This window comes from Xiphophorus hellerii, chromosome 2, assembly GCF_003331165.1.
Source record: "Xiphophorus hellerii strain 12219 chromosome 2, Xiphophorus_hellerii-4.1, whole genome shotgun sequence".
NCBI lineage: Eukaryota > Metazoa > Chordata > Actinopteri > Cyprinodontiformes > Poeciliidae > Xiphophorus > Xiphophorus hellerii.
Window position 1 is genome coordinate 7,296,801 of NC_045673.1, and position 233,079 is coordinate 7,529,879.

The 233,079-nt window shown below is 37.7% G+C and overlaps 14 protein-coding genes and 1 long non-coding RNA gene across 25 annotated transcripts; 7 read left to right on the forward strand and 8 right to left on the reverse strand.

The window, feature by feature from the left end:
* Window positions 1–11,349: 11,349 nt before the first annotated feature.
* On the forward strand, window positions 11,350–15,276 carry svip (small VCP interacting protein). 2 transcript variants are annotated; one of them, XM_032581971.1, is made up of 4 exons: window positions 11,350–11,862; window positions 12,069–12,119; window positions 13,286–13,332; window positions 13,740–13,848. In XM_032581971.1, exons 1-4 carry the CDS (start codon window positions 11,800–11,802, stop codon window positions 13,819–13,821), a joined length of 243 nt encoding a protein of 80 aa, XP_032437862.1. In that variant the 5' UTR covers window positions 11,350–11,799; the 3' UTR covers window positions 13,822–13,848. The 2 variants fall into 2 exon arrangements, with proteins under 2 accessions (XP_032437862.1, XP_032437859.1); XM_032581968.1 differs by lacking the exon at window positions 13,286–13,332 and adding an exon at window positions 14,115–15,276 and having other exon boundaries at window positions 11,358–11,862; window positions 13,740–13,853.
* A 146-nt stretch (window positions 15,277–15,422) lies between these two features.
* gas2a (growth arrest-specific 2a) lies at window positions 15,423–37,112 on the reverse strand. 2 transcript variants are annotated; one of them, XM_032581958.1, is made up of 8 exons: window positions 36,998–37,112; window positions 32,695–32,856; window positions 29,545–29,675; window positions 24,102–24,246; window positions 23,001–23,064; window positions 22,686–22,908; window positions 22,503–22,610; window positions 15,423–16,696 (listed from the first exon to the last, which is right to left on the reverse strand). In XM_032581958.1, the coding sequence occupies exons 2-8, from the start codon at window positions 32,837–32,839 to the stop codon at window positions 16,487–16,489; spliced, it is 1,026 nt and encodes a 341-aa protein (XP_032437849.1). In that variant the 5' UTR covers window positions 32,840–32,856; window positions 36,998–37,112; the 3' UTR covers window positions 15,423–16,486. The 2 variants fall into 2 exon arrangements, with proteins under 2 accessions (XP_032437849.1, XP_032437839.1); XM_032581948.1 differs by lacking the exon at window positions 36,998–37,112 and adding an exon at window positions 36,843–36,991.
* A 495-nt stretch (window positions 37,113–37,607) lies between these two features.
* On the forward strand, window positions 37,608–41,580 carry fancf (FA complementation group F). Its single transcript, XM_032581938.1, is given in 3 exon segments — window positions 37,608–37,713; window positions 37,957–38,196; window positions 38,198–41,580. Coding segments are annotated over 2 exon segments (1,056 nt in total). The 5' UTR covers window positions 37,608–37,713; window positions 37,957–37,980; the 3' UTR covers window positions 39,038–41,580.
* Window positions 41,581–44,549: 2,969 nt separating this feature from the next.
* Window positions 44,550–56,869, reverse strand: slc17a6a (solute carrier family 17 member 6a). The gene is made up of 12 exons (XM_032581937.1): window positions 56,314–56,869; window positions 54,523–54,778; window positions 54,131–54,249; window positions 52,990–53,104; window positions 51,760–51,847; window positions 51,471–51,557; window positions 51,054–51,196; window positions 50,825–50,974; window positions 48,253–48,385; window positions 48,065–48,175; window positions 47,860–47,987; window positions 44,550–46,341 (listed from the first exon to the last, which is right to left on the reverse strand). The coding sequence occupies exons 1-12, from the start codon at window positions 56,394–56,396 to the stop codon at window positions 46,012–46,014; spliced, it is 1,743 nt and encodes a 580-aa protein (XP_032437828.1). The 5' UTR covers window positions 56,397–56,869; the 3' UTR covers window positions 44,550–46,011.
* Window positions 54,721–56,258, forward strand: LOC116732050 (uncharacterized). Its single transcript, XR_004341702.1, has 2 exons — window positions 54,721–54,856; window positions 55,248–56,258. It is a non-coding gene; the product is annotated as an uncharacterized LOC116732050 (long non-coding RNA).
* A 2,523-nt stretch (window positions 56,870–59,392) lies between the features above and the next one.
* Window positions 59,393–82,373, reverse strand: ano5a (anoctamin 5a). 4 transcript variants are annotated; one of them, XM_032581905.1, is made up of 22 exons: window positions 82,153–82,373; window positions 77,456–77,523; window positions 76,219–76,356; window positions 75,928–75,969; window positions 72,705–72,812; window positions 71,666–71,734; window positions 70,714–70,998; window positions 70,431–70,544; window positions 70,175–70,290; window positions 69,956–70,090; window positions 69,761–69,866; window positions 69,569–69,629; window positions 69,142–69,293; window positions 67,827–67,901; window positions 66,276–66,504; window positions 66,022–66,194; window positions 65,829–65,926; window positions 64,838–64,968; window positions 63,781–63,986; window positions 63,501–63,694; window positions 62,071–62,176; window positions 59,393–60,951 (listed from the first exon to the last, which is right to left on the reverse strand). In XM_032581905.1, exons 1-22 carry the CDS (start codon window positions 82,220–82,222, stop codon window positions 60,721–60,723), a joined length of 2,907 nt encoding a protein of 968 aa, XP_032437796.1. In that variant the 5' UTR covers window positions 82,223–82,373; the 3' UTR covers window positions 59,393–60,720. The 4 variants fall into 4 exon arrangements, with proteins under 4 accessions (XP_032437796.1, XP_032437785.1, XP_032437804.1 ...); XM_032581894.1 differs by lacking the exon at window positions 67,827–67,901 and adding an exon at window positions 68,216–68,296; XM_032581913.1 differs by lacking the exons at window positions 67,827–67,901; window positions 75,928–75,969; window positions 76,219–76,356 and adding an exon at window positions 68,216–68,296.
* Window positions 82,374–85,263: 2,890 nt separating this feature from the next.
* Window positions 85,264–101,954, forward strand: LOC116731981 (anoctamin-9). Its single transcript, XM_032581932.1, is given in 26 exon segments — window positions 85,264–85,363; window positions 86,925–87,036; window positions 87,717–87,767; window positions 87,769–87,783; window positions 87,877–87,996; window positions 88,082–88,218; window positions 89,454–89,503; window positions 89,599–89,657; window positions 90,296–90,375; window positions 93,875–94,009; window positions 94,106–94,199; window positions 94,280–94,340; window positions 96,272–96,354; window positions 96,450–96,554; window positions 96,727–96,873; window positions 96,958–96,994; window positions 97,510–97,621; window positions 97,727–97,784; window positions 97,893–97,990; window positions 98,566–98,765; window positions 98,843–98,995; window positions 99,067–99,214; window positions 99,293–99,406; window positions 99,509–99,599; window positions 99,801–99,913; window positions 101,080–101,954. Coding segments are annotated over 25 exon segments (2,316 nt in total). The 5' UTR covers window positions 85,264–85,363; window positions 86,925–87,015; the 3' UTR covers window positions 101,114–101,954.
* A 2,293-nt stretch (window positions 101,955–104,247) lies between these two features.
* Window positions 104,248–112,468, forward strand: LOC116732070 (single immunoglobulin and toll-interleukin 1 receptor (TIR) domain). The gene is given in 11 exon segments (XM_032582011.1): window positions 104,248–104,506; window positions 105,482–105,751; window positions 105,892–106,099; window positions 106,191–106,318; window positions 108,075–108,130; window positions 108,132–108,216; window positions 108,307–108,450; window positions 108,580–108,682; window positions 108,832–108,982; window positions 110,209–110,386; window positions 112,049–112,468. Coding segments are annotated over 11 exon segments (1,557 nt in total). The 5' UTR covers window positions 104,248–104,442; the 3' UTR covers window positions 112,219–112,468.
* A 267-nt stretch (window positions 112,469–112,735) lies between these two features.
* Window positions 112,736–134,784, reverse strand: pkp3a (plakophilin 3a). 2 transcript variants are annotated; one of them, XM_032581998.1, is made up of 14 exons: window positions 134,655–134,784; window positions 130,230–130,407; window positions 123,000–123,091; window positions 121,732–122,492; window positions 120,762–120,885; window positions 119,458–119,662; window positions 117,381–117,579; window positions 116,076–116,193; window positions 115,840–115,995; window positions 115,559–115,744; window positions 115,335–115,473; window positions 114,702–114,897; window positions 114,476–114,563; window positions 112,736–113,519 (listed from the first exon to the last, which is right to left on the reverse strand). In XM_032581998.1, exons 1-14 carry the CDS (start codon window positions 134,655–134,657, stop codon window positions 113,481–113,483), a joined length of 2,484 nt encoding a protein of 827 aa, XP_032437889.1. In that variant the 5' UTR covers window positions 134,658–134,784; the 3' UTR covers window positions 112,736–113,480. The 2 variants fall into 2 exon arrangements, with proteins under 2 accessions (XP_032437889.1, XP_032437882.1); XM_032581991.1 differs by lacking the exon at window positions 134,655–134,784 and having other exon boundaries at window positions 130,230–130,564.
* A 3,560-nt stretch (window positions 134,785–138,344) lies between these two features.
* Window positions 138,345–153,034, reverse strand: LOC116732108 (CD81 antigen-like). 2 transcript variants are annotated; one of them, XM_032582077.1, is made up of 8 exons: window positions 152,940–153,034; window positions 148,786–148,900; window positions 141,882–141,979; window positions 141,693–141,767; window positions 141,502–141,615; window positions 141,308–141,403; window positions 139,091–139,174; window positions 138,345–138,957 (listed from the first exon to the last, which is right to left on the reverse strand). In XM_032582077.1, the coding sequence occupies exons 3-8, from the start codon at window positions 141,945–141,947 to the stop codon at window positions 138,883–138,885; spliced, it is 510 nt and encodes a 169-aa protein (XP_032437968.1). In that variant the 5' UTR covers window positions 141,948–141,979; window positions 148,786–148,900; window positions 152,940–153,034; the 3' UTR covers window positions 138,345–138,882. The 2 variants fall into 2 exon arrangements, with proteins under 2 accessions (XP_032437968.1, XP_032437961.1); XM_032582070.1 differs by lacking the exon at window positions 152,940–153,034 and adding an exon at window positions 150,334–150,521.
* On the forward strand, window positions 151,747–171,375 carry kcnc1b (potassium voltage-gated channel, Shaw-related subfamily, member 1b). The gene is given in 6 exon segments (XM_032582025.1): window positions 151,747–153,409; window positions 158,428–159,024; window positions 159,026–159,344; window positions 161,068–161,241; window positions 166,040–166,076; window positions 171,232–171,375. Coding segments are annotated over 6 exon segments (1,734 nt in total). The 5' UTR covers window positions 151,747–152,851; the 3' UTR covers window positions 171,281–171,375.
* Window positions 162,704–179,874, reverse strand: sergef (secretion regulating guanine nucleotide exchange factor). 4 transcript variants are annotated; one of them, XM_032582050.1, is made up of 12 exons: window positions 179,805–179,874; window positions 179,386–179,530; window positions 178,262–178,414; window positions 177,406–177,500; window positions 177,119–177,179; window positions 176,903–177,016; window positions 176,768–176,830; window positions 175,830–175,988; window positions 175,244–175,389; window positions 173,775–173,811; window positions 165,614–165,688; window positions 162,704–164,488 (listed from the first exon to the last, which is right to left on the reverse strand). In XM_032582050.1, coding segments are annotated over exons 1-12 (1,092 nt in total). In that variant the 5' UTR covers window positions 179,847–179,874; the 3' UTR covers window positions 162,704–164,486. The 4 variants fall into 4 exon arrangements, with proteins under 4 accessions (XP_032437941.1, XP_032437924.1, XP_032437933.1 ...); XM_032582033.1 differs by lacking the exons at window positions 162,704–164,488; window positions 165,614–165,688 and adding an exon at window positions 166,425–170,198; XM_032582042.1 differs by lacking the exons at window positions 162,704–164,488; window positions 165,614–165,688; window positions 176,768–176,830 and adding an exon at window positions 166,425–170,198.
* Window positions 179,875–180,420: 546 nt separating this feature from the next.
* Window positions 180,421–185,865, reverse strand: tph1a (tryptophan hydroxylase 1 (tryptophan 5-monooxygenase) a). The gene is made up of 11 exons (XM_032577419.1): window positions 185,665–185,865; window positions 183,991–184,122; window positions 183,658–183,841; window positions 183,452–183,552; window positions 183,296–183,363; window positions 182,423–182,619; window positions 182,195–182,330; window positions 181,987–182,113; window positions 181,804–181,899; window positions 181,433–181,566; window positions 180,421–181,339 (listed from the first exon to the last, which is right to left on the reverse strand). Exons 1-11 carry the CDS (start codon window positions 185,752–185,754, stop codon window positions 181,165–181,167), a joined length of 1,440 nt encoding a protein of 479 aa, XP_032433310.1. The 5' UTR covers window positions 185,755–185,865; the 3' UTR covers window positions 180,421–181,164.
* An 8,646-nt stretch (window positions 185,866–194,511) lies between these two features.
* Window positions 194,512–200,637, reverse strand: saal1 (serum amyloid A-like 1). The gene is made up of 13 exons (XM_032550433.1): window positions 200,512–200,637; window positions 199,135–199,334; window positions 198,752–198,853; window positions 198,373–198,456; window positions 198,146–198,225; window positions 197,993–198,052; window positions 197,799–197,914; window positions 197,471–197,636; window positions 196,154–196,236; window positions 195,877–196,062; window positions 195,599–195,756; window positions 195,402–195,494; window positions 194,512–194,782 (listed from the first exon to the last, which is right to left on the reverse strand). The coding sequence occupies exons 1-13, from the start codon at window positions 200,513–200,515 to the stop codon at window positions 194,705–194,707; spliced, it is 1,410 nt and encodes a 469-aa protein (XP_032406324.1). The 5' UTR covers window positions 200,516–200,637; the 3' UTR covers window positions 194,512–194,704.
* A 3,084-nt stretch (window positions 200,638–203,721) lies between these two features.
* Window positions 203,722–223,349, forward strand: LOC116710489 (mucin-2-like). The gene is given in 52 exon segments (XM_032549573.1): window positions 203,722–203,844; window positions 203,991–204,246; window positions 204,346–204,460; window positions 205,015–205,105; window positions 205,192–205,319; window positions 205,421–205,637; window positions 205,956–206,081; window positions 206,168–206,282; window positions 206,365–206,515; window positions 206,604–206,717; window positions 206,791–206,860; window positions 206,955–207,093; window positions 207,184–207,188; window positions 207,381–207,545; window positions 207,682–207,776; window positions 208,315–208,441; window positions 208,553–208,808; window positions 208,901–208,953; window positions 209,044–209,147; window positions 209,331–209,482; window positions 209,616–209,754; window positions 209,844–209,954; window positions 210,081–210,260; window positions 210,379–210,618; window positions 210,710–210,866; window positions 212,851–212,979; window positions 213,062–213,253; window positions 213,360–214,107; window positions 214,528–215,634; window positions 216,037–217,138; window positions 217,191–217,741; window positions 217,786–217,948; window positions 218,073–218,077; window positions 218,175–218,274; window positions 218,440–218,614; window positions 218,832–219,079; window positions 219,225–219,408; window positions 219,489–219,511; window positions 219,513–219,700; window positions 219,802–219,977; window positions 220,143–220,212; window positions 220,358–220,458; window positions 220,557–220,588; window positions 220,678–220,855; window positions 220,946–221,050; window positions 221,923–221,963; window positions 222,059–222,181; window positions 222,276–222,374; window positions 222,455–222,583; window positions 222,676–222,715; window positions 222,801–222,924; window positions 223,012–223,349. Coding segments are annotated over 52 exon segments (9,723 nt in total). The 5' UTR covers window positions 203,722–203,768; the 3' UTR covers window positions 223,220–223,349.
* The last annotated feature ends 9,730 nt before the right edge of the window (window positions 223,350–233,079 follow it).

Sequence of the window (233,079 nt, forward strand, 5' to 3'; positions counted from 1 at the left end):
GGCATTGTTTCAGTTCCACACGTGGTGTATTTAGCTTAGGCCTAATGTTGACTGTAGCAGGCTACCTAGACTCCTCTGTTCAAGGGGGGACAGAAGCCATAGCGATAGCAATTTAGACTAAATTTAACGAATATAGGAAAGGCAAGCAAGTTCAAAACCAGGTTTACAGATGCCAATAAGCTGCATTTCCCTCCCAATTCTTTTTTTCTTTTGCATAATGACCAGTTGTGTGCACCACCTACTGACTGTAGGATTGACTGATTCACTGATTTGTGAAGTAGAGTAATCGTAACAGCTCTTTTTCTTCATGTTGGCCGCATTTTCTGTACTATTTATTTTTCTCATTTTCAGCACTGACCTTACTTGAAGGGAAAACTTAAGGCTTACAAAAACTTTGTATTTTCTGTCCTGGAGGGTATACTAAGAAGCTGGTTCAGTTGTAAAGCAGGTTAAGTTAACCTTGTGCTATAGGTAAAGCACCTAATTTTCTTAACTAAATGATGCCTGCAGGTATATCTATTAGCAGGTTTAATTTTGCCTGCACTTGGTTGGGTACATTATTTAGTATGACAAGTTACAAATATAAAAAGTATTCAAACGCATGCTTTGACTTTTATTGTACTTTCATTACAATTGAGACTCCATTTTACGTATTTCCATACTAGTAAAAGTTTCAATACTGACTTTACTCAGTACATTTCAGCAGTGACTTCGACTTTACCAAAGTCTATTTGGAGAGGTACTGTACCTGACAGATTCAGTACTTATCAAACTGACAATAGGCCCGGCGGCATGGGCGGGCATTGGGGGGCACTGCCCGCCCACAGCGTCAGCTGGAGCTGGAGCCTGGGCTGAATGTTTAATAAAGTACAGCCTTTCCGTTGCTTTGCTACTACGCAATTCCGCTTGATTCTCATCTCTTTTCAGTGCTCCGTCGCGGATTTCTCTCATTGGGCTCAATTTCTCTGGTTGAATTTCAACCGGGCTAATTAGCTAAAAGTAGGAGGAGTTGTGAATGATGACGTTTTCAGTACTTTTAGAAATGTAGTTACTGGTTTCACAATTGGTGACTGTATGATGTTTATTTGAAGATTCTATGTTTTTTATGATGTAAAGCACTATCAACTGACTTGTTGCTCAAATTTACTACACAAATAAATTTAATAGTCTTGACTGATAGTCTTGTCTGCATGTAGTCTTAGCAATGGCAACAGAGGAAGTGAATGAAGCCAGTTGGTATTGGCCTCTCTTCCAAATATTGAATAAAAATTAACAGCCATCTCAGGTCTGCATTTTTCCATTTGCAGTGGAGGGCAGTTGATTACAGCGCAAGCAATTTCTGATAAGCTCCGTGGCATCGAACTGGTGCCTTACATCCCTCACGGCCAAACTTTACTGATTGGGTAAAATTTAAAACTTCAAAAGAGTCCATGCCTCCTGCAACAACCGTTTTTCGATAGCCAAAGGTCCAGACACTCTTCATGAAGCAAAGCATAGAATAACAGGATGGTTTTTATAGGCTAAACAAAGTATTTATAGTGCAGGACTCCTCAAAATACAAAAGCTATTCAAAAAGCGCTTGAAGAAAGAATCAAGATATTCTGCTTTCTATTTGAGTTGATAATTTCACACGATGGCACATTAATTGAGCTGATGACGAAAAAGTATGGCCGCCAAACAGTTTCTGTCAGACTTTGACACATATTCTGAAGCATTGGAGTCTGACGTGTTGTAGGCAGAGTCTGACTCCAGTGACTAACTGCTGTGATTTATGTTATGTTGCACTGTGATGTTGGATAGCATCACAATGACAGTAACGATTGTTGCTCGAGTTTGAATTGATGCAAATCTTAAATCAGCAAACGCCGTTTTCTCCACTTGAATCACCTTAAACATTTACAAGCTTGTTCAGAGACACTGAATGCAGTTTGAATTTATACTACTTTAGATCACCCAAACAACCCTTTTTGTGGCTGCCAAGTGAGGGGATTATTTTCTTACTTCTCCCGAGTGCAGAGACTGGATTTATGTTGATTGTGTAGGCAGAAACCTTTACAATCCAAAGAGATGCTTTTGCAATTTCTCCTGCTAAATAAATTTGTGTACTGCTATAAAACCTGACTCCTAAAAAATAAACATCCACCATATAAAATAGGTTTGGCTAGAGGTTTAGTGGTTTAGAACAACAACAATGAACTTGTAGAGAAAAAAATAAAACATTTTGTTGAATACAACTTTACTTATAAAACATGAGGAAGCAAAACACAAAATATGGCAAAGCAAAAATTGATGAGTCCACTGTGCTGTTATTGTGAATGGGTTGTGAAACTTTAGAAATATTGCAAGAAAGCACCTTTACATATACAAACATAGTTCAGGTCTACTTTAGCTGGCCTGCAGATCCACAAGTAGCTCCAGAGCAGCAGGTTGTGAACCCGTATTATAGGCTGAGCTCCAGATCTATATCGCTAAAGGAAAGAGAAAATCTGGTAGGATTATTACAAATTTGTCATCCTGGTGATTATTTTCAGCAGGAAACATTGTTGGAACTTGAAAAAAAAAACATTCCTACTGGAATGCATCAAGCAAATCATACGATTTATAATATGACTTGGATAGAAATGATCACCAAGGAGCTTTTTTAAATAGAAATCTGACTATTTTAGTCTGATACTCCTAACCAAACTGTGTCCATGTGTTAATTGCTAACAGATTTTCCTGAAATCCATGCAGTGTTTGCAAATACAGTTCCAAACATTTTACTGCAGCCATGCAGAACATTAGTAAAAACCTTTAATGGATGACTTCGACTAAAAAGGATTTAAGCCAGAAGAGAAATACAAATGGATGAACTCAAACTGACTCTGATCAGTTGAGTTCACAAGAAGCTTTATTTTGGGAGGGTAGATTGTAGCTTAATGTATAATAATTTACAAAACTGCTAACAAATAGTAAAACTGACCATGATGCATTGATTTATAGGTAACAAACTACATCTACAGCAAGTTTGACTGACTACAGAATAATCTAACAGCTTTAATCTGAAAAAGTTCCTCATAACCTGCAGCCACAGTATCTGCATTTCCATTACAAATGCGTACAAAACTTAGTTGGCATTCCGTGAATGTTGTAAAAGCACAATTTTGCAATTGTGGTTTTCTATAAAATTAGAAATATATCGTTAAAATATTATATGCAATATGTAATAAGTAATTAAAAAATAAGTCAAGCCATCATCTTTCCACCACTTTCTGTCGTCTTCTTTGTCTTTTCCGCCAGTAGTAACATCCGGTTGTTGATCACATGACTCGTGTGATGCAGAAAAAGTGCTACTGCAGTTTCGCAAAAATACACACATTTTGATACAGCTAAAATACCCACCTACCTTACGCAAACAAAATTATACATATATATATATATATATATATATATATATACATATATATATATATATACAGTATATATATATATATATATATATATACTGTATATAAAAACATGAGTTTTAAAAAATTTATTTTCATATTTCCAATTTGTGCAATTTTTAGGACAATGGTAATGCAGCTAGTGATCACAAAAATGAATAAATATAAGAAGAAGAAGTCAAATAGTGGACTTTTTTCCCCCCAAAGAGGATCTATATTCACCTCGGCAGGCATTTAAGGTAGGGTTGCAAGGAAAACTCAGAGCAATCAATAATAAAAATCACTTCTTCAGCTGCAGGATTCACACAGCTCAGCTGCTGACACCCGCTGCACACTGCTGCAGAGGCAGGGGTTCCCTTGTTTGACGATAAATAGTGTATGAGTCCCTGAAAACAAGAGGCTGAGCACAACAGCTTTTGGTTTATATGGTTGAAATAAAGTTTCATTTTCCCACATTAAAACCTGCAAGCTGCTAATTGTCAAACTTCTTGTGAGCCAGTTAAACTCAGAGCAAACACACTGAGCATCGTTTATTTGATTAAGTTGTAGTGATTTATTGCTGCAGCTTTGTGATTGTATTTCACAGGTCTGGTTGAAATTGATGGTTTATTTCATTGGTTTATTTTGTGGTATTATTTATTTATTTGTCAGGATATCATATGTCATCAATTTGACAATTTACTTCCCTTTTTGACACTTTATATCTTTTATGCTGCACACTAAAGAATATGAGGATTGGCTGCATTCCATTTATTTATCAACCAACAGACAATATAGTAGAAATAATTCAGCCCACCACATCCAGTCTGCAAAGCCACAAGGTTTTATTTCAGAATCAGCTGCAGAGGGAGTTGCAGCTCCTGATCTGAGACCCATAAAGGTTGCACTCTTCACATTGTTTCTGTATAATCAGTCCAGTCTTCGCCACAGTGACTGTTCACAGTTCAATCTGTGGAAGAACTTTTGTTTCTCAATGTCTTTCCATGGGTGGATTCACAGGAGTAAGTCTGGCATCTGTCATGGATCCAAATGCCATCTGCTTTCTTGCAGCCCAGCATGCCTCTACACCTCCCACTGTTCTGATGTTTATAGGGGGCCGGTATAAGGGCTGTGCATGCAACCCGTAGTCAAATATCAAACAACCAGCTAAATGCATTTGGGGGCTCCGCTGGGGTGCTCAATAAATAAATCAGCAGCGTTTCCACAGCAGGGCTAGTACTGTTTAAATGGTACCATTTCCCTTCATGGCTTTTAGTTGGGAGATGTAGGTCAGATGGTTGCGCTGCAAAGACAAGGAGGTTTTAAAGAAATAAAATACTGCCACCCTGTGGAAGAAAATGGCTACCCAAGCTGCTGGATAAAGGGAACAGCTGAACTACATTAATGTACAGTGCCTTGAAAATTGCTTTATATGTTTTTGATTTTTTTTTATGACAGGCCAGTGTAGAGTAGTGCATAACTGTGAAGGGAAATACCCCTGATTTTCATGTTTTGTACTGATAAAAATCTGAAAAGTTTACCACATTTGCTGCAGCTATAGCTGTCTTTTGGAGTATCTACCTAACAGTTTTTTATATTTATGCTGTAAAATACAACAACAAAAATAGCTCAAACTCATTAGATTGAATTTGTTTTATTTGTCAGGATAGACCTGCCTTTAGCTCCATCCATTCTCTCATGAACTCTGTCCTACCTTCCCTTGAAGAACCAAAGCAGTCCCATAGGATGATGCTGCTACCACACAGGTTTCACCATGAGGATGGTGTGTTCAGAAATGTCTGCAATGTAAAAGCATTTTGTCTATAACCAAAACACCTTTTTTCCATATGCATAACTTCTAGAAAACTTCAAAAATGACTTCCTATAGCTTTCTTTTAACAGTATTTTTCTTATCAATACTCCTCTATAAAGATATGAAAACATGACTAAGGGTTGTCATTGACAGCTTCCCCCACCTGAGCTGTGGATCTCTGCAGCTCCTCCAGATTTACCATGGACTGCTTGGCCACTTCACTGAATAATGATTTCCTTGCCTGGGTTTTGTCTTTAGGTAGGCGGCCATGTTGTGTCAGGTTACATATTCTTTCCTTGTCTCAAATGTCTGATGAGTTTCTTTAATTTTTAAGATGCTGTTTGCGTCTAACAATCCTCTGAGACCTGCACAGAACAGCTGTATTTCTTAAATTGCACTAACTTAAACTCTATTTAGTAAGTTTAGTAAGTAGGTGATCGGCAGGTAGGAGTAATTTGACGTGAATAAAAAACATGCATGCCACATTTACAGGGTTTTTTTCCCCCTAAAATTAAAACATGAAAACAATTTACCATTTTCTTCCTTTCCATAAGTATGCACAACTTTGTGTTGGTCTATCACATAAAATCCCATAAACTATATTGAAATTGAAGTTGTAACGTAATAAAATAAAATAAAAGTTTAAGGAGTGTTAATTGTAAGACACTGATCATGTCTCTAAATTCCAACACTCAGTGATGCCACAAAGCTGTCATATCATTAAAAAATTACAGATTGCTTAATCATGTTTGTTATTTGCATTATACAGAGAAAACTAAACATAATGAAATGTTATAAGATGTCAAACCGATTCATCATTTGGCTTCATTATTTCACTCCCAGCATAGTATACGTGATGTGTCCTTCAGTCATCGGAGTCTTTATCAATGCTCTCAGTGTTATGTTTACCTGTTGTCTATTAATTTGAACCACACATAAACATATTATTTCCAAAAGAGTTCAATAATCATTAATACACTGAATTTATGTAATAAGACCTACTAAATTCCCTGTGCCTGGTGTCTGGTCTGTGTGTGTCTGTATTGGTCTTGGGTTGGACTCTTGACCTGCCCTGAGTGTCCTCTGCCTCTCACCCCCTGACTCAACCCTGATCAATAGTGTGTGGAAAACAGATAAGTAGGTGGACGTGTGCCCATAAAGAGTGCCAGGACTGGTTATTGAGAAGGAAAAACTGCTGGCAAACTCACTGGACTGCTGCTCTGATTCTGTCTCCGAATCTCCAGAGGCGGGACCGTCGCCAAGCGAGGAGCTCCAGGAAGCTGAACGGCTGATGGCTGGGTTGTAAGGAGCCTGACTGTCTGAGGACCTGGAGCACTGATGCTCCAGCAGGGGGCGGAACATATAGTTGTCTTGATGACATGATCCTGCAAAATAATTAACATAAACAGCTATGAAAAATACGCTGTTAACTCCTTTCTGTCATAAAGCTATGCTCTATCTGTGGAAGTTATCTGTGGGAAATCTACATATTTATTTTCTGATTTAGATCAGAAGATTATGAAGCTGATCACAGCAGCAGCTCTCAGCTGCCTCTCATATTACTCCACTCATACATTTTTAACACATCTACAAAAAAAACCCTTTTTCTTCTGTGATACGTGACACTAACGGGGCACAATAAAGCCTCTGGGTTTCCAAAACCTAGTTAGCAGCCGTTAACACCGGTGTCAACACACTGACTGTGTGATGCATTTTTTTCCTTACAATGTTTGTTCTGATCTTTAAAATTAACATTTAACAAAATTTGTTCCCAGTAGTGCAGTTTAGCTACTGACTGATGGTGCCAGAAGGCATTTTATACAGTGATGCCATGTGGTACCTCTGATTGTTTAACACACCCAGGTTATAACATCAGGTTTTTGGTCATGTATAAAATTAGACTCCAAATCAATAAATAATTTCCAATTTTCCAACTTCAGTGTGAGAAGTAGAATATGACAGAAAAACAAATTCATTTTCTAGAGGGAAACATTAAAAAATGTCCAAAAAAAGCTACAAAAATCTGGTTACACACATTTGCACACGCAAAACTAAATCTTTATTGAACTACTTTTTGATTCAGTTTCAGCATTAACAGTCAGACTATGACGACAGGGAGAAACTGTAGGTAGCAGAGAGCAAGGGGGATGGTGTCAGTGGCGTGAACATGAGCTGATTGACAGCATTTAGACCCTCCTCCTGGCTCTGATTGGTTGTTTCTGAGTGAAATGTATTTGATGTAGTTAGCACTGGGAGAAATGGGAGAAGGCAGTTTCATACTATACTGTAAAAGGGTTAGGGTTAGGGTTAGTAAGTGTGTTGTTAAAAATGTCATAGTGACATTTTTAACAAACATAAAAGTTGGTAAAAGTAACATACCCCAGTTTAGAGAATATCCAGACTTTTTTAGGCCATTTAAATTTTTTTTAATATACTGTAAGGACACATTTAAACTCAGCTTTTTATTTTGTAGTGGATGATAAATCACCACCTAGAGTTTTGATAAGCTTAGCCAGAAGGTACTTAATATGAAGTAATCAGTCCCTCTTTAATTTGACATGCTTAGAAATAAAAAAAATATTGATAACATCCATCACCAAGATTAAAATAATAACATGTTGAAACATCATTCAATAAAGTAGACACCAGTCATCATTGGGTATACTCTAATTGAAAAATTGATATCTATTGTGACTAGTATCTTGATTTGAAAATACTTCAGGTTTAACATAAACTATATAAAATGTGTTTGAAACATAACAACATAAGCATACATATTTTGAGAGATATCTTGATTTTATATAAATAAATCTATATCCAGGTTGCCAAACTTTAGGCTTCTCTGAAAGAAAAAACACATCACTAAAATCCACTTCTGTCCATTACAGCTCAGCAGCCTAAGTGCAATGGTAAACTGTCCTTATCATATCGAAAGCAGAGAAACATTACAAAGATCGATTGATGAGCAGGTACTTCCTGCACTTCCTAAGGCATTGATTATTTGTTTGGACACACATTTAAAATCCCCAAGTTACTGAATTTTTTCATCAGGAAGTAAAAAAAATTGTGATGAATGACAAGCAAAGTGAATCTCATAACAGGAATAAAGTATATAAATCTTTAAACTTAAACTTTTGAAAAATGTGTCACTTTGCAACTACACTATGCATTTTTTTTAACAAGTTGAAGAAATTTCAAATTTGGTTTCTGCTTTCAAGTCATAAATATCTCCAGTCCAAAATCGTAAAATATTTTAGTCTGAATGCAACCAGGTGGCGGTTTAACAGTAATAATACATGTAAGCTAAAGTGGATGTTTGGGATTCATCCTGCAGCATCCATCCTAACTACTCAAAGCCTGTGTGTGTTCTTTACAGCACTTAAACAGCTTACATTAGTAAGTAGTGATCACTTAAGGCTGCATGGGTGTTTCACTCACCCTTCCCCCTTTTAAAGGGTATGCTGAAAATGTAACTAATTCAATTCAGGGGGTAAAAAGCATAAATAAGATCAATTTTCTACATGCGAAAAAAAAAAGAATAATATTATTAATCTTAAATAAAATAATAGACCTATTCTAACTACATGCTTATATTGATTTGTGAGCAGCAGAGTGAGTCTGTGCTGACATAGGCTCCTGCCTATCATGCAGCTAAATGTTCACAGTATTCACTCACTAGCTACATAAGTATTTACTAGAATAGTTGCAGCTTTGATCTGAATTTATTTTAATTTAGAAACACTAAAATTGTTATATAAACAAAGAGAAATCAAAAGATTTGCTTAAAAGGCAATTCCAGACTGTAACAAATTGGTTTTGGTTGCACGTAGTGAAGTTTAAAGTGAAACCAATTATACCTAACATGATTGTAGGATTTCTGTTGGACTATATCCTTCCATTTGTTACTGCAGATAATTGTTCTAGTGTAATATTTTAATTTAATCATCAAATATACCTGAGAGACTCATGATTTCTACAGTATGAAGTCAAAACCACTTGGGTTTGTCTGTTTGTAAAGAAAATGTGCAAGGAGCACTGCTGTGTTCCATTCTTTAAAACTCTAACACTGTTTATGTTTATCCATTCATCCATTTATCCAACTGCAAACTTCATGAATAAGTTAAGCCCAGAGGATCAGTTTTCATACTCATTAATGGTAGGTTTCTCATGCACTGTGATTATCTGGTACATTACGCTGAAAAGTTAAAAATGGATTTCAAAAGTTCTGCAAATGAAATCCCAACATATGGAGATTCGAAACAACTAGCAACATGCTGAAGAATAAAACAAAGACACCACTTATAAATGGAAGATATTCTTCCACAAAATTGTGAGTTTAAATACTTTGTTCATGTTTTCTGTGCAAGTAGATGAACAGAATGCAATAGATCAATCGACCAAAAAAAAAGGGTCAGATAACAAACCAAGTTGCAATAATTACTTATTTAACCTGCTGCAGCTTTACTCCATCTCTAAACTCAGTGGTGAGGTCAACCTACCTGAAGAAGTACCAGCAACATCTGATTCCATGTACTCCATTGTATTCTACAACTTCCCTATATATTTCCTTTCTGAAATGCTTCAAAACAATAAATTCTGCACTCCCAAAGGCTGTCCAGTCTCATGAACCTGTCATTCCCGCAACGCAACACAGGGAGCTGTGAAACAGCGCATGCAGGCTCTGCAGTGAAGATGAATAGGTGGAGTTGTTGACAGTAAAGAGGAGTACAACATTAAACTCTCCGACTATTGATCGGCGAGCATTGATTGGACGGAGCTCCTGCCCTATAGAACATCACTCACTTCACACAGGGTTTCAATTTTACTAATTTGCTGACAAGGGTAACAACAGAGGATATCCTCCACTCACTTTAAAGGGAGCGCCATATCACATGGACAGAAACATTCAAAACTTGTCACAAAAATTAAAGCAATCTGTGTGTGAGAAGCATCTGTCAACACATGATTAAGTCTGGGATCTGAAGTGAAGTTAAATGTGAGCATTATTTTTAACCGGCACCACTCTTCCCAGAGTACATTTTATTAAGCGCGGACAAATTATTCTTGTCACTCCACAAGCAAATAAAATAGATAGAGGTATAAATGTGTCAAAGCTGATGAGCAAAATCATTGACATATTCATTTTGGCCACAAGGTGGTGCTGTAGGAGCGGATTAAAGCGGATCACTGTATCATGCGCATCTGCAGTGATGTACTGTACATACTACATTCTTGATAATGTTTTGACAAGAATTTGAAAAAAATCTATCTTTTTGTCATGCTTCAGAATGACAAAAATGGTTTGGGATTAATGCCACTCCCAAACAATTATTTGATCTAGTCAAAGGAGTGATTAAATATATATACTAACTTTATTTAAAAACTGCATATATCTGGGACGTTCTATGTTTTCATCCATCAATATGAAGAATGGTTTCTTATAGACATACATAAACACAATAACATGCATAAAACTTGACTCACAATTAGTTTCCTCAAATAAATTAATTACTATCAAATTAAAACTCTATTTTTTTCATTTCTACTTATCAAAATTTTGAGAATTTTGAGTCTTCTTGTGAGTACAAAAAATTGCACTCAAGTAGACCAGCACTACTTCATATTGTTACATAAGTAAAAGATAAACAAAGCCATCCAATAAATAATAGTTATGCGCAAATTTAAGTATTTAATGACTAAATTAGAGAATACATGTTTTAAAAAAATAGATATCATTATAAATTATGGTAACATAATTTAGAAATAAATCTAAGCACAAGAAACATTTTTCTTTTTTTCCCCCTGTCAACAAAGGTAAATCATCACAGGGTATTTCCAGTCACAACTGTTTGCTGTATACATAGTTGAAGTAGGCTCAGTATTTTACCCATTTTTTTATTTTACTCATTTATTCATTTATTTTTCCTTTATATTTATTTATTTAATTTTGGCAGAAATGGCTCTCCATACAGTAGAGACAAAATAAAATTAATAAAATAAAAACAATAATGTTTCACATTTTGTCAACTATAAAAAAGACGACTTTTGTCTTTCTTTTGTATTATATGTCATATTTTGACCACGTTAAAACTAAATGCATGCGACGTCATCAGCTCTTATTAACGTACCGTTATTGAACGTAACCGACGTAACATATTGGCTTCATCAGCGAAGCTACACAAACAAACGGGCGAAGAGGCGTGTTGAACTCTAGGTATCTGACTGTGGGGCGATTTATTTTCCAAATGCGGCGGCGATTTAATAAAAGGTGCGGAGGGAAACGGTTTATTATGTGACTCAGAGAAGCAGCTTGGCTTGTAGCGGTAGCTAGAATGCTAATGTCCACCCCGGGCTAATAGCAGGAGCCGCTGTTAGCTAACGGAAACGGTATGTCCGCTGACCCAGCGGCTGCCAGCTGGAGTAGAAGCTGCCGCTTCTTTCGCCTTATTTACTACGCATACAAGTTGTGAATGGCCAAATATCCTAATAGGGTTCTGGTTTAATTAATTTGAAAAACTGAAAACTAATTTTCTACGCCATTCTTTTACTGACACACTGGCGGAATAATAAAATTATTCCAGAATGGGAATGTGCTTACCGTGCCTTGGTGGAGCTGCCGACGACGTTGTTGTCACCCCGGATCCTGTAAGTTAATGTAATTAATTACATTTCCTGTTAGATATGTCGCTAGATAAGCCAGGATGACATACAGAGTAACAAAGCCAAGAAGAATGTATTTTTATTACTCTTTGTACTGAAAAGGCCCTTATTAAAGGGGTTTACAGTAAACGGCGACATATTATCAGGGCTTCACATGAGTGTCATTTCATAACGTTTTCTGTCCTAAACAGGAGACGAGGAGACAACAATTGGCTGAAGCTGCTGAGAAGAGACAAAAAGAGGTCAGTAGTGGTTCCTGTTGCAGATTTTGAGTCAGACACTTACTATTTATCTAAGCTGGTTTTATTAACTTAGTGGCCCAGAGTCACACCCAACATGTAAACAACAAGCCTTGTTAGACCAACTCAAAGCGGTGCACAGTAAGGTACGTGTTGGTTTGCTTTTTTTTGAACAACTGTTGTACTCAAAAGTTTTTAGAGCAACATTTTTCTGTAGTTTTAGGTTTTCTGGGTTTGATTTAAGTGTGGACTTTGACTGGGTCATTCTTAGACATTCAGCCCTGACTGCGCATTTAGGGTTGTTGTCTTTCTCAATAGTAAACTCCAGCCTCAATAAACCTCATAAAACGACTTTTTTTTTAAAGCCTCATCAACTCTAACCAACTGTCTCATCCCTGTTAATCCAAAGCCTCCCATCCATACAGCATGATGCTGCCGCCACCATCTCACAGTGGGATTATATGTTCAGGCAACATTTTGCTTGTGGGCCAAAAATGTAAATTTTCCCCTCGTGTTAAAACAGTTTTTTGTTTATGGATTGAAAAGTGGATTACTGTAGATATATTTTTTTCATAACCAACTCGACCTTTAAACTTGCAGTCAGTAGTGTTCCGTCCTCTGGATGTTTCTGTGTGGGCTGCACATGACAGCTGAACAATACTAAGATTAAACTACACAAAGACACACTCTGTTTAATAAGTGACTTTTGGAAGGTTTTATTTATGATCGTTAGATCAAGGAAGGTTGAATAAAAATGCACATCATACTTTTCAGACTTTTATTTGTAACACAAAAATCTTGATTACACCTTCCTTTTCATTTTGCTTCAAAAACATGTTCTAATTTGTGTTGACCGATCACATAAAATAAGCCTGTGGACACAGACATAAGTACACAGTTTTCACTGTTTCCAAAAGTATCTTTATCTAAAATATATTGATGATAAACACATTCACCTTCATTAAAAAAAAAGGTCACGGTATAAAAACAGTCCCACCAGTATGTCATAAAGGAAAAAAAAAAAAGGAAATGCTTCCTCTCTATGTCATTTTTCAGCCATGCTATTCATGTACTCAAAAAGCCATTTCTTGATTATAAACATTTGAACATTTGGTGACTTGTATTTAAGAACTGCTGCGCAGTGTGGTGAGCATTTTTTTATTGTGCAGAAAAGACACTTGCAAACCAGTGAGAGCCATGCTAAAGTTAAATCAAGGTAAGTCAATTCAGATCGAAACAAAAGCCAACCTCTGAAGTTGGCTAATATTTTTACTGCCACATTTCTCTGCTCTCAGTCACTGTTATGTGTTAACCTTTACAGTTCAGGCTGCTGCAAGCAAAAGCACAAAGCTCTAACCCACCGATAGAGTAGGCAGCACACCAAGAGTGAAAGAAGAGTGCTGTGTCTTTTTACTGAGATGCCTTATTTGGCGGTTGAATGCGTGCACACTAGATCATGCCTTTTATTCTGAAAGGTTGCAGCTGAGATGGAATATCTTCTTAAAAACACAGATGCATGCCTGTTTACACAGTATTTCTAACATTCAATGAAATCAGAAATGAGCATTGCCGTTTCCTGCTGGGTTTTCATTTTTTTCTCTCCACTTCCTCTCTGACTTCCAGACGGCGTACAGGGGTGTCAAAAATCCAGAAGCAGTTGAAAGGAAAAGAAAGAAACAGGAAGAAATTGAGAAGCAGGCGATGACCCCATCTGTGTCTGGTGGCGGTGGACTGAAGGTACGTGTAGCTTTGGCTTCATGCTTCTTTCTATGCATTTTAATTTTACACTTCAATTGTATCTTTCGGTAAAGCTGTAGGATGCTTACACATTACATTACAGTAATCCTTGACATAAAAAGGGCTATAATTATTGTTATCTCTGGCATGTATATCTAAATGAACTTTGATATTGATAACATTTACAGCAGTTTACATATGCAGGGGTTTCATGTTAGATGTGTAACCAGCTCTGTCGTTTGATCTTTCTTTTGTCTTCAGTGGCAGGTTGGATGAAGTTCCCGATGGAGAAGTTGGACTTAGAATGTCCAAATCCACATGAAGTCTGTCTGCTGGATTACTTGAAAAAGTTGGAACTGCTGCCCGATTGAACTTTTTTTTTTTTTGCTTGATTTTATGTTACAAACATTTGATTGTCATCACATCAGGCAGAAAACGAAACCATATTTGCCAAGTTATAAATAACAGGTTAGGACATTTGAACAGGTTGAGGATGACACATTATGTTCAAACCTCTGATTAAACATGACTATATTAGCAATATAACAATATATGCGATTAAACAGGGCTCATTATTCGAAAAATGTCTTTTAAAGAAAATGAGTCATCAGTTTTAGAAGTCGTAGCCGTTTATTTTTTTTATTAATATGTTTTTTCCCCTCAATACTGAAGCAGGTTTAGGTCAGAGCTTCTTGGTAACATAGTAACTTACAGTTTAAAAGCTGAACTATGTGTGCTTGGTGACTTGGGCATGTTGATGACCTTCACAGTGACCACTGACAAACATCACCTTTCTTTTAAGGAACACAATTAACGATGTGATGGACTTTAAAAACTTTTTGTACTGGATTGTTTAAGGTGGTGGGGGACAAACATGTTTTCAACTCTGCTCTGCTGATGACATGATTTAGTTGCCACTTCGGTTATTCTGCTGACCACACTCTCAGCCTCTATCTGATAATATGCATCAATGATAAACAGGCCGAAATATTTTCCAGACCAGGCTTGCCCTCATCACCCTTGTGCATGTGACCGACGGCACTTTATCAACCAGTCATAATCCTGCTCTATTGCACTGGTTGAATTTCTTCATTTGAATTTAACTATAAAGCACTAAAATGATTTGGTTTGATTTAAAAACTAGTATTACTGTTTGTTGAATGGATATGCCACAACTCATAATTCATTAGTAATTTATTTTCTTTCCTGTCTGTCACAGTTTTTTGGAGACTGCAGCTTTGCCTTTGTACTCTCACATACGGTGCTGGATGACAATGTAGTGAATATTCTTCAAAGTGCTTAACTTAACTGAGATCTTTTCTTAAAGCTGCCTGATCCTCAAAAGCTTCTGGTGCTCTTGCCATTTTGTAGGACAAAGTATAGCCAATGGTATTGCTACAGTTAATAAAGCACATTTCTGTTATGTATGTTTGGATTTTTGGTTTTACTTCACAACACATAACGACAACTTCTGAGTTTGTGTCCGCAGGGCATCAGATGAACATTTACAGATGTTTTAATTACGAAGCTCATTCAAGGATTTTGATATTTGGAAATAAGAGAAGGTTGTCACAAACAATGAGACTTTATTTACAGTTTACTTAAAAAAATTGGATTTTCACTTCTAAGAAACTTGGTGGTTTTTAATCATTATTCTTAGTACAAAACCAACATAATATTCCATAAAAAGTCACACATATCAATGAGCTCAGCTTTGATACAGGTATTGTGTCTGTTATTGTGAGACTCCAAACCAAAAGTCAAAGATTGTCTTTATCTTGATCTCTGTTCTACCTCTAGAGGTCAGTAACTCTACGCAAAAAGAAAAACATAAGTAGCTTCATAAGTCAAAAAACCCCTCTGGTTCTGTTCTGCGTGAGATTGTATTGTTGAAATAAAGATTATGGCACAATTTAGACATTAAATCAACATGTAGTGCAAGCTCTGCTTACATTTAACCTAATCAGAAATCCATTAAAAGACATACTTGAGCTTTTAAGTATTGGAGTTTAGAGAAATGTTTTCTATGATGCAAAGACACGCAATCTAAAGCTTTGGATAGTACAAAGTTTTGTTATTCTAATATGTTTGTTAAAATTAGTTTGAAACATCAAAATATTGATACTTGTGGAATACCTCCTGCCTACTGTGTTAAAATGGCATTACATGACAAGATGTTAGTTTCACGGAGGTGCTGATGAATCCATCTCTAGTTTACATGAAAAGGATGTACTTCTGCATGTAGACTGTCAGATTTACAAAGGATGCCTCTGAATACTCACTGAAAAGAACCTACTCTTGCTTCAAGTATAACTAACGATTAAAACGAAATGTCACAAACATCTACAACTTTCCTGCTAAACTCCTGTTTGACCCACTACACTGTAATTGTGACCAAAATAAAGTATGAGGATTCCCTAAGGTAAAGAAAATCAGATAAAGCACAAAATTAAATTGAAAACTATACGACCCATGATTTCTATTTCTTTTGCCCCCCCCAAATAACAAATCATTATTTTACAAGTTGGTTCTCTCTGTGTTTTCTCCACGTCTTTGCATAGCAAAGCCCCATTATTTGTGTGGACTTAAAATCACATGTCTATTTGTGACCAGAACCACTCTGCTGTGGGGCTTCACTTCTTGCTGCGGTAGTGGGCCGCCACCACCAGGTAGCTGTCCGGGGCGAGGTCTTTGATGTTGGGGGACTTGGTGCTGATGGGGGATATCTTTCCCTCCACTCTGGAAATCTGCAGCATGCGGCAGGGGTCGTGTTTCAGCAGGTAGCTCTCGAACGTCTCCCAGCCTCCGCCGACCCGCACCATCACATGCTTGTTGTGCAGCATCTGCAACAGGAAATTGAATCAGGGCGAAGCCGGTTTAAGAAATCCTTCAGAAACAAACATTTATGTAACAGGTTTACTTGCAATCTTGATGGAAATCTCTGTAATAAACTTCTTGAAAAATGCTAAAGGCTTTGTAGGAGAAAGTCTACAGTAACTGGGAAATTAATTAATAGCCATAGAACTTTTACATTTTGTCACACTTGCAGCCACAGATTTGAAAGTATTTTATTGGGACTTTATTTGATTGAGTTAGGTTAAAAAGAAACAAATTGTTTCCAAAATTCTTGACAAAAATAACAAAAGAAAATACCTTAGATTTTTCAATCCCCTTTGTCCTGACTCACCTAAATAAAATCCAGAACAACATTAAGAAGTCACCTAATTAGTAAAATCAAAAGACAAATTGTGTTGGTCTCCCTGTAGTTGTAATGTGACAAAATGTGATGTGTCAAACTAAAGGCCAGGGGCCAAATCCAGCCCGCCATGTCATGTTATGTGGCCTTCTAAACTCTGGAGAGCCACATAAATATGACTTTACAGAAACAGTTCGGTGCTAAAACACTTTTTCATTAATCAAATCAAATCAGTTTTTATCTTAATACTGCCAAATTACATCATTATGAAAGGATGCTCAACGTTATTTAAGTTTGAGAAGTACTTCTCAAATGTAGAGCTATTTATTATTGTTTTAAATCTGTTAGTATGTAAGTTTATCAGTGCATTCTGCCATGCCCAACCCTTTGAGGACATTTGTGATATGGATCAAAATTAAACTGAGTTTGACACCCTGGTTTAAGGGATATGAATACTTTTTCAAGGTGTGTAAAAAAAAAAGCTATTGAGTATCAATGCATAAGGAGTACAGACTTAAAACAATCGTCTGAAATAGTCTCTTTATTGGCATCGAATTAAATCCCTAAATTGATATAATTTAATAAAGATAATATAACAAACCAAGATATTTCATTTATTTTAATATGTCCCAATTTATCTAAATTGGTATCTGTATAAATACTGTTAGCTGATGCTTCATGTTGCCATTTTCTCAAAACACAAGATCAAAAATGGTTCTTAATGCACTATGCACTTTTGATCTTTTTGTGATGATTAAAGATCACTTCGAACTAGACTCTAGAGGATCTAACTTTTAGGATGTTAAACAGCCTGTTTCAGTTTTAACCTTAGTGAAACAGCAGCTATCAACACAGTCAGTTCTGCTGTAAAATATCCAGCTGGTTTAAATCTGTCTAAATCTGTGCTATGTTTGCCTCACAATTCTATAAAGTGATTTCTTTTATTTTTTGCAGCAATTTTTCCTTAGCATGATGACACCTGTCACATCAGGGCACATTCCCGAGGTTCGCTGCCATGGCAACATCACCCATTATAGTAAAAAGAAGAAATAAAACACGCTGCTGTATTAGATGATCAAACGCTCTCATTCCCAAGAGGCTGTGCTCATAAAACACGTCTGCTACAGAGCGAAGGCTTAATGCCACTTTTCCTCATTACCACTTCATTACACCTCAGCAGAAACAAGCTTGTTTACTGTAGGAGGGTACATAAAGAAATCATAATGCCTTATTAGTCTTTAGAGATTCTAACACTGACTAAAATATACAGTTCGATAAAAAGGATAAACTACCTAGGACCTTGTCACTCCAGTGTGGTCAGATATGAGGCTTCTTGCCCTCCAGCGGCATAACATACAACATTTATAAGCCTCTTACAAGAATCAATCTAGGGGGCAGCAGTGGGGCAGCACTTCCAATCAGCTGCACTGGGCCCGGGGCTTTGTTACAGTGCACTTAATGGATCTGTGTGAAGCAGTGAGGTTTCAATCATGCTGCTCTGGGACATGACTCCTGCCTGAGACGAGTCCTTGATCAGGAACCCAGAGGACAGCGGAGGCCTGGGGCCGAGCGGGGACAGCGCCGTCCAGAAACACTCTGAGGTTTCTCCACCGTCTCACGCTGAAACAACAAGCAGCTCATTTATTCCTACAGTGGGGAAGGTCAGTCGTCTCGTCAACATGTTGACTGCCAGTAGTTGACTGATATGCATTTTTCTTAGGTCTTCTGATTCTACTAGATGGACAAAAGACCTGAGTGAAGTGGCCTCCCCCAAAACCTTCTTCAAATTAAACTAAATTGGTGTCCAACAGGTTTTAGCCGCACAAACCAGCACAAACATAGTACGATTCATTTATACCAATTTTGTTTGATTTTGGTGTTTTAAAATCTTAAAAATTATGATGGCACAAACGAAAATGTTTGCTACACAAACCAGCACAAACGTAAGACAGTTGACTGGCAAAAATTTCATTTGATTTTGTAAATGTGGACTGGTTCATTGACCTTTGATGACCACTGGAAATATTCATTAATAACTTTAAAATGATAATGGCACAAGCAAACCATTTTGCTGCACAAACGTAGCACAGCTGATTGACACCATATTTCATTTGACTTTGACCTTTGACGATCTATGGAAATATTTGCTAATTTACACAGAGGTCATTTGTTACAAAAATAAATTTGGTGCACAAACGCTTAACATCGGATTTGTTTCATTCGAAGGCGATCGGGTGCCAACTTTACTCAGGTGGACAAAACTGACTAAGTTGGCATAAAAAATGACTTGTAAAAAGATTTTTTTGCAGCTGATGGCCACAAATGATGGCCTGCAATCCAGGATGGAATATTTACACAAACAGCTTGCCATACCCCAGCTGCCTACAGACACTGACTGGTCTTACTGTAGCAGCTGCTAGCAGGGAGACCATGTGAGGAATGTTAATTAAAGCATTATCACCATAAAGAGAGCTGGCTTAGAGACAGAGCGACAGTCGTTTAATGCTCGTTTTACTTGGCATTATAAAAACGCCTGTTCTCTCTGTTACGAGGTCTCTAGTTATTGTTCGGGATTTTGTTTGGAAAAACAGATGATTTCAAGCCTTTTCTGCTCATTTATGCTGCCAGTCGTAGAGATAAAAAGTAGACCTGACTTTGGAGAGTGTATGCTGTGTACCAGATTGATCTGGACCAACACTTTTCGCCTCTTGTTATTTGTCCTTGGTTGCTTAGCAACACATTGGAGACTAAACCAATGGGTTTTAGAGGCATTAATGATTTACATTCACACCATGTTATTGTGGCAGGAATTCTTTCATCTTAGCAATTACGCTCCGATTGTCCCAACTGTAGATTATTTCACCAAAACCTTGCAGAAAATTAGAGATGATTGGGTGGCATATTTAGATTTCAATTGTGCTGCAGTTTATTGGGCCGGCAGCAGAGGACATCCAAGAGTAAACTCTCGTTTGCGCGCCTGCAGATCTCAAACATACCACTGGCATGAATCACATAGTGGGATGTGTGAATCCTGGATGTGGGTTGCCAAGTAACCAGAATCCCAGGAGGACAGATTCTCGTTCTCAGATCGGTTAGCCTCAATTTATCCTCCTCAAATACCAGGCATCCCTCTGCTCATGGACAGCTGAGAAACATTTACTGTGCTCACAGCTAATTGTGTTCCTCAGATCAAATAGAAGGTTTTTTTGGTTTTTAGCAATTAAAGTAACAGCCTGGCAATTAGAATATGTGGTTATAGGTGGATGTTTATTTTTCCACACAGCAAGAGCGTGGCATTATCTCTGATTAAGAGAGCTTACAACGATGGTTGGCTCAGACAAAAAGGAGGATTTTTATCCAGATAAAAAGAGTTTGCTGATGTTTGAACCATTTGTAACACACACACTTTATATATAAACAAATCAAAAGCATTTTCAGCGCACGATATTGAGAAAAGATTTTGAAACTTCAGGAAAATCCCTACATCTAAAGAGCCAAGCCAGAAATCACCGTTGGACGCACCTGATGGTCAGGCAGGCCTCAAGCTGCGCTGCATGAGAAACCATTGTGCTGTTGTAATAAGCACAACCACCTGGAGCACATTAGAGGACCACTTTTGTCCAGTATATTCAGAAATGCTGCTGAGCTGGTATTACACCAGGTAGGAGCAATTTATCAGGCCGACAGGACAGAAATATTCTGTTTCTCCAGTGAAAGGCAGAAGATATTTATTCTGTGGCAGATAAGTTTCAACTTGATTGGAATGAGTCGAGAGAAAACATGTAAACTGAATTATTATGTCATAGGCACATAACTTAAAAATGTAGTGCCAAGTAAATAATTTCTCCTTTATTTAGATTCCTAATGTTGTATCTGTTCTACTGTTGTACTTTCTGAGTATAATAGAGGTTAATTTAAATATTTGATTTCTTTGCTTCTAAGCTTAATTCACCAGTTTTTATGGGTTTGTTGTTCGTTAACCAGTTGGAACAACTCTGTCCGACTTTCAACCATCTGAAATACCAGATGTGATTTTTTTTAATTTTTTAATTTTTTTAGTCAGGCAATCTGAAACACATTCACTGGCCCACTGGTAGAAACTACAAGCTAGCGACTGCCAAACAAAATCTTGTTCTAAACCCAAAGTATGCTTTAAAAAATACCATTTATCTATAGCACAGACTTGCAAAGCCACAGAAGTACTATGCTGAGTAACCTCTGCTTTATTAAGAGGTAGAAACACTGATGTTGTGTTTTGGCATTTGGACAAGAGGTTCATGACAATCATCATATGTAAATATCAAACAGAGAATGTTTTTTCATTTGATCTGATTCGATTGGGGACCATTTGTTTTTCAAAATCAAAATTTTAACCCTCTATGGCATGGCGTTGCCCTCAGGCAACAAACCACATATCTGTACCTCACATTGCTCCTTTATTTTATTTTTTGGGGGGCATGATTTTTGACATATTTTTGTCCAAAAAAAAGTTTTTTTATGAATATAGTTTTTGTTTGATTTGTATTTCATTTCTCATAATCAGTGTAGAAAATCTTGGTGTTCTAGACCAATGTTACCCTGAGGCAACAAACCCAAATCTGGTTCCAGGAGGTGTCAGAGTCCGATTTTATGATTGACATGTAATTAGGGACCACCAAGCTCCCAAAGAATGCAGGAAAATATTTTTTCCCCCAAAAAATAAAAAGTCATGCCATAGAGGGTTAAAAAATGTCCCTAATTTATAGCACAAGCTGGCACCCATGGTGATTGCAGAGTCTTGCAGAAAGACGATGGAGCAATAAAAATGGATGACTAACTCCAAATACATGACATTTTCCTAACTCCTAACATTTTCAAGCATGTTAAGATCATTGTACAAAAATGTGTCTTTTGCATTCCTTGTTCATGTGTGTGATTTTATACTTCTATCATGTTCGAAATAAATAAATAAATACAATAAAATGAGCTTCATGTATTTGGATATATTAAACTTCAAATGTATTAATCTTCAGCTGGATGACAATAAGGTCCAGTGAAAAATAAACACTGAAGCCATTTACAGAGATAGAAGATCCAGTGTCAGTTTTGCTCAGCGAGTAATCAAAAGAAAAAGAAGAAAAATACACAATTTTAATAAATATTAATTTTCTGAAATTTTACAGCTTACAGTGTAATATTTATGGCAAAGGTCTTCAAATCCAGGCCTTGAAGGCTGATTTCCTGCGACTTTTAGATGTGTCCCAGGTTCTAACGCACCTAAATCAGATGGTTGAATTACTTCCTCGCTGTGCAGAGTCCTGCTAATGACCTCGCAATTAGATTCAGGTGTGTTGAAGTTACAGGACCCTAGTCCTAGAGGCTTGGATTCAAAGACCCCTGATTTATGGAATATGTTTTGTATTCTGGTGACATTTAAACTCGATTTGTTTTATTCAGGCATTTGCTAAACTTACCCGTATAAAGAGCATCTTCTCTCCAACACGGTATCGACCCTGCGAATGTCTTTCCACACAGAACTTATTTGCGCACCTGCAGGGTGGCTCGTTAGCGATATGTCTCACCTGTAACACATAAAACACGTTTGAAAATTTTTCTGGTCTGATCTGAAATGCAAAAGTGACCCGTGTGTGACTTACAGCATCATCCAGGAGCTTGCCTGCGCTCTTCTTGGACGAAGTGACTTTGGTCGCAGTTGGAGTTGAAGTTGGTGTCGGTGAAGAAGACGGGGAGGGGGATGAAGAAGGGGACAAGGGGACAGGCGGAGCCGGGGATATGGGTGATGGGGGAGGTAGAGGTGCCCTTTCTTCTTGTTCAATCTCTTTCTCCAGTTTTATAAGGCCTGGAGGCTCCACATTGTAGCTAAATGTGAGAAAAAAACTAAACAATCAGATGAATCACATCGAGGGCCTAAAAACAACAAAAAATGAAAACATAGCAAAACTGGAACAAACCGTGATGCTATCCGACCCAACTCTAGTAGACAGAGGCACACCTCTCGCGGCTGCTTATGCAGAACTACAGGAAAAGACCAAAGCTTAGCACTCAGTTTTATAATGAGATATGATAATGCATCAAAAAAAAAAAACAAGGCAATGAGTGAAGATGAGTGGCTTGGTGATGGTGAATAACACATAAAAACAAGCTGATGAACTCCATGCATTCAAAGGTCACTCAACTCCTTCATTCTCTGTCCTACAAATTACATGAAAGTGAGTGAATCTGCCTAAGTTTGAGATGTTTGCTTTAACCTCCACCAATGGCAAACCAAGCAGGAAGTGCGCAGACAAAAAGACACGATAGATGTCACACATCCAACCATGCGATGCAGAAAGGAGATCCACTGTATGAGAGCAAACCTGGGTGTCGACACCTCTACTGCTGAACTCATAAGTTTATCCAAAGAAAGAAGGACAGAAAGAGAAAGAAATCCATCAGCTACTGTTTCTGGAAATATTTCCACAGATTTTAATCACAGTTGCATGTCTGCAAGGCTAGAAGGGGATTGTAATTCAGTGTTAACCTCTTACTCGGTATGCTGCCTGACCTCTAGAAATTAAATTATCTGCATACTTGACAATGATAAACCTTCAAGATCAAAATGAAAAGAAAATGTGGCAAATGACCCTGTAACATTCTGCACCTTATCTTGAGGACATTTATTTGGAGTAAAATAACATGCAAGGGAAAAAAGCTTGAGACAATGAAGAGAAAAATATTTACAGTGGGAGAAAAAGTCAGACAGTGTTGGCCTAGTTTTTCACTTACTCACACATTTATGTCCTTTCGTTGAATTTCTGTGTTTTAATTCAGATCTTCTTATCATGCAGAGTTACTCCCTCCATAGTGGAAGTGAGGACTGTGAACCTCAGAGGTAAACAGTCCATTCTGCTCACTATTGTAACTGCACAATTAATGCTCTGAAAGGAGCCAGAAACCTGAGTCCGGTGTCCTGGCAGCGCCAGAGTCGGGTTCTTTGTTAGCGCAGCCAGATTGTCCTACATTCGGATTTGGTGGCGGTCTGATACAAATGGGAAAAACCCAGTTCAACTCACCTAAGCCCTCAGACTCAAAGAGACATGTTTCACCCACTCCGACCTCACGGCACCAGGCCAGGAAGTTGGCTGTGTTGTCCCGAGCAAAGAAAGAACCGGAGGGAGCGCTCTGTCGGCATGGTATCCTCCGATTAGGGATTTTTTTCTGAAAGCACAAAGAAGAGACAACACACAGATAAAGAATTAAAATAGTAATTCTCTACATTATTTAAGATTAGATTATTTTTTCTTGCACTTCCTATAATATCAATGTGACCAGAACTTTTTGTCTTATTGTTATCCTTTTAGCTATCCTTCCCCATCATATTCCTTGTATATTCTGTTAATTTTATGGAAATGCTTTCAAAGTGTAATAAAAAATGACTTTTTTAGTTGCACATCCTTGACATTCCTACTATCTCAAAAGCAGAGAAAGGTTTGTGTAATATGTATGAGTCATTGTATGAAAATGGCCATATAGATAGTTAAAACCAAATTTTTATCATTGTGTTGTCAATGATTTGTAAAACCGTAAAGCCTCTTTGAATGATGAAATGACTAGCTGATTTCCTTAAAAATGGAGATACACCATTGGCCTATGAAACATGTAAACCAGAATTCAAAATGTTCAGATCAAAAATTCATAGTGAAGCAAATCAGTTTTTAAAGACTTTATTATCCCCTCTCATCTCAGCAGAATGATTGAAGTAAAAAACATGATTGGGACAAGAACCACATGCAGAGGGAGGGACGCAAACTCCATGCAGACAGACCCCAGACTGGGACCTGAGCCCAGGACCGTCTCACTTGCAAACCCAAAGGTCCAAGATATTCCATTTAAACAGTATTTTCACAGATCTATTTGTAGTTGATTGAGGCAAAAAAAAGCAATTGAGGTGTATTTTGCCCATGTGTGGCCCAGTCCAGTGTTTTGATTGAGATGAAGTAGACAGCAGTGTCTACTTCATCCGCTCTGGTTTCATCCTGGTATCTGAGAGCCTTTTCTTTACGGATCAATATGGGAGATGAAGGCTCCGAAAACTGGAGCTACTTTACCAGACTCTCCGTGATTTAGGATCAAATGACATACTTATGGGTTTCAGCCCCCACGCGGTCCGTTCACAGAGATTTATGCGCCTTGCTGCGGTTTTATGAAGGATATGTGTGTCTGCGCTTCGAGAAAGGTGCAGTGAGCTCATGCAGGAAATATGCGAGCTTTTGTGGGTATTTTTCATTTCATTCCAGGCTCTCTTTTTTTCACTCATTTATGTTCCTCTATTACTGAACATAGCTGTGGAAAAAACGCTTGCCAATGGCATTTAATATGCCAATCAAAATGAAATGTATTTCTGCTGTGGCTTGTTATGTTATTATTGGCACCTTTGTGTGTTTGATTGCACATAAGGTAAAGAGCTTCATGAAAACATTATTTCTGAACAAATGGGAACATAAAGAATAAAAACATACTTGAATAGAGCACTGGGAGGTTTAAGGCAAATTTTTATACATCTGTTCACATTTAGTGAATATGTTGACTCATACTTGTGTTATTATCTTTCTTATCTGTCTGCTCAACATCCAGTGGCCAGTTACTGAGTGATTAAAATGCGGCCTAATCAAAACATTTGAAGAACTATCTGAAGTTTTCTCATCTTGAAATCTGTGCTGCTTTCTTCCCCAAATGGATAAATGCTCCACTGTATGCATACTATCTTCAAAATGTGATTCCTATTTACCAAATATAGTATTTTCTATAACAGATTTAACAAATTTAAAGTCTATGTTCAGCACATTTTATGTTCTAACACAATCATAAGTGGATCAGCTATAATGGGGCAACAGTTCTATTTTATCACCAGCATCATGTTTCAAAACCACAGGGATGTACAGTTGTGGTAAGAAGAATATTATTTTAAGTTTTTATTGAGGCTTCCCAACAATGAATGAATCCAATAAAAAATGTAAATAAAAGCAAGAACTAGCTGCACTAGTTCAGAATCATTACAAGCAGACTCAAATAAAAGCAAGAACTAGCTGCACTAGTTCAGAATCATTACAATCAGACTCAAATAAAAGCAAGCATGTTTATTGATATTTTTAAAAATGTTCTCAACCACATATTTTGTGGTCATCTACAGGCCACAAGTTCATGCAAACGGATTAGGATCCTGATAACATTTTCAAACAAAGTCCACATTCTCTAAAGCTAAAGCTTTTTTTCCCCAGGGTTCTTCCATTCAAACAGCAGTTTTGTTTTGATTTACATTTGGGATCATTGTCCTGTTGCAACACTCAACTGAGTCCATGTTTCACCCATCTGCTATACATTCTGTGATGTTCAGGAATAATCCAGGTTGCAAGTTTCGTAGAAAATGTTAAACATCTTCAAATTGGACAAGATATGTTTGGAGGATTTCAGCTAATGTTACAGTAGAGCAAGAACCAAATGCAGAGAGGAAGTAGTTGGTTTTAAATTAAACTATTTACTTAACAAAATATTAAAAACCAAAACCTTACAAAAATAAAAGTCCAGGCAAACTGGTTCACATTTTGAGTTTGATGTAGTTTAAAACCTTTAGTGGACTTTAAGTTTGAATGAATTCGGTTTCAGTTTTGTGAGCTTGAATCAGCTTAACTGGGATGATGCTGCTGCGTTTAGCTTTTATTTAGGAAGGCACAGGCAAGAAAGCTAAATACTGAGCTGCTTAAACATTCTGCCCTCATTTTTCCATTTGTAGAAGCCTCTACCACTTTGTGTTTATTTTTTCTGGCTCATCATGCAACTAATCTGTTGGCAATTAGGCTAATTAGCAGTGAGAGGTCTCGCCAGCTGTTTAGCATTACAGAGTTAAACCAGTCTTCATTGGCCTTTTTCTGAACTATCTCAAAAGTGAAGCCTCAAACTTCATGGAGTCTGCAGATTTCACAAAGTTTTCAAAGCTTTATGTTGCATCCTGCTTTCAATCACACATAACGCTAATCTGTAATGTCTGTATTATGTTTTTGAAATAGAATTTAGCATGAAGAGTAAGAAATCTTTGTTTTTTTTGTTGTATCTACAATATCTAATTTATTTGTTCCTGCAGCTCAGTCAGGTCACATGAGCTGATAAGACTTGACTTCTACTGGGATTCACTTATAGACACCTAAGGGTAAAAACTCCAGCTCTTTAAGTGACTTGGAAAGCTTCAAGTGGCATTAAACAAAACTTTACGGAGCAAGAAATGTGAAAAGCATGCTGTTCTGTTGTTAGATTCTGACATTTACGCTGACGTATCTTTTAATTGTGGATAAAGAGCAACACATGTTCATCGCAAACGATCTGAAAACCTGAAACAGCTCTGCTGTTTTTCTTTTGCTCTCAACAATCAATGTGCTCCTTTATGTTCAGTAGTGTCTCTGCTGTCCCACGATCATTGACCTCAAGTATTTCCTCATATCTGTGCTGCTGCTGCTGCTGCTGCGCTCACACTGAGATCAGGAGACCCTTCGTCATCAGAGCAGCAATGCCCCAGTGCAAACATCAACAACTCTCACAGAAGAAGCCACAAAAGATCCTTTGCTTTCATTTCCCTCTGAACTGATAGAATTAAGTAAAGCTATTGTAATTATATTAAAATCAGGATTTTATATCTGTATTTTTCATATTTTTGAGTAAAAATAACCCCATTCATTTACTTCATAAAAACATATGCTGTCATAAGAGAAACTGAAATTACTCTGATGACATTGACATAAGCAGCAAATAGTTGGGCTAATTTACGGATATCTACTTCCAAGGTTCATGAAACCCTCACTGAAGGCTCAAAAAACGTTCAGCGCAGTTCTTTCAATTCTCCCAGGGTCTGTGGGGCCCCGCTAGTTAACAAGCCCCTACTGCTTATTTTTTCTCCCTTCATTTCACCCTATTGGAGACAGCAAAACCCCATCCCCCACCTTTACTTTCTGTATATTTTTTTAAATTGTGGAGCTCTTGGCAAAGTTTGTATTCATCGGTCACGTTGATCTCACTGAATTACAGCACCTAGCCAAACTTTTTCAGTTCTTGAACTTCTTTTTTTTACATTTTACTGTCATACAATCATAAATCTGAATGTATTTAATTAGGATCTTATGCAACAGATCAACACAAAATAGTGCCTAATTTGGACATATGATTTTCTTTTTTTTTTTTTCCTAAGCCTGAAAGAAAGGCCATTTGTATTCAGTCAAGCCAGCTTTTGCTACAAATTACAGCGCTGAGTATTTAGGGGTAGGTATCCACTAGCTTTCCACATCTAAAAAACTGAGATTTCTGCTCATTTGTTTTTGCAAAACAGCTCAAGCTCAGTTAGATAGAGAGCATATGAGTTTCTAAGTCTTGCCACGGAATCTCAACAGTCTGGGCTTTGACAGGACCATTCCAACACTCTGCATTGATCTAAATAATTCCCTTACACATCTGACTGTATATTTACTGTTGTTTCTTGTTCATGTTTGAACCCATGACCCAGGAATGCATCCCCACAGCATGACGTTGCCAGTTTGTTGCTTTGCTTCCAAAACGGCTAGATTTGTTTTGTAAATGTCTGATCACTACCTGGTCATCAATTTCTTCTACCTGAGCTGTGTTTCTCTGCAGCGTCCCTCAGTGTTAAAGTCAATGTCAAATTTATTTAAATAGCACTTTTAAAAACAGGTTAAAGCTGCCCCAAAGTGCTACTGTGTTATTGTTGATGAAAAGAGAGAGAGAAAAAAGACTTATTTTAAGATGTAAACTTTAACGCAAGTGAATATTTTTGGAATTGGGAAAATTTAGAAGGCAATTGGTTGTGTAAGATTTTTTAGGGGGGTAACAGAGTAAAGAGGTAGGAATACATACTGTATGTACCGCACACTTCTAAAACATTTATTTACGGCACACTTCTAAAACATTTATTTGTAAAAAGGAAAAAAGAGTTTAAAAAAGTGATCATTTTCTTTCCATTTCACATTTATGCTCTAATTTGTGGTAGTTAAAATAAAATTACAATAAGGCACATACTTGTGGTTGCAACGGGACCAACTGTGAAAAACTGAAGAACAGATCTGCAGGAGAAATTAGTCTTTGTCTGAAGATTTTCAGTCTTAATGCCCTATAATACTTATTTCAGTTTGATGCTGCCTGTAATGAATTTCGTTGTTTTTCAAATAGCAGAAAGTGACCTTTGAGAACTAACTGCAGCAGCATAACCCTTACAAAATATTAATCAACAGTTTTAGAGGAGCTGCTAAAAGACTCAAGACCGAAGTGACCTTTGTTCCATCTGATCAAATCAGTGAACACTTTATTTTTTTTTCACTCTGGAGCACTGCTCTGCAAAATCATTCACAATGAAAGTAAGTCTGGGAACACTTTTTTCAGCCACAATTTAACTTCCAAATGAGTATTTTCACCGTAATCTGTCTCACACCATCGCACTGCGATCCTCTGATTTCTCTCTACCTTGCTGTTGCCAGGCTCATGCAGGTCTCCATTACTCTGCCTGAACTTCTCCTGCAGCGTCTCAGCCAGCTGGCACAACAGGAAGCCATTGTCTAACCGATCCATGAAGCTCTCAGGGGTGATTTCCAGACCTGAGCAGGGGACACATAAAGACAGGCAGACAGTCCAATGCCGTAAATCCATCAAAAGTGTGCTCATTTAAAATATACGTGACTAAAAGAAATAAAATTCAATCTCCTGTTCATTCCTAAGCCTGATGTAATGCTTTCAACTCTCCAGAACTGCTTTAATGATCAAGCCTCGCTGTTCCTGCTGGGTTTGTAAAACCTCTCAGGAGGCCAAAGTGTAAAATATAGATCAGGAAGAATTTGGGGGGATTTCCTGGTAGTCCAATGGCACAGAGGAAGACTACGTTTACCCAAAATAAAGCCTTATTATGCTGCAGAGTTGCACATACATATTGGTGATCAACATGTGGCGTCCACTTGACTGACTTCCAGAGGACCATACTTTTGCGGTTAGGTCATCGGGAAATAGGAGGTAGTGGCAGGGGGTGGGGGATTTGTCTGTGGAAAGAAACTGGAGAGATTTCTTTTTTAATCCCATTTCTGTTTCTTATAAGAGGAGGGGTTTGGGGCTCCATGTTTAATGAGTTCCAAATGTTGCAGCTGAGCCCAAAAAAAGAGCTATTGAAATCTTGAGAAATTTTCTACAAGTTTCTGTCTTATGCTTGACCCTCAACCCCTTACTGTGTGAGCAACACATACAGCCACAGAGCCCTGAGACAAATATTTCAACTCAAGTAAATAAATCATTCCTTAGGTTTGTCCAAAACTCTCTCAACCTGAAACTGCAAACATTTCTTTTTAAAAGTAGCTCAATACATTCTGCGAAAGCACATTTGCTTTAAAACCCAAGATGTGTCTTGGGTTTCCCACCTCCAGGTCTCTGGTTCAGCTGGTTCTAGAGCAAACAGACAGCCAGAGACAACAGGAAAGATTATTCCTACATAGCTTCCCATAAGCCGGAGTCTGTTACAGGAACTCATCCTGCTTGCAGTAAAAGTAAGAAATAACTTCAGAGTACGTCCCCTGGAGAAACACCCAGTTATTAAACATAGCTACACGTAGACAAACATTGCTTCAGTATCTCTGAATATTATCTACAGATCCGGTTAGAAGTTTATTTCCACTCATTATGGGAACGAATGTCATATTAATGTAGAGGATTTAATGATGCGTTTAAACTGTTCTTTTTACAGGATGAGATGATTAAACACCAAACAACTTTACAGTAAATTGTCTAAGTTTGTCATATTTGATGATGAACATAGGCTAAAATATTTACATGCACCTCCACTAATATTCATTTAAACATCCCTCAATAAGTTACAGCTCAATCCCATATTCTCTAGCCCTGATTTATCACCTGTTACAACCCTGGCTGGATATTTGACACCTCTTTTTTAATCAGAATTGATTGATAGACATCAATTTATTGGTTTCCTGGCATGTATTCAACTTTTAAGCACATGACTTCTTTCGGGTTGAGATTTCTGATGTGTTTTTAGGTATAAATGTCCTGCTTAAGCACCCAGCAGTGTCCAAGTTTCAGCCAACAAGCTGCTGATTTGAAGTGAAGTTGAGACATTTTTACAACCCAATTCCAACGAAGCTGGAATAAATAAAAATATTTATAAAAACATTTATAAATATTTCTGCTAATATTCTGTTATAAAAACAGAATACAGTGAATTACAGATCCCTTTCAACCTACAGTCACTTGAATTCCTTTCACAGACATAAAATTTAAAGTTCAGTCAGAAAACTATACATACATCAATGTTTTTTTTAATCAGTCTTTGTAAGATCCTCTTTTAGATTTATAAGACTTAAAGGCAAGAAAATGCAAGTCTGTTTTGTCTTTCACGAGATGCTACACTCGCTGATTTGATGGCATTTTTCGGTTAGCATTTCTTGGTTGTGTAATGTGGAACACTTTTTGGATTCAGCGGATTGGATTCAGTAAAAACCAGATGTGACTTAAGATACGTTGGATTTAAACTCGTAATTTTCCCAACTTTGAGTTGCGAAAGTCAACTGGAACACACCATGAAGTTGGATTTTAGAACCATAATGGCCGCTCCTTTCATCAACAACAGTGAACTGAAAGCTAATGTTTATTTTACAAGACACACTAAAATTAATGCTATATACATATACATGTGGTGACTGCAACTCTAAACTGGACAAATTAAAAGTGTGTGTATGTGGAAAGTAAATCTTAAAACAATGTTTATAAGAAGTCCTATGATCAATGGCTACTTGGGCATTGCCATGCTGGAATCTCAACTTTATTTCTGTTAATCGGAACTGGAAACCAGCATTAGACCTGCTTGTTTTATAAAGTACTTTTAAGTGTTATAAACTGGAGGCATATACATATGAAGTAAACACAGCCAAAAAGCTAACTAAACTAGCATTTTAATGTCTCTAAAACTCATACAGACATAAAATACAAAACTGCATTGGGTTATGCTCCCTAATTTAATCTAATTCAGATTAGATTGGGGAGCTGTATGTATTCACTTCTAATTGCAGTGATTAAAAACTAAACAGCAGCACAAAAAACCTCCATACTGCTTATTCTTTACCAGTGGCTCTGCATTATTTAAGAAAAGCTAATGATGTCCATTATTCTTTTAAGGTGATGTTTCGAACACCGACTCAGGGTCAGAGTTTGTTGACTTGAAAATGGGTTTGTAATGAGAATTAGATTGATTCCAGCTACCTGCAGAAGTGTTTACATCAGCAGTACCACTTAAATTATGTTAAAGACAAGACAAGGAGCCTTGCAGAGTTTTTTTCTTTTTTTGCAGCATGGTCGCATTCAGAGGCCAGTGTTTCAAATGAATTAGCAAAACAGCTAAATATGTGGAGAGAGAATAAAAGTTTGTGTCCAAATAAACTCATAATTATGCAAAATGTTAAAGTGTGAAGATATGCAGACATTATCAAAATAATAATTCTGACTGAATCCACATCACCTTGATGCTAAATGAGGCTCCAAATGAAGCTATGCGCTTTACATATACAGATAGGATTTTCACCAGCCTATTCTAGACTAATATGAGTATTAATAATGTTTTACCAAGAATGTTGCTGAGCCACAGGGCAAGGTCTTCCTTCATGGGCAGCAGGCTGGCTTCATGTCGACTGGAGAGCCACTGGTGGTACTGCTGAATGTCTGTCAGCCCCGGACCGCAGAGCTGCTTTGGGCTCACCGAGCTGCACATGGTCGCCTGCTGATGGCCTGGAGCACACAGTGAGGACCAAAGATGATTAAATCAAAAGTTACATCAAGACAATAAGTCAAAACTGAACCAAAAATATCCTGTAGGAGATTTTATTTTGAAGTGTTAGTTTAATGAAATTTGAGTTCTAATTTGGCTTATTGAACTTTTTTGTGATTTTTACTGAATCTGCACAGCATCATCCAGACTTATGGGAACCTCTGGTAAGGTGTGCAAAGGTACATACAATAAATACATCATCTATTGCAGTAGTATAATCCAAAAGAATAGAAAACTGCAACAATCCCAGCCAAAGCACTCCTAGTCTTATAGTGACTGAACCGTTTGTAAATGCATACTTCAAATTTTTTTTTGCTTTTATCCTCAAGGTTGAATCCCAGTATGGATTACACCGACCTGAATGCGTTAGACAGCAACATTCCTCCTCCCTCCTTCATCGGACAACGGACACTTTCATACGGACAATAGCAGTTTTATTAAACAAAGAGCTCTTTGAGTATTCCCTGCCACCAGTAATGGAGTCTATTACACCGTCTGTCTCAATCCAATAGTCAACGCCTCAGCAGACTTTGCATGGATCAATAACTTTTGACGTCGGTAATAAAGCTGATATTTAAAAAAGGACTTCATTCCATTTAACGGTGATGTCATTGATAAACAAGACATTTCTCACATCTGTTTCTAGTACCCAGTTCACTGTGTGAGCTATTGCGGGAAAATCATTCAGTTTTCTGTCAGCTGTCTCCTTTAAGAAAGCAAATAGTCCCCAGATGTAAGCAGAGGAAGAAACCACAAAGCTCAGGCTGTGATTGTCTCTCTGAAGTAAACTGAACAACATTGTGATGCAGACAGACAGGAGACAACCTTACACTCTATTAATACCTGCACCACAAGGTTTTCACTCTCATTTTTTTTCTTACTCTGCTGATTTAGTTAAAGGGAGCTGGAATAAAGGCTTTATTTTTATCATGAAAACAAACAGGGTTAATTTCAAAGGTTTCCATCCACACTGGAATATCTCACATGACTGCATGGCACGCAAAAAGCAGAAGTGTATGATGCAAATTACAAAAAAACATGTCTTTCGTACAAGGAAACATAAATGCCATAAACAAATTGTTCAGGATGGCAGAGGATTCCTGCTCACTGGAAAGAGAGAGAGAGAGAAACACGACAAAAAGCTGTGAAACATTTCAAGGTTCCTTGTCAGCGCGCAGCAGCAAAATCACACTGCTGTGACAAAAACAGACATCAAAAACTTTGGAGTCTGAGCAAGGTCATCTCATCTCAACAAGGATGACAGATTCTAGCAGCGTACACAGACCGAACGCTGGAGCTCAGCACTTACACGCAGGTGCGACATTCCCATGTGAGATGCATGGACGGCTGACGCAGCAAGATCACCAGAGCAACTGCATGCATTATTTTAGCCACATTTTAAACTATAATGTTCTAGCATGAGAAATATTAATGCTAAAAAACTTTTCTTAGATTTTTCTGAAGAATTGTGAAATGACCATAAGACTCTCCTTTGGTCACTTTAACTCCAACTTTGTGTTTAGAGTCAGCATCCAGCTGAAAACCAAACCTTCATCCCAGTTTTGCTGCCTCTGATGATTCCCTGTCCTTGTCGATAAAGAGACTCTTCACAGCATGATGCTGCCACCACCATGTCTCATGGTGCAGATAGTGTTTCCAAAACAACATTGGACTTCGAAAGCAGGCAAAAGCAGTAACATTTTGGTCTCATCTAGAAGACATGTAGGAAACGCTGGAATTCTAAACTGAAAACCTTTCGATAACGGATAGATTTTGTGAGGTGTACAACCAATAGTTGCCCTGTCAACAAATTTTCTTGCCTGAGCTGTAGATCTCTGGTGAGAAAATTCGCTCGTAATTAATACTCTCCTTGCAATCAGTTAAGCGGACGGCCATTTCTTGGTAGGAATGTGGAAAACGCGTTCCATTTTCAAATGATGGATTTAATACTTCTCTATGTTATTGTAAGTCTCTGGATGCATTCAACCCTGCTTGAAAGTTCTCCACAGCTTCATTCATGATCTGTCTGCTCCGATCCTCGCTCCTCTTGATGCTGTTTGTTCTATAATGTTCTGTAACAAACCTTTTTCAGGTTTTTATTTGTGAATGATTTTGGTAACCATGCATCATTTTCCCCTCCACTTGACAGTTACGCTTTTCTGTGTCAAGTCAAATCAAGTTTGACACATTTCAGCAACAAGGCAGTTCAAAATGCTTTACATCCTTAAAACGTCATATAGTCACCATTTAAAAACATTAAATTTTCTCAAATGACACCATCGAAATCAACAAGCAAACACACATCAAGTATATTGATCAATGATCTAGCTACAAATAATCAAAGGCAACTCTAAACAAGTGGGCTTTGATTTAAAGGAAGTCAGTGTTTCGGCTGTTCTCCAGTTTTCTGGACGTTTGTGCCAGATTTAAGGTGCATAGAAGCTGAACTGCTGCTTCTACATGTGAGCAGCAGCATTCTGGATCAGCTGCAGCTTTGACTGACTTTTTAGGCAGACCCGGGAAGATACTATTGCAGCCATCAACATGAACATGGAGGAGTTTATCTCTCTGGAACATTAGTCCTTTAATACCTACTTTGTGCTGGTCACTCACGTAAAATGTGATCCAGATAAAGTGTGTTGAAGTTTGTGGTTGAAATATCAAAATTTCACTGTAAAGGCAGAATAAAAAATGTAAATTTTTAGAGCAAAGACTCCATGTTTTATATAGTACTGTGATATTTATGACCCGAATATGAGAACACATGATTCTCAATGCAACACTGTTAGACATACTTCCTGCCTCTCACCACACTGTTAGTTGACTTGCTTGACCTCCGCCCCAAAAAACACCACTCTCCTATAAGACATGTTTCATCTGCTGAATTTGCAAAATTCAGGTCAATTTTGTATTTCGCATTTCAGAAGATATTTAAATGAACATTTTGTCATTCTGGAAGGATCTCTGGACTTCCGCAAAGCCATTAAAAAGAGCCACGGTTGTTGCAGATTGCTCCAGGAAAGGCATATGGATAGGAATCCTGACTGCGTATTGCATCAATTATAAAACACAAAAGTGTCTCTGTGCTGTTAGCTCACACTGGCCTCCACTTCTTCATCCTCTACAACAGCCAACTTATCCAGAGGTGGAATCACTCAACTAAACTAGGGGATTCTGCAAAGTTTCCATGGGAGATAAGCTTTGCTTGCACAAACCAGATTATGGCAGCTGTTGCAGCAACTCATTGCAGGACAAACTCTTCTGCATAAAATATGAACAAAAACAGTGAATTATATGAACATGCACAAGATAAACACGGCTCCCTATTTATTTTATACAGAGTTCTTTGTTAAGATGCAATGATTTCTTGCAGATTGAACAACTTTGCTGTTAATTATCTTTTCCAAACTCATTAATCAGTTTATTCCTCATTATATGTTTTCTAAATCATCCAATAAGCAAAATGCATTAAAAATGCAACCACATGTGCAATTGCAAGTGAAAACTTTGATGTTGCTTCTGGTCTCTTAGCACTCTCCGAAACTTATTTTAAAGATTCAATTGCAATAACTTTTTTTTTTAAGTTGTCTCCGTCTTTACAACCGTCACAAATAAAAAGAGCCACAAGAGTCAGTTTGCCAGTCTGGAAATAAGATCAAGGGTGAACGCCTAATGACTTATGTCTGAAATTCAGCAGAACGCTCTAATTAAAAGGCTGCCGCTGAATGAACAAAATGTCATTATCTGAGTAATTCAAGATGCCTCTCATTGCATTAGAGAAATGAAACAAAATAAAAGAAATCTTCTCTTCAGGAAATACTTAACCAGCATCCAGATTTTGTCAAGAATTTTTTTTTAATAGTTCACAACAAGTTTGGTAATAATTAAAAAACAAATTCAAAAGAAGAATCGATCTGACATGAGACTTGAATAGTCAAAGGCTCACCCTTCAGCTCACTCGTCCTGTGAGCTGCTGAATCCCAGTTTTCATGCTTCTCCGACGGACAGGTTACTCTCCAAAACACTGAAGCAATGTGAAGCAGGGAGGTCTGCCTCGGAGCGCACTGCACGGAGATCTGACAGACAAACACAAATACTCACAGCACGCTGCTCTTGTTGCTGCTGCTGCTCCTGCTGCTACTGATGATGATGATGGGAGGGAAGTTTAATCCAGCTGGTCGAGTCTCCCTCCTCCTGTTGCCTTCATGCTAAAGAGTGAGACTAAAGTAATGTCTGATTCGTCTGGGTAGAAACGGGCTGGAATCAACATCAAAGATCTGTTTGTTCTCATGTGTGAATAGTTTCAGATTATTATTATTATTATTATTGTTATTAGATAGATAGATAGATAGATAGATAGATAGATAGATAGATAGATAGATAGATAGATAGATAGATAGATAGATAGATAGATAGATAGATAGATAGATAGATAGATAGATAGATAGATAGATAGATAGATAGATAGATAGATAGATAGATACATAGAAGAAAAGACAGGAAGAAAGAAACTAAGGAAGAAGGAAAGGACAGAGAGAAAACAGTCTTTTTTCTTTCACTTCTTTTATTATTATTATTATTATTATTATTATTATTATTATTATTATTATTATTATTGTTGTTGTTGTTGTTGTTGTTATTATTTTGATGATGAGTCTGATTCTGAGTTCAAAGACAGCACTATCACTCCTGATACGAATCTTATTTTGTCGAGCGCGAGTGTCTTTTATTTTGAAGGGCTAAAAGTTAGGAGTCCAGCACGCATGCGCACAAGTAAAATACAAACGGAAGACCCGGGCATTGGAAAGTAAAGACGAGTAAGTTGATAACAGCAAAACAATGATGTTTATTGTCTTATTCTTCTTTTGTAGTAGGGCTTTAGCCGTTAGAGCAACGTGACCTAAAACATGGTTTATTTTTGTTCTCGCTAAAAACCGTTTCTAATGCTGCTTCTGGGGAACTTTTAGCTAGCTTACTAACTTTCTTGAACTGAAACGAGTGTCTAGGAGTTAAGGGGGCATTTAGGGTTCAATACTTAAGTCGTGTTTTGTCCCCATCAGTGCCAAACACCGGGAGCTCACTGTATGGGCTGTGAATGCGGACAGCGCCACATGGAGGCTGTGCTGAAAAACGTGGGCTGCACCGTGGAGCTGCTGGCAGTGGCTGCCCACTGCGGCGTGGTGAATGAGTGGGATGAGCAGACCGTGACCAGGGCTTTTCACTGGGCCAGGTACTGTGAGCATATTTACAGCAGGTTCCACGGTAACCCCGTCATCAGAGGAGTCCTGGAGAAGCAGCTAGCAGCTCACCAATCACCGTTTGAAGGAAGCTCTTCCTGAATACAACGCAGTGTCGTTTTTGGATCTGGGCCGCTGCCAGGACCTGCTGCTTCTCTGGCTGTTGAACAACTCTGCATTGCCGATCTCCATCATGAAGATGCTCTTTGAAACCAAGGCCTCTGCTGATTCTACAAGCAGCGACTATGAAGACGTCAGAGGCCTCTGCAACCAGATCATTCAGTGTAAATCTGCCTGTACGGTGCTGCGTCCCCTCCTGGGCGTCCCCTCTGTTGGTGCTGATGCTGAGGTTCAGGGAGAGATGCTGATGGAAAGGTTGGGGTCCGCGCTGAGCCAGAGCAGCGATCCCCGCCGGGCGGAGGACTTTCTGAGCTCCGTCCTTCAGGAATTTGAGGTTGCAGCGGAGCATTTGTGTCCAGTCATCGCTGCAGCTCTGCTGACAACAGACTCGGCTGTACAAACCGCCTCTCAGGAGTTTCTCCTGGACTGGCTGCAGAGTCGGCGCGGCGTGCTGCAGAACGTGTGCACTGCGCTGCCTTCCAAGCTTCTTGCAGACTTGGCAGAAAGACACCAGAAATTTAGAGATGCGTTCTGCAAGTTGCTGAAGAAGTGGGCCTCGGAGATGGAGTACAGGGTAACTGAAGGCGAATGGGTTCACGCTGCTACAAACTCTGCGGTGTCCTTCCAGAAAATGACAGAGCATTATTTGACTCTGTTTGAAGCCTGTCCCTCTCTGAGGACGGAAATAGAGGATGAGCTAAATGCACAGAGGATTGCTGATGGAGACTTTGATGTCAGAGGTCTGAGTGTGTGGGGGGACATCCTGTTGGCATTGAGAAAGTGACGCTCAGACCTCTGGTTTCTTTAGAACTAGAAGATATCACCAAGTTTACATGGTAATCTGTCTGCCTGATGTCTGTTAATACTAAATAAAATAAGACAAATAAAAAGAAATCTGATCATCTGAAGGATGCAGTGCACCTGTTCAGTACTGCTTTTATGGTTATTTATATTTATTATACTGTGGTTTCCTATTGTTGAGCATTGTTCAAGAATGTTTTTTATGAAGTGGAATTGAACAATAAGGCAATAAATAAATTTTTTTAGGTTATGTATTTATGTATATTTTTATGTTTTGTATCAGCAGGTATAATATCAGAACTTTGGCATGATTAGGACTAGTTCTAACCATGCCAAAATATTTTTAAAAAAGGCTTTGATGCAAATTTTGATTGCATATATTTCATACCATGACTGACTTAAAACTGAAACACTGTAAATATTACAGAAAATACTTTAAATGTAAACCAGAATATAATCAGAGAATAGGAAATTAAAAAAAAATTGAACATGCCAGAGTAAAATAAATTTTCATACTCTTTGTGAAGCAAAGCTTCAGTAGATTCATACAGATGTAGGTAGAATCAGATAGTTAGGAACAAGGGATTTCTGTTTAGTTACCATAGCTACAACAATGGAGTTTGGATTGTCGTCTGTGTTAACTGTTCTGCGAAAGAGTCAGGAAAACATGTCAAACCAATAAGAAATAGTTCATACATTTACAAGAGACCTGCTCTGCTCTGCTGAGATAGTGACAGTGACTGAGTTAATCCAGTTACTTTAAGCAGGTCAAAGCAGTCAAGAAAAACTGTAAAACAAGTTTCATAGACTTTCAAAACTCATCATTTTACCTGTAGTATTGCAGAATGACTAATCATTATGATCCACAGTATATGCTACATTATGGAACATTGCTTCTTGCTGTTTGCTTAAAGAAATATGAACAAAGGTTTTTTTTGTCAGGTGTTGAGACACATGAAAAAAATCAAAAAGCTGATTGAGTTTTTTAGAATTTAGATCAAATCATTTTTATGTTAGAATAGCCTTGACCTAAATCTACGGTAATAGAATATATGCAAAGATTTTTTTATTGTTTTTTAATAGATTATTTCTAAGTTAAAATATTCAGATATAGATTTGTTTAATAAGTAATGACTTTAAAGGGCTATAAAGTAATAAAACACAATCAGCAAAGCAGCCAAACACTGAATTAATTCAACTGTTTCCTAACTACATTCTCCAGAAATGATTTTTCCCTTTCTCTCACACTATCTGTCAACATCCCCTGCAGCGCTGCTCGCTCCAAACCAATACATTTTGATTGGCTTCGTGCCAGTCATGTGACTGGACTGGTAATTTGCACATCTCAGACTTCACCTTCATGTCGAAGCACCTCTGTGGACGAGGGATCAATTAGTGAGACTCTGGCCTCTCCCTCAGTCAGCCGGTGTGTGACAGGTCTCTGTCAGACGGCGGATTAGAGCAGAGGAGGAAACACCAACACAGCCACGGCTCGTTTAACACGCCGCAAAGGCAATTCACGTAGAGACAGACAAGGGTCAGTGGGCAAGGGCAGCTCCTACACAACCAATTTATTTCCAGGCAATGAAAACATATGCGTCAGGCTGGAGGAAATCCAACAACGACTGAGGAATCTGACTGATCTATTGGGAACAAACACAAAGAAGAAGAATTTAGTTTAACAAACCAATGCGTTTTTAATATAGTCTTGCAACTGAGGAGATTGTGGTTCTCACTTTTACTCTCAGCCTCACACATAACTGGCAGGAGGTGTGAGCAGTCATGGCGATGACTCACATGTGTTACTGACTGACTTACTGCAAGATGACAAGGTTTGAAAATGCTCTGCCTACAAATGTCAAAGCTGGAACCAGATTTCCTTTTTGTTTTATTGAAATAAAATAGTTTGTATAAAGAAAAGAAGTAAAAACCTTCAATATGTCATTTTAGAGAACAAATCTGCCTATTCTTGCAGGGAAGCAGGATATTTTTTTGCATTTCCTCCAGCATCCCTCCTTCCGTTTTGCTTTCTGATATTGTTCTCTGTCAGCGTGGGGTGGCAAACTGCAGTGAGACGTGCTGAGAGGGGGGCACTGCTGTTCTGCGGCGTCCACAGGGTCACGGAGGATAACATTCATTAAAACTCAGACCCAGCCACCATCTGGTGGAGTGAATAGGGATTTCTCGGAGGGGGTGGGTTGCTGAAAGGGTAGAGCCCTCCCTCGGCACGCGCCTATGAGAGGAGGGGGACCCCTGGTCACACCTGTGTCCCACTCAGAACATGATGGACACCGACGAGAAAAATAATTCTGAGGAAGATGTGGACTCTGTTCTGCATTAGAACAGTTAAATAAGGCTGCCAGAGGAGCTGTTGATACAGTAACTAATTTGCATTTTAAAGAAAGGGAAGGGTTTTTTTTTGGCCAGTAATCTGCTGAAATATGAAGAAACAGAAATGCAAAACAAAATTAAGCAGGTTTTTATAGCTAGTTAGGCAAAAGTCAGCTCATTATATATCCAATATTAGAGAATTAACCATCATATCTGATTTAAGAGGCTTAAAATGTGAAAAGTCTCATTTGCCTTTCAGTCTTGGTCCCGAGAAATCAGATAGAAAAATAAAAACTAATAATAATAACTCAAGAAACCTGATTATGAATTGAAATGAAATGTTTCTGTTTTTCAAAAAAGGAAAATAATCAGACTGTTTTAGAAGACACCAGATTTCAAACATAATTCAAAATATGTAATTTTCTGCTGTTTCAATCATTATTTTTTTTTGTTTGACCATGCTGGCTGCGTCTCATGCAGAAGGACGATAACCAAGAGCAAATTTGTTTGCTCATATATACATGTATATATGTTGCAAAATATAATTATGTGATGGTGGGTGGAGAACACTCATTTATAACATGTTCTTTTTTTCTGTAAAGCCAGTCTCGGCTGTCTGACTCTCCACTAATAAAGCAATTAACAAGAGAATTTATTGATGTGAATTTATTTGCCCCTAGGTGGGGGACTGTGCAGCAGGGAGGGTTGTCATAAAACAGTAATTACTCCAATGCTGCGTTGAAATGTGAAGCTGTAATTACTTGATCTTTCAGCGTGCGATGGAGCTGAATTTTCCATGGGAAATTAAGGGCTATTGAAGCGGCGAGGAGGGAATGTCGAGGACATTTGGAGGAGGGATCAGGAGGATAATTGCATGCAGACAGACTCTCAGGGGAAGGGTGCAACCTCTGTCATCAAACACTCATTCTGGCCAAGGCCTCATCCCATTACAGTCCCCAAGGAGCGACGCTGCACCTGCCCCAGCGACCCACAGCTCCTCAGCTCTCACCCACAGATTACACAACCAGGCAGGGACGAGAGTGACTAAGCTTTGGGATGCAACAAAAATAAAGCATCAGAGATGCAGGCGGGAGAACTGCTGAGAGAGTTTCACCTTGAAATGCTGACAGGTTTCTACGCAGCGCCCACAACAGGCCCGTCACAGGTGTAACAGCCATGACCTCGCAGCCTGGTTAGGCATGAGAAAACATGTTCCACATGAGCGGCGACACAATTGTGTTTTCCGTCAAATTAGCGTGCATTGAAAAGCGCGCAGTGCAACGGCAAGCGTTAATGGCCTCCCTCCTCGCCCTGGCGGATCATCAGAAGAGAAACTGGGATTTGTTGTAATTGCTGCCGGGGCGTCAGCTGGGGGAGGATTTAAACATGGAGCTGCTTCCTGTGATCGAGCTATCAGTCAGGTTTCCACGCTCAGACTGTCCTTCATATGCAGGAAACCAGTCGACTGCTGAAGCTCCCATCCACACAGTCCAACATAAGAGAGCTGTCTGTTTTATGCTGAATATTTATGCAAGAGGCTGCAGTTGTTTTCAGTTTGCTTATGCACTGCAAACAACAGACAACGAAAAGCCAGTGAGTTGCACTGATAACACATTTCATAAAGGCCTGGAATCAAAAATAAGTCTTTTATCTAGGATCAGATTCACATGACTCATCACCGCCCACAGGGAGAAAATGCACAGCAAGATCCATACGTTTTAATACAACATGATGTACTTAAGATAGAGATTAAAGAGAAATCTGTAAAACAACCTTAATTTTTCAACATGATTTACTCTCTCATCAAGTCAATTACCAGATTAATTTGCTAGACTGACTTTAGAAATCTGCATGTTATGTCTTCCGCTTTTCATTTTGACTTCCCGTTTTTATGAAGCGAGTCCAGTTGATGTTGGTGACAAGAGTTGCATAAGAGAAGCTATTCACTCACTTGCAGATTTATTCTGTTTATGCCTTTTGTCACACTTTAATGTTAAATAATAGCAATAATAAGAATACTATATCAGACAAGTATAACTTGAGTAAATATTTAAATTACCATTTTACTCATAAATGAAGAAAATGATTCAAAACAACCTGGTTGTTCTTTCCTCATGATGCTGCTACGCCCGCCGTACTTTAGACATGGGATGATGTTCCTTTGCTTTCTTCTGACTTTGCTAAAAATTCATCAGACTTTTAACAAAATACATTATCAAAAAGCATTATGGAATTTTCCACAAAAAAAAGGAAAGAGCAATCAGATTGAATGTCCATGAATTTTTATGCAGCATCCATACACATCTGGAAAAATTAAGAGCCCACTGCACTGAAACACCTCCTGGTTATTCCACCAAATATTGATTTCTGAACTCTTCCTGAGTTAAAAACCAAAGGTATTGTTGTTTCTAAATGAATGTAAACTTGTTTTCTTTGCATTATTTGAGGTCTGAAAGCCCTGCATCTTTTTTCGTTAGTTTGACCATTTCTCATTTTCTGCAAATAAATACTAAATTTGTGCTTGCAATGTCAGTGACATGTCATAGAATAAAAGAACAATGTTCATTTTACTCAAACATATTCTCTTAATATTTTCCAGAGCTGTATTTTTTCTCAACGGTTTTCAATTTCTAATTTGCAGATGAAGCTTTAGCTTTATGTACATAATGCTAACGGGTTCTACTTTAAAGAGTATTGATCATCCAGCTGTTGCGCTTTATATAAAAGTAAATCAATAGTTGTATTAAATTTAACAGTTAATGTTGAGTTTATGTGCTGGTAGGAAAACCAGAGCAATATACTATTCTCTTTCTATTTTTAAGAATTTTTATTTCAAAGTTTGATCTTTTTCCAGCACAGGAGAATTTGAGGTGTGGCTGATGATCACAGTTTAGCACACCAACATGACGCCTCTTCTCTGGACATCCAAACCAGAATCCAGTGCAGAGACGATGCTCCTTGTTCCACAGATGGTAAGCCTGCTTGGTTCAAAAATTACTGCTCCTGTAAGGCTACTGAGTCCAGTAATCTGTCCTACTCTCCAGAGATGTCTTATATTGATTTACTAATGAGAAACATAGAAAGAGCAGGAGATGCTTGCACAAGGTTAACTAGTGAAACAGATTGTCTTCAGTCTGTGCAGGATACAGTAAATCACCAAAACACACAACCAAATATGACTTTTACGTTATTTTTTTTTATAAAATATGAGTATTTTTATAACACTTTTAGACTCCAACATACATCTTCATTAAACACAATAATAGAAGCCATAAAATCACATTTATCTGTTTACATAAACTCCAGGCACAAAGCCATAATAGCATCTTTTGGTCGTCTTAAACATTCTTAAATATTCATATATTTTTGTACATCCTTGCAGGTTTCATAAAGCAAAACAAAGAAAAGTGTCTAAACAGCGAATGAAGTCAAGTGGAAGAGCCATCTAATAGTTCATGTAGTCCACCCAAATGTCACGATATCAATGTGTCACAAGAAGTACGCGTGGTGGCCATGACAACAACCAAGGAACATCGAGCGATCACAAACAACTCCGCTGTTTGCATACAGCACTGCATTCCTCGCCATCAAAATGCAACAACATCATCTGCATAAAGAGCGATAAAGCTGGCTTCTCCAGACAGTGACAAATTGTTAAAACACACACCTTCATGTTGATCTTCACGTGACTCAAAAGAAGTACAGTTACATACGGCAAGCTTGTGTTACTTTACAGAACAGAATGTGATGGCTGGTACAGAGAATTTATTGCAGTGCACACCAAACATCAAGAAACATTTTTTTTTTTTCTGAGCAGTCGCCTTTTGATTTGTCTTTCACCACAGCCTGATCATGAGAACTCGTCGTATTATCCATAACGGCAGCAGACACCCACCTAAGAGCTAAGCAGTTGGCTAAATGAGAACTATTTGTGACTGTGAAGCATCTGAAACATTGATCTGAGCAAATTCATGCAACAAACACACTAAAACTCTACGATTCAGCTTCACTCACGCTTATTTTTGTCTTGTAAATGTATTGTAGGCCTCACTGGAGAAGATGAAGACCTTTTTTGCAAGCAGACGTCTCCCTGAGGAGGTACTGTCCATGAAAAATATGGCCTTTTTATATACTTAATGTCTACACAGATCAATGACCCAAAATCCACGATAGTCTCACAGAAACAGTATACAGGTAAATATCTATACAGTACATAAAACACATTTGAAATGTAGTAGAGTTTTCTTTTTAGAACACTTATAGTTTCAGTGCAATCAGAGTAGTATCTAAGAGAAAGACCCTACGCGATGGTCGTCTGCAGTGTCATCTGGCTCATGTTGTTCAAGTAGATCAATGAGGTTTGGGTGCCTAGCATACGCCTGCAGTTTGCTTTGCAACTGCTCTCCGTATGTTCTGTGAAGCCCTACGATATGCACATATGAAAAACAATTATCTAATGAGGATATTTCTCGCTTGGAGCAAACTATTTCTTTACATTTCATGTGAAACTACTTGAACACACAGAATGGGTTTAGATATCTGATACAATGCTCGTTTGTGCAATCGCCGATGGCGTGCCTGTTTTGTTTTTTTATTTTTTAGGCAGGCTCACCATAGCTGTATGGTTTAAGAGTAGCCACGCTGAGTGTACATCTTTCCCGCCGGCTCCTGAACGTATTCCTCCGTCTTGTCCCAATCTTGCACCCAGCCTCCGTTGAGCTGCGCCGTCGCCCCGTAGCTTTTGGCCGGGCCACCCATGGCGCCGTAGCTCTGCGTAATGTCGCCCGTCTCCTCGGCCAGCTCGTCCTCGTCTATGAAGCCACATTTCTCCTCACTGGTTTCCTCAGGGTCGGCCCATGGCTGCTTCTCCCCAGAGGCAAAGATGCCATAGAACACCACACCTCCGTAATGCACAAGGGAGGCAATGAGGAAGACATACTGCCACTCCTCGCGGGTCTAGAACCAGAAAAAGGTAAGATATGCACAGAATGAAAAATATGGCATTCATTTCAAAGCTTTTCCACATTATAATGCCACATTTCTGCAATACTGTTTTGTTGATAAGCAAATCTGCTAGGAAAGGGAAACAAATGCAATAACCTGAGGTTTATAAGTGTGCGCACCTTTAAATTAATACTTTGTTGTATCAACTTTTGATTAAATTTCAGCATTCAGTGTGAAATTCTGATTACATTTCAGAGTGAAATGGGATATCTTAAGTTGGTAATATGTGCTCAGTCAGTAAAAGTTGCAAAAGTTCTCTAAATCTGTCAAATTGTGACGACATCTTTTACCTGCAGCCCTCCGTAGCTGAACCCAAAGAGCTGCTGCTAAATTTGGTTCTGGACTCTCGCTAGGCCATTTTAAAACTTTTATTTTCTTCCCATCAACAATTGTAAAGCAATATAAAGTCATTCTACTCTTCATTTATATGTATATTTGGACTCTCATTGCTGGTAAAAAAGGGGGAAAATCTCCTTTTTTAGCTTTCTATCAGGTTTTTGGTCAAAACTGATATAGAATACTGGATATTTGGAACTATTTATAACTTCACCCACCTTAGCTGTGTATTATGTGAAGAAAGGAAACCCAAAGCATTATGTTGCCACTATAATTTTTCACCACTCAATATTATTTTGTACCCAACATAGTTTATGAAACTGTAGCCCAAAAGTTTACGGTTGATTTATTCAGACTCTACATACGTTTTCTTTGAGATTTTGGCCAAGCTCGATAGTTTTCTTAGGCAGAAAAGAACTTCGTTTTATTCCAGCTTCATGTGTAATGCATGAAATTACCCCAACAGAAACAGAACTGGTTGGAAATTCTTCCAGGTTCTTCAGTGTTGCTGTTTGCTTCTTCGCAGGATCATCCAGTTTTTTTACTGACTCAGTTCTGACATAGTTTCTGGATATATTTGTTATTGTTTTCACTATGCAGTGGCATCAGTATAATACTGTAAAGCTTTTTAAAACCCTTTCCTAAGTGATGCTACTGTACAGTAAAATCTTTATAACATCCCTGGAAGAAATGAGTAAAGTTAGAAAAACTGAACTTTATGTCATGTTGATCAGATTCATTGAGTTATGTTCAGTGTAAAAAAAAAAAAAAATTAATGCTGAAACTGAATCAATAAGGTACTTCAATAAAGTTTTAGTTCATTTAGTACAAAGCATCACATTATCAATATATCATTTATTTAATCACAAAATCCTGAAATCAATCATCAGAGTATTATTAAAGTTAATGCAGCAGTACCACAAATAGCAGGCTATTTTAAAAGGGAAAATGTTATTTTTGTTTGCTTTGGTGAACCCAATGACCCTTCTTTTCCTCTTTTCCTGTTTGTACATTTCATAGCCCTTCAAAATAATAAGTAATCAATCTTTAGAGCTAAAAATAAATCACCATTTTGTTCCTTCAGAGGCATGAAACATCAGTTTGTTACATAACCATCCCATGATAAAGACTCACCTTGTGCTTTGTCATTGCTCCCACAATGAGTGGGCAGACCATGCCTGACAGAGTTCCCACACCATTAGAAATGCCCATGAGGATGCTGGCATAGCGGGGAGCGATGTCTAGATGGTTCACATTAAACCCTGCAGCAGAGACAGAAACCGGTGTTGAGCGCTGTGAGAAACAATATGGAAAATAATCTGTTCTTTAAAAAACTTACCTGATATTGCAAATCCACTAAAGCCCACTGCCAGCACCAGGAAGGAGATGGCCACACCTTTACTGTGAGAGTATCCGACCACTAGTAGGAGCGTTGCTTCCATACCAAACCCTGAAAGACGCAGGACAACTCAATAGAAAGACTCAGACATTAAAATGGAGGAAAGAAGAGTCAGAGTGAAGCCTCACCGCCACAGTTCATGATTTTACGGACGTTAGTGGTGGACATGATGTTGTGGGTTCGTAGGTAGTCTGCTAACTGGCCTCCTAAAGGCACAATGATGGTCATGACCAGGTGAGGGAGAGCTGACAGCGCTCCAACCTGGAAACACATCAGACGATTCTCTGAGGCAGCTGGTACAGCCAGAATGAAACATCACAACTATGTCAGAACAAATATGTTTCTGCATTTCGATCTCTGACTCTCTGACGCAATAACTCACCGGGGTAATGGTGGATTCTCATTGTGATCCTGAATTACACCTGACATAGTAACGTGAGTTATGATTTACACCCCCAATGCAGGGCAGAGGTCAGGATGGTTTGAGATTACTTGGATTCTGCCGTCTGGATTGTTTCTGTTTTTCATTAAGGAATGAAACAAATCACAAACTGCAACCATATTTTAGAGGAAGTCATTATAAAACAGCCAATTTAAATGACCTTTTGTTGCTGCTTGCTTTCACGTGTTCTCCTAAACTGAAATACCTTCAGACAAACATTTTAGTGTCCATTTACAAAATGAGACAACAAATAAAATATAGCTAAAAATTTAAATACATATATATATATATATTCATATACAGAAGACATTCAAGTCCAAGTGCCCCTTCTCTTAATATATTACTGTCTTTTTCACCTTTTGTGTGACATACAACACAACTGAAAAACAAACAAATCAGTAAGAAGGAAAAAGACACAAAATAAAAGAAACTACAACAATCCAGGTGACATAAATGTGCACACCTATAAATTTGCTCCCTTTGGCTCAACCCATAGCTTTTAGATGGATCAAAATATATATTATATTAATATGGCATCAGCTTGTTTTCATGTTTTTATTTTTTTATAATGCATTATATGAGACATTTTAACAGTGGTGTTTATACTTTTTATATTCACCATACATTGACCATATTGACCTTCTGCACATTTCATGTTGATTTGAATAAGTACCTGTTCAATAAAACACAATCTAAAACAGCATGAAAAAGCACAATTTGATGCAAGAGGATAAATTAAAAGAGAATGCTGAGAATCAGGCCTGTCCTGCCAGGCAAAATGCCTAAAAATCTATCTCTGACTAACAGTTTGTGAAAGTCATACAATATTATAGTGAGGCATTTGAGTGGGAAGAAAGTCAGATGACAAAGGATTGTGGGGAATGTAGTATTTAAGTATGCGTCTCTCCATTTTGGCTTCATCCTTGTTCAATAAATAATGTGCAATCTGCTGTGTTTGTGCACACTCCAGCTGAAGTTTGAACAATCATAGAAGCTACTTGAGATCAGATCATATTTATTACCTCCTTATAAAGTTTGTGAAATCCAAACCCATTTTACATTATACTGCAACAGCGATGATATAAATAGACAACAGCCAAAACTAATGAAGATGAATTTGAAAAAAATCTTCTTTTCAATCACACTGCACACTCATATGGCTCCTAATCAGACCAGGAGGCTAGGACACAACTCTGCATGCACTCATAGTTTATTAAATTAACAACATGATAAAATAAAATGTAAGATTTTCTGGCAATGTCTGCTTTTAGATCTACAGCCTCAGGTTATTTTGCAATCTAAACGTTAGACTAGAGTTCAGTATGAAAATCAGTAATGAATGCTAGTCGGTGTCCAGTTTTTTGATTCTTTGTTGAGATTCTGCACTGGTTTGCACTTGAAAGGAATGGTTACACATTCTGTCATGAGATGGAGTCTGTTCTGTCCTCTTACGGTCCAGCCGGTCGAGGCAGATGGGCTCAGCTCCCTCAGTCTGGTTCCAATGGTTCATTTTTTTTTACAGCAGATTTTCTTTTCTACTCTAATCATCTATCTGAATTCTCTTGAAAACTGAATACAGAACTAGAATGAGTTTTGTCCATTTAGCTTTTCAACTAGTATATATCATAAACTAGCATTTAATAGGAATTAAATCTTTTTTGCTGGACATGATCAACTTTTTTTGTCTCAGGATGGAATTTGGTGTAAATTGCCAAAATGTCTGCACATTAGTAGGTAGATGAAAATAGCTCATTCACAGTTTACAAGCTGTATGTAAGTTATTTTTATTGTCATGCTGCATATTACCAATTAATGTTTATATATATATATATATACATATATATATATATATAAACATTCAAATTTTTGAAAAACTAAACAATTCTCTTATAATTAGCTGCTTGGATCAAATTAAAATAATTAATTTGAACTGAATTCAAAATAAAACGGAGGGATTTCATGTTTGCTTCTTTATTTATTTAAAATTGTTTGCAGATTAAAATAATTTATCTGTGATGAAACTAATCAAGCAATAATTGACTATATATATATATATATATATATATATATATATATATATATATGTTAGATATTTTTAAAATTACAACAATACCAGTAGCGTACAGAGATATGAGGGCAGTCATCAAGAGTAAATTCCTAATTTGACTTTACACTTATCTTAGTTTAAGGTATATTTGACAGAATAAATGTGTGTTAATGATTTTTCAGGCCTTTTGATATAAAAAGGAGTTGTTTACCTTGCTGATCTCAAAACCAAAAACTTCTTCAAAGTATGCAGGCTGGCTGATGAGCAGCAGGTAAAAAGTCCAGCTCCTGCAGAAATTGGCCACAATGATTGCATAGACAGGCATGGAGGAGAAGAACTTCCTCCAGGGGGTCTTAAATTTCTGTAGAATCAGAACAAACACACGTTCAGCTGAAAATGACCCACACAGAAATGGTGACTCCAAATAGGTCAGAACTCACTTCTGCAGCGCCCATGAGCTGGGCACTTTCACCGATGCTCTCCTCAATGTAGCGGCGCTCCTCTTCGGTGATGGTGGGGTGCTCCGCCGGGCTCTCGTACGACACCAGAATCCAGAACATGTACCAGAATATTCCAAAGGTTCCTGACCAGAACACGAGAAGATTACTGCAAACGCAGGAGGACTGACGGATAACCAAATGTAATGGCACACAATGTTTTCAGGCATTGCAAGTCAAGAAATATTAAACCCATAAATTGTCACCTCATCACGGTTTATTAACAACGCCACTGTGAAATTAGTGCATCAGAACTCAAAAATGAGTGGTGTAATGATTCAGCAACTCACTTTATTTAAGGAAACCTATGTCTTTTCCCTGAATGTTTTGGTAAAAGTTTGCAGTGAGAGTGATGCTCACCGTACACATAGAAGACTGAAGACCATCCTGTGTACTGCACCAGGATCCCAGCCAAAGGCATGGCCACCACTGCACCAGCGTACGATCCTGAACAAGGCACAACGTCATGAATAAGCAGAATTTGATCCTGCCTGTGCTGGTTGTACACACAACAAGCTAAAAGTCTTCTGGAACAACGTAGTGTAATTCTAAACCCATATTTGCATCTCAGAGTTGACGTGTTGATGACATCAGTGTGAAACCAACGATCCAGATTTAGTTACAATCAATAAGTGTTAATGCTTTGTACCGCAAAAGGAGAGAGTTGCCAGACGACTTCTTTCCAGCGGTGGGGCCCATTTACTCCATATGCCATGGCAGGCTGGGTAAGTCACACCCTGCAAAGTGACAAAACAGAAGTCGGATCATTGCTTTCATGTTTTTTTTTATTACAGCGTATAGCAAAAGTATTCACACCTCTTGAACCGTTTCCATATTTTAAGTTTTCACCACAACTTCAGAGGATTTGATCAGGATTTGATAGTCCAACGTGATACAGAGCATTATGAAGGAAAATTATTCTATTTGTGAATAAAAGCCTCAATTTTCTTCCACTTCAACATGATGTGCTCCTTTGTTTTGTACTATCACAAAAATCCAAACAAAACACATTAAGCCTTGTAGTTGGAACATGACAATAGATTAAAAAGTTCAAGTGGTACAAATATTTTAGCAAGGCACTGTTACTAGACTATTTTTACACCTTCGCTCAATCACTCCCTGCGTGACTCTGTCTCTTTCTAGTTGGTGAAAGCCTTCCAGAGCAAACGGAAGCTAATAACAAACACACTGACATGCATTTGAGCCGACCTTTCTAATCAGGACTAATAATCCAGTGCAAATTCAAGTCGACTCTCCATTTCACAAAACAAATAAATAAATAAACTGAATTGTTCCCATTAAATCTTCATTAAACACTAAGTGGCATACAATCAACTATTGATAGATACAAATTGCTGGGGCTTGCAGTGGGAGACAGCCTGAAATGCTAATGCTTAATCTGTGGTAATAAGTTGTGGCGTTGAACACAGGCAGTTCGCTCTCCCTCCATGCTCATGAGCAGCTATTGAAATGACAGTGTGCAGCTCGACATGACAAAAGAGGCTGACCTTCAATCTGATAATAGCACATCTCACTCTCCTGAAATGAAGCCTCTTCTCGAGCCGAGGGAGGCGGCTGCATCAAGTGGTTCTTATGTTATCTCTTTTGTTCAGCATGTTTCCAGCTGTTTCAGCATGGAAAACCATTAGACACGAGCCCTGCTATTCATAGCTTCAATGCTGTTTGTTGATCAATCTGTGTACAGTAGCCTGAATGGATCATAATAGGACTCATTCCACAGTCAAATTCAAACAGAAAGCAGAAGGTTTCCGTGGTTTACTATGAGGTTCAGATAAAGCTCCCGTCCTGATAATGAGGCAACAATTCAAAGAGCTTTAAAGGTCAGAAAGAGATGTAAAAACAAGCTGTGCGTCAATACCTCCACCAAGCCTTGCAGTATCCTTAAGCAAATTACGCATCCGTAGTGCGTACGGGCGGCAGAGGGGATGAACATGTTCAGGATGGATGTCAGGACAATGGCAGCACCGAAAACCCTGGACAAAAACATTGTAGCTGGTTAAAAAACAAAAATAAAACCATCACACCGTTTGAATGTGTGTCAGTTGAAAAACAACGAAATCAATGACATTGTTCTCTGTTGCCACCACAACAAAAGGCATCGCAGAGCTCAGATAGCATCGTAGGATCATTAAAAATCTATTTTATTTCAATAAGCCATACAAAGTCAAATTAACAAATAAAGACACCATACTCTCCTAAAAATGTCAGTTTGCACTTAATTGTTATATATAATTTTTTTTACATTTTCTCGTCTTTTTCGTCATATATCCCTGTTGCAGATTTGTTCGATTCCTTCAGCTAACAGCTGGCTAACCAGCAATCAGCGAAACAATAATGTCGGCTCCGCAGCCACTGAGATTGTACTACGATCATTACCTAGAAACAGATTTCACACAAGGCTTTGGCTGGTGCGGTTGCCATGCGTCCCAACATAAAGGATTAGACACGGCCGTCCCGTGGGAGCTCATTAACATGAGGAGGCACGCCTGGCGGCCATGAACCAAATCCCCAGTTCATCTGCTGGTTTGCTCCAAACCCAACATTCATATCTTTGTTTGTAGTACACTATAAAATGGATTTATAAATTATTATCCATTACAATCTTCACATTTTTTGTTTTTTAATGGTAAAGTTTTGCAATGGTTAAACTCTAACCACATAATTTGGTTACAATTCTTATGCATAAAAAAAAAAACCTGACGTTGTTGCTTTAACCAACCTTTATTTTTGCTTGTTGAACAGTAAGTCTATGATTTGTATTATAACTGAATGTCAACTTAGTAAACATGAAGAACTTCTGAGTTAGATCAGATTTCTGTGATAAATTTGCATTTATTTTACTCAGAATTATTAAGTAAAATACCAAATCCCCCACAAAAATTTATGCAACTTGACACTACAAATTTTATTGATTACATGCAAACATTGTTGCTTTTAAAATTAAGGCTGCAATTGGTAAGAAACTGAAGCCTGACGGTAGAAATTGTCGGTGTTTTTACCTGTTTGCAGCCAGTCTGGAGGAAATATAGCCTCCTGGAATCTGAGTTATTATGTAGCCCCAGAAGAAAGAGCCATGGATCAATCCCACGGTCTCCGGGTCCCAGTTGAATTGTGCTTTCTTAAAAAATAAAGACAAAAAAAAAACCAAAAAAAAAATACCATTTGTTTTCTACATTTCATGTAAGCGGAGAAATACTTCATTTGCTTTATTTGTGAGAGAAAAATAGAAGAGAAGAAACATTTCTCTATTTTCTTCATGTGTAAGAAATGTAAGTAAGAAAAAAAACAACTAGATAAATAAAGTAAAATGAACGGTCTACAGGCTCCGGCCCCACCATCACCTATCGGACAGGAAGGGGCTCCCTGATGTGGAGGAGGGCGGAGTTAGCACCTCTTTGACGATGATCTTGCCGTTCTGGTGAATCGTGCTGTTGTTCACCATGCTGACGATGGCCACACCCAGGTTACAGCGGATACCGAAGGAGATGCAGAAGCCGAGCCCGCTCAGCATGGCGATGATGTATCTGCGCGGAAGCCCGAAGCAGGTGCAGTCACACAGCGGAGCCTTGCGCTCCTGGTCCTCCCTGGGTCGCCCATCCTCCGTCAGCTCGATGGCCTCACCTGTCTGCTGCCGCTTCTCCAGCCTCCTGCACCACAAGGCGATTATATAACACCATGAGCATTTTTTTTTTTAGGTTACATATGCTTTTTTTATGGATACAGGCGTTAACCTCCTGAGACCCTGCATCCTCATATGAGGACATTACATTTTTGTAAACACAGATGTAAATAATAACATTGATTGAATGGTCTTATCGTCACACAGGTAGACCCAATGTCCTCGTCTGAGGACATTGGGTTTTGAGATAACCACTTATTGTAGAAAGCTAAAATTTCATTTTTAGGCTAATTGGGTCCTTATGATCCCAAATGACAAGGAGAAAATGTATATGCAAAAACAGACCCATTGACCTCATATGAGGGCATTGGTTTTGACATAGTTCAAGAGCACATAGAAAGCTAAAATTTAATTTCAACTAAAATTAGGTCATACTAATCCCAAATAGTAAGGAGACATAAAAAATGCACATCAAACAAAAGCCCGGGTCTCAGGAGGTTAAATCAAGAACAGGACTAATACTGAAATTTATTATTATTATTACAAAACCATCAGAATTTCATTTGGTATTTAAAAAACTATTTTTCTTGCTGATTTATTGAGGAAAAAGGGAAAATTAAAACCTTTTTCTTTCTCAAGGATATGTTCTCTATCCACCCTTAAGGCTTCAAAAGGGGACAAACCTATGATTTGTATTATAACTATCGTTTTTCTCTGAAAAAATATGCATTTTTCCTTAAATTGATTCCATAAAATCGAAACATTATTTTCGTTTTTTGCTGTAAGGGGAAAAAATCCCGACCTTCAAACCGCAATGCAGCATCATCATCATCAATATCCTTCGTTTGAAGATCATTTCAACCGTTTTCATTTTCATTTTCTATCTTGTATTTTATTTTATTTTTTAATTAGCCTTTGCTTTTTACTCACGATGAATTTCTCCACAGAAAACCTGAGGTCTAATTTCCTACGACCCGGTTGGATGTGAAGGCCTCATTTGGGCCCTTTTCTCGGTAACGAGTCACGTTTCCGCGCTGCAGCTTTAAATGCAGCAATTTCGACATGAAACACGAAGGAATGATACCTGGACAAAAGGTTACATTAAAACTGCGAAATAAAACAGATTAATTCAGCAAAACTGCTTCCTTTTTTTTTTTTTTTTGGCTCTGTTTTTAAATACTCCATCATTTCGCTCCGTTTTTAAAAGACAAAAAAAAAAGTAGAGCTTTGTAAATATGCAAGAACGTGAAACGCTTTCTCTTAAGATTGGATGAAGTTCATCGATCCGAAATTATTCGTGGGTATTACAGATATCTCCAGGACTTTGTGTCACGACTCGTTCTCTTTCATTAATTATTAAAAACACCCCCAGCTGCTGGTGGAGGGGAGACCGTCCTCCTGGGAAATAATCTGATCCTTAAATATTCGGGCCACACGATTCTGCTGTCACTATATTCTAAGAGTGAGAAGATTTAAGAACGAGAGGGAGCATCAGTTTTTGGAAGTTTTTTTTTTTTTAAATAAGAAACAATGAAATTAAATCAAATCACTTATTTCTCTTACCTGTACAGTTTCCCCAAGGCCTTTCCTGCGATCTGTTTAACCCCCTCTTTGATGGGGAATGCCTTCTCCTTCCCTGGCTCCATTTCCAAGTTGTCCTCTCAAAATTAAACCCTAAGATACTATGATAAAGGGGAGTGCAGCATAAAAAACCATATTGTTACGATGTTATTCCAAATATTGCGCGTCTTTCTTCGCGTTAGAAAACGCCTCGATGTCCTGAAAAGAGGAGCTGTGAGAGGGGGAGAGAGAAAAAAAAATGGAGAAACAAGGAGGAACAACGCTCAGCCAGAAAGAGAGGGATTCACAGTCACCAAACAGCAGTCAGATAAGTCCGATGGTGATTTGCGCGATTTTAATCCGTGAGGTGCCATTTTTTTAAAGATCTTCTCGAAAACAGCAACGCAGAGGGGATGGAGAGGGAAAAAAAGCAAGATTATTATTTGAGATGTGATGAGGGGAGGATTTCCGGTCCTATCTGAGGTGAGGATCTCCGGTGTGGCAGCAGCCGGAGGAGGATGTCGGCATCACGAAGGAGCACGAAGCGCGTCTACCTGTCAGCAGCTCCTCCCTCCCTCCCTCCGCTCCGCGCCTCTAATTCAATTATAGAAATTCAAAACCTGTCAGCGGGAACAATCGACCGTCGTCCTTTTCTCGTGTCTAAGTGAGCTGGAAGTGATTTGTATTTTATTTATTTATTTATTTATTTTTTACAAGATGAGATCTAAATCAGTTCACTTGCTGCAAGTCAGCTCGAAAACATTTGACCTGCATGTGGCGATAATTCACATCCGGTAAACTTTAAAACAGAAATAAACAAGAGCTTGGTTGATTTGTTGTTTATTTTAAGCACCTATATACGGTTATATGTAAGGAGGGGGAGCATTGGACTTATAAATTTTACACAAAGCACCTAGAGGCGGACCCAGCCTGTTTGGCACCCTGGGCAAACCAACATCAAAAATTGGTTAGCGGAAACAAATACTTGTGGAAATTCGCTCTTGACAGAATAACCAGCACAACCAAACTGTCTGACTTTGAACAAATGCCAGATGAAAAATGGGGCGTCATCCCACATCAGTGTGTGACCAAGCAGATGATCAAAGAGGATGAAAGAGGAATCAGGCTGCTGAATGTTTACGTTTCTTCAGACTAAAACCAACCAATCCAACAAAAGATTTGAAAAAAGGTCTTGATTCTGCTTCTCAATAACGTGTAGTTTATTCCTCTGTTTTGGGAAGCAACAAAGATCCGTTCTCTGCTGCTTTCCGCTGATTATAGGTTCTCTACACCTGTTCCCTTACTTATAGAAAAAAATGGCAGCCATGCTCTCCTTGACTTGCTTACAAAAGCAAAACTGCCAAAACAAAAATATGTGGTATCACCTCCAAATGAACATTGTGAATAAACTAAAATGTAAAGCAATCCAAGAGCATTTCTAACTAATTTGAAGCAGTAAAATATGAAAGAATAAATAGGAACTGCCATTATTAAGCAATTATGGCATTACTCTATAGCCCAATGACAATATAAATAATAAATTGTCATTGTAATTAAATAACAGAAGTAATTCAGCAAAGTAACATTCAGTACTAGACTCTGTTTTGGTGACTTTAACAAGCTGACCAGCTACATGCGCTAGAGGAGAATGTTTCCCTCTGTGGTTGTAAATCAACTGATATGAAGTTCATCAATCTGGATTATTACAGTCGGATCTGTTGGTATTACAGTATTACATGTTCTGTTTCATTAATTATTAAAACCGACCCCAGCTGCTGGTGGAAGGGAACCGTTCTCCCGGGAAATAATCTGATCCTTAAATATTTAGACGATCCATTTCATGAAGATTTAAGAAAAATAAGGACATTTGTTGGCATAATGTTTTTTCTCTCTTTTTTTCCAAGACAATAGGAAATAATATGAAATAAAATTAAATCACTTCTTTATACCTGTACAGATTCCCCAGGGCAGTTTCCTTGTGATCTGTTTAGCACCATTTTCCTTCCCTCCTTCTTTGGCTGTTCAACGCAATTCAAGATTTATGAAACCTTTATTCTGTTTGTGAAAACAAAAATAGAAAACAACAAAGAGCCACTGATGCACTGAGGACATATTTCATACGTAAGCGAAAAGAACAGTTTTTTTTCCTGCAAACTACAATCAGAGATGTATTCTCTGTGACTTTTTGCTGTGGGGTAAAAACAATACATTCAATTTAACTTTGGATTCTTCACATGGTACGCTCGTCAGCTTATTTACATATTAAATTCATTCACAAGTTGACAAAGTTAATTTTTTTGCTGAATTGTACTATTTTGGAAATGAAGGATTAATTTTAGAAGTTCTTAATAAATCAATCCCGCCTGAGAATCCAAAGACTCTTGGTGGCCCTCTGCTGGGGTCAGTGGCTAAGTTTGCTTATGCCTCAGTCTGGCTCTGCCTGTGAAGCGCCCTCAGAAAAATGAGTATATCTAAAAGAAGAACCACTGTAATGGAGACCATTACATGTGTTTTTTTATGGGGAAAAAAGGTTGAAACCAGATCCAAATTATTTACCGCAATTAATGATTCATGTAATTTAACTGATATTACACATCATTTATAATACAGATCAAGCTAATTGATTATTATTATCTATTACACTATTGTCCATAAATCTGTAACTAGGTAATTCCTCACAATTTGCCTGGCTGGAGTTCTCCCCTCGTCTTTGTCCTGTTGACCTCTGATGCCAACCCAACCAGCCTTGCCAGCATTTTGAGGTGTAAACCCCCCCCACCCCCAACTCCCCTTCAAAGTGTGAACAAACACTGAATAGTTCTGTGTTTTTTTTTAATCTGGCCATCTGTTCTGGGGGTCTGTAGCTGTGGTTTCCAAACACAGAGTGGGTTCCCTGTTGGAGAGTTTGAAGTTCTCCATGAACCAGTTGAAAAATCTGTACAATAATTGTTGAAATAATGTTATGTTGTGACTGCAACAGGAGAAAAAGCTATTTACGTAAAACAGGTAACATAATAATTCAGCTTATTTTGTCAAGTCCAAACAAGTCAAGAATTTGTTTGAGCAATAAACGACAACACTGTCTGAGCTTGGAGATTTATTTTTGTTGTCTCATATAATTGGATACACTCATAAAAAATGAACACTTACCATTAAAAATACAGTAAACAAGTTTATTTTTGCCTGAAGAATGATTCAGAAACATATCCTGACTCAAATATAATGGCAGAAAACTTGGGAAAAAAATTAGGTAGAAAAGTAAAACCACAGAAAAAAATGGATGAGATGTTTTAAGGCATAGTGGTCAGCAGAGCCCATGGCTTAGATAAGGCAAACTGGAAGACAGAGGCGAACTTACACACAATTACATCTCAGACAGACCTACAGATTCAATAACTTTACATCTGATTTAAGTCCTTCAATAAACAAAAATGTTCTGCATGATTTTATTTAGGCAACAACAAATGATGTGAAATGTCCTTCATATAGGTTCTAAACCAAATCTGCATCCTTAAATAATAATAAAAAACAAACATATATATATATATAAATATCAAAGTTCTGAAAGGTAGATAACTGCTTCCTAAAACACTGATCATAAAGTCTTAGTATTGTGATAATGATAAGTTATACATCTTCATGTATTGGTAGTTGCATTATTTTAAGTGCTTTGTGCAAAATAAAAGGAAAATGTGTCTTTTATTCAGAGAAAAGCTGAAACACAGGGATGGACGCAGGCGCTGGCTGACGGGCTTTGTCGGGCTTAAACACAGGCTTCCATTCACTGGTGTGTGGTAAACACACAAAAAAACATTTTTTAAAATTTAAAAAGAGAGCGCTCTTATCCTTTCATCGCTGTGTACACATTCAGCGCTAAACAAGCTGCTGCTACCACAGCTCAAAAACTGGCCTCTGCAGGATCAAATCTGTCCTTAGTCACAGTCAAAACAGCAGCACTGATTTCCCTTCAGGACAAAAAGCTGCTTCACATCTCAGGTTATGGCCTGGGGAACATAATGAGGTGAAATTAAGAGCAACAATCGACATTAGCCTGATGGATTTTACATAATTTGCTAAAATTATCAGCGCAGTGACCTCAACGATGATGAACTGATCAGAGAACTGCAGAAATCCTCATCAAAAAAAGAAAAAGAGTATTAAGGCGATTCTTTGGTGGCACTTTAAATAACCTTACATTAAAGCAATAGTGAGCTGTCTCTTAAAGACACAGTGCGGCTTATTGTTTGAATACAGTAAAGTTTGGAAATCTTAACTTCACAAGAAGACATAAACGAGAGCGATGTCTAAATTCAAGCGTGTCAAATTGTCAGCATGCACAGAGTTTTGGTCTTCAAAGCCAGTGAATCCACAGTCAGCAGGTGAGTTCAGACTGACCAGCCGCTCCCTGCGCTAGAGGACCTCCGATAGCACCTCGTGTTTGGGTAAAGTCGGGTAGATCATCGGCGTACAGGTGCACTCCTTGTCCCCTTGTTGGCCGAGCTGTCGTTTCAGCTCATCAACTTCATAATTGTGAAGATACTCATGGACGAGGAAGCGCTCCCTCTTTACCCGAGCCCTCACGTCAGAGGGAACGTCTGGAATCAGCCAGGCCACAAAATATTTAACCAGGAAAACAACATGCTGTGGAGGAAGAAGAAGAAACTTATTAAAACTACGGTACTTTATGCACATGCACAGAACTATTCACATTTTCTAGATGCAGCATTAAAGAAGGAACATTTCTGAAAAAAAAAACCTATTGCATAGTTTGCAGACTTTGATTTGCTGTCCTTGAGCAAAGAAATCCTTACAGTGTTAACATATACTTGTATTCTTAAATAAATTTCATGTGAAAATCCCAGATTTTTGCAAAGTTCTCACTTCCTTCACTGACATTTTAAAATAGAAGATGGAAACATTTACTACAAATTTAATGCAGAGGGAAGGATAACTTGGAAACAAGCAAAGAAAGGACACAAGGAAACAACGTACATATTAAAAAAGGACAGATTAGAGGAAAGACAAGCAGGAGAAAGAAAACGAGGAAAGAAGGAAGAAAATAGATATGAAAAAGGAAGGATAGAAGGACACAAGGGAGATGTGACAGAAAGAAAAGACAGAACACAGGGAAGAAGGACTGGAGTTGGATATAATGAATGAAAGACAAAAGTAAGAGGACAGGCTGAAGGAAAAGGGGATGCAAAAGGAAAGAGTAAACAACACATGGAAGGGAGGATACAAGAAGGAAGGGCAGGAAAGAATGAAAATTAGGAATGAGGAAAAAAGAAATAAAAGATACAGGGACTGGACAGATGGAAGAAAACAAGGATGGAAGAGAGAGAGAAATAAAAGACATTAGGAAGGTAAGAGAGAAGAATGACGTCTATGCAGGAATGAGGGTTAAGATAAGGATAAAAGGAGGGAAGGATGCACTTTTCATGCAATGTTATTATTTTGTCATGTTCTTTTAAATAGATTTCTTCATCTCATTCAATTTAAAGGTTAACATCTAAAAGTCTAACCAGAATAATGCACAAAAAACACTAAATTGAGCAATAAAGAACATAAGATATGGTTCCTACATAAATCTAGATTACAAAGGTTTTTTAGATTCTAAGTGTTCAGATTTCTCGACTAATGTTCAGTTTATTCATCTATGTATAGATATTTACTGTAGCTGGAAAGAAAATGTTTGAATGGTTGCTAATTTAAAACGTCTTCGAACTGAACGGTGGAGAAAGTGAGGCTTGTTTTCTTTACCTCCATAATAATGATGAAAGCTAGCTTGGCAGCTAAAATATGCCAAAACTGCATCGTGTGGAAGTATTGCTTCTCGTGCCCGGGGGGGTAGCGATAATCACGATACCTGCAAAGGAAAACATATGAAAATCAGACGTCAGAACTTCATCCTGATTAACTTTAAAGCTTTGATTGAAATTCAAATACAAGATTGAAACTACGCTGTTTAGTAGCAATGTTAGCACCCAGTATGACACTGACTGAAAATACCAATTTTATTGTTAAATTAGATGCACACATAACATTATCTTTAAGCAAAACATGTTAGGATTAATTAAAGATGTAATAAAGTCCTGCTTACAAAAATGTACATTGATCATCAGTATGCATATGCTAAATTTAACAAAGTTGGAATATCACAGCATGATGCTACAACCCCCATGTTTCATAGTAGAGAATGTGTGTATAGGGGCGTGTGTGGTGTTATTTTTCTATCACATGTAAGCCTTGTATACAGACTCATCCAATAGATTAGAATATTATAGAAAACTTTGTTTTTTTTCCAATCACTTAGCCAAGTGAAACATATTACGTACATTTATTACACACAAATGTTTTAAAGCCTTATGTGATCATTACTGCATGACCGACAGTCTTCCAGCTGGCAACGAGTTATTAAAGCCCAGCTGATGCAATGAGCAGCATGTCATTTCTTAAAGACCTTAAAGACATTGTGGTGGTGGAAAATTCTGTTCAAGATCGGTAAAATCATTGGCATCAAGCACAGAAAACATTTAAGGAAATTGAAAAAAAAAATTACTGAAATTGGGCTGACAACTGTCCATTACTGACAACATAAAGCAGGGTGGACAAAAAATAAATAAATAAAATAAAGCAAATTAAGTAGCCATTTTGGCTTAGGAAAGGGATCCTATTCACTGCAGATCTAAAACTTAAAAATGCACATTTGCTGCACTTGCTAAAACAAAGGCATCTAGTTTAAAATTACTTTAGGGTCAGTAGAACAAATGTATTCTTTCAAAACACTTAATAAAAGCAATGGAATAAAAGCTGATTCGGCTGCAACAAAGTGGGCTTTTCAGTAAAAGTATCAGGATAGACATGGTTGTATTTATTTTAAAAGTTTGGTTGTAAAAAGATGAATATTATGCGTTTTAATTTACATTTTCCATTGTAAGAAAATGACGTCAATAATAGTTTCACCCTGAATTTCGCATCATTGTTGAACTGCAGTTGGAGGCCACAAAAAAACCAAAAAAACAGCATTAGTCCAGGAAGCCACAAATGGCTCCCGGGCCACAAACTTTGAACATCCTTGACTTAAAAGATCGCTAAAGAATGCCAATGCCAGATTGTTTGATCCTGCCTGATTAACACTGAAGGACAGAACATGCTCTGTTCTCTCTCTGGAGTTTCCGTTTGCTTCTTACCTGCAGGTTGTGATGTTGAGCCACATCGGGTTCTCAGCCTCCTCAGGCCTGCTGGAGTTTTGAAACTCATAGACGTTAAACACGGACAGGCTGTTGTTTATGTAACCTTTCATATTCATCTGTCCCTGTGGCTGGTAGGCGTACATGTACACCAGCCGAGGCATCATGTCAGAGGTGAAGGCCACGATGAATGCCTGGAAGCAGGAAAACATTTTGCATTCGTTGGTTTAGTGAAAAATCAGCCCAACGGGTCTGACAGCAGATTCTGCTACGCACTCACATTTGTAACGACAGACAGTACGGCCATCCCGTTGAGAATTTCCTCCCAGGCCCCGATGCTGTGGGCTTTGGCTGCCACAGGACGTCTGAACTGAGTGGTGAGCTTCCAGGCGTCCACTCGGATTTCAATTATGTTGTTGAAAAGAGCCAAGAGCGGCGCCAAGGGGAAGGAAGCCACGAAGAGTGTGATGAAACCGAACTGGATCACTGTGAGGGAGAGGAGAGACAGAACAATGAAACAGCACCATCTAGAGGATCCATGTATTTAAACGTGACCCATTATGCTTCTATGAAAATTATTCGGAAAGGTTAGGAATAGATCTATGGGCTTTATGAGACACGTTCATCACATTTTTTCACAAAATCATTCTTAGTGTTCTCTTATTTTGAGCTCCTTTCAGAATGAGCTGTTTTAGAGCCTCTTGTCACTTTAAATCTATGCAAGTTGCTGCTGGCTACCCCCGCTAAAACTCAACATTTACACTTGCAGATAAAATGGTTGTAAACAGATGTGCAATTATACAACTGTATATCTTTGAAAAGCAGTAGTAACGCCTCCTGCACAACCAACTAGGATGCAGCAAGTGGTTTCTAAGTGGTAAGTCAGAAACAAAACACTTGTCTTTTCCAGCAGCCATTGTACAGCTCACACAGCGATAGAACCAGCTCACCAAACCTCATGGGTTGCTAGGTAACAGCACAGTGCTTGTTGGTTGCGACTTAAAAATTGGGAGGTTTTTCATACAACTCATTTTCCAGACATCAAAAAGCATTAACTTTTTGCCAAACAACAGCTGGGTGTTTTTTTTAAGCGCTTGACTTGTTTATAGAAGCAGTTGAGACCCAAACAGAAGAATAAAAATGTTCAAAATGTGAATTTGCCATAATAAGTCCCCTTATGTGCTACTTTTTCTCCCTAAAATCTTTTCCGTTAAAACCAAGGGTATAATTAGAGACTACCACTACCAGAAAGATAAGCATTTTTTAAAATAAATCTACAGCAACACTGTCCTGTTGTGTCCAAACTGTGGATCTGTGTGTGTTGGATGGATTCCTACCCATTTCCAGGTACTCATAGAAGAGCCCCAGCTGACCAAAGCTCTGCAGGTCATGATCCTGCTCCCAGCGACTGTACAGGCTCTCTGGATGGTTCCGTGCCTTCCTGCTGCCCCACCAGTTCATCACCCAGCTAAAAACAAACACAAGAGGGCGGCAGAGAGCCTTCAGAAAACCTCTGACAAGATTGAGGGAGACACACTTAAACTGAGAAACTATAATACACATTAGGACTGAAACAATCAATCAGAATTAGGGGTGATAATCAATTATTGGAATATTGGTTAACTATTTTAGTAGTTAATTAATTGTTAACTGGAGTATATAGACTCAAATTAAGGCTATTTGATGAAAGAATGACACCCTCAGAGCAGTAACTAAGCCAAAAATCCTAATATATATATATATATATACATATATATATATATATATACATTTTGCATTTAAAATAGAAAAGAAAACAGTCCTTCATCAGAAAATATGTTCTACCCAGAACTCCTCAAGTAGTTTTAACTTTACCTGGTTTAAGTTCTGTAAAAATAAAAAATATCCTATTAAGCACTTTTTGCTGTCCAATTATTAAACGGTTAATTGAAAATTTAATCAACAGATCAGCCCTACACTGTGTTGCTGTAAGTTGAGCTTTTCACATGTTGATGATCAAGTGTACATTAAAGGAAAGCTGATATTATTTGTGTACTTGCATCTTTTAACGTGTTTCTAATATTGTATAAAAAGGCTAAAGTGGTTAAATGAAAAACCTGCAGACTATGCCAAGGTTTTTAATCGATTAATCATCAGGATACTTGATTACTAAAATAATCATTAGTTGCAACCCTATAAGAAAACATTTAACCAATAATGCAGGAATTTTGTTATTATAATTACTGTATTAAATTGTTCGGTTATGCTACAAGATTGTCTTTTAAAGACTGTTAATCACTTTGTATTTACTCAATATGAGCAGCTACAGCATAATGTTTCTGTACTTACGGCAGCAGAGCTTCCTGAATGTTGCCCCACACCTGTTTCCCAGTCATCACTATTACCAGCTGTGTCGTTAACTCAATCAGACAGCCGCCAGGGTCACACTGCAAACACACACAGATTGAAAAAGAGAAAATATGGGAGGTAAACAGACTTTAATAAAGATACAGACTGAACGTAAATCAAGTGTAAACATTACCTCTTCGTTTCTCAGCGTGCTCCCAAACATGTAAGCGTATTTTCCAGGGTAGCCCACAAACTTCCCCTTAAAAAACGCCACGTAGAAACACGAGGAGTAGTAGTTGACAAACTGGAAGAGGAACATCTTCACCGTCAACTTGTTCTCATACTCCAGGTGGGTCTTTGGGATTTCTGGATGGAAACCAAAATATAGGATTTACAGAGATTTTTATGCCATGAAAGTTGAGTAAGTTATGGAGCTCTGGCCCTCACCCATGTCAGTAATCCAAATAGCCACTTTCTCATACATGAGATTGAGGATCATGATGATGACAAAGTTGATGCAAGAGGCTGTGACGGAGGTGGCCAGCTGGGGCGTGATGTAGGGGCCGACCACCTCCAGGTGATTGGTGGGGCTGTCCTTCATGATGCTAGCGAAGGCCGCGTACACCGCCAGGCGGTACGCTATGACCCCAATGATGCAGGCAATGATCAATGAGATCTTCAGGACAGAAAACACAGTGACAAAATGAAAGACCAAACTGAACAGAAACAGTGGAAACATCACAATGCGACACTAAGGTGCAAACACAAACCTATGCAAGGAGGAGTGTGAGGTTTAATCAACAACACAGATGTTAGGAAGGAGAAGAATGCAATATAGTAGACACACACACACACGTTCAGATTTCCTGACCCGCTGATTTATGTTTTAAATTCAATTTTTCTCCAATATATTAGAAGATAAAATACCAGCATCATATATTTAATTTCCTTTCCACCACATGAGATAAATATTAAATAAATTTTCGGAGCAAAGTCAACATTGAACTGCATGTGAGAGAAAAGATTTACTATTTTCAATAGTAATAAAAAATTTTTTTTTTAAATTATGACGTTGACATTTCTTGTCTTTATCATCCTATGTTGACAATCAGCATGGCTAGCATTACCTAAACCAAATTGGTGTGTTTATTCCCCACAGGAGGTGGATTTTTACTCATTAGATCTCCAAAAGGTTGCCGACTTCTCCAGAGCTTGTTTCATAACAGAGGTAGAAATCGAAAGATGTTTGCTGTACTTCAATCAGCATTCCTGAAAATCTTGCTCTTATTGCAGACTGAATGAACAACAGACATGTCTTGACTTGTTGCATCAAAAATACTTCCCTTTCTAGAAATGTTTGATATCTGTTTTTCCTTTGAGTTTTAAACACCTCACAGGTGCCCAAAATTATAATTTGAGTCTTATTTTCTAAATTACGTTATCAAGACTTGTTAGCACAACTAGCCTTAATGATGCACTCACTGATCAGAAAAATAAAGTTTCTAACAGGCATAAAGTGTAAAGAATCTCATCACTTTGTTTTGTCGGGACAGGTATGCTTTGCAAAAAGGAGATTCTGGGATATTTCCCTTGTTGCCTCATTAAAGTTATTTCATAAGAAAAGTTATGTCTGGCACTAAAGTAAAGGTATGAAAAACAGAGTGCCTCCCATTGCTTAACAGATAAAACTGAGTCTATTTGTTTGGTCATACCAGTTTAGAAACATGAGGAAATAAGAATCAGACATTTTGTATCGGCATGCTTGAAACTATTCATTTTAAACTGTCACAATCATGAAAATACCAAAATGTTGTTCAGTTTCTTTTAGAAAAGCAGTACCAGACGTTTGACAAAGTATATTTCAAAGCTTCCTTTTTGTTTAATACATAGCCGTCCTGGAGAAACAGCATGAAGTGAAAGACAGCTGAGACAGATAAGAGGAGGAGGACGGCAGATGGAAATGGCGTTTTAAATCTTATCAGAAGATGAAATGCTCACCCACAACAGGACGGTAGCTCCAGACAGACATGAGCGTGCACACTTGCTTGTTATGGGTAAGTAAGGCTCCAGTTCCTAAATCAGAAGCAAGCAAAGCATTGGGGTCAGGCATGTTGGTTAAATCCTGAAAAGAAAACTCTGAAAGGCCAAGCTCCTTAAGCTGTTACAGGTTCAGATCTGAGGCAGAAACATGCTACTCAATCAGAACTATTTTTGAAGTTTCTTTTTGAGCATTTGTGTTCAAGAAACTCACTAAGCTAGACACTGAAAATGGAATAAGGAAACTCGGGCCTTGGAGTCTTTCCAGGAATAGTTGTCATTTCTCAACGCTACACCGCACCACCTCCTCCTCACCAAACAGGAAGTCCTGAGCGATGCGACACCCTTACCCAAAGGATCACAGAAGCCCAGCACAGAAAAAACTTCCCTGCTCGATATGTAGCAGTTTTGTCAAGAAGCCCCTCTTGTTCCTGAAGATGCAGTAATGAAAGATGGCAATCTTATCTCTTTTATTTATTTTGTGCTATAGTATTCATACTTTACATTCCGAGTGAATGCACAGTTTTGTGAAAATTTTACACTGCAAAAACACTTTTTCTGGTCTAATAAAATAGGAAAAATGTCTTGTTATAAGTGAAATAATCTGCCCTGTGGAACTAGGACTTAAAAAAAAAACTATATTAATCAATTGTTCACTTAAGAAAAGTTTCTAGATCTTGCTGTAAGTTAGTTGTGTCTTATTTCAAGAAACTAGACCAAAACTACTTCCAGACTCAAACTTTTGGCCTCTTTAAGCCCAGTTTTGATGAATAAAGAACTGAAATGATGGACAGATTAATGAATTTTTTTCTTTATTGTTTTTTCATATATCTATACACATTGACTGTTTAGTATTTGGATGATTGAGTGATGCTTTGTTGCCAATGGTATAAAGTTTGAAAGAAGGGAAAGACTATGTAAGGCTTTTTTCTTCCTCCTTTCTTACTCCTTTTCATTAAAAATGTTGTTTATATGTTCCTATGTTCCTGTATGTGACATGTTCTTTTCTTAAACTGTAAATGAATGATATAAATAAATAGTATGATGGTTTGATGTATGAATAGATTAATAGATATGGGATTTTCCCACATTTTAACCAGATCTCGAACCAAATTTCAGACTTTTTTTGTGAATGCTGAAAACACCACATGAACACCAGGAAGTACAGCAGGTAATGTGACCACATCAAACCAGTCAGTTAATCTTGACTTTGACAAAATGATGACTTTGTTACTGGTAAGAACAGTAGATTAGTGCTTCATTACTGCTCAAACACCTTAGTGACGGGGTTCTCCTTGCTCTTTGTACATTTGGTTTCATATTCTGGCCGGAGTTGCAGCTGCTGCTGCTCCTCCTCAAAGTCCATCAGATCCCACTCATACTCCAGACGGGCCTGGCGCCTTTTCCAGAACTCCAGGAACAGTGTCACTGCAGGGGCAAATGGTGCATCACGACCATGGAAATCAGGTCAGAATCATTTCTCTGATCACAGAGTGTAAAGTTTCAGCTTAGAGTGACTCGCTACAGAATGTCTTATTCTCTAGATGACAAAGAGACTGAAAGAAAGACAAGAAGCTAATAGCTTAGCTTTTTTTAAAAAAGGAACATATTTATACTAGTAAATAGAAAGTAGCTAGACAATCCACTAGGTGGCACACTGTGTTTAAAATTAGAATATGTTGAGCACAGATTTGTTTACATACCCCAAATTCCCATGAAAATGGCAAAAAACACAGTCGCCACATTGTCAAACAGGTGTGATTGCTGCAAGAAAAACAGGTTTATAAAACAATTAATAACAACAAACTGATTTGTTTTGTGATTAGCCATAATTATTCTTTAAATCCCACATATTGCGGGGAGCAGATGAGTCACGATGGGTCAACAATTCTCACCCACGAGGAGTTGCATGTTGTGTTGAGTTTCCAGTAACTACACTTCTTGTCACAAAGGGGACACATGACAATTTTCCCTCCAATTTCATCACTGCAGATTTCTTTACTATTAAGGAAAACATGAGAAAACATTAAAATCAATACAGTAGCATCTGAACCACCAGGAACCGGGACGATGTTCTCTGTGGGGCTTACCTCCACTCATTGTCACCGTAGGTGAGGAACCCGTAAGTGAAACAAATCGTTCCAACGACTGCAGCAAACAGCAGCATCTCAGTGTAGAAACCAAGCCAAGCAAAATAAATGCCAATCTTCTCGCCATAATATTTTCTTTAACAGAAAATAAAAGGAGTATCTGTTATGCTTTCATTTCTGACACCTGCTTGGCAGCTGACCTCATTTTAAGGGTTTTACCTGATGCGGTTAATGGGTTGCTCCTTGAAAAAGCAGAAGAATCTCGCCCAGTATTTGTAGAGGTCGTATCTTTCACTTTCACAGTTGACATCTTTGGATTTTATCCAGTATCTGGACTGCAGGCATAAAGAAAACAGTTCATCATTTTGTTTTTTTATTAAAGTGATTGCAGAAAGAGTTCATTTCGAAATCCAAATACGTCTTTTGTTGTTGTTGTTTTTACTTTAAGAAAGTACTTCAAGTTAAAAAAACTCACATCATGAAGAGGGAAGGCAGAAGTGTAGGAGCCGTTGTTCAACAACCTCTTGATTCCCTTTTTGTCTCCACATTCTTCACTGACATACAAACAGCGGGACAGGATATAGTAGACCTGGAGGGATGGGAAAAATGTGACCGCTGTATTAGGCAAAATGAAAACTTGTTTTTCATCAAACAAATTGCAACAACCTTCAAAATGTTGCTGGACTGTAGCTGATAAAGTTTTAAGTGACACCTAAAAGACTGGAGGTCACAAACAAGATAAGGATGGCCATGCTTACTATCCTGTTGCGAGTGGAGGGAGGGAAGAACGTGTCTTGGTTGTTGATAAGGAAAAGGCCAGGCTTGCTCTTGCTAAAAGGAGTTGTGAAATAGTCTGGCTCGGGATTCATGATTTCCTTGGGCAGTCGAAAAGGAGTGGAGAGCCAGTTCATGGGCATGTCCCCATCGTCCGGTATGTCGCTCTCTTTGAATGGAACCTTGATCTTCAGCACATCTGCATAGGTGGCCAGCACCTCCCACGGTGCGTGGATCTTCACAAAGTACGTCTTACCATCCTCAGACTCCTGATCATGAAAATACAAAAATACAGATAATAAGTGCACACTTATTGGCAATCCTGTTAAACGTATAAAATAACTTTAAATGGATCCATCTGCAGTTTGTTTTCTTTTCTAAAAACATTATGGAGAAACAGCATTCAGTGTTTATGCACCACAAATCTGGAACAAACTTCCAGAAAACCGCAAAAATGCTGAAACACAGAGTTCCTCTAAATCATGCAATCATAGAGTTGCCTGTGTTCCTAGTAACTGGAACACTGATCAATATATTTGATGTATATTTGCTTCATGATTTGATGATGGCATTTAATCACACACAGTCTTAAGAGGTTCTGTTAATTATGATGATTTCCTGTTTACAGCTTATATAAACCTGACAACTTAAGATTAGAGTATTACGTCAGACCAATAAACATTTTAGCATAAAAATGTTAAAGTGTGCTTAGGAGGTTATTTTCAAAACATATTATTAATCTGAGCACATATTCTAATTTACTGGATATGATGCTACTCTACATGTTTAGCAATATGAAGTACGTGATGGAAGCAAAATTATAAGTTCTATTCTGTATGAAATCATGTAGTTATGCATAACATGGAAAAGAAACATCAGCAGTTCCCCAGTTACGGCTAATTCTGTCCTATATTGTCCACATGAAGGGCATCATACCGACTTATCTTCTGTTTCCAACTCCAGGCCGGCTTCTTTGAGGTTGGCTTCATAAGTTCTCCTTCTCTCCTTGAGCAGATGAAACACAAAACACAAATAGGAATCTGGATGTTATGAAAAGAACAGGCAAAAAATAGCAAAAATCTTAAATAACATGTAATCATGACAAAAAGGCCAGTTTGAAAATAGATACTTTTAATTTAAAATCTGCTCAAAAACTCAACAATGCAAGATTATTTATTTAATTTATGTGAAATATGCATATCTGGCAGCACACTGTTCATCGTGTGAAAGAACAAGATGACCATGGAGTCCAAGGATACATAACTGGTATAAAAAAACAAAAAAAGTGCTTTATGAACAAAAACTGCTCATCTAGTATAGTTGAAAGTAAGTCATGGCAGCAGAAAAGGGATTTAAAAGTAAGTGAAAGCTGCCATGTAGCCTTTTGTTTTTGAGAATACATTGGCCTAAAAAGGAAATAAAACCTTCTTGTTAGGGATGAGATTTAGTGCCATATTATACAACAATTCTGGCTACTTCCTGTGGCCAACAGGAGGCCACAGGAAGTGGCCTCCTGTTGGCCCTTCCTCACTCTGTGGAAAAAACGATCCAGCTCTTGTCACGGCGAGCAGTCACACTGTTGACTCACTGACTGAGAGTGTGGGCAAAGTGTGAGCTGGTGACACAGTGCTGTGAAGGCTAACGGCTCCCTAGGAAACAGACAGACTCTGTCAGCGCTCCGGAGTGATAGTGATAAAACTACTGCACAGTCTGGGGGCCGTGTGGCCAAAATGGCCGTAAAATCACTCCAAAATGATCTTGCAACTGCCACAGCAAGATGACAAAAACAGCAAACAGCTCTGGTATTTAGGCTCGGCACACAACTTCAAGGATATCCTGCACGAAGAGATTCTTTCCAAGATCAGGAAATAACATCATCTTTTAATTTTTGTGCAAAGCTTATCCTTTGTTCTGTGCGCTGTGAAGAAAAACAATGGAAAAAATGCAGATAACTTAACTGTAACTTAGTTCTTACCTGTTTTTTTTCACAGTCTTTATCGTCAACGTAAGAGAGGACAAAATCTATTCTCCTCATCCCATCTCGGAAGAACACAGAGTCTTTGCTGAGCTTCTGTTTTCCAATCTACAACGAGATAACACAGAAATGCAGACACTTAACAACAGAACATAGGTAGAGTTGCAGTCTCAGGCCTTTGGATGAATGCACCATGGAAGATAATTGATAAATTAAATTTCACAGCAAACACAAACGGCATGCTGACGGAGGGATTCTAAGATGGATACTTCCTGCTTTGCTTGCTTTAATTCAACTTTTTTTGCAGAAATTGATAAGAAAATGCTTTGGAGGAAATCAGGAAAGCCAGGGGGAACAGTCAGATTACTCTTTTGTTTTTAAATACTAGCTTTGATATCGACTGATATTGTTAATTTTAAACAGTGAGCATAAGCCAGTGCTAGCCCTGCAGAGGCCAACAGGCTGGGGAACAAGAAATATTGACTGAACCGTAACGCTGTAAGGGAGGACAGGTCTTACTGTCTGTGCTTTTTCAGCTGTCCAGAAAGCTAAAAATAACTGCACACATCGTTTCTTCCTCAACCCCACTGCTGCAGCTACCTACACGAGTGCATGCAGTACACAGAACCCATCTGGCACAACCACAGCTACCACAACCCACTCAGTCCTGGCTTTCTCTACTCTAATCCTGATGTGAGTTTGTTCAATCTACTGGGCTAGTGCTGAAGGAAAGAAGGGAGGAAAAGGGAGAGCACTTTACCTCCATGGCCTTCTTGTTTTCTGCTTGTAAAGCATCAGTGAGAAAAAAAAAAAGAAAAGAAAAACGTAACAGGATGCCTGCCTCACAGAGAAAAACTGCCTCTCCCCCGGGGAAAAGAGCCCGGCCCTGAAAGCACTGCCTGTCTCTGTCTGGCTGCACTGATCTCTGTCCTGATCAGAGCCGACCAGCCCACCAGCCTTCTTCCCGGGACAACCCCTCACTGGCACGGTCATCCAGAAAAGGCTGAGCGAAGAGAGAAGGTGGGGTAGGGAGAGATGTCGAAGTGCAGCTGCAAGCTAGCTAATTAAATGAGAGCTCTGCATCAGGAAAGGGACAAGTGGAGGGTGAGGGTATGCAGTACTGGACTATGAATGGGAGCCATGCTTTTTCTATTTATTTTCAGTCATATGCTAATCCAGACATTAACTATTATATTGTTGTTTATATTTTTTTAGGCCTGTGCAGTGGCCTCACTTCATAACATACAGCTAAAAAACATATAACCTTGTTATTCACCTTCAAACCAAACTTTTCCAGTTTGATGTTAGTTACTTGGCCTAATATGTTTTTATCATTATTATTTCCTTTAAATTTAGAAGGTTACATGCATTCTAGCTTCTCACAATAGTTTACTGGAATTATGGTCTATTTCCATAATTCCCTGGGAAAACTGGGTCAGATTTGCAGGGCTCTGCAGATAAAGACCTTTTCATTTCTTCCCACAGATTTTCTATGAAATTAATACCAGTGCTCTGTGATAGATCCAAATATATTGACTTGAAGCCACTTTGTAATGACTTTGGTGGTATGCTGAGAGTCTTTAAAAACAACCGTTGGTGTCCAAGCTTTAACTTCCTGATTGACATCTTGAATGATGGTTAAATATTTCCTCATGTTGCATTTTATTTTGTGATGTACACCCTTCAGCAGCAAACACCCCCAACAACATAATGCTGCCAACCTCATTTCAAAGTTAAGATTGTGTTTTCAAGCTTCGTAGCGTTCCTCTCTTTCCTCCAACTGTATATGTGGCGTTTACGGCTAGCTAGAGCTGGGAGATATGGACAAAAACATGAATAATGACCCTATGTGGGCTGGTTTACATGTAGCAGAGTACAGAAACAGGTGGGAATGGGGAAGCCCTGCGAGAATTGGTGACAAGAAATGTTTGGTTGGACTTTTAAACCAGCCCATGTAGCAACCAGCCCATGGTTGCTACATGGGCTGGTTGCTACAAATCAGCAACCAGCCCATGTCTAGCTAGCAATCACCCAAGGCCTCAACCTTAGTAGAGCTTTCCAGTTCCAAATTACATATACATTACAACCACATGTCATTTCCTCCTGCAGCATCTTGGACCAGGCTGACCATGGCAGCAGGGTGGGGGCTTTCTTTAACTGGAAATATATTGTAGAAACTCTTTAATTTACTATAATTACACATCAGCCATATGGAATCAGGACATCTGCAGGGGGCCACCTCTGCTCAGTGAAACTTAACCAGATTGCTATACATTTACTCGCCACTCCCAAACGACAGGATGCCATAAAGTGCACTTTTATACTCTTAAATATGTAATATTAACATATAAAATGCTAATTTATAATCAATAATATAACAAGAACTGTATTTATTACTGTATTTATTTATCAATTACTTTAGGTTTCTGATATGCAAGTAAACATGGCTATGTAAGGTGTTTTACTATATTAAGTCCTAAAATGTGGTCTAAACATAGAAAACACCCACAAAATATGACAGACTAGATAAAAATTAGTAGAGAAAAGATGACAAGATACAGAAGCTTATTTAAAACACAGCATAGATTAAAAGCTTAGATAAATAGTTGTCTTCAGTTGAAGGGAGCCTAGAAAAGCCTTTATGTTAAAAAAAGACACTGCTCATTAAGATGCGAACATGCTTCTTAAACAAAACCACATTTAAGCTACGTAAAATAAGCCAGCGGAGCAGTATATGTTTAGCTACATTTTCCTCCTGTCATGAGCACAGGGTAGGGCCTAGATTATACCATGTACTGTACCGTGTACACACACACACACACCGACATGCACACACATGTAATGATCTACATGTTTATCTACAAAACTGTGCCTTTTAATTAAGCTTCAACACCATCAGGGTGTTGCTTTCTCCGCAGTGAAGCAAAAACTATTACAGGTGAGAAAAAAAATAATAAATCAAAAGCAATTTTCCATTCTCACTGAGCTGATGGTACCATTAGTGCATGTTTTCATTGCTCTCAGAAACAAAATGTTTGCTACAAGCCAGACTCTGCTCTCTACTAAGAAAAAAATTATTGACTTCCCTTGATGTCAGAGCAATATAATTTCCCTCTCTGGATCAATAAAGCATCCTTCCACCTGGCAGTATTTTTCGTGCAGCTAATGCCTGTAGCAAAAGACAGACCAGCAAACACGCAGGCAGACACAGAGCCTGTATTACCCTGGAACGATACTTCAGGAATAGCGCCTGTTTTCTCCGAAGCTGTGGAGGAACCGAGCAGACAGTGAGAGGGCGCCTTGCAACATGAAGGGGGGGGAAAAATTATCCTCAAACCATTACAGCTGTAGCAACAATTTTTACTGATGTGATTAACTGGTCAATAAATCCAACACACCAGAGCTGCGAAGCATTCAACTATCCTACAGATTAAGCAAAAAGCTCAGGGTTGATGTAAGAAGATGCACAAAACTCACTGAAAACTCGAATTTGCATGCCTGACTGGTATCTTACCCCAGTGAAAGAATTGATTTGCTCTAAGCTGGGACTCCTGACCCATGAATTGTCACTGCAGTCGGACGGAGCCAAGGAGGCCAGGCTGGTGTTGAGAGACTCGCACGTCTCTACACACACACCAGGCGTTAAAGGAGACTAATGTATCACGCGAAAGAGGGAAAAAACAGGAGCATTAGAGCTTCGTCCAATTTTGTTTTGGTAATGAGAATGTAGCATCAGCTTTGTATAAATTCAAAGTGCTACTTTAGCAAACAAAGTAGAACATTTTTGGTAGGCGGTGAGCACACAAAGTACTGAAAAGAAAGGAAGGAATGCTAAAATGTTTACCATGAATTCTTACAGCTATCTCACAAGAGGAAAGCAGCAGGTGACGATACCAAAGAGATTTCAAATGCACCAAATTTAAAACCATCAAGCAAAAGAATTTGCATTCTTTGAACTTACACTTTTTGACATTACAACCACAAATGTTAGTAGATTTTAATGAATTTTGTTTCACTAATCCACTCCTTGAGTTTCCATAGATCAAAGTGATGTCAGCACAAGTAAGGCTGCCATCTTGTCTGATAAGGGTTTTTTTTTTTTACAACTTCTACTTATTTGGACTTTGAATTCAGGTCTACTCTACCACAAAATATAAGAGTCAGGCTAAGTCTTTTATTTTTAGACAAAAATAAGGTCATAATGTTACAAGAAAACAGCTGTAGTAATGTAAGACTACATTCATATGACAGCAAAACTGTAATACAGAGAAAAAAGTCTTGATATTAACAGAATAAAGAAAACAATATTAGGAGAATGAAGTAGTAATTTTATGAGACGTCCAACACAAAAAATAAAAAAAAATTTAATATGCAAGCTGCTAATATTATGACTATGTTCTTGTAATTGCTTCGTCGTACAGTTGGCAAAAGGGATGATTAATGAAAGCCACTTTTTAAAAATATTTTCTGTCATTTGTAATTTTGTTTTAGAAAAGAAAGTGAGAAAAATAAAAAGATTAAATGTGATATTTTATAAATAAGCCATAAATCCTCAAGCCCTTGGGTTTAAATATTTTTTTCCCAAAGGACTGTGAAAATCTTTGAGAAGTTTTTGTACACTTACATAAAACTACATCAACTCAAGACCACAAGGTTTAATATTATAAGCTGATAGTGAAAAAAAAAATCCCCCAAAAGGCTGTCAGCAGAAATGAATGAGTCATTCAGCTTAGCAGAGAGTTGGTGTTTACCTCTGACTGCCCCTGCTGGAGGGATCCTGTGCTGGACGAGGCATGTTGGCGATAGCCATTCCCATCATCTGCAAGACAAAATTAAACCAAAACAATATGACTCTTGGTTACCACAGTCAGCCGGTGACGGCTGGGTTTCAACCATGTGAACAGCTGCCTGAGGTGAAGAGGACAGCATGATAAACCGTCAGCATTGTGGTCTGTATTTGTATAACATGTTGTGGCAGCGCTCTCTCAGGGAGCACGGGGTGGCTTAACTGGATCGCCCTGAAAGAAGCAGCATGCCTGGCATGATTCAGCGACTACAGGAGTGACTTCAGGAAACAAGAATGAGACATTTGGTAAATCCCCTTGAACGCGGTTAAAAATAGGAACAGCTCACGTGATGAAACTGGGTAATTACTCCAACTGCGTTCCCCTTTTAGCCTCTCCTCCAAATGACAGTCCGACTATGCAGGGCAGATTCTGCAAGCGGATTTACGTTAACAAATGAGGGGGCAGACAGAAGAGCGACAAAGACAGAAGCCAGTAAAAATAAGGCAGAAAGGTTTGAGCCTCTGTTCTACAGAAACAAAAATCCTAATTATTGGTTTCTGATGTTATATTTAGTCTCGATTCAACATATAAAAGTATCAAATTACAGTGGAAAAAAAAGGATTCAAAGCTTTTGTCTATCATGTACAAAATTATGGTTAGCAGCACATGGCCTAGTTAATGCAAAACAAACTGCTTTTATTATAAAGCCTCAAATTACTGGTTGTTTAAGTCTTAACCCACTGCATGGGACTAGGACAAACGCATGCAACATTTTCTACTTTGCATGAAGGCAATACAAATTTAAATATAATTGTAAAGGCATATTCAGTATAAGATTATGTAGCATTGCACTAAGAGAAAAAAAAACAGTTTATGTTTTATTTTTTTAAGTTGATCAAGGTTAAAAACTTAGAGATTGAAAAATGGAGAAACTGACATAATATTGGGTTTAAGATCCTAAACAGTGCCAGAGTGGGAGTAACGTAACACTGCCACTCCCTTGCAATTTGCTGAGCACTGCCAGTCAGCTGGCTCCAACACATACAGTATCTTTGGACCCAATTTAAAGTCTCAAAAAAAAAAAAAACCATAGTGTGAACATTAGAGGAGAAGTATTATGGTGAGATTCTGAGAAGCTGCAAGCAGCAGCTAACCTGAACCCAATAATACAGGTTAGCTACAGTAGAGAGTTCACTACTACACTTATCTAAGAATCAATAAACACATTTTAATCACAGACAAAGATAACATGAGTAAAAACAAACCAAAAAATTCAAATCATGATTCCAATCATTAAGGGACCCAATCCAACTCGTCCCTGCTCAAAAAAAAAAAAAATCCCTTCCTCAAATGAATTAACTGCAATTAATCACAATTGTTTGAAAGCTTGATTTCATTAGCCACATCCAGGTTTTATCACTATCATAAGTTCGGAATCTGTAAATGGCATAAATACAAACTGTCTGACAAGATTGAAAAGATCTCAAAAAGCAACACATCACGCCCTGATTTAAACAGACTGAAAAACAGACAGGAAACAAAGTCAATCAGTTTGGAAATTACATTTTTAAGGAAACAGAACTTTGAAGGGCATTTCAAAGTGCTCAAGGTCACCAAACAAGAAATAGAAACAATAATCACTCTGTGACCTTTAGCATTTTGGCCAATTCCACTTGTGCCTGTGTGAGCATCTGTTGCTGTGGGACTCAGTCCAACTGGGTAGATATTACACCCGCATGAAAAAGGCAAGTTCATAACATTTCAATCTATTAACCTGGGACTATTATGCTCCAAACACTCATTTGCAACATGAACATTATACATCCTGATACTGAAAATATTATGCAGCCTTAACGTACATCCATCAGCTTGTGATCTCAAGCTAAAACCCACCTGCAATAAACAGAAAGGCGACGATCCAAAGCACACCAACAAGACTACCTCTAACTGGCTACCTAAACCATTACCCTTTTTGAGAGGCCTAGTCAAAGTCCATGAAAGTCTGTGATCTCCAATTGGGAAGCTTTGACATTACCTGCTCAAATGTGGATGAATCAAAATACTCTAGAAAGAAGAGTGGGATAAAACTCGACCATAGTGATGTAAAAGACTCACTGCCAGTTATCACAAGTAGTTAAGTAATTATTGTTGCCGTCAAATGCGGAAAAAACATCAATTAGGTCTAGGAAGTGATTACTTTTTCAAACTTTTATAGAAACTACATAATTTTATGAGAATGATATTTTAATCAAGTTATCTATACACTTTAAAAGTACTAATAAGATTAAAAAGCATTTTATCTGTATTTTAGAATACCTTCATGATACATTTCAGAATACCTTTATTGATCAAAATGTTATTTTATTAAGAAGATGGTGTAATTATTACTTTTTCAAATAAAACTAATTTAATTCTTTTTTGCTTTAATGTTCTGAATATATATAATGAATGTGACAGTGTGAAGGAGGGATTTGGTTTCAGTTGCGTAGGTTATGATTTCAGGAGACTCTCGTACCAGCCTACGTCTGCAGTCAGGAAAAAGCAACTTGGAAAGATTTTACAAACCTAAATGAACTGTCAAAAGCCAGAAATGGCAGCAGAAGTACAAATATAACATCTTTTTTTTGTAGCATTCATGCTCAATGTTTATGCTACTCTTTTAATGAAAAACAACATAAGATTGAAGCTTTTAAATCCATGTTAGGATTGTGCAAATGAAGGTGTGGTGTTAGTAAAGTCCACATTGTTGTTTATTTGCATACCATGGAATCTCACAGAGACCTAATCTACCTAGCATGAGGATTTAAGCAACCCCTCACAATCCTAAACACAGTTTAAGATATATGCCATAGCTTCCCGTTTTTATCTTAAACAGACATCATCATATCGTTGACTAGAAAGCATTTCATTCACAGCGCAGGAGAACAACTCTCAAACAGCCGAGCATATTTTTTTCCACAGTTGGATGCTGTATGTGATGTGATCTCAGCCAGTCAGCCATGACAGCAGTCCTCCCCACCAGGAAGCCTCCACAGTTAAAGCTTTGTTCAGAAGGAAGCAGCTGATCACTGTGGAAATACTTCAACACTGCTGCTGTCTCTCTGTTTTTAGCCAGAGAAAAAAAAAAGAGAGCCACAATGGAGTGAATCAAACCACTTACAAGTCAGTCTGCAATTCAGATATAACAAAAAACAAAGCCGGCTGCCTTCAGCAAACAGCCCAGGCAACAAAAAAATAAAAGAATAAAGACAGAAGTATTCAAAGTTACCCAAGGTAATTTCTGCATTTTCTTTGCAAGAACTAATTCTGTAGTTTCAGTTTCCTTCCAGATTTTACGAAGCATGAAGGGTGTTGTTATCTGTCATGAACTGAAAGTTTCATGTCCTGTGCGTCCGCTTTATGAGGGCAGCAGGCACGTTTCTAAACACCTTCCTGGCATCAAGACAAGCACTCTGAATTACTAAACACAGGATTGTAATCTTTGTCCAAAACATGCACAACGTCTCCACAAACGGAGTACAGATGGATTATATTAATTAACACCGTGAGTCTATTTCTGATTTAATTTCCTGGAGCTGAATGGTTAGTGTTTGGAAAATAGTTTTCACTGTTTTCTTAACATCGACCCATGAACACACTACAAGGTGAGAGGTTTATCTCCCAACTGTGAAGAAACCACAGATTTTTAACATTTTTCACCACAATGTAATGCTGTGAAGCTCCCCATGCTCTAGATAAAACTCTAATTAGTCTACTAGGTCAATACAGTTACAGCTGCAAAGCCTTTTGGATTATTTTTTAAACCAGCTTTGCACACCTAGACATTGAAATATATGCCAATTCTTTGCAACACAGCTTAAACTGAGACAGAAAAAAGTTGTAAATATTAAGTTTTTTGCTCAGATTCAAAAGATTCCTAGATAGAGAGTTCATGGAGTGACTCAGCTTTCATTCAGCACAACACATTGTTTTTAGCCATAAATGGTGAAAAAGAAAACCCAACACGACCAGCTTGTTTAAAACCTACATTCAGTTGGGAACAGAAAGGGATGTGGGGTTTTGCTCCTGGTGTATAAAGTGCCTGTCTGAAGGTGACTGTGTGTTTCCACCAGACGGGCCAGCTGCTAAAGCCTGGCTCCATGGAAATCACTCACTGCTGCCTCCAAGAGAGGAAAGCAAAACCATGAGCTGGCCGAGGCGTTTAAGCCAGAGAATCAGGGTGGGGAAAGTTTTTGATTTTACTTGTGATAATCTTACTTCCAAATTTAGCAATAAACGTTGAAATGATAAAGACTCTTGTAAAATATGATTCATTTTGTAGAATAGAATAGAATTCAACTTTATTGTCATTGAACTGTCACAAGTACAAGCAACGAGATGTAGTTTGCATCTATCCAGAAGTACTCTACGAGATATAAATAAGAAAAATATCGTACACTTTGTGTACAAGATTTTTCAAAAGTACAATAATAATACTACAACTTTAAATCTCTCTTATTTAATAATAATTTTATATCATATCGAGTCTCTTTCTTTGTCTAAAAGGAGTTCAGATCTAAAGAACTGACGCAGTTCAAGACGTTCAGTTGTTCCATTTTAAACATCACTTTAAGAATCCGCTGTTTAAAAAGTGAGTCTGGTTGTGGCTCTTTTGTACTTACCGCTGAGAGATTCAGTCGGGCTCATCTCAATTAAACTGTCCCCTCCTCCTTTCCCAGTTATTCGGCGCATTTTGAGATTTTGTCGGAGTTACAGTGTCCCGCTCCGGGTTGTTTCTGTGGTTCGGTCCGAGTTGCTGGCCGTCCCTTCCCCAACTACCCAAGTAGCTGCTGACTCGACAGGGTGCAGTTGCCCTCCCTCACCGGCTGACCGATCACTGCTGCATCTCCCCAGCCCGGCCCACTGGGAGCTCCGCAAGGGGGCGGACCCCACCCCACGGACCAATAGCCTCACATTCAGATGCTCCGAAAACACGTTGGCAGCACGTGGAAGCGAACTGCGCAATTAAACTTAATCAATTGGATTTTAAAAAGAAGGAAATATTTGATAAGTATCACTTTCTAGTTCATTAAAACATCTGAAAATAGCAAGAATATAACCGGGTTTAATTCACATGCTTGGAGTTAGACCTCCCAAGGGTAGCTACCACGAAGTTGTTTACTGAAGTGTTTGGACAATTACTTAAGAAAGGTTCTGATGTACAAAATGCAGGCCGGCCTTAGGCATAAGCAAACTACAGTGTCTTGGAAAAGTTTTGATGCTCCTGCAATTATTTTTGCACATTTTGTCATTTTACAACCACAAGGATGTCCAATCTGTGGCGCAAGGGCCATTTGGCGTACTCAGAATTATTTTGTAGAGAATGGCAAATTGGTTGATGGATGGATTCTGTTAAATATTTTAGAAATTACTTTTCAATGATGCACAGGCATTCAAATAAGGTTTACAAAATCTTCTTAAACTGGAAAGTATTTGGTACAGCAGCACAAAATATGTATGTTTAACATTGTTTTGCTTTCATTTGAATTTAATTGTACATAGAACACCAACACACAACATGTTTTAGTCATAAGGATCTTACAGTGGACACATTATATCTCTTTTTTTTTTCTTTTTGCTTGCTTTTACCCCAGATTCGCTGTCAGGTAAAGTCTGCAATAGTTGTTCTCAACCTGCAGGGTAAGTTGGCACAAAGATCTGCCAGCTTACCATCAGACTCCAGTCCAGATGAAGACTGAGTCTGTAATGTGAGAGGGGAACCAACCCAAGCAAACAAAATTTATTTTTTGAGATAGATCTGGATGCAGTCAGATAGTGTGTTAATGTTAGGAAATTAAACACCTTTCTTTTTAATCAGACAAATATTTAAGAGGATTTTTGTGTTTTTGATCTACAATGATATAAGCATCACTTTTCTACAAAGTTCAGATAACTTGGTTTCTTTACAATATTGTATGTACAATTCACATACAATTTCACAACAAAAAATGACATTTTTAATAAAACTAACTTTATTTGTGTGGCCCATGTGTGCATTAAATGTAGTACAGGGTTCTCAGAAATGTATCACATAATCAATAGAAAGTATGATGTGTTAATATGTTTAGCCAGTGCAATTATTTACCAAAGGGCAGCCAATGTTAAACAAAGTATGTCCACATGCACCTTATGTTTGGACACAAAAGTAAAGAGTTTTTCTGCTACTCCTTTTGATTAGCAAGAGTAGATACCTTCATTTGTTTAATTTGTTTAACAAAAAATGTCCACGGGGCAATTTCCTAGAACTAAACAGGAACAAAATTAACCTGTGCCAAGCCAAACATTTTCATATCAACATTCTCACAAATGTTACCTACCATTGGGAGCATGCAACATCTGCTCTAGAACAGTCAAGAAGAAATGTGTGCATGTATGTGAGCTGTTAAAAAAAAAAAAAAAATACGAGTAAGCCTTTGATTAGACACAAGCCTCATACAGGAGGCAGGATGCTTAGTTTAGTGGTTTGTTTAGAGCAGGACAATGCGTGGTGTCCCTTTTTAAGTAACCACGCTACTGAGTCTTTGTTCCTCTCTGACATGAAGATGAGGAATTGCTCGCTCACAGTTCACCGTTGTACCTCCCAGACTCCTCCCCGCTCTGAACTTCCACTCTGGTCAAATTTAGCAGCAGTGGTCCCTCTCTGTCAGCCTTCAAGTGGTTCACACAGTCCTGTGCGGGTGTAATTATGTGATCTTCGTGTGTTGGGTGTGGCTGGTCTGCAGAAATATAACCGCTTATTTATTCCACCGCCATGCGTTTTTTCGCCAGCCTCATGTCGCTTCTCCTCTGTGGGATGTGGGCCTGCTTGGGTGAGCACTGCCCTCCGAGGTTTCAGAAGCTAATGGTAAAATCATCTTTAATTACAAGGCACAGAGGACCACCCGTTCATGTTGCTTTGCTTTTTTTTCACACCCAAATGAGATGGTTGGGAAGTCCGACGCAGACGCAGTGTGTGAAAACGGAGGAACTGAGTGACAATGTTACAAATTTCAAAATGTTTTAGCTAGATTTAATGCTTGTCTTAATACTTGAACTTATGAGACAGGCAATTGAAGCATTTAATTTCCTCAGAGGCATGTTCTCAAACAGTTTGTTGTATCGTCCTTTCATTGAGGTGATGGATCTGAGCAGACCTGGTACAGATTAAAATCAGAGCTGAGCAGAGAACCTTGAAAATAAACACTAGCATGAAATGAAAATGTGTGTCAAAGCAATAATCAACACTAAGCCAATGATCATGATACAGAAAAATAGTTAACAAGGATCATACACAGACATTTTGAATACTGACAAACACAACTCCAAGACAACCTAAGGCATAAACATAAAAAGGAAATGGCTTAACAAAATAAAACAGGAAGCTTACCTAAAGCTGAAACAACAACAAAAAAAGCTAAACTTACATACTGTACACTAAAAGTAATTACTTTTGATTAATTTGTCAACTCATACTTTAAGACAAAATTTCAGTTTGATGATGATATCAGCATTTTCTTTCTACTTAATGTCATAGTTTGTGTTGGCATAATCGCATAAAGTCCCCCAAAAATTGCATTGAAGGTTGTGACTGTAATGTGAAAATATGAACAATTGGAAGCGTATGAATACGTTAAGAAAAACTTCTTGAGCAGCTTGATCTTTCATTTGTTTCTCTTATTTTCTTAGTTGGAATTAAACTACTTAAATGACTAATTCTTGCGGCATTTCCCATGAATGTAGACAAGAGAAGAAGAGGAAGGAAAACTGCGGTGACAGACTGTTTTCAAGACTTTTTCTTGAAAGCAGTTTGGCACAGGCTGTTTTGAAGGCTGTGAGGAAGGAGAGTTTGATATGGTGAGTTAATTTTCTACATTTATTCATCTATTTATAAGTCTTACTGCCATATTGACAGATCAAAAGACATATTTGTTCAAACTCTCTTGATTGACTCCATTTTTAAGCACATAGACCAGCTCAGTCTTTACATTGTAGGACTCAAGAAATGTTTGGCTTGCAACTTCCAAAACTAAAATTATATACAACACTTAGGTAATTTTGGTGTCTTTGCTAAGTGTTAATAACTTTTTCATTACAATTTTAAACAAGATATCAATATAGGGTATCTATGGAGAGAGACATTAATTATTTTCCTCACTGTTTGGGAATAAATCAGACCACGTCCTGTTTTAGGCCGATCAAGATTACCAGAATTACTTTTATCTGCTAAATGCCAGAGTAAAAGAAAAATATTTGTTTTAGATTAGTTTTTGTATTTTCCTCAAAGTCAAATTTACATACATAAAAATCACAGTACTCTGTCTTTGCAGCATCATATCTGGTGGGTTTGGTTACTGGAGGGACTGGCGCTCTTTATATAGCGGAGAGTAACTCAAGTAAAGAACATTTTATAGAAATATTGATGCAACATCTCAAGATATCAAACAGGGAGTTAAAATTTGGACATATATTGGTGTACAAAATTCACAATGACCCTAATCATAAAGCCAAATTAGTTACAGTTCTAGGTGGTCATCACACAGAAAGTCATTTTAAAGAGCAAACAAAATGTGTGATTGAGACCTACAAAACTGACTCAGTGTCAACAGGTCTGTCCGGGCAATGCACCACAATTTCAGCAAATCAATATGAGAAGCTTGTGTATTTATTTTTCAAAGATGTTGAAGTCGAGCTACACTGTTTTTACATATTTATATAAAGTTTAAAAATCGAAGAAAGAATTATTCTGGTATTTAGCAAAAATGAAAGTTTCAACTTTATAGATTTACATTCACTAACACAATGATTAGTTCACAACGACTCTGAAAATACTTGGATGACAGAATATTTAATTTTCTTTTGAGATAAAGGTGTCTTTGGATTGAATTTAGCATTCATGCAGCTAATAAAAGGAAGGATTTTGTCCGTTCTCCATTAGTGCAAATGAATTGCTGTCTCTTGAAAAATGTCGGAGCGACTGACGAGTGCCGGATGATTCAATCACAACCCCGTCAGAGGCCTGGCAGACGGTTAAACGTCATCATGTTTGCTGCCATCTAGCGGCGGACAAGCGGAACTTCACAGTCCAGAGGAGGGGAGGCAACGAAGAAATAGATGTCATTCCATTCTCTCACCTGACAAATCACATCCAGAGTCTCATTTTGGCTTTGCCAATAGTGCAACAGTGTGGACGGTGGTTTCCTAGTAATTTTGACTCGCTTTTGTTCGGACGGACTGAGCTGACGCGAACATATAAGGTGGCGTCAGTCAAGATAAATGCTGTGACAGCAGCAACAGGTTGAGTCGCTTCTGACATACCTTCGCTTGTTAGACGGCACATTTCCTCCAGGTGTAATCCGGAAGTTACCGGCTGTTTGTTGAAGACTGCATGTTTTTATTTTTTATTTTTTATTATCAGTTGGATATAACAAAGAGCTGAGTGAGATTGGAGGACTCAGGAGAGAGAAAGGTTGTTGTTGTCCAGGAGGTCGCCGCTGGTTTCCCTCATCATGCCGGGGCACAGGAGGCAGGTAGGTGGTTGCGTTAATAATCATACTGATACATAATGCAGCTGCTCAAGGAACAGATATTAGTTGTATTGTAGAAAGCTCGCTCTTTGAAAGCAATTCTTATTCCGTTCTTTAACATAGAGTCCACACATGCGCTGTGAAGCCCCTCTAAATGACACAAACCCATAAAAGAAAAACCCTGATTACCTTTTTACAATAGTTCATCTAAAGCCTGTTTGCATTTGCACAGTCAGTTAGTGATTGAACTCATATTGTGCCACTAGATTAGCCGCTCCCTTTCTGATTGGAACTACATTCAGGCTTAGCTGTATGGATATGATTGCTCTGCTGATTGAGATATAGCCCAATGACCTACCGTTCATTCGGGTTAGAGTTAGATTGTGCAGCGGCAGTTCTCTGTGGTAAGTCAGGTTCATGGTTTCTCCCTAAACTGGCATTCCTGGACACGCCTCAGGTTATAGTTAGACTGGATTTCTGTAGCAGGTGATGAACGCTCAAGTGGTTTGTGTAAGATTTGAATCTAGCACAATCAGACTCAGGGAACTTGTTGTTTGCTGATATGAATTTATGATGTCTAACACTTCCATGAAGGTTTTATGCAGTTCCTACTTGTATATGGTTTATAACTGTGCAACTTAAGTTCAGCTTTTTATTTTTTTTGTTGTTATTTTGTGATAAAGCCCAGTATCGAATTACTGGAATTTATAGGAGTGGTGAAAGAGAATGGCAACTGAACCTCCTCCTGTGGTGAGTTGAACTGATGGGCCAATTCTAAGAATACCCAGAATTATTATGATCATTCACCGATAAATCTGACCTGCATCATTTTTGCGCACACAGTTCACTCCACTGTCATACGACTACGTCCTGGTCGCCAAATTGATGAATGAGGGGGAGAGACACGCCAGGAAACAAAGGGAATACATAGAGCAGCTGCAGAATAAGAACTTCAAAGTGACAGTGGGTCTTGCATAATAAACAAAAGCATATGCACTTTCTTTGTGGTAAAGTTCCTTATTAATTTGTCACAATTTCTTCTTATTAGAAAATTATCAATGATAATCTCGTCTTCTATGGGATCCAGGCACCAAAAGAAATATTTCAGAAATACAGATATCTGCTCAAAATATCCGATGCCTGCAGTGGGAGCTCAACAGACAGCAATATCTCTCTTAGCACAAGGTAAGACCAGCAACTCCAGCTATGTTTGGCGTTCAAAACAACCCCTGATGCTATTTTAAACATTGTTCCTTTTTATTATTATCATATGAGTGTTTTCATACAAATTATCTCTAAAGACGCTACGTGTTGCAATTTACATCTAAGGTTTACACACCTTACTCATTCGGTGTGAACAGTATTATTAATTTCCAGCTTTAAATGATTTTATGAGCTGTTATTTTTTTGAGGAAAATCATTTAAATATGCTGTAATGATGCTCTATTTTCATATACAACACTTCAAATCCAGTTCATTTAAAAACAAGACCAGGGTAAACAAGTTTGAATTTGAATATGCACACACCCCAACTCATATGTGATTAAACACTACTTAGCAATTTGCAGGGATACTAAACTTTTTGTGTAGCCATCAACAAACACAAGAAACAACTGGCATAATTCTTGCTGGAGTGAGTGAGTTTATTTTGATATTTTTTTTCCTGACAGACTCTAGCCTAAAGCATTACACTTGAACTTTGAATAGTTTAAGTCAGTTTAAGTCTAGAAGCTCAAGGTTATCCTGCTTTATCCCTCCTAAAACAGGTTTTGATCGTAATCTTGTTTGAGCACCAAATTTTAACAAAGATTTTGCCAGTAGTTCTGCTTCTTTATTATTCAATCCACATTATGAGCTGCACTTGTACCACTTGAAGCAAATTAAACCCTCATTTTGACTTTCTTCAAACATATATTCTGTCATTGTGACTTATTAGTTTAAGCTTTATCTCATTTCACCATAGGAAGCTTCCTGAAAGTTGCAGAAAGCATTGGTGTCTCTATAAATTGCTAAGGGACATTTATGTGAACGTTAGTGGGAATGTTTGTATACATTTGAGCTTGTTTGTAGTATTTTGACCATTAATTTATTTGAAAAATATACTAAAAGAAAACCTCAATTCTTGTTTTGAAAAAAAAAGAAAAAATTTGTCTGATTTTTCCTTGCTGAAAAATAATGAATGTTCCCACAAAAGTAATTTATGTCAACATGTATATCAACTTCAGACCAAAACTATGACAGTTATTTTTTTTTAATCAACATTTCATTTTTAGATCACACTTTATTCTCTTGTGTGAACTAGATCATTTCAATTATTATTTAAAAGTAAATTTATATATGGGTCAGCTGAATAAATGACATTATTCTTCTCATTTGCTGCATCACTGACTTTACAAGTGATACTTGTCCCATTATTGCAGGATAAGGATCGTCCACTTCATAATAAATCACACACAAATCAGCACTAAAGGTGAGTCAGAGCAGTTGATAATCTGGGCTCTTAAAAAGTGATTTTAATCAGCTCTTCATTTTTCTCATCGTTCTCCTTTGCTGGAAACTTTTCAGAGAACTTGCGGGATCTCATGAAGGCTAAGGTTTTTGAGACGAGGTTCTGTTTACATGAGGTAAAATTCCAACTTTACATTATTGTTCAACACCAAGAGCATTCATTTCAAATGTAAAATGTAATTACAAAACAGTAATTACATTTAATACCAAAGCTTAGAAAAGTCAGGGACATTTTATCAGCTATGATGAATTACACTAAACAGGTTTTGTTCTTGGTTAAATGTTTTTCTTTTTTTTAGATTCTTCGAAGATAATGAGGTGAAACTTGATTGTGGCTTTCTTAACAAAACATTGTTGCCAAAAGATATTTGCTCACAGAAATGCAATGCAATTCATGTTAGTGAAATGAGTCATCCAGCACTGGGAGTACGCAGGCTTGTGCGTGAGCATGCAGTGTTGTTATGCGACTGGGAAAACATTAGCATGTTTGCCCTTCTGTTTTCTGGACAAACACAGGCAGGATAAGATAAATTAATTTCCTGTGTGCTTAGCATGATTGTTCAGATGTGCAGCAACAATAATGTTAATTGAAACATGGCAAAACCTGTTAAAATGTTTTGAAAATGGCACCACATCACATTCTCACACTGCAGGATTCATCTTTTAGTGCAACTGTATGCAGTATGGTAGCAGTTTGTTCAAAGCTCTTTTTCATATTGATGATTTCCTTTGATTTTTGCGCCCCCGCTTACAGAAAAGGAAACAGAAAGAGCTGAAGGAGGAATGGGCACGATGGACGGCCTGTTTCAAAGGGCAACCCGTAACTAAAGTCAGGTTTGGACTGCAACACAACAGCCTCTTCATTATTCTGCTTTTTATGCAGTTGATTAAATGGCTGCAGGGTTGTTATAGAAACAAGAAAACAGCCAAGATCCCTCCAACATCATGTGCTAATAGAGGTCTGCCTGTGGAATTTCACATGCAAGCAGAAAAAATGTTGATATCAGTCATACTACCAGAAGAAAAAGAAATGATTGGCAAGGATTTTTTTTTCAACATAATTATAGACATTTGTTTATAGGAAAATGCAACACATGATTCATCCCTCTGCATGACCGTAGTATTTTAACAGTACAGACACTACTCTGTTTGACTTGCAACACAAAACCTTTATAATTTGTTGTCTATTTTATTTCTGTCCTTTATTCATTTATCATATTTTTAAACACCATCATTTTTGTATATTTCAGCTTATGCATCTTCTGTAAATTTTGAAGCTTCTGCAAGATGTTTGCAGTTTAAAAAATTTCTGAAATTGGATTTTGCTGAGAGGTTATAAACAGTCATTATCTTACGTGCAGTAGATAATTCTCTCAGCATATTAACTTTGACAAAACAGACATTATTAGTCCCAATCATGGCTACAGTGCCTTGCGAAAGCATTTTTTTTTTTTTTTTTTGCATTTTACAACTACAAATTTCCTTTCTTTGTCTTTCTGTTGGGACTTTGTTTGATAGACCAACATAAGGTAGCATATATTTTTGAAGTACAAAGATGATAAGACATTAATTTATATTTTCTGTGCAAATATAAATCTAAAATGTGTGGTGCTGCCCCCTTTAGTTTGAGAAGAAGAAAAGTAGAACTTTGCTGGTTGAGCCAACCAGAAGATTCAGGGTTTCTTCTAATTAAAGGGAGTTAGCTTGCATACTAGTCCTCCAAAGGAATTGCCATTAGTAAGGAGTGGGAAATAAATATCTTGCAACAAGAAACAAGTAGCAAAAGTGATAATGACTCTTGATAACAACACAAGATTCAAATTTTGGATTTGTTGTCAGAAACCCCAACATTTTAACCTTAGTGAGAATTTTAACTTTAAATAAAAAAGTAGGCAAACAGACAGAAGCCTTAACATTGTAGTCAACTCGTAAGTACAAAAAAAAAAAAAACATAAACAGACTGTCAGTCAAAAAATGTGTTACTGTTAAAACTGGAACTGTATCATTACCTCTCCTCAAACAAAAGAGGAGATCCACTTTTGATCTGAGCCACATTGCAAAAGCAGCTTGTAGCCAAGATCTCATTCTTTCTGTTAAGATCAATATTTCATGTCCAGAGGTGAGAGGTGACAGATTGCCTGAGCCCTAATCCCTCTATCTCACTCCACCCTGCCATCAATCATGAGCAACAACCCAAGAGTCACTTTACAGCCCACATGGATCGTGTGCCACCAGTGGAAATCAAAACTTAGTTTTCACTTATGTTGAGAACAAACATTTTATCACACCTGACTTCATATATGAATATTTTTAGTCTTCTGTGTTTTTGTAAACTTTCTAGGCAAACGTGATTATTTCATCGACATGCAATGTTTATTACCAGCCAATCAAAAGAGTTTATTTTTATAGCGCTTTTCAGCAACAGGGCAGTTCAAAGTGCTTTACACCATAAAAACATAAAAAAGCAGTATAAAAAAGATTATGCATGTTAATTTTACTTTTTGGTAAATCAAGCTAACTGTTTTAAGACCCAATGTATCATCCTATACATTAGTGCCAGATAATTAAGAAAACCTCTTAAATGTATCAGATCCTCAAATTAATTTATTTAAACTAAATATTATAAACTGAGAACCAACTTTCAAATGATTTTATTGAATAAAGCTGCAGTATGTAACTTATATATATATATATATATATATATATATATATAAAATTCTTATTTTTTACATATTTGTTAAAATTGTCACCATGTCGTGAAAAGATCGACCTTCCCACAGTGCTACTGTTGCGTTCTGAAGAAATGCCTTGCTCCCGACCAAAAACAACCAATCAGAGGCAGGGGGATTACCTTAGCGCTGCCAATCATCCTCATGTATTTGCTGTGAAATATTCTAATGGAGGATAAACAACTTTGCATTACAGGAAAACCATGCTAACTAGACTGAACATTCACAACAGACTATGCTCTCAGGATGTAGCTGCAGCATAGCAGAGAGAATGGAGGGACGGTGAGCACACAGAGGGTGATTGACAGCGCTAAGACCCTCCTCTGGGCTCTAATTGGTTGTTTCTAGTTAGCACTGGAAGAAGGCAGACTAGCTAAATTTTTCACAGAGCTGTTGAAGGTTCACTGTTCCATTACAAAACCTTAGAAATGGCTTTGTAATTGTTTCCATACAAATCAGTAACTTTCTTCCTCATCTGTGTTTGAATGTCTTTAAGGCAATCTGGGATGATTTTTTTTAGATATTGTAGCCCGCTTCTTGTTATCAGAAAGGTTCTGTTTAAATCTCTTGTATCTACAGATTTAGCAGTCTACATGTGTCAGTGTGGCTAGTAAAATCTTGCATAACTTTCCAATGAAATGTGATAAAGCACATTTAATTTAGTTAATGGGGGATACTTTTTATTTCTTTAATAACATTAGATAAATTATTAAAGTATGCAGGCTGTGGGCTCCTTTTTGCTTGATGATTTTGATGATGATATCTTACAAAATATAATTTTCCTGGCTTGTTTCAATTATGAAACAAGCAATTGAAACATGACTGGATGATGTTTATATGTTTTTTTGTGCTATACAAATAAACTTCAATTGGCTTTACTTGAATTAAGAACTAGTGTTGAGGGCCAATGCTTTGGCCTACCTTTATTTCTTGATTGAATAAATCTAATAATAAAACTTCAGCAGTGAATTTGAGTTTCTTTCCAAAAGTTTTGGAAATAGTTGTTCAAAATAAATCCATGATTTAACAGTGTGAGAGGGCTTTTATAGCATTTAGATATACCTGATAAAACCATTGTCTTGGAAAAAATACTATTTCCAAGCACTGTTCAGGTGAAATCACTCAATCAGGTTTATTCATATATTGTGCACAATACAGAGAGCTTGTAGGACAATCAGTAATGAAGCAGGTCTGGATGAAAAGCTCTGTCAGGCAGAGGCAACATATGAGTTTTATACCAAGGATAAAGAATTAACAACAAAGGGTGAGACAGTCTGGTTCTGATGCAGCTGTAGAAAACAACTTCCAACCTTCTACATGTAACCCAAATAGTTCTTTTGGTGAGAGTTCACAATCATTCATATAACATGACTAGCAGATGTGACCTTAATGTAATTTTTCCATCACACCATGATTCAAAAACTTTTTATGTTGACTTTGACCATCTTCGTCTGACATTAAAATTTAGTTTGACTTCACACATTAAAGTGTTAAAAATAATGAAAAGAGGCAGATGCTTTTCCACAGTGCTGTATTTGCATCCAGTTTGTTTCTTCACTGACTTGGGTTTTCCTCCTTGTCTGCACTGTTTGTGTGTTTTTCAGGGACTACTTTGGAGAGAAGGTGGCCTTGTACTTCCTGTGGTTGGGATGGTACACGTTTCTCCTCATCCTGCCGGCCGTTATTGGCATTTTAGTCTTTCTCTATGGCCTCAGCTACTTCAACTCTTCACCCCTTGTGTAAGCTTTCCAATATTTTCTTTCTCTTAAGTGATATGACAGAACATTTTCCTCTGTAATTACCCCTCCATAATGACTGACCTTACTGTCTTGTAGACAAGAGGTTTGTGAGTCTAACACAGTCATGTGTCCACTTTGTGACAATGGTTGCAAAGTGTGGAAGCTTTCAGACACATGCTCATATGCCAAGGTTTGTCTGTTTAACTACTAAGTAGCTCTGTGGTTAATAACTGCTGGCTGGTTCTCACTGCTGGTTTTCTCTGTTCACAGCTGAGCCTGCTGTTCGACAATAACGGCACGGTGTTCTTCGCCATGTTCATGGCAATATGGAGTGAGTTTGTGAGCACATGAAAACACGCACATTCAAAATAATAAAACCCATACCTCACAGTGAGACACATTTATTAGCTGAAATTGAGCTGTAGATTTCTGTTATAATGCTATTGTGTATTTGCTGAAACATTTTGGCTGTACCTTGCACGATTGCTTGTTCTTCTGTCGCAGAATTATTTCATTTAGCTGCCAGTTTTTTATGATAACGAGAAGTTCACTGCCAAGAAAATATCAAACCTACTTCTCTTGGCTACTTACCTCTGAAACAGGCGCCATCTGTCTGTGGGAGTGGTTAAGCATGCAGCAATTTATGTAATCTGAAGTAATATATAACCCTGCTTCTAAAAAGGCTAAGAAATGACTTGACAGTGAGACAAAGTGAGATGTTCAAGACCATAACTTTACTACGGGTTGGATGTTTGCACACACTCATCATGGGCATGAATGTAATGCTGATTTAGGGGTCTTAAAAAATTATTTTAACCCTGGTTTCATACAGCATATGAAATCCAATAAGTAAGAATTTAAGTAAGAATTGAATGCACATGGTTGATTTTATTGTGACACAGTCATAATTATACATATGGGTTCAAATATACACAGTGCCAGAGTTATTACAATGTACAAATGGAACTTTAATACATATTTTCCTTTAGTTAGAGTTATTGAGATGCTACAAAGGATCAACAAGGTCTCATTTTGCAAATGAATCAGTCAGGAGAAGTGAACAAATAAATTTTACCACACACTTTTTTTCAGATTGAAGGAAGTAAACAGATGAGTAGAGAAATTATTGGACGACAGGGAAAACACAAAAGCATTTCTCGGTAACTGATAAAAAAAAAGAAGAGTCTGAAAATGGTCATGGAGGCGGCCAACAAGAGTTTCTAAAAAGTATTGGTTGTTTTCTACATGTGGCAACAATCCCTTGTATTCTTCATGTTTGCAAAGCAAGACGTACAGAGCTGAAAGATAAAACCATCTCCTTTCAAAGGAAATACTCTGTTCTTGCTAAAATCTCCCCAGGCCTCGTGGGATCACGTGTTATGGTCTGGTGAAACTAAACTGGAACTTTAGGGCTTCCAAAAACACGTGGTTAAAAACAACAGCATCACTAAAAATACACCACACCTACAGAAGCAAACTTGTCATTTTGTCAAGAAGGGAAATGAATGATGTGCACACTTTTGAGAGTCAATAAGTATTAAGAATTTTGTGCCTAAACTGTATGCTTTTTTTTTTAGCTTCTCATTTGATATTTGAGTATTGGTTTTGGCAGAATTTGTAGAATTAAGTTGAAATTGCTGGATTTCTGACACAGACCCAGTTTCCAAGCACAGTGCTTTAAAAATAAACTTTTTTGTGTTTAGTTGAGGACAGTTCAGTTTTAAAACCTTGCTGTAACCTGTTTTGTCCACATGTGAGTTTCGGGTCATTTGACTGTGGATTGGAAAAAATTTTGTGGAATCAATTTTTGTTCAAACAAATCATTAAAGAGGTGTGAAGCGTCTTTGATCTATCATAAAAAAATAACAGTTCAAATGCATTTTTAAAAGTGCAAACTTAGGAATAAATTTGGGCAATCTTCTGATAACTTTGGTATTATGAGAACGTCTGGCAAACATTTTTATCAACATGAATATGGGTCACATATAAGGTATGAGTTTAAACATATTGCAAATTTTTGCATGTTTGAATTTATTTTCAATTTTGTCTGCAAACTCCCACAAATTTTGGACTTAAAAGTAAGATTTAAACCTGGAATGAAACAATTTTTTAAATCCAGTTCCAATTTGGTTAAAATTTTCTGTTCGTTTGTTGGACAATAAACTGCAAATACAAGCAAATTTCAATAACGTAAATGTCGAAAACACATAAAATAATTATGTGTAATGATCAGATATTTACAGAGAATATTATCTTCCACAGCAACACTGTTTATGGAGTTCTGGAAGAGACATCTGGCCAGTTATGTGTGCGAATGGAGAGTGACTGACTGGTCTGAATCAGAGGTACAGTCAGTTTGGAATATTGTATTTCTCTCAGGCAGCAACAGAGCTCATCGAATTGGCCTTTGGTCTAATTTATTGCTTTAATTTAATTGCAGGAGGAACTGATCCTGGAACTCGTGAACAATGCCGACTGTCGCCCGAAGATGTACAAGCATTCTTACTTGCGCACTGCTCTGGTTTTGATCTGTGTCATAGTTATGGTGAGATATGTCATTTATCTGACCTCATCAAAATGCATTATTTGGCCAAAAAAAGAGGGCCGAATCTCTTCTAGGTGTCAGAAATGTGCGAATATATTGTGGTTTTCAGTAAATTATGGAGACCCATATATTTATTGACAGGTAACAAATTTTTTTTTTTCTGTTTTCTCAGATGCTGGTGATTATTGGCTTGACACATTTCTTGGTGGTATTCAGGGTGCTTGTAGCAGGGCTTCTGGCTAAAGATTTCAAAAGCAACCTCGGCTCTATGTTGGCAGGCGCTGTGCTCCATTTCATCATCATCACCGTTATGACTAAGGTACTAAGACCTCTAAATGTATATTTCATTGTTATTGTTGCAGTATTCTCTGTGATCCTGATATCTTGTGATTTTTTTTTGCAGGTTAACAGGATTGTTGCTTTGAAGCTCTGTAAGATAGGTATTTTGGCTCTACTTGTTCCTGGTGTCACAAATTTAAATTTGTCTAAATTTATCTAATTTAAACTAAAGCAGGAAGTTGGGAATATAAAAAATAAGCTTACACACGGGAAAAAATTGTCTGTTGTGATTAATCACTAAAAAGCGTCTTTGGCTTGAAAGTTTAGGGCATAGCAAAACTAAAACCTGTAAAGCACATTCTCTTAATGGCTTTAAACACTTTAAAAGCTACACACAGTTTTTATTGGTTAGGACACAATGACATAAAAAATCAAAACAAGATTAAAGAAAAGTTTCCAAGCAACTCAAATATTTTTACGTATGCTTTCTGTACTTAGACTTTGGATGAGTAGGGCTATACTCAGGGGAGGGAAACAAAGAAAAAAAACATGAAAATATTGGAGACTGCATTAATGGATATGCTGTATCTCAAATCCTCTGAATATTGTTCATATTTTGGGCCTGTGTAAACCTAGCAGAGCTTTGAAACATGTTAAACATTGTTCTGTTTAACAGAAGAGACAAGGACATTTGCTGACACGGAGAAAAGTTTCACAGTCAAGATGTTCACCTTCCAGTTCTTCACCTACTTCTGTTCCCTCTTCTATGTGGCATTTTTTCTTGGCAGGTAAAACTTGGGATTTATGCTCTGATTTCTGAAGCCTACTGTTCTTCACTAATTGGTTTAGGCTTACAGGACAAGTCACTGAATGTTTTCTTGCACTGATAACAGGATTAATGGCCATCCAGGTGAATATGTACGGCTTGCAGGGCAATGGAGACTGGAAGAAGTGAGTGATTACAGTTTCATATCTCATTTATCATGAAACAGCTAAAGGAATGCTGTTGTACTTCTTATGTGAATAAAGTGACTGCATTGTTCCTACACTTTCTTTTAGTGTCACCCGAGTGGATGTCTCACAGACTTGTTCATTCAAATGGCAATTATAATGGTGCTGAAGCAAATCATCAGTAATATGTTTGAGTACTTTGGTCCGTAAGTAATATTCACTTTAATTACTTTCCATCATATTGTTTTTGGGGTTTTTTATGTCATGCTTTCTTGTGTTGTGTCATATTTTATTTTATATTGCTGACCAGACAGAGGTTGGTAGTAACTATTTACATTTATGTTACAAGTCTGTGAAGGGATAAATAAATAAACTGAAATTTTGGAGTAGTTTAACTCTTAGTTGCATTAGATCTTTGGATGCTCTACCCAGAGAGAGGAATTTCACTCAATTTCATTATATAATACCATATCATAGCACATCATATCATACTGTGTTGTTACATTTAGCATCATATTGCAATGTAACATATCATATCACATCAACTCATATCATATGGCACTGGATGGTTTTATCTTAATCTTTTTGCTGATCGCTCTTGAAAGTGGATCATCCCTCACCCTCACCCTATTTCTATTATTCTCCTCTCTGAACCCTGAAGCCAATAAGGTATCATATTGACTTATCTCATGTTGTATCATGTACTTTCTAAATGGATCGTACCGTATGACATGTGTAAAACGTTGGTTTAGGCTATTTAAAAGCTGTCTGTTTGCATTAGCTTGTTCAAGAAGTTCTTGGAGAAGAGGAAAAGGCAACATAAGCTGCAGAGGAAATGCGCCACCTGCTACCTGAAAGATGACTATCAGCTCAAAGAGGGACAAGAGCTGTGCGAAAACTGCAAACTCAGGGACTGGCACACGAACTATGAACTCACCGATGTGGACTCTTTCAGCCTCTTCAATGAGTTCTTAGAGATGGGTATGAACTGCGTGATTAGTAAACACAAACACTGAACTTGTCTTGGTTAACTTTGTTTTTCTGCATTCTCACTGTAGTGATCCAGTTTAGCTTTACCACCATATTTGTGGCAGCATTTCCACTTGCTCCTCTGTTTGCTCTCCTCAATAACGTGATTGAGATTCGCTTGGACGCCATTAAGATGGTCACACTGGAGCGCAGAATGGTCCCCAAGAAGACCAATACCATCGGTAACTTTGATCTGTGGATATTAGTTTATTTTGGATTCATGCATGTTGACAGTTCTTTCCTTTTTCCTCAGGCGTCTGGATAGACATACTGGAGGCTATCGGTGTTTTAGCTGTCATTGTAAATGGGCTGGTAATTGGGGTTTCATCTGATTTTATCCCTCGACTTGTGTATCGTTACGTCTATGGCCCATGTGTCAACGGCACAGCAGGGGTGAAAGAGTGAGATCTTTTCCTTTTCTTTAAAATGGTTATATGTCGCCATAAAACATTTGCTTCATCTTGATTCTTGTGCCTCAGCTGCATGTCTGGTTACATCAACAACACCCTCTCTGTTGCATCAATGGCTGATAGCAGAGTAAAGTTTGACCTAGACCAAATGGTCACAGATGGAATCATTGCTACTTCATGCAGGTTTGTTTTTCTTTCAAATTGTTTTTAAAAGTTTTGTTTTTTTTAAATAAATAAAAATTGTTCTTTCAACACACATATTTTCCATTGTGCTTCTTTTCGCAGCTACAAAGATTACAGAGACACTGACTTTAATATTACCCATCAGTTTTGGCTGATTTTAGCTGTGCGCTTTGCTTTTGTTATCCTCTTTGAGGTGAGTCTTGTCAACAACAAAAACCTTTCATTTACATCCTGGCTGAGCTTAAAATATTTCTTTGAAAGCAATAGCAAAACCAGACATTGTTTTAATGTTTTTTTTTAAAGCTGAATGACAAGCTGGGGAACAAAGCTCATTCTGCATGGTTACAGATGGAGAAAAATATTGCATTCCTAATTTTATCTACTCTCCTTGCAGCATGTTCTTGTCATATGTAAGTTCATTGCATCCTGGTTCATTCCGCCTTCGCCGATGAATGTGAAAAATGACGGCCTCATGGACAAATTCAGAAGACTTCAAGAGGATCTAAAGTGAGTCTCTGTTTCTGTTTAGTTTCACTTCAGAAGATCTAATCTCAGTACAGTAATTAACTACATACATGTACAATAATTCATTATTCAGACCTCACTAAAACCAAGCAACATAAAAATATAACAACATTTCACAGACTCAGACTTCTGTCTTTACCAAACAGAATTACTGGTAAGTGTTTAAAAGTTATTTTTTCATAAAAGTTATGCTCCTTATGAAAAATCTTGTCAACCTCAAAATAAAAGTGTAACATTATCATGTTTCTGAAGTAAGGTAAGGTCATTTTATTTGTATAGCACATTTTTAGCAACAGCAACAAGTGCTTTAGGAAATACAAACAAAACAATGAACCCAAAAGAAAGACTAAAAGGTAAATGTATAAAACTGCATATTGGTTCCCCACGTTTAATAGGAATAAGAACAAGTAGTCCATATAAACTAGCAGGTTTCTCTGGATTCTTGTTGGTTCTCCATGGATAAGAGTACAGTACAGTAACTCAGGCGAGCCAAACTCATTCTCATTACTTCAGGGTAATATTAATAAAAACAAAACACACCCAAATACATGGCAAGCAGATTAATACCTGCTTTTAAAATTATTTTACAAATAGAAATCTGAAAAATGTGGTGCAGAGCAGCTTGTTCATGTCTCTATCATGTCATACCCAATTTGGCTTGAGGCAGACTGTAGATAGATTTCTTCTAATTTTTTAGTAAATGACTAAAAGTCAGCCAGTCAGCAGATCCTCCCACCTGAGTACCGCATGTCTGAAGCTCCTCCAGAGTTATTCTCTGATTTATGCTCTCTTGTAGTGAATATCAGGTGCAAATTCAATTTAAACAGTTAGATTAATACATTCTGTGGAAATTTAAATTTGAGAACACAATGTTTGATGCTTAGCTGTGATAACTAATGTCAATATTTCTTACATTGTATTAATTTGCCTTTCAAAATGTACCCATAAAATATCTTTTATCACTCATATTGTTATTCGGCCGCAGAGGAAGAGCATTTCTTTTAGCAGTGACACTTTTTTTCTGTTGTATTGCATTTTTCATTATTGTCTGTACTGAAGATGTTTAAGCAGATAAAAATATGAAACATATTATTCTGGTTCAGAGTGTTCAATTGAAATCTAATGACTTCAAATGTCATTTCCTGCAGGTATTTCAAGCCTGACTCTGTTTGCACGCCTTGATGGGACAATATTTTACTGTGAAAACACAACCCCAGTGTGGCCTTGTGCATCTATGTGTCAAACTGGAACAGTTTGAAACATTTTACAAGTATCCTGAAGAGATCCATAGTGAATTGAATTGACACTGTAAGTGCTACCTGGATTGCACACATCGTTTTTATCCATGTCCTGAAAAGCTTTACAGAAAGACGGCTTTCTTATTGTTGGGTCCATATCGATAAGGTCAGAAATGTATACATGATATTTGCATGGTTCTCATACTAATTTTGGAGTTTTGATTATTTGATATATCTGTTTTGAATGATGATAACATACAATTTCAGGGACAGTTAAAACCAAGGATCGACACTGGGTTAATATATAGATATTCGCTTGGAATTTTAATGTGTCTCATCTTTGCAGTTGTATGTTGTGTAATCATTTCATATTTTATTTTATTAAATAAAAAGCATGTTTATTTTTTAAATCACTAAAAGTACCAAAATGCTAACAATTATGCTCACTTTGAATGGATGTAAAGCCCTGAACAGAAGTGTGTGTATACTGTAACTGATGTCACTGACCTTGCCTTTTATAACATTGTTGGTATTATATACTAGGTTTTGGCTGAGAGCTTAGTGTTGGATCTGTGATTTTGAGCCATACAGTATATGAGTGTTCTACTGAAAGTACTAAACTGCACATAGACTGCTGATTGTGTTATCATGATGCCTTAAGCTGTAAAACAAAACAAAAAAAATGCTTGTTGCTTTTTTCAGATGGTTTGTTTATGTAAAGAATAATGTTTTCCATTATTATATTTTGTATAATTGAATAAAATAAGAGATTTGAATGTATATGAGACATTGTTTATGTCTGTATTTTTGTTTTGAGCAATAATAAAGCTTCTTAAATAATATTTCTAAATAGCATGTGGTCATAAACTGATGATTGACTTGATAAATAACTGAATAACTAAGGTAAGTAAGTTACATGAGGCACTAAAACCATGATGTTTAAATCTACTCTACCTGTAACCTTTTACTTTAATGAAGATATTCAGTGATCAAAAATGTTAGTTTTTGTCATGTTTAAGTTTAAAGCAAGACCAACATGCAGACAGGAGTTTGGTATGATCAAAAACAGATGCTGCAGGAGGAGAACAGGAACATGCAGGATGACAGGAAACACAAATGAAAACAGGAGGATCCGGTCATGAACAATGAAAACAGTGAGCTATATAAACAAATGAAGGTGTGGAGAAAGTCATTGGATCCAGGTGAGAAATCAGGTAATTGAAGATAGCTGTGGTATGAAATAAAACTAGTAGGCTGGGGTCAGATAAACAAACACTTTAGTAAACCTAACTAATACTCAAAGTAACAACAAATCAGGAGGGAAGAACAACACTGATGTAAGAGAATAAAATCCAAATTCAAAAACAACAACACAAAAATGCTCATATGCCAAGGTTTGTCAGGGTGCAAAGAAAATTATAATTTAAGTATGTCACACATGATTAAAATCTGCTGCATTTGTTAACTTAAAATCAAAAAACAAATATTGTTGAATTTGCCTGAAAATGCTTAGGCTGCTCAGCATTGATTCCACATTTGGATATTTTATTTTATCTGCCTCAGAAGTATTTGAGCTGCCAGTTTTTCTGATGCCAAGGAGAAATTACATCACAGAGCAAGCTCCTCTTGCCTGCAAACCTCTAAAAGAGAAATCCTACATAGATACTGGTGTCTAGGTTAAATGTCATGCTTCGAAAATAAAAATGTGCCGCACGCTTGTAGAGGATAAAAGATTTAATTCCTAATTTCATGAACCTTCCTTGCACCATGTTCTTGTCTGGTGTAAATCCTTTGCAGCCTGGCTTGTGCCAGCAGCTTCCCTGTATGTGGAGAAAGATCTCAAAGGATTAAAAAAGGGGGGAAAAAAAATAAAAATAGGGGGAATTTCAAAAAATATGACGGTTTTAAAAATCACAATCAAGCAGGGTTGCACTTGACATGTAAAAATATCTACAATTTTTTCATCTTTAATGGATTTTCTGTCCATTTAAAACAATTGTTTCTGAAAGTGTTTTGAAATTTGTACTCCCAGATAAAGACTCGGCCACACTTCTCAGGAATTGGTTGCATTCACACATTAAGTGCTCCTTACTTCCTGTTTGCTAAAAAACTTTAAAGACAGTTTTCTGATATTGGGACTCACCTATATACAGAAGTATAAAAACACTCACATAGGGGATATTCAGACCTCTTAAACTGTTTTTGTGTTACAAGGTCAATGTTTCAAAACCAAGAATTGGGTGAACAAGATTTAATCTATTGTTTAGATTTTTTAATCCACACAGAGTCAAAACTGTGAATATGAGTTCAATATTTGCACATATGGTGATTTAATAAACATTGTGTACTTTTTTGTTAAATCACAACAGTTTTATATCTCGTCAGGCTTTCTTAGATAATGACGTGACAATTAGGCTTATTGGACACTTTAAAGGTCCCTCCAGATTTCCCTTAGGTCTGAATGTTGGTGTGTGGTAATTTCTTTTGTATTTGTTGCCATGTTGTACATCTTAGTCAGGTTGCCTGCCTCTTGTCCATGGAGACTTAAATCACCCCCTAATGTGTGATGTATTTTTAGTTATGTCCTGTGACTTTGGTGATGCTCTCGAAGGGTAATGTATTAGAGGTCTTGAGCTGTACATAAATATCTGCAAATAAAAGGTTCACATTAACCAAGAAAAGATGACAACGTTTTGGCGTCCTAGCTTTGGTAAATAATTTTCACTTAATGAAATGCTTTTTTCTTATCCTGTCCTAAATCACCGGATGCCCCAAAAGAAATCAGGTGAATCCCTTTTAGCTTTCTGAAAGGATCAAATAAAAATGTAATTAACGTTGCTGACAGTGGTAATAATTTAGGGGACAGTCCAACCAGCAGGTAGGCTGAGGTGAAACCGGAAATACACCTGAGCGCCGTTAAAATGTCTATTTGAGTGCTTTGTTATCACAGTTTTACCCACTGGAAGCAGAAGGGGCAGTTCTGTGAGTTTCTGCTGTTCTGCCACTGCAGGTTATTTGCATTGTGATCACAGGTAAGCGGTGTGCGCATCACGTGGTCCGGAGGTAGCCAATCACGAGTGGCGCTTCAGGTACTTCCAGGTGCAGTTGATGAAACAGCAAGCTGACGTCTGCGTAGCCAGTTGCATACCTCTGACAAACTAAATGGTAATAAAGTAACATTTTCGACTGTTATTGGGAACGACGTGTGCAGAGAAAGCGACGGAGGAAGGCTATTTTCCGGCTTGAGAGAGGAGGAGGGGGAAAGTTTGGCTCATGGCTCTGCTTTTAGCTGCTTTATTAATAGTCTGCGGAATATCGAACAAGGCCATCGTCATCGGTAAGGATGGACAAAAGTGTTTACTTTAGTGACCATTAAACCTTTAATCAGCTTTCTTAAATTGATTATTAATAATAACCTATGTATTTAGATTTACGTGATGCTTGTAGTACAGGGTCAGTGTACATGTGGTCAAATATGTGGTCATATTTGTCACGGAGTCACATGTTGTTGCCTGGCAACAGGGTTAAATCTGGACTTTGAACCCGGATGATCTAGTGACATTTAGACATAGTAAAAGAACCAGGTCAGGGGATTTTCATCAGGGAAGGTTAGTTATTTATTTTAAAGTCACAATAAGCCCACATGTGACCAAATATTACACATTCATCATAACCCTAAATTCCATATTAATTTTTTACTTTTAAAGTATTCAGAAAGCAAGATTTGGGTACACTATAGTTTGAGTGTTAAGGGTAATTTACTCAAATTTACACTAAGTCAATAAAATATACATAACAAGCTCAAATTAAGCACATTTCACACATTTTCTGAAGTGTTCAAGCTTTGGGAAGGCCATCCTTTTAGTTTAATGCTTGCCTTGTTTGGGATGACAGTCCCTATGGGAAAACAGAAAGTTGCAACAGGAGATTTAGCAGCTGGTTTAAGACTAAGTTGAAGTACTGAATGCACCAATGCTACTGAAAACAAAATAGACCCTCAGCATGATAATGCCACTACCATCCTAGACATGTGGTTAGAGTATTCTTAGGTTTAAGAGCTACTCCTCCACCTGGTGGTGCATGTGTTAAGCTTAGGCTATTGCATGAAGGCCTAAATGAGAGTTGTTAATCTCTCAAAACAGCTTTTGTTTTAATTTTTTCAGAGGGAGAGTTGGGAAAATATATATATAAGTAAAAACACAAAATCTTTATACTGGCAGTCTGTTCAGCATTCATGGTCAAAATAATAAAGTGTTTATAATCAAGAGACTTGATCTTTATTAGAAGTGTGTAACTCTGTTTCTTTTTGTAGGTCAGACCTGTGTGGATGAGAGCAGGTTTAAGGAGCAGGTGGCTTATTTAGGGCCTTCATATGTACTGCAGTGTCCTCTGCAGACACTTCAGCCTCAGAGTCTCCCCCGATCCCTGTGGACCTGGCAGAAGGACTGTCAGCTGCTCCAGAATGAGGAAGGGAACGCCTTCCTGAAGTTCTCCAGCATCCGTTTAGAGGACCAAGGAAACTACACTTGTACTCAGCATGGAAACAGTACTTCATCATTCACTGTTCGCCTCGTAGTAAAGGGTGAGCATATAGTTTATATTTATCTCAGACCCGATAGCTTTAATGGTGTGTATTTACCGTCCAATAGCTGCCTTTACTTCAAGCATTTACTCTGGGCAGTTCTCACACTGAACACTGATACCTGTGATGTGTATTTGCAGAGTCTCAGTGTGTTAAAGCTCCAGATTTTAAACCAAACGGCGACCCAACCAAACTCTGGAGGAGTGTGGGCTCTGTTGTGAAACTTAACTGCACTGCTCTGCTCTACTGGGACCCATCAGAGGAGCAGTGTGAAACCACACTACAGTGGAGCAAAGATGGCCAGCCACTCACCAACCACACTCTCTACCTGCACAACACAACATCATGGTCTTTTGAAGCTACTTACTTCAGTTCACTTTGTACCTGAGTTGATGTTTGTAGAGGAAGGTAAGAGTATCTTTTCTCTCTTATTTATCAGGTTCCCCGATGCAGGCTATCTGGTTGTCAGCAATCTCTTGGAGTTCACCCTTAGAGAGGCAGAGGATTTTGGACTTTATAGCTGCACCGTGAGGAACATTTCTGCTGACTTCAGCGTGCAAAATTCAAGTAAGACAAGTTGCGAAACATTTTGGGCTTTTCACTTTTAGAGAATTAAACCTGGATTTTTTTTTTTTTTGCATACAGGCCTTTCCTCATTAGATTTTTTTTTCCTGGATAAATTATATACCTTATTATTTTAGAAATTACTCCAGAAAGACATTTCAGTAGAAAAACATCAGTCAGTTATTTAAAGGGGTAGTATTATGTCAAATTGACACTTTTGAGCTCTAGATTACGTTATAATGTTTTCCCTCATTAAAAACTTACCTGGAATGTTGCCTTGATCCTTCCATGCATGCTTGAGAAATCCATGAATCTCCCATGACAACCATTCAACTGTGCCAAACGCCTGAGTGGATCGAGTGCAGCCTTTGGGGCGTAGCTCCTCCTCCTCGCAGAGCACCCCTCCCCTGCCACGCCCCCTCTCAGCTCCTTCAGACTATCCAGCAGCAAGTAACAAACACCTGGTGTAAACTGTGCATCAGCTGAGCTCATTACATCAGCTACTTCTCAGTGAAATGCTGGAAAAAGTGTTTGAATTTACAGGGGAGCGTGATGACTTGCTGAAGGTGGAGTTTCAAACAGAGCAGGAGTTTTTAAGAAGACGGGAGGCCCAATTTCAAGGTGTTAAATTTGTTTTATATCATTGATAGTATTTTTTATAGCACAATGTGCCTGGAAAATACATAACACTGGCCCTTTAGTATTGCGTATGTGCGGCCCACACAGTCTTGTCCTGCAGAAACTCGCCTCTTGTGTAGGCTTTCCCTTTCACAGGAGGGGTAAGCCACTAAAGAATACAGCTGAATAAGCAGATTTGCTGTATCCAAACATATTAGTGGAAAGCTGAAAGGAAAGAAAAGGTATGGCAGAAAAAGGGCCACACCCTAGATGGAGTACGAGATTATTACGAAACAAAGTCTATAAAGGAGTTTTTGGGCAGATTCCCGAGGTATTGACTGCAGTGCGAGTCAATACTTCAGGAGGCACAGCTATCAGGCGTGTTCACAACGTGAACTACAACTGACACATTCCTTGTTACGCCACTCCTGGTCTAACGAGAAAATGGGCTGGACTGTTGCTAAGGGATCCAAACTCCTATTTTCACGTCAAATAAAATTTTGTATTCATTTGAAAAGGAAGGTCTCAGAGTCGGGAGGAAATGGTGAAGATAAGCAGAATCCAAGCTGCCTGAGGTCCAACGTGTAATTTCTGTTAACGATGATTCGAGGAGCCATGTCATTAACTGGTGAAATGAGTTTTATCAAGTGCAAACTCGGCCCAGATGTCCAGCAGGAAGTTTTAGAGCGCTCCATGTTTCCATCTGCTGAAAAGCATTATGGAGATGCTGATTTAATTTTGCAGCAAGATCTGACTTCTGCTCAGACCACCAAAAAAAAAAAAAAAACACAGACCATGTTATCCCCTGTACCTGATAGGGTTTATATAGTATGTAGTGTAGAAATTTCTGCATAAAATTAATTAATCTGTAACATTCAAATTTTCTCAGAAACGTAAATATAATTGCCATTAGCTGTAAGCTGAAACAAAAATAAACAGTTGAATTTAAATCACTCTAAATGAAATTTATCTAATTTATTTATTTTTGTTTATTTGGTGTCATTTGTCCATCAGCTGATATTTGTCATTTACTAGTCTTAATAAATATATAATCTGATAATATAGCATTGTAAAATGCCCAGTTATCTAGATATAAATAAGTAAATTGTCTCGTCTCATTATTATGTGTGTGTGTTCTCAGACAGTCCCAGCCACACAGCTGCAGTGATTGCAGCCATCTTCCTCCTCCTCCTGCTGGGGGATAGCAGCCGTGGTTTACTCCAGGTGCCACCTGAATTTCAAGCTCTGGTACAAGAACTCCTATGGAGACTATGAACTCAATGGTGAGGCTTGTCGAAGCGATGTGAGGTTGTTCTCGTGTAGAAGTATCAGTCTTAGCTTCTGCTTTTTGTTTGTGTCTGTTGTGTCCGCAGATGGAAAATTATACGACGCCTATATCTCTTATGTCAACAATGATTATGACAGGAAGTTCATCAACTTTATCCTCAAACCTCATCTGGAGAATAAAAATGGGTACAAGGTGCACCTCAATGACAACGATATCCTGCCTAACACTGGTAACAAAAGATTAATTAGGACAGATACGATCAATATGTTACTACAGCTTGTTTTATGTAAACATACTGCCTTTCATAAACACATAAATGTAGTGTAATAATTATAAATCGGCCTTCTTTATTAAACAGAGCCTTCAGCAGAGCTCCTTATGAACATAAGCCGCTCGCGCCGCCTGATAGTGCTTCTCTCTAACGCTTATCTTGAGCAGGACTGGTGCACAAATAATTTCAGGTCAGTCTCAAGCAACACAAATCTATTTTGTCATAAGAGGAACAATAAAAGTTAGTGAAAGTGTTGAGCAGTTATGTAAATGTACCACTAGAGGTCAGTGTTGAGTCTATGTTTTGAGTCTGAAGGGTTGAGTCTGTGTGTTTTTTCAGACAGGGCCTCCTGCACTTACTGGAGTTATGTCAGCAGCCCATCCTGATCACGTTGGAGGGTCAGTTCAAACGCATGAGTCCTGAGATAAAGCAGCAGCTCAGTGAGAACGAGCACCGCCTCACCTTACTCACCTGGAGGCACAACTCTGTGGTAAGATTTAAGAGAAGGCTTCTGCGTTTGGGATTTTAAACCTCCATAAGAGCTGCAATGTCCATAAAGATATAGTTGTTTCTAAAGACAACAACTCATGAAGACTACCTTATTATTAAGTCAAAAATGATTCAGAAACATAAGCATTATTACAACAAAACAAGCTACAAAGAAGTGATTAGTTTGTTTCTGGTAACACTCGCAGTTTTAGAGATGAACTAAGTCTTTGCTTTGTATTGAGGTTTTTTAAATGCGTTGCTGTTTTGCCAGATTGCATAAAAGTGGCATGAGGTTTTGTCTGATTTAACTGTTGAACTTTAGGTTTAAATGTTGCCTGATTGTGATTGGTTTCTTTAAGTATGTCACGCCCACTTAAAAAGCAGTGACAGAACCTCAGGCGAAACGACGCAGACTGTTGGAGAAATGATCAAACCAGTTCCAAATGCTTCCCTTTGTGTGGCTTATTTTGGGGGCTAAATCTTTCAATTTAATTAGAGCCTAGATGTAAAAGTAAACATAATTTCAAAGTGGAAACATATGCTGAAGGAAATTAAAGGAGTCAGTTTGTTCTAACTTTGTTTTCTGGGTTGTTGAGCCCCAAATTGGCAGCTTTGTTTATTTAAAAGCAGCAACATAAAGATGGCAGAAATCAGTATTTTAAAATGATTTTTTTCTGTTTGCTACTTTATAAATTCTAATCTTAATTTATTTTTGGGGGGAAATTTATGGGATGGACAGATAATTGTAAAGAGAAAGAAAAAAAAATATACATATTTTTTCTAGTGTGACATGCTTTTAATGTTTTTTAGAAGAAGTCCTCTCTGCAGTTACAGCTGCAAGTCTTTTCTGGGATGCACATCCAGAAAAGTAAAATTTCACTCATTCTTCTTTGCAAGATGAAGCTAGAGTACCTGTGAACCTACACATTTCATGTCTTGCTACAGAATTTCCATTGGACTTAGGCCTGTAAATTGACTGGGACATTCTAAAATATGAATATGATTTGATATAAACCATTCCACCATCCTCCTCAGATGTGAACCGCCAACACCAGTAAAAAAAAGTATTTTCTTCCAAAATCTTTTTTTTTATTGCAGAAAGCTTACTAACTTTGATGTTACAAACACAGAAATTTCTTCATTGTGGGGCAATAAAGGACGTTTCTGTTTCCTATTCTATTCTTAATATGTGTTGTATTTGTTTATTTGTGGATATTTCTTTGTCAGACTCCTTCATCAGCATTCTGGAAGGAGCTAGCGTTAGCAATGCCTCGCAGAGTCATTTTCCACAAGGATTCTGCAGGCGACCCCCAGACTGTACTGCAGGATGATAAGGACCCCATGCTGACCCTTGACCCCGACTACTTGGACTGTCGCTCGGACACCGACCCTGCTGGAGATTTGGGTAAAACCAATACTCATTGTATAAGTGGCACATGTATATTTGATTGATTCACACACTTTCCCATCACTTATTTCTTGTTTTCCTGGTAAAATGTTTAAATCCATCTATTATTGAAACAGCATGATCTCAACCTGGTCATTTTAGAAAAAAAAGTCTACTTTTAATTTAAACAAGGTTGAAACGTGAGGTGAACGTACCTACTACAACCTGTTGTCAAGTGCAATATGATCACTTTATTGCGTGTTTATAAATTGTAATGCTCCAGCCCTGTGGAGAGGATTTCTGTGAAAGTTTAGAGGTACGGACATGGAGGTCTCACATTGGGTTTAAGCCGTTAAACCAAACCATCTGAGTTTGTTGAAGAGTATATGTTAGCATGTTTAAAAACATGCTAACATATGTTTTTAAGTAAGTCAGAAATAAAAAACAAACTTCCCATGTAGGTTTTTGTGTTCGATTTTTGAAGCAAGCCATAAGTTTCTGTGCAACAAAATTTTAGGTCATTTTCACTGCTATATGTTAAATATTCCTATAAAATTAAACCCCAAAATCTTTTTAATGCAGGATGCACATCTGCACTTTGCACATCTGCACTTTGCATTGGTACATATTGGTGCCAGAAAAGGGAAAATCCTGAAGCCTTCATATAAACTCTGGTGCTGATCTTAGTCTGTTTAAACTGTGCCAGATTTTTGGCATTTTATTCTCAAGGAATAACAAGAGACTAATGAATAATTTCAACTTGTGCACAAATCTCAAACTGATTTCAACTATGTTCTAGAATTTGCTAGTTTAGCTTGATTAAGCAAACCCAAGCAAGGGAAATTATCTAACTTGATGATAAAAAGATCAGTGATTTGGCATATACTTTTTCTAGGTCATTCTGGTGCGGGCTAAGTACTGCAATTATAACTTTAATGTTCCAGTGTTGGAGGTGCAGCTTCAATGAAGAGAACAGCATACACCCTCTCAACTTTGTAGCTAAAAATAAAATTACATAGCACCATTTCCAGCTTTGTAAGACATGCCTAAAATGAATGTAATGTCATTTTCAGCACACATTTTTTTTCAGACCATGTAGGCTAAATAATATGGAATCACCTATTTATTTAATTTCACAATTATTATTTTTTTTTTGCAAACTCTATAAACTGCTTTTTCAGGTAGTCCTGCAACTTTAAGAAATTGTTGCGCATTATTGACAGCAAACATGGTCCCAGTGGAAACAATACAATGAGGAAAGCCAGACACTATTGGAAGCTTGTGAAGGGGAAATGTCAAATTGTCCTGACAGAAAACTTATAGAAAAAATGCACATCGAAAAAAAAAAAACCCCCCCCCCCCAAAAACTATCGCCTATAGGAATGCACAGTGAATATGTTGAGTGTATTTAGCTGATATGCTTAAGTGCAGCAGAAACACACTGAACTATGAAAACTAATAGTGGAAAAAGAACAATATTTAAATAGATGTGGGAAGAAATATGACAGATATGAGAAGTAGCTAAGTATTAAGCATAGTTTAAAAAGTTAAGTCGACTGTGAGTGGGTTTGCTTTAATCTCAACATTCACTACTTGCTATCAAGACCCAGTTTTATTTGAAAGCAGATGAGGCATGTGGATGTGTTTTTAACATGGTTTCCACTTTGTAATTTGCTGCAGGTCTTCGTCTTCCGATGCACAGGGCTCTGGCCTGTAAAGCTCCCGTCCTTCCTGCTGCTCCGGTCGAGGAAGCTCAAGTAAGAGCCTCCGATATCGACGTCTCAGATCTGGGAACTCGCAGCTATGAAGCACGTTCAGATTTCTACTGCCTGGTCACCGAGGACATTTAATTCCTGCTTATATTTAAAATTCAATACTATGTATTTATGCTTCTTGTAGCTGTTTTTTTTTCTTTTGCTATAGATTAATCAAAATGCCAATTTGTTAATTATCACAGATTGAGCTTTTTATGTTTTTCAGTTTTGTGACATTGTGAAGATGAGAAACACTAAAAGAAAATTTTGGTTGAATTTTGTAAATATTTATTTTCTTTTAGTGTCTACAGGAGAAAGTAAAGATATAAAGACTTTGCTATTTAAATACTGTCATCATTTCAAATGAATGAATCAAAAATATGTGAAACAAAACACCGGAAAGATCATCTTCAACAGAATTAATGTACCTTTCTGTCCTCATGGAAAGCAAATTACCTGCGGTGGAAAAAACAGACTAAATATGGGTGCAGCACAGAACATTTCATTTTGTTCCTGTCCTAGCAGGAGCAAATATGTAAACAGGGTGTGGCCAGCGCTTAAGCACTTCAGTGCTTGTTTCAACAAACTGCATATATGAATAAGAAATTCTCACTTAACTTTTTCTCCCAGTGTCTTTTTATTAGTTAAAATTGGATGATACATGTGATGGTATAAAGCACACAAAAGTACAAAACCCACATATTTGACACCAATTACACTGAACATTAATCTTTAAAAATCATAATGTTTATTCCCCCAAAATAGATTCTATATACAAAATTTAAGTTTTTGTGTCTATTAAGAAACGAGTCTCAAAGGTGCTCATATGCAACATTCATCTCATTTAAAAACCTCAACTGAAAATATACATAAACTTTGCACAATTTTCTACTCCACCAACTGATTACACATTTTTTATAGATTTTCATTTTTAGTGTTAGAAAGCATGCAAATCCATAAGCATGATCCCCAAAGATGAAAGATATTTACATCCATTTTTTTGTCTCTAATTTCCATTCAAATAAAACAAGATTAGATGCTGACTTGTATAAACAAAAGAAATATTCAATCTTAATATCTTTTTAAAATTAAAAGCACTATTTACAAAGCTAACTTGTTATAGTGAGAGGTTCTCCCATCAACAGTGGTTTTTGCTTTTAAGCCATTGTGTTTAAATGCATATTGCTATGACTGGAATAAAATCCCCTAGAGTCTATACAAACAGTGTTCACACAAATTAGAGTACAGGCAATATCTGTTCAATCATAATCCTGCTGCATCCGCGGTTCTCGTGCTGTTCTGATGGACTGTTTTGTAAAGATACACAGCAGTTTTTCCCAGGGGTCAGGTCCTGCATCTCAGAATTCAGAACACAAGTCCTCTTTCTTATAACCTTTCTGTAACACAAAGACAGAAATAACATTAGGGACATTTTCTAAATGTGGACAACAGAACAGTAATTTATTCCAAAAATAGACAGAGCACTTGATTTCTTAAGTTTGTCCCGGACACTTGGCATACATTAAAATGGTTTGCTTTTGCTCATATGTTTTAAATACAGATCACAGTGCTGGAAATAAAAAAAAAAAAAGTAACAAATATGAACACATTTTTGTTTTGTTTGGACTTGTTAATTAGGCAAGAGGCTGAAGGCCACACCCTTTGGGAGTGTCAATCTGCGACCTGCAGAAGGCAGTAAATTCGCAGGGCTCAGCCCAGCGCAAGGTCCTGCTCGACTGGGTGTTTGCATAAGCATGTGAATGTGTGAGCTGCCTCAAGTTATATGGCTTTTGGGCATGTGCCATCCAACTAATGTGGAAGCAGCAGGGATGGCGCCACACAGGTGGAAGAATGAGGGTGTGGCACTTTGACTTTTTGTTCCTGCCCTTGCTCAAGGACAGGAGACGTTTGGCAAAAAGCTGCTAAAATATGTTTACCAAATAACACGATGAAGTCATTCATAGAAGTTTGAGATTATTGCAGAAAACACCTGCTTGGACTTGTTGAGTATGGAGTTAAAAGGTAAATTAAGAGTGAACATAATAAAAAAAAAAAAAACAAGCATACCTGATTTTTCATAAAACCTGACCAGAAGCAGCTCAGAAGTGATTTATGTATTAGTTGCCTTTTTTTTTTGGTAATGCTATAGTCTCTTGAAACAATTTTTTTCATAAAACTGTAATAAATTTTTACCATAAACACCTTCAACTTTTTAACAACTGAAACATTGTGCTGTGAAGGTTAGATCATTGCTTTCAAGCATCCTAAGCTCATTGGCAGCAACAAGTGATCACAAATAAGTCATCAGTCATGCAGAGCTTGAACATTTTTTGTTATTTTTGAAGTCTCTTACCTGTCTCAAAGTCTTGTGCAGTTTTCTGTAATTATAAATGTTGCGAAGTACTATGGATGCACTTCTGCTCACATCAGCCATGGCTGATCTGGAAAACATTTCATCAAGTGTTAACATATTACATGAATGAAAGATGTTTACGCAGATGCAGTATTCTGCGTAAACATCTAATTCAGATAGGATGAATTTAAATTGTATTTGTAGGGTAAGATAACATGTCACGTACTCGTTCTCCGCCATTCTCTTCATGTTCATCAGTCTGGCCAAGCCAGAATTTTCAGTGATTCTCTTGGCAGCGTCGAAATTGCGCGCCACCATATTATTGAGAACACCACAGAGGTTGACCAGCACCTCACTACTAGGAATGTCTTTGTCAACATCCTCTGGTAACTTCCTCACCACGACATCTATTGCTTGTACAGCTGAATTAAAATAGGAGGTATAGATTAAAAATTCAATGTTGGTGGAAAATGTTGTTTTTTCACAACCAATGTTGCATTAACTAAGCAATCATTTTTAAAACATAAACTTAATATTCCATTAAAACATTTTGATTAATTTGTACAAGAGATTGCGTTTGTTGCTTACAGTCTCAAGAGGAATAAACCTTTTGATAACTTAAAATATCCAGGTTAAAATTGTTATAAAAAATTGACAGTTTTAAATCTGAAGAGAGGGAAATCTGAGTCGAAAATTATTTTAATAAACAGAACCCACTTTCTTTGAGTTTACACATTGAACTAATTCCCACCCATAAGATCTTGTAAAAACACTAATTAAATAAGAATTGGTAACCTGTAATTCTTGGCATTTAATGTTTTACAACAACAAAAAAAATTAAAATAAAAGCTGGACTGACTGTCAGCATGGGAAGACAGGCTCCTCAACAAGCCACTGAGAGAACGTAGCTCAGAGCTCCTTTCTGAGCGCAAGAGATCCATCAGGTTTGGCAGCATCTTGTAGTCGTTCACCATATAGCGGGACATCTTTTCAGCCCACTGCAGGTTACAGACATAAAGTTTTATTATGACACGCGAAAAATGGTTTTACTTTTTACAGAGTTCTGCTAAATTTGTCGCCCACCGGCTCCTGTCCAGCGGTGATATTCTGCAGAGCTCCAATGGCCGCCTCACGTGTGGTGGCATTAATTTCGCATGATTTTATCACGCTGTTGTACAAATGCACTATTTTAGGGTGCCACAGCCACTCCATGCCTTTTGGCATTTTTGATACCTCAGTAGGTGAAAAGGATCTCTGGGCGGACGTTTTCTGGTAATCAGAAAAAAGGACACAAGAAGTCAGGCGTACAACAAAATGTCTTGTCCATAATACACACTCAGTCCTCAAAGCTGATGACTGCCTACCTGTTTGATTTTGCGGCTATTCGGTGAAAAGCAGCCGACGGTGTTCGATGAGGTATTTGTACCTTCAAAAGACAAATTTGATTTCATAGAAGGTGGCATTTCGTCATACAGTTGGTAGGAGAGGTTCCTTAAGATGCACGCTGCGTTCTCAGCACCCTTTATCACAAACACAAACAAGTGAATATGGGCACAAAGATGGATTTTGTTCATACAGGAAAAATTGCTTCCACTCCCACCTTTTCTTGTACTTTTCCAGTGTCAAGGGTGCTACGAAGAAAATTCACTAAAGACTCCACCAGCCCTTTTGTTTCTCGCACCTCTTTACGGACCTTTTCTGAGCCAGAGCTCATATTTCTGAAAGAACAAAGCGATTAACGTCAAGGGATGTATCATTTTAAAATCACCTATGGCATCACTTTAAAAAGTGCAGTTCAAATTTTCAAAATTCACACAGATCAAGATAACAAGAGACTGGATGGATGCCCTAGTCGGTTAAGCAACAATCAATTACACAGAGCTTCTAAAACTTCCAACAGCCGACACAGAGATGACTGCATGAAGACAGAGAGCAAAAAACTGGCGAGAGCCAAACAGATTTAAAAACCAAAATCCTGTTGATGCAACACAGCTTAGGCCATAATGGTTGGTTTTTGTTTGTTTAGTTTTTTTTTCACAAGAAAGTGTTAGCTGATGTCAGTGAATGGACAGGGCTGATGTTGATCCTGTCTGAAGTCTGTGACAACTTCCTCCATGCAAGTTCACTATTTTGTGAACATTTTAGAGATATTTCAGACAAAACTGGTTATAGAGGCTGGAGTTGCTCATCCAGCCACGGTAGTAATAAATTAAGACAATTTATTGTAGTTTTTTTTCCCACATTTCCAGTGAAAATATTGACTCAGAGTCAAAGGAAAGTTGGAAGAGTTTGTCTTGACCTGCTGTTTGAAGCAACGGATCAGATGTCAGAGTCTCTATAGAATCTCCTGAACACAGAGTCTGATGGCTGAAGTTGACATTTTAAATTAATGTGTGATGTGCTTCAGCACAGAAACATGAAACATATATATATATATACATTACAGGAAAACAAATTATTTATGAGCATCACATCACTAAATTCAATTCCTTTTTAAAGACTTCTTAAAGTTATCGGACAGGAAAATAATAATAGATGAAATATGCAAACATGACAGGCAGGCAGGCCCTGTGTAAATTATAATGTCAAGGTTAAGCCAACCTGCCAAGCACAACAATACTTTTCTTTATTTAGCGGACAAAAAAGAACACAAAAGAAGATCCGAAAATGCCTAGCCATTTCCCTCAAGGTACAATTTAAAAACTAATCTTTTTAAACCGATTAGGCTCTACGACTAAACCCAGGGCTGTACTTACTGGAAAACATTCAAATGCTCCTCTGAAAGCAAGTAGAAATAACTCACAAAAAACTTCAATAAACTTCAAGTGACAAAGTAACATTTCATGAACTATTTCACAACTTTGTGAGAAGAACCCATTTTCAGGTTCTGATCAACTTTTCTCACCTCAAGCATCCCAACGTGTTGTGCAATATTTCTGTCTCCGAGGGAGAATTTGAGGGGATACCTTTGTCTTCTTTAATCATTTCTGCTTTTGTACTCTCACTTGTACTGAGAGGGATAAGGACTTTCTCTGTGAGGCGAGGAAGTATTGTCTTCAGCTTCTCCTTAAGCAGATCTTTGGCTGAAAGATTCCACAGAATACCTGCAGGAAAAAAATAGCAATAATCAATCACCTTTTCATACAAGGTAGTAAATGTACGCATAAGATAAGCTTAATGAGCTTTGTCTTGCCTCAAACGGTACATTTTAGTTCATCCCTGTCCTTCACGGCTGCTAACATTTAGATGCTTCATATTCTGCAGTGAGAACGTTCCTCACGATCAACAGGTATTCTGAACTAGCCATATAGGGTAAATATTATGCTTTCTGATTAAAAATGTTAAAAAGCTTGCATTTGGTTATAGTTGCACAGTTCTGGCAAACTAGTTAAATATAAGGTGAGCATGTACAGTTGCTTTATCACTTTCCCAAAGCTTCAAAGTGAACTCTGGACTGTAACTGATAAAAGAAAAAAGTAACAAGGCCGTCATTCATAGAAAGGGAGTCGCCCAGGCCTGTTCATGAGGAACCAACAGGCCTGGGCGGCTCACACACACACACACTCCCCTGTTCTCAAATACACAAAGCCCATAGATATGACACCACCTCCACCTTTACCTTCACCTCCACCTCCCCATGCATTAGACACGCCAAAAGACCTACACCTTCACACTTTCCTCCGTTTCTCTTCTCCATATTATTAGTTTCACAGGCTAAAGCAAAGGATACACAAGGTGGGGCTGCAGCCTGAAAACTGATTTGCAGCCAATCTGTTTTGAGACTCAGATGTGAGATAGTTTTTTTTAATTAAAAACTGCAACTAGTCTGTAAACAAGATTGCAGTTAGTTCAATTTAACGACATACAGAGTGATGTGTCACAACAAATGTAGGGACAAGTCGGCAGAGGAGAAATGGCGAAAAAAGATAAAAACCACAAATTTCTGAGAAAATTGTGATTTTCACTCTTTTGGGGGTAAATTTAGAAGTGTAAGTCATGTGGAAACCATCTCATGCTTTAAATAGAAATTTCAGAAGTTTAAATTCCACTTGTTCAGAGGTTGAGGAGGGAACTCACAGCGGATTAACACACCGGGTTTTGAATTGTCATTCACACTACTATTGTACTTTGTTTGGCCAGTAAGATAGACATCTGAAAGCAGGATGGCTACTTAACTATGCAGGAACTTAATTAGGGTGTCTGGTTGGGTTTGTGTTATTGAACAAAGACGGACCAAGCTGAACGTGTTGCTCAAGAACTGAGCCGTGGTTATAAAATGCATCGCTGTGGCGGCTTCCACACCGAGGCCGACGGCTGATTTCAATTTAAAAAATTGCAACCATGCACACACACACCTAGGGAGAATTTAGAGAAACCAATTACTGAATTGAACCCAAGACCTTCTTGCTGCGAGGCAACAGTGCTACCAACTGCACCACTGTGCAGCCCTTATGGGAATATCGATATTCAATATTAATACTGCTGCTATGGCAATATTTACCTATGTCTTATATTTTATATATTGATTTCTCTACACTTTAGACACTATGTACTGCCTACATTGCTTCTCTGCTTCAGTTGAGCACTCCCACAATCCTGCGTTGCATCGCTGTCCCATGACTGAACAAATTCCACATGACCAATCTCCTAGCCCTATTTCATCAAGGAGTGCAGCGCTTGTTAATGTAATGCATCATCTGAAAGAAGTGTATCTGTGAAACTAATTACTGCATTTGTTGAAATAAAAAGTATGTTTTCTAAAATACAGCTATACTCTTGACTTATTCTAATGAAACAAATAATGCCCATCATTTACTTCATGAGCTCGCCATTTTGACACATGCAGAACTTTATGTCAAGTTTTTTTTTCTGATTGTCAGTAAAATTATGAACATCTACCGGAAATCATGTTATCAAACTCTCTGTTGGTGTAGATCCAATTTTTTTTGTCCTGATGATGATCATAGTCTTCATTATTTTACCTGTGATGTTTTTGCGAAGCTCATCGTCTTCCATTTCAAGCGCCTCATCAAGCGCCTTGATGCCATTGTTATCAATAAGGTCCTGCTTATTTGCAACATGTTGATAGATCATATTGCGTATGGCGCCAGTGGAATAACGGCGAACTTCAGGATCATCACTGTTGAACAGCTTCACCAGAACCTTAGTGGCACCCAAATCTCTCACCTGGAACAAACACAGAGAATGTTTCAGCAATTCAAATAGCTCTGTAGATCGTTTTGTTTTTATTACTGTAGATGATTTCAAATTAAGCCTTTTTTAATCTCTGTTCACCGAGTTGCACAATTCAAGCAGTAGGATTAGTTTTTTTTACAAAGAATAGAAAAAAATCTCCCTGCGTTGGTAAATATTTCAGTCACGAATCTTTTCCAATACAAAACCACAATAAGAATGTCCAGAAAACGACCCTATTCTATCCACACAAAAGCAACTCATAAGAGGACTGTAATAAGTTGAAAAACAAACAAAATCATCTATTAGGGTCAAAATAAACTTCTAAATGTGTTGGCCAAATGCCCCAGAAAAAGTTCAAAGGGGTCACCAGCTGCAGGGATTTAAAATCTTGGGGTTGTTCATGAAAACCAACATAATTTTAATCCTAATTTGCTGTTGTCACATTTAGACAGGACAGGTTTAGAGTTATAGACCAACATCTAAAGCTGACAAGCAGATAAATTCCAGGTGAGAGTTGCTGATCTCATGAAAACAATCATTTTTCTCCAAAGCAAGAGTATCTACAGGGTTTGTTTGAAATGTGTTTCAAATTTTAAGAAAGGGTTTAATTCCTAAAATTTCTTGATAAAATTTTTTATGCTTACATTCCTTGTCACTTTCTGCCTGGATGCTGTGGGTTAGCTCATGTCTCTGTTTGGCTTCAAAAGGTTTAATCAACATTGACTGCTTAGCTGCTGGTATAGTTTGATAAGGCAGAACAGTGAGGGAAGTATTGCACTGCCTACTAATCAGGTATTTCAGCCAGTTCAGAAAATTTAGAAGCAATCTCCTTATGGCAGAGGTTAAATTATTTGTTTTATATTCAGTGGGGTTCAGGCCTTTTAAATGCTGATCAACTATGCAACACAGAGAATTAGAGGGAAACTGTAGAGCAGTAATGTGGATCTTTACAGCAACCTCAAATGGGGAAACTATCCATTAAGGGTCGTCATCGCTGCGAGAAAAACAATTTTCATGACCACGTTTCTCAGTAGGAGGAATGCAGAGAAGAAAGCGCATTCTAAACACAAGTGCTGTATTTGCAAAATACCTCGTCTTTTGCTGTCTTCTCATTGTAGCAAATATGCTGAATGTATGCTGAACCCAAGACCTGCAACGCCGTGTCGTCCTCTACCAGGTATGAAACTGCAGTGGGTGTATCCAAGCTGTTGATCCTGCAAAATGTACAAACAAATGAACTGAAACAGAGAAAATTTCACCCTGTATTCAGCTCTTGCTAGAACAAAACAGGGATTTTGGAAAGATGATTTGGACAAAAATGTCAGTTGGGACAAATTTCTTAAAAAAAAAAGAAAAATCACACAATGTTCTGCAAATCCCCTCGCCCAACCACTCGTTACGGGGATGTGTGAAATGCGAGTTCTGATTCTGAACCAAGCAGCCACACCCTAAACCCAAACCCAAACCCGTCTTGCCACTATGGAGCTGCCTCCCTAACCGCAGCTCTTAGGAAACACACACTCCTGTTAATGTGCTGCATGTTACAACACCGTATTTGTACATCACTATCAGTAATACAGAAGTGATCATCAAATAAGAGTCATCTGAATGAATGAAAGACCCCACCCTGCCATTTGGTTTCCGCCAATGTCTTGGCTTCTAAAAAGTTCCTGGGAAAATTTTCATTCTTGAAAATCTCCACATTGAACTGGTTACATTTATGACTTGTAAATTTAGTCAATTGCTAAGAATTTATTGCAAGATAATTACCAAAAGTATAGTATGTCTGTTTTTATTTGTTTTGCCTGGTGAATGTAAAGAGACTGAGCTACTTCTTGTTTTCTTTAAATTGGAATATTTTTTTTTACACGGTTTCTGAGACTTTTCCTATACAACTGTGGTCAGACTGGTTGGGTCATTGCAGTTAATGAGTTTTGGCAATAAGAAATTTTTCAGACATGAGCTGGTATTTACAGTTCAATTACAAAGCATGATAGAAACAACTGATATGCACAGGGGTTTTGATAATACAATAATGGATACTTTCCAAGGATTCTTACCCTTGCAGGTGGGGCATGTCTTCCAAATCTGCCTGGCCATAGATATCCATGCCCCCGCCCACGCTTTGAACACTTCTCATAGACGTGGATCGCATCATGCCACCTTGGCGCTGCTGAAAGATGTTCCCTTGGGAACCAGATCTCGTGGACATTAAAAACCCACCATCCATTCTGTCTCCTCCTGCTCCAATGTTGCCGGAACTTGAGGTCATCCGGGACCCAGACGTGGAGCTCACACTCATCCGGTTACGGTTTGCAATCCTGTTGATAGTGCGGTGGGCTGGGCCTTTAAAGGACTGCTGTTGGATAATCTCTGTCCCTCCTCCTCCCTGACCGCCCCCACGGGATAGAGTGCCACTTATACTTCGACGCGAGGTGGTTAGTACTGGCTCCTGGGTCTGAAACCCAGTCTGATAAGTAATGGTGCCTCCTCCTTGTCTTATTTGGGTGCCGTAGCCGTTCATTGCACTCTGGGAATACTGCTGGTCAAAGGGGCCATCTCGCTCGGAGATCAGGCTTCCAGCATCGCTGTTGTCTATCAGCCACGGATTCACTGTCTGCATGTTTCGCAGTGAATGTACAGATATGTCATCTCGATCCATTTGGTTCTGTCTGATGGAACCTTGGAAACCACCACTGTGCATTTCTTCCCGGTAAAAACCTCCACCTCCACCTCCACCCACACTCATCCGTTGAAACTGGATCATGTCTGGGGCTGCGGATCGGCTGCTGAATTCTGCCCTGGTGGACACACGAGGACCCTGAGCATAAGGAAAAGAGAGAATGTTACCACAGTTCGATATGGTTACAGAGTTAATCTGTAGTTTCTGGAGGAGTGTGTGCATGAGTTAATTGGTTCTGAGTAAATTTATTTAATAAAATGGTTTCCAAACTTGACTGCAGGAATGTGTTTCAACTGGAAACAACATTCCTGCCCTCTGAGCATGTTGTCTTCAATTCCAGATCTCATTCAGATGTTTAAAATGCCATATCAGGACTGTCACACTCACAGCTCAAACATCAGTGACACAACATCAGTATATCACTGTTGGACCACCAAACAGAAGAATTTAGAGGGCAAACTTGAAAACTCAGAGGTAATCACAGGTTCACTGTGAAATATCACACATGCTGAATCCTTCTTGACCCAGCTTACCAACACAAGTTTATTTCTCTCATACATCCAGTTTGATGGTGCATTAGACGATCCTCCAAACATTTCAACACAATGTGTGCTGATCATTTTGTGAAAATGCTGCTGAACTCACCAGGGTTTTTGAGCCTGAGTACATGTACGAAGACTTAGGACTGTAACTTGGGCTGTAGTTGCTGTATTTCATTGTTGATGAACCGCCGTAGTCTAAAAAAATGAAGAGGAAAAAATGTAATGAATAATGTCAACAAATACCTTATGATTCCATCGTTTAAAATCTTCAAAACAGCACTTTTGTGCTCAAGGGATTGAAGTGGACATATTCTTTAAAACAAATTGTGGAACAAAAATACATGTTCTACTTTTGCAAACATATAAAATCATAACACAACAACATTAACCAGCAGCAATTTGCATAAAAGACATTACAGTTTAAATGGCATGTATCGTGTTGCACGGATGTCTGATTGCACACAGACTTTGCAGGGACCTGGCCAAGTTTAACATCTCCAGTTACTCCTCACTTTGGGAACAATCCTCCATCTGATGCACAAAGACCACAGCATGTTTGAGTGCACAGACTGATTGAATTTTTAACTCCCATTTCAACATTAGACTGTAAAAAATAGTAGGTATGTTGCTACATATTCCCAACAGAAAGAGGCTAAAAGAACAGTTGGTGTAGCTAAAGAAATAACTGATCACCTAAAAACATTGTGTCACTTTCAGAACCCTGTTTTTATCATTTGTTTACTGTGGCTAGAAAAAAAAGAGAAAAGGTTGGTGTCACTTTTGGTCATATGCCAGAGTCAATTTTGCACCCTTTCATTTATTTTGATGAGAATAATGCTAAAGTAAGAGCAAAGGGAGGACAATTCAGGACACAAATCTGTAATTTCTCCCAGAAGGGATATTAAATGTCTGTATCATGTTCACTGGACCTCTTTCACACAGGTTCTAAGGTCTATCACAAAGACATAAAGAAACCTAAAGGCTTTTAAAGAGGAATCGGTGTCCATGAGTTTTATGGGAACATGAATATTAACACAGACATTTGTGATGGTTGGTAGTTTTCAAAATATTTCAGTCTGGTCCTCCAAGAAAATCTCTGTTTTCAGGTAAAATGATGCATTAAATGACTGTAATACTGCTCATTTGCTTCACTAAGAGCTGAGAATATGCACATATTTTTTTTCTCCATTACCAGATCCCTGCATGCCAAGCATACCTACAAGTTTGCAAAACAACTGTAAATCAGCTGTTTTCACTGTGTGCATGTCACAACAGCACTATGACATGCTATAAAATGCTTTGTTTTTAAAGTATCTAGATTTAGTTTTGTCGCACATGAAAGATATACTGTTTTGGGGGGGAGTTTGCTCTGAAGAGTCTCTCAGAGTGAAAGTTGTCAGGAAAATTAAAAATACTTGTGTCACTAAAATAATTTATTTCCTGAAGAAATGTATGTTTATTTCTAAGAATTAGGATAATGTAATCTAAGCTGTTTGGTTCACTTTTTGAGTTTTGAATGAAATTAATGTATTTTAGTTTGTCTCAAACTATTTTTTGTTGCAAGTTATTGCGAGACTTGCATGCATGTGAAAGGCTGCGAGACTTGAATAAACAGAACAAACAGAATCCTGGAAGCGAGCTACGTGTAGCAGCCTCGTGTCTCCTGTAGCTGTCAAGGTATTTGTAATTATGTTTGTAAATTTATCAGTTATGGTGTTTTAATTTGGACGACGAAGAATTAATCTGTTAAAGACCTCCGAAGTCGCAGGCGGCCACGAGGTAGCTTTTGTGAAAGCACATTTTACCTGTCAGTCTGTAAATGTATCTGTATCTAAAGCTTTGTGTTTTATTTTTATAGTTTTCACTGCGTTTAATAAAGAGCCCGTCTAAAAGAAGCTGTGCCAGTGATGCCACTTTGGAGTTACAATACTCAATACATTTTCTGATATGCTAATGTGCTAAACGCAAGTACTGCCAGGTTGCACTCACAACAATGGCTTTTGATTGTGGAAGTTGTTACTAAAGGAAGAAGATTTAAAGCTAACCATTTTCAATATCAGCGAGGTGTTTAAAATGACGTCAAAGTAAACAGAAATGTTTAAAAAAAAGTGAACTCCATTTTCGTAAAATGTAAGACTACATGTTAAGAAGTTGAGAGAGAATGACAGTAAAGCATGAGAGTACATTACATTTTTACAGTTTTATCTCCTTGTAGCTTTCAGTCTCTGCTTGTCATGGAACATGATTTATTTGGAAATGTTGGCAGCATTTTGGAAATCTCATAGTTAAGATAAAAATCTACTCTTTTTAGAAGGTACATATGTGGAGACCATGGTTTTATCAAAGCTAGCCTTAATAACGATTCTATTTGCCTATGTAAGATACTAAAATCAGTTTTAATAAATATAATTAAAAACATTGAATATTTAAACAGTTCTTAAAAGTGGCAACATCATGTATTTTCCAGGCCATTATATAACACAATAAAGTAACTATGTTAACATCAGTTATAAAAATGTTATATATACTAAATATGAAATTTAACACCTTAAATTGGGCCTGTGTTTTTTAAAAACTCTTGCTCTTTCTGAAACTCTACCTTCATGAATTCACAACATCGCTCCTCTACTAACCCTTTAACAACATTTTTACCAGCTTTGCACTGAGAAGTAGCTCACACAATGAGATCAGCAGACGCACAGTTCCACCAGGAGTTTGCTAATTACTGCTGGCTAGTCTATAGGAACTGAGTATGGGAGTTGCGGTGTTGGAAGCTTGGACATTTGGAAACTGCCTCAATGGCAGCGCTCTGTCCTCCCAGGAACTCCAGGTATGTTTTTGGTGAGGGATTAACATTTTAACATGACGCAAAGCTCAAAAAAGTTGATTTTCTCTGATGCCCCTGAGAAAAATGTGAATTGATTTAGCCAAAACTGGCTTAAAAGCAAACAGAAAATCAAAAACCAAACAAAATTCAGATTGGTGGAACAATAACTTTTAAGTTGGAACTCTCAAACCAGTTTGTTCATTAAGGTGCACCTATCCTAAAAAAACAACACTTGTGTTGTTACTGTACCAGGACTGCAATTTTCAGTTCTTGTCTGAGAAGCTGTTGTTTTTCCACTTCTCATGTGCCTTAGTGAGAGCCTCCGACATGGCCCCAGGCAAACTGCTTAAAGAAAACAGTTGCCGTAGAGAGATGACTGACATGTTCTCTGACGTGACCTGAGCCCAACCCCAACAACGCCCAGCACACCTGATAGCGTCAGCGTTTTACAAGCCCACTAAAACACACCATGAATCACCTTCAGCGCCTACTCTTTTTCTTTCTATCACTTGATAGGATTCTGAATGCAACACTGCTGAGACACGTCTGCTGACATACATGCACAGCTGTGTGAATCCTTCCAGATTCCTCTGTGTGTTTTTGTTTTTCCCATCTGCAAACACTTACGCATTCATTATCAAGTTCCCTAAAGCCACAAACCACTGAAATGACACTATTCTGCTCGGTGAGGTTTCAGCCGACAGCTGATAAAATGTTGACTGTATGTTTGCCTCCAGGCAAAAGTCAGGGAAGATTTACACTGGCAATCGTTAAGAGGTATATTTTAGCTAAGAAAAACAGAGCACCACAATATTTAGGGAGACGTGTCATATCTCTGTTTCAGCTCAGTTTTTAAGAAACAGCAGGAGCAGCATATTCGCCTGTTGAGGCAGGTACAGTCGACGCCTCTGGGAAAAGCTTAAACCAGTAGAGTGAGTAAAAGCCTCTTTCTGGATCCAAATAACCTGGAGTTTGGAGGTCACAACGACGCAAACCTAATGTCAAGGTGTTGCTGCTTGTTCTCTGCTTGTTGGCTGAGAACAGTGACGCACAAGACGTGAAGGAATGTCTCGACACAACAGGCAGCAACAGGCAGGTATGCAGGTTCAGATGGCAGACGATCCCACTTCCTGACACACTTTCAGTTCAATAAATGCATTACATTAACAAATGTGGTGCAACCACCAAGTACGGTAGCTCCAAGCATTCAGGAAACCTTTCAACCCACTTCTGGAGATTTTCACAACCACGTGGAAACCAGTCCCACACTGGTGTAGAATATTTCGCAATAACGCTTAGATAGATAACTTTTAACCGAGTCATATATTTTGACAACATACGTTACTAACAACACTCATCTCCTGAAGTCAACTCTAAGCTGATGCCCTTTCTCACATTCACACTGCTATCAGGAAACTTTATGAAAGCAGTTCTTGTTGAGGCCTGTTACTCATTAACCACTTGTAAAAGTGCAGAAACAGGACACACTGTAAAACTGCTGCTGTTGCTTCAAGACAAATTAAGAAATTCCCCCAAAGGACTGATGCAAAACAAACTTGAATCAAACAGGAACAGCTATGCTGCAGAACAAAAAAAACAATCAAAAGCTCCTCCCACACAAAGCAGGCAGCCATTTTCAATCTGTCTTTACAGTATGAATTATATAATGGGCTTTCCTGAATCAAAAGAGAAAGGAATAAGATTTAAATTCTAAACCTATGAGTAACCAGATATGAAAAAGTCCCTGCAGCCTCCTAAACAGTTTAATTTTGTTAGTTTTATTATTAACAACGGCAGAATATCTTCTTAAACATAAAATATGCAGAGTATTAAAACTTCCCAAAATCAGAAAAATTATATAAATCATCTGTAATGCCACACCGACCAACTGGAAAAACAAACAAAGCTTTGCTGGCACAGCAGACACTCTCTCTCTCACTCACTCTTTTGCGATATTTACCGACTTTAGTCATTTTTAAGTGTATTTATGAATCACAAGAGATTTATCAGATTTAAATCCATGATTTAGATCCATAATTATTATTTTTCAACAACTGCAGGCTGAAAGGTTTAAAGTCAAATCCACAAATAAAAAACAAACACATGGCTGCTTCTTTAACGTGTTAAATTCCTTTGTAACAATCAAAGAGTAATTTGGTTTTGCAGAAAATTCCCAGACTGACGTAAATAGCCAAAATAAAAAAGTACATCTAAATACATTTAAATATTGTCTCTCAATGGTGACTTTCTCTAAATCTAATCCCATGATTCAATATCATTTTAAAGTGAATCACTACGTTTTTGTTAAGATGAACATTTAAATAAATACATGCATGTTGAGAGGGTGAAATTAGGTAGACCAATAGATTTTGTCTTGACCTCAGGGTCATTGGACGACCCTAATAAAGTTGATTCTTAGCACTTCACGTCTTACTGAAGTCTTTCCCTCGCCACATTTTTGACCCTCCTTGCACTTCGGGAGTCGGTGAAGTTGCGTCAATAGTTCTGGATTTTTGCTTTAGATTTCCTGTAATGTACAAACATTTGTTTGTACATGCCTGACACATCATGCAACTAACGACAACATACTTTTGGAGAGTGTCACAGATGCATCATTAGCAAAAGAGGCCTGTTTATTTGAGGTAGGAATTTTGATCCCCAAGCAGTCGGCCGTCTGGTACTTTTTTATTGTTAGTTTTTATACACAAACCTGTACCTTACAGATCTGTACAAAGGGATGTTTTACGATCATAAGAAGATGTCAGAGTATAAAGATCAATAAAATAAATTAATTTAGCTATGCTGATCATGTTAATTGCCATGCTTTCGTGCCTTGTCTATCAGCGATGCACACCATATTTGTAGTTATAGAGGTGGATGTGCTAAATCTCACTGAAAAGTTTTTTTAGTTTTTTTTCAGCATCGGTATCAGAAGTGAAATTCGTGGATGGGTGCGTTCCTAAGAAAAACATGAAAAGAGCAACAAAACAGAGAAGAACGTGGTTCACTTAATGATGTTCCAGGTATTATTAACTGAATATAGTTAGAATTTAATTATCTAATTAACTTCTTTTGTCTGAGGCGTTGCATGTTTGGGAAATCATTATAACTGCAACCCCAAATTTCAAAGGAGTTGAATAGGAAGCTTAGAGGATCGTATCCCCAGCTGCAACGTCTCTCTGCCCAGCTTTCTAACCATATGGCCAGACAGAGCTTTAAAGAGGAGGGGCAAAGGCAAATGAGGTGGATTAGCAGTGCTTGCCAAAAGCTGATGGTGTCATCCAGGTGATGTTGCGAAATATTGTCTCTGCTGTCCAAAAATTTAACTATTAGAATGTCATAACAGTCAAGAGACTGTCAAACAGGACAGAGTCAGCCTCTTCAGATTCATCTGTTATGGGAGACCCTTCCTGCCTGAAGCATCACCATCCATAACAAGTCTTTGAAATTTACTTGGATAACATGAGTTACGACAAAATTTAATTTCCCTTTAGGATAAATAAAGTAATTTTGAATCGAAACACATCACCATATGAAAGTTGAAAGTCTCCAAGGTCTTACTTTAAAATCCAATATGGCTGACACACAAAGCTTCAGTGAAAGCTGCATTTAATGCCCAACTATTTATTTGCCCTGATTAAAACCAATGACACCAAACCTCATGTAAAATCTCAATCATTTCCTTTAGTGCTTGTTTGAAAAGTACATTAGTGGATTGTCTTTCTGATAATAGTTAGTGACCACAACAGTTTTCCAAACCCACTGGTTACCTAACTCATAACTAGAACATACTCAACTCAGATCTGACATCATTCCCAGAATTAAGATCTGAGTTTTGGTACTAAAATGCTGCATTTCTCTAGGATTGACTGTGCAACAGTGGGTGGAGTAACTAGAAAGTTGTGGGTTCAATTATTGATTCCTTTTGTGACATATTGATCACTACTGGATACTTAACTACTTACAATCCTATTGAATCAATTTTAATTATTTTTGGCAGTTTTGATCTTCCATAGAAACGTGTGGCTATTTATTAAAATTCATTGCAATGTGATTCCTATCAGCTGTGTATATTTTATGTCTGATCTGATGTAATGATCTCGCCTAGAACCTCTTGAATAAACTCCTTCAGTGACAAAGAACACAGCTATGGGGAGGCAGAGGTGTTTTACCTAAACAAAGCAAACCATTGTCCAACTTTTGCAATATCATAGTATCCTTCCTGAACAACTTTTATTACTAATGTATAGATATATGACTAATGTCTTCTATTTGTCCTTTTTATATTGTCTTATGGGAGCTCAAAGTTCAACGACGCAGACAGACAACACCTATTGGTCATAAATTCACGTCTGTGGTCAGATAGCGATTCCAACACCTGTGCTTGCGTCTGTGACTTTTATGTTTAAGTCCAACACCTGCCAGCTCTGAAAATATGTCCTCCAACTGTGTTTTACTTATTTCTTTGAAAGTGGTACTTCCTCTCAAACTCATTAATGTTTTTACCTGACATTGCGTATTGGGAGGCTTTTCCATTCTGACGCGGAAGTGTGCCCTTTTCGGCCAGTTTCATCTTTATCTGCTCCTGGACCCGCCGCGCTCGCACAGCGTCGTCCGACATGGCGCTCCCATTCCCGAGTTGGTTGTCCGACGGGAGAGCATAAGTGGTAGATAAGGTGTGTGGCTGTAAAGTAGAAAGAAAAGCGTTCTCCGATGTCAACATACTCATGGCGGCAGAGTCAAGAGAGACAGTCCAGAACGAAAAGGCGCGCCTGTGAAGTTCCCTGCTGAGGACAAAAACTATCCGCTCGGTCCACGGCCTAACCAGCTGCGCTTGTGGAGGCAGACCGACTCAATGGCCCGCTTAGTTGCGGGGGGCGGAGCCACGCAGAAACCAGACACCTGACTCAAAGGTGAGCTCGGGACCGCGTCTAGATAAGCAGCTGACTCAACCCCCCCCCCTAACAAAACACTTCTCAGACAAAAACGCATAACCATTTTTTTTCCCTTCATCTTCTCTTCGTTTTTCTACAACGTGCTTTTTACTTTCACCGAAACAAAACATTATGAAGTATCTCTACTCTCACCTCTGTAAACTTTCTGGACTCACTGCGAGTAACTATTTTAACGAATAAGGCATGAGAGAAACACACGTACATTTTCGTACACAAGTTTTGCTATTCTAATGTTATTTAAACCATTAGGAGATAAGTGAAGACACCATATTGTCACTGCAACAGCGTTCTAACATATACATTTTCTACTGTTTCTATTGTTAAGTTTTAGTTTTATAGGTATTCTATTGAAAATATGTTTTAAGAGTTTTTATTCTTACTGAATTTGCATTTGCATTTTAGTGCTTAAAATACTAGAATTAGCACATAGCTGTATCTTTTTGTCTGATTGCATAATTTTGAAATAAATCAGATGTTATGATCAGTTTCTGTTTTCATCAAGTACTGTTACTTTAGCAACTTCTTCCATTGCTACGTTTTACTTTTACTTAATTAACAGTATGTTGCAGTAATCCTACTCTTTCTTGAGTACAGTTTTATATTACATTGTTTCTAATATTTTTTTTAAATATGTCTGTCTCAAGAAACTAACTTCTTGAAAATAACTTTAAATCTAAATCTGCCAGGAATATTATTTTTTAGTCTCTATTATAATTGTTACTCAACATTTTATAACTTTCTGAGAGGAAAACCTGCATAAAGTTTCAGAAAGTTGTAAAAGATGGTCGTGTTAAATGAAGTTTATTTGCACATGTCAGCAGTTCAAAGTGCGTCACACCATAAAAAAAGAAAACAGTAACCAATTATGTAACAAGCAATAAACATTACAAAAAATATGTTATGAACTGGAACATATTAACATGTTCCAGTTATTGTGATCGAAGGAAACTAACAAAAGGCAAATATAAGTATCATAATAAGCAATAGCAGAATTTCAGCAGCTTTACTATTCTATTAATTCATGTAATAAAAATTGTTTGCTAAAAAGTTTAAATTAATTAAGAGAAGTTTGTTTACTAATAATAAGTTATTACTTGTGTAAGTTTTTGTCCTTTACAGTGAGCCATGTTTGAATCTCATAAGCAAGAGTCTAAAAAAAAACAAAACCTTAATTTTCTAATTACTAAATGAGTGACTTTTATTTTAATAAACCAGAATCAAAGCAGGAATTATACTGACAAGGTTTTATGGATTGTTATTGTTAAGCAGCATATAAGGAATAATATCATGTATGATATTTATTTCTAGCTTTAAGGAAACCTTCCCATCTTAAACATTTTGCTTAGGTGAACATCAAATTATCTACCTTACAGCACTTTAATGTACTTTGGTTATTTATTTTTAGACCTGCCAATTTATGCTAAAAATAAGGCTAAGAACAACAACAGATTTTTCTTTAAAACTGTTTGATGTTTTCTGTGAGATTTTGCCTCAAAGCAGACATTTGGCTAAAAACTTCAAAGTGTAGATTCACGTCGTAGTTCACATCCTCCTGTTAGAAACTGACTTGTAACAGGACAGAAAGCAAGCTACTTAATAATATTAAGAACAATTAAAGACAAGTTTACATTAAACTTGTGCGATGTGAGCTAAACGAGCTTTCGCTAAAAACCTTGCAAAGGTAAACAAAGACAAAGGCGTGTCAAAGAAGCCAATGCTTTTGATTAAAAATGAGTAATAAAACAAGCTACTCTACATAATGATAGGTAAGACATTTTGTCAGAAAAGCATTTCTTGCTCTCAAAGGTAAGTAAAAAAGGAGAGTTTGCATCTACTCCAGCTATTATAGATTTTGTATTATAGATTGAGTAATTGTAAAATATAATTGAAGATTTAATTCAAAGTTAACAAAACTTTATTATATTTTCTATTGCAAATATACACAGTAAAGAGAGAAACTGATTCACCAATTGGTATTATAAACTGAATTTGACAGAATATAATAACTTGGATCAGTATTAAATTCAAATCTGTCTGTATGATTTGATCTTGTGATGTTTCTTTGTCTGGAGATTTTCCCCTGTTTGTCCTGCAAATGGCCTTGAGGACGGCTAAATAATTTTATAGATTTTGATTCAAATTTGTTTTCTAAAATTCTTTTTTTTTTTTTTTTTTTATCTCCGCAGTGATTTCATTTTAACAATTTAAAATTAGTCCTTCCCTCATCCTAAAAGCAGCAAACTTGAACAATATGTGTTCTCAGTGAAAGTTTCGGTCTGTCGTATTTGATCCATTCAAGTTCAATTGTATGTAGTTTATTTACATTGCACCAGCTCACCACAATGGTCCTCTCAACCACTTTACAAGATAAACAGGTCTTGTTCATTTCCACTTAGGTTAAGGTTTCCTCACAGCACGAGGAGAACTATCCATTCAAGAGTTAAATCCAAACTGGTGCTAATTGTATGGGTGCACATTGTGAATGCAGCAAAATGACTTCCTTCTGTGTTGCAATATTTGTATGTGTGTGAATATTGTCACAGCCTTGTTTCACAATAACTCTGCACATGAGAGCTTTTTTGAAGTTCTACATGAAAGGGTTTTTAAAAATACTAAATCAGGAGGAAATCAAATAAAACTGTGAAGAACAGACGCCATGTTAACAGCGACGTGCGAGTTTTATTCTACGGGGAATGGTAAGCTGATCTGCTCTAGGTTTTTTATTTGCTTTCCCCCCCGATTTATAGATTTTCAATGTTCCATTAACATATTACTAGTTTGTATTGTGCTGCAGTAATAAAATTTTACCTGAAAACAAAGTTTAGTAAAACAATTGTTTTCCTTTCATTTCCTTTTCTTTTCCTCCCCCACTTTTCTTTTTTGCAAACTGTCAATCCTCAGTTTTTGCTGAAAGGCTGTTACAAGGTGTGGCACTGTGGCACTCTGTTATTAAGCCCAAGCCGCACCTTCGATTTATTTGTTTTGTTTAATTTGAACATAGCAACAGGAGGTATTGCCTCTAATGCAACAATGTGAATAGAACAACATGTACCACTCGCATGTTGTTGGATTTTGTATGTCTGTGTTGTCTGAATGGCAATTTTTGAATTACAGGCATTAAAAATATACAATTGAGTAAAAGCAAATACTTTTTTCTGATTAATGCATCTTATTGATTCTAATTGATTTGTTTCCATTGTAACTTGAGGTATTTCTTTAGTATATATACACTTGGAATAGAATAGAATAGAATAGAATTCAACTTTATTGTCATTGCACTGTCACAAGTACAAGCAACGAGATGTAGTTTGCATCTATCCAGAAGTGCTCTACGAGATATAAATATTTATTCACAGATGTACAAGACTATGTATGTATGGACTATAAGGGGTTATAGCAAAGAGATATAGATATTGTGTATAAATATAAATATGGGAGCTGTATGCACAGATTATACAGAATATACAAATAAATAAATAAATTTAAAGCAGGAACTCCAACCAACCAAGATGTTGTTCTGCTTTCAGTTGTTTTTTCAAAGCGCCCATCAACTGAACTGATCTAAGTCTGACCTGAGTGAGCAAATTTTCTCACGGTCCTTCTCAATCATATCAATTTCCCAATATTTATGTGAAATGCATTTATTAGTCTGATGTAATATTCTCACTTTCCTTTAGTAGCAAGTGGAAAATTATCAACATGCTCACATGTCCTCATGACTCCTGAAAACATCAATCAGTGCACAATAAATCCACATAATGTAGTTCACCCAATAAATACTGAAATAAATTAAGTTATCAATAATATTCTAATTCGATGAACATAACTATATATGCACAAACAATTTGCAAACAGCAGGTTAAGGCTCAACAATAAGAAGCAAATGCATAAAAGTCAGTCTTAGGCCTCGGATCCAAAACTGCAAGGAGGGAAAAAATTGTTAGCTTCAAACTCTTCTGTGAAAGTTTAGACTTACCATGACCTGTGAGTGAGACGTTCTCCTCTGACTTTCACCTGGACTGATCTGATTTTGTGGGTGTCAGAGTATTAAAAGTAACAGTAAATGAGTAAACGCCCTCATTTTAATTAACTATCCTAACCAGAAGCACAAAAGATGAGTCACAGACAGGTATGACACCATGGGGTGTGTTGGAAAAAGAAGAGGAGCGAGCCACTGCCGTCTGAGCGATGATGATGATGATGATGAGCAGAGAAACACGAAGACAGATAACGCTCCTGCTTCGCTTGATCTCATAACATCAATCTCTATTAAACAGGAATATGATAGAGATATCATCATATTCAGAACAGAACTTATCAGTTGTTTTGTTTTTTGGTAGGGAAGCAGATTTTTCATGATTACTTATTTCCGCTATGGTGGTGACTCAGTCAGGGCGGCAAATACTCAGAGCAGAAGTTCTACTGAATATCAAACCGTGACGATTTGGGATTAGAGTTAGAAATGTGACTCAAACCAGCTGCATTTGTCAGAATCAGGAGAGTAACGCAATGAGAAAATCCTCTTCTGTTTGCTGTGTGAAGTATCAGCAGCTTTCCTTTCACATGAAACAAAGCTGAAGCTATCAGAGAGCTACAAGACATACAGATACTGAGAGAACCAATTACCCAGAAGGCATCATTTATCTGACGGTATCTGTTATAAAGGCTTACAGATGACAAAATGTGTCACATTCAGTTGTGGACTGTAGAGACCATTTAGACAGTTCCACACTTAGCTTTGCACACAATCACAATCAGTTTTCATGCAGCTACTTGTAATTTTACTACAGGGTCCAAGATCAGACTGCAGCGCTGCAGCCAGGAGTCTTTACTCAGAGCACCTGGACTGATCAGACATTCTGTAATTCAAGAACCGACATGAATAGTTCGTCAGCAGATGGCAAGATTACAAACCTAATACAATAATCGCAGAACACAGAAGTAAGAGTAAGCTGTCTATTGTGAACCTATCAACTGCTTTTTGACTAATTGGAACTTAATCTGATAGAATAACAAACAAGCCTTTTTTTTATTTGCTCTAACGTTTTTTTTTCCTCCCTCATGCTTTTTTTTTAATCATATTTTAAAACAAACGTGACAAACCTTCGCTTTGTAATACATGAGACTGTCATTAAATGAATAGACCATGTACAATGTCTGACAAACGAAGTCTGTGTTTCAAACACAGACTTCAAGGCTTTTTCTGCTGGGATTTTATGTGACTTACCAAAACAAGGTAGATAATCATAAAATGAAAATAAAAGATGTGTTTTTTTAAACATATTTTACAAAGCAACAGCTGAAAAGTGAGGCATGTTCCCCTGAGTCAGTTAGAAATCTTTATACATTCTTTGCAAAATAGCTCAAGCTCACACAGACTAGGTTGGACCGGACTGCAGCTCTGGACTTTCACTAGACCATTTATAATGGTTTATGTCTAAACCATTTCAGCGTAGACATGGCTGAATGTTTCGAGTCATTTTGCTCTCCACTCCGGTTTTAAAACTTTTACAGCCACTAACAGGCTTTCTTCTAGCACTGCTCTGTATTCAGCGTACAGAGCAAGCTGTAAGCAATAAGGTCAGCCAAGTGTTGGATTGTTGCCCTTTTTGATTTCAGAGGTTTTTACAAGATATTTGTGTTTATAGTGAGGTTAAATGACATACAGGTAGACTCTGGTTAGTCATTATGTAACTACTTCATACAATTACTTGGGGATGTCAGAGTAAATGGGTGTGTTTACAAATACAAAGATTTTTTTTTCACAAAACATTTGTAAACCATATTTCACTTTCCTATCACTTCAGACTTTTGCTCTATTTGTGTTGTTTCAGACCAAAAAGTACTCAACGGATGCAAAATTATTTTTGAATTTTAAAAAATCCCAGAATTATTTATTGTGATTCTTTTTTTTTTTCACCTGCTCTGTAATGAACTAAACATATAATATTTAGTAAAGTAGACTGATTTTTGAAAAGATTTCATTATATTTCATAAGTGTCATTTTCTATTTTCTTGGCCCAGAAGATTTTATAAATTGATTCTGAGCACTAAAAATAGGTTGTGGGTTTATTTAGTCAGGTTGAATAAACAGGGATTTGCTTTTGAGTAGAAGTTGCTGGAGGTTTCTGCTCCTTAAGATAAACATAAGAAGTAAGAACTAATACTTTGTGGTGTAATATTTAAAGAAGATTTTCATTTGTCAGCGAAAATCTAGACTTTCAAATAACAATAATAAAAAAAAGAGTTTGTTTACATTCACAAAGGGCGAGAAAGTAAAAAAAATCCTCTGTACCACTGCTAAGCTAAAAATATGAGCTACTTGAACGTTGAACTTCTGAAATAGAGGTCCAGTTAAAAAAAAAGCAGTCTGTGTTGATCTAATAAATTAATGTTTAACATTTTTTCTAAGAATATAAAAATCACATTTCTGATTCAATCCTGTACCCTTCATCACTTGGAAGTGTCACATATAGGCCCAGGTGAGTAATTATTGCTTTTGATAACGCCCAAATCATCATCTGGGTGGAATCAATCCACCCAAAACAGAGGATTTCACAACTTTGCACACTAAAAAAAACCTGGAACCTGCCGGTCGCTGCTCTTATTCAGACACTTGAAAGTTCGTTTCATGATTCATAAGTGCTGACTGGATGAGGCTTGTTTTAAAATCACATGGCATCATTGTCCTCCAGAAACAGGAAAGGCGGCTTTTGCAAACACTTGCCCTCATGCTGACGATCATAACACCCTGTTGTCTAAATATCACCGTCTACCTTAGCTTTAGACATCTTTAATCTGGAGCCAAGAGGCAAAGTTCAAGTTGGAGAAAGGTGGCAGATGTGAGAAGATCATTAAACTAGAAACAAAGTGTGTTCAGTAAAAGATCTTTAGGAAAGGAACCGTATTCAAGAGATTCTTTCTGAGAGTAACAGAGCTTGGGGCCTGTCTTTGTCACAGCTGAGATCAAAGCTGCTTCCTTTGGTGAGAAAGTGAACCTGTTGGCAGAACAAATATGTGTTTTGGGTGTGGCCGCTGTCTCTGTGCCAGAAGTACGAGTCAGTTTAGTTTTTTATGCAAATAAGTTGTTGCCAAAGGGAGAGAGGCTGCAGAGCGAACATGCGTTAATTTGATTGCACCCCCTCGTGGCTAAACGCAGCAAACACAGCATTACTGAGGGTTAAAAGTAACAGAAAGTTTCTGCTAAGATCCTGAAACACTGGGGCTCGAGTCTTAGCAAATGCTTTATTACACAGAAGTATAATTCAGAAGTAATTTGGATAATTAAATAACACAGGACATATTGCCATGTTGCAGCTCAAACATCTTTAAAATTATGTTCTGAAGAAGAAAAAGTTTGACTATTTAGTATTCACAATATTCAGATATTTTGAACGGATATGTGAATGGGACCTTTTGGCCTGATTAAATATGACCCATATTGCCAAAATCAGTTACACAGCCAGCTGTGTAGAATCTTAGCTGGGTATTGAGAAAACCAGCTCAAATGGAGCATTGTTCTGCATCAAACCTATATATGTAATCTTTTTATACAGCTCATATTAATATATGTTGGCTGGATAATAAGACAGACACAAATTCCCAAATAAAGTTAAGCTCCTTCAGAAAATAAAAAAAATAGAAAAATCACTGTTAAACACTTATATATGACAGTTGGTTTAATTTATTAGGATTCTCAGAATAAGCAGAAAATAGAAAAGTTTTGCCTCTATTTAATATGGGAAGATTCACAAGTTAACAAATGTGAGAGTATGATTTTTTCTTTAGGTTAGAAGACACACACGCTCCAGTAAAAGCCTTGCTGATCCCAGAAACACTGCAGAATAAATAACAGTCACCCTGCAGCTAGATACAACACAAACTACCCAGTTAGCACACACACACAAGCACACGCACCCCCCCCACACACACTCCCACACACACGCTGTCTCCTTTCTAATAAACAATAAGTTTATATACATATTACACACTCAGTAACCCTTCTAGAGAAACATTTTCCAACAAACTGAAGGGATAAAAGAAAACAATGACAGGTCAGTTACTGTCAAAATGAAAGTAATGACAGATGAGTAATATATAAACAAGATCTAATCTATAGTAAATAGGATAATATACATGAAATACTTTCAGTAGCACAGAAACAGATTCCTCTGGTATCAGCTGCTGTGGTTTGCTCCTGGCATTTAAACGCTTAGTAAACTCCCTGGGCTGTTGCGAATCCCACAGCAGAGCACCATGGTGAAGATCATCTCAAAGATCTAAATGCAGAAAATGATATGATTTAATTCAATATGTCTGTCTCTTAGGGTCTGTAATGCTATCAGTGCTGACAACAGGCAATATTTATTAATAACGAAATCGAGATCTGTGCATTTTCAATCCGTCGCTCACCATGATGACGGCAACCACCAGCGCGGCCAGGCCGATGAGGTGGAGCTTCTCGGAGAACAGAGCGACGAGTTCGCTGTGGCAGCTCTGACAAGAGACAAAGAAAGGCTGGATCAGGATGCTGCAGTCAATTAAAAGGTTTGTTCCGCTCTCAGTGCACAAAGTCTGTCATGGTTCACATGTAACTGAACCAAGTCGGCTGTCAAAACAAGGTGCTGGATATCTGCTGGGCATATAGGCCTGTTCACATAAAATACCATCAAATCACAATGTAAACACTGACAGTGGGCAGGTGTGCCTGCTGCTGTCATTTATTAAAGAGGTTTGGCTAATGTCAAAGTGTCTGCTTCACTCCTGTAAACTTAATAAATCTATAATATGCATCACTAAATCAGCACAATCTGATTAAACACATCAGGAACTTTTTCAGGGCTGCAAGTTGAAGCTCAAGCTGCATGCAAGTTTCAAATGATAAACGTTATTGTTCTTTATTCTTACCAGATAAACATTTAGCATTAATGCTATATTAAGCAAGTCGGTTCAAACGGCAAATTGATCTTGAAACTTTAAAGTATGAAACACAAATAAACTTGTTGTCGTCTTTTTAACTCAAAATGAGTCTTTGGAGCACATCTCTGTAAAAAGGCATCATCATCATCATTACCATACATGAATGAGGATGTAGCAGGTGTAAAAGCACCGTGGCTGTCCATTGGAAACAAAAATAATTGTTTTCATTAGGGATGCTAAATATTGGCCGTAACATTGCTATTGGCTTATATTAGTCATTTTTAATGTATCAGTATCAGTCTGATAGATAAAATTGGGCCAATATTAACAACCAATATTTACTTTAATCTTTTTTTCTGGAGGAGCAGGGGAGGTTGCTCATGTGGTATTTGTTTGGTCATGTGACAGTGATGCAGCGCAGGATTGTGAGGAATTTTACTGAAGCTGTAGTAAAGTCAGCAGTAATTAGTGTATAAAGGGTAGTGAAATATATATTATATCAGTAAATATTGGTTATCAGCCATAACACCAAGATGAATATTGGATATTAATATTGGCCCAAATTTTCAGTTTTAGTACATCCATTTATTGGTAATATGTGCTAAATTGATGTGACAATGTGTAAAATGATGGAGTGAGCGTTAAAGATAAGATAACATTATAGATGCTGATTAAGAAAGGACATCTTGACTCCTCAGTGCCTGATTACATCACTTTCTCCCGACTTATTTGTGCTGTCAGTTGAAGGAAAGGTTCATCTTTAATCAATCAACATCCAATTTAATTTCCTATCAAAGTTTCCTCTTTCAGTTAGATTTCTTCTTGCTTATCCTCTTACTTGTTATTTAAAGGATAACAAAGATACTGTATATTGATTTAATGAGTTCTACAAATTTGTACAAATATCAATGCTGCACTTAATGATCCACCCTTTTATGAGGAATTATCAATTCTCCACAATTCCCCTCTGCTGAAAATCTGGTTGAGCATCATAAAATGGAACAGATTTCTGCTCACACACCGAAAAAACAAACAACAAAAAAAATCTTTTCTCCATATAAAACCATTTTTGCCCCATAAATATGAAACAACAACACAAATTTGACTTAAATTAAAGTTTATCAGGCAAGAAAATGCATTGTTTTCTCCCGGTTTACTTTTTTATGTGTAATTTGTCAGTATTAAGCATCAATGAGTAAATTAAAAATGTCCTTCTTCCTGTTTAGCCATGATTCTTATCTGTAGCAGCAAGTACTTTCTTTAAATAGTGTTCAAGTTAAACGAATAACAAATTGTTTGGCATTGTCTTGTCTCTGCAGAAATTACCTTTTGGGTCCAAGGGACATTTTGCAATTAAACCAATGTTTGATGGATTAATAGAATTTGAGTTTAGTGTTGTGCAGGGGCATCAAACTCCAGTCCTGGAAGTTTGACACCCCTGGAGAACTTATCTACACAAGAAGGAGGCAATTGAGTCATTTGATTCTGGTGTTTTGTACCTGTGGCACATCTAAAAACTGCAGGTCAGTGGCCCTTGAGGCCCTTGAGTTTGACACCCCTGCTGTGGTGCAATTAAATGCTTACCAGTAAAAAACAGTCTGATCATGTGAAATTGGTTTCTGAAAAAATAGATGCAACTTACAAGGAAAAGTTGTTAAAATGATAAAACACGGCCTGTAGGAAGGGTTTGGTAGTAAACTTTGTGTGTACCTTGGGTTTTGGCGCAGAAAGTATTCCTGAGGGACACAAGGTGGAGCGGACTTGCATGAATAGAGGAGTGTCATCGCCTTTCCCACAGCAGTTTAGCTGAAGATGAAAGCCAGAGCAAAAGCACTTGTAATTACAAGGCATATTGTTTTGCTTTTACACAAACATAAAAAAATTGGACTCAATATAAAACATACCGTAGTGTGGAAGGCACCCAGCACACCGATGGCTGCGTCTTTACTTGGGGACCCAGCGACATCCACAGCCTTGATGTACGCAGCGTCATAGAAATTAATCAGCTCTTTGGACATCTGTGGACAATCAGAAAACATGAAGCTGGATGACAATTGAAGATGATTTTAAGACATTTGCATTTTATTGTACATACAGTGTCCCTGTTCATGAAGCCCCAGATTGCTGCAGCCACTTCACAGGCAAAGAGGATCACCAAAAAGAAGAAAAACTGCAAAGAAGAAGTTAGAACATATATTTAGTCAGACTTATCTCATTTATTTTATTTAATGTAGTTGCTGTTTACATAAACAAGTTGTCTGATTGGTGGAGCTGGAATGCTAACCGTTCCTAGCAGACACTGAGATTCCTGAATGGCACCGTAACATCCCAAGAATCCCACAAGCATCATGACAGCTCCGACAGCGATCAGTATGTAGACGCCTGTAAACAGAAAGTCAATTATCACGATGTCACAGCGTCTTAGCCACCACTAGGGGGCAGAAGTGTCAAAGCTAAGAGGGAGAAAAACCCCGATGCACATGAAAGTTAGCCAAATGCTGTTTGGTTTGGGACTTCCTGGATGTTTTGTCTGTTTTCTCTGTAGAGTGACATACTATTATTTGCATTCGAAAGACAAATAGATCCCACTTCCTGAGAGAGAGGGATGGAAGTGCCTAAAGCAGCACTAAAAGCAGCCACTCTGACAAGGAAATCCCTCCATGACACCCTGGACTTCCACACAAAAACCCTGTCTGTGAGCTGTGAGTCACTGACCCCTGACCCACAGCATTTCTTGGGAAACATAGCGACCATGTAGGCACACATGGATGCGCAAACACACGTTCAAGCAATTAGACATGTTTAAAAAAAGAGAGTACAGGTCATTGTGTTGCCATCAAACCTGAAAAATGAAACTGGGTTCAATGCAGAATAAAAGCAAGAATGAACAAAATAATTAAAGAAACAAAGGAGGCATAGATCATGATTTGCACTAAAGCATGCTTACTCCAATAACTGTACAATCTGAGATCATTTGTACTTTTAGTACACACTACAGCACATATAACTAAAAGAATCACATATTAGTAATGCATGCTCTAAAGTCCACTATTTTAAGAAAATGTTCTTTGCTGTCTTTACTCTCTTGGTGTTTTTCTAAAGTATAAATCCTCACCATTTGGTCATAGAGGCTGAAGCTAACAGCTAGTCCTACAAAGGTCAAGACCAAAGCTTCTAACTAAAATAAATAAATAAACAAGTTCAGTCTCAAAGCTATTGAAATGTTCTGGTCTTCTAAACCGTCTTCATGGTGAATTTGGGGGTCATTTACTCAGAAGACAATGATTATTTACACAGTAACGGGTCGTGCGGAAATGTGCGACAATAAGTTTCCTGTGAAAAAGGAGAACAGAACATATGAAGGAAAATCAATGAAATAGTTTTCATTTAAATGACTGTAATGTTTTGTGTAGTGAACTTTACACTGCTTTTTTTTTCATATCAGTCCATTAGTTTCGCGGTATGTGTTCCAGACAAAAACATCATTGGTGCCGCAATGCCTTCATCCTTCATTTCCTCTCTAAACACTCATCAGCTTTTTGTGTAAATAAACGTCAAACATGAAGGCAGTTTTACAGATTTTACAACGTCATTCACATAAACTTCTTTGATGTTTTTGAGATTGGAGCTTTTTTAAAAATATGGTAGAAGACAGATTCAGTCTTTGGCCATCTCTTACAAACCGTTAGCTTCAGCTAATATGAATTTACAATGATCTAAAAATATATAAATTTCAGACTCATTCTGTTTTTATTTTGTTGTCACACTGAGATGTCTCAGCTCATAAAAACATATTTCATATCAGACAGTTTTCAATTTTAGTTTTATATTTATTTTTAAAATAGGTCTCTCTTGAAATAAGTCCCTGCGTCTCAAAGAGATTTCTCTGCATAAATAAATAGAAAAAAATGTAATTAATGATTTCATTTATTAAGGAAAATCTATTCAAACCAACCCACAAGAGCTAATCAACCGCTCATTCACAAAGTCACAAAACTCCATAAAAAAGGTCAATATTTTTACAATTTAGCAAAGGAAAGACTATAGAAAAAGAACACATTTTTAAGCTGCAAGGCCAACATGACTGCCAAGAAAAAAAAAAAAGAAAAATCCCCTTCCCGAGTTTGTTTTTCTGACTGATGAGACAAACGTGGAGATTTTTGGAAGACTCCTGTCCTGTGCCATCTGGATTTGAACTAACACAACATTTCAGAAAAATAACATCATGTTGTTAGAAATCCTCTCATGACATTTTGGGGCTGCTTTGCCGCTTGAGGATCAGACTAAATTGTCTAAACCAAGAAATAGCCATGTATCAGGTTTGGGTGGGAAAACGTTTTTGCTCGGTACCACTTTAATGCCGGGAGTCATTTTTGTTTCCATAAGCAGATTCACAGGAAGCATTTGTGCTGCACAGATTAGATACTGATTACATCGATTTAAACAGGAAATGATTAACATAAATTGTTCAAGTGATTAAATAAAATACCTAAGAAAAGACATAATCTGTTGCTGGGATTCTGTGTATTGAGATGACTCACTTTCACTTTTTTACCGTTTCATGAACAAAGTCAAACTCGAGCTTGTTTGGACACAATAAAAAAACTGATGGGTGTAAAACATGAAATATATTTTTTAAAAGAGTAGTTCAGCCTTTTCAGAGTCCTCTATTCTGATTTGCAGAGAAACCAACTCACTGACCCGCTAACAAAGCCTGGCAGTGCTCACAGTAATGAACCAACGGTGACACAGTCCACCTAGCACTGTATCTCATTTATCACGCATAACCCACCCTCCCCCCACCCGCTTCTCTTTGCTTTCAGGACTTTTTTTTGGTACCAAGGGAAGGTTACCAGGGCCAGTAAATCTGCAATGCAGCAAAGGAGCCATTATTTCCACTGCCCTCCATTACTATGACAACACCCTTTGAGGTTCGGCATCTATTGAGTCTTTAAAGGAGACATGCACTTTTAGACCCCCGGAGAAGTCCATTTATTTCTTGTCTCTCAGTATAATCTCCAGAAGCTTCACTTGTCCGCCTCGTTTAGTACTTGAATAGAACAAAAAAGGAAGAAGTGATTTTCACACCATCTGAGAAGGATACCAATAAGCTGAAATAAACTCAAGATAAAAAGATACGGCTATAAATCTTGCCTATAATTTAAAAACAATTATTTTAAAAAAGCCAAAAGCAGACGGAGAAAATATGCAGTGTATCTTTGACTCCCTCATTATGTAATCCAGGGCAGTGCAGTAACCTAAAAATGATTTACTATCCTCAAAGATATGCCAGCAGTTTAAAGGGGATGCTCTACTTCTATGCTTATTTTGGTTTTTGGCCAAGAACCAGAAAACATCATAACCCTCAAACTTTTTTTTTTTTTTTTCAACATTTTGTCACATTACAACTAGAAACTTAACCAAAATATTGTGCATGCATGCAATATTCACATGACTGATTAGCAAAGAGTAGAACACAACTGTGGAGTGGAAGCAAAAAGCAGCTGGTTTTCAAAATGTTTTTAATAAATGAAAATCTGAAAAGTTTCATACAGGACTTCCATTTCTCTGTTCATCTTCCCATGAACTCTGACCTGCTTTCCAGTCCATGGTGAGAAACAGCATCCCCAAAGCATTACGCAGCCAACACTATTTTCACTAAACTGTAGGCTCTAAACTCTCCTGTTAGAGAAGTTACACACTGGTGGACTTTGTTGACTAATTGAGCCTCTTCTGCAGGATGTAGGGGAATCACAATTATAGACAATCCTGAGCATCCTCTTTGTAAGGCTGTCATGCAGTAAAAAAGTGTTTTCAGTCAGACACTTCTCCATATATGCTGTAAGACAGACTGCTACAGGAGATCCTTCCTGGCCACACCCATCAGAACCTACAAGAACTCTTTGAGGAAACATTTTATAGTATGAATTGCACCAAGAATTATGTTCATTTTGGAATTATAAAGTATTTTCGAACTGATTTTGAATTAAATTTAATGTGTCCACACAACAACACAATGAACATCAGTGCATCTCGTTTAGCTCTACAGTTTCACTTTTCTTAGTTTGTTCATTGTTGGTGTTTTTTTTTTAGCTGTTTTATCTTATTTTAATCAACGTTAACCTAGATGTTTTCAAAAAGTGCTCAATAAATACAATATTTGATTGATTGACTGAATAAACCAAAGTTTCACAAGACGTCTGTTGCATTAATTTGTGTTTTATTGCTTACAAGTGGATCTCTGATATTCAGAAGAGCAGTTTAATGATGAATACAGCTGTTTACTCTCTTGTTCTTAGTGACTATGCAGAGCTTCTCGTTCCCTGGCTCTGAGTTTATGTGTATAATACAAACATGAGCATTATGAGGATTTTTCTCATTTTCCTCACAGCAAGCTAAGCTCAAAAGTTCAACTATGAAGGAGTCAGAGGCTGTGGCACAAACCAGACAACTGCCACCAGTAAGGTTCTCAAGTGCTGCAGCAGAGGTGGGAGCGTGTGTATTTCCAGTCTTACATAAATACCACTTTGGTGTGCCAGTAAGCTAAAAAAACACCCACTTCAAACTCTAATTTGAGGGATAATGTGCACATGTATGAGATTATTTGAATTATGCTAGGGCGTATGTTGAAGGGAGGGCTAAAGAAATGAAATATTCCCTTGATCTTGCCTGGGTGGGCCTTCCTTGCCGCCACTGCTTTAAAATCATGAGAGTGCCTCCTCTCCACTATAAAAAGCTTGAGTTTGACTTTGTCCCATATACTTACGGAGGGGGTAAGTATGGCAGAACAGCAGGAGCCCAGATGTAAATTAATGGTTTTACTGGAGTTCACCGCCGCAGCAAAACCAAGATCATGGGGCTTTGAAATGCTTACATCATGTCATGTTTTACTGTTTAGGGAGCTGAGAGCAGTGAACGATGTACAAGATACACACTGTACGATCTGAAGAAAACTGAAGAGCATTTGCCACAAGATGAAATATAAGATACGAAGAAAAAGTGAGCAACAGAAGGCACAGTTCATGTTTATATCTCTGCACCACTCTCAAAGGCAGTGTTTCTAGACTCCACATCTGTTGCAACATCTGTCTGAAGCATCTGGCTGCTATCAAATGATCACCCAAAGAGACTGAAGGAGACTCAGAACCTAAACATGTATATAAAAAGTTTTTAATTCAGAAATGATCACCTACGGTGAGGTCATGGGATTGAGTGAAAGCTGGTTGTAACCACTCTTAAAGCGAGACGCGGAAATACGCAGGTCCTGTTTCCTATTGTGAGAGGTCGAGTCAGCCCACATGTTTCTAATTATATATTTTAGGTGGCTGTAGTAAGTTTCTCTGTGTTAACAATTTAAAATAAAGACAAAATTATTAGATGTAAACTTTTTTAGATCAACTAAATGATGAGGGGTGTTTTAGCCTCCAGTAAAACATTTCAAAATGAATAGTAATAAACTTCTTTATGTAACCACTGCATAAGTGATTTGTAGTAATGATTCCAAGGCTTACATTCATTTCTCCTTCCCTCTATTCCAATGGGATGCCAATCTGAGAAGCTCATCAAACTACACATAAAAATTGTTGATGTGATGTTACATTTTAATTAATGAATATTTTACTTCAACCATTTGTTTTATGTTTTAGGAATAATTAACAATCATATTAAACATAATATATTGGAATATTTACTGGTGCCATCTAAGCACTTAAACTCATTTTCATAAGATGCCAGAAAAAGGCCTTGGCCCCTCCCCCACGTATTTCTGCCCCCTGCTGATCATCTCATCCCTTAGCTTACAGCTAAGACAAATTCAGCCTTAAGGAAAGGTTTCCAGACACAAAAAATAAGAACAGCGTTGGTGTGAAAATGAAAAGAGCACAACCTATAATTTATGAAAAGTGTTCCAAGCAGATAACTTCACCAATTATGCAGGAAATAATTTTGGCACTGACTGGCCAAAACAGCAACAAAAAAAGTCTCCACCTGAATTTAAATGTGCAAATAGTTGCTGCATGGAAAACTGTCTTCCAGCTGGTAACAAGTTAATTAACCCCAGCTAATACAATGAGTTACTTTTCATTTCTTTAACAGTGTGGAAAGATGCATCCTGTAGTCATGGAAAAGATGTTAGCTCAGTTTAAAACGAGTCAAATCATTGGCACCAAGCAGAGAATACATCTAAGGAGATTGTAGGTGCGACTAAAATTTGGTTGAGAACTGTACAATATATTGCTAAAAACTGGAAGGACAATGGGGAACCTTCTTCTGCGATGAAGAAAAACTCCTGAATGATTGTGATCAACATTTGGTGGAAACAAAAGTAGAACTCAGAGCTACAGTATGTTCAACAGTGAAAGTAAGAGCATTTTCACACCCAGAATGTGAAGGGCACTCTCTGTTGCCATAAGAACATCACTAAACATTGAGGCTAACTGGAGGAAATCTGCTGGGGAGCACAAAGACTGGACTCTGGAGCGACGCAAGAAGGTCATGTGACCAGATGAGTCCAGATTTACCCTCTTCCAGAGTGATGGGCTCATCATCAGGATAAGAAAAGAGGCAGATTAAGTGATGCAGTGATCATTACTGGTGTCTATTGTAGTAGCCTGTTGGGGGCAATGCATATGTCATATGGGGTTACTGCAGTTAGTCAGGTCAAAGTTCAGCAACATTACGAGGTCTAATCCCATCCGGGGATTGTTTCTTCCCTGTTGACACTGAGGATATTTTAAGATGATAATTCCAAGCTTCATTGTGCTAAAATTATCAATGTGTGGTTCAGTGAGAAGAACACAAGGATCGGCCACCACAGAGTTCACACCCTAACCCTACTGGGGATCTTTGTGATGTTCTAGAGAAGGCTTTGCACAGAGCTTTCCCTTCATCAATACAAGGTCTTGGTGAAAAATGTATGCAACACTGCACAAAATAAATGCCCATGACTTGTTGCAAGCACTTTGAGTATGTCTTATTCACAATTTACTTTACTTTACATATCTGATCTAAGTGCTGTGAACAGATTTCCTTTAGGGGTTTTGGAGTAAATGGGTCTAACTGTGAAGGCTTGCTGGACTTTTAAGATTTTTATTTAAAAACAATACGTGCCTGTTTGTGTTGGTCTAGAACATAAAATCCCTACGAATGGCAGTGAAATTAGTTGCAGTTTTACTGTGGTGGATACTCACTGATGTAAAAGGTGCTCGGCGCCTGCTGGCCTTCAAACTGAAGTATGAGGAGGTTGCTGGTTTGACTGTCATGGCGTAACCACAGGGCCACTCCTAAGATCACACCTCCGGCCAGCTGGCGCAAAGGGAAACAGGCTTTAATTATTCATTCTCACATTTTATCTGCCTACTGTAACGACACCCTGAGGGAAGATCAGAGCCACGTATGAACATACAGAAAAATACAAACAATGACATTTGCTTGAATTAAAGCAAACGTTCAAAATTGTCTTCTAACTTCTTTCTCCCTTTGTGCTGAACTCCACTGTGGAGCTGAGGTCTGAAAGAAGAAAGGACATCCTGACACCTCAGTGACCTGTGGCACAGAATGTGCCCTCACAGCATTGTTTGCAGCCAAATAAGCAAATAAGTATTTTTTTAATCTTTTTAAATTTGCCTTGTTTGCCGTTCTGTAACCAAAAAAAAATCTATCAACATTTTATCCTAAGAGCCAACTGGGGGATTGGGATTGTTTGCATGTCTGTGCCAATATTCAAGCTATATCAAGAAATCTATCCCCCATTCTTATCTCTCTCTTTTTTCCCACCTGACTGGTCACCATTGTTCCCAAAGAAACAGGAAACTCAAGTCACAATGTGAAAAATAGCCAAACGAGGAAGACAGGGGCTCAAGAGCTTTCACATAGACGGGCACAGAGGCAAAACCAACAGAGGAAACAGCCAATCAAGTGCGGCCTGTCCAGGATGTGGTGACTCCTTGCTCATCTAAACAATGCACTGCTGCGGTATGCTCCAAATGGAAACTTCAATATAGGACCTAGGTGAATATCGGTGTAGGATAATTTGGCAGATAAATAATAAAGCTATGTTTTCTTTCGTAACCCATGTGTATTGGAACATATTTTAAGAGTAAGTTCCCATAGAAAAATTAGTTGAAATCACCAGAAATGGTGAGATCTTGGACATTTTTGAGGTTTGAAGCAAAACTCTCTCCAAAAATCAGATCAATTGGTCAGTTTTAAGTGTTTTTCAGTGTTATTATATCGTACTAAAGGCAAATCTATTGTTTAATTTTCGAAATGAAGCTCTGTATCTATTGTGTTCTTCCTGATCTTGACCTAAAGCAACAACAATGATGAATTTTAAGGAGAGTTTATAAGAAAGAGAGATGATAAGAATCTCATCCCACTGAGAAGTCCTGAATGATTCCCTCCCAGCTTTTGGTAGTCCTGCCTTTGAGTCATCAACAAACTTCTTTCCAATGAACTTCCTCTACTTCTGAAAGTAACTGTTGACAAAAGAAATTAGAGCTTTTCCATCTTCTGTCTGATCAAGGTATGAATAAATTTTGCTTTCTCACTACATCCTGTGCTCACAAAGAGCACAGGATGTCGTTCTCAAAGTTTAAAGATCTGATCTGTTTAAATACAAATATCAAGGAATTAAAACTTAATCGTAAGAAAACATTCTGTTTAAAAAAAAGCAAGAGAACCTAAACAACTCAAACATCAGAGATGTAAAAAAAAAAAGTAAAGTAAGATTGACTCACCCAGAAAATAAAATTAAAGAAGAATAACATATATTTTATGCATTTCGTACAGCCCGCCACAGCCATTGTTGCCGCTTCTTTTCAGCTTGTCCTTCTGCTCAAATCAAAGTCTACTTTCAGGGATCACTCAGATTTTATTCGAGCCAGCTAAAACAGAAAACTCCTCCTTCATAACGAAGAGTGAAAACCGAGACGGGGATCTGCCCACCAAGTGCAGCAGACAGGACAAGGCAGAGAGGAAAACAGAGTGTGGAGGGAGGGAGCCCCATTTCCTTTCAGCAGGGTTAGGATTCCAGATGCAAGTTAGATTTATCCAGATTTATCCAGTTAAAAGTGTCACATGTAGAGTGGCTTGCAAAAACATCTGGAATGTTTTTACATTTCGCCTCAACCATAAATTTGTATTTTATTAGGGTTTTACGTGGATCAACACAAAGGAGAGCACAGTTATGGGTAGAATGAGAGATGTATAGCTTTATTTATTTATTTTTTTAAAAAGTGGATACTTTTAAGGATAACCTTTTGGTGCAAGTACCGTTCCAAGTCTTTTGGTGTTTTCTTCTACAAAACCTTCTCATGTAAAGACTGAAATATTTGTTCATTCTTCTTCAAGTCAAGTCCAATCTGACTTGACTTGATTCAACTCAGGTCAGACTGTCACAAATTATCCATTGTGACCCAGTGGTCAAGTTTCATTCGAACACACGGAATTGCTTGGATCTGATCCATTCATTGTCCAACATTAAGGTGAACCTCTGCCACTCTCTACAATGTATTTTTTATTTAATCCTTCTCCATCTTTTCCTTCCAGAGCCATTCACCTTCCTATAAATTAAAGGTGTTAAATACATACGTATGACACACCTTTCAGATTTTTTTCTGAAAATGTTTTTAAAACCATGCATAATTTTCCCTTAATTTGTATTTTCTCTACGCTGGTCTATCACATAAAATCCAAATATAACGCAATGTGTTCTAAAAAGAACAACAACAACAAAACTCTTTGTTATCCAACGTCTAGATCCTCTGTTAAGGACTAATATGTATACCACAAGAGAACTGGAAGACAGTGTTCACAGTATATCTCCCCCATTTTCAAAATGGTTAATTCCTACAGGTCAATGAAAATAAGTCGAAAAGAAAGAAAGAAAGAAAGAAAGAAAGAAAGAAAGAAAGAAAGAAAGAAAGAAAGAAAGAAAGTGAGAAAGAAAGAAGGAAAGAAAGAAAGAAAGAAATGATTCTGTTGATACTAGTGAAGATGCTTTGCAAATGCAAATATAGCGCCCTCTGCTGTCAAATAAATCTCAAGCAGAAGGCTTGTAATTATTCAGAAGAAATGCAACGCATATTTTTATATTCAAATATTAAACATAATTATTTTCAGTCTTTGCATGGACCGTCTATGCTCTTAGTGAGGTTCGTGATTTGATGTAGATCTGCAGTCTGAAGCCTAATATATGTTTCTTTTTAAATCCCACAGAAGGTAAGTGATCTGTGATCTGTGGTGTTAGAGGCGCATCTGCGCGTTTGTGGCTCCAGGGTCACACCTTCTGCAGACAGCTGCGCAGCAGGATGTACGGCGCTTCCCTACGGGCTGTGGGAGCTGCTCTCCGACCGCAAGGATAAGTGAGACAAATTAGAAAAAGTGAGCAGCTATAAGACTACTTCAATATCTTTAATTGAGAGGAGACTTGACAGCTTTCATAGGCTGTAAGTGTAAGCTCCTCCACTGGGCATGCTCAATCTGGTTTGAAACAGGAGCAGAGAGGCTCGGTGTGAATAACAGGCAGTTTGGGCGTTTTTTTTGAGGAGGCTCATCGCCCTCTTCATCCTCGATTCTCCTTATTTGGTCTGGTGTACAGATCTGAGAAGAGGACCGTTCTCCCTTTGATCTGACTGGGATATTTTTCATCCTGATCATGCATGAATGACAGCGGTGAAGATCTGCGCTCTGATCTTATCTGCTGAGACAAAGAGCGGCGGTGTGTAGCGGTGGCGTCGCCCAAAGAGCGCGGAGAGGGAGCGGGCTGAGCTGAGCGTGAAGGAGGTGAGTCTGGAGGCAGCTCCGCGTCTCCATCAGACGCTGTCCGCTCAGCACCACCGCAGTCACCTTGCTGTGAAAGTCACGAACAACAGGCGACCTGCTGGATTCAATGACCCGATCTGGAAACTGTTGCTGTTTGTGTTTTGTTTTTTTTTTTATACGTGCACATCTCTGATCTGGGAGCAATCTGACGTCCATTCCTAATGTGATTCCATTGGCTGCACTCATTCTGGATGTCGATTCTATACCTTCAGCAGAGCCTGGCAATGTTAACAGTTTAAAATCAGCCAGGTGCATGTCAGGTGCTGGTAAGGAATACACGGTAATAGAGGGAATGCATGTCAAACAACCCTGATTTCCTCCCAACTGGCGACTGGTTGCTTTGTGCGTAATTGCTGTGCGCCGTTATAAAGGTACATCTAGACTGACCTTTGCAATGAGGGGAACTTAGTGGAGAAATGCCTAAGGGACGAGATGGGCCTGAGCGACGACAAGGATCGCATTGTGATAAACGTAGGAGGGATCAGACATCAGACATACCGCAGTACCCTGCGCACCCTACCTGGAACCCGCTTGTCCTGGCTGGCCGAGCCTGATGCGCCCAACCACTTCGACTATGACGCCAAGATCGAGGAGTTCTTCTTCGACCGCCACCCGGGCGTTTTTGCACACATCCTTAATTACTACAGGACGGGTAAACTGCACTGCCCGGCCGACGTCTGCGGGCCGCTGTATGAGGAGGAGCTGGCCTTCTGGGGCATCGATGAGACAGACGTGGAGCCATGCTGCTGGATGACCTATCGACAGCACCGGGAGGCAGAGGAGGCCCTTGATAGTTTCGGCGGAGGGGGTCTGTTAGACCTGGGGAGCGAGGATCCGGAGCCAGAGCCGGAGCATGAGGATGATGATGAGATGACGAGGAGGCTGGCGCAGGGGGATTCACCTGATGTGAGGAGTGGCAGCCTGTGGAGCCGCTGGCAGAAACGGGTCTGGGCTCTGTTCGAGGATCCATACTCTTCAAAATATGCCAGGGTGAGTGGTTTTTTTCCTCTCCATTTTTTTTTTTTTTTACCATGTTATTGTTGTTCTAGTTTCATCTGAATTGGGTTGTAGTGTAATAAGCCAGACAGTCTGCATGCATAATTAATGACTTTCAGATAGGACCATTCATGTTTCAATGAGCTGCTAAATTTATTTGTTTATTTAAGCTGAAATTATTACTGTGACTCCCACAGGCTCTTTTAAATATCTATTATTTTTTATGGTCCGGCTTCTCATCCATTACATATTCTATTAGTAAAACAAAACTCCTGAAATTCTGTTCTGGCTTTTGGCTTTGTTGTGCCATCCCAAGATTATCAGTGGCCCCCAACTGGTCACCTTCTTGAAGCGGCCCTGGGTAAATAAAGCCTAATTCTCTACAATCAGAAATCTGTCTTGATCAGTGGCGTCACGAAGATATAGGAGGGTAAAAGGGATAAAGGGCATCCAGGCCCCCGGGACAGAAAGGGTTGTTTACATTTCTTTCATTCCTTTAATTAAAATAAATATTATATCAGTTTTAAATTCTCAAGTAACCAAATCTTCCAAATCTTATTATGCTACAGCATAATAAAATTAAAATTTAAAGCTTACAGTTTTGATGTATCCACCACAAGATTATTAGTGCCTCTGTTTCACCAGTAAGTTTTCATTCAAGTTGAGTTACAAGTTTTCAAGTTTGTTTATTAATTTATCAAACACTTATTTCATTTGTTTTATCATTTAAAAAAAGGCAGGGAGTGAGTTACCACATTTAATTATTGCACTTTATATGGTTAATTTATAACCTTCTATATCTTCAATGGCACTTTATGAATTAATTCATTGTTAATCAATATTTCCTGTGCTATTCAGTGTTAATGTGTCTGAAAAGCTATCTGTTCTTATTTTTCAATTATGGACTTAAAAACAGAGGGAAACCAATCAATCAACTAAACTACATTATTTGTTCATTTATTTTTTTCAAGCTTATTTTATTTTTACCTTGATAATATTCCACTTCTATTAAAAAGCATGCCACTTCTCAATCAATTACTCACTCCACATTTCCCTGTATGTGACAACAGAATAATAAAACTTATAAAACCCAAATTAAAATTCTGTTATAGTTTAGTTTTAGTGATTTATTGAAAGATGATCAATCCTCTTGCCACGTAACTCTGTGGATGTGCCTCTGTTCTTGACAGAACCAGTCAGAACTGTACAAACACTTGTTAATTTGCCTTTGCTGTTGTGATGGCACAACAGAAATTGATGAGTTCAGGAGGCTTTTTATGACCTTGCTTTGTAATCCTTGGGGTTTCCATAGCAGGTCGATGAGAGCACAAAGACAGAGCAGAGAGAGAAAACAAAAATATCTTCTGCAGAAAACTGATTTGGATGCAAATCATAGCTTCCAATCTCCTCCAGCAGAGAGATGCAGAACCTAGCTGAGCCTCCAACAGGTCTTTAGATTGTTATTTCCAGGACAGAAGGATCCCCAGTTATATAGGTCAGCTCCACATAAGGACACCAGCTCTTTGGCACCAACCAATTGTTTGTGGCAGACCTCCAAACAAAAATGAGGTTGCTCTTTCAGGTGTCGTTATTAGTCTTTGTTAAGGGCACTTTTCCATCTGGGCACAATGCCCCACGTTGGTGAAAATGAAATAACAACCAGCTTTTCAGATGCTTCAGAAAGGCCACAGAGCCCCTACAAAGGACCTGCTGTGCTGCATGCTGTTTGAACAGCTGTACCAACCTGATTGGTGTAAACAGTCAAGCTGCTTTAAAGGAAGTCTATATTGACAAGTTCTAACCCCTTAGGCTTTGGGCACAGCAGTGTAACCTAACTGTGTGCCATTTACAACATAATCATTTAATGAAGGGGGAAAAAAATTCCAGAATTTCAAAAAATCCTAAAACTGTCCCTACATTTAACAATAGGTCTGACAAAAACAGATCAAAGATTGACAGAGTGCCACCAAAACTGGCAACAAGATTAATTAGATGTGAGCTTCAGAGTTAATTACAGACTCTATACACAGTGGATCTAAGCCCTTGTCTCTGCATAGTAGGCCTGTGGTTTTTCCGAGACAGGGAGAATTATTAATAAAGAAAAAGTCTTTTGTCTTTTCACTGACTGCGCTCCTTCCTTACTGTCAGAGACGCATAATTCAGGGGGCGGCCCAATAAGATGCAGTGCTTGTTTCTTTGTTTGGAAGGGTGGGATATTCAGCAAACTGAATGTTTGGAGGCATTCGTGAATTAAACAAAAGAAGCATATCAGAAAAAAAAGGCTTCATCACACTAAAGCTTGTTGACTGATATTGTCTACCCAATTTGAGCTGCAAAAAATTTTACTATTATGAAAATTTTGGGCATCTGAAGAGATTCAAATGAAAAAAAAACAACAGCCTACTTTAAAGAAGAAGGCAGGGATGTTAAATCTGACTTATTATGGAACACAGTGTAGAGGGGGTGGACAAAACAGCATTATGCAATCAGAGAAAACACTAACACTTTTTATCGCTTCAGAGCTCTGACACAAAATTTTAATAACATCAAGAAAAAACTGTGAAGTCCATGACTGGACTGAGCTTTCTCACATATTTTTTAAACAACTAGCATATAAACTGAATTTTACTGAATTTTATTGGAATGTATATGACTGAACTTGAATCTCTCTATATGTTTATATTTATATTTACATGGATTTGGACTGAAGCATTTGTCTCGCAAAGTTCGCTGAGATTACATTTGTTCTGAATTGAAGCTACAAAAAGACAACTTGAACTCAACTTAACAAATTATGCAATATTCTACAAATATTTTCAAAGTTGGCTTTTCTATGTGCACAGTCCTGCTGTTGACACAACCTAAATCTGAAGCCAGCACCTAGTCCCCTGAGCCACTATCCTAGTATTTGGAAGAGGAAGCAGACTTTCATAAGCAGCAGTGATTTCCTCAGCTCAGTGCAATGATTCGGTTGGTGATGAGGATGTTATAATGAGAGCCTGTTTTCCATCTTGTGCTGCGCGGCGGCCTCTCTGTGAATGGATGCTACTGCCAGGGAGAGCAGTGTTTGTTTTGCTCAGCAGAATGCATGCCCAGACCTGCTCCCTTTTTATTCAACTTACACCTTCTCTAAAGTCATTCATTATTTCTTCACTCTACTTAACAATCCCATGCATTAGTTTGAGAGGTACTGCAAAGCTTGACTTTCATGCATTTTTACAAGCAAACAAGCAACTATTGATCCCACTTTTGCAACTCATGGAATAGTAATGCCTCTCTTCCTATTTACACTTCCTGTCCACTCACCTCACTTAAGATGAGGATGCTTATTCCTGCTTTAAGATAACAGGTACACCATGTGGAGTAAGACAAACCCTTATTTTGCCACTTAGCTTCTTCCTAATCCTGTATGTAAACCATTATGTATCTGTTTATTTCTAAAGTAATTTAATTTGTTTATATTTCCTGAAAATGTTGTGCTGTATCCTAAAACTCCATCTAAGATTATTCAACCCCACTCCAATTTAGGATTATTAAACTGTACAACCTAGTAGACCTTTGCAGTAAATAAATCAAGTAAAAACAGCATACATAGCTCAGGACAAATCAGTATTTTTTTAAAGCACTTTTTAATTACTATGACCTGCTGTAAACAAACAATTATTCATGGATAGACAGCAAATTCTGGCTGCTTTCCTCAAGAATGATCAATGAAAGGCCAGTTCATTGATATTCCTTGGTTTGTGTGTTGCAGCAACCATTTTCAAAGGCTATTCAAACCTTATTTTTCAGTAAGTCAACCACTGACCACTTCATCTAACTTCTAGTACTTCTGAAACCTAGTCTTGGTGGACTCTGAGGTATGCTTGGGATAACTGCCTTTTTAACCCGTTGTAATATTAAATTTATTTAACTATTTAAACTGTTAAAATTTGCTGACTTAAAACACAAATTAGAATTTTGAAAATACACTTCATTTGAAGATGGGGTTGAATAATATTTAGTGCAACTGTTTGTCCATTTAGTTTGATTTTGATCCAGGTTTGCACCAGTTGAGTCTTTAAAATATTCCATATGACACCTGGTGAAAACAAGATAGCTAAGCAAACTCCTTCATTTATGGGAGTCATATAACCGTATTTCCTTACAGTAGACTGTCAGGACAATATAAAACAATACTTGAAGTCATGGACAGCCAAAGCAGGTACAAAATATCCCCAAAGGAGGCCTGATCTGATGCATGTCTTGCAACAGACAGATCCATTTTTTATGCAAAACAGTTGGGTACAAAACAACTAAAAATTAAAAAGTATAAATTGATAAAGAGGTGAATTGACCAACACCTGCTGTAAACCAGCACAGCATGATAGGATGGAGATAACATGAGGAAAACACCATGACGAAAGGCCTCCACTATGTACCCCAGAGAGAGCGGCTGTTACGCTCATGTTGTATGCACCAGATCTCTGACAACCTAAATGTGATGAAATCTGAGAATCTAATCAATACATAATGAAGGTTGAAGTACTCTTTACCCATTAGGTGAATTATGGGTTTCTCCCAGCTCTCGGTGATTCCCAGGAGCTAGGTCCCCAGGACAGTGTGACCTTGTGCAGGGAAGACCTACAGTAGTGGTTGTGATGAAGGGAGAAGTCCCAGGCTAAAGGTTGAGGGTTAACAAAAAGATCCCGTTTGTTACTACTGTTCCAGCTGCTGCAGGTTCTTTATAATTCTATATATAGGTCACTCATAAAAACGCCATGACCTTGAGCCTCAGCATAAGCAAGAGGAGGAACAGGAAGTTTATCCAGATCATCCCCTTAAAGAGGAAAAACAGAGATAACATCAATTGACATCTGGTCATAGTCAAAAGTGATGTTATTTCATAGATGATAGATTGAGTTGCATTGTATCCTGCTGAAAATAGTTGCTAACCCATCAAGGTTGATTACATTGCCTGTGATACTGTGCTCATCATCCTCTCATCCCTTTTATCTTTTTTCCCCTCTCAGTGGATCGCTCTGGCCTCGCTTTTCTTCATTCTGGTGTCTATCACCACCTTCTGTCTGGAGACCCACGAAGCCTTCAACCCGATTGTGAACCGCACCGAGACGGAAGTGCTGGACAATGAAACGGTGGTGAGCACATACCAGGAGACAGAGACGGCGGCCTACCTCACCTACATCGAGGGCGTCTGCGTTGTGTGGTTCACTTTTGAGTTTCTGATGCGAATAACTTTCTGTCCGAACAAATTTGACTTCATTCGGAATGCGCTCAACATCATCGACTTTGTGGCCATCCTGCCCTTCTACCTGGAGGTGAGCCTCAGTGGGCTGTCCTCCAAGGCAGCGAAAGACGTGCTGGGATTCCTGAGAGTTGTCCGCTTTGTGCGGATCCTGCGTATCTTCAAGTTAACCCGTCACTTTGTGGGGCTGCGAGTTCTGGGTCACACTCTGAGGGCCAGCACCAACGAGTTCCTCCTCCTCATTATTTTTCTTGCTCTTGGCGTCCTCATCTTTGCCACAATGATCTACTACGCAGAACGCATTGGAGCCGACCCCAACGACCCGAGAGCCAGTGAGCATACACAGTTCAAGAACATCCCAATTCGGATTCTGGTGGGCGGTGGTGACGATGACGACCCTCGGCTACGGAGACATGTACCCTCAGACGACCTTTGGCATGCTGGTTGGAGCCCTGTGTGCCCTGGCAGGTGTGCTGACCATCGCCATGCCAGTACCAGTAATTGTCAACAACTTTGGAATGTACTACTCCCTGGCAATGGCTAAACAGAAACTACCAAAGAAAAAAAACAGGCATATCCCCAGAGCGCCCCAACCAGGCTCCCCTAACTATTGTAAGTCCAGCATCAGCTCCCAGCATCCAAGCCCTATACCCCATGACGATGTGTTTGAGATCAAATTTCAAGGTAAGTAAGAAGCAAAACACAACCTCTCATGTACTGTTGTTGAAGCTGATTGCTCCTGTAGAAATAGCCATTTCACTAGTTAGCAGTTTTGCCGTCTGATCATGTACTTCAGTCAGCTGCTGACTCAGACATGAGACTAAACAAAAAACACAATTCTGAAAACAATCAATGGAATGCAGTATGAAATAAAAAGCCCATTTGACTTTTGATAAAAGAATAAAAGAGACCCTGAGTATTCTTGCTATTGATTTTGCACTTCCTAATGCAGTGACTCATACTCTATGTCTCTTAAGACTGAGAGGATGTAGTTGTAATGTTAAGTACAACCATTAGTAGATGCTGGAACAACTTAATGCCCCTCTGGTGATGTCAGCGCTGAGATATATTGGTCTTTGCCAGAGATGAATTACATCAGCAGTTCAAGGTAAACACCAGACAGCAGCTGCTGTTTACAAAAGTTTTAAGACGCCTTGAACTTTTGTTCAAGGCGTCTTAAAACGGGTGTCACCACAACAAGCTTTAAGGTATTTTGTTTGTTTCTTATATGATAGAAAAACACAAATTTACTGCAAAGTGGAAGAAAGTTATGGGTTCTAATATTTACAAATAAAAAGAGGAAAAGTTTCTTGTAAAAACATATTCAGTCCCTTTTTTTCTGAAACTGCAAAATAAACCAATCATCTCAGTGAGTACATTTTTGTATAATTTAAGTATAAATACAACTATTTTGTGAGCAACTAGTGTCCCAAACACCAAGCAACACAGCAGACAGATGAAAAAGTTTGAAGCTGGTTTAGGATAATAAGAAGTAACCAAAGCGGTGGAATATTTTTTCCTTCTAAAAAGTATTGAAGAGTACGGAACCACTGCAAACCTATCAGGATATGAGCATGCACTCTTGCTGAAAGGCACACATCTGAGACTTAACTGGAAGAGCAAAAAGATGTTTGTTGAAAGAAAGCTGTAAGAAGTCCTCTTTGTAGTTTGTAAAAGGGACACAGCAAATGTGTGAATGAAATAAGACCAAAGTTGAGTTTTTAATTTGCCAAAATTTCTTTTTTTATTACTTTGAGGGGAAAACGATCACTTGACACATTCTATAAACAGTGTTCACATGTTGAAATGCGGTGATGGAAGCATCATGCTTCCGCAATGCTTTTTTTCAGGGACTGGGAAGTTGGTCAAAGTTGATAAGCAGAAGAGTGAGTTAAAAACATAGCAATCCTGGATGAAAGTCTATTAACAGCTGCAAAATGCTTGAGACTGGGGCAGAGTTTCACCTTCAAGCAGGATGATTCAATTCAATTCAATTCAATTTAATAACATTTTATTTGTCCCCAATGGACAAGTCAAAGACACGTTACAATGAAATGTTTTAGGGTCAGATGTCTTCATGTGTTACAGTAATCCAGTGCATGTTACACTTTCTATATTTAAAATCTTAAAATAAATTGAAAAAAAATATGATTTTCATTCATCATAATGATGTGCTACTTTGTGTTGGGTTATTATTAAAAATACTTCTAAACATTACAAAAGTTTTCAATTGGTCAAAATGACAAAACGTTCAAAGGGCAAAAACCCCTTTGGAAGGGACTGTATACTAACACCATTATGTTGCAGGGTAATTCCTATGTGGAGCCTGAGTAGGTCATAGCTAAAACAATGTTGCCCTTAACATCATCATCTTCTCATTTTAAAAAATTTTGTTCATTATTTTAAGATTCCAAGCTGAACGGCGAAGCGGCTAACGCAGCACTGGCCAACGAAGACTGCCCGCACATAGACCAGGCCATTTCTCCAGAGGAGATCTTCAGCCCCAGCGAGCGAGAGCGGCCCTGCTTCTTGGTCACCACGGCTGAACACCCCAACCACACGGGGGGCAGAGTGAGGAGGGGTACGTACAGTAACAGCCAATCACAGGCCCCCCCGAGACACTGACACCCTGTAGGCAATAGACATGACATGCTCCTTTGTCGCATCAGCTTTTTCCACGCACATCCAAAACACACACACGCACACACACAGCAAACATCACCACTCACTTTTTCTCAATCATCCTGCTGGAGATTGTACACAATTCCAACCCACACACAGGCACAATCCCCACAAACGTCAAGGATAATCCGCATCTACATAAGATATATTTTTTTATACCATGCATAATGTAATACCCCTATTTATTTACTAGTAAGAAAGCTATTTTTGAGATTTATATCATCTAGGATGTGTCGTCTTATATGGCTAGGAGAGTATTTTTCGTGCTACATGTGTATCATGTACGTTTATGTGTTTTAATGATAAGTAATGTGTGGGATTCTGACTTACAAGAACATTCCTCTTGACCATTACGGTGCATGAAGTGTCTTGCTGATGGGTGCTATCAGCATGGTGAAGGAGCACAACACGAAAAGTGAATTATTATTATTATCATTATTACAGCTTAAGACAATTTAAAATTATATTTTAAATGACAAAAAGTTCAAAACATTCCTCTCGAAGGTGATGTAAGTTTGTGTGCAGTAACTGGCACACAGAATGAAATTCTGCTTGTAGCCAAGTGTAGACCTCCTGCCCACGGTGCCTGTTGTTCTGTCTTGTTACAGTGTTCTACTCCAAACCATTCCAGTACCACCCGGTGCATGCTGTTGTACTCCTGATGCACTCAATGCATGGAGAATAATAATCTGTCTCAAGTCTGTGTTGACCTGTTTCTTTGGAGACAAAAACAAGAAAGCAACAGGTGTAGTGTAAGAAGTGAGGAATACCAAAAAAAAAAGTAAAAAAAGAAAACCTTCTGTCATGGATCCAGTGCTGCAGTGTACTCAGAACGTTCTCTGTTTTCCAACTGAAGGTTATGAAAAGCCTTGGAGCCTTAACAGCATGTCTGGCATGAGCGGGGATGCCTCTGGAGTGTCCTCAGTGTCCGCCCTGCCCTGCAGCCCACCCTGTCTAATGCAGCACTCACATTCTCCCATCCCATCCATTATGTAGCATGGTTGCGTAGCAGACAAAATGCCATTGGAAGGCCAGTCCACAATCCTCCTTCTTATCTCTCCTGTCAGACTTTGCTTTGACACTTTTTGCCTTCGCTCCTGATTTTGTTTTCTTCTCATTTTTGTTTGTTTTGGTTTTTCTTTTCCCTGGAACAATGTATCTTAACTGTGCTTAAACTTAAGCTTCCCAAGTGATACACTTGGGTGTGTCATCATATCCTAAAGTAGTCAACATTGGCACATGCCACTCTGCATGGGTCACCTGAGCTGCAGACGAAGCACTGTTCTACTGCAGGCTAACTCCTCTTTTTTTCCTGTGTTGACATCATTGCCTGTTGCTCTGTTGCTTTTGATCTCTCATACTCTTCTGCTAATAAGTTTGATCTCATTTGCTTTTTTTTGTTGTTGTTGAATTTTGTAAAAATATATATATTTTTTTCATGAGATGTAACCTCTGTTGATAGTGTGCTGGAAATTAACTCATTGCTTTGAAACATATCCAAAAGCTGTTAAGGCAACTGTCAAGTGCTTTGTGTGTTGCAAAGTAGAGACGTTTTCATGCAGAAGTGCAATCCAGACAAGACTCCATGTTAACTGAGTGGCCATTAAAAATATACATATTTGAACGCAATGTTCACGATGTCCAATGCAATATGGAGATTATGACAATTCCTTTGATGCCAGTGATGGATACATTTAATGTCAACAGAACTAAAACTGTTAATTTGCATGAACTGCATGATAAATCATGTTCAACCAGAAGCTAATTGTAATGCAGTAACTGTAAGAAAAAAAAGAATTTAAAAGCTTCCTAAGCTTCGTCATTCTTATGCATTTCAAGACAGCTTTACAAGAGACTCAGTCATAGCAGAGATTTTTATGTAGCCACCATTCTTTGCCTTTCCCCAACTTTATACATTTATTTTCCTTGTCATTTGACCGGGGTCTCTAGCTAACACAGAGTTGTCTAACTTGAACAAATTTGTCACAAAGCCAACAAATGCTATTTTATATGACAGTGTTTACTGGTAGTTTAGGGTTTTTAAACTCTGTAAATACTCTTTAGCAACTTCTGCTACTGCTGTGCTGCTTGACCTGATGCAGGACTCATGAGATATATGGGCGCACCTCAATAAATTAAATAGATATTTATTTTATTAACTGAAGCCAAAAAGTGAAACTCATATCATATAGACTAATTGCATCCAGATGCATATATTTCAAGCATTTATTTCTGGAAAAAAGACCAATAAAAAAGAAAATGTGAAGAATGAGCCATGTTTTGTCCTTCATAATTATAAGGACTGCTTACAAGACAGTTGTCCAGTAGACAGACATGTCAGGGCAAATGAGCCGACAGAGGTCTAACAAAAAAACTGGATCTTCACAGAAGGTTGTGTATTAGACAAGTTGAAAGAAATGAAAATCTGTTTTCTTAAATACCCTATTTAAAAGGGATATTTACAACAGACAGGGATGACAGGGACTTGAAGTTTCAACAGACAGGGATGATTTGGGAGCCATGTCATCTGCTGGCTTTTATAGAGTCCAAAGTGAGAGTATTTTTCTACCAGGAACTTTTAGAGCCTCATGCTACCTTCAGCTGAAAAGCTTTAAAGAAGTGCAGATTAAATTTTCCGGCAGGACGTGGCACCTGTGGTGCTAGATCTAAATCTCACAGAGCAAATCTTTTGCAATACCGGCCTATAATTAAATATTGGGTTATATTTACCTGCTTAGCAATAAATTAAGCATTCAATATCCTGATTTAATGAACAAATTAGTTTGAATTTTATAGAAAGTGATCTGTTAAGTATTGCAATCCTAAAACATAAGGATCTTGCACATTTTTGTCACAAAACAAAGTCATTCAATGTCACAATTTGTGGTGTAATAAAAATATTTTCGTCTATTCTTAACAATCAGAGCATGATATGGGTCACTACTTTTGTATTTGGTTAAATACATGGACTGGTTTTTGAGTGAAGGCTGTTGGGATTAGTTATAGTGGTGAATGATACCAATAAGAACCTACAGTGTATTGGTGAGAGACAACCTGGTCCCAATATGCTACTAAAGCCATCCTGGTTTCCTTATTACCTCAGCAGTGGGTCGCCTCCATGCCACAATGCGTTGATGCAAACGTTCCTGCAAAAGGAACCAAAGTGTTAAGTGAGTATTTTCAGTAGATAGTTATAAAAATAAGTTTTTTTATTGGTCTTTTTTGATATTCAGATTTTCTAACAAACTTAAGCTTAGCTTTTTTTAATAGATATAAATTGTATTTCATTAAAAGGGACATTAAATAAATGCTTTTAAGGATATAGTTCTGTGTGTAATTAACTATATACATATATTTCACTTTTGAATTCAATTTCTTAAAAGTATTTATTAAGATGTGCCTGTAAAACAATGGTGCCTTCATATCAAGTAAAGCAGAGAGAAAGGCAGTAAAAATTGACTTCTTATTAAACAAATGTTCCCAGTGTAGCATCATTATGCCACTTTATTTCCCAAATAGGCACTTTTAGCTCCACCCCGATACTCTTAATCAAATTAATGTCCTCTTTGGTTATTGTTGTTACACACCAGTGATATTACAATTTAACATTCAGCACCAAGCAAAAGAAGATAAGCTGGAAAAAAAGATGAAGGAAAAAATGATTTTATACTTCTCATATCTTGTTGTTTATTAAAGCACAAAAATAAAAGGGGACCAAGCAACTCTACAGAGCCAAAATGTCTCAAGTTACAATCAGATATCACAAGGAATCCTGCTGTGTGTTTGTCTACTGATCAATACTCCTACATGTATTGATACCGTCCCAACATTTATGCACAAGTCTTTTCAGGGCACTTTATTAAATTCTATGTAGAGCAATCAGTAATGTTTATTTCTGTAAGAAAAAAGAAGATATGGTAATTGTAAGAAGTCATCCAACTTTTGTTTCTATTCTGAATTGAGCATTGTTTCACATTTCGAGTCATGTCTCTTGTGGTAATTGATGAACGTTCTATGCTTAAAAAAAATATTTGTGTAGATTTGATGTGAAGAGATGCAGGTGAATTTTATGGTCATGCAATTCAAATGCAGGGTAGGGGGAAACATGATGTGGGTCTATTTGGGGAAAGGTAAATGCATGTATTTTACATTTATGCAAAAAAAAAGCATTCAAATAAAATATGTAAATACAAGTCATTGCATGAAATAAATTTTATACACAACAAGCATTCAGACTTTGTTTTTTTTTTCAGCAGCACATGCATACGTACATCTTTCCTTTCCAACTGGCTTTACCGCTGAGGTTTTCAACTGCGGATTGATGTTCTGACTATGTGCAAAGCGAGCTGAAAATGAATAAATAAAGACAAAAAAATGGGGTGACTGTGAGAGCATGATGGAAAATACCCAAACGCATGACAATGACCAAACTACTCTACATCGAGCTGTAGAGAGTGGCATGATTGGGCATGTTCATTATTAACCGACTTCAAAGTCCAACCGATGCACTCAGACGGTCCGTTTTGATGTCTGACGCCTTGGCTGAAGCATGGGAACGCATGGTAAACCCATTGTTTACCATGAGGAACTAACGGAGCACATTTTCTTTACCCTCCATCATCGCCATCATTTCCACCATTTTACATAGAATTGTGTAATAATTTATTTTTATTATTGTTTTTTTTATATGTTTATAGAGAACCAACGACAGCACCGGAGCAGACAACCAACAGAGTCAGTTTGTGTTATGAACCATGGTGTACCAACCACTATGTGTATGACCCATAATGACCCATCACCCACTTGATAGTGCTGTAGCATTTTTTTATGTGTGTATAACTTAGTATTTTTAAATGGGTGTGACAGTGACAACCTGTACATCACAAACTCAGCATAGATGTAGCACTGAGGAAGTTTTGTTGTCAAGCCTTATGTAGCTCAGTATCTGTGACTGGTTACTGTGTTGTAATTTGTGTGCCTATTTTTCGCTGTGTGCCAGTCCTGTAAATATGCTTTGTGTGTGCTGAATTTGTGCGTTCCAATGTTTTTGAGCAACCATCAAATATTTGTGTGCTGCTTCTGTTGAAAAGAAAAAAAAAATGTTGCTCCAGATTTAAGTCACACCCGTGTCAGAAAAAAAACAAACAAACAAACAAAAAAAAACCTATCAATTGTCATGTCAGCCAGACTTAACAGTTGAAAAGAAATAATGATCTTTGCACTGTCACGGTCATATCTTTGTAGGGTTTTGCACTGTTTTGCACCAGTGGATTTTTAACATTTCTTTGATATATTTTCAGGCATCAAAAAAATAATATTCACAAGAAACCACTGTTGTTTTCTAAAAGCATCACTATAACCTTGATAAAAATGACGCATTAGGAATTGCAAGCTCTGGCGTAAGGAATTGAAAGTACTTAAGACTGTGAAGTATTATAATTGTACTAGTTTGAAGGACAAAGACAGCCTACTTGAAGTGCCTTAAAAAAGTATGCATACCCTATAAACGTCGCATTTTGCCTTGTTGCAACCAGAAACGACAGTGTAAGTAATTAGAATTTTGAAAGACATAAAGTCAGTCCAGATTTTGACTAGGCCATTCTAACTCAAGGTGCTGTGATTGAAACCATTCCATTGCATTTGTTATGTTTGAAGTCATCATTCTGTTTAAAGGTGAACCTCCACCACACTTCCAAACTAACTCTGACCACTTTGCCCCTGCTAAATACTAAAGTATCCCCACGCCATAATGCTGCCACCACCGTCTTTCATGGTGGGTAAGGTGTGTGTATGGCTTTTTCCTGTATTAATTTTCAGCAACAGCTTTTTAAATGTAACCAGGGACTTCAGTTTTGGTCTCATCTTACCAAAGGAACCTTTTTTCTGCATATTTGCTCATAAAAAGATTCTCACAATATCACAATCTTGAGTAAAAATATGACACTTTTACAGTATCACACAAAAATGTACATTATTATTGCAATGCCTAGTATTTGACACAAAAAGCAAATAATTACAAAATTGTAAAAGTGATTCAACATCATTACTGCAATAGGAATAAAGCCTCTTATTTATCCATAACTATTTTGATTTTGATACAGACAAAAATTCTGAACAAAATTATAAATTTGTAAGGCCTTAGTAAATTTGGTCACTGTTTTAAAGTTCTTAGTGTTCAGAATATTTAACTTTTTTTGTCATCCTGTTCCTTACAGAAAAACACTGGGAGCATAACAAGCTGTTACCCATCCCGCTGACAGACGGCAGTTTTAAAACAGTGCTACCTTAATGCAACAAGTGGGGACACCGTTTTATGTCCCACAAAGTAAAAGAAAAATCTGGTCCCAGGTAATTTCTTTGACACAAAAAAAGTCTCTTGACTGTAAAACAATAATATTTTTATTTTCTGGTATCGTTTGATACGTAATAGAGTCTTATCTACTCCCCAACATGGTTTACGGCGAGCTACAGGCAGAACTTGTTAATTTATTTCAACAGTGCCTTTCGTCATGGTAATCTTCAATAAAGGCCAACTTAATAGTCGTTCTGTCGAGACATTCCTTAGCTGAGATGTGGATCTCTGCAGCTCCTCCAGAGATGCCACAGGCCTCTTGCTTTTTTGATTAATGCTTTCTCTTTTGGCCTGCCAGCATAGCTGGGCAGGCGTGTCTTGTTCAGTTTGTAGTTGCGGCGTACTTTTTCCTGTTTTAGATGAGAGACTAGACTTTGCTCTCTGCGTTTTATAACCTAACTCTGCTTTAGGTTTCTTTACTATGTCATCCCTGAACTCTCTAGTTTGTTCCTTGACCTTTATATTAATGTTTGCTTGCTGATGCTATCTAAAAACCCTTCGGGGCCTTCAAAGCTCTATTTATACTACAATAAAATTATCTATGAATAATTTATTTGCTTCTGAAGGCAATTGGACGCAGTTAATTTCATTTAGGGACACCAGAGTAAGGTAAAGTACAAATTCATGCCAAACTTTTCAAATTTTTATTTATAAAGTACATTAAAAACATGTTGCTTTCCCTTCAAAATTAGGTGATAAACTTGCATTATTACATAAAAAAAACCTTTATGTTTGTGGTTGTAACATGACATAAAAACGTTTAAGGAGTGCAAACACTTTTTACGGCGCTGTAGGATGTACGACTTTGCCATTACATCATGTTAATGTTATGTAGTGCAGCTGTGATTTAATTGACAATCATGTAGAATTATTTTTGTTTCTTGTACACATATGTGCATACAGATAGTAATGTGTAATACCAACAAAGGCCAAACTGTTATCAACTTGGACAAGTGCCTCTAATATGCAAATTATTCTTCTCATTTAGGGGAATTACAGTGCATCACTACCTAATGCAAATTTTAATTTAAAAGTCACCAGCCATTGAAATTAATGCTCAAAATTACAGATGCAATAAGGAGCCCTGTATGGATCAACCTCTACAATAAAGCAATGAGTATACCTCTTAAAAAAAAAACTCAAAGGACCACCATTTGAGCACAAAGGGTTGATTCAATGTTTATGTGGAAAGGTTTGTGAAAAGGGACCAACTTCTTACCAAACAACTGCAAACACACTGCCAACAACCTCTTGAGATCTGAGTGAATTCAGTTGAATCTGCCAAAAATAGCAAGCTGCAGGCTGGCTGAGTACAAATAGGAGAACAGTATGTTGGTCAACGTTTAACAACAGAGAAAGTAAAGAAAGCAATGGTTATTGTATAAAGAGCACCAACATGACAAATATGGCAACTAATGTGTGCTACTTAGTGAGACCTTAGAGTGTGTGTTTTTGAACACCATGCATTTTGTGGCTATTTATCTCAGTGAGGTGTTCAGTTATCGTTTTTATTGGTTTGTTGTTTAGGGATTTTTGTTTTGTGTTTTTTGACCAATACAGTTCAGACTTGTACAGAAATAGTGATAAATAAAAAACACAGAAATAATCAGTATTCAGTGAGTGTTGATTTATTTTTATTTTTTTTAGCCATCTGAAGTAAAAAAAAAAAATAAATAAATAAAATACACTTTTCCACTAATACACCAATTCAAATCAACAAACAGATGACTAAAAAAAAAGATTCAATATAAATCAAGCCTATGATAAACAGAAAAATTGATATGATAAATCTGAAATGTAACAAGTAGATTTTTGGAGGCATAAATTGCAGAGACCCATTTAATCAATCAATCAATAATTCAGAGACTGGAACTGATTGGCAGATTACATACTGAATAATATTTTTCCCTAATTATTAACTGTATCCAAATTGAAAAACACACTCTTCATCCTTTTTGATCCGTAAATACAATCCACCAACATAGACTCTTAACACACTTTTTGGAGTTTAAAAATAGATTATGGTCTTATGGTTTGATGCATAAATAGTGATGATCTGGTAATTTCTTCCATTTCTGCTGGATGCAAAGCAATGCACTATGAAATTACATGTTGTTTGTTTATGCATTTATTAATTAATGTGCAAATCATTTTATGACTTAGGTTGACAAAGTTTTATTTCATTAACTTAGGCTGCTCTAAAAAACCGTGTTCAACTACACCAATCATGAAAACTTTATCAAGTAGCTGAGGTAGTTTTTTAAAATGCAAAACCTATTACTCAGTGAAAGGGGAACTTTGCTTGTGCTCCACTTCTTCCCAAGTGTGGACAGAATTCTGTGTTAAACTCGTCGTCACACCACACACTGCCATTGAGTGTCCAGCACCACAGCCAATGACAACAGGCCTGAGATCAGAAACGAGCCGAGGACGAAAGACATCAGCCTGTGAACCGTCCCCACACATCCCGTGCTCGTTCCAGCCCCACGACAGGAGGCACCCCCCTAAAAACAGAGAGAGAGATGCGTTTGGTCAGTGACAGGAGGACACAGAGGGGAAAGGCTAAAATTAGACACCAACAGGGAATAAAAAAAAACAAAAAACAAAACAAAAAAAGAAAACAGGCGGGCTACACAAAGAGAGACACACACACACACCCCCAGACCCCTGCACGTACAGAGCTTCTCTGATCTCCAAATGCTGACACTTGGTCTGCAATAAAAGCCTCCCTTGCTCTTCACAGCTGGAGAGCTCATCAGTGGGTGTGGTCAGGTCTGCATCACTGAAGAGACACGTGCCATGGCAACACAGTTACCTAATAGGTTCCGTTGTCGTGGCAACAGAGGCGAGCTTGCTTTCTCAAGGGTAGCACGTCTTGGAGCGCTTGCCGTTCGCTGCAGTTGTGTGTGTGTGTCCATGTTTTCCATTTGTTCCATCGACTGGTCTCTTCGTCTTTCTGTGTTTTGTCTCTGAAGAATCCGATTTGGCTTTTCCTAACAGGCGCATTGTGCTTTGACCAGTTAACAGGGCAGGATAACTCACCAGAAGCTTATGTCAGTGTGACGCTGCCAAATACGGCTGCAGAAGCACTTGTAGTCGTGCCTTTAAGACGGTGCATGGATGCATAAGTAGAGCGCATTTAGCATGTCTTAGAGTTTATAGGTGCTGAAGACGATGTATTAGTGGACGTCATGTGTTGAAGTGTCACAGTGAGGAAAATAAAACCTCATCTCGCTGCTTAATTCATGGACGCACTGACGAGAGGACAGCACATCAGTGTTTCCATGGCAACAAAGTGTCTGCACAGTATTCTGCGCAACATAAGAATAAAAAAATATATAAAAAACGCAAACCGTGAGCCACTTCCAAGTGAAAAAATCTGGCCACTGGTTTTCATTTTTGGCAGTTTAGAAATTTAACAGTGACACAGCACCACAGCTGCACCTTTTCTAGCCAAAGCTGCATGAGTCCATAGAGGTAAAGATATACTATAAGTAGTCATGTTAAGCTTAGGTAATCACTGAAATTTTTCCTCAGATTGGACGAGCTGTGCCCACAGAGTCTTTGGCCTATCGCCAACCTCTGACCAACGATGACGAAATTCATACTTGGAGACCTCTCGGTGCAAATGGGCATGGGTTTGAGCAGGCAACAGATACAAACAGTGTGCAATGCTCTCTATTCTCTTCCGCCTGACCTACTTCAGCACCAGAAATAACAGCACTCAGGTCTGGGCTTCCAATCCTGTTTTGCTATTTAATTTCTCCTGCCACCACGCTCAAGACAAGAGGAAGAAGAAGAAGGAAAAAAAAAAGAGATCACGAAGAGTCGGAGGTTCACACAAGTTCTTCTTCTACATGTTATGCTTTCTCATCCCTCTGGAAGAACTTCACAAAGTACAGAGCAAAACTTTCTCACATCAATGATTACTGTGGACAGCCGTAACAATGTGCTAAACCTCGCCCATGCTTGTTATTTTTACATTTGGTGAGAAAGCTGACGGCTGGTCGCGTGGATGTTTGCAGCAACACCGGCAACATTCAAGTCACCTTTCTAACGGAATCTTGTAGTTCCATTTCTGAGTTGTTCTGTGGTATTTTTATTCATGCTGATGTAAAAAACTGGGTCAGTGTTAAAAATTTAATGTGAGGGATTTTACAGCCAAAATGTTTCTTATTGCTTGCTGAAACTATGGCAAAGTAGGGGAGGTTTGTGAAGCATGTACAATACAGAGGCATCAAAGTGTCTTTAAAAAGTTAATTTATGCAAGTGATTCAATTAAAAATGTGAAGATTCATTACACAGATTGTTTTTTTGCTAATGTTGATGATTGCAGCTTCCAGTTTAATGTTAAACCCAAGATTCAGTTTATGAGAAAAAATCTAAATAAAACGTGGATTTTTGTCACGGGAATGAATGTTATTTCCATTAAAAAGTAGGGTAAGCCACAAAAGTTCATTCCTAAAGAAGCTCCTGTTAATGGTTTGGTGGAAGGAAAGATTGTGGTAGAGAAATGAGAACAAGAGACAGAGAAAACCGCAGCCATAAGAGGATTGTAACACAGCCCATTCAAGAGTTTGGGGCAGATTTACAAGGCGTGGTCTGCAGCTGGCGTCACAGCTTCAGGAGCCACAGCACACACAGACGTAAGGACTCAACTACAAATGTTACATTCCTTCTTTTCAGACACTCCTGAACCAAAAATAGCGTCAGAAGCATCTTACCTGAAGAAAAAGGACTAGACTGCTGATTGCTGGTCCAAAAGTCCCCATTTCAAATGAAAATAAATTTTAAAATTAATTTAGACGTCGAGGTGTCTTTTTTTAATTAGTGGTTACAAGAGGCTGTTTTTGTTTACATTCATTTATTGTGGACTGAAGGAAATTGCTCTCATAACATTTGCCTGTAAATGGTTTTGTGTGGGCGTGAGGGGGTGAGTGTGTGAGTGTGGTTAATATCGTTCCTGTTAGGCCTGTTTGGGTAATTGCCTCTGTCAATGATATCCATCTATCTATGCTGTAATTACTTCTTGATGAAAGGCCACGAAGCAAAGTACTGACCCCAAAAAATCTCTGCTGCTTTACCAAGATGATTTTTTTACACTGCTGTTTGACTCTAATGTATTAGGCAGGTCTCATACTAATTCTTTAATACCGTAGAAAGAACGGGTTGGAAAAGGTTCTGCTCACCTTTGTGTCTACGTTATCCTTTATGCAGACATGTCGGTTCAGCAGAGACGTCTTGTGTTTCAGCCACAGAAACCAATAAAGCTCTTTTCTGACATGAGATACGCAACTTTAATGGCTTTTGTGAATCTGTTAAAGTGCCGGCTTTCAGTCATTTAGACACAAAATGGTATTTACAGCAGGGCTACACGTCATCCTTCAAATCCTTGACAGAATGAGGCTCGGTGTCTGTAACCTGATGATTTACAACGTGGAAAATGAGAACTGAACATGTCAATATTTTTCTTTCTATGTTCACACCAGATGTTGCCAACATCTGAAGGAATCCACATATATTAAAAAAATCACCAAGAATCCATAAATTAAGTTCTGTGTAATACTGTGGAATGGCATAGAGAATGGAATACATTTGTTGGTAATAATAATATAATAATAATATAATTGTATACAAGTCAAGAGTTTAGACCATTCTACACTGCAAAAACACAAAATTTTACAGTGTAATTTTGGTCAAAGTTTGTAGTGCAAATATTTTAGTACACTTGAAATAGGACAAACTAACTTACAAGTAACTTTTCAGCAAGAAGTATGAGCTTGTTTTAATATTGATGAAAAAGTACTATTGGAAATATTGGAATACAAGACATTTTCCAAAATTATAAGATATAAATCTTATAATATTGGATTACCATCTTACTGAAATATCCACACTCATTTCCTCTTTTGATAAATGACCACATAAATGGTAATTTATATGGTCATAATCATCATAAATGTTCTCAGTCTAATATAGTTAATCCTTTCCTTTAGTTTCCAGCACAGTTGTAAAAAAAATGTTTTACAGAACAAAAATTTCTGAAAAAATCTGAACTGTTTGAATGAGAACATGCTCACCTACAATGGCAAGGTTGTGTTCAGATCCACATACAATCTGTAAAGAAAAAAATAAATACAGTTAACATAAACACAGGTCAGGTTTAACTTTAAAACCAGGTGCAGATAATATCACTGACTATCTCTTCTTCATGCCAGCTGTTAGTGAGTGGGAAATGTTTGGCAGCAAGAGAACATTTTGCTGGCTTTCTATTATTAGAGCGATCTATACGGCCATTTCACTGCTTTTTTGGCATCTGTGCTACCTTAAATCAACTATTTCGAAATCCACAATAAAAGCAAACCATTTAAAACATACTGTAGGTGCAGCATTGGTGGGGAAAAAAAATTATTTTTCAAAAATTAAATCTTCAAAAGCCCAAAGTTTTATAAATTGTTAAAATTGATTTATTGCCCAGCTCTACTGAAACCACAGAAATATTGACAGCCACTGTGCTAAGTTGGATGCATGGAAATAGATGCAACAAAAACCGATAAAGTTAATTGTTGTTTTTTAGATATGTTGAATTTATAGACAGTTTTGCACTTTATAGTATAAAAAAATGTAATGGAAAGATTAGCCTAATAACCTTCATCACACAAGTAAAATAAGGAGTTAATGCTGTCATTTCATAGCTATACTGCTGAATCCAAAGATGCAGATCTAACACCTTTTTTCTCTCCTCCCTGTTCACAGCACTGACTGTTGTTGAAATGTGTTAAAGATATTTATATTTATATGGTAATTAACTAATGCTGCGCTGCTGATACAGTCCTGTGTTTGTAGCAGAGGCTGAACTGCATTGAGAGGGCTCTGTTTTGGATAAAATCTACACCTTAGGCAACACATAAAAACAAATATTGATTCCTGAGCAATTTGCTCCTCCTCGTATGTTTTTGTGTCTCATAATTCAGCTCGTCAGAATTTAAAGGGCTTAAAATGGGGAGGCGAGGCTAAACGATTTATGGGTCACTCAGCTATTTTATCTCGCTTTTCATTATGCGTATAAACAGAGACACACAAAAGGTAATCCCTGTTTGGCACGGGTCAGTGCAGCTGCAACGATCTGTACTCAGTGGAGGAAGGATCAAGCACTTACCCTTGCCCGTCCCTGACATCAACTTTATTGACAAAGCCTTCCAGCAGCCATTCAGACCGTAGGTTAACTGCTGAGGCCCTGATCCTCACTATCAATTACTCTTATGGGAGAGGAGATGTTTACCCTTCATTAAGCAGTTGTCCTCCCCCCGATGCATAAATAATGACCTCCGTCTTTTCTATGCACAAAATCACTATAATTTTCCCTTGACATTAACAACAGCCACTGTTTTCTCTTTGGTCGGCTGGTTCCCCCTGCTGGACTGCTGTTCACGTTTCAAATCTAATTTGTGGAATACAATACAAAATTGAGACTCTCAACAGTGAAGTCTTAAATTTAGGTCATTTAGGCAGATACAAAGACAATTAGATGCTGCAGACAGTATCTCACCTGAGTTGCTCCATAGAGGGATGTAACTTCAAGAGGGATGCAATCCTTCCTGATTCCCATCAACATCTCTGCGTTCTCACTGACTGAGGCTGATCGACCAAGCTGTCCATAATCTCCTCTCCCCCATGTGAATACTCTGCCTCTCTCTGTGAAATAAATTAATATTTTACTTATCTTTTATCTGAAATGCAATGAAAAGCTCAGATTTGTATCCTTTTGAGATGCTGAGGGGTGACTTGAAATGTTCTGACCATCCAAAGAACCCTGCTAACATCTCAAAATTTATCAAACTTCAAGCACTAGCTATCAGGAAGTAGGATGTCCTAATAATTTCCTCGGCTTGAAAACACTTTATTGTTCATATCTTTTGTCTACTGATTAAAACAAGGTTGATTTTTGGCGTTTATCTATAATTAAATCCCTTTTTTAATGAGAAATGAGATAAGACTTTGATATGTGAAGTGAATATTTAATGGACTGTCCTATTTTTTTTCACATGACTGTAGCTAAAACATAGCAGGTCTCCAAGCTATCCTGTTCCTGGTGAGTATCTCAGTCACAAGCTGAGCTTCTACCCCTTTTGTACCTGTTTGAGCAACAACGTGCGTCCAGCCGCTGCACACACCCATAACCTTCTCTCCCTTCAGCAGAGATCGATTCAGCAGAGTGGGAGAGGGCAGAAAGGGCTCCGCTGTAGCCAGCTGGCCATGTTTATTGCGTCCCCACAGGAATAATTCACCTTCTTCTGCAAACCCCCCCCCCCAAAAAAAAACAAAGGCAGAGCAGCAACTGAATTATTTGTCAACTACCTCCAGGACAGATGCGAGGTCAGGCTCAGCATATAAAAACAAAGTCACACACATCCTATCATGAATGATTGATTATCAGACGGGGACACACAGAGACAAACCTTATTCCAAATTAAGTGAACTGGCATTACACTTACCGAGAGTTTTGCTAAACTATGGTGCTATGTATGATTCAAACCTCAGAACTGACGCTAAGGCAGAATTCCTTTACATAAAGTACGTTAATAAAATGTCCCTCTCCCAATCCAATGCAGTGGTTTTTATGACCTGCAAAAAAAAATATTGTAAAACTCTTTCTTCTAGTCTTTAAAAGGAAAATAAAACATGGTGCATCACTGCAATTTATTCAAAACTCACAGCTAACAGAGCTCTCATTCCACTTTCAAACTGACTCCCAGTGACTTTTTGGATTGATTTTAAAAGTCGTTTACTGTGTTATAAAAAGTCACTCTCATGCTTTTTATAACTACTTTTGACTTTCAGAACCCCAGATGGGCAGATCTAGGTATTTTATTCATTTTAAGCACGAACAAAAAACTTGTGACGTGACTTTCCTGGGGATCTGAGAGCGGCAGAGATTTTGTGTTTTAAGAGCTAAAAACCATATTTCCATGTTCAAACAAACACTAGAGTACTTAACAACACAAAACCTTAATATTTTTTTAGTTTCTGCTTGTTAGTTTAAGCTAATTAGCACAGATTTCTTGTTCCCTACCTGTTAAACACACACAGTGTGCTGAACCTGCTGTTACAAGCTGTGCTTTCCTGTGGCCGAGACCTGCAGTGTTGGGTACAAACACGTATCACACAAAAATGATTCATTCCACCATTGCAGCTTAGTGCATGTTACCTGGTACCGGACAGGGAAGTTTGGAGTTCAGATGTGACGGAACAGGGTGGGGACTGAGCGCTCTCTTAGCATGATTAAAAAGACCGGTTCCCCACTGATACACGGAGCCCGAGGCTGACGGTTAAACAGAAAAACAGGATCCTTGGCTTTACTGTTAAATTAAATTAAATTACAACACAGAAAAACAAGACAGGACAGCATATGGGGATACCTTACCACTAACGGCGAGTGAATGTCTCAATCCTGCTGCTACACTCACTATTGGCTCTTTAAGAACCTGACAACAAGCATCACAATAATAATTAGATCAGAAAAAGAGGAAGTGCCGTTTATAAAATTCTAAAACAGGCAGAAATTATGTATATGTACATCTCATGTGAAGTATACATAGCATGTCATAATTTTATACCTTTATTACACACAGAAATACATGTTATTTTTACTTATCTTCTAACTTAATTAGATACACGTAAAAATAAAACACACTGGTAACATGTACTCACCTCAACAGCTAGAAGCTCAGAAGAGTGTGTGACTGTCTGTCCAACACCCAACTGTCCAAATGCATTAGAACCACATGCAAATAGTTGACCAGAATCTGGAGAGAAAAAAAAAACAATGGAAAAATAAAAAAAAGTAGGCAGGCAAGTAAAACAGATGTATGTTTTGACAGACATACAGTCACAAATCTCTGTAGAGACAGAATGAAAGTCCCAATCAATAAAATATAGACATTCTGAATAAGCAAAAAAAGTTTTATCTGGTTGCTAAAAGTGTCGCAATTACAATGGAAATTTCTTTAAACATATCTTAAAATATACTCGTAGCCAAAATACCCGGTATAAAATATGAGCATCATGAGCTAGCTTATTAAATTATGTAAGTGGTCTGCCTGCAGCATTTTGCTTAGCTTGGAGGAAGAAAAGTCATGACAAGTCTAGTCCAGTAACCAGTGCAATGACAAAAAACATCAATAATTTCTATTTAGCAGACAAAATGTTACAAGGAAGAGTCAAATATTAAAACAAAAACGTAAAATGCAGAACTAGTAGCTAATTCAGGTGAAATATCACTGAAATATGGAAATGCTGATTTAACACCCAGTGTTTTTTGCTCTGCTTCAGTTTCAACCTGCAGACAGAGTAGCCAAGTTTCATGAATTTGTCTTTATTTTAAGAGATGAGATAGTTAAAATGAACAGACAACATTTATCAATACTACATAATACTATATCAACTGATTCTCTGTGAATTTGGCAAGTATATTCATGCAGTTACATGAGTAAACAAATCTATCATCAAATATTAAAAGAACCATTTGCTGTTGAGATGCGGCTTCTAAGTAGCGTTTTCTGCTCACCGGTGAGAAAAAGTGTAAAATCCCAGCCGCAGGCTACATTTGTGACTCTGTGATTCAAGACGGGGCAGAGCTGAAGAGTTAAGACGTTAGTACTGTGACCAAGTCCCAGCTGGCCTCTGTCATTCTGTCCACAAACAAACACCTCTCCACTCTCTGCTTAACAAAAAAAAGAACAAAGCAACAAAACTCTTAGGGAGAATAACCCACACATTGTTTAATTTGTTGTTCAAAATGTGAATCCTTGTTTAAAGTTATCACTGAGGTGGAATCAGGTTAGTATTAAGTCTTAAGTCCTTCATCTCATGTGAAATCTGAAGTAAAAACAGAGGAGCTATGATTGAATATGTAATTTACCATCAGAGCAACAGTAAATAATTTCCAAAATATATGTATGTTTCTTAGAAGGTGGATTTATTATGTCATTAGAACAGGCAGCCAGTGCTATTAGCAGTAAATGCTGACATTGCATTTTACAGTAAACATTAACTTAGTAGTGTTTGCCCTTTTTTGCAGTACCATCTTATCAGTTTCCTACTGAGATAATACCTTGTTTCATTAGAGCTGAGATACTGGGTCATTATCAAGCAGTAAATTAATAAAGTTAATGTTTCAGAGGGTGTGTAAAAGTCACGTCTTAAAAAGGTACTTTTTATTTTGTTCACTATCTCAAACCTTCTCAAGTCAAACAAAATTTTAAATTGCTGGTTACAAGTCTGACATGAGTTCCATGTCTTTTGTGGTTGGGTCAAGTCCAATAAAAAAAAGTAATTAAATGGACATAATTTTGAGTTATGATGTGATTTAATCATACAGAAACAGTGTAAAACATTCAAGGCTTGTAAACAGAAAGATGTGAGACGGATTATGCTTTAATTGAACTGCTAAATAAGAGCATAGCAGTTTTGGAGAGTGTAATATAAAGACATCATAAAGAGTAAGCAACTTTTTCCTCCCCTTTATTGTGGCATTATTTGTTTTATCAGCTTTAAAAAGAAAAGAAAAAAAAACTGCAGTTCAATTATTCATCCAGCAGAGGGGTCCATTTAACCTCATAAAGTTTTCCTCACACAACTCGGTACTGTCAGTGGTTTAAATGAGTTCTGTGAAAACAAACAGAATCTCACCGGTGAGAACCACAGAATGACCCCCTCCTCCGTCCACAACACGGACCGTCCTGCCCTGCAGAGCCGAGCAGGGCAGGACGGAGAGCCGCGGTACGCACTGGTCCTCCACATGGCTCTGTCCCAGCTGACCGTAGCTGTTGGCTCCCTGAAGCCAACAACGCATATATATAAAACACATTAAACAGAGAAGACAAACGATTCGTATCGTCAAATATTCTCCAATTATCCACACACGGCATCTGTTTGGGTGGTTGTTGCAAGTAAACTGTGAGCTAGTTAGGCTAACCTTAGTAAAAGTTTTTAAAATATAATCGTTAAGGTGTCACGTCACTCGGCGGAAGTGAGTACTTTATTTAACATAAGCACACGATCTGACAAACACAAGTTACACCGTTTATTTCTAAGGAGAACAAACTTACCCAGGAATATAAACAAAACGTAAGACGTGAATGTGTTTCCATGGAACACCCAGCTGGAAACCGGACATGGTTTACGGCACTGTCGCAATTTCCAGGCACGCTCTGAACAAATCAGTTAATTGTGAACTTCAGCCGGCGAATATACAAATAATGAGTTCAAATGTTCCCTTTATCTACGATTAAGAGTTTATCTATTTCTGTATTTATGTTTAGAGACGCTTATTATTGAAATGTGAGCTGTAAATTTGTTGAAGCTACATTGTTAATTCAACAATACTAAATATGGGGACCTATTATTGCTTGTGGTTGTAGATAATTCTCGTAATCTACAACCACTCCAAAATTTTATCAGTTAAATAATCTTATAGGATTTAAGAATGATTTTGATAGTCGAGGTATTATTGGACACCAGGAAATGGAGAGAAAATCTTACAAAAAACGGAGAAACAAAACTGTCTCATAATTATTTGACTTTATTCCTTGGGGATCTCTTGAAAACTGATCATGAGGATGCGTGAGGAAACAATAGATTAGATTAGGTTTTGCTTTATTTAACTTTAATGCTGTTTAAAAAATAAATATGTCTACAGCACTGGATTTCAATAAAAAAAACACATTTTAAGACACAATCCAACTTTTTATTGAGGGTTTTTTCAGTTTTATACACAGCCTACACCTATTCACTATAATTCTTTACAGTAGAAAAATAATGTTTGGATTTCCAGACTATGACAACTGCAGTCACATTTGGAAGAAGTATTCAAAATCATTACTGTAAAACAAGCTGTGTACGCAGGTCAATCTGTTATAATCAATCATGAAAGCATTCTTATAACACTGGTGAGTTAAAGTTTTATCTTTCATAATTTCCTTCAAACAGCACACAGAACAGAGGACACAGAGAGCAAAATAACAAAAACAAGATATAGATGATCTCTCTAGAAAAAAACAAATAAATTACAAAAAATGGGCAATTACACACCAGAGTAAACTGAAAAGGAAGAATCCGTTTAAGTGTTTTTTTAACAACAGGAAATGTTGAAAAAAAAAATTGAAAGTACATAGAGTGTTTGCGATACAGATTTCAACACAATGGAAGCAAAACTGGTGCGTCAGATAAAGCAGCTCTTTGGGTTTGTGGAACTTACTGATTTAAAAGTTAAACACGACTATCTAATTCGCCTGTAAATAGTTTTAGCAATACACCATGCAGCGAGAACAACAGAGAATTTATCCATAAAGTGATGCACATTCATTTTAGTCACAAAAACACAAGCAGACATCTCTACAGCAGCGCTGGGTGTCACATGGTGAGTGTGGATGAGCCGGAGACGGCTAACTTCAGTTGAACAGCATTCAGTCAGACGCCCAGGTGCTTGTTGAGCCTGCTGAGAGCGTCACCCACGATATCAAGCTCGTGCCGGAGCTCCTCAACCACACTGTTGATGCTGGGAGTGTCTTTCAGCACGTCTACGCTCTGAGTATAGGGGTTATATCGAACTGTGAAGGGACGCTTGATGGTCTTGGCAAACTCCCTGGAAAAAAAAATTGCATGCTTAGATATATGCAAAGATGCCAAGATAATTTTTATCCTCAGTATGATGCAATATTATGAAACAAGAACAAACCTCATCTTGACTTTGGCTTCCTCAAAACTGTCTGACACAAAGTAAACATCCTGAAATGTTGTGATGATGCATTCCTGCTTGCTTGTTACTTTGGGGTCAAAAGGCATTATCCTTGCATTTCCAGACAGCGCATGCTATAAGAAAAAGAAGAATGTGATGAAAATGCTTGAAACTACGTTAATGCTTGCATTTGGACCATTATGTTCAATAAAAATGTCTTTTAATTGTGTTTATCAAATGTAGATAGTCAAATGGACAATACTGTATGTTGTAATTATGTTAAATTTGAAACCTTTTCCAACCAAATGATGTCAGAAATAAGTTTTTGAATTAGGCTGCACTCTTTATGCTCTTGACGTAATGTTTCCTACCTTAAGCTCACTGATTGATGACAGCAGGCCCGCTCCATATGCTCGCAGCTGCCCTTCTTGTTTGCATAGGCCAAACTCCACTGTGAAGAAGTAGCACTGAAACATAGAAAAATATAAGAAGTTACAACAGCAAAATTTAACAATGAACATTTAATAAGGTTCGGCTGAAAACGAGAAACTCACTGTGGCCAGTTTCTGAACAGAATCATCTGAGGCCCCGAGTGAAGCAAGACCAATCTCCTGAGAGAACTGGGCGAAGCTGGGTTCTGCTAGCAGCGGAACGTGTCCCAGCAGTTCATGGCATGTGTCCCTGTATGATGAAAAATAACAGAATATTTATCCCTACTGCAATAACAATTTATTTTCAAACAAAACAGATAAGTCTACTCACGGTTCTGGCGTGTACAGGGGGTCAGAGCTGTGCCGCACATACTGGGTACAGTGGAAAACCCGGAAGGCCAAACCAGCAAGGAAGTCCCGTGGGGACAGGTAACCTGCCACAGGTCTGATGGTGAATCCAGTTCGTTCTGAAAAAGATGGTTTAATAAAATGCTTGTGACTACATCTGTAAATAATGACGCATTAAGGCTTGATTGAAGATGGTTTAAATGAAAATTACCTTTGAGGAAGCGGGAGACATCCTCCAGCTGAGGGATGTTATCCTCCCGACATTCACAGTATTTGGACAGCAGTGGCAGATTCTTCAAGTATTCCCGGCAGGCGTGGGTGGGGTACAACTTGTTCAGCTCCCTGTACACAACACCCCAAGTCTTCACTTCCTCCTCTGTGAACTCAATATGAGGGATGGGATCCCCACTGGAGAAAAACACAAAATTCTGTAAGTATTAAACGAAAAAGAACAACAGGCTGCCTAATGTTGCACATGATTTCTCTGAACTTTGATGTGGCTTTCCAGAAACTTCCCACACACCCACCAGTCTGTGCCATGAGCTTTGGTGATGCTTTTAGGGAATTTACTGGTTAATTTTTACTGTTTGCTTTACTCAACCCACCAAATGCTTTCCAGAAATTTTGTAAAGAAACCTTTAGGTTTCATCAAAGAATCTGCTAACGTCTGGGAAAGTCCCTGGCATGTTCTGGAAAGTAAATACAAAGCTTCATGAAAGTGCAAGGAATTTCCATTTAATTTCATAAGAAGTGTAATTTAATGGAAATTGTAAATAAGCTCCAAATTACTTGAAATTGTCCATTAAATTCCAGGAAATTAAACAATAAATTCAATGAGAGTACCAGGGAAGCACCTTGTCTTAGTTATTTGAAAGAACCTGATAAAGTCATGTAAAATAGTCAACATCTTCACTTAAAATCTAATGAAAGTACTTTGTAAGTTTTGGAAACCAACCTCTTCTGTGAAAGTAGTTGGAAAGTTTAATGATAGTACCTGTTTGGTAAACCTGCTAAGTAACTACCCTCAAAGTTCTGGGAAAGCTACATATATTTAAAATAGTTGTTTGAATACATAGAAACTCACTGTCTGTAGGCCATGGCAAGATCAGCAAAATACTTTCGTCTTTTGCGGTAGACATTGTCCTTAAAACCCTGGAAATGAGAAGCATAGCTTTATAAGATTGTGCCTTAATTCGGAGGGTTTACCTTCTGAAAACCATTCAGTAGTCTGATACTGTACCGGATGGTCGGCATCCAGCTCAGATCCATACATCAGGACACGATTAGCACACTTGTCCAAGTCAGATATCTTCTTTGGGAACCAAGGTACATCGTACATATCTGAAAAGAATTTGGGAGGATGTCAAAGAATTAATTTCTAATGCACTTGAAACAGATTTTAAAAAAACCTTGTCACACTTTAGACGTTTGCTCCTCTGTCTTTACCTTCTTCAAGCAGACAGGAGTTATCTGGAGGGTCCATGTCCACCACATTCACATGCTTCCGGAGCAGATGGATGATTTCGTTCAGTTGTTCGTGGTTGCTGTCGCAGTCCACAAAAATTTCAAACTCAGAGTTGCGCCTTTTGGATTTTCTGGACTCAATGTGTATGAGGTTGACATGGTTTTCCTGCAAGAAACAGTTTTAAAAAAAAAAAAAAGCATATCATGCTGATTCATTTTTGCATCAACGTCACAAAACCAATTGATGTCTCACTCACTGTTCAAAAGGTAATCTAAATTGAAAAAAGGGAAATATTGTTAAAAAATCGCTCATACTTGGAAGAGTTTGAGAGCCTTCACAAGTCCTCCAACTTCATTTTTCAGGGAGAAGATTATCGTTGCTCTCCCTTTCTCGGATGAATTCTTCTCTGTGTTTTCTTCGATTTTTGTGAAGGTTGACTTGTTTATCTGTGGATCGAAACCAAAGATGGGTAAGCTCTTGAATCTGTGTTCCCGAAAACGCATGTTACGCTCGAACCAAAGCTTAGCGCGTGTAATGACGTGAATGCACAACTTCTAATCACTTAAGAGCATCGAGCGATCCGAAAAATCCTTCGAACATCTTGTCTCGTGTGCGTGAGTCACTCGCACCAGAAGAAGTAAGAGTCAAAGACTGTCGAAGCTGGAAGCATTGAAGGGTAAATACTTTGAAGTAATAATATGCTCTTCTTAGAAATTCACACCGAAGTTAACCGCAAATGTCGAGAGGATTAAGTTTGGGCTGAGCGGCGCCACTGTCCATTTCAGCACGTTGGACAGCGCTCTCACGTTGACGCACGGCTGCACACGCCAGGGGAAAATTCACATAATCCTGTCAGATTGTTCCGAGACGGCAGCGCAAAACTAATCTAATTTAACTGACTGGAGCGTTTTTTAATTGACATTCAAAGGCAGTTACGATGCGATTCAGAACTCAAATTATTTGCAAAAAAATTTCTATATTTCTCACGCGGATTTTTGCATTAGGATTACAGGTGGAGATCAGATGCAAGAAAAAGTCGAAACGACCTCACTTAATCTCTTCCTACCATGTTTCTTCCCTCGTTCATGGTGTAAAAGGCGCGGCAGAGCAGTTTCCCGCTCACCCTGGTCCTTATCGTCCCACAAAGCATTAGTGCATGGGAGACTGGATCAGGACGCTGGACAGGGGTCAACTCTTTGCGTCTCGGTTTAACGAGGATGAACTTGTCTCTGTCTCAAAGAATCGCCTTACAGCAATCTCATTTAGAGAGCGGGGAAGCCTATTATTAGCACCCTGCGTGTTGAAAGCTCATCAAACGCTTTCTTAATCACCCGTTTGAAAACTGGGAAGTGAGATGAAACTGCTAAGGGAAAAAGTATATATCACAGCTTAAACATAAACTTTTTGTTAACATTTTTGCTTATCAAGACTTCAAGTTCAAGTTGCTGAAACGTTAATAAAGATGAATTACATTACTTGTGCTTTAAATGTGTTTTCATCACGTTTTTTGACACCATTCAGAAAGAAGAGTATTGGAATACATGTCTATAAAGAAAATAAAAATACAAACTTTGTATGCTTGGATTTATAAGACACGGCTGCTACACATGCGCACACATCTCTTAATGTGAAACGTGTCTTTTCCACGTGCGGACATTGAATACTTAAGGTAAATAGCGGCACATTTCTCTGCTTTTCTATCGACCTATTAAATGCATTTAACCCGCTTAAACCTTGACGGAAATTTCAATACAAAACGGCTTAAATTGATCTGCGCAAAGTAAAAGATTAAAACGAATCGACTGTCCAAAAGTTGATTTCTTAAAGTAAAAGTTATAAAAAAATAAAATAAATAAAAAAAAAAAAAATAAAAAAAAAAGTCTTATGGTTTCGGTCCGTGCATCAATGTCTCACCGGAAAACATGTAAAAGAATCAACACTGTAACATTTTAAAATTGTATAATTTAATTGCATACCACTTTTCTTACCTCATTGTTGAGTAGCTTTTCCTCAAAGCCAATGTTCATAGAGTCAAACGATCGTCCTCTGCGTGGCCCTTCCACCTTATTCGAGTACATGTTAAAGTGCTCCGGTTTATTAAGGGGTTTTATCTAGTTTTTACTCAAGTGAATTACCTAAATTAGCCTACGCCTTCTTTTTTTTAATGGGGGGAGGGGAGGTTCTTTAACCCCGAGAAGCAGCGGACTTTGCTATTTAACCACACAGAGACACAGGTGGGGGCAATAATCTGCCCCACGGCAGCAAATGGAAAAAGAGCAGCGCCTCCCACGTCATTGGGGGGAAAAATGTCTTTTTTTTTCCATCCAAAGGTCTGAAACGACATCAGAAAGATCAGTCATGAATATAAATTTTACCTCAGGGATGAAATGAAAGGATAAAAGTTAAAGTTTGTGTTTCAATTGTCGTGCAGTGGACATGAAAGTTCAATGTTATTGTGAGATAAGGAAGCAATTTTCATATTTTTCTGAATTCATTGGAGTTTGGCTTACACTAATATTGAACATGAAACACGACAAATTGCATCTGTAATTTATGTTTGTGCTCAAACTGCTTCATTTTCAGAAAATGATTCAAAATGTCGTTTGTTGATCCCTTAGAAAACATCAGGTTGTAAGAGGATTTAAGTGTAGCCCACCTGACTTTCTTCAAGTGATGCAAACAGCCCCCTCTTTTAAAAATCTCCTCCACTGCTCTGTAAGCTCTCCTGGCCTCTAAACATAATCTGCCTGTTTTCTTCTCTTTAACACCCTTTTATAATGAGGTCAACACAATTAGTGAAAAGGGTCTCAGTGGCTTTGGCCTGGCAGGATCGAGATGACGGAGCATTGAGCGTATAAGATCTAATTACTTTAAACAGATAACAATTCTTGTACTCTAAGCTTTAGTCGCCTTACACACAGGACAAAGGCACTTTTAGCTTCTCGCTGGGTCACAGCTCTCATGCACTGATACATGGCTGATTTACATACTGTTTTGTATCAGGTGGGTCTGCTCCGTGTCACTCGTGATATGAGCTGATGCTTTACACAACCCAGGAGGCAGTCAAGGGTACTTCCCCTAGAACTGAACCCACAAGAGAAATTAATTCTGTTCTCCTCATAAGCGTGTCAACACCTATTACATAATTTATTGTGATGTTGACATCACTGTTTTAGACCATATAGAAGTGTGAGTAAACCGATTACTTGACTGAGCCATTACAACACAATAAAACCAGTCCACTGAAGCTCAGGCTGTATGTTGTTGTGCTGCAAGATGAACCTCTTCCTCAGTTCAATGTCTTTTGCAGCCTGTGTCAGTCTTTCTTCCAGTATTGCTCTAGTATTTCTCTCCATCCATCTCTGAATCAGATCTGATCAACTTCCCTGTCTCTGGCTTAAGAAAAGCATTGCACCATGTTTCATTGTATTTGGGATAATGCTCATCATTATTTCTTTATCCACACTTCATTTTCACATGTAGGCCAAAAAGCTCGACTTTGGTTTTATTTGATTATAGAGCCTTCGTGCTGTATTTATTTGGATAGACTGAACAATGTTCTGTGAAATGTTTATGGCATTCGTAACAATAATAATGTTGATCTTTTGTAAATTTTGAATTAATTAAGACTGCTGGGTTTTAATAAGAAACATGTCCAAACTTAATTATCCCATTAGTGGCTCTCCATTGGACTTTTATCAAGAGATGTTGAGGATCAATCTAACATATTACAGAAACTTGCAAATATTATACACTTCATAAGTCCAGTTATACAAATACAAAACTAAATGATGGACTATATCTTTCTAATAGTAGTTATTAGAAGTCTTGTGAGGACAAAACCCAGTGAGAGCTGATTGGGTTCAAGATGCACTAATGTGCCGTGGTTTTCATTAACCTTAGTCACAGGGTAAAGCTCTATCAAACTCACTTATTGCTACATTTTCACAGATGTGACGTCTCTGATGCAGATGCTCTGGTCATGTCTTTGATCTTCTCTGATTGTTCAAGAGTCTGGATCAGATCTCAGCCCAAGATGTCCTGTATGTCATGGCTCATTCAGCTTAAAATACACAGTACAGAAGTATGGCTACAGCAAGTGTTTTTTTTTTCCTCAATGTGTCTGAACAGTATTAAAAGTGTAAGCTATCTGTTCACTAAGAGGGTAATTATTATGCCTCAAGACAACAGAAAAAGTGAAGGTTTAAGGTGGTACACTTGTTGCAACATTTTAGCCTTTAGCAGTCGTTTTTCAAAAAATACCTTAGGATAATTATTAGGAAAAGCTTTCCATCTTTACCCTAATGCATTTTGTTATGCAAAATATACTTTAAATTGATTAAATAAACATAGAACATAATATTTTCAAATATGTACATTGATTTATGTTTTACTTATTTGCAGCTGGAGCTGCTATGACATTGCATTATGCTTATTGTCATGTGATATTGTGATTATAGCATTCCCCAGTCTGTATGAGGAAGAAAGAGGTGAGACATAAAGTAAGTACCAATTTCTTCTGACCCTCACCTTTTGTCATGAGATATGGATCCCGGATACAAACAGCCAGAATGAGTGCTGCATGTCTGCAGGGCGGCCAGTGGTGAGGAGTAAAGTCACTGCTTTTCCACATCAAAAGGAGTCAATGGATGTTGATCAGGATGCCTCTTGGGTGGCTTCCTTTGGAGAATTGCCAAGCACATTCTATTTGAAGAACAAACTGGACAAGACCCAGAACTTAATGGACAAACTATAATAGTCCGTCTGGCCTAGGAATGCCTTGTGAGCCCGCAGAGATGGGGAAGATGGTTTCCCTCCTGGACCTGTAAGCTCGATGACGTGATTTGGATTGTAAGTGGGAGAAAACAATGGATGGATGAAATATCGTGATGATGAGAGTCTGCTGACATGATAACTATAATTCTGGCCTTTAGGGAGGCGTGCCAAGAAGAAAACCATTACTGAAATAAAACCAAAATAAATCTCATTTGCAGCTTACTACAGTCAGTGTTCAGTGTACAGCGAAACATGTGGGAAAAGATCATGTGGCCATATGAAACCAAAATGTAACTTTTGGACCTATACTCAAAATGCTATTTGTGACAGAAAACACTGCATATCAACCATAAACAGTATCCCAACCATGAAACATAGTGGTGGCAGCATCAGGATGTGGGGATGCTGACAGTAATTGAAAAGATGAAAAGCAAAGGTGTCCACTTGAGATAAGGATACAGTCATTAGTGATACTTTAACTGTGTAATTTTGGATTATTCAAAGAATACCTATCCACTCCATGGTACAAAATATTTTGCAAAATAAATGTATTAATTGACTTGTAGAGTGTATTGAAAAAATACCAAATAAATAGACAGTAACTGTTATTGTTCTCCACACTGCAATTAGGATTATAAAGCATGACTTTAGCAATATTGCAATATGACATTTTCCTCACTACTCTTGTTTTCCACAATCAACACTCATGGAATTCACAAAGTCTGACCAAATATTGACTCCAAGCAGATTTTTGAAATTGTAATTTAGTAGACATTGATATTGCAATAAAGATTGTAACAGGGATTATTACTGAAATTAAATGCAGATTTAATACGCACTTCATTCAGCTCCTGCTGAGACTATAGGCATCAGACCATATCAGTAATCCTGCCTTCATGTCACTGCTGCAACACAACCTAGCCCTCAAGCCAAACATTGATTTTAAAAAGCTCTGTAGAAGAAATAAGGCATTTTAAAATTCAGCATCATTAAAACAAGGCTCATGTGTGAGGTTTGGGACAGACCAAGCCTCACATGTGTGTCTCTGTGTGTTAAAGCTTCAGGCTGGCCAGTCTGTCCCAGTTCTGTTCACTCCAATCAGACAGATTTACTCACAGTGTCTGATCATCAGACCGCTCGACAATTCCCTGTCTAATCTCTGTCCATGGTAGTAAGCACTAGAGTTAATAAAGCCAAAAAGTGAGCTGCTTCTCACTGAGCATTTGGAAGATGTGTAATAAAAGATGATAATTAAAAAAAACAGTTTCCTCTTTTCAAACACGCTACAGGGAGTCAGAAATTACAACTTATGACTAAAGATATTTAACTGAAATTTACTGGTGGCATTAACACAGCTGTAATTAAACAAATGTTAATTTATCAGGACACAAGAGAAAAAGATACTCAAGGTTAACAGTTACACAAATTCTAATCTAATGGAGATGTCCAGCTTTATCATATTGCTTTGTTAAAAAAAAGCATTATAAAGTTTTAGTTATGGGGTAATAATACTCATGCATTTAGCTTTGAAATAATCTAAGCATTTTGTAACTTGGCTGTTTCAAAAGCAGTATGCCACGGTTCTTCTTCTTCAGGGCATCTGATCTTGTTTTCCCATCACAAGTATTTAAGTTTCCAAATATCTAAGGTTTCTTCCACATCAATAGTTTTCCAGTCCTTCACCTGATTACATAACTAACTAATCAGAACAGTGAATAGTCAGCTTGTGCACACTTCCTGTGACTGGAATGCTCTCCTGTAATTAGCCCCTAGTCTGTCAATGCAGAGCAAACAGCAGCATCTGCTACTGGCTATTGGTGAAAGGCATCAGTGTACACAAGGACAGGGGGTGAACCGCACCTTATAAACACCTGCAACATTCAAAATAATCCTTAGATAGTATAAAAAGATGTTACCTAGATTTAAAAACATCTAGGTACTTAAAAAAAACTCCTCTAAGTGCTACCTAATGCTCACTGAAACATATTTTAATGAGCTATTAACATAAGAAATATTTGTCTATGCAAGTATTTTTATAGTGTGTTTTGTTATCACATTTATTGCCCATACTTCAGTTCAAGAAATTATAAATGTAATAAAAAGAAAATATTTTTACAAAGCAGTATTTTTTCTTTTGTGTTATTAGCTGGTAACACAAACATTTACAATGTAAATGTTTTTTACTGTAAATATAAAGTATTTCTAGAAAATTCACACCAGATATAACAACCAAAGTAATACACACACTCAAACACATCAAAGCAAATTATTGCTTAGCTTTATGTAAGGACGTGGAACAGGGTACAGGACATTTAACACACAAAGGAACAGGAAATGCAGAATGGCATAGAAAGCCAAGAAATCAGCTAAAAACTGCCAGTATTTAGATTTAGATTGTTCTGCACAAATTGGTTTCTAAATTCTGAATATTCCAGTGAGTGACCCTGTAGCCAATATCCAGAAGCAGAAAGAACATAATTTTACTACAAACCAATCACAGTTAAGAAAAGCATGTTGGAGATTGCTCAACCTTGCTGAATGTCTTAGTGCGACGCTCAGGAGGAGCGCAGCAGATGTCACGGGCAGACACCATGTTTGAAAGAGAAATGATTCTTTACTTCACCCAAAAACACCACGCCTAAAAGGATACTTATAGGTGCCTACATCATGGTGAGAACTGTTCTGGAAGTAACTCTTAGTCAGTTTTTTTTTTTATGCAGGAACCCTTAATAATAATTTTATAAGTGTCACTTTCAAAGACTTTTAATGAATGTTCAGCTTAGAAAGGATACTGACTCTTTCAAAGTCAACCATTTTTTTAGCTCGGCACACATTAAAACATGCTGATAACTGTAAAAAAAAAATACTGCTGAGTCATAGATCACAATTTGTACAGATTAATTGGTGTGCACTTTATTATTATAATTTTCCAACCGATAAGCCAGCAGAAAAAAAGTAGAGCAGTGCTGTTAAGACAAATTCAAATATTAGCATTGTGTTTACAAGTGGTAAGGGTCTGAGCGTGTGATGTTTGGGAGATTACGTAAAATGAACGTTTCATTGTGAGCCTGTTGACAAGAGACGGAGGGCGGGGAACTCAGGAAATGAGCCGAACTGGGCTTTGGTTGCACCCACTAGCATCATGTGTCTTTGTTAACACGCCTTCTCCATGCAGGTGCTTGTGAATGGGAGAGTCCTCCGAATCAAAGGAGAGGCTACGTGAAAGTCCACACGTATTCCCTGTCCTCCCTGTGAGACGTGTGACAACTGACACCACAGGATCAGGGGAGGACATGCGAAGAATAGGACATTTATAAAAACTTTTCTCCATTCAGGACAGGCTGGATCTTATGGGAAATTGTTTTAAAACAGATTTATTTTTGTTTTATTTGATTGTATTCAATATATTCAAAAGCCAGAAATTTAATTATCTAAATATATACAAAGTATGTGACATGCAGTGCAATGTTACTGTGCCTAGCAGCTTAATCATTTTAAACATTTTAGCCTCACTGGTCCCTGGTTTGCTATGACACTTTAGTGTTATGATGTATTTCTTAGATGTTTCTTTCATTATATTTTTACTGTTAAGTGCTTTGTGAGTCCTGTCTGAGAAAGGCGCTATGTAAATAAGATTTACTTTTATTTTATTATCACATATTATTATTTTATAAACACAAAGGAGACATGGATTTTAAAAATAATAAAATGCATAAACAAAAACCTTAAGTCATGGCATATTCATCACTCTTTAGTAATCCTAAAATAAAATTACCTGAAACTAATTGCTTTTATATATTTAATAATTCAATTCATTAATTGTGTAATTTATCTCTGTATAAATCCAGATGCGCCGTGAAGGTTTCAGATGTTTGGTCTAAAATGTTAATGAACAAAAAGCTCTTTTTTTTATATGGAAGAACGAAGAAAAAACAATTCTCAGTCCCTAAAACACAATTAAGTTTGTGGCTGTGAAGTTCAAAGGTATGAATAGTTTTGGCAAGACACTTTGTATTCTAACAGGGTTTAAATTTTCATCAAATTCAACAGAAAATTCTTGTTTGTTCAAAAAACAGTGAATCCTTCCTTTGGGTGTGATGTAAAAGGAAACTTCATACATGACACTTCACATTAGCATCAAATACATCCAAGTCATTTCAGTGCCTAGTGATGTGTAAGCTATATGCACAGGACACATAGCTACCACCCAGCTGTGTTTTGTCCATGAAGTCAGATTACATCATGCTGCTGAGAAGACTGGCAGGCAAACAACGAAGTTTGGCAGGGCAGTGGGAAACATCTGGGCTTCAACTGTGATTTTCTGTGACATGAGTTGCCTGGCAGCAAGGCCTGCAGACAGAGGAGAGTATCCGTCACTGTGCACAAGCCGTCGTGAAAGTCCAAGCATGATTAGCTAACTTGGTATTTTTTTCCTTATGACGACAGTCATGACCTGCATGCAGTACAGGTCAGAGCAGAGGTGTTCAGAGAGATGTTGCACCACCCACCCCTCAAAAAAAGGATGATCCTCCGTTCTCACATCCAACATTACCACCCAGGGATTTCCATTAGAAAGAGTGTTCTACATATCAATCCCAGCTTTAATTAAAGAGCTGCTATATTCAAGGGGCCTTGGTGAGCCTGCTGGAAGTACGCAGGCTGCTGGGCTGTTCTCCATGAGTGAGCGAAACGCTTCATTTGGAAACCAGATGAGTTTATTGTTTGCAGGCTCAAAGCCTTTCATCTGTTGTTTTTGTTTTTATTCTTACCAAGTGACTGTCACCCTTTGGTAAACACTTGATCTCGTCATCAGCATCATTACTCATACGCTTAAAAAAGGTGACTCAACGCAGTTTTGTCTTATGTGGAAATGTACACTTATAAAATGCACCTGGCAAACATTTATTGTTTGAAACATGAATGTAAATAATGAGCACCGGGCTATAAAAAAACATTTATTTTTAGGTTTTGTGACACACAAATTAAAAGGTGGAGAAGAACATTTCTACCAATTATTAATGTCATCTTGGATGATCTTTGTTTAGTCATGTAAAATAAATGTTATTTTACTGCAATAAAAGCAACAACATCATTTCTCAGTTATGATTGCTGCTTGGAGACATGGAGCCTTGGCGAAAATTCAAACTGGGAGACTCGACCAGCTTCACCACATCATCTAATCACTACGCCCGACCGCAGCCAATCCGGACCGGAGCTTCACGCCGCTCCAGCCAATCGTCATCCAAAGACACCTTCAAAAGTCCGAGCTACCCTGGGGTCTTCCTGCTCGTCAGCCGTGCTTCGACCCACCTCCTCCCCTTCTCCACCTTCACCATGAGGGTCGTCGTCCAGGATCCCTTGTGCTCTTCCTCTCCAAGCTCCGCTCCACCACCAGTTTCGGTCCCGGGGGGAAGACTATCTCGAGCTCGCCGAGCAGACCGCCTGCTCACGGCGATCCTCGGCTCACGGTCTTCTGCCGGGTCCGAGCGCCAAAGAAATTGTACCATTAAATCTTTTTAACTGCTATTTTCTTCTCTGTGTGAGTCTCTCCAGATTGAAATGGACGTTTCTTTGTAAAAATAGGTGAAAAGAAATTACCTTGAAAAAAGTTAGTCTTTTAAGATCCAATTTTAAAAAGCATAAAAACAGTTAATGGTATACATCTATATTTTTAGGAATTGTTAGAGAAACCACCAAATGTGGTACATCGATTGAGTTAAAAGAAGAATTATTAGATGTTGGATTTATTTTTCCCCACTTCTCAGTAGTTATGCTCCAAAAAAAGTTTGGATTTTTCCAATATTTTCACTGCAAGTTTAAGCTCCAGCAAAACCATTTTAAACAAAGGGTGTCAATAAAAGTGTCCGTCGCCATTATAAATCCTCAACTAAGCAAAACCCCCCCCCCCCAAAAAACAAGGATGTGTCTTTGGTGTCCTGTACTTTTGATTGAAATCATATTGGCCTACTGTTTGCTTTAAAAATTTTATCACATCATTACATCAATGATTCAATACAGGGCACATACTGTATAATCTTAATAAAAAAATAATTAAAAACTGTAAAGCACGTACAGATCTTTAATTTTGCCAAGATAAGCAAATCATAGATCAAGTTATCAAAAGAAATGATAAAGTTTACCATTAATGATAATGTCTATCGCATGGAAATACAAATATTTGGAGAGGAAAGACTAGCTGCTATAAAAAGCAGCAGGAGACTGAGTGAGAGCTAACACTGATCAGCAGGAGCCTCAGACAGGAAACTGTGTCCTCATCATGTCTGCCAGTTGAGGATCAGCCTCTGACAACGCAGCCTGCAGGTGCTGAAACTGTACAAGAAAAGAAAAGGGGAAGGGTGGAAATAACATGTTTATTTTCCACAGGAGGTGGTGTGGTGGGACAGATTGTTAGACTAATTAGACAGCAGGTCTAAAAGAAAACTTCTCAATATAAATAGCAAAAACAGGAGAGGCTTTTACTTAGATCATAACTAATGTTATTTGTACAGGAGAATTTAAAATCTCTTTTTGCACAATTTTCTATTAATTTGAAAACAGATCTTGTGTGACAAAAGTTTATTCCAAGAAATGCTTAACGTAAGAAACGTGAAAAGCCTATGTGACATCTCTCTCCAAACCTGTGTAATTGTTAGAAATAAGCCTAAACTGAAATTTTAATTTTACACTTACCTGTACTGTTTTCACTCAAATACATTAAAGTGACTTTTCAGTGTCATCTGACACTCGTTTACATTACATCTGGCTTTTTATAAACATCAAACTTTAAACACTCCTTTTTGGTCAGTTTGATAATATTGTTGCGCATTGAGAATGATATATCAATCTGTGCTTGTAACAATAGCTGGCATTATAGCAAAGAAATGAAATAAGATCAATTCATAAAAAAAAGAAGAGTTCAAATAGTAATATGTCTGAAGAGAGAACTTACAGAAGTCTTAAAATTGGGAAGCAAACAGGCTGCAGCTGCTTGACAGGTTTTCTGTGTCAGGTTGTCATTCTTTATTAAATCTGCTACCGTGTCCTACAGTGAAACAGTACAGAAACACGAGATCATTTACAGTTATACAGCTATGTGTCTACTGATAATAGAAAAAATGGCAATGTTTAATTGATCTGTGAGATTACCTTTGTAATATTAAGGCAAATGTCAGCTAGAAACTCTGAGGTAATCTCTGCAAGAGTCTGCAGCTGGTCATCATTTGCTTCGTCTTTGTTGGAATCTTCCCTTTTGGACTCGCTTTGATGCTGGCACACCCGAAAGACTGACCCAATCAGAGACAGACCTGGATGGGGGGGAAAAAAACAAACAAGTTAAAATTATATGAAGAGTAAAAGTCGATCTGGGATATCAGTCCAAAAAGGCTTAAAAGTGTTGAAGCAGGTGGAGATGTTTGGAAACTTACTGGTGTCGTTTCTGCTGCACCACAGATTCTGGCATCTATAAAGAGCCTGCAGCACAGACAGCGCCTGAATTAAAATGCTTTTCTGCTCATGCAGGACAACCGGAAGATCATTTGGCTGACAGAGGTCCTCGCACACAACGTCACTAACAAACTCCCACAGTGGTTTGCCAGGTCCATCAGGTGCCGCTGGGGAAAACAATGACGTAATGTTTTTTTTTAACTTGGACGTTTGAACCTTGAATCTCTTGAGACTGAAATCTGATGAAAGAAACATTACCAAAAACCTGAATGCCCTCCTCTACAGTGGTGAGAAGTTGGAAGATGTGAAGATAAACCTCCAGACCATTGGGACTCTCAGACCTGCGGAAATATAGAGATCAATATAATGGAACTTCACATAAATGTGGCTTTTTGAAGCTGTTGCCAAAAGACAGGTCTGTGACTGCATAGTGAAATCATTAACATGCTACAAATAAAAATCAGCTTTGTTTTTTTAAAAAAAAAAATACAGCTTTTGTAACACTAGTGGCATTTATTCATTAGTAGTTGGTTGTGAAGAAGGATAAAAAGAGAAGGGAAAGACATGCAGTGAAGCTCAATTGTCAAATTAAGGGATTTTAATATGCGTTTGAACCAGTCTGGTTCAGGTTGAAAACACAACTTCAAATAAAGATAAAGTTAGTAAATACAAAACACAATTTTAAAATGATGGTTTAATTGATTCAAAGAGAAAAAAAAACAACTAAATAAACCTGATGCTAACTGAACCACTCCACATGCCTTGCTGTGCTAGGAAATGATTTATTCTCCTGCAATGCCACTTTCCAAAGATCATAGAGATAAGAGTATGTTTGACATACTCCTCTTCATCCACATTCATTAACATTTTAGATGGTTTATTTATTATTAATTTATTTGGCAAGGACAATGCTCAACAATTAACATTTCTGTAAATATCTGTTGACCCAACCTGATCAACAGGTTGATCCTGATGGATACTGCACCTTATCTATGGCCATATGAACAATGTTCCTGTTGATTTTTATATTTAAGAACTGAGGAAAAATACAGCTGCTGAGTAAAAGAAAACTTTTAAATGCAGCCTGTTAATGTTAATAAGAGGTGAAATATTCAGCCAGTGTTAAAACCCATCTCAATGTCTTCAAAGAGCCAAATTATTAATATATCCATGACCATAACCAGAGCATGCAAATGTCTGAACAGCACTGTGTGTGTATCAATCACTGTGGTCCAAATACTACAAGGTTCAACTGGAGTCAGGTAGTGACCAGATCCTGTTTGTAATTTTTACAGCTCTTCCCAACAGCTGGTGAGTTGGCTGGAAGTTGACAAGGAAGGGAGTACGAGCCAAATCTTTAGGTCTTTTCCTGCCCTAAAGGCATTACGTGCCAGCATTTTCTCAGCCACTGCTTCTCTCCTCTTTATTTTTGCGATATATTTAAAAGGTAAAGTCAATATTTTTCTGTGGAACCTTTCTATGTCCAAATACAGAAATGGAAATGTTAGCAACACAATGAAAGGCATCGGATCTGTAAGGAACGGGTGCAAAACTTGGATACCACTCCTTTCCTACCTGAGCTGCTTTGCTGCCTCAAGGAGACACAAGCTCAAATCCAGATTGATATCCCCATCTCGCTCCTTCTCATCACTCGGCTGAGATGTGATCCAGCACTTCATTAATTCTTCATCAAGGTCAAACAGTTTGTCGATCAGCTCTCCCACCTTCTCCAGCAGATCAGCTGGATAACGCATATAAACATAAATTAGAAAGCAGGCAACAGATATGTAAAGTTAAAGAGAAAAACTTCAAAATCACAGTGCTGCAAGAAAATGCAAGTTTTTTTTTAACAAATACAAGTAATCAGCAAATAAATAGAAAGCATAAGATGAAAGTACAGTACTGTTAATAGAACTGCTCATGATGAAACAGAGGCTGGAGCACACAGATGTCTGCTGTTGTATTCGCTGAAGCCACAGGGAACAGAAGTCTTTTTGAGACAAACAGGTCAATAGCAGTCTGCAAACAAAACGAGAGGAATTAATGTCACTCTCTTAGTTCCTGATTTTCATTAGTTAGGGAAGATTAAAATCATACCTGCTGGTTTCTAGAAGGGTTGGGGGATCAGCATCTCCCAGAAGAAGCAACAGCACAGCACTGTGGTCACACCAGGGAGTTGCATTAGATATCAGAAACATAGCAGGAGCAATTGCGATTATTAAACAATTAGAGATCTTAGTTACCACTCACCCCAAATCCTCGTTTTGGCTGAGAGTCGCACATGTGTCCGGAAAACAAGCAATATTCCCAAGGATTCCTACACAAATTTCCTAGAGAAAGAAAAAATTATAGACATAATTGTTCTAATTATGTAAGAAAGTTGAAATAAAAACATTACTCATAGTACTGGTATTACAGGAACATTTATTGATCATTTAAGATTGAAATCTGGCATGAATGAAAAGTATTTCACTCACTGTAAGACGTGGGCAGCGAGATTTGGCTATGACTCCAAGAAGGATATCAGCAGCTTTGAATTCTTGTAGGAAACCCGCCACGTCCTGCATGCATTAGGGGTCATAAGCAGCAAATATTAAAGCTGGATTATTGTTACATCATGCCTATAAATTCAACAGCTAAATACACTGTGAGAGCAGATCTGCAAACTCCAGTTTAATTCCACGTTTCCTGATGTAAATCTTCTTTAATTTTAATATCTACAATCTTTACAACAGATCTACATTTTAGGCACAAATGAATTGAGATGTTTACAATTAAGTTCATAAATGCATTTAAGCATTTTTTAAGTTTAATGTGCAGCAGAATATGGCTATTCAAGTAAGGTAGATACTGCACCTTATCCATGGCCATATCCCAAACTTTGCAAAGATCTTCTTCCTCATCGTCAGAGAGCTGCATCTGATCTTCTGAGTTCTCTTCTGAATGCTCTGTAACCATCTGCAAAACAGTGTGAGTTTACAGAGATTTACATATTAGGGGCAGTGCATAAAAAGAAAGGATGCTCCAAATAACTTCAAAGTGTGTGCAAAAAAAGGAAACTCAAGAGATTTTTGGCCCGGGATGAAGTTTTGTTGCTAAAAAAAGAAAAATCCTATTTTGTTTGTTCCAAATGCAACTTTAGCTTAGATTATGTTGGCCTTCTATCTGCGAGTCCTAAACTTAAGACACACTAAAAGTTAGTGATTAAGAAACATGATTTAGCAAGGCAGTCCACCTACCTGAATGAGTCGAGTCAGCGTGCTGAAAAGCCAGTGCTTGCTGTAAACGGTGTCTCCGATGGCATCCAGATCTTCTCCCTCGTCTCCATCAGCTTGGTCCGGGGGTGGCGACGGGTTGCGATCCATATGAGGAGACTGGAGCCCGGCTGGAGGTGACGATCTCTCATTTTCTTCCGGCTCAGCACCATCAACACCGCTGTCTTAAGGAATAAACAGAGACGCTTAATATAAATCACAGAGCCTTTCAATATCATTACAAACACAGAAACACAATGCAATATAGAATCAATAATCAAAACAAAGCATTAAGTCAAGTTCCATCCATAAATTTGTAATTGATTACATTTCAAATACAATTCTAAACAGGTGGGTTTTTAGTTGAGATTTAAAGGAAGTCAGTGTTTCAGCTGTTTTACAGTTTTCTGGAAGTTTGTTCCAAATTTGTGGTGCATAGATGCTGAAAGCTGCTTCTCCTCGTTTGGTTCTGGTTCTGGGGATGCAGAGCAGACCAGAACCGGAAGACCTGAGAGGTCTGGAAGGTTCATACAACAACAGCAGATCTTTAATGTATTGTGGTGCTAAGCCGTTCAGTGATTTATAAACTAACAACAGTATTTTAAAGTCTATTCTTTGAGCTACAGGGAGCCAGTGGAGGGACTTTAAAACTGGTGTTATGTGCTCTATCTTCCTGGTTTTAGTGAGAACACGAGCAGCAGCATTCTGGATCAGCTGCAGCTGTTTGATTGATTTGTTGGACAGACCTGTGAAGACGCTGTTGCAATAATCAATACGACTGAAGATGAATGCATGGATGAGTTTCTCTAGATCTGGCTGAGACATTAGTCCTTTAATCCTGGAAATGTTCTTCAGGTGATAGAAGGCCGACTTAGTAACTGTCTTTATGACATATGAATATGAATCTTGTTAATGCGGACTTAAGAGATCATTGCCGTAGCAGAGAAGCACGAATGTTTAAGGAATATTATATAGACTTTCCTTCAGTATTAAGCTATTATTTTAATGCTAAAGTACAAATAAATTAGTTTCTAAAACGTTTACGTGTTAAATAGTAAAACAGATCCACCGAAGTATTCCTGCAATAAATATCACCTCAATTAAAGTTATTGTATCAGTTTCAGAGCTCTTTTCCTGTTAGTTTTGTTAGAAAAGTATATTGTTAAACCCATAAATATGTCGTGGATTAGAATAATCCAACGTTAGACGCCTATAAACCACGTGATTTTAGCTAATTAAGCCTCAGAAACTATTCACATTTGGTAACTAGACATATTTAAGCTAGTTGCCGTCGTAAGTCGCTCCTACAGGCAGTACTTTAACATTAAGTGTCAAATATAAACATGATATGTTTAAACTTACCCATGGGGACCGTTCTGAGCAAAGAGATCTGGTTATTTAACGTTACATTAAAGTTTTAGAAGATTTTAAATTGCAGCACCGCTCAATTTCAAACAGCCTCCATGTATGATGGTCACATTGGCTGCGCATGCGCGTCTAATCTTGTTGTGGTTGAAAACTTGAATGTAAAACAGATATCGCCCCCTGTAGGTAGAAAGCGGAAGTGTCAGGTCCTCCTCAGGGCTTACTCAAGTCTTCTTTCTCATTGTTTAAAAAGGACTGTTGACCTCTGAATAATGAAAAGGAATTACATAAAATGGCAAGATATAAGAAACTACCATAACTGAAGTTAAAAGTCCAAACATAAGTGTGACGATAGCAACTATAGGAGTTCAGACATATTTTATGTTTCCAACCTCTTTTAATAGAAATGTGTTGTCCATTCAGTCTGTGGACGTCAATATCTCTTTTTACTAACTCGCTCTGTTTAGTGATTGACAACAAAAACAGCATTTACATGGTAGTAGAAAGTTTGTAAGACGTTCAGAATAAATTTGATAATGCAAGATGTTCTCACCTCATCCTCAGTGTCACTCTTTGTGTTTTTGTTGAACATGTTTAGTTGACCCAATGTGAAATTGATCTTTAGATTAAGCATTGTGAGCTGCAGCCTGTGTTCACTTCTGGACACAAAGTGGAAGTTCACACGTTGAATAAGGGTTAAGCAGACTGTTTGAGCTTTGCAGTAGCAAAACTTATAGTTTATGTATTAGGTAAGTGTTACCTGAGTTGTTTTAGGATTATTCAGGATGAAACACTTTGATTAAGCTTGCATAACACAACCTTACATTCAGCGCTTGCAGTTAACACCACTAAAATGTGTCAAATTTTGACCTACTTTATGCAAATTATTGAAGAAAATAAGCCACACTGTACTTCAGTCAATGTTTTGACTGAAGTACCTGTATTTAGTTGATTTAGACATTAGACATTAACTGACTGTAGCACCATACAGTCAGTTACTGTGAAACTGTGAACTTTCGCAAGTTCACAGTTTAACTTTTGTTCTTTAATATATCATTGCTCATCTTGATAGACACTAATAAGATAAAATATTTTCCACCAGCTTGAAATTAAACCACTGCAGCAGATGTCCACTGTATTGAGTTTTCAGGGCATCTCAGGCCGGGCTGCATTTTGACGCATGTTGTTTTATGGGAAACGATGACAAGTCCTGGAGGTTAAACAGTATTGTCAACAATCATTACACAAATGTTGAAGTACTGCGTGTAATCCACACTGTCTTGAGATAATTCAGAGTGGGCAACATCCTCCTTCAATCAACAGCAGAGTAATAACTACAGAGCTTTCTCATTTCACAGCTGTCCTGGTGTAGGAGTGGTTCAAAGCCCTGTTTGCACTTGGAGGAGCTTAAACCTGATGATATTTGAGAACATACCAGCTAGCTTTGTATTTGTTTTTAAACATATAGCCTTCCAACGTGAAAATAACTTTACTTTAAATTGTAAAGTAGGAAAATTTTACAGAGAACTTCCGACTTACTTCTATTATAGCTCAAGGCTGTCACTCTATAAGCATAGTCCCAATATTCTGCTATTTTGATTAATTTTGATAATGCTTTACAAATCAAAATGTGTACATATGAAAAGTTTATTCTTCCATTTCCATTTTTTCAGTCATTTTGTGCTCTTACTTTTGACAGGAATTTAAATAAATATTGTTTATAATACAGGTATATTTCTGTATTAGTTTTAGTTTTTGGTTTTGTGCTGTTTTCTGTTTGTATTTGTTTTCTTTTGGTTTTTCTTAAGCATTGTGTGTTTTTCACTTGAAAGAATGGAAAGGTTAAAAATGACTGAAATAAATTCCAATACAACACACAGAAACATGCAGTAAGATGAAAGAAAACTTTGGAAAGCATGAGGAGGAAAGACAAGGTCAGTAAAGTGCAGTGATTACATTGGAATAAGATCAATGCCAGATCTCATTCATGTAAACTGTGACTGCAGGAAAAGAATTATGACAATCAAGGATGCAGCTCTGTCATTTCAGAAGTGCATCCTGGTCCATTCATAGTTCAACACAATTAAGATAATGAAATGGGTACTATAACTAGAAGAGAGCAAATATTAACTTCTGGTGACGTACTTCTGTGTTATTCAACCATCCATTCTTTCATTGAATGCACTGAGACAGACTTTTGTGACTTTGGTCAAAAAAAATAAATAAGTAAAACACGATTTTGGGGGTTTAACAAAGAAGAAGGGTGTGAGACTAAACAGAATTGGTTCAGGATCAGGTTTTGTATCACAATTTTTTATTCCATCCCTTTTCACTTCCTGTCTATCCAAGTAAACAAACTATTTTATAACCATGGGCCTAAACCATTAACATATGCTGTTTTGAATTGCATAAAGCTTTCAGAAATGTAGAAAATAATCAGAAACAATTACTATCTTCTGAGAACTCTGAATTATGTTCTCCATAAATTTAGTTGTCTAATGAAATATGATGGGTGCTGCTCAATTCTCTCCTTCACTGTTTTATTGAATCTTACTTCAAACAGGCATGGAGTCTGATAAATCTCTTTGAAAGTCTGCACATTTGAGTATATACATACTTTCAAAATTTAAAAAATGTTAAATAATTTTCTATAACCTACGCATTGTTTATCATAAAGAAATGTGGCTACATAATTGAACATGACAACAACATCTATCATCATGAGGTCACTTAGGTATCTTTTTTGATCAGGGGTCATGATATATCCTTTTTTACGAGTCAACAGGTCAAATTTCTGTTCTGGCCTCAAAGTTTTTCATACTAAAAGTTAATTAAATAACTAATTTTAGTGTTAATAACCTTTGAATGTACCCAGTTTAGCATTTTTCTAAGTTGTGTTTCTGTTGTAATTTCCCTGTGATATTATTAACCTTGCAATGTAAGGTGCATTTAGAAAAGAAACAGAAACAGTCAAAGAGATTTATTGGACTCCATCTCCATTTCAAAAATATTCCTACATAAAGGGCAATTATATTTGTTCAATAAAGAGATGAGGAGGATATAAGAATAATTTATATTGGACTTTTGAAAGGCGTCAGACAGTCATGCAAATGTTTGCCATGACCTGGCAGTAAAACTTCATGTCCCATTTGGACAGAGGGTGTGAACAAAGAAATTTTGCTGTCTATTTAAATGGCAGCCAGGTACGATTGACCATTTCTAGTGCTGATGACAGCGAGCCCACAGTGGCAATCATGAGGTGGAGATCTGCGTTGTGGAGTTTCCTTGTGCTATCTGTCGCCACTTTCTCTGAGGTCCAAACCACACTGGGTAAGATTCCAACTTTACACACAAAGGAATGATTTTCTGATGAAGAAAAACACAGTGAAGATTTTCATGGATGTCTTATTGATTTCTTTGTTTCTACTTTCAACTGAGTGTAGAGTTTCAAGATTTAATTAGAAATCCTCTTTTAGTTTCCAACCATGTCAGCAGCATCTGCAGCACATGGGGCAGACATCACTTCAAGACCTTCGATGGTGATGTGTACCAGTTTCCCGGCATGTGTGAATACAACCTGATCTCCAACTGCCACGACTCCTATCAGCTCTTCTCAGTGCACATAAAGAAAGCAGAAAAGGACGGAAACCCGACCATCAGCTACTTGGCAATCACCATCAATGAACTTTTGTTTCACATCAGCAAGAGCTGGGTCACTGTCAACTATGAGAAGTGAGTAAAATGAAGAGCTAAAGCTGAAAAAGCCACAGATATGTTGGTCTCACAGTAAAAAACAAAACAAATGTCTACTAAATGTTTTTCTTTTACCAGAGTCCCTCTACCTTATTACAAGGCAGGAGTGCAAGTGAAAAATAATGCTGCTTACATCAAGTTTCAGAGCAAAGTTGGATTCACTGTGATGTGGAATGGAGAAGATGCTGTGATGGTAAAAACCTACCTTTCACACAAATGAAGATTTATAATCAAATGTACTATTTTCCAATGATAGTTGGTGTTTCCTTTGAAAGGCAACTTATTAGTTTCAGTTATTCTGGATATTTTACATTCTATTGGTCATTTTTTAGCACATTGATGATCTATTGTCTTTTTTTTTTTGCAATGGTATTTCTGGTATTAATAATGTTTTAGTTTTAGTTTATTAAAACTAAAACTAAAAGATTTCGTTTTAGAACTCTTTTTCGTAGAGAGTTTTAGTTTTAAACTAAAACTAAAATATTTAGTTTTAGAACTCTTTTTTGTAGAGAGTTTTAGTTTTAAACTAAAACTAAAATATTTAGTTTTAGAACTCTTTTTTGTAGAGAGTTTTAGTTTTAAACTAGAACTAAAAGATTTAGTTTTAGAACTCTTTTTTGTAGAGAGTTTTAGTTTTAAACTAGAACTAAAAGATTTAGTTGTAGAACTCTTTTTTGTAGAGAGTTTTAGTTTTAAACTAGAACTAAAAGATTTAGTTTTAGAACTCTTTTTTTGCACATGTTTTAGGTGGAAATTGATGCTGACTTTGCAAACCGAACTTGTGGACTTTGTGGAGACTTCAACGGTGTCCCAGTATACAATGAGTTCATTCTTTATGGTATGTATACGGTGATTTAGTCTGAGTTGATTCTTTTAGATTCTGTATTATGACAGTCTGATCTGATCTGATCTGATCGCTCACAGATCGTAAAATCAGCCCCATTGAGTTTGGCAACAAATACAAAGCCCACCACCCAAATGATGAGTGCGAGGACCCTTATGAGGAAGAATTACTGGAGGATGTGGCTGTCTCAGATTCCTGCAAGGAATTTGTGAGTTTATTATTCAATTAATGCATGCACCTTTACAACATTTTAATAAGTACCCACAAGCTAACTTCACTCCTGTTTTTCTTTTTTCTTTTTCTCTACAGCTAACTCTCTGCGAAAACATGTTTTTGTCAGAGTCCTGGAGCTCATGCACTAAACTGATTAACCCTGAAGTTTACATCCAGGCCTGTGTAAAGGACATGTGTGGCTGCAAGAACAATACCAATGACTTCTGTGCCTGCAGCACGCTGTCTGAGTTTTCTCGACAGTGTTCCCATGCAGGAGGACAGCCTCCCAACTGGAGGACAACTCAGTTCTGTGGTAAGAGTTTCAGTCTTTCTGTAGCTTTTGGATATGATGTGGCGAGATTCTGTTAACTGGAATTATCAGAGTAAGAAATAAATGTAAAATTTCAGTTAAAAACTTTATGAAACAAAAACATGTTTTCTGCAAAATGTCATATTCAGTCAGGTCAATCACAATGTTGTAGAGACATTTTTTGCATTACATTGCCATTAATTCATTTATAGTGCCTAATGTTACAAAAATAAGAATAGCTTTAAATTCACTTTTTCCATAAAAACACATAAATTAAAACCCTTCTTCGCCTATCTTAATTCTCACAACTCATTGTCACAGCCAAAGAATGCCCTTACAACATGGTGTATGAAGAAAGTGGTTCCCATTGCATGGATACTTGCACACATCAGGACACAAGTTCACTCTGTGAGGACCACAAAATGGACGGCTGCTTCTGTCCTTCTGGTTAGTTCATATAACATTTTAGATTAATTGATCGGTCTAGATTTTTTAAATAAAATTCCACTGAAATAAAAAATGCCTTTCCTCAGGAACGGTGTTTGATGATATTTCTGAGAGAGGCTGTATTCCTCAGTCTGAATGTCAGTGCAAGCATGATGAAATCTACAATACTGGAGAGGTTTACCGACAAGATCAAGAGGAATGGTATGTCAGATGCTTAGCCAAGTATACAGACTGTGTAAATTAAAGTCTTTTATGTTAACTATAAATATATATTTTATTTCAGCACATGCTTTGAGGGAATGTGGGATTGCATCACTCTAGAAACACCGGCTACATGTGCAGTTGAACAAGGTTCATATTTCACTACTTTTGATGGGAAAACTTACACTTTCCATGGGGATTGTTACTACACTCTGGCAAAGGTGGAAAGCAAGGTAAATGAGCAATTCAATAACATGCTTAGTGCAGCAAGATAAGACTTTTCTTTTTTTTATTCAATTGTGATTTCAATGTACATTTTAGGATGGAGCGAGCCCAAACTTTACCCTCCTGGCCCAGCTGGTGCCTTGTGCTCACCAACAGTTTGACACATGTCTGAAGTCTCTTAAAATCCTGCTAAACAATGACAGAAATAGCGTGAGTAAAATAACATAACCATTTAATAAGATTAAACTGTGAAAACCTATTTGACTCATTTTTGTTTCCTCAGGTGCTATCATTCACCTCTGATGGTGTAGTTCAACAGAACATGCAGACTGTCACTTTGCCGTACCAATCAGGTAGGTCAGACCATCAAAAAGTCTGAATTAAACAGTATTCTTCCAGGTTCCATTTAAATATAAGTCTGAGATTATATTAATCTGTTTATTTTAGGAGACATCGACATTTTCCACGCCTCATCCTTTCACATCATGCTGCAGACCAGATTTGGGTTGCAGATTCAGATCCAGCATGTCCCTCTCATGCAAATCTACATCAGCCTGGAGCAAAGCTTACAGATCAAAGACACGTGGTGAGTTTTGAGCATCAGAATGTTCATTTGTCTCAACAACAAACGTTTATATGCTGGTGGTAAAACATTGTTTGCAACTTCCATCACTAGTCAGTGTCTAAAATAACAGCTTGGAGCTGACTACAAAAAGATTACAACTGTGCTAAGCAGAAATTAGAGTCTAATAGAAGACACTGATAATTTTGATTGTGTCAACATTATCCCCCCTGAGAAACGCTAAAAAATATATTTTCTTCATCTTTTCTTCAGTTTTCTTTTCAAAATGTTAAAATAATTGATGTCTTCAGGTTTATGTGGGAACTTCAACATGATCTTGAGTGATGAAATGAAGACTCCTCAGGGGATCGTGGAGGGAACTGCAGCGACCTTCAGCAACTCTTGGAAGGCTAACCTCATGTGCTCAGACACTGAGGAAAGACTTGATGATCCATGTTCCCTCAGTTTGGAAAATGGTAACTAACAATTGTGGATTTTTTATTCCTTTGAAAGTTATGGTCTGCTCTTAGTTGCCAAGTCTTATGTTTTAAATAACAGTTCAGCTGTAGAGATTGAAATTAAAACTATTGTTCTCCCCCCTCTTCCCTTTAGAGATGTATGCCAAACACTGGTGCGCCTTACTTATGAGTCCAGACAGTGCTTTTGCCCAGTGCCGATCGGTGGTGGATCCCGAGATGTTTCACAAGGTATAAAAAAAATATTTTAAAAATTCTATCACGTTTAGCAGCTGCTCTTGATCTTCTGCAACCCTACAACAAGCTAAGATAGTTCAGAGTAAACATTAAAACTGCTATTTTTTTTAACAAATAAAGGTTTTTTCATGTCTACCTGTGTTTTAAGGATGATCTGTACATTATAGAAATATCCAGTTCAGATTTGACATGCCTGGGGATTTTAGATTTTGATCAAAAGAGAACCAGACACAGTCCTGATTCCTCACTAAAAGTAAGGTAACCCTTCACTGAAGTGCTCTATCAGAAGGAGCATATAATGACTTCAACCACTCATGTTTTCTTAAGGCATTTACCTTGTTTTAGGTTTTGATTGACAATAAACATTAAAGGATTGATTTGACATAGAAATAATTGATAGAAAACTTAATTGAGGCACCCCAAAGGCTGTGCAACCCTGGACAAAGAGCCATAATGCTCATTTTCAGTAATCACCACTTGTTATATTTGGTGGAACAATCATTTTTCTGAGTGTGTTTTCTGTCTCCTGCAGCGATGTATCTACTCCACCTGTAGTTGTGAGAAGAGCGAGGCGTGTTTGTGTGCCGTCTTCTCTTCTTATGCTCGAGCTTGTGCAGAAAAGGGAGTTTTCCTGACAAACTGGAGAGAGAATGTGTGTGGTAAGAGCATCATTTTATATGTTGTGAATAATGATTATTAAAGTGTTATCGCCCTCATTTGTAAGACATGAAAATTCTAAGCAATCATCTTCTTGTAATGCCACAAAACAGATACAGACACAAAGAGCTGCCCAGCATCTCAGACCTTCTCTTACACACATCAGAGATGCCAGCTGACATGCAGGTCTTTGAGCTCGGAGCAGCAGAGCTGCACCTCGGACTTCTTGCCTGTGGACGGCTGCTCCTGTGCTGAGGGTCTCTACTTGAATGAAAATGGCCTTTGTGTTCCAGTGGAAAAATGTTCCTGCTTCTATAATGACAATTACATTAATCCAGGGACATCCATCAACATCAGAGATGAGCACTGGTGATTAAATGAAAACTAAATTTGTGGTATCTGTCAGTTTTTATCATAATATCCTTCATGTACCTTACAGGATTTTTAATGTCTTCTTCTAGTGTGTGCAATAATGGAATACTTCATTGTCGTTCTTGGAGAAGCCGCGTGTCATGTTAGTTTGTTTCTACTCTCCTCTCCCTTTTATAGCTCCCTTATTCGGTTGATTGACTATAAAGTAAAATGATTCTTTTTTTTGTTATAGTGTGTCCTTATCCAAAAGTTTTTTTCAACTGTTCCTCTGCGACAGCAGGAGAACTTGGACTAAAGTGTGCTAAAGCTTGTTCGAATCTGGAAAGTGATGAATGTGTGAGTAGATGTTATTAAAGCCACTGAGCCTCAGTGAGTTTATCCAATAATTATTTCTGAGATATCTGTGGATTGTCTTTTTTAAATAGTAAATTCCAAGTGTTTTTATAGTATGAAAACAAATTTAACAAAAATGACAAAGGTTTCTTGTTTCAAATTCTTACAATTTTTCTCCCCTCCTAGGTTTTTACAGAGTGTGAGTCTGGCTGTCGGTGTCCCGAAGGCCTTCTTGAAGACGGCAAAGGGAACTGTGTGAAAGAGGCTGACTGTCCTTGTAAGCATAACGGACATATTTTTGCTCCCGGAGCAGTGATTCCTAACCTGTGCAATACCTGGTAAGCCCATATTTGAAATACAATTACAATTTGTATAATGTATACCTTGTTTCAATGTCAAGTTGTTACAATGTTACTTTGCAGCTTATTTAGAAACTATTCAACAATTTATCACAATTTCTTTGCAATCTAGCAATTGTAAAAGTGGAAAATGGCAGTGCACTGAGAAAAAATGCCCAGCTTCTTGCATTATTTATGGAAGTGGGCACTACAACACATTTGATCAAAGGCCATATGGATTTCAGGGTGAATGTGGTTACATCGCTGTCGCGGTAAATAAAATTAATGACTGTTGGAGATTATTACTCACACACACACACACACACACACTGAATGCTTAACGTAAGTTTTTCTTTTTAAGAATAAATGTGGCAACAAAACAGCTGAAAACAACTTTGGAGTTATTACAGAAAATGTACCCTGTGGCTCTTCGGGAACCACCTGCTCCAAAACTGTCAGAATTCAACTTGGGGTAAGTCCAGACAGAATATTTCTGAGCCTAAAGCAGTGGAATGTTACATTTCAGAGCTATTTGCAAGAAAGAGGTTATGTTATGTTAACAATAGCTACTGAAACAGAAATCTCTTTTGGGTTCTAGCGAACAGAAATCAAACTAATGAAGGGTAAATACGTAGAGGAAGATCTGGGACATGGCGTCCTGATTCAGTACAGAATAAGGAGGGTCGGCTTGTACCTGGTGGTAGAATCAAAAATTGGTCTGGCGGTGATATGGGATCGAAAAACAGCTGTTCGCATCCTTCTGGAGCCCCAGCACAGCGTGAGTAACAGTCAATATTTATTAAGAATGACAGGGAATCTTTTACAAATGGATATCACATTTTCTTTAAAAATGTATTTTGTGACAAATGACTTGCCTGGTGTGACTGTGTGCACAGGGTTCAGTGTGTGGCTTGTGTGGAAATTTTGATGGAAATGGACTGAACGACTTCACCACCCAGGGTCAGCTGGTAGTGAGCAACCCTCTAGAGTTTGCAAACAGCTGGAAAGTTCAGAGCACTTGCCCAGATAAGGAAGAGATTGTGGATTCTTGTGTAGCTGCACCGATGAGACATCAATGGGCAAAAATGATGTGCAGCATCGTAACAGGGGAGACATTCAAAGACTGCCACTCTAAGGTCTGAATAATTTAGTTCTATTTTTTGCAATAAAAAAATTAAACATGCTCCATTTTCTTATATTGGTTTGTTTTATTTTGTAAACAAACAGGTTGATCCCCGCCCTTTCTATGATAACTGTGTGAAAGACTCGTGTGCCTGCGACACTGGAGGAGACTGTGAGTGTTTCTGCTCAGCTGTCGCAGCCTACGCTCAGGCTTGCAATGAGGCTGGAGTTTGTGTTAGATGGAGAACCCCAGACATTTGCCGTGAGTAAACTATAACACTCTTTGATTAAAATTATGCTTTTGTCTTTGTGGCACCATGTTCATCTCTGCAGAGACTTTGGTCGAAATGGCTTTAAAATTGCTTGTCATCACCATAAACAAAGCAATCCTTTCTTAGCTACTAACTTATTAAATGCTTGCATTATTTTTGAAACCTTATTTCAAAAAATAAGGTTTATTTTTGAAAATGTAATAATTTCAGCATGAACGTCCTTAGGCTCTTACTCAAAACTTTATCTCTAAAGAATATATCTATCACAAGACTGTTGAATTTTGAAGAAGTCCTTGAATTTTAACGAATGACTCTTATACTTACGTGTAATGTAAATTGTGTTCCCTTACAAAGTGTACTCAAAAGTGAAAATTTGGAGTTTGGTTCAAAACATTTAGATTTAAATTATTCTGTTTTTTAAGACATACATCATTTCATTTCATATACAGTGAAAGATTTGTATACATATTAATTTTGCTCCAATAGCTACAGTAAATTGTATCTTGTAAATGTACCTCAGTAAATGTAACTAGTTACAACCCACCTCTTAATAAATTAAGACTTAGTTCCAATGCCTCCACCTATTTCTTGTCAAAACATGCTAAGTACCCATAATTTTGATAATTATGGGTATTGATTTCAATTATTTCATTGTTGTAGGATGAAATAATGATGAAACAATAAATAATGACATTGAACACAGTTTTATACAATTTATTTTGTGAAAGAACAAACACAATTCAATTTTAGCTTCAGGAAATACATTAAGGTTTGTTGTCAATCCTAGAGGATTTTCCACTGGGCACAATCCACACAGCAATGGGAAATTTCAGCATCACTGGATTTCCAGTGCTGTGCTTCAAAATGGAATGGTCCACTTGGAATCTCTTAATACTTTGTTGAACCTTCTCTGTCCGGTTGCAGAGAGACGTCACTCTACTTGTAGCGATCAATAGTCTTCTGAAATAATTTCTGATATATGTTTGAACTTCAGAAATATTACCAATTTTTTAAATTAGTTAATTTGGGTGCACAGATCTGTGTATATACATTGGAAAAGTGTCAAGAAACCTACTAATGGAAGACTACAGTTCTTTTAATAAAATGTATTGCATTTGAATCATGCCAAAAGCACAATGATGACTATAAAAATGCACATTTTCTTCACAAATGTTAATGAAATTGGTTTGTAAGTATGTATTTGAGGCTGTGTCTGCGATTTGAACCTGTCGATGGAAGAATTAAGAACACTTAATTCTTGTTTTGTACACACATTAAAGTTGCTTTTTGTGCAGACAAGAAAGTGAACAAGCTTTCAAATGTGTTTTTAATCAACTATGTGTTTGTGAAATAAAGAAAGCCACCTGTTGTTTATTAACCCTCCAACAGCCCTAAGAGGGGTCAGGTGGACCCTGCAGGAGATTTTTACCCTATGTGCTGTCCCATCGGGGCCACAGTATGTTTTTACAATCCCCATTTCTTCTCCATTGTCCAACTGTGATACCTGCCTCACTCTTCCTGAGTGACAAACTAGGACTGTGGGAAAGATAAATCTAGAATCATAATTGAATTATTGGTATAGGTTCTTAGTTGAGATCTTGGTACTGCTGTACGTTCTATTGCTTCTGCTTCAGAGACACATACTGGATGATTAATCTCAGTCTCTCAGGAATATTAAATCAATACTTAACACCTGACTAAAACATGATAATTCCATCAAACAATACGGAAAACAAAAATTAAAGTTTCTATAAAGGTTGTAAACGCTTTAAAAATATATATATTTCAGTTCAAAATTGGTTTAATTAAAAATCTTATTCAAATCAGACAAGATCAAATATTCTTCAATGATTTGTGAATTTTATCTTCCACAATAAAATTATATTGTCTTTATCCAGGTAATTTTAAGAAATGTATCACATTGTTTTTAACATTTCCGAATGTTACTGACATCTGCTATGCTTTCATTTTTAGCTGTTTTTTGTGATTACTATAACAACCCAGATGATTGTACATGGCACTACAGCCCTTGCCACACACCTTGTTACAAGACCTGTTTGAACCCACAAGGAATTTGTAACAACCCGATACCTAATCTGGAGGGTAAGAATACCATTCAAGATCCAATTTTTATTTTAGCATTGTATCTATGTAGTGTACAACATATTTGATGTGCTTTTTACAGGTTGTTATCCAGTATGCCCAGAAGATAAGCCAATTTTTGATGAGAAGAATCAGACCTGTGTGGAAGAATGTGCCTATTGCTTGTACAATGGGACAATATATGAAGATAATGATGTGATATACAATGTCACTGACAACATGGGAATGTGCTACTATGCAATCTGCATTAATACAACTGTGATACAGCACAAGTGAACCATGTGCAACAAGCCCAACAACAACTTCTCCAACGGAACCTACAACTTTAGAGTCACCAACAACAACAAAAGTTACTACTCCCCCTACACCAACCCCTTCAGCAACTCCAGAGCCAAGCACCACAAACAAAAGCTCCCCCTACGACAACTACAGAGACAACTACAACCACAAAAACTACAACTGCACCTCCCACTACGACAACTACAGAGCCAACAACAACCACAAAAACTACAACTGCACCTCCCACCACAACAACTCCAGAGCCTCCCACAACTACAACTCCCACTACGACAACACCAAAGCCTCCTACAACCACAACTACAACTGCCCCTACGACAACTGCAGAGCCAACAACAACCACAAAAACTACAACTGCACCTCCCACTACGACAACTCCAGAGCCTCCCACAACTACAACTCCCACTACAACAACTCCAAAGCCTCCTACAACCACAACTACAACTCCCCCTACGACAACTACAGAGCCAACAACAACCACAAAAACTACAACTGCACCTCCCACTACAACAACTCCAGAGCCTCCCACAACTACAACTCCCACTACGACAACTCCAAAGCCTCCTACAACTACAACTCCCCCTACGACAACTACAGAGCCTCCCACAACCACAACTACAACTCCCCCTACAACAACTACAGAGTATCCCACAACCAAAACTACAACTCCCCCTACAACAACTACAGAGTATCCCACAACCACAACTACAACTCCCACTACGACAACTTCAGAGCCTCCCACAACCACAACCACAACTCCCCCTACAACAACTACAACTGCACCTCCCTCTACCACAACTTCTGTCATAACTCCATGCCTTCCAACAACTTGTGAGTGGTCTGACTGGTATAATGTGCATGACCCAATCACAGACAAAAATGACTGGGAAACCTATGAAAACATCACAAACAGTGGTCAAACTGTATGTAAAGATCCAGAGGAAATTGATTGTAGGTCAGTAGCTGTACCAGACATGGACTTTGAGGAGTATTTGAAAGAAACTCAGCAGGTCGTAAGGTGTGATAAAAAAATTGGATTAATCTGTAAAAAAGAAGACCAGCCAAAGCGCCCAGGAAAGTGTTTTAACTACAAATTCAGATTATACTGCTGTCCAGTATGTCAAACAACAACAACAACATTCACAACAACGATGCCTACGACAACCACAAAAACTACAACTACAACTTCCCCTACAACAACTACAAAGCTTCCCACAACCACAACTACAACTCCCCCTACGACAACTAAAGAGCCAACAACCACAACTACCACTCCTCCTACGACAACTCCAGAGACAACTACAACCACAACTACCACTCCCCCTACAACAACTACAGAGACAACTACAACCACAACTACATCTCCCCCTACAACAACTACAGAGTATCCCACAACCACAACTACAACTCCCACTACGACAACTCCAAAGCCTCCCACAACCACAACTACAACTCCCCCTACGACAACTCTAGAGCCACCAACAACCACAAAAACTACAACTGCACCTCCCACTACGACAACTCCAAAGCCTCCCACAACTACAACTCCCACTACGACAACTCCAAAGCCTCCCACAACCACAACTACAACTCCCCCTACAACAACTCCAGAGACAACTACAACCACAACTACATCTCCCCCTACAACAACTACAGAGTATCCCACAACCACAACCACAACTACAACTCCGACTACGACAACTCCAAAGCCTCCCACAACCACAACTACAACTCCCCCTACAACAACTCCAGAGACAACTACAACCACAACTACAACTCCCCCTACGACAACTACAGAGCCAACAACAACCACAAAAACTACAACTGCACCTCCCACTACGACAACTCCAAAGCCTCCCACAACTACAACTCCCACTACGACAACTCCAAAGCCTCCCACAACCACAACTACAACTCCCCCTACAACAACTCCAGAGACAACTACAACCACAACTACATCTCCCCCTACAACAACTACAGAGTATCCCACAACCACAACTACAACTCCGACTACGACAACTCCAAAGCCTCCCACAACCACAACTACAACTCCCCCTACAACAACTCCAGAGACAACTACAACCACAACTACAACTCCCCCTACGACAACTACAGAGCCAACAACAACCACAAAAACTACAACTGCACCTCCCACTACGACAACTCCAAAGCCTCCCACAACCACAACTACAACTCCCCCTACAACAACTCCAGAGACAACTACAACCACAACTACAACTCCCACTACGACAACTTCAGAGCCTCCCACAACCACAACTACATCTCCCCCTACAACAACTACAACTGCACCTCCCTCTACCACAACTTCTGTCATAACTCCATGCCTTCCAACAACTTGTGAGTGGTCTGACTGGTATAATGTGCATGACCCAATCACAGACAAAAATGACTGGGAAACCTATGAAAACATCACAAACAGTGGTCAAACTGTATGTAAAGATCCAGAGGAAATTGATTGTAGGTCAGTAGCTGTACCAGACATGGACTTTGAGGAGTATTTGAAAGAAACTCAGCAGGTCGTAAGGTGTGATAAAAAAATTGGATTAATCTGTAAAAAAGAAGACCAGCCAAAGCGCCCAGGAAAGTGTTTTAACTACAAATTCAGATTATACTGCTGTCCAGTATGTCAAACAACAACAACAACATTCACAACAACGATGCCTACGACAACCACAAAAACTACAACTACAACTTCCCCTACAACAACTACAAAGCTTCCCACAACCACAACTACTAAAGAGCCAACAACCACAACTACCACTCCTCCTACGACAACTCCAGAGACAACTACAACCACAACTACCACTCCCCCTACAACAACTACAGAGACAACTACAACCACAACTACATCTCCCCCTACAACAACTACAGAGTATCCCACAACCACAACTACAACTCCCACTACGACAACTCCAAAGCCTCCCACAACCACAACTACAACTCCCACTACGACAACTCCAAAGCCTCCCACAACCACAACTACAACTCCCCCTACAACAACTCCAGAGACAACTACAACCACAACTACAACTCCCCCTACGACAACTCTAGAGCCACCAACAACCACAAAAACTACAACTGCACCTCCCACTACGACAACTCCAAAGCCTCCCACAACTACAACTCCCACTACGACAACTCCAAAGCCTCCCACAACCACAACTACAACTCCCCCTACAACAACTCCAGAGACAACTACAACCACAACTACATCTCCCCCTACAACAACTACAGAGTATCCCACAACCACAACCACAACTACAACTCCGACTACGACAACTCCAAAGCCTCCCACAACCACAACTACAACTCCCCCTACAACAACTCCAGAGACAACTACAACCACAACTACAACTCCCCCTACGACAACTACAGAGCCAACAACAACCACAAAAACTACAACTGCACCTCCCACTACGACAACTCCAAAGCCTCCCACAACTACAACTCCCACTACGACAACTCCAAAGCCTCCCACAACCACAACTACAACTCCCCCTACAACAACTCCAGAGACAACTACAACCACAACTACATCTCCCCCTACAACAACTACAGAGTATCCCACAACCACAACCACAACTACAACTCCGACTACGACAACTCCAAAGCCTCCCACAACCACAACTACAACTCCCCCTACAACAACTCCAGAGACAACTACAACCACAACTACAACTCCCCCTACGACAACTACAGAGCCAACAACAACCACAAAAACTACAACTGCACCTCCCACTACGACAACTCCAAAGCCTCCCACAACCACAACTACAACTCCCACTACGACAACTCCAGAGACAACTACAACCCAACTACATCCCCCTACAACAACTACAGAGTATCCCACAACCACAACCACAACTTCAACTCCGACTACGACAACTCCAAAGCCTCCCACAACCACAACTACAACTCCCCCTACAACAACTCCAGAGACAACTACAACCACAACTACAACTCCCCCTACGACAACTCTAGAGCCACCAACAACCACAAAAATTACAACTGCACCTCCCACTACGACAACTCCAAAGCCTCCCACAACTACAACTCCCACTACGACAACTCCAAAGCCTCCCACAACCACAACTACATCTCCCCCTACAACAACTACAGAGTATCCCACAACCACAACCACAACTACAACTCCGACTACGACAACTCCAAAGCCTCCCACAACCACAACTCCCACTACGACAACTCCAAAGCCTCCCACAACCACAACTACAACTCCCCCTACAACAACTCCAGAGACAACTACAACCACAACTACATCTCCCCCTACAACAACTACAGAGTATCCCACAACCACAACTACAACTCCGACTACGACAACTCCAAAGCCTCCCACAACCACAACTCCCACTACAACAACTCCAAAGCCTCCCACAACCACAACTACAACTCCCCCTACAACAACTCCCACTACAACAACTCCAAAGCCTCCCACAACCACAACTACAACTCCCCCTACAACAACTCCAGAGACAACTACAACCACAACTACATCTCCCCCTACAACAACTACAGAGTATCCCACAACCACAACTACAACTCCGACTACGACAACTCCAAAGCCTTCCACAACCACAACTACAACTCCCCCTACGACAACTCCAGAGACAACTACAACAAAAACAACTACAGAGTGCTCCTGTGTTTTTAATGGCTCAGTTTATCAGCCAGGTAATGAATAATTTTAGCTTTTTCTTCTGTTTATTCTTTATATTATAATTATAACTCTAACTGTCTTTTTTTTACCACTGTTTCAGGGGATGTAATATTTTTTATGCACCCCATTGGATCAGGCATTTGTCTCACAATGATTTGTTCTGATGTTTGTGAAATTCATAACAACACTAAATATGTGGGAGTACCTCAACCTTGCCACTCAACTCCACAACTACAACTGCCACCCCACTCCCACTCCCACTTCCACACGTTATTCCTAAGTGTGATGATTGGGGTGTTTTTAGTAAGACATTTTACATCTAATTCATGTTCAAATTAGTATTGGATTTCAGATTTTTCTGAAGCATATTTTTTTTCTAGCTATTTGCACTGACCTTTTTATATTTGTTTTTCTGAATACCCAAATATGTATAACTAGTTGTTTTTAACACTTATTTTTGTCTACAGCAAAATGAGACCTTCTTCTTGTGCAACTGCACTATGGCCAGATGCATTGAGAACAACACAATTGAAATAATTCCATATGAGTGTCCACCCCTCCAGAACATAACTTGTGCCAATGAAAAGAAACCAGTTCTTGCGTATGATGAGTACCACTGCTGCCAACAATATGTTTGTGACTGTAAGTTATTCTATATGCACTGATGGATTTAAGTTTCTTTTTTAATCCAATATGTTCAAATTAATTGTAATAAAAACCACTACAGAGATTGTCCTTGCCCACAGCCCTTCACCATCTACAATAACTCTTTAATTAAATGAGTTACAAAACCATTTAAGTTCCCTTTGGGATCAATAAAGTGTATTGGAATTTGATGTTGTATACTTTTGCTTTCTAGGTGTATGCGAAGGCTGGGGAGATCCTCATTACATCACATTTGATGGGTTATACTACAGTTATCAAGGAAATTGTACTTACGTTTTGATGGAGGAGATCACACCAAAATATCATTTGAAGATCTATGTTGACAATGTATTTTGTGATCCTACTGAAGACGTTTCTTGTCCAAGATCAATAATTATAGCATATGGATTTCAAGTTGTCACACTCATCAATCATAACCTTGTCGGAGCTCCACAATTAGAGGTAACTCTTGTAGAAGACAACACTCAGTTGTCTCTAACTCATTTGACATGATATCTTTGACAAGTGTCATCAGAATATTGCCAATATATAATTTTTGCCTGAATGCATTATAGTTTTTTTGTCTTTCCTTATTGTATACTTTCAGGTATTAAAAAGTGGTGAAAAATTGAAGCTACCCTATGCACAACAAGGTATTAAGATTATGAGTTCTGGTATTAACTTGGTTTATGAGATCCCTGTGCTAAATGTGGTAGTTACATTTGGAATGACTGGCTTTAGTGTCAACCTGCCATATCAGTACTTTGGAAGCAACACAGAGGGTCATTGTGGTAAGAAATCTCTCTCAAATCTGTACTTTGATCAGTCTTTAGGCTTGACATTAACTGTAACTGTTTAAAATCTTTGTTAGGGACATGCACCAACAATCAGGCCTGATGACTGCAAGTTGCCGACAGGCGAACTGCTGGAAAATTGTGCAGTGATGGCAGACTATTGGCCAGCAAATGACATTTATCAACCTAACTGCCCAACACCACCTGTAGTACCCACTCAAGTTCCTGAACCACCCCTAGAACCAACTCCATGCAAGCCAGAGTCCATTTGTGATCTGCTGAAGAGCAGGTAGGCATGTCATGACGCATTGATTATTTCTTAGCCCTACAGGAAATTATTTCTTAAATAAGACTAAATGACTTAATTTTGCTTTTATTTTTATTTTTCAGTGTTTTTGCAGAATGTCATCCATTGGTTTCCCCAGACAATTTCTACAGAGGTTGTGTTTATGATAGTTGCCATGTTTCGAATCCTGCAGTAGAGTGCACAAGTTTGCAAACTTATGCTGCTGCCTGTGCTCAGGCTGGAATTTGCATCCACTGGAGAAACCACACCAAAATATGTGGTAAGACAGCCTTCATCATATTATTTCTACTGAGAATGCAGATTGAATTGGGAGAGTATTTTTATATTTGCATTACTTAGCACTTAACATACAGGACAACAAAACATATTGTACACTGTGTTACCAATTTTTTTTTAAGTTTGGGGGTCGTTTTGTTTCCAACAGCTACTGACTGTCCATCAGACAAAGTTTATAAACCTTGTGGCCCTGCAGAACAGCCCACTTGTGAAGACAAGTATGTTGTCACACAGATTTACATTTGCTTTGATTGTGATGTTTGCATGTTTCCAAACACTTCCTGATAACAAAAAGTGGCATTAAAGCTTGTTTAGCCAGTAAAATAATATTCTTATCTGAACATTGTAATTTCATTTTTTCAGTGCCGATGAATCAGCCACAAAGTTTATTACTGAGGGCTGCTTCTGTCCTGATGGAATGAAACTCTTCAACAAAGAGTCAGGAATATGTGTTGAAAAGTGTGGTAAGCAGCAGTTATCTCCCAGAATTCTACAACTGGATTGAATTTGCTCAGTCAGTCAAATACAAATAAATACTGGATTGCTCTGTATTTGTCAACAGGATGTCTCGATCCTGAAGGCATTCCTCGAGAGGTGAGACAAAATGACTACTTATGCTTACTGTCTGTAAAATCTTAAATGCTACTGCCTCCTTACCAAGCAACTTTGGTTTACTCTTTCAGTTTGATGAGAGGTTTGAGTACAAATGCCAGGACTGCATTTGTGAAGAGTCTACCAAAACTGTGACTTGCAAACCAAAGACTTGCCCAGCACCACCCACTGCTAACTGCACTGATCCAGGGTTTGTTGTTGTGAACCAAACCAATCCTGCGGACCCCTGTTGCTATGCCTACATTTGTCGTAAGACGCCTATCATCAATTCACATTTTTGACTAATTTGTTGAACTATTATTTATCACAGAATGCTGTACTTTTTTTCATCTTACATAGAATGCGACATGAACAGATGCCCAGGAAACAGCATGAACTGTCCAGTTGGATACAAACCAGTCATCAGTGTTCCAGAGGGAAAATGCTGTCCAGAACATACATGTGGTGAGTTCAGTTTGAACGTTTATTCAAATCAAACCATTAAAAAAAGACAACAAGTAGACTATAAAAATTTGGGATTAAATTAAATAAAACAAACAGATTCACACCAAATATGGAAAATGTGGGATTTACGAAAACAGAGGGCTATCGATCTGTACAGTTGTCAAGATTTAACATCTTATTGTGATATAAATGTGGAAACAGGGAGAGAAGGAAAGGAGTTCAGGTTCTATGCTGGTTGACCGTTTGAAGGGTCCGATAGAGGAGGATCACCTGGAGGGATGGTCTACATTTCTGAGAAAAAAAAAATAATCCAAAAATGTGGAAAAAATCCACAGAAATTATTTATTTTTTTCCTGTGGATTTAATTTGTTTTTGTTTCTGTTTTCAAAATAAAGTTAAAATATGTTGTATAATGTTGACATTTGATACCAAGAATGAAATTAAAATTCTTAAGGAAAAACAGAAATTGTACAAAAAACGTTAAATGTTAAGCAAAAAAGTTTAAACTCTGTATTGTTAAAATAATATTGAGAACAAGTCAGAAATATTTTAAAACTAAATTGAAAAGCTGAAACTACTGCAGCATTAGGATTTTTGATAGTGCTGAGTGCTGACTAAACTTAACACTAAAAGAGCGTGCATCCACACTACTTTTATATGCTGAAAGAGATATAATTTGTTAATAAATTCCCACTCTTGGAGTATAAAGTGACTTGCTTATTTACACAAAGCCTGACTATTGCAGGTCGACCCTACAACAGTCACCAGTATTGGTTTACTTTAATAGTTACACTTTAATCCTGACATATAACTTCATTCTCATAATTTCAACTTCTCATAATTTACCTTTATTTTTGCCAATCTCTTTTTAGAGCCTAAGCGAGTTTGTGTCCACAAGTATGTTGAATACCAGGTAAATAAGAACCAGACCCGTCATTTAAATGTCTCATATAACCCAGCTTTAATAAATTCTTTGATGTATTAAACCACAATCCTTCTCTTGGTCAGCCTGGTTCCTTAGTTCCTGTGACTGCATGCCAGGACTGTACCTGCAGCAATGAGGTCGACCCAAAATCCGGTCTGTTTAAAATAGTGTGTGTGTTTCAACAATGTAATGAAACCTGTGAGCCGGTAAGAAAAAAAAAAAATAAAATAATTCACATGCAGTCTGCACAATACAATGTGCTTACTTCAAGGCTGAGCTTAACTTTCTCTTTGGTTTAAGGGATATGAATATGTGGAAACTAACGATTATGACTGCTGTGGGAAGTGTGTACAGAAACAATGTGTCCTGAATTTAGATGGTACCATGCATCTCTTGAATGTGAGTTGGATCATCTCTTTTGGTTCTTTATTAGCACAAAGCAGCACATTGTTTTAATGTCTGTGTCTGCTGATCTGCAGGAAGGAGAAACCTGGTCACCGCCTGAAAACTTGTGTGAGCACTACACCTGTATGAGGAGTGGGGACACACTAGCAGCCCTAAGTTCACACATCATTTGCCCAGTTTTCCAAGAGAGTAACTGCCAGCCTGTATGTATTATTACCAACTTTAAAATCTGGAATAATTGTTTTCAAAGCATGTAGAAGTTGAAGTGTTTGTTAATGTACATCTTCATCCTCAGGGCACAATTCAAACAGCTGCAAATGGGTGCTGTAAAACCTGTGAGTATGACATTTTAATTTCAACTGTATAAACACCACGAAATTAAAACCAACTAATCAGGAGTCTTTTTTATTTTTTAAAAAGGTGTGGAGATAAACAAAGCCTGCAAACTGGTGAGCATGAAAATTCGAGTTTTGCACCATGGCTGTCAGTCTAAACACGAAGTGGAAATACCGTACTGTGAGGGATCTTGCAACACATTCACTAAGTAAGAATGATACAGATTTATTTTTTTATTTGCTTAAACAATGCAGAAAGCAGATATAGAGCTAGATTTCTTATTGTCTCATTTCAGGTACTCCGAAGCGGCAGCTGCTATGGAACATTCTTGCTCCTGCTGCAAGGAAACGCGCTCCTCCAATCGCACCGTTGATTTGCTGTGCTTGAATGGAGACAAGCTCACCTACACCTACATTTATGTGGAGGAGTGCAGCTGCGGCCAGACAGAGTGCACAACTGCAGGGCTGTCTCCTCGCAGAAAACGAAGTTCCACGCTGCTCTGAGACAGTCGTCTTTCATAACTATACTGAATGTTAGAAGTGTTTTGTCTTGCACCGCTCTAGCAATGTTAGAAAGTAATTTACCACTGAAGTGGAATATTTATCAACTAATCAAATAAAAATATGCAACTCAGTTCATGTCTTGGTTATCTTTGTAGTTTAATTTCACTTGGCATCAAATAAAATCATGGTAGAAATTATGTGAAGATTTGAAATAAGCACAGTGGTGGTATTTATGGTGAAGAATTTAAGACATGCAGGTTCAATTTGAAAACTGTGGACAGTCAATGTTGAAGTTTTACATGTAAATTAAAATGATTAAAGGATTATTATAGGAACACAATGGATAGAATTGTGGAAAATGATTTTACTAGAATAGGCTGCCTGAATCCAGGTGGAACTGTCATTATTTTACATCATAAAGTCAGAGACTGTCTTATCAAGTCCAACTCTTTTTGTCTAAATTTAAAACTGTGGGTTGGGAAACATAATTTAAATACGCAGTGGAAAGGAAGGCTAGGCAATTTCATCAACACTTTTTGTATAGCCATTCTAAAACATTCCAGCTGCAGGAAAGTTCAGAATTTTCAAAGAAATTTGGAAATGTTTAGTTAACTGATGAGAACATTTAGAAATCTGAGTTATTTATATGTAAATCGCTGTTAACTGGGCGGTTTTTGAGTGACAAAAAAAAAAAACATGAGCTGCATGACCTCTGGATGAGGTGTGCAGTTGTCTGACCTAAAGTAATGCCTAGTACTGCCATCTAGTGGTGTGTGGTTAGATAAACAACTAACTTTCTTTTCACTTTGTACAAGACTTTTCTTCGTATTTTAGCCAGAATGTATTTCTCAAATTCTTTATAGGAGCTAGTTTCGTATGACAATTACTATTTTTGGAAAAATAGAATAACATTTACAATACAATACAATGCAATTTTTGTCCATTTAAAATTTTTTTATTTTCCATAGTAAAAGACACAGATCAAAAACAAGTATACACAGACATTTATATGGTGCAATCAGCAAACTAAAAATGTATTCATGGCAGCTTTTACATTGTCTAACTAAAAACTTTAAGAAAACCTTTGGCATAATTCTCTAAACCATGTGAAATTATATAGAATCCCATCTGTCAACACTATTTTACTAACTACTGACTAATAGAGATAGCTGTACAGTTAGTAGCACAGTTTGCCTTGCAGCAAGAAGGTCCTTGGTTGAAATCCTTCCCTGGGATTTTTCTGCATGGAGTTTGCATGTTCTACCTGCTAATGTGTGGATTCTCACAAAGTACCTGGTATCTTCCCATAAAATCTGAAAATATGACGACACCTGCAAGCAGGTTCAGATAAAAGATGGATAAACACATAAAAAACTTTAACTGGGATAACTAGAAAGTATTTATTGCACTTCACTCAGTTTTAGTCATTTCTATATGAGAATTTTAAACATTTTCTTTTCATTTTCATTTGAATTACATTGTTTTTAATGTACATTAGGCTGTGGTGGCTTTGAACAAGTAAGATATTTTGCCAGATATTGGGTGAATTAGTATACAGAATATGTTTTCAGTTCTTTTAACTGACATGACAGAATAGCTCTAAGTGATAAAATAAGTGATTGTAAATTATGACTGTGACTATTTGTCTCCCGTGCTACACAGCAAAGTCTTAAGACCAAAAAGACAAACATGATCATACAGCGTGTAGAGATATTTCAAGAGGTTGATGGCAAGAAGCTGCATGCAGTGTGGAATAAAGTTTCCCTGGCTCTGCAAAAATGAGATTATTTGCTAACTTTTCTTTGATATTTGAACCTCAGAATTTTGACACTATTAGATATTTGTGAAAATTAAATTAGAGTCAGATGACAGAGCTGATTTGACAAGAATATTAACACTCATAAAATGCCACCTGAATTTTTATTGTCAAAATAAAATAAAAAAACAACAACAAAAAATCAATGTAAATGAAGAGAATCCTCTTGCCTCTTTTCCAGGATAGGCTTTCGTTATAGATAGTTATGTGGAGTCTTCGTATCCGTTTTACTGTGGAAAAAAAGGTAAAACAAAAGCCACCAAATCATGTCTGCGCTGATGGGATGTCATGGGAGCATTAAAGCGTTACGTGACAGGAACAGCATCCTTACTCCTTGTCAGCATTCCCAGACAATCCAGTGTGTTTGCCTTTAGATCACGTGGTAACTGGTAAGCCTGCCGTCTGATAAATTAAACTAACACGTGGACAAACACGTTTTCCTGTTCAAATTTTCTAAGAAGCTCTAAGTGAAATAAAAAAATAATAATTCAGCAAACAAAGAATGTCGATAATTCCACAAAATTGTTACTCAAACTTGAAAATACTGTCCAGCAGATGCACAATTTACCATATATCATGATTGCAGAAATTACTTCTTAAATAATTCAGCAATTAATATAACAAATTCATCCCTTTCATAACACCATTTTTTTCTGAGCCAGCAGTAAAAGATGATTGTTGTGTTCACAATTAAGCCTGGGCATTTATCATGTGTGTATCTAAACTCTTTTTAGTCCCACTGACAAATACCAGCAGATGATTGTTAAGCAATAATCAAAGAGTAGGATTACAAACCGGAACCAACCAGCTCAAGCTTCTACTCGGTCTGGTTTGCTTTTAGATTTAGTATCAGCTTGTACTTTCCTTGCAAGAAGCACAGATTGTGTAACACCAGATCATTATGTGAGCTCTTATAGTATTTTTTCAGTCTTTGAGGTAAATTGGAGTTTATATAAAGACGTGCATCTTTAGTTTTGATTTCAAATATCTCATATAAGACTCATATATGATCCATGTATCCAAAAATAAATGGAGTTCGTGGGGCTTTAATCCACTGATGGTATTATTCATGGCCTCCTCACTCAGTGCTAGAACATTTGTTTATAGCTGCTGTTTCATATCAAAATATAAGGCATTTTTAAGATGTGCATTATAGATAGAGCTAAGGTGAAAGAAACAATTTGTGCAGATGTGAATGTTACTACGTTGAGAGACAAACAGTATACTGTAAGTTTCACTGAATGTCTATAAGATAATATTCTATACACACACACACAAAAAAAATACTGATTATCACATTATTGCCCTGAATCCTATAAGATATTCTGCTGGATCAAAAAGTTTCAATATTTTTGTTGTTTATAACACAAAATACCTGCCACAAGAGAGTGAAACAAAATAACTTTAGTGCACAAGCTGGATTTGTAAACAGAGCTATTAATTATTTTAAGCAGCATTTTATTATATCATGGAGTTACCTCATCCCCATAACCTCACATTGTAAAAGCTTGAAATTTGATCTTCTAAGGACTGTTTATCTAATCATTGATATGGGAAGTTTTGGCAGCAAAAGTAAAACTACAAGTTTCTTGCATGTTCCAGAGAACCTCCAAAGGTAAATTTATCTTTGGATCACTCCCAGGTGGAACACATTCTGTGTTTATTCAAGGAGGACACCTGGGTTTGTTAAATTAAATTTAAACAGATGAGACGGAAAGCAGCACGGTTTGTGATCTATCTGTGTTGATACAAGCTATTTACCTTCCACCACCTCTGACAAAATAAACTAAGTTGCAGAGGCCGACTTAGCAACAGAAGCTTCACTGAAATGTAAAAAAATAAAAATAAAAACTCTTATTTCTGGTTCATGAGATAACCGGGGTGTTCCCATAACTGTTTCTATTCAAAATGTGTGATTTTCACAGGGAGGAGAGAGATGAGATGGTTAGAAATGTTGTCTATACACACACATATACATGTACATTTTAATTTTTTTTTTTTTACTTCAAGCCTCTGACTTCCAGTAGAACAGAACAGAATAGAATAGAATTATTTATATATATATATAATATATAATATTTTTATATATTTATATATATAAATATATATAAAAACAAAAAAAAATACATATATATATATATATATATATATATATTTTTTTTTTTTTTTACTTCAAGCCTCTGACTTCCAGTGGAACAGAATAGAATTATATATATATATATATATATTTTTTTTTTTTAATACTAGGGAAGGAAGATATTTATTTTAAGTCACAGTCAAAACGAACACATTCAGGTACACATAGTATTAAATAAAAGGGGGGGGGGGGGGATAAAATAAAGATGCAAAGAACAATCAAAAATCCTTGATGAAATATTAAAAAAGAAAGGAAATATAAGAAAAGCAAGATAATTAAAAAATAGCCTACAGATTTATACACCTGCTTCCATACTTTTTATATGTAAACTTGAACAGATCTATAAGGAAAAAGTAAAAGAAAACAACAAAAAAAACTAGTTTGACACAAGGAACATTGCTAAAATATCAGACATGGAAAAGTATCACCATGACCAGGATCAGTCTCTGTCATTGCCTTGATAGCTTTGAACTCAGTTATCGTTTTTCTTTCCGTCATTACTAAGGAAGCAGTATTCACTTCTTTACTTTACTGTTTAAATTTTCCACCCTCTTCTCACACAAACACACACTAAGAAATACATATCATCTTCACATTTCTGTGCCAACTAGACTTAGTGTTTGCTGTGCGTCAGTGTGCAGGTTTCTGTTTGCGTTTATGCAAAGAAAACACATGCAGTGAGAGAGTGACAGTAACCAAAAACCAAACAGTGTGGGGTTTGACGTGTTTTTCTGGGAAAGTTTTGCCTCCAAAGATGACATCCTGTTTAATATGCAAACAGCTGATGGGGGAAATATTAAGTAAGGAAGTAAAGGCTCACACAAAAGATCAGACTCAGATATCAAAATCAAACGGAAGTTGTAAAGGTATAAAAAGGCTCATTTCTACTTATGTCTGTTTAATTCTTTTTTTAATATTACATTTCTGTGTGATTACAAAGTATATTTGCTTGCGCTATACAAACAAGTGGGGTATTATTTAAATATGAATAATCCTTTCATTTACTGCCAATTTGAGAAACATTTTGGCACAGTTATGTAGAATAAAGTACTAAGAAGTTTTATGCTTTGCCTTTTCTATTCTTGTTGTGCATTGTAACAAGGCAGCCTTTTACGGCTGGATTTGCAGTGTAGATGAAGGCAGAGTGAGGAAGCAGCTAAGGTTTCTTCGCCTCTAGAACAGCAAAGATACGACTGCAGCATTAAATAGCCTCAGCTGCCCAAAACGCAACTTTAGTTCATAGGGGACGTCACCAATTTACAATTTACACCTATATAAGTAAAATGTATTTTTACCAAATACCAACACACATTACTTTTGATAAACATTTTGTTTTATCCCTACACTATAAGCACCATTATGAAACACTGCAAACAGTTCTCCCCCACTTTTCCACGACTTATGCCAGAACCTAAAAATGGTATTTCATATCCAGAAGAAAGTAGGTAATATGGAAATAATTGGAGGAAATGAACAAGTAGTAATGACAATGTTACGGCTCAGACATAGAGGATTAAACTAAACTGTATATTTGCTAGGTAAACATCCAACAGGTAGTTGTGAGTGTGGTCTGGACATGGAGACAGTAGAACATGTAATAATTCATTGTGAAAAGTAAAGGGTAAGTAGAGAAAAGTTGAAACAAAAAAGTAGGAAATATGATGTGGAGACATTAAGAATGAATAAGATTTTAGTTAAACATAATAAAATAAACAAAGCACTTATAGTATTTTTGAAAGAAAAAGGATTACATATAAGAATTTAGTTTAGGATTAGAGAGAAAGAAAAGAGGGGGCAAATACTCTGGTACCACACTCCAGTACAGTAGATAGCGATAATGCATCTTAACATTAGGTGTCACCTGCCATTAAAAATCAAAAAGGAAGAAGAAGACATGAAAATTGTCTGAACCCCTTGGCAGATGCAGAAAAAAAACAGGTGAGTCATTTTATCTTAGCACCTCCACATCACTTTTGCAATCCACACTTAACAGATTCTACACAAACATTTGCTTAAGTTTTACCGACCAGCAGCCCGTCTTTGCTCTGTGTAGCAATTATCCTCCCCTCACAGGCAACCACCTCACTTCTCAATGAGGAGCAGCTGTGCAGAGCCTGGAACGAAAAGCTACATGCTAAAATATTCAATAAAAAGTTCAAACTTCTTGTGTGCAAATGGTTATTGATGTGGAAATCTGTGCTTCAAGTGCAGTGCTATACAAGTTACAAAAATAGGCCCAATAATGAAGATCTTTTCATTACATGCACATATCATATCTGAGTTTCCCCCAGAGTTAAATATAAAAACAGAGACACAACTCTGGAGGTAAATCTTAACATCCTTATGATCATGACAAGTTTAGAGTCAATCCTGTCATAATTTTAAAATCAGCCAAATTTTGAATGTTTGTCAAGAACCCCTTGACTCACATTTATATACAATCCCAGATTTGAAATGCAGTGTAAAAGAAAATTGAAGAGGAAGCTGTCACTTACTATGCAAAGAAATCAAAATATATGGGTAGTCGGAGCATTTATTCTATGGTAAGAAATGATGTTTGAAGAAGAAGATTTAAACCTAAATATAAACTAACTTTATGTAAAAAGACAGCAGTAAAAGTTGTATAGCTTACAAGGAAACCTCCAAATCAGACAAACCCTGAGTCAAGAAAAAGTTTCTCTCCAGGTTGTTTACTGTCATCTCAGGTGAGTGAGGTAATTTTATTACCTTCTCACTTACTTATGTCATCAGTTTTTGCACGGTTGAATATAACTATACGCTAAGCTTAAATATTTAAAGATCAAAATTAACCATCTAAGGAAAGATGTGCTAGTAGAGCTTACCTGACAAAAATAAATCCTCTTTTCTTTTTTCACTTTAGAAAATAAATTAAAGTATAAAATTAATTGCATTAAAACATTCCTACTTTTCAGAGTCCCACTTCTCATTTATTAGGTTATGTTTTTTGATGCAAAAATTCTGTAAAGACTGCAGAAAAATAAGTCTAAAGGAGATTGGTTCAGAAAAGCGATGAACTCAAGTGACCTTGATGGCAGTGATGTGTGTATAACCCCACTGCCACGCCCTCAAACACCCTGATATGAACTCTTTCACCTAACGGTAAGTGTCTTGCATGCTGATGTAAATAAAGATATTGCTGGGCAGTACACAACATTTTCAAAACTCATCAACAGTAAAAATTAGACAGCTTAATCTCCATGGAGTTACAGGAGTGGGAAAAAGTATTTGCACTGTTACAGATTTATTCTATTTGCTTTTCTTTGCAACACGTCGGTGTCTCAAATCCTCAGTCAAATTTTAATCAGAGCTAACCTGAGTAAATAGATGCACTTGTTTTCAACCAATCAATCAATCAATCAAATTTTATTTGTATAGCACATTTCAGCAGCAAGGCATTTCAAAGTGCTTTACATCATATCAAACACAGAAACACAATGCAACATAGAATCAACAATCAAAACACGACATTAAGTAAAGTTCCATCAATAAATTTGTAATTGATTACGTTTCAAATACAATCCTAAACAGGTGAGGTTTTAGTCGAGATTTAAAGGAAGTCAGTGTTTCAGCTGGTTTACAGGTTTCTGGAAGTTTGTTCCAAATTAGTGGTGCATAGATGCTGAAAGCTGCTTCTCCTCGTTTGGTTCTGGTTCTGGGGATGCAGAGCAGACCAGAACCGGAAGATCTGAGAGGTCTGGAAGGTTCATACAACAGCAGCAGATCTTTAATGTATTGTGGTGCTAAGCCGTTCAGTGATTTGTAAACTAACAACAGTATTTTAAAGTTTATTCTTTGAGTTACAGGGAGCCAGTGTAGGGACTTTAAAACTGGTGTTATGTGCTCCATCTTCCTGGTTTTAGTGAGGACGTGAGCAGCAGCATTCTGGATCAGCTGTTTGATTTGTTGGACAGACCTGTGAAGACGCTGTTGCAATAATCAATACGACTGAAGATGAACGCATGGATGAGTTTCTCTAGATCTGGCTGAGACATTAGTCCTTTAATCCTGGAAATGTTCTTCAGGTGATAGAAGGCCAACTTAGTAACTGTCTTTATGTGGCTCTGGAAGGTTCATGTCAGAGTCCATCACTACTCCCAGGTTTCGGGCCTGATCGCTGGTTTTTAGTTGTAATAACTGCAGCTGTGCATTGACTCTAGATCGTTCCTCTTTAGGTCCAAAAATAATAACTTCAGTTTTGTTTTTCAAATACATTTAAGATAGAAAAGTATCCAAACCAATGTGTAAAGAAGTAATTATTCTCAAAGCAGCTTTCAAATCTATTGCAGTAGTTTAAGAAAAACTTCAACTCTCTTTTTCTTTTTCCCACACATACTGTAGGTTTTTTGACATTAAACAGATTTATTCAAGGTCACGTCCACTCTTTCACCAGATCTACAAAATCTTCGCTTTGTGTGGGGTTTTGTGCCATTCAGAGTGGCCATCTTTAAATACGCTTTTATCTTGACCAGATGTAAAAGCACCCACATCTTCAAAAAACTTTCACTTTTGTCTCTTTTGTCTGTATTTTTGCTCGGTGATGGGACACAAATAAAGTCAGCCAGACTGGACTGTTCTCTTATTTGATGTCCTCTGTGCATCTCAACCTTGGGGAAACAGAACGGGTTCCACACTTGAGTTCTGAGTTTCAAGAATTAAAATTTGAGTAGAGTTGGAGGAGATCTTTGTACAGAAAAGAGTGAATGGGTATAGTTTTGTAGGAGATTAATTGCTCTACGTATTAATTGGTCTTTAATGAAGAGAGACTGATGTATGTCTACAGGGGTTTGATGAAAGTAAAAGTAAATTTACAGATGTTTAAAGTGATGATCCAACATATATTATCTATGATTAATCTTAAAGAGATGGTTTGTAATGACTTAAATTTACTCATTTGCATTTACTTTTAAGCTATGCTGTGTAATTCAGTGAGTAAGTAAATATTCAATAGACAGCATAAGTGACAGTAGTATCCGCTGTACTGCAGTACATTCAAACAACCATGCATTATCTACTGTACATATTGACTTTAAAAACTTTTTATTGATTGATTTGAAAAATCCTTGTTCCTTATGCACTGATTTGAATTTTTAAAATCTGTTATTTTTAATGTTTTAAAACTATAATTTATTAGTTAAAAGTACCAGAATTAGTCAGAACTTTTTTGTGTGTGATTCATGATTTACTTACAACACAGCTTGCTGCAAATGTTGTAGTACTTCACAGTTCAAACTGTAAGAAAGATTTCTAACCTTTATCAAATATGACCTTTAGCTTTATTAGTACTTCAACATATTGGCATTTCAAAAATATAGTTGGTGGTGTAATTACTGCATTACGTGGCTGCATCTTAACGCGTTTCCGACCCGCATCTTGTCTGCCAGCTCACTGAAACAAACAATTAATACACCTCTTATATACTCTTATATAGCGTTGTCTGGAAATGATGTGATTCACTTCAGGTAGAGAATGGCAGCTCACACGGATCCACATTTACATCTACATCCTGCACCAAATGAATTTCATTTGAGCAACACGACACAAAGGATGTTTTTGTTACTTACTCAAACAATGTCATGAGTTGTGGTTTCAATTTGATTAAAAAGAAATGCAGTTGATTTCAAATTAGTAGAAATTTCCAATTATTTTTTTTTATTTAAAAAAAGAAAAGAAAATGCAAAGGTCATATTTAGTATAAAGGAACATTAGCTGTACCTTTGTTTGTGCTGGCTTGGGCATCAGAAGGAACATTAGTTTGTGGTTTCTATAAACTACAACTAATACTTTTGTTGACCAACACTTATCATCTAAGGTTACGTATTCTGTAAAAGTGTTCAAACAGCTCTACTTTCTTTATACCGTCCATCCAAGAAGGTACTTGCTCACATT

Coding starts and splice junctions, on each gene's coding strand:
- saal1 (XM_032550433.1), bottom strand. Junction 198,457..198,751: donor GGGATATGGCCATGGATAAG/GTGCAGTATCTA, acceptor TAATGCATGCAG/GACGTGGCGGGTTTCCTACA. Junction 197,637..197,798: donor CATGAGCAGTTCTATTAACA/GTACTGTACTTT, acceptor TGCGTTATCCAG/CTGATCTGCTGGAGAAGGTG.
- tph1a (XM_032577419.1), bottom strand. CDS start 185,754: ATGTACTCGAATAAGGTGGAAGGGCCACGCAGAGGACGATCGTTTGAC. Junction 184,123..185,664: donor AAAAGCTACTCAACAATGAG/GTAAGAAAAGTG, acceptor TTCGATCCACAG/ATAAACAAGTCAACCTTCAC. Junction 182,620..183,295: donor CTTGCCATGGCCTACAGACA/GTGAGTTTCTAT, acceptor GTTTTTCTCCAG/TGGGGATCCCATCCCTCATA.
- svip (XM_032581971.1), top strand. CDS start 11,800: ATGGGAATGTGCTTACCGTGCCTTGGTGGAGCTGCCGACGACGTTGTT. Junction 11,863..12,068: donor TTGTTGTCACCCCGGATCCT/GTAAGTTAATGT, acceptor TGTCCTAAACAG/GAGACGAGGAGACAACAATT. Junction 12,120..13,285: donor CTGAGAAGAGACAAAAAGAG/GTCAGTAGTGGT, acceptor TTTATTGTGCAG/AAAAGACACTTGCAAACCAG.
- ano5a (XM_032581894.1), bottom strand. CDS start 82,222: ATGCGCCGAATAACTGGGAAAGGAGGAGGGGACAGTTTAATTGAGATG. Junction 77,524..82,152: donor CCCGACTGAATCTCTCAGCG/GTAAGTACAAAA, acceptor TTTGTCTTGCAG/ATGATGGGAATGGCTATCGC. Junction 68,297..69,141: donor AGGAGAACCCCGTCACTAAG/GTGTTTGAGCAG, acceptor CTGCATCTTCAG/GAACAAGAGGGGCTTCTTGA.
- sergef (XM_032582033.1), bottom strand. CDS start 179,846: ATGGAAACACATTCACGTCTTACGTTTTGTTTATATTCCTGG. Junction 177,501..178,261: donor TTTTACACTTTTTCTCACCG/GTGAGCAGAAAA, acceptor TTTTCTCTCCAG/ATTCTGGTCAACTATTTGCA. Junction 173,812..175,243: donor CCCTCTATGGAGCAACTCAG/GTGAGATACTGT, acceptor TTTTCTTTACAG/ATTGTATGTGGATCTGAACA.
- gas2a (XM_032581958.1), bottom strand. CDS start 32,839: ATGTGCAGCTCGGTGAGCCCAAAGCAGCTCTGCGGTCCGGGGCTGACA. Junction 24,247..29,544: donor ATGAGCCTGGCAACAGCAAG/GTAGAGAGAAAT, acceptor TTGTGCTTTCAG/AAAAAAATCCCTAATCGGAG. Junction 23,065..24,101: donor CTTTGAGTCTGAGGGCTTAG/GTGAGTTGAACT, acceptor CTTTTCCTGTAG/TTCTGCATAAGCAGCCGCGA.
- slc17a6a (XM_032581937.1), bottom strand. CDS start 56,396: ATGGAGCCAGGGAAGGAGAAGGCATTCCCCATCAAAGAGGGGGTTAAA. Junction 54,250..54,522: donor GCAAGATCATCGTCAAAGAG/GTGCTAACTCCG, acceptor TTATTTTTTAAG/AAAGCACAATTCAACTGGGA. Junction 51,848..52,989: donor TACTGCAAGGCTTGGTGGAG/GTATTGACGCAC, acceptor GTCACTTTGCAG/GGTGTGACTTACCCAGCCTG.
- LOC116732108 (XM_032582070.1), bottom strand. CDS start 150,399: ATGGCTGTGGCGGGCTGTACGAAATGCATAAAATATATGTTATTCTTC. Junction 141,404..141,501: donor TGGGTGCCTTCCACACTACG/GTATGTTTTATA, acceptor TTTCATCTTCAG/CTAAACTGCTGTGGGAAAGG. Junction 138,958..139,090: donor TGGTGGTTGCCGTCATCATG/GTGAGCGACGGA, acceptor TTCTGCATTTAG/ATCTTTGAGATGATCTTCAC.
- pkp3a (XM_032581991.1), bottom strand. CDS start 130,452: ATGAGTATGTTGACATCGGAGAACGCTTTTCTTTCTACTTTACAGCCA. Junction 120,886..121,731: donor GACATGCCCCACCTGCAAGG/GTAAGAATCCTT, acceptor TACATTTTGCAG/GATCAACAGCTTGGATACAC. Junction 117,580..119,457: donor GCTTCGCAAAAACATCACAG/GTAAAATAATGA, acceptor TTTTTCCTGCAG/GTATTCTGTGGAATCTTTCA.